Source organism: Mauremys reevesii, linkage group 2 (assembly GCF_016161935.1).
Source record: "Mauremys reevesii isolate NIE-2019 linkage group 2, ASM1616193v1, whole genome shotgun sequence".
Taxonomy (NCBI): domain Eukaryota; kingdom Metazoa; phylum Chordata; order Testudines; family Geoemydidae; genus Mauremys; species Mauremys reevesii.
The window spans coordinates 147,072,404-147,286,572 of record NC_052624.1 but is presented as its reverse complement, the minus strand read 5'-3'; the positions used below and the strand labels follow the sequence as shown (position 1 = coordinate 147,286,572).

The 214,169-nt window shown below is 51.1% G+C and overlaps 4 protein-coding genes and 1 long non-coding RNA gene across 10 annotated transcripts; 2 read left to right on the top strand and 3 right to left on the bottom strand.

Annotated features, from left to right (window-relative positions):
- Positions 1–12,384: 12,384 nt before the first annotated feature.
- Positions 12,385–121,045, bottom strand: TCF7L1 (transcription factor 7 like 1). 2 transcript variants are annotated; one of them, XM_039523655.1, is made up of 12 exons: positions 120,720–121,039; positions 120,563–120,629; positions 119,807–119,937; positions 35,355–35,438; positions 31,480–31,612; positions 29,632–29,734; positions 23,230–23,313; positions 19,130–19,273; positions 17,750–17,909; positions 16,489–16,596; positions 14,663–14,723; positions 12,385–13,485 (listed from the first exon to the last, which is right to left on the bottom strand). In XM_039523655.1, the coding sequence occupies exons 1-12, from the start codon at positions 120,912–120,914 to the stop codon at positions 13,049–13,051; spliced, it is 1,707 nt and encodes a 568-aa protein (XP_039379589.1). In that variant the 5' UTR covers positions 120,915–121,039; the 3' UTR covers positions 12,385–13,048. The 2 variants fall into 2 exon arrangements, with proteins under 2 accessions (XP_039379589.1, XP_039379590.1); XM_039523656.1 differs by lacking the exon at positions 17,750–17,909 and having other exon boundaries at positions 19,156–19,273; positions 120,720–121,045.
- Positions 121,046–138,812: 17,767 nt separating this feature from the next.
- Positions 138,813–142,753, bottom strand: LOC120398012. Of its 2 annotated transcripts, none has more exons than XR_005594132.1 (3): positions 142,257–142,753; positions 141,344–141,495; positions 138,813–139,016 (listed from the first exon to the last, which is right to left on the bottom strand). It is a non-coding gene; the product is annotated as an uncharacterized LOC120398012 (long non-coding RNA). The 2 variants fall into 2 exon arrangements; XR_005594131.1 differs by lacking the exon at positions 142,257–142,753 and adding an exon at positions 141,573–141,836.
- Positions 142,754–143,012: 259 nt separating this feature from the next.
- DBNL (drebrin like) lies at positions 143,013–178,215 on the top strand. 3 transcript variants are annotated; one of them, XM_039524888.1, is made up of 14 exons: positions 143,013–143,168; positions 144,168–144,223; positions 150,540–150,652; positions 152,926–153,000; positions 154,020–154,166; positions 155,264–155,341; positions 159,091–159,242; positions 161,523–161,577; positions 162,083–162,157; positions 163,572–163,677; positions 166,173–166,325; positions 171,399–171,526; positions 173,712–173,817; positions 175,276–178,215. In XM_039524888.1, the coding sequence occupies exons 1-14, from the start codon at positions 143,086–143,088 to the stop codon at positions 175,413–175,415; spliced, it is 1,467 nt and encodes a 488-aa protein (XP_039380822.1). In that variant the 5' UTR covers positions 143,013–143,085; the 3' UTR covers positions 175,416–178,215. The 3 variants fall into 3 exon arrangements, with proteins under 3 accessions (XP_039380822.1, XP_039380824.1, XP_039380823.1); XM_039524889.1 differs by lacking the exon at positions 143,013–143,168 and adding an exon at positions 143,688–143,738; XM_039524890.1 differs by lacking the exon at positions 166,173–166,325.
- A 9,180-nt stretch (positions 178,216–187,395) lies between these two features.
- LOC120398365 (matrix metalloproteinase-17-like) lies at positions 187,396–201,298 on the top strand. The gene is made up of 11 exons (XM_039525741.1): positions 187,396–187,721; positions 189,321–189,703; positions 190,182–190,314; positions 191,081–191,246; positions 194,415–194,698; positions 194,798–194,974; positions 195,419–195,509; positions 197,620–197,702; positions 198,578–198,730; positions 199,071–199,328; positions 199,609–201,298. The coding sequence occupies exons 2-11, from the start codon at positions 189,518–189,520 to the stop codon at positions 199,896–199,898; spliced, it is 1,821 nt and encodes a 606-aa protein (XP_039381675.1). The 5' UTR covers positions 187,396–187,721; positions 189,321–189,517; the 3' UTR covers positions 199,899–201,298.
- Positions 201,299–201,811: 513 nt separating this feature from the next.
- Positions 201,812–210,046, bottom strand: CAPG (capping actin protein, gelsolin like). 2 transcript variants are annotated; one of them, XM_039525742.1, is made up of 10 exons: positions 209,904–210,046; positions 208,414–208,448; positions 208,006–208,178; positions 206,720–206,874; positions 206,155–206,322; positions 205,567–205,716; positions 205,274–205,366; positions 204,702–204,834; positions 202,404–202,492; positions 201,812–201,977 (listed from the first exon to the last, which is right to left on the bottom strand). In XM_039525742.1, exons 2-10 carry the CDS (start codon positions 208,434–208,436, stop codon positions 201,912–201,914), a joined length of 1,050 nt encoding a protein of 349 aa, XP_039381676.1. In that variant the 5' UTR covers positions 208,437–208,448; positions 209,904–210,046; the 3' UTR covers positions 201,812–201,911. The 2 variants fall into 2 exon arrangements, with proteins under 2 accessions (XP_039381676.1, XP_039381677.1); XM_039525743.1 differs by lacking the exon at positions 209,904–210,046 and adding an exon at positions 209,814–209,871.
- Between the last annotated feature and the right edge of the window lie 4,123 nt (positions 210,047–214,169).

The window sequence follows — 214,169 nt, the reverse complement described above, 5'->3', positions numbered from 1 at the left end:
ATTACTCTCCTCTGGACTTTCTCCAGTTTATCCACATCTTTCCCAAAGTGTGGTGTCCAGAACTGAACATAGTACTCCAGTTGAAGCCTTATCCTTGCTAAATAGAGCGGAAGAATTACTTCTCGTTTCTGGCTTTCAACACTCCTGCTAACACTTGGACAAAATGGAGGCCCCCATGTTGATCATATCCAGCTCATGGGAGAAATCAATCTTTTTGTAAAATTGTTGAACTGATTTTTTTGCTGAAAGCTGATTGAGAAGTTCAAGGTCAAAGTTGGGATACCTCTCCGCTCTACCTGCATTCAAAAGCCACAAGGAATAGATGTATCAAAATTCTCGCTCGAAGACCACATGAAGCTTAACTGTCTGTCCATCACTGTAGAAGATGGAACTTGCCACCGGTATGCCCCCTCATAGCTGAGTAGAGCATGGGAGCTCTTTCCTCTCTAGGGCCCCCTACCAACCGACACTCCAGCCCCACACTTCTGCCTCTTCTCACGACTCGGCCCTCTGGCCAAGTGACATTTTAGTTCCACCCCTTTAAAAGGTAACAAAGTCTGACATAATAGAAGTCCAACATCCTTACAATCACATTTTTGGTCCTCAACTTGGGGGCTCCATGGTCCCTATACCCTCATCTCTCAGGGCTTTTCAAAAGCCTTTATCCCATTACATTGGAAGGTGGTGTGAAATCCCCCTTGGGAACCCAAACCTGCCCTCTACCCTATGTTCCAGTCCAAGGACCCTATAACCAGCAGCCAAGATCTGCTTCATCAGACTCCTTTCTGCTGCTTCCCTCAACTTCTTTCTATCACAGCCTATCAGCAGGCTTCTTCCACAGCCCTTCTAGGTTCACCCTTCTTTCAGGGTGAGGACTCTCAGCACTTTCCCCTGGAATCACCCAACAAATCCCAAACCAGAATTGCAAACTTAAATCAATTGCTACCCGCAGCCTTGACTTTTAATCTTTTGTAAATTTCCCCTATGCTGCTCCTCCACTGAATGCCTCCCATGGTTCTCTCCTTGGAAGTCCAGATCCAGCTCTTCTAGCAGGGCTCATCACTAGCTGAGCAGCCACTGGGGATGGATCAAGAGTCTCACCTGGCCTCTTGCTTGACTCTTCTGTGCAGGAGCAGCTCCCAAGGTCACCTCTCCCCCAGGGCCTCCTTTTCAACCTTGCCAGTCTCACCAACCCCCTTCTGCTCACTTTAGAGCAACCACCCAGCTTCTCCCCTGCTGGCTCTTATCCTTAATTGGGCCCACCTTTCAGGTACAACCAGGTGAGTTAATTGGCCTCTCCTTCTCCAGGTACCTCTTTCAGTGCCAGGATGGCATGTACCCCTATCACATGCGTCTTGTTACAACCCTGTATGGTATCCAGATTTTGTCTTGCTGGGGTAAATTCCTAGATTCTAAGAACAAGGGATGGCTAGGTCATCCAGTCCAACCTCCTACATCACCCATGCTAGAGAATGTCACCCAGTGATCACATTGTTCCAGTGGTTAATTACCCTTCACTTAACAAACTGTGCCTTACTTTTAGTCTGAATTTGTCTAGCTTTAGCTTCAAGCCATTTGATTTTGTTCTGACTGTCTGCTGGATTAAAGAGCTATCAGAAATCTTCTCCCGTGTCAGTACTTATAACAAACTCTGATCAAGTCACCGCTTAACCATCTTTCATAAACTAAATAGATCAAGCTTTTTAGTTTCTCGTTGTAAAGATGACCTTGTCTCATTCTTATGGCTCTTCTCTGAATAGTCTTCAATTTGCAAGAACTCTTCACTACAGAGTTAACTCGGGTTCTTACATGTTGTGCAGTGAGGACGCAGGCAAAACCACTTGAGGCCTGATAGTCCTCCATCATCCTCCCACAGTTCCCCTTATATGCCCAGAAGGACATACACATTCACCCACAATGCACTGGGAAAGAAACAGAGCAGCTGTTCACTGCAGCACAAAGAACCATGGGATATGCCCCCACATGTCCTAGTGGGGCACATGGGGAGTGCAGCACCAGTCTGGATCCAGTAACCTGGGTAGGGCACTGCAGTGTGGCTGCTTACACCTGCGCTAGGCTAACCCAGGTGCTGATCACTTGTGTTAACCCTGCAGTGAAGACGTACTCTAAACACTCTTAATATAATCATCTGTGCTCAGCTAATCCCAAAACTCCAAAAGAGCATACCTCGTTTACCAAAAAATGTTTGCTGAGAAAAAGCACGAGACATTTCAGCCCAAGGCTTCAAGCCTGCCTGCATCTGAAGGCCCTTCTCCCAGCCTAGAGGAAGGAGCTACTGAACCCAGGGTTTAAATAATTACAGGGGACAACAAAAGATAGCAGAGAGAATATTTTTTTCCATCCTGTCCTGCCCCATCCTGCAGAAATGGCAGCCAATAAAGTTTTGTTTTATATATTTTTGTTAAATTTAGTTGCTAAGAGGAGGTAAAACAGTTCTGGGGTTTAGTGTTTTACAAACTATCCCTGGCACTGATCTGGCCCCTGTAGTATCTGAGCACCTCACAGTCTGAAATGACTTCTCCTGACACATCCCTGGGAGGCAGGGCAATGCAGTTATTCCCTCTAGAAAGGGGCACTCATCTCCCAAGCACCCCCTTGTAGCAATTCTGGTCACCCCTTCTCAAAAAGGATATAGTGGAACTGGAAAAGGTTCATAGAAGGGCAACAAAGATGATTAAGAGTATGGAATTGCTTCCATATGAGGAGGGACTAATAAGATTTGGGCTGTTCATCTTAGAAGACAGATGATGAAGGGTCAGGCTACGCTAGAGGTCTATAAAATCACGAATTGTGTGGAAAAAGTTGAAGAAAAGTTATTGACCCCTTCCCAGAATACAAAAACCAGGGATCACCCAATGAAATTTATAGGCAGTAGGTTTAATACAAACAAGAGAAAGTACTTTTTCCACACAACGCATAACTAACCTATGGAATTTATTGCCATGGGATGTTGCGAAGGCCAGAAGCATAGCTGGGTTAAAAGAACTAGATAATTGTGCCATGGTTTAAAGACTCATCTCAGAGCCCAGATAAAACTTTCAAAAGTCCCAAACCAAAAGTCTCTGGGTTCCAGCAGCTCTTTCTGCTGTCCAGTCTCAGGCTTCTCCATTACCTGGAGGACTCTGCAGGCTTTCCCTGTTTGCAATACTCAGAGTCTCTTTTGGGTTTCCCTGCCTGGAAAGCTGAGTTTTATATGTAGTTCAGGCTCCCTGGGAGCTCCCATCCCTTAGAGCAGTGCTTCTCAAAGCTGGTCTGCTGCTTGTTCAGGGAAAGCCCCTGGCGGGCCAGGCCGGTTTGTTTACCTGCTGCATCCGCAGGTTTGGCCGAACGCGGCTCCCGCTGGCTGTGGTTTGCCACTACAGGCCAATGGGGGCTACGGGAAGTGGCGTGGGACGAGGGATGTGCTGGGCGCCCTTCCCGCAGCCCCCATTGGCCTGGAGCGGTGAACCATGGCCAGCGGGAGCCGCATTCGGCCGAACCTGTGGATGCAGCAGGTAGACAAGCCGGCCCGGCCTGCCAGGGGCTTTCCCTGAACAAGCGGCAGCCCGGCTTTGAGAAGCCCTGCCTTAGAGCTGCCGTTCTCCTTTCCTTAGAGCTTGCTCAAGCCTTTAATTACACCCAGGTGCTCCTTATTTAATGAATTGCCTTCCAGCCACTTAGGCAGTTAACCATCCCCAGGTGGAGCTGGCTCATTCCCTTCAGTGGAGCCTGTCCCAGGTAGACTGGGCAGCCAACTCCCTTAAAGGGCCAGCCCTGTGACATCCCCTTGTAGTCATGAGAAAATTAAGTCCAGAGACTAAGGCCCAGATCCGTAAAGGCATGTAGGCCTTGCCCCTTTCAGTGCTGCAGTGCCTCACCCCTTGGTGGCCCAGTGCCCTGAGCTATGGGCCCGGGGCCCCATACAGTGCACAGGGAGAGCTCGGTGCCCAAGGAAGGGATTTTAGAAGCTGGCCAGCTGAGCAGGGAAATGAGCAAGATGCCAAGAAGAGGGGTAGGGAGAGGAAGGGGGCTTAGGCACCAAAGTGGCCGACTGATGGGCCAGAGATCAGCAATGCCTTCCACTCAGGGTCCTCAACCATGAACCCAGGCTTGGAGCAAGGTAGCTGAGCCAGGTCAGCGTCGTGGGTAGGCCGGTTGTCTCTGTCTCCTGCTCACCCTGTGTTTCCCTGTGCCCCCAGCTTCTCTTTTTGTGGGTGTTGTGCTGCCCCCAGCTGTAAATGGCCAATATCCAGCCCTCCTGTTGCGGGGGCTGGCAGGTATCGGGGCTTAGGCCTGCTCAGAGCCATGCCCACAGGATTGGGCCCCACTGGGAGGTAGGTGTTCCCCTGGCTAGTCTGAGAATCCAGTTTTAGAGCTCCTGCAGCTTCAGCTTGAGCTAGGGCTCCGAGGAGCTTGTTAGCTGTGGGGCAGCATCGGCCCCTAGCTGGTTTTGTGTCTGGTGGAAACTTAGGCACCATGGGGAGTTAGGCACATATGGGGCTAGGGAGCAGCTGAACAGAAGCTTTGAAAATGTCAGTGGTGCCTAAGTGGTGGATTGAGGTGCCTAAAGAGGGAGAGGGCACCTCAGTATCTTTGAGGATCTGGGCCTAAGTGCCTTGCTCAGGGTCACACACAAAGCCTGTGGCTTAGCAGAGACTTGAATCCAGGATGCCCAAGTGCTAGGTTAGCTCTCTAGCCACTGGCCCTTTCCAAAGGGTCCCTGCTTCCCCAGCTCTTTAATGCAGAGGCAAAGGACAGCAGCAGGGGGAGAGTGTTATAATTCCCTGGTGGTCCAAGGGCTTCAAGGTTGTTGTCTCACAAATCTCCTTCTCCCCAGGAATATTCTTGGCATTCCTCTTTCCCAGGGCCAGTAGCATGTTGGGACACTTCTATGCACTGGCATGCAAAATGGCATCCCCCGTGCGAGGTTATCGTTTCGTTCAGCAGCCGGTCCTGGGACATGCAGTGCCTGCCTTGTACACATCCATGGTATGCCACTGCCTGGGACAGTTCCTTTCCATGGACTGTGGAAATATGCAAGTACCCTGCGGGCTGCCAGCCCCTGTGGTTAGCCTGCTGTAAACCAGGCTTACTGAGTGGCATTTTGGCAGGGCCAGCTTGATTGGCCACAGTTGGCTGGTAGAGTCTCACTCAGGGGAGATAATAAAGTCTTTACCTTGTCAGAGTGTCTGAACCCACCCTCACCCCCTTTGCCAGTCCTCTCTCCAGAGGGCTAAGCTGGTCAGAGCGACAGATCAAAAGGAGAAACAATTAGCAAATAGACGCATTTAATGATGCTAATTAAAATGTATTCAGTGTAGCCTCTGCCTCTGTGCCAGCTGCTTTGGCAGACCAGCCAAAATCCGGGTAGCACCAGCCTTGCCCTGGAGTGTGAAGCTGGGAAGCAGGACATCTGGCACCTCGCTACCCCGCCTTGCACAAAAGGCAGGTTCAAGGAAGCCTTCGTTTCATTTTGTGCCGTTAGCTGGGTTCACGTGGGAGCCCCTCATTAGCTCTGTCTCTGCAGGAGCCTGCTGGGACCTCATTAGGCATTTCAATTAGTGAACAGCCGGCGTTGCCGAGGGAGAGGAGGGCGGGTGTTTAATCAAGATGGCTGCAATTAGCCATTGGAGTGGAGGTGGCAGAAGTAACCCTAATTCCAAAGCTGGAGAAAACAACCAGCAGCCTCACACATGCTACCCCACTCACCAGGGGTTAGAACAAGCTCTCCAAGAACTCTCTGCAGGCTCTTAATGAGACTCTGGCCAGCTCCCAGAGCTCGGCTTCGGAGCAAATTACAGCAAACACCTGGTCAGCAAAATGCAATGTAGCCCTATGGCCCACATCCTCAAAGGTATTTAGGCCCCTCACTGCCTTTGGAATCAGTGGGCGCTGGGTGCCTAAATACCTTGAGGATTTGGGCCTACATGCTTTTCAGCTAGTCAAGCCAAGGCGGCTGTAATGGGTGGAAGTGAATGTCTTGCAAGCTGTTTGTTTTGGCAGCATAGGCCCTATGTCTATTTAGTGGTATTTGTTGGGTGCTTTCACAGATAAATATGATGGGCTGGATTTTCATCTGGGCCTCAGCTTGGCCTCCATATTTGCAGACTCACTTACACCCACAGTAAATGTGCGGTGCAAATCCCACTACTTAGAGCTGGGATCCTCAAACGCTTTCATAGCACAGAGCCCGTTTTTATACTGGGATTGTCACACACCCTTCCCTTCCCATTCTCCATCACCCGGCCCCCAATTCCTAGGGTTGCCAGGCGTCCAGTTTTTGACCGGAATGCCCAGTCGAAAAGGGACCCGGCCCCAACCGGGCTGTTAAAAGTCTGGTTGGCAGCGGGGGCAGGGTTTAGGCAGGCTCCCTGCCTGCCCTACCTCCACGCAGCTCTCGGAAGTGGCCACCAGGTCCCTGCACCCCTAGACGCAAGGGCAGCCAGGGAGGCTCCGCATGCTTCCCCTGCCCGAGTGCCAGCTAAGCAGCTCCCATTGGCCAGGAACCATGACCAATGGGAGCTGTGGGGGTGGCACCTGCAGGCACGAGGGCAGCGCACAGAGCCTCCCTGGCTGCCCACGTGCCTCGGGGCTGCAGGGACCTGGCAGCCATGGTTAGCACTGTTGGGACCCCTCAACCCTCTCCTGCACCCCAACCCACTGTCCCACCCTGAAGTCCCCTCGCGCACCCAAACTCCTTCCGGACCGCAGGGCAGGGATGTTTGGTTTTTTGCAATTAGAAAGTTGGCAGCTCTACAAATTCCCCTCCCATTCTTAATGGTATAGAGCACGGCTGCTCCCATCAGCCATCCCACCCTCCTGTCCACAGTCCCATACATCTCCATGGCACTGTGGCGACTGCTTACATGGAAAATTAATATCACAGATGTATTTAATACTTTTAAACATCTTTTAATATTAAGTAATAGGAAGAGTTGTTAATACGTAGCTCTAATATAGCACTTTTCATCAGTAGCTCAAAGTGCTCTATGGGGAAACTGAGGCACTGGGAGGGACAATGACTTGCCCAAGACACCCAGCAGACCAGAGCTGAGATTAGGACCCAAATCTTGTCAGTCCCAGTCCAGTGCTCAATCCACTAGGCCACACAATTTAGTAGTTAGCAGTGAGAAGCCAGCTCTCCGCAGCCCTCCAGTAAGCTCTCCACAGGCCAGTTTGAACCACCAGTTTCACCTTGCTGACTAAAGGGATGGACCAAACTCCACATTTAGCCACCTAAGCAAGGGACCCTGTGTCAGAGGTGCTGCACCTTCAGAACACCTAATGAATTAAATGGGAGTTGTGGGTGCTTATCTCTGAAAGTCAGTCTCCTGCTAAGTGGCCTAAACGTGGATTTGGATGTACCTGGAGCTGGATCCTGGTGCTGAGAAACATCTTCACGGCAGAATCTCTGCCTCTGTTAAAGGACAATGTTGCAACATGTTGGGAAGGGGCTTTGTTGCTGGTGATGTCATTGTGCTGGAGGCAACTGGAAATTCAGTTCCCAGACTGCACCACTCGAGTTTTTGTGCTGTGAGGCTCCCTGAATCTCACCTGAGAACTGCATTCAGCTTGGTTTCCATGGAGCGCAGCCCCCTGGGCTGCAAACTGCCTGGAGGGCCAGAAACAAAAGAATGCTGTCCTTTAACCAAACCCAAAGGCTTGAAATGCAGGGAATTCTCTTCAGGTTTCACCACCAGCCTTCTCTCTGTTATATGCTGCCAGCCCACCTGTAAATTGACGATGCTCCAGGAGGGGCTCAGGATGGATTGTGGGTAGATGCTTATATCATGGACTCCTTGTTGGAATTTCTCAGCAGCTGGCTTACAGTTGACTACTGGATGCAGTGCCCTGCCCAGCCACCAGCGCCATTCTGGCACCTCTTTTGCAGGCAGGCTCTCTGCCTCCTCCTTTTGCAGCTCCCTGAATGCTGGACATGTGGTGCACGAGGGTTGCGTTCTGTGCCTTGCTGCTTTTCCTCTCTCGGCTCACTGGGAGGGATGGGACTTCTGTGCAGGCAGAAGCAATGGGGCAATGCCATCATATCATAGCCCCCAGCAAGGATGCTGCCCAAGACCCATTTCCTACTTCAGATGTTCCTGCTTTAGCCATATCTAACACCCTCCCGCCCCCGTCCCCATGGTTCTGAATTTCTTACTGCAGGAAAGGTCTGTGTCAGAACTCGCTCGGCGCTGCAGGGACTGACAGCCAAAACCCCAGTCCCATTGGGGCAGAGACCAAGTAGGGAATTTCTGGAAAATCCTGGCAACCCAAAGATAAGGAGTTTCCTTGGCAGGTCAACTTTGCACTGACTTTTAGAAATTGGGCTAGTCCAGCTTCCTTTTGCTCACTTGGTGGCTGCTGATGGTCCTTCCTCACCACCTCCTCCCAGGTGCCTGGGAGCACTTTCCTCCACTCAGAATTTCACCTACCGCCTTCCAAGGGATGGCTCCAAATCTTCCCCAGACACCCTTCTCTCTGCTTCCTCAGCCTAACCCTGGCCATACCAGACCTTCTCATCCTTCCTCCTGACCTCCTTCCCTTCCCTTTTGTATCTCTGCTGCCACTCCACTTGAGTGACTCCCCATCTTTCTGTCGGGACATCTGGGCTTTTGCCAAATCCTGCACATCTCCCATTACAGCATCTTTAAATGGCTGCCCCTAGCTCCTGCCTGGATCCCTGCAGCTGCCTCTTCTTCAGCTTCCTGGCTACTGCCCTCTCCACTCTATTCAAAATGCTGTGGCCAAAAATCTTCCTTCGCCATCACTCTGACTCGGTTGCACATCCACTTCCTCACAAATCGTTGTCCTGGCTTCCTTCCTGTTTCTACATCACATTCAGCCTCCTTGTTTTCCCCGTCAAGTCTCTCCATGACACACCAGCCCTTGCTTCAACATACGTCCCCCATGCTCACGCCTCAACCAACTCTATTGCTGGCTTCAGACTGTAGGCTGCACAGCTAAGTAGATACTCAGCTTTAACAAATTCATGTCTGAACAGAGCAATCCAACAATGAGTTTCCTTCCCTCCTCTCCAGTAGGACGTGAAGCAAAGTGAGCTACCCTGGGCTGGAGTGGATTTGGCCCGAAGGCTAGTTTGCCAGTTGCTTCTCTTGTCGCAGGGTATAATCCAAATCTAACCTAGCTAAGGAGGGCTGCAAAAATACCCGAACAGATGTTCCTTTTCCGTATGGGAAAATGCAGAGTGAAACAAAGAAATATTCTCCCTGCTGAAGTCCAACATCTGTTTGAAGCTGTCTGGCTTGGGTTCAGACTTTAATTATTCTGACAGGTCTCTTCATGCCTTTAATTTCCCATGAAATCTAATTCAAGAAGCTATTTGTCTGCAGACTGCTCCTCGTGTTGTGAAGAGTAAGGGTGCACATGACCCAGACATGCCTTGCTGAAAATCAGCTGCTTGGGACAGCGTTAAAAAACAAACTAAAGCTATGTTTTCCCTCTTCCAAAATTATGCCCGTGTTCTTTACAAAGTGCATTTTTAGCAACACTGTAATCCTCACTTCTGGATCTCACAACTGTACAATCCACTCGCAGGATGTCATCAATTAAGGCATTATGGTCATGCCAGACCTCAGGGGCATTGGCCCTGTGACGGAATTTGTCCCTTCTCAGCAGTTAAAGTTGTTATTTGAAAGCAAGGGAGAATCTTTACATGAATTGTCGTCCGTTTTGGGATGGAAACGTATATCGATTTCAAGGCCAGATTCAGGCAATGTGGGGCTCCCAGGTGAACAATGACATAGCCCAGCCCCATCGTGAAGCAGTGCCAGCAGATGGGCCCCCCCTTGAGAGATCGGAGGGGCACAGTGCTTAGCCCAGCAGCTGGCTTATATCTGCGTTAGGGGGCTGGGCCTGCTGCATGCTCTCTGCCTGCCACGCAGGTTCCTCTGCTGGGGTGGGTTACAGAGTTAACCCCCTCTGTGGATGTGCTAAATTGGAGTGACTTATGCTTTGGCTTCAGACAGAGCACAAAGCAGAACATGGACTGGATTAAGCCCTCGTTACCCATCTTGGTAGGGATACGTACATATCGAGGAATTGCCACCACCAGTGGCAATTTGGTGAAGCCCTTTAGAGCTGTAATATCCGTGCAGAATGATCTCATTGTTATTTATATTGCTGTAGCACCTTGGAACCCCGGTCATGACCCAGGAGCCCATTATGCTAGGCACTGTACGAGCACAGAGCAGTGATGATCCCTGGCCCCAAGAGTGCTCTTTGTCCATGGAGAATCTCCTATTTTTGGTGGCTTGGTCTGGTAGGGATGCGTTAATAGGAGTCTTCAAGGTCAAGAGCCACAGTCTTGGCTTAAGAGGCCAGTAGCGTCATAGGGAGCCTACTTGTCTCAAACAAGATCCAAGGAAATTGGACTCTGTCTTCTCTTTTTCTTAAGAACGAGGAAAAAAAAGACCTGGACCCCTCTGTCTGCAGAGGGGCTTCTGCAGCACCCAAGTGGTGAAAAGAAGCTACCTCTCCCTCTGCAGCTTCTTGGGAGAGGGAATCCCTGAAAAAGAAAGAGGATTTCCCAAAGGGGATGGGGAAAGGCATTATTTGTGCTCTCAAAGTAAATAAGTAAGACAAACCAACCCAGAACCGTGAGGGTAAGAAAGCACATGTGACAGGTATGATGAGTGAGGAACCGGAGCTGAGTCAAAGTCAAGATTTCCACCCTACAGGAAAATAAATATTTTGACAATTGTTTTTTAATGGAACAAATTCTGGAAAACTTCAAAATATTTGGTTTTGAGACAGTTTGATGTTACACTGCACTCGTCAGTGGGGTTGCAGTACCTCATGGGAGTTTTAGTCTGAAGCATCCAAACTACATTGTTCACTATGGACTAGGCTCCCTGGCTGGACAACATCTCCCATGGTGCATCACACAGCGGTAACAGGGGAAACTGCAGTGCATCATGGGAGATGTACTCTGGCCAAGGACCCGAGCCCAGAGAGAACAGCGGCACGAGACACCCAAACTACAAATCCCAGGAAGCACCACTGCACTTTAGGCTGATACAGTTTAATATTAAATCGACAATATGGAGAATCAAAATCTTTTGGCAACATAGAAATTTTCCCACAGAAAGTTTTGGATTTTGAGGAGACTGCATTTTCCACTAAAAAATCATTGACAAAAATTCTCAGCCCACTCGAATATTAGGTTAATGTCCAGAAGTGAATGAGAACCTGCTATTCATTAGCTAGTTTAACATGCACTGGGAGACAATGGCTCATCTCTGCACTGATCACACACTTACCATAATGGGTGGTGTTTTGTTTTTGTTTTGTCTTCATTTTGGAAAGAATGGTGGGGTTTTATGGTTATATCTGGAGCCTAATTTATTCCAGTTTGTGCGGTGAGATGTCCCTTGTAAAACAGACAGGCTGCAACCGCGATTGAGCCAGTATTGCTCTTGAGGCCTTGACTTTTGCATTGCCTGGCTTTGTGTGATTTTAATTATGCAAATGTGTTGTATTAAATGAACAATAGGATTTTGGTGTGTGCCTGACATTGCATGCTGGGCAGGTTACACACCTAGGCAGACAGATGGACGCTGGATTCTGTTCTGCAATTAATTTAAATGCTGTTTTGTTTTTCCTAGGGGCAGTGACATTTTCTTCTCCCCTCCGCAAGTCTTGGAAAAGAGCAGCACCCAGAATGACAGGGCTGCCCAATGGCTCAGTCCTGCTGCCCTAGGAATGGAAACTGGCTGCCTTGCTGAGCAGGGGTGAGTCAGGCTATTGTCTACATATGACTATTTGCCCAACTGCTGCTGAGAGGGGAAAGCATGCGGTGATGTTCCCAGCTCACTGCTCAAGCCACAGCCAGACCAGAGTGCTCCACTCCCAGAGCTGTTGGCATTACCAGGGAGAGAAATGTAGGGAAGGGCACCAGCAGCCTTCCTAAAAGTGTGCCCCTAACTCCCAGGTGTTTGGAGCATTACTGCCTGCAGATGCCTCCTTCCTAATCAGTGTCTTGTGAGGGGTTCACAGCTGGATTCTTCCTTCCTCCATCTCTGCCAGGCCCTAGAGCAATGGAAGCTTAGCAGGGCTCTTGTGTGGAGAAACCCACTCTAACAGGGTTTAAAGCAGCTGGAGATTGGGATGCAATTCAAGTCCCTAAAATGTCCCCTCTCTGCCAGATAATGAGACATCTATAGGCTGGAGAGGCAAAGAGCTCCTGAGGATGGAGAGACTGAATCTCTCAATGTATTTAGTGCACCCTGAGATTCAGATAACCCCCTCGTCCACCTTTCCAAGACAGATGCTGCTCTGTGTTACTGGCTCAAGGGGGAGAAATGCTGGCTGAGGGGATTTGTTTCCCCGGAGAAGGCTCCACATTGAACACGCTCACACAGCAAGTTGCAGCTGCAGTTTTATTTCCTTTTGTAAAAACATGATTAGAGGGGGAAATTTCCCCAGAGACTTAACCCTCTCCGCTCCCCGCCCCCCACCAAATAATCATGGGAGGAAATGGGGCAGATTGTGCTGGCATCGTCCTGGCAAGTCACGCTCCCTGCAGGCTGGGGGCAGGAGTCTTGGCTCTCTCCAGGGTGGGGGATGTACGCTCCCTTGGAGGGGGAAGGGTAGCTGGCACTTTTCTGCAGCAGGGGTCCAGCGTTTCTATTTTGTTGCTGGGACTGAGACTCGCCGGGAATGGCTGTTAATGGGGCAGCTCTGCTGGCTGGCTGGTGTATGCTGCCCGGGTGGGCACAGCTCAGAGTTAGCGACAACCACCCTGCAAATGCCAGATAGAGAGGCTCCATCTTTACAAGTCCACGTGGCAGAAGCAGGAACAAACCGCTCGGCCTTGGCTCGCGTGGGGTTTTTGTTTGTTTTTAATAAAAACGGTCTTTAGATTGACTACTGGAAACAGCTCTGAGCATAAAGCACCTTCCTCCAGAGTCCACTTACAAAAGAGTTCAGAAAGGGTCAAATATTGACCAATAATGGTTTGGCTGCTTTTGAATCTCGATTGTGGCTTCAGCAATGTACAGCAGGGGTGGCTGGGGAGGGCAGCTCCTCCTTAGTCAGCTGGCTTGGTGACCAGGGAGAGCGGCTGGGCCTGCAGCACTGCCAGGGCAGCCTGCGGGGAAGGAATGGCAGCCGGAAAGGAAGGCGGCGAGGTCAAGAGAGCCGTGTGGGTCATTGTGGCAAACGGGATGGGTCTGGAGAGAAGAGGCGATGGGCTGCTAAGGCTGGAGGAGGAGGCGGCAGCCTTACTTGACAGAAAAGCAGCTGAATGGAGAGACAGCTGGGCCCTGGCTTCCGGTTTGGTGGTGAGTGAGAGGGGCTGAGCTTGTTCAGAGTGGGTGGCAGCTGGGGCAGCGGGCGATGCCAAGGCTGTTGATGGGGTGGCAGGCGAATCCAACATGCTGCCATGGGAGGAAGCAGGACTATCGCAGGGTTTCTCAATAGGCAGGTACTGCACATATGGCTTTTTACTCTTGGAGGCCAGAGAGCCTGTAAGGGGCAGAAAAGACACCGGTAAGCCACACTGCAAAGACCCTGTCAGCCGGTCCCCAGGGCCTGTGTGGTTAGGTTTTGTGGATTTGCCCAGGCTTGGAAAACAGCCGGTGCAAATCCCATCTGCGGTTGGAACCAGATTCATTAACAGACTGTTGTTGCTCATGGGCAATGCTAATTCAATAGCCTGCTCTTACCAGCCTCAACATTACATGCGAAAGACCTGTGAATGCACAACACGGGTACAGTTTCACTGCGGGGTTAACTGGGGTGATTGGCACCTGGATGTGAGCAGCCACTCTGCAAAGCCCTGCCCAAGTTAAGTGTCCCCTCACTGGTGCAGCACTCCCCTGTGGGTGTTGCTAAGACGCTTGGGGACACGGGCCTGGTTCTTTGCACTGCGGTCAGCTGAACAGCTCTATGATTCTTTCCCAGTGAATTGCAGAACGTGTCTGTTCTTCTGGGCACACGGGGAACTGGGGGAGGGCGATGGAGGGCTATCAGCACTAGTGATTTAGCCTGTGTCCTCACTACAAAGTAGGTGGGCTACCAGCCCGAGTGAAAGCTTCACTTAGGCTTAACCCCACGCCCCAGCTGAGCCAGTTAGCCCAGGCTGGAAGCACCACCACACTCAGGTGAGAGGGTTGTGGGTGGGGATGGGAACAGGGTTGGGGGCAACCCCACCTAAGAGCCTGAGTTAACGCTGCAGGGAGGCCAGACCTTAAGGTACTTACAACTTGCAGGTTGTCGGGCACTGAACGGTCTGCTACCCAGTCGCACTAATACAGCCACTCTGAGCATGCTGACATGGGGCAAAGAGCAACGTCCTACTGCTACTGCTGACATTTAACAGCAGCAGAGTGCAGGGGACTGTAACTGTGGCTTTAGTACTTCATACTGTGCACCTCAGTGTGCTTTCACCTAGGGCGTTAAGGTGCCATTTTCCCGAAGCATCTAAATGACTTAGGCTCCTGGATCCCATTGAATTTCAGGGCCATTGAGGCTCCTCAGTCAGTCAGGTGCTTTTGAAAATCATGCTCACTTTCCTGGGCTATAATTATCTAACTGGATGAGGCAGCTAAACTGTCAGGGATGGTTGGTGAATTCTCTGCTGGCCCTAAGGCCTTTCCTCCCCTCCATATCAGACCACAGGAGGGGAGCAGGCTGTACTTACTCTCCGTGTCCTGGATCTGCTGCTGGGGCTGTTTCTCTCGCTTTCTCTTCTTCTTTTTCCCCTGAAAAAGACCATCCCACTTGCAGCTTTTGTCATTGACTCTCAGTAAACCCCTCAACCCTCTCCACCCTGATCCACGAGAACTCGCAGGGCTCAGGATAAGGACAGGGCACCAAGTGGAACAGCCCCCAGGGCCTGAGCACTGACCAAGCAGTGTGAGAAGCAGCAGGAGGAGGCGACACAATTCACGCAGTTATACCCCCCACTCCATCCACTCATGTCTCACCCACCTGGCGTGTTCTTTACACTAAGCTCCCTGGAGTGGGACCTGTCGTGTGTTATGTGTCTAGTGCAGCAGGGCTCACCCGGGCTGGCACTACTGCAACAGCAGTGTTAATAGACACTGAGGAACAAGACTTCTCTGGAGAAGGGGGCATGAGGCCATACTGCACTTCTGCATTAACCTGGGGCTTATCACTGGGGGCCCTTGAACTCCGAGCCAGGGTCAACCCCAGAAGAGCAGCTTGGTGAGGCTGCTAAATCAGACAGGGACAGGTCAGGAGACCTTGCCTTTGATATGTGCTACTTATTCTGCGTGTACTACTCTGCCCCACAGTACAGCACCAGCCCGGCCTAGATCCGCAGCGTGCACTGCCACAAGTCCCCTTCTGGGTCCTGCTGACCTCAGTCACGCGGCTGGGGCAGGGAGAGGGAGGACCACCAAAGCAGGTTCACGGGCAGGATGCAATGGACGGCCCTTGGGGGCCAGTTTTGCCCACTCCAAGGGAAGAATGGGGGCTGCTCTTCTATTGCTAAGTCTGGCATCAGCATTCACAGACCCCTGGTTAGAGGCAGGTCACAGGCTCCCAACCGTGAACATTAGCAGACCCATTAGGTGCCATCTAGCACATCTGCCGGGAGCCAGTCCAAGCACGTCAACTGCAGCAAGTTTTCTGGCCTAGTGCTGCACAGTCCTTAACGTCACACCTCCCCACCCCAGAAGGGTCTCCCCGATCTGGCACCTGGGGCCAGCTCTAGACAATTCCTAGCTCTGGAGAAGCAGAGACGGGAGAGCTGATGCCTCACGCACAGTTGCACACGTAAGGAGGTCTGATTTCATTTCAACCTCTGTGCAAGAGACAGCAGCACCTCCCCGAAAACCCCACCAGGAGTGTGTCATCACTGCGCAGCTCTTCTAATGGCAGGGCCCTGCTCTGGGCAGTTTGTTCCACCCCTTCATTAAGGCATTTCCCATTTTCTCCTTAGTAGTCCCCTCTTTAGTCCTAGATGGTTATTGCCCATTTCCCCCCCAGCCCGGATTCCTATTAGCACGCTGTAGGTCTGAACAGCTCTCACAGGCCCTCTGTATGTCTAGCACCAGGAAAGAAATGCCTTGGTTTCCAGGAGCCTACTTCTCCCACAACCCAGCCCTACGTCGGGTGTGCTGCCTTTGTATGAACTTCGACATCTGTTAGCAGGGCATTGCGAACCAAGGGCAGCTCTCTCCAGATGGGGTTACGCAACATCCAGGCGTGGCTCCCCCAAGACACCCAATGACCACCCTGAGACTGGCTAGGGGAGCAGCAGTGTCTCTCACTGCACTGGCCCCAAGTTTCCCATCTCTATTTAGAGACCCTTCAGACCAGATCCTGATTACAGATTCATACATAGACTGACAAGGGCAGGAGGGACCATTACGACCATCTAGTCTGACCACCTGCACAGCACAGTCCACAGACTGTCACCCAGCGAGACCTGCAGTGGAGGGGATAAGTCATTGTGTTGATCTCCCTTCCCTCCAGCAGCTACGTGAGGTGGTAACTTACATAGTTATCCCGCGCAGACCAAGTGGGGTAGAGCTGTGAGTGAAGCTGTCGCTCCTTCCGGGCTAGCTCGTAGTACTTGGCTTGTTCCTCACGTGACAGCGAATGCCACTAGGTAGGAGAAAAGGAGAGCCAGAGCTGAGACTCGCGGGAGGTTACTCCCCACCCTCTGACAAAGGGCTGAACTCACCAATCTGGGTCCCTTGCCCAAAGCCCAGGTCCCAAAGGTGAGGAAGTGGTCGTTCTCCTCACCAGCTCCTCAGAATTGTGGCAGCAAGACAGTGAGGCTGCTGGGTCACTCTCAGGAGCAACAGCCCAGAACTGGGGCTCAGTGTGTAACTCAGAGCAGCCTTAGGGGTGTTCTAATGGATGGCAGCCGCCCACAGCCCAGAATAGCTGGAGCACAAGGTGCACTGGCCACGTCCTAGCAGGGCTGCCACCAAGCTGACAGTGCAGCCTACAGTGAGCTCCGTGGGATTCACAGGCAATAGGTGCCCAGGTGCTCAGGCTCCCTGTTTCAATGCTGCTCCCAACCAGGAGCCCCAATCCCTCCAGCTGGTGAGCTGAGAAAACATGCTACACACTGTCTCTATGGCTGGGATCACTCTAGGCAGGACATGGTGCCAGATTTTCCACGGTGTTTAGGTGACAGGGGACATCTGCTCCCCATTTCCCAGGCTGGCCTGGCTGCAGTTAGCTGAGTGGCTATAGCAGGGCTCTACATGGGAGACGCTCAGACACTACAGGGAGGGATGCCAGTAAGAGAACCTGGCTAGGTGGAAAATTGCAGAGAGCTAACAGTGACCCCCTATGGTGGGCCCCACTTACCCCCTTCACATGTTGCTTTTCCTTCTACACTCCCAGCCCCTCAGACTCAGAGGGGATGTGCAAGCGCATATATGAAACACCTTGGGGGAAGCAGACGGGAGCCTGAGTCGAAGGGGGTTGTCTAATGAGCCCAAGGCCCTGTCTACATTCAAGAGATCTGCAGCAGTGTAGTTCTGGTGCAGCCCCTAGTGCAGACATGCTGCACAGGTCCAAAGCAGGCCCTCCTCCCACCCCAGCCGTACAGGCAGAGGGAGCCAGTCTACTTGACCTAGGTGCTGCGCACCGACACTAGGGGTTTGCACTGGCATAATGACTTGGATGTGTTTGCCCCCAGCACTGATTTCTGCAGTGCAGACAGGGTCTGGACTCACCTCTGAATTGGGCCCATGGAGACTAGGGAATGGGGAAGAAAGGACAGAGGAGAAGGCGCCTTTACCCTTCGTCCCAGGATCTGGTTGATGGCCGCGCTCTCCTTCAGCGTACACTCCGCCACCACCTTGGCCCGCATCTCCTTCATGTACAACATGAACGCGTTGAGCGGCTTCTTTATGTGGGGCTTTTTCTCCTCCTCCTTCTTCACACTGCCGGGGGATTTCCTGGAACCATCACAAGGGCCAGTAAAACACCTGCAGCGCCCACTGTTGCCACGCTGCAGAAGAGCTTCCCCTTGCTACACAGCGTGCAGTAGTGTCTCTTTGTAATGACCGCCAGACACCTAGAGCTCTGGGGGACACATCTTCTTATTGGAGAAGGTGACTGCAGACACCCCCCTCCATAGCCTGTCCAGACTATGTCACCCTCTGGTTTTATTCTTCCAGGTGGATTTTACAGCATGTCTTTCACACCGCAGGTAAGATGGAGAGGAGAGAGCGGGGCTGCTTATTGGGAGTGGAAACACAAGGCACATCCCAGGGGATGGCTAGGATTGCAAGGCTGGCAGAGCACAGTAAGGGGAGAAGCTGTATAACATCCCACTGGGCTGTAAGATGGGGAGTGGGAAGGAAAGGCGAATCTAAGAAGGAAGGAAAAAGGTGGCAAGGGCAGCGATGGAAAGTCAAAGAAGCAGAAATCCAACAGACAAGGAGTAAGAGGCAAGCAGCTACAGCGTGATCAATGTACCTGTCAGTAATCCACTGGGGAGGGTGGGAACCAGCCACTTAGCAGTAACCAGGGGAACAACAAGGCTGCAAATCAGTTGCTTAGTTGGTCATGGGTTAACTAATGGGACATCGCAAAGGAGAGGGCCAGAGAGTTGGCATAAACTCAGCCCATAACCAGGCGTGAGCACAGCCAGGCAGTTACTGAAGAACTCTTCCTTGGCGCTTGCAATGAATTCACATGGAACATCTGCTTCCCAGAAAGTCTAGTGAACAAGCCTTTCTTGTTCCCGTCACCACAGAGCTTGCCTTGCCCAGCTATTGTGTTAAACCAGATGTATAGATTACAAGGGAAGAAGGACCCTCTGTGATCATCTAGTCTGACCTCCTGCATAGCACAGGTGATAGATAGGACTGCCCTGAATTAATTCCTGTTTGAACTAGAGCAGAGCTTTTAGAAAAACCTCCACATTCGTTAACAGGTGAGTTCCAACATAACCCCTAAGTCCTTCTCGCAGTCGTCGTTTTCCAGGATGCAATGCCCCAGCCCATACGTGTGGCCTGCATTCTTTGTTCCTAGAAGTGTGACCTTGCTATTTTGAAACACATGTTGCTTGGCTGCATCCAGCTCACCAAGAGATCTAGGCCACTCAGGACAGATCCCAGTCCCATTTGTCACCTGGCCCATCCAGCTGGAGCTGTGCTGCTCAGTTACTTACGAATTCCCTCCGGGGCTCATGCTGGCCTGCGTGGGCTCCTGTTTGACGATGGGCGAGACGATGGTGGGGTGTGGGATTCCCGAAGGGTGGAGGCCATGCGCGGCAGGCGGGACCATGTGGGGGGAAAACCGACTGGACATCAGACTGCAGCATGGGAAATAGAAAAGCAGGATGCAGATGTTACAAATAAAGGCAACAGCCCCAGCCACACAGTGCGAATCGCTCCCTGTACCCAGCTCCTCACACCCCATCCACAGGCACATGCCCTCCCCCAGGGACTCCTCAACGTCCTACCCCTTGGCCACACCCTTCCCGTGGCAGGAGGCAGATAACCCAGTGTCGACAGATGCTGGACTCCTGGGTGAGAAATGAGTCCAAATAAGACACAGTTAATGCTGGTAGTGCGTGAGACAGGCTGGTGAGGATTAAATCAGCCTCCCTCAATTTAGGGGTCCTGGGTCCCTGCCGGATTCTGAGAGCTTCTAGCTACCCCTGGTAGGATGAATGAAGGTGGTTTTTGGATGCAGAACCTTGCCATGCGTACCCAGCCCAAGCCTGGATTATTGTAATGAGCTCTCCATGGGAACGTGCCATCGCTTCAATGCAGAGCACAGGCTCTCCCTCTACCAGGTGGGATTTTCATTTTTAAACCCCTAAATGGTTTCGGATCTGCTTACTGAAGATTTGCCTCTCCTCACAAACCATCCTGCCATAGCTGCTATCAGGAACAGAGCTCAAAGGGATTCAAACCATGTGACTACAGAGCACGTGGTGGAGCCCAGGAAAGCATAATTTAGAAAAGCATCAAAAAAGACATATTGGAATTGGAAAAGGTTCAGAAAAGGGCAACAAAAATGATTAGGGACATGGAACAGCTTCTGTATGAGGACAGATAAATAAGACTGGGACTTTTCAGCTTGGAAAAGAGGGCTAAGGGGAGATGTGACTGAGGTCTATAAAATCATGACTGGTATAGAGAAAGTAGATAAAGTGTTGTTTACTACTTCTCATAACACAAGAACTAGGGGTCACCAAATGAAATTAATAGGCAGCAGGTTTAAAACAAATAAAAGGAAGTATTTCTTCACACAACACACAGTCAACCTGTGGAACTCCTTGCCGGAGGATATTGTGAAGGCCAAGACCATAAATGGGTTAAAAAAAGAACTAAATAACTTCATGGAGGATAGGTCCATCAATGACTATTAGCCAGGATGGGCAGGGATGGTGTCCCTAGCCCCTGTTTGCCAGAAGCTAGGAATGGGCGACAGGGGGTGGATCACTTGTTGATTCCCTGTTCTCTTCATTCCCTCTGGGGCACCTGCCATTGGCCACTGTCAGCAGACAGGACACTGAGCTAGATGGATCTTTGGTCTGACCCAATATGGCCGTTCTTATGTTTTCCCAATTTGACCCTGCCCAAGCTGAACTATCAGATGTGGAGTAAGAGCCCCTCTGCCAGTGTTTTGCCCTGGGCTACAGCCTTGAAGATCTGCCAGCTTGCTTGTGTAATAGTGGGGAGCAGTTTGCCCCACAGTGGGCAGTTAGAGTCACCCAGATTCCACCGTCCAGGATGATGTAGTATTGTTCTGTATAGGTTCTGGTACTGCCCTCATCCCCACAGTAACTGCACACCTCTCTGTCACATGAAGGTGTTGTGAAAAAGGCAAATATTGTTCTTGGATATATTAGCAGGAGTATGATATTTAAGACACAGGATGTCATCCTTCTGCTCTACTTGGCATTTGTAAGGCCTCATCTGGAGTACTAGGCCCTGTTTTTGGCACTGCACTTTAAGAAAGACGTAGACAAACTGGAGAGAGGCCAGAGGAGAACAACAAAAATTTTTAAGTGATTTAGAAAACCTGATCGATGAGGGAAGCTTGAAAGAATTGGGCATGTTTAGCCTAGAGAAGAGGAGGCGGGACATGATAACTGTCTTCAAATACATAATAGGGTGCAAAGAGGGTGGCGATCAATTGTTCACTGAGGCAGGACAAGAAGTAATCGCCTTCGTTAGCAGCAAGGGAGGTTTAGGTTCAATACTAGGAAAAGGTTTCTAACTACAAGGGGAGTTAGGCTCTGAAACAAGTTACCAAGGGAGGCTGTAGAATCCCCGTCACTGGAGGTTTTTGCAAACAGGTTGGCCAAACACCTGTCAACGATGGGGGTAGGTTTACTTGGTCCATCTCAGCGTGGGAGGAACTCTCAATTTCCCTTCCAGTCCTACAATTCTATGATTAAATCAACACGACTAACATCTGTCACGTGAGGCTTGTGCATCCATGATCCAGCTTCTATGACAGCAAATAAAGGATTTCCTGCTCCAGGACTGGTCGGAAATGCTAACACTCATCAGGCCTCCTAGCAATTGCTTAGAGTGACACAAGTAGTGCCCAAAGGCCCCCTGCCTTTGTCTTGGAATTGCAAGTACATTGAATAACTCGTTAAATGGACAGGGACTGGACAGAGGACCGTAGGGCTGTCCAGCTTCTCAAACAAGGTAACAAACAAGCACCTGAAACTCTGACCAGGCACACTGATTCTGTCTGTCACCATCCCCTACTCTGGTTCCAGCTCCATCACGGAGACGTGGACAGAATCCAATGAATTCTCATCCTGCATTACAAGCTGCTGCTGTTTTACTCGTGACCACAAGTTGGAGAGCATCAGAGAGAAAGGTGCACAGGGAAATCAGCCCTTCTTTGTGGATGTGGAGCAGCCACTCACCTGATCCCAAAACATGTTGAGATGCTACAGATGGCCAGTATGGCCACATGAGCACAAAATCTTGTCTAGCCCAAAGTCTCGAGCTCATAGCTTGAATAGAGGATGAAGAAAGAACCAACCTCTTTGATGCTGAGTAAAAGGACTAAGAACCAGACGATCCCACTGGGGGATGTAGGCCTCTCCATATTTAAACTCTTGCGGATGGGATTTTCCAAAAGGCCCAAGTGACACTGACAATCCCACTGCAAAGACAGCAGACTGTTCAGAACACAGCATCACATCCAAGACCGATGATGGTGCTCAACTAGTAATTACGAGACCAAACACAGCGCAAACTGGGAGCCAGAGCAGAGACGGGTAGGGCAGCAATTAATTTGTGTCGAAGTTCTGACACAAGGTAAGGTAAGGGCAGTGAGCCAACAGTGCCATAAGTGTCTAGTATAAAGTAAGGCAATCATCTTCCAGTGTGTAACATGGATCCAGCAATTTCTTGGCCTTGTTGTGGTGCTTCAGAGAAGGTCTGCAATGCACAGAAGGCAGGCTAGGCAGTCCTTCTCTCTTGGTGCTCTGGGACGGGGAGTGAAGGCCTCGTTCTTAAGGAGAACCCGAAGGCATCTTTCCCAGTTCCCCCAAATCCCAGGTTGGCAAAAAGAGAAGGTAGTGCTCCCCCTCAAAGAATGGCCTTTAGCTAGTCACGCAAGGTATAAATCGTGCTGGTCTTGTGTGCAGAGAGGCACATCTCAACCCCAACTAGTTGTAGGCTTCAGCCACAATGGCTCGAACACAACAAGGCTGGAAAACATGTATTCACTTTTCTTTTTTTCAATGACACAAGAAACCCCCCACTGAAGCTGCTAAGAAGAAATACTGAGAAGTTTCATCCTGAGAACCTCCAACATGACACCCATCGATGGGCAGAGGAAAGAGGGGCCGCTTGCCACAGAGCAGAGATGCAACCCCTCCCACAGGTAACAGATTTCAGTGGTTCTGAGAGGCACATGGGAGCACTCCTGGCCTCAGAGTGGAGACAAATTCACAGGACCTGTCTCTGGGGCCTGCAGGAGCCACTGGACAGGGGCCTTCCCCATTCAGCTTGCGGGCCACAGGGATTCAAGCTGTTAGTTGTTAAGCAGAATTTCGCCTGTTTTCCCCAGCTCTTTGTTCTTCTGCGTTTGTGTCACAGACCTTCCCATTTGCTCAGCACAAATGTTCTTCCAGGAAGACCCCTATTACCACAACCCCTGCCTCTACAGGGAAGGGGGCTTGTCTGCTTGGCACTGGGGGTCTTGTTAAGCTTTTGCACTCTCTAATTCTAATCCCGACTTAACCCTACCCCTGCAAACATCCCTTCCGCTCCAACGTGGACTCACCTGGACATTGAGGCATTCATAGCTAGGGCAGGGTATGGGTGCCTGAATCCCCCGGGAGGAATGGAGTACACTGGCTGTCCTTGCCTAAAATGGACAAGCAAGGGGGGAAAAAAAAGTCCTTACTAGAAGCACAAAAGGAAGAAAAACCATCACACACAGGGAAGCCACAAGAACCAGTTCCCCTCTGATTATGTTCTGAAGATGCCTGTCACAGCTCTGTACTTCAGGCTGACTTTTGTACTTAAAGCAGGAGTCCCCCTCTTTGTTAGGTATGCCAAATACAGCAGGTCCTGCACAAAATTAAAGCATTTACTCTTTGAACACAGAATATGTTCTCTGAGAATTTACAAGTAAATCCATTAATTTTTTGAGTTCAAAACAACTTTAAAATGGGTCCTTTAATAACTGAAGCTCCCTCAGTCCTTTTTGAGTGTCTCTTGAATTATCTTAACAATAGAACAACACAAGACTCTTCAAACCTCCCGCACAGTTAAAACTCACTGAAATCTTGTTCATAGGCTACATCTAAAGAATCTGTTTAGGGTTTCTGATCATTTTTTGCCATTATTCTCCACAACAGAAAGTTTCTTCTTAAGCAGAGGCTGAAGAATAATGTTCTACTTCATTCAACGAAGAACTGGCCTTTTGCAAAATGCTACCCATCTCTTACTGGTCTCAATGAGACGGAGAAAAAAGGCTGCCCCTGCTCTGAAAATGCCCTTCTACAAATGGCAACCATCTCCCATTGTTCCTATGGGACTGAGGCCACAGATTGCCCTTAGCAAAGATGACTCCTGCCTCTATCCACCTGCTCATTTCCTCCTCCTGACACCCACAACATAGGGGTTTTACTTTCTCCCCAAAGACACGTTGGCTTCACTCCTACCGGGAACAATGGGAAGTGGTATCCATTTTTAAAAGAGAGCATCTTAACTGAGGGCAACATGGGGCCTTGCTGCCGCTGAGAACAGCTGGATGTGGCCATTTCGAAAGGAAGTAATTCTTCAAGTGTGTGGGGGGTGGGGGCGAGAAGGGGGCCGGAATATATGAGAGAGACAGTTCTGTTCCTTCCCAGCTGCTCTTCATTGCTCTGGTGATGCAAAGCTGCCATAAAGCCAGCTGACCTGGCCTATATGCTCAGGTTGCTTTCTGCTGCTCCAGAACAGCCGAAGGTAGCAACAGCATCCCAGTGACTCTTCCCCTGAAAGTTTACTTATATATGGAAGGCTGATACTGTACATCTTCAAATCATTAGAAATATCACATGGAAATGTTATTTTGGGTTCCTGGCTAGGGTTCAGGTATGCAATTTTTAATAAGTTTTTGAAAAACCAAGGAATACCCACAAAATTACATTAAGAGGGAGTCAAGGTTACTCATATCTGTTATTAGCAATTCAGGGTAAAATACATTACAGAGCTGATGTAATGATCACAAAAACAAGCACTCTAAGCCCCCCAAAAGTCAAATGTAAGATTAAATTTAAAAGAAAACCAAACATTTTATGGAATAGAAATGCACAGGGATCCCAAACAACCGTATTCTGCCCTGTATGACACAATAAGGAAGAAAGAAAAAAATCTTGTGTCTTTAAATATCAATTTAATCCAATATGGAATCACAAATACTAAAATGCATCATCATAGATGTTACAGGAGGCAATATATAAGAAGGAGGGTTAAAATGGATTTCAAAAAGCAGAGCACTAAAGGTATAAAGATGAAATACTAGAAATTCTATAAGTAAATCAGAAGCAGAAAGCCTATGAGTGGACTGGTGGATCATCGGGGTTTAAAAAGCACAATCAAGGAAGATAAGTGCATTGTTGAGAAGCTAAATGACTTTTTTGCATCAGTGTTGAAGAGAGACCCATCCTAGTCCCGTTCTTGCCTGGTAATAAGGATAAAGGTGCTATTAGTGACTGAGGTGTCAGAAGCAGAGGTGCTGAAATAAATTGCAAGTTTAAGAAGCAATAAGTCACCAGACCCAGATGGTCCATGCAAGAGCTCTGAAGGAGTTAAAGTATGAAGTGGCTGAGCTGCCAGCAAAGTTATGCAATCTCTCATTAAAAGCAGCTACTGTACCAGAGGATTGGAAGGCTGTAAATGTTATACCTGTATTTTAAAAAGGTTCTAAGGGTGATCTGGGGAATAACAGACCTGTCAGCTGTACATCTGTACCTGGTATATTTGTTGAAACAATAATTAAAAACAGAATAATAAGACGTGGACGAGCATGACATGCTAGGGTCTAACCAACATGGTTTCTCTCAAATAAAATTGTGTCCCACTAAAACTGCGTCTCACTCTTCTGTTGGAATTCTCTAAATGTGTCGATAAAGTAAGGGATATCGAAGATGATGACATTTATTTAAACTTTGAAAAAGGCTTCTGACAAAGTCTCTCAAGAGGCTACTACAGAAGCTAAATTGACATGCGGTGAGAGGTAGAACATCCTCATAGATCAAAAACTAGCAGGAGAAAAAGCAGGAATAAGTGGACCAAAAAAAGGTTAAAAGCAGGGGCGACAAGGCCCTGTATCAGGGCCAGTTTTGCTTAATATATTTATTAATGGCCAGGAAAAGGGGGTGAACAGTGAAGGGGTAAAATCTGTAGATGACAAAAGTATTTGGTTAAATCCAGACAGGACTGTGAGGAACTTCAGATTCAGGTGACTGGGCAACAAGATTTAGTTCAATATTGATAAATGCAAAGTAATACTCATTGAAAGAACACACTTTAATACACCTTACAGAGTTCTGTATCAACTCAGAAAAAGACCCTGGGTCTCACAGTGTGTGTAACGCAATAGAGAGCTCTGCTCCAGGTGCAGCTGCAGTCACACAAGTAACCAGGATGTTAGGCTGCATAAGGAATGGGATGGAGAATAATATAAAGCCATTACAGACACTAATGGGGCAACCTCATCTGGATCCTGTGTGCAGCACTGGGCACCCATATGATAAAAGAAGTTGCGGAACTAGAAGGGTTCAGAGAAGGGTGATGAGAATGATTAATGGCCTGGTAAAAGCTCTCCTATGAAGAGAAACGGAAATGATTGGCATTGTTTCCCCACCTCATAACATAAGAACAAGGGGACAGTTCAATAAAACTGAAAGGTGGACAATTCAAAACTGAGGAAAGGGAATACTTTTTCCACATGTGATTAGCCTGTGGAACTCATTACCACAGAAGTCTTCAAGGCCAAGAATTTAGCAAGATAGAAAACGGGATTGGGCATATAAATGAACAACAAGAGAAACCAGAGTTAGAATAATTAATTATACAAACATCTTGGGAGGAATAGTAATCTTAGGCTTCAGTTTTAACCCATTCTTTACAATTAGGGGCTACACTGGGGGGGTCAGGCTATCCCAAAACTGCCTACTGTGGGGTCTCTTGCACGTTCCCTGTAATGCATCTGGTGCTGGTCACATTAAAGGACAAGATGCTGGAGTAGATGGACACAAGGCTGATCCAGTTTGGCAACTGCTTTGTATAAAAATATTGCTTGCGCGTGCAGGGGTATAATCAGGAAGGCCAAGGCACAATTGGAGTTGCCGCTAGCCAGGGATGTTAAGAGTAACAAGAAGGGTTTCCTCAGGTATGTTAGCAACAAGAAGAAAGTCAAGGAAAGTGTGGGCCCCTTACTGAATGGGGGAGGCAACCGAGTGACAGAGGATGTGGAAAAAGCTGAAGTACTCAATGCTTTTTTTGCCCCTGTCTTCACAGACAAGGTCAGCTCCCAGACTGCTGCACTGGGCAGCACAGTATGGGGAGGAGGTGAGCAGCCCTCAGTGGTGAAAGAACAGGTTAAGGACTATTTAGAAACCTGGACATGCACAAGTCCATGGGGCCGGATCTAATGCATCCGAGGGTGCTGAGGGAGTTGGCTGATATGATTACAAAGCCATTGGCTATTATCTTTGAAAACTCGTGATGATTGGGGGAGGTCCCGGACGATTGGAAAAAGGCAAATATAGTGCCCATCTTTAAAAAAGGGAAGAAGAATCTGGAGAACTACAGACCAGTCAGCCTCAGCTCAGTCCCTGGAAAAATCAAGGAGCAGGTCCTCAAGGAATCCATTTTGAAGCACTTGGAGGAGAGGAAGATGATCAGGAACAGTCAACACGGATTCACCAAGAGCAAACCATGCCTGACCAACCTGACTGCCTTCTATGATAAGATAACTGGCTCTGTGGACATGGGGAAAGCAGTGGACGCGATATATCTTGACTTTAGCAAAGCTTTTGATACGGTCTCCCACAGTATTCTGGCCAGCAAGTTAAAAAAGTATGGATTGGATGAATGGACTATAAGGTGGATAGAAAGTTAGCTAGATTGTCAGGATCAACTGGTAGTGATCAACAGCTTGATTTCTAGTTGGCAGCCGGTATCAAGCAGAGTGCACCAGGGGTCGTTCCTAGGGCCCATTTTGTTCAACATCTTCATTAATGATCTGGATGATGGGATGGATTGCACCTTCAGCAAGTTCACAGATGACACTAAATTTGGGGGAGAGTTAGATACGCTGGAGGGTAGGGATAGGGTCCAGAGTGACCTAGACAAATTGGAGGATTGGGCCAAAAGAAATCTGATGAGGTTCAACAAAACAAGTGCAGAGTCCCGCACTTTGAATGAAAGAATCCCATGCAGTGCTACAGACTGGGGACCAACTGGCTAAGCGGCAGTTCTGCAGAAAAGGACCTAGGGGTTACAGTGGACAAGAAGCTGGATATGAGTCAGCAGTGTGCCCTTGTTGCCAAGAAGGCTAATGGCATACTGGGCTGCATTAGTAGGAGCATTGCCAGCAGATCGAGGGATGTGATTATTCCCCTCTATTTGGCACTGGTGAAGCCACATCTGGAGTACTGCATCCAGTTTTGGGGGCCCCCCACTACGGAAAGGATGTGGACAAATTGGAGAGAGTCCAGCAGAGGGCAACGAAAATGATCAGGGGGCTGGAGTACGTGACTTACGAGGAGAGGTTGAGGGAACTGGGCTTATTTAGTCTGCAGAAGAGTGAGGGGGGATTTGATAGCAGCCTTCAACTACCTGAAGGGGGGTTCCAAAGAGGATGGAGCTCGGCTGTTCTCAGTGGTGGCAGATGACAGAACAAGAAGCAATGGTCTCAAGTTGCAGTGCAGGAGGTCTAGATTGGATATTAGGAACAACTATTTCACTAGGAGGGTGGTGAAATCTCCATCCTTAGAGATTTTTAAGGCCCATCTTGACAAAGCCCTGGCTGGGATGATTTATTCATAGATTCTAGGACTGGAAGGGACCTTGAGAGGTCATCGAGTCCAGTCCCCTGTCCTCAGGGCAGGACCAAATACTGTCTAGACCATCCCTGATAGACATTTATCTAACTACTCTTAAATATCTCCAGAGATGGAGATTCCACAACCTACCTAGGCAATTTATTCCAGTGTTTAACCATCCTGACAGTTAGGAACTTTTTCCTAATGTCCAACCTAAACCTCCCTTGCTGCAGTTTAAGGCCATTGCTTCTTGTTCTATCCTTAGAGGCTAAAGTGAACAAGTTTTCTCCCTCCTCCTCATGACACCCTTTTAGATACCTGAAAACTGCTATCATGTCCCCTCTCAGTCTTCTCTTTTCCAAACTAAACAAACCCAATTCTTTCAGCCTTCCTTCAAAGGTCATGTTCTCTGGACCTTTAATCATTCTTGTTGCTCTTCTCTGGACCCTCTCCAATTTCTCCACATCTTTCTTGAAATGCGGTGCCCAGAACTGGACACAATACTCCAGTTGAGGCCTAACCACCGCAGAGTAGAGCGGAAGAATGACTTCTCGTGTCTTGCTCACAACATTTAGTTGGGGTTGGTCCTGCTTTGAGCAAGAGGTTGGACTAGATGACCTCCTGGGGTCTCTTCCAACCCTAATCTTCTATGATTCTATCACATGGTGTCACTTCAGGGCAGAGTTAAGGTTGTTTGGATAGCCTATCTGCATTTCCAGACCGTATCATGCTTGGATTTCTTTTAAGTTAAAGTTAAACTTGGAATTTCCTGGGTTTCTCATGCTGGTCTGGAGGCTACCCACAAGAGCCCTGTAAGGTATTTGATCCTAAATGACTCGTGCTCTTCACTCTCCAACTATAGGTTAACATAGTTTTTGTTGGTAATATCTCAAAAAAATAGTGATTGTGGAGGTGAGAGGGAACTCAGTGGACACTCGAAGCTTGTGGAACCTGGTCCAATCCACGGCAGGCACAGGGAACAACAGCACGGAGCTGGGAATGGTCCAGCTGCAGCAGCAATTCCGATTCAGTCGGCTGGGAAGGTGCAGAATTCTACGCTTGCAGAGGGAAATCTGCCACTATAGGTGAGAAGCAGGAGGCGTGAGGAAGGGAAAGGTTATAGGGTGAATCTTGATCCTTACTGTGGTACCAGCCAGCCCAACGCATGAGGGATTTGGCCAACAGCGCCAGGAGACAGCGGGTAATAAGGAGACAGTTCTGAAGGGTGAGGTGGTCGTGGAATTCCTATGATGGGGGAGAAAAAAAACAACAGGCATTAAATTACCGTAATGGCATCCCGGGGTCACAGCTGTCAAGCTAGGCTGCTCACACTCCTGCACTACCTCACCAGTACACTGAACGCAGAAACCGTGCTCTGTAAAAGGGTGTGCATGCTCCCACACCATGGCGTGGTATTTCTTCCTGGCTAGTCCTGGTACTCTGAGCTGTTATCTCCTGGCAGTCTGCTCAACACAGGGAGATGTTCTTCCCAAAGGGGCCTTCCAGGCAGGATGGCTGAGCACAGAGCTCACTGCAGAAGGAGGAAAGACACCCCCCTATACACACACGTAACAACCTTTAATGCTGCCCAGCCAGGACCTGAGACTCAAAGCTAATACCCAGTTTGCCCCGCTCCCCGCACTGCCTGCCTTGTGCTGGTTACCAGGGAAAGCCGGGGGCATAGGAAGTACATCGGTTCACAGGGTGTGAGCTCTTCATATTGGTTTACCGCAGGACTTGCTGATTTCTACACAAACAAGAAGCCCCATGGCCACAGCCAGGTCTTTACAAGCCCTGCCCTGGACAAGATGCAGGATCAGGCTCCTCTAAGGTGTGGGCAAAGCAGAGAAGGTGAAGTACCCCATAATGGGCACGCAAGCCTGATGTGTGGGTGAGATGGCAGCAGGGAAAATCCTACTGTCCTGGTTTTGCAGCTGTCAGAGGAGAGAGCACTTGTAGGCACTCACACATCTGAAGTGTACTGCCGCTCTTCTGGTAAAGAGACACAGGACCATCACTTGTCCACCAGAGAGTGCTTTGAGCTGAATGGCATATCCCCTTTGTACTGTCACCAGTGTTCTCCGTCACCTGGAAGCAGGCCAGATGTTTGCCAAAGAGAACGGATAAGGGTCTGATGGTAAAAACCGTCCCAGGCTGTCTGTTCCCTGTCCAATGCTAGCTGTGTGTTTCAGCCAACATCCTGCAGGCAGTTGGCTTGCATACCGCTGCTTCACTCAACTCCTTCGCTGGGAGTGTTTTCCGACAGGGCGGGGAGAAGCGGAGGAAAGCTGGGAGTGGAACCATGTGTACTGGTAGAAAGGCTGTGTCAGGCCAAGCAATCTAGCCAACGAATCGCCGAATTAACAGCTGGTCCCTCAAACAGCAGGTTAAACACCCTCGTGCACATTGGCTGATGAAGGCTGCCCATGCTGTGTCCCGTGAGGCATGGGCAGCCTTCCAGGAATGACATGACTAGGTGGATCCTCTCTGAATGGGAAGTGCTTGACCTAGAAATAAACACTGTATTGTGCCAGGATGGCTTGGTAACTTGCAATCTTCCTGGCTAACCCAGCCAACAGGTACATAGGTACATCCCCTACCAAGTATGTCCTAGCTTCTCTGCATCCTCAGACAAGCTGGGTCTTGCATCTCCCAAAGCCAACTGCTGCTTTAATGAAAGCACAGCCAGGACCACAGATCCCTTTTGAGTAGCTTGTGGGATTTGGTGGGTTTTCCTTTAAAATCTGATGCAGCATCAGTTCACTGTGGATGATGGTCCTTGAGTCAGACAGTTAGTACCAGATGGCATTGCAAGAGTTAGGAAAGTAAAAAAGCCTCTGCAGCAAAGTCACAAATCTGGAAGGGAAACCACCCAAAGATTTCTATGGTCCTTGCTAGTATCCTAGTACTCTGCCTCATCTGTCCCTGTGTCTGACCGACTCACTCTGGGAACCCTCTTACATGCCAGCTTCTGTACCCCAACAGCTCACCCGTCTTTGGATCGATCTCTGGCGAGAGGTGGGAAGGAGGTGAGCCCGGAGAGAAGTGGTCGCTGCTGTACGTGATGAGTGGGGTCAGCGGGTGCATGTGATGTGCGTGCTGCACCACGGGCACTTTGTTCGACTGCAAGAGAAAAGGAAGAAAGCATTTGTACTTGAAAAATAAATGCAGAATCCTCTGCAGAAGGAAACAAAAGAGCAGGGTAGAAAGGGATCCAGGCACGAATTTGAAAAGGACCCAAGTGACGTAGGAGTCCTCTGTCCAACAGCGATTTAGGGTAAAATTATCAAAGACGGCTAAGTCCCATTTTCAAAGTGAATTAGACATTTAGGGGTCTGAGTCCCATGGATCTTAGGTACTTTTGAAAGTTTTACCCTTGCTGACCTGTAGTTTAGCTGCAGGGATGACACATCCCAGAATTGCTGCCTCTACATCCACCACAATCCTTCGCTGCACCCAGACGGAGGGTTTCATCTCTACAGCGCGTTTCCTTTCCTCATATGCTACTGGAATGTTCACTGTGTTTTTGTAAAAAGAGATACTGTGGGATGCTCTGGAGGTCACCTCCCTTCATAGACTCAGTTCTCTGGCATATCAGGTCCTCCATTTCTAAATTTATACCAACCCCAGCTTTCACATAGCCGGAGATCTCCTCCATAGTCTGGATATGCTGTGTCACCCACACAACCTTCACACCAGCAGGCGAGTCACCGAACAGTTCTCACCAACACCACGCTCCCAGCTGTCTGCATTCCTGATCCACTCCTCGATCACGCTGGCCTGTCTGCTTCTCCCAACATAACAACGACCATACTGGGTCAGACCAAAGGTCCATCTAGCCCAGTATCCTGTCTACTGACAGTGGCCAATGCCAGGTGCCCCAGAGGGAATGAATAGAACTGGTAACCATCAAGTGATCCATCCCGTCACCCATTCCCAGCTTCTGACAGACAGAGGCAAGGGCCACCATCCCTGCCCATCCTGGCTAACAGCCATTGATGGACCTATCCTCCATGAACTTATCTAGTTCCAACTGTGTCCCCCTGCCCTGGAGTGACCCCTCGGTGTGTGAGGAATCATCAGCCTCCACCAGCGTGGTCACAAAGAGGTCCATCCCACCTAGATGCCCCTCCATCATGTGACTGGCTCCCTCAGGCGGAAGATCAGGGATGTTAATTCGGTGGCTTACTCCACAACGTCTTTCTATGCCTCCTCTGTAGATTGTTCCCTCTCTCTGCTCCTCCAGCTCACCAACTGTGCTCTCCAGCTGTTGCACTTGGGCCCTGCAGGCCAGGAGCTGCTCGCTCCGGGTGCATAGCCACTTGGCCACAAGGCAAACAGCTGTTCATTCTGTACTCTGTGCAATTCACTGCGGGCTGGTGGAGCTTACAAATTCAGATGCTTCATCCACAAAGCTTGCAAACACTCCATGAGCTGGCACATGCGCCCTAGCCCATCCTTTACTGCACATGCGCTGTATGTAGTTTTCAAGGGGGCATCTCTGATAAATATAAAGCAATTCTTTTCAGCCTCGTCCTGCTCTATCTCACAGGAGATCTACATCCAGGCCAAGTTCTCAGGTTTCAGGCGTGACCCTTCCCCTGTAGCCTGCAGAAAAGTGTGACGTTAGTCAGTCTTCTAGAACTCAACACGCCTCGAGGGATTTTACTCAAACGTACAAGAATGAAAAATTCACTTTGGGCAGCGGCCAACCCTGGAAAACGTCAGGCCCAGAGGCAAACGCTTTGCAAAGCTCACAGCGAGTGGGAACCAAGGGTTATAACGACAGCAGTTTTGCAATCTTAGCGATAGAGGATGGAATAAATAAGGGCTGGCAGGGGATGGGGATGAGAAAGGGACCAGAGCAAACACTGCATGGGATGGGGGGAAGCTGACTGAAATACCAGAGTATCTAATCCCTCGTGTGCACTGAGGTTTCCCGTGACAGGTTTTGAATCATGAACTCTCACAAAACAGAGAGAACCAAACAGCCGCAGGAACTAGGTGAGTCTGTCCAGCTGCAGGATTGAAACAACCATCTCTTGAAGGAAGGGCTGGATGCTCCAGAACAAATGGAGACGGGTATTTCTGTATTCCCTCTTGGCTTCCTCCCTAAGAAAATTATTTTGAACACACCTTAAAAGATCACCCGCAAAGGAAAAAATTAACCAGGGCTTGGGTCCTTTTTAACTCCTTTACGATGGTTATAGAATGCCTGAAATGTATCTTTTTTTCCTGCTTGCTTTTTACATTGGAAATACAAGTCTTGTCTGCCCTGGAAGACTCGATGGCCACTGGAGAATTAGTGAAATTGCGACCTCGCAGAAGAAAGGAAACTGGAAGCCGACCAATTGAGAGGCATTAGGAAATACCCATCTCATTTGCCTTTGGAGAATCCAATCCTTAGTCCAAGGGATCATGGCCTCAACCCTGCAGTTGCATTTTAGGTAGGCCCATTAAAACTCCTTTAAAACTTAATTTGTTTTTGTTAACCTCCACTTTGTTCCAATGCTTAATGAACAATTCAGGAGGAAAAACCATCTTTGTTAATTTCAGAACCCTGGCTTTCAACAAACAGGTGAGAGTTCACAAGAAAGATCTGATGCCTCACAACAAAATTCTGCAGCAAAACCGGGAGAGACCAAATCTGGTACAACGCTGAGTGTTTAAGAAACACCACCAAACCCTCCCAGGCATCTTCCTGCAGCAAAACCAAGAATAATTACAAAAAATTCCTTTGCAGCCACTAACAGTGATTATTAGTATTTGGCCTGGGCTTGGCAGCTACCTAACATGGAGGGACAGACACACAGAATGGGAGCCTTGCTAAGTGCTGGGAGATGCCGCAGAAAAGACTGTCTGGGAATGCAGTTTATGCCACTCCACCCCATCCCAAGCATGAGCACATGGGAACCCATCCGCCCACTATCCCCACGGGTCTAGGGGGCACTGAGGGACCCGAGACCTTAGGCCAAAATGCTCATAACTGGGATGCCTGAAGTTAAGATGCCTTGAACTCATGCAGTACTTCAGCACCAGCATAAAACTGGCCTGATTCTCAAGGGCTTGGAGCACATACAGCCTCCATTAAAGGCAGTGGGAATTGTGCTCTCGCCAGCTCTGAAAACCAGGCCTCTTACTTAGGTGCCTAATTTTAGGCCCACAGATTTGAAAACGTCATCCTTAATGTGTCATTGCAACCCTCTAGCTGCCTTTATTTGTGACCCACACTTATCACCTGATACCGCACCAGGTGTAGGCCCCCTCAGAAACCTCTTCTTTCTCTTCTTGTCTGAAGTCTTGTAGCCATGTTGGTCCCAGGATACAAGAGAGATATGGTGGGTGTGGCCATATCTTTTATTGGACCAACTTCTGCTGGTGAAGCTCCACAGAGCAGAAGAGACTTGTCTTGTCTCTCCTTTTCTCGTCACTCAGAATTGATGCTTACATTTTCACTTCCTGTTTGACATATTCACAGATTCTAAGACCAGAAGGGATTTTTACAGTCATCTGATCTGACCTCCCGTACAGCACAGATCAAAGAATGTCACCCAGCGATCCCGGCATCCAGCCCAAGAACTCCTGGCTGAACGAGAGCACGTCTTTTAGAAAGAGATTCCATATCCCTAGGTTATTGTTCCACTGCTTAATTACTCTCACATAAAACTTTGCTCTTTATGATGTGGTTTCCGGAAGGTGTATATGGTCTGGGGGATATAACAAGAGACACCATGCCTGTGATTTGTGCCTGGTCAGGTGGACCAAGTGCAGCTACAGGAAGAAAAAGCAAGCTGTGCATGCAGGGAATCCTCCAGCCAAAGCTGTTCAGGAAAGTTAGTGTACAATCAAGCAGAGAAGCACTTACTAAGTGTGCAGGCGATGGAGATCTGCTGTCTTTCAACGTAGCACCAGCCGGAACGTCAAGAAGCGGCCACTTCATCTGCAGGTACTGGAAGAAACCCAGATTTAAAAGGATGAAACAACTACAACTCTGTAAGGAAAGGGGACTCCCCTAAGCCCAGCTGCTTTCACAAGAGGGATTTGTGTCAGAAGTTTGGCATTTAAAACAATTCTGATACCGCAGGGCCTGTCTCCCGGCTCTGGTCAGTCACTTCCAAGGTCAGTGGAGGGTTACAATAATATAGTAATGCCAAACTATAGTCACACAACAGCCAGCTTTAACCACAGCAGGCCTTGAGGAATTGTGAGTTTGTGAGCGTCTCTTAGCCAGCTCAGCTAGGGGCAGCTGGGAGGCATCAGCATTTTGCACTAGGGTGATACACTTGTCTCACTCAAACCCTCCTCGCCCCCACCAAACAGGCCAAGTCCTCCCAATCAATGACTCAGCCACCCTGTGGAAGGTATGGAAAGGGAGCATCTCTCTGCTGGTGAGCCATCTGCACGGTCCCAGTGCAGAGCGGCATGCACTTGGACATGGGAACTCTAAGCTGCACCCACACCACCTCCCCTTCGTTAATTACACAGCTTGCTCCCTTATCACAATCTACCAGCAACAAGCTCCCCGCCATAGTTTCCCCTAGCGGATCATTCCACAACCTCCTGCTCTTAAGTAATAGGCTGTGATTAGCTAAGCTCTTGTCACCCTGGGGCTGACAGGATCTAAAGGTCAAGTGTGTATCACCCTACCAGTTATGTTCTCATGTACCATACTGGAGTCACAGGTCTCCACGCACCGTGGAGCTGTATACAACACAGACACCAATTCCCATGTCTGGGAAATTGTTTCACAATCCTCCCAATTACTCCATCTCCATTAAAGACTGATGTATTTAAGGGTAGCCTGTAAAATCTGCACACAACCCTGCTCCCTGAAAATCTGGCTGGTGACCACGGAAGTGCACCCACTGACCCTCTGCTCAGCAGGCGCACGACGCCCTTGGTTGAGTTCTGCAGGAGGCAGTACTACGTGAAGGCTCAGGCATCCTCCGGCAGGGCTGAGCTGAGATAGGGCTGAGCGAATGGTCAGGGAGATTGTGTTCCCGTGGGATCTTGCTGCACTTACTCCTCAAAGCACTGGCATTGTGTCTCGAGGAGTCAAGTAGAGTCCTCCACATGACTATTTTTTTTAATCCCATTCTCACCCACTCCTGCATTGTTTCTTGCATTTTTATCCTGCTCTGACCCGCAAAGACCTTAAACCTCACAAACCTCACAAGAGAGAGAGTCCGCCATGCTACTAAAAAAACAAACAACCCCCAAAACGCTAAATTAATACACACACACACAGAGAATTCAGACACAATTTTTACCACTAAAATAATAAAACAAATCTTGCTTAAACCATGTCAAAAACTACTTTAACTCCTGTTATAACAGACACCAAATCTCTTCTGATCCCTCGCCTAAATTTAAGTATTAAAACCCTAATTTAAGAAAAGAAAAACTGGGGTTTCCAGAGGCAGAACAGGGAATGGAACCCAAGTCTCCTGAGTCCCAGCCCAGTGCTCTGTCCACTAGGCCACACCACCTCCAGCACAGCCAATCCCAAATGTTATAAAATCATGAGTCAGCAGCAGGCCCCCCCCATCATGAGATTACTTTAAAAGACATGACATTTTAAGATAATGCATTTTAGGCTCTATTTATTTGCCTTCTGGGTGGGTGTTTTTTTGTTTTGTTTTTTGAATCTTAGGGTGCACTGGGGTCACATTTTCAAGCTTTTCTCACCAACCAGGAGAGCCAGAAACGTATTTCTCTTTAAAAAAAAACTCCAACAACCTCAAAATGGAGATTCTTATGTATTCACGTGACTCCAGAAGTTGGGGCTTTAAGAAAAACACCAGTCATCATAAGAACTGCAACATGCTTTTTACAGCTGTGTCCAAGGACCAACCCAGAGTTGCTAGGCACTGTACAAACACAAAGTAGTAGACGAGAGTTAGCTACACACAGTTTTTATGAATGGACATGGGCTGTTCACCAGTGTTCCCTGGAGTAGTCACTATTCTGGCTGTGAGTCGTCACCTAGCTCTCATAGCAGCCCCCGGCGACTCGAGAGCCAAAACTATTTCCGGGATCACTTCCAAGTCCTAATAATAATTGCTGTTTGTGATGCTGCTGCTTGACCCTCTCCCCCCAGGGCTCTGGGGACTGATGGCAGCTGCCACTCTGCTGTGGCAGGCATCCAGCTGTTCTGGGTGGGTGTTCTGCCAAGCAGTGAAGACTGCAACATGACAGGCGCTTGTGGCATGAGTGTACAGGAGCAAACCCAGTGATTGTGTGTCTGGCGGAGCAATTGCTGGGCCAGCATTACCAACAGGAGGGTCAATGCTGCCACGCCCCATGCGGATTGGAAAAACACGCCCTGCATGCTCTCCTGGCCGATGCCCTCCCTCGCTCTCTCTGGGTTTGTGGCCTTCAAGAGAAGGCAGCGTGCCATGGCCTGCCTCGACCATGGGCCAGTCCTCCCAGCACAACCTGAAAAGTCCTCACTCACTTCGGGTAGGTTTACACTTACCTTCCGGGTCGACGCGGTGAGTTCGACTTCTCGGAGTTCGAACTATCGCGTCTGATCTAGACGCAATAGTTCGAACTCCGGAAGCGCTGCGGTCGACTCCGGTACTCCACCACTGCAAATGGCGGTGGCGGAGTCGACGGGGGAGCAGCGGAGTTCGACCCCGCCGCGTCTGGACGGGTGAGTAGGTCGAACTAGGGTACTTCGAATTCAGCTATGCTATTCACGTAGCTGAATTTGCGTACCCTAGTTCGACCCCCCCCCCCCTTAGTGTAGACCAGGCCTTCAGCTGGTCTTAGGTGCCCGTGGTATTCTCACCTGTCACATGGCTCCGGCTCTCCCTGCAAAGCAGGCTCTCACCTGACATGCCTGACCAAGTACACTGGAATTGCATCACAGGCGCATTTAATTTACGTGATTTTAACTATACGCGCTCGGCAAAACAAAAAACAAAAAAAGAGAAAAATAACTATTTAAATACTGTACCTGTAGTGCGGGCAACTCCGCCCGCCATTCCACTCAATGAGTGTTTGACTATACGCGATTTTCGCCTTAGGCGCTGACTTGAGAACCTTACCCCCACGTAAGATGCGACTCCCCTGTAAACCTCCATCCCCTGGACCCATGAGCCTAGGAAGCCGACTCCCTGCACAAACAACCCTGTGATCAATCTGCCTCTAGCAAGAAGGGCTAGGCTGATCTCTCACAAGGCCATCGGTCTCACACTCTGGAATGGGCTCTGGCATTCTCCACTTGTTTGGTTTAGCTGATAGAACACAGCTTGTCTCAGGGACGGCAGGGGAAGAGATCATAAATCCAAGTGCTCAGCCAGGGTCTCCCTCTTTTCAGTGCAGATGCCACTTCATTTCCAAGGAGGATGGCCTAATCGTCAGTGGCTATCCTAGGAGTTGAGAGAGACAGTGTCAAGTCTTTACTCTTCCACAGACTCCCTGGGTGACCATGGGCAAGTCACCTAATCTCTCCGTGCTTCAGTTCCCCACCTGCCCAATGGGAACAGCAATTCCCTAGCTCTCGGGGATGTTGTGAGGCTAGATCCATTAAAGGCTGTGAGGTGCTCTGATACTATGGTGACCGGACCAGATAAATACTTTAGGCAGATAGATTCTGATTGCTATAGCCCCAGTTTGATCTCTAACATGACCACAACCCTCCACCATCAGTTTGGTGGGACATGCATTTGAGCTACCAACATATGGAGTATGTTCCAAGGCATCCACTCCTACACACAACACCCTGCTTTCATAGAATATCAGGGTTGGAAGGGACCTCAGGAGGTATCTAGTCCAACCCCCTGCTCAAAGCAGGACCAATCCCTAAACAGATTTTTGCCTCAGATCCCTAAATGGCCCCCTCAAGGATTGAACTCACAACCCTGGGTTTAGCAGGCCAATGCTCAAACCACTGAGCTATCCCTTACCCCCTTCACCTTCCTTGACACCCACACATCTTCTCCCGCCTGTTCACAACCCTAGCTCCACCCACGTTGTAACAAGACAGATGAGCGCTGTCTATTGCTTTGCTCTGATCTAGACACAGGGGCTGGCGTCGGGCTGCGGCCTGTTGGTGGGACAGGGCGAGTGAGGAGAGGTTATTGCTGGGAATTTGTAAGCATGTGTCATAATGGCTGGAGAACGAACAGGAATAAGGGCTTGGTTTGCTCATGCCTGGGAAATTCGTTCAGTCACAAATTGATCAGTAGTGATTTTAGGGACATCTGCTGTGGGGTTAAGACAGCACGCCTGGGGTGACTATTGGGGAGAAGGCCTGTGTGGTTCCTGGGGGATGCGACATGGCCAGACAGGTACACTGGGGTGCAGTGTAGTGTGTAGGGTGAATTGTGTCGATAGTTGGTGAGATTTCATTGGTTTTCATCACACCTGGGGCTAGGATGTGCCTCTGAATAGCCTTAACTGCAAGCTAACAACATTTTCTGGGCTGAATTTCCCAGTTTTTACAATAAGCACAACAGAATATCAACAGGGATGGCTATGCTTGGGGACAGAGCCCGGGGCGTGGCCACGGCCCACCCACTTGCATCCAGGCCAACCCAAATCTGAGCAGGGGTGCAGTGCTTCCACAGCAGCCCCGAGCATCACTCGGGCACCTGAAATCCAGGACAGAGCTCTGCGCCCGCCCTTCAGAAAGCTACGCTCCGGCAGCTCTGCCTTGCCATGTTCTGAGCCGCCCCAGCTCGGCAGGTGAAGCCCTGTGCCTGGGGGCACCAGGCTAGGAAGTGGTGCTGGCAGAGAGGCTGAGCTAGCAGAGTCTGTCATTGCCCATCCACCCGCAAGTCGAGGCCCACCCAAATTTCCACTCCTAGCTACGCCACGTTCCACATGCCACCTTCCTGCCCCGTCCCCCACAGAGCTGCATTGCTCCTGAATGTCCCCTCCATTGCTCCATTCCTTAGCACACTCATCCCTGCCAACCTGCCAGACCCCTTCTTCCTCCTCTACAAAACACTCATCTATATATTGCTCCAGAACAGCGTTTCACAGGTGAAGATGGAGGGGGAGTAGCCAGCATGGTGAGTGGTAGGGATGTACGGGGAGCAGCAGTGCAGTGACAAGACATCCGGCTAATCTGGAGGGGAGAGCAGAATACAGTGCTCTATGTTGGGTGTGGTCTGGGGAACACAAGTGGGGGATTTCGACTTGTACGTGGTGCAATAGGGAAGAAGTGCTGGGGGGCCTGGTAGAAGGAAAACACATGAGTTGTGCTCTGATGAGCCACCATAGTTCTCTGTGCTGATGTTCTTACATCCCACTCCTCCACCATGATGCACTCACAAAGCTGATCTCCCCCAAACCCCAATAATCCCCTGCCATCATCCTTTCTCTCTGCTTCTGCTGCCACCTGCTGTGAGGGTGATGGTAGAAACATGGGGTCCTTAGCATGGGATTTTGTGTGCTGAGGTGGGGCTGGGACTGGCGGGGGCCCTGTGCCTCTGCATTGAGTTGTCAGCACTCAAACAGCATTCCTACACACACAACAGCACTGTCTTGGGGAGTTTTTCATGCCCTTGGGCCGGCTCAGCTGCCTAGGTGCTGGGACTCTGGTCTGTCACCCTTCCCCCAGGCTCCTGCGATGGAGCGAGTCAGCATGCACGCACCCGGTGCTTTGGAAGGGCCAATTTCACAAGCTGGAAACAATTATGAGCCAAATCAGATGGGAGAAAAAAATGTAAAGAGAAAAATGTCAGTGATAATTGGGAACTGCTTAAGAACATTTTTCTAAATGTCCCAAAAAGCCATAATCCCACAATCAAGAACGCTATGATGGTTTTGTTGTTGTTTTTTCAAATTGCCTGACTTAAAAGGGAAGCGAAAGCAGTAATAAAAAAAAAACACAATGTGTAACAAATAAAAAGGACAACAATGTGTGACAAAAGGGGAAGCTGATAGCAAGGAATATAAATTGGAAACTAGGAATTGTAGAAAATTGATAATGGAAGAAAAAGACACAAAGAGAAATGTATGGTTAGCAGAGTTAAGGACAAAAAGGAGTTTTAAAAAATGTATCAGAAGCAAAAAGAACCCTAAAGATGGAAATGGTAGAATTGTGAATAATAATGTAAAAAAAGCAAAAGTGTTCAATAATATTTCTGTTCTGTATTTGGGGAAAAAACAAACCATGTATTTATTTCATATGATGATATATTTTCCATTCCAACAGTAGCTAAGGAGGGTGTTAACAGTAGCTACTAAAGTTACACATTTTAAAATTGGTAGATTCAGATAACTTGAATCCAAGAGTTTAAAAGCGCTTCCCAAGGAGTGTTCTGGACCATTAATGATTTGTAATAAGTCTTGAAACACTGGGGAAGGTCCAGAAGACTGAAAGAGAGCTAATAAAATATTGGGCCAATATTTTCAAAGGGTAAATGTGATGATGACCTGGATAATTATAGGCCTGTCAGCCTAACACTGATCCTAGATTAAAATAATGGAGCAGCTGATATGGGACTCGATTAATAAAGAATGAAAGGAGGGTAATATAACTAATGCCAATCAACAATGGTTTATGGAAAACAGATTTTATCAACTAACTTGATTTTTTTAATGAGATTACATGATTTGTTGATAAAAGGAATAGTATTGATGTAATAGACTTTTGTAAGGCATTTGACATGGTATTGCACAATCTTTTGATTAAGAAACTATAAGATACAAAATCATCCTGGCGCACATTAAATGGGTTAAAATTAGCTAACTGATAGGTCTCAAAAGGTAACTGTAAAAGGGGACTCAAGCAAGCAGTTTTTCTAGGGGCGTCCCCTGGGGATCGGTTCTTAGCTCTACGCTATTTAACTTTTTTATCAATGATCTGGAAGAAAACAAAATCATGACTGACAAAGTTTGCAGATAAAGATTGGGGGAGTGGTAAATAATGAACAGGACAGCTCACTGATGCAGAGTCATCTGGATCACTTGCTAACCTGGGCACAAACAAATAATATGCTCTTAAATACAGCCAAGGAACAAAGTGTGCAGGCCATATTTACAGGATGGGGGACTCTAAGCTAGGAAGATTAGCTGCACATGAGCTCCCAGTGCAAGGCTGTGGTTAAACAGGCTATCGTGATCCTTGGATGTATAAACAGTAGGTTATTTTACTCCTCTATTTGGCACTTGGGCAATGGCTACCACAATATTGTATCCAATTCTGGAGTCCACAAGTCAAGAAAGATTTTGATAAACTGCAGAGAGTTCAAAGAAGAGCCACGAGAATGACTAAAAGTGGGGAGGGAGAGCTCAGTGGTTTGAGCATTGGCCTGCTAAACCCAGGGTTGTGAGTTCATTTAGGGATCTGGGGCAAAAATCTGTCTGGGGATTGGTCCTGCTTTGAGCAGGGGGTTGGACTAGATGACCTCCTGAGGTCCCTTCCAACCCTGCTATTCTATAATTCTAAAAGACCAAAAAACCTGCCTTAACATGAGAGACTCAAGGAGCTCAATCTATTTAGCTTACCAAAGACAAGGTTAGGAGGGACTTGATCACAGTCTGCATGTATCTATCTACCTGGGGAACAGAAATGTGATAATCAAGGTCTCTTCAATCTAGTGAACAAAGGCTGATAGTAATTAACCACTGGAACATCTCAACAAGGGTTGTGGTGGATTCTCCACCACTCTCAATTTTCAAACTTGGATTTTTCTAAAATATATGCTCTAGTTCAGTGATACTCAGGCCTCAGTGGTTCAGGAGCCAAATTAGCGGTCAGCGTTACCCAAAAGAGCCACAGTGGTGTGAATTCATTGTTTCATTTACTATAGTATCATTGATTCATATTTAAGCAGTCTGACAAGGAAAATATTTGGTTTGTTTATACATATAATTCTCACAGCAAAATGACTGACCAAGTATTATCATTTTATCAACTACAATTGGTTAATAAAATAAGAAAAGCATCCTGACTGGTTAATAATGAAATCATGTTTGAATATCATGTGCTGCAAAGAACCGCAGGAGACACATTAAAGAGCCAGTTGTGGACCGGAAGCCTCAGTCTGAGTATCACTGATCTAGTTCAACCACAGCTATTGGCCTTGAAGCAGGAATGAAAGGAAATCCTATGGCCTGTGTTATGCAGGACACCAGACTAGACAATCACAAGGGTCCCTTCAGGTCTTGGAATCAAGGAAACTACTTCACCTGGCTCAGTCACTGCTCCCCCATCCACACACACAACCCATGTCCCGGCTCTGGTCACCCTGCACATCCCCATGCAACCTCCTCATACCACCCCAAACCCCACTCACCCCTGCTCCCCACATACCCATGTCTCCCCCCACAGTATGGCCCTCACCCTATTGGCTCCCCATCACTGCCTGTGGCACCTGAGAACTAGCAACGAGTCCTCCTTCTCCAGCCTTCCCCCTCAACACCCCCACCTCTTACTGCTCCACTCTATGAGAGACCCATCTCACTCTCATTCCTTGCAAGAGACCACCTCTCCTCCTGGCTCTCCAGGGTCTCTGTGCTGAGCAGGGCAGGGGCAGCGGAGAACAGATGTGCGACAACTACCATTTTGGCCAACACACTAGGGACTGAACCAGGAACCTCTTAAGCTTAGAGCAGAAGCTGCTACAGCTTGAGCAAAGGACCCAATTTTCCCTAACCAGGGCTGGAAGAGAATTATATCCTCTGTAGTTCAGGCACAGAGGCGGGCCTGTAACATACACTCACCAGTAAGATACAGAGGCAGCTACATAAATACATCTGCTCTTCCTTGCAGAGAATCAATGGCTTACAATGAGTAAAGGGAAATCACCTCTTTTTTTCTTGTTAAACCTGAAAATTTTTTAAAAAAAAAAACACAACCCATCAACCCCAACACCCCTATCTTGTCCCTGAGCTGTTCTGAACAACATGTGTGTGAGACGCTTAGAGTTTCCAGAGACTGTGCTTCTTGGGCTAGAGAACACACAAAACACCAAAATACCCAGGAGAAATGGCTAAAAGGGGCCTGGACATTTTTGGATTGGCCCTTGAAATGGGAGTGTCTTAACTTTGGAACCTATACTCAACAACTGAAAAGTGAAACAGCAAGCATAAATTAAAATCCTTAAATGCAAATCTCATGGCAACCTTTATTACAGAGTTCCCTATTTCCCTAATGTCTCAGCACCACTGGTTTCTGTTCTCTATGTCATGTACTGCTATGCTTGTCTTGCATACTTGGATATAGCTTGGAGACCAAATAAAGGTACATTGTATTGTATTTTTCAGTGGAAGGATAAGTTCGTTTCACCCCAAACAGTTGGATGGAGCATGTCCTGTGAAATACCAGGATTTGGGAATGTGGAGTGGATAAGTTGCAGCTGTGCACTGGAATTTCCCAAACATACAAATCTTCATGATGTAAAACAGCTGGGAGGAAATCCCAGCATGCCATGCTCAGAGACAGGACAACCAATAAGCTAAATGGAAGATTAACCCTCCAGCTTCTTCTTTTGACAGGCAGTGCTGCACAAAGTGCAGATGTATTGTACCATGAGCAGGTTCCACACAGAAATTGCCATGACATACTGAATCTCCTAAAAAGCTCAAGCTAGCAACTGCAAACCCACAGCACGAGCAGGATCAGAAAGATCAGCTTTGCCTCCTCACTCCTCAAATGAGCTGCATGCATCTCTCCACCAGGTCCAATCAGACTAGAACCGAGACTAAAGTGCTGTCCTTTGTCATCCCATCGAGCCCACTGTATGTGCAGCACTGCACACAGGAAAGGTGAGCCCCCGTCACCGACAAACCCCCAGGTAACTCGCCCCCATTTCCCTGACACCTCTCTATCTTTTTTAAGAGGCGTAAAGAGGTAAAAGGGGCCTACTTGGTACAAAGAGGCTATTTATGAAAAATCCTCCCCGTTTATTTTTTGAATGATAAAAATTGCACCTTTTGCCCCCAGGGTGTAGGGACAAATATTAAAAGGCAACAATATCAACACTGTGTAAGCCTTCTTCAGCTAAACCACACCAAATACTTGTGTCCTGCCTCCAAGAGGGAACAGACATGCCCTGAAATGGCTCAGGTCCCTTCCAATCTCCCATAAGGACCCTTTGGGTTTAGTCTAACTCTTCTTCCTCCTCCTCCATCGCTCTCATCTGTGGAATCCCACAAGTCTCTATCCTCTCCCCCAAGTTACACACAACCTAGAGGAAGCCATCAGGGCCTGCTGAGACAACACAGGCTGACGATGGCTTTGGTGAAAGCGTCATCCCAGCAGGACAAGGACAATTCCCAGTTCTGCACGCTCTCCTCGTCAAATGGGGTCTCCCCTTACTTTCAGTTCTGTTGCTCCGGGCAGAAGGGGAGCCCTGAGCCCCTTCCCTTCACACTGGTTCTGGATGGTGGCTTAAGCAGTCTGGAGCTCCCCTTAGGAGGGCAGCCTAGGAAGCTTCCCCACAGTTCACCTTCCTCCCACAGCTGCATCAGCCATGCCCCCTCACTGCCCCCACTTCCTCAAAAAAACAAGGGAAACACACATCAGAAACACAGTTACCAGAGGGAATAGCGTGAATGCTCAGCACTGCCCTGTGCCTCTCGTGCCCTTCCATGCTGGAAGAGTTTAATTCCCAGAACTCAAGCACTGCCAGCCTAGAGAATGCAGAGTTAAGGGGACACTTCTTACCCAACACAGCCATACCCCCTTAACTCTGCCCCCAGCAAGATGGCATTAGGAATGGGGAATATAACAGCACCTCCCCTCTTCAGCTAAACCTGCCATTGTCCCTGTGCTCAGCACAGCTCCAGCTCAGCTCCCCTAGTCACTCAATCCAACGGGCTGTGCTCGGTACTGCACTGTGGAGGGCACAGGAGGGAGAACAAACCACACGTGACAATGCACCACTGGAAGGTGCTCAGGTACTACTCGGGTGAAAAGGGCAGTACTGGAGCCTGAACAGAACAGAGCTAATAATGTTCACTGCCCTTCTCTAAAGCACCCTCTAACTCTGCTCTCTTTTTTTCCTGAGCTAAGGTGACCACACCTGAACACGGTATTCCAGCTGGGGGCATACCACTGATTAATAATATAATGGCATTTTGATATTTTCAGTTAAAAAAAAATGTTACGGCACTCCTTATACCCTAACACACTGCTTTTTGAGATTCAGAGGCACATTATTCCATGCAGAAAGCTATGTTGGAAGAACTCTGCTAAGGTTGCAAAGTCAAGTACTCAGAAGTTAGAAAACAGCAGAGTTGAGAATAGCTGCACAACCTTACTTCTGCCCCCTTGTGAGAATAACTTATGATACGGTATTCAATTATATCACAAAAATTACAACCTACTTTTTCCACAGGAACCCTGGCCTCCTTGGGCACGTAAGATGGACGGTGCTCAGAGAAAGAGGCAATTGTTCAAGTGTTTCTTTTTCTCACATACTAGTAGCATGAGGAGGTGGGAAAAGGAGCAGGAACCCAGTGTCTCAAAGAGCAGTCCTGTGAGCCTAGAGAAGACCAAGTGAAGATCCCACAGGTACGGACTCTGTCCTGCAGTGGGAAGTGTCTCTTGAGCCCTCTCAAGAATCTGACTGTCATGTCATGGGAAAACACTGTCTGTCCTTGGATCGGTGGGTGAAAAGCAGAGATGGCCGCGGGATGCACTTTAATGGAAGTGTGCGGCAGGCCCTGGTTCCTCAAATGGAGCAGGTAGTCCAGGACAACCTGTATGGAAGAACGCAAGAAAGAGATGCCACGCTCGGATGCCGAGCAGTAAAACCTCGTCCACTTAGCCAGGTAAGTCAGTCTGGTTGAAGGCAATCACGATAATCTGCGCCTGGTCGCTCTTGATCTTTGCCAGGACCCTGCTGATGAGTGTAATCGGAGGGAACATGGACATCAGGCATCCTGATCGTGGCAGGAGCAAAGAGAGCCAAGAGCAAAACCGGTGGCATTTCCTGCTCTGTCTGGTAGTGAACAGGTCCACTTGGGGAGTTCCCAACCTTTGGAAGAGCATATAGGCTACCTCTGGATGGAGCGACCATTCGTGACAAAAAAAGAAGTCCCTGCTGAGCTGGTCCGCAGGGACCGCTACTTCCATTGGTGGTCCAGCATCTTGCTCGAACCTGTGGGGTCTTACCCTCCGAAGCGTCGAGCACTGGAGGGGGATGGGATACTGAGGCTACTGGCCTCTCTGAGGCTCCCAACGCCGACCAGGCAGCCTGAGAGTGTTGGGTGAACACCCCCCAGGGTTCCACGGGTACCATGGCGCCGGCTACTGCATCTGGGGCCATGGGACAGGTTTCAGTGCTGATGATATAGGTGGCACCGCAGGTACCGGGGCTTGTCCCGCAGTCAGGGAGCCTCGCTCCGTGCCGGAGGTATAAACAGAGCGGTCAGTACTGAGCGACCAGGATTGGTGGAGTGGTGGCTCTTGTCCGACCAGTGCCAGTCACTGCGTCCCAAAACCGACCTATCCGAGCGACACGGGCATCTTGGTCGGGATCTCAGGGAACAACATTGTTCGGTGGATCTGCGTCAGAGACCAGGCGCATGTCTCAGACGTTCTGCGCCAATCTACCGGTGAGGTACACCCAGGGCCGGCTCCGGGGGTTTTTCCACCCCAAGAGCGATCTGCGGCAATTCAGCGGAAGGTCCTTCGCTCCTAGCGGGAGTGAGGGACCCTCCGCTGAATTGCCGAATCCCTGAAAGTGCCGTCCCACTCCTAAGTTGCCGCCCCAAGCACCTGCTTGATAAGCTGGTGCCTGGAGCTGGCACTGGGTACACCTCGAGTCCCTTGATTGGGGACCCCTGTGCGGCAACCAAAGAGGGCTCCGCTGATCCTGCCTCTCTAGTCCTGAGGTGTGATGGCTTCGGGCGGGCAAGCAATAGCAGGATGTCCCTCTCGATGGGGAACGGTGCCGCTGAGGCGGGGAACACACATAGGTGTGGGTTTTCTCCAAGACCAGGGTACTGCTAGAACCGGTGTGGGCGGCACCACTTCACCCAGCAGGCTAACTGCAGAGGGATAAGACACAGGTCTTCTGAGTCCAAGTGCAGTGCTCTATCCTGAGCTGCTTGTAAGGCTTCCGGCATCGATGGCACCTGAAGCTGGCTGAAGCCTGCGCCGCTATCCGGAATCACAGGCTAAGTGTGGGATAGGCTGCACCGCTCGACTTGAGCTGGGGCCTGACTTCCCGAGGAGGGCGCTGAGCTGCCCGGCACGGGTTGTGGCTCGCCCCCAGCCCTCTCCTGTCCCTTACGGTAGGAGACCTTCCCCTCACAGTCTTTTTCGGCTTCTTGACTGGAGCCGTGGAAGGGGACCGGTGTCAGCTCATGGACGGCACCGCTGGAGCGCTGCGCATGGAGGCCGCGGTGCTCGGTGCGGAGTCAGACCCCTGCTCCAGTGCCAGAGTGAGGGCCGACTCCATTCGGAGTGCTCTTAGACGGATATCGTGCTCCCTCTTCGTCCTACGTTTAAAAGACTTACAGATATGGCACGTGTCACTTACGTATCCCTCTCCTAAGCACCTTAAGCAGCTGGTATGTGGATCGCTGACGGGCATAGGCCATTTGCAGCAATCGCAGGGCTTAAAGCCTGGGGACCGGGTCATGCTCCATCCCCCAGCTGAGTCCCGTTTGGGATTAACCAAGAGTTTGAGAACTACTACTAAGGGTAACTAAGAAACTACTAACTATATACAACTATATTACAGGTTTTCAAAGTTCGCAAGAACAGAGAACAAAACAACGCTAGCCGAAGCAGCAGGAGTTCCAGCACCACCACTGGTGGCAAGAAGGAACTGTAGGTGGGGGAAGGCAGCGGCACCCCTTATACTGTGCCATGCAGGCACCACTCCAGGGGGCACCACAGCCGGTCCCCTACGGAAACTGCTGAGTGAAAATCTTCTGGCACCAGTGCATGTAGCAAGCACACACCTAATATGGAATGGACATGAGCAAGTACTCCAAGAAGAACTGGTTTGCTCTACCCTTGCACCTTAAAAGAAGAGGAGCCACTTAGACACAGAAGAGAAGAGAGGCCCAATCCCAGACTGTATTTTCCGGGCAGCTAAAAATAATTGCATGGCCCTGAGAGGAAGCTAGGGATCTGCATGCAGGCTGGACTCTCCTGTTGTCCGACAACAACCTATTTGGAGAAGTGCATGTAGGCTCTTTGCAAGCAACAGCAGGACAAAGGGGAGCTTTGTATCAGCCCAGATGAAGCAGAGAAGCAGTGGCACTACCTCAGCGCTTCGTGTGTTCCCCCTGGAAGGAGCTGTTTGCAAACCCCCAGGCTGCATTCACATTCCTCCCTGGGTGCAGTGAGCAAACATTTTAAAATGTGCAGAGAGCGCTCTGCCAAGAGGAAAGCTCTGGAATCTGGGAGGTTCTGAATTTTTTTCTTCTCTGGGAGGAGGAGAAAGAGTTGGAAAGCGTCCCATGTATTCAGCAGCTTAGGAGAAAGGAAGCAGGGTTTGTGTATGTTCAGCATGGAACAGGAAGAGCGGTTATCTCATTCCTATAAAACACACAAACAGTCCAGAAGGAACCATGAGCAGAAAGTGCGGTGCTCTCCACGGCACACACTGCACGGAGGAGCTGTATGTGCTGCAGAGCTCCGAGCAGAACCCAGCCAAAACTAACAACTCCAGGGCAGACGGGAGTGAGAAAGGCACCAAAGCCCCTTGCAAGGTGACAGCCAAGGGGAACAGTCCATTGGGCAGAAAGGTGTCTGGACAACAGCGAGGATATGCCATTTGGTCCCCAAGTTAGGGGACCTCCCTGGGGATGGGAATGCCACTCCAGCTGCCAGAGCCAATGCGTCCGCATCAGCACCCTGCCCCTCACCAACCTCATCCTCAGAAACTGCGACTTCAGTGCTCCCAGCTCACTACACGCAGGGAGGGCAATGCTCCTCCTCCCCCGCCCCTGGACCTGTCTGGCACTCTCGGCACTCCCTCCATCAGCTCAGTGCTCTGGCTCCACTGGCCCAAGAGCCTGTGTGGCACAATCAGCCCCCCACGACCAAAGCGTGCAACATAAAATGTTCTCACAACACCCTGCACTCCAGAGTATGTAACGTGCAAGGCAGCAACAAGACAGCACCTCCCCCGTTACACATGTACTACTACACCACATCCCCACAGTGACACAAACACGCAACCCGTCACCCACGTGCTCCCCCCTCCAAAATCCCCAGTGACAAACACACAGCCCCAGTCACCCACACTCCCACCTAGCATCCCTGCAGTGACACAAACACACAGCCCCAGTCGCAAATGCTCTCCTGTCCTGAATTCCAGCAGTGACATGAATGTAAAACCCCAGTCCCTCTCTCTCTCTCTCACACACACACACACACACACACACACACACACACACAATCTCAGATTGACATAAATTCAGGCCCTGGTCCACAGACACTCCTCTGAATATCCCACATTCTCCGGGAATACCCCTCATACAGGAAAACTCTACACCCAGATATAGAGCTGTTCTTCCAGCTCTGTGCACAGACAGAAGCAGGAGGTGTTCCAGCAATGAGGCAGATCTGCACCCTGGCGATTATGCACTCCTGCAAAGCCCGACTAGGACAGGGGCACAACTTAGGGCAGGCCTGAAGACTGGGCAGGCCTGCCCTAGGGGCAGCATCTGCCCACACAGCCTCTGAACTGGGGAAGTCCAAATTGCCTCCTCCTGTCCAATGCAGGGATGAACCTGACCCAAAAACTTCACCAAGCATACGCCAGCTATGAGTTCATCCGTCCTGCCAGTCACACCAGCCAGCAGCCCTCACATCTCCCACTGTGAAATGGTCATTTTGCCATGAAAGCAGCTGGACATGCTGCTTCACTTACTTGTCTTAAGTTCCATCCCGCTTTTATAGCGAGAAATCCATTCACTGGGTGTTCAACTGAAGAGGTCCGGTAGGTTTGGCTGAGGCCACTAGATCACATTTCAGAGGGTTTGTTGCAGCACAGGTAACTTACCACATGAAACTAAAATCGGTTTAAGCATGATTTAAACCAGTTTAAGCGCAACCATGCAACTGGTGTAACTGGATCAATTTCAGTTACACTGGGGCAGATTGCCCAATACAGATATGGCCCTAAGTGAGAAAGTACAGCAGCAGTGCATTCAGCGTGCTGCCCACTCACAGCTGTAATGAGCCAGATTTTCTATGGCAAACACCCCCCATCCCAGACCCTTGAGAACAACAGTGAATGCCACCCCAAACCCTATTGAGAACTTAACACTTTTGAAAATCCGGCCCTGTATCTCTCTCTCACTTGACACACTCTAGGGTGACCAGACAGCAAGTGTGAAAAATCGGGACGGGGGGTCGGGGGTAATAGGAGCCTATATAAGAAAAAGACCCAAAAATCGGGACTGTCCCTATAAAATCGGGACATCTGGTCACCCTAACCCACTCATTGCTGATGAACCCAATGTCTGGCAGGGACTGGGGCAGGGATCCGAGCCAAACTCGCTGACGTTCCCTCTGGATAAGACAGAGGCAAGGCTGGTAGGTTGGAAGAGACAGCCTTTAGTTAAGGGTACGTGCCCAGCCTTTGCTCCTAGCACTTGCAGTCTGGGATCTGTGGATCTGCAGTGGCTATCAGACCATCATGCAAGCAGAGGGAGCAAGGAAACCTTTTTCTAGCTTGAGCAAAAGCGGAGAATGCGACCACCTCTTTTGGACGAGGGAACCTTCACACGGTTATCCGGGGGCAGCACCTCAAACTGGCACAGACCCTGGTGCTTGCCTGGAGCAGTGCCCCCAACCAGCCCAGAACTGTGAAGACATGAGGGAGGCATAAAGCCTCCGTTACCCCCTGCCCTTGGCAGTGCTGCACACAGTCTCACCCAGGCACAATTTTACAATGTATAGAGAGGGAGGCTTTGCCACCAGTGGATTACAGGGGAGAGAGCGGGGCCCCCAGAGCAGCTGTCTATAAGGGGCTTGTCAGTGAGGGATTCCTTATCCCCATTGTGAAGCCCTATGGGGAAGGACAATACAGCTGCACATTTGGGCCCTCCAGGGAGAGGCGGCCTGGGTTAAGTAGTGAATCCTTGTCCTTTATGTAGAATCAGGGCTGGGAATCTGTAACCAGATCTCACCCTGCAAAGCTCCTAAAAAGGCCAATTGTGGAGGAGGCAGGGAGCCAGGGTCGTCATCTGTACGAGGAGTATGTTTGGTATGCAGCTGGCCCCGTGACCCTGCACCAGCTCTCCGAGCAGTGACCTGCAGTACACTCTATGCTCACACTAGAGTAGAAGTAGTTTCCTAAACTGCTGCTTTGATGTTCTCTCCAAACCCAGAGATCAAAGAAGCCGGGCTAGAGTGGGGAAGTCCCTGGATCTGGCTGCTGTACACATCCAATCTGTTTCAAAACATTGAGTGGTGATCTGAGTTCACTCTCCTTTACTGCAGAGTCATTTTAAAGGGAGACGCACAACACCCATCTCCCTGTGGCAGCAGTCACACATCCCACTGGTGAGTCAGCTTTCCGCTGGCAGTGGCTACAGCCGAAACGGCCGCGAACCCACGTGTCCAGAGAAGACATGCAGAAAGCTCTCCCTAGTTCGTCATTTTCCAGATGGTTTACTTACTGAGCTCCCCCCTCCCTTCCTTTCCCCCAGAACACTCCGATCACAAAGGGGGCTTTCTAATCTATTTGGTAAGTGGAGAAGCTGCTGGGGAATGGGGGACGGTGCCTCTAGGAAGGACGTATAAAGGCTGCTTCTCATTTCAAACAATTTAGAAGGCCGGTGGGGGGAGGTCGTGGGGGGAGGGGAACCCTCTCAAAATATACAAAGAGGGGGATCTAGCTAATGGTTCAGTGGCAATGTGGAAAACTGAACTCCCCCCCGAGCAAGAGACAGTGCCTCTCAGACAGACACTCACTGTACAGCCATGTGCAAAAATGAGTTAATGGCATATTGAAGCTATAAAAGTTTCAAACTAGTTACATTCCAGAGAGATTAGAACAGGCCCTGGTTGCTCGTTACCACCTCCAACGCTCCCCTCCCCAAGGGGAGGGTGCTGAATAGGATTTTAACCATTTCTCTGCCCACATGCTGTTGCACCGCACACACAGCACAATGCACCCCGCTGTCTGCGCATTAACCTGCTATTCACCAGACAGCTTCCCCCTGGCTGGGGATTAACACTCACCAATTCAAACAACCCTCCCGTAGCCCTGCAATCCTGCTCTTGAACAATAGGATGCAGAGAACAGGCCTTGGCCTGCCCTGTGCTGTAATAATCACTCTGCCACTGGCAAGCCAGGCTCTTGCAGGGAGGAAGAGCTCACTGCAAACTTGGGGTGGATGGACACGCTACAGGATTTGTTAATGCCCAATTAGGAACTTTATCGGCCGGATTTCCTGCCCCTTCCGCACACAGGAACAGTGTGAAGTCTTTATCTCAACACAAGATGCTAGACAGACTTTAGCCAGTGCCCTAAAACCAGGAACTTCTCTGGCTCTTCCACAGGGGGAACAACTTTTCAATAGAGAGATCGCCTTGCGGATGTCTTACTCTCATTTGCCATTGGATAACCTCCCCAGGGCAATTACCTAGTGAAAAGTAACACTGAGAAGCATTTCATGTATTTTTAACACCTTTTAATCTATTAGCAGTTGGAAACAAGTCAGTGCCATGCAACCAGCCAACTCTCCGCAAACCACCAGCAAGCACTGCTTTATACCATGCAAGCCACTCCTTCTGCCCACTTTCCTTCAGGGGCAGGGGCTGTCGCCTGTCAAATTCTAGCAGAACAAGCAAGCCCTTCACCAATAGCATCCATCCTGCACTACTAGCCCTGCGCCCATGGACCTTCCCTCCAAGAGTCGCTTCAAATCACTGACCAATTCCATTGCACACCCTGCTTTCGTTCAATAAAGGCAGCCTTCCAACCATATGCCCTCCCACTCACTTGCCTGCTCCTTCATTGTCTTTCCATTGCAGAACAGTATGGGCAGATTGAGTTACCAAGAGATCTTTGCCCTAGGTGCTGGAGAGGCTGAGCTAATTCTCACTGGAGGCAGGAAAACTTTGAAGGGGCAATAACAGAAATATAGGCAGGAGGTAGCGAGGATTCAAAATCCAAGGAACTTTAGACTAAAGATTAAATTACCATGTCACATTTTCATATTGGGGACCAGGCATATAAGTGTGTGTGTGGGGGGGAAGAGAATTACAGCTGGGGACCGATATGTCAACACAAAAGGAGTTTTTTTTAGGGAGCTTCGGTAAAATTCCATTGGGCTGTTACAAAGTGACTGGAACTGGAAGGTGGGGGAAGGGCTTTTCCATCTGTTTAAGTCCCTCTTTTGACACCCATTGCACACCAAGATCCCTGTAAACTCCCAGAACTCCTGTTTATTTTCAATGTGTATAAGGAGGAAAGTTATTACTGCTAATGATATGAATTGCGAGGATCTCCGCCTGGCATGGAGGCAGTTTTTATTCCCACTCCTATCCATCTCGCCCCACAAAGCATCATCAAGACTGATGTGAGATAAACTTCCCCAGCCCTCTTTTCCACTGTGCAAGACAGAATTTTGTTTTCTTTTAGCTCGGCATAAAACCTGGATGCAAAATAGCTTTCTGGACTGTATAGTCATCGAGGTACTGGAGAAAGGTCCTAGTTTGCAAGGTTTGTATCATACACACAAAGCCGTAATGAGGGGAAGATATAGTGATGCCTCTAGTGTGACAAAGTGGGATTTTTATAGTATTTTTTATGAATCCGATGTGTGCCTCGATTTCCCCTATACAGTGCATTTAGTATCCAGTGGGGGGGGGTGGGGTGGAGAGAATGGGGGGATTAAGTTTGCTTTCAGGGCAGAGTGGGTGTCACCTCCCTGTTTGGGTGGATGAAGAGTCATTAATGAGCAGGCTGAAACTGACATATCAACAAAGGGGGCCAGAGAGACAACATAAGGTCCAATGACCCATGGATTTCCCCACCTCTCAGGAGGGAAGCTGAGCAAAGACCCCAGTGTGAGAACAAAGGACTGGAGAGGTGTGTGGTAACAGTTGGCTGCTGGAAAGAGTAGGGGCTCTCACCTGCAGGGATGTGATGAAGGTCAGACAGAGACAGAGCTTGAACAATGGGGTTCACTGCAGCCTGGCTGGGCTCTGGTCTAACAAAAATGGACTTGGGCTGTTCTTTAAACTTCCTTTCTCGAGTTTCCTGAGGGTTGTAATACTTGGGTTTAGTGTGTGGGTGCTGGGTAGTGTTGGTGGCCTGTGCTATACAGGAGATCAGACAAAGTGATCTGGTAGTCCCCTTTGGCCTTCAACCTATGACTTTTTCTTCTGGGGAAGCCCTGGTTTGTAGTTCCTCAGCATCATATGCTCCTCCAGGTTCCTGTGGAGCGAGGTGCTGTAGTTCAGGTTGGGAGAGCTCCCTTACTTTCCCTCTGTTTTTGATAAGTCTCCACCACACCATTTACCTTGCTTCCACTTTTTCGGAGCTTTTTCCACTTTTTCTCTCATTGGGCACATGGTTAGGGATTGTGTTGACCTTTAGATGTGAGGTTGATGTCATGTGTGGTTTGGCTGAACTTTTTGTTTAGGGACATCTCAGTCTGGTTGTCTATGTTGGGGATTTTTGGTGTTCCTTTGGGTTTTTCATTGCATACTTTTGTCCATATAATTCCTTTGGTCGTTGGTGGAGATTTCTGTGGTGTGTGGTTAGCTGATATGGTTTGTTCAGATGCAGGACGCTTTGGCTATGAGCTGACAGACATGGCTGTGGATTGACTGTTAGTGCATCTCATGTTCCTGGCAATGCTCACCATGCTGGTTACTCACGTGGTCTCCCTGGCTGTGTGGTCTGACCCACCAGAACTAAATCAAAGAAAAACAACTAGTAGCTAAGAACAAACACTGAATGCCGGTAAGAAAGTGCATCCCAAGAGCCATCCCACAAATGCACAGGGCTGCTCAGGAGCCTCTGAGCTTTTGCTACTGGCTTTGTCACTGTTCCTGCTTGACACCAAAACTGCTCAAGTAGCAAAAAATGCCTGCTTGACAAACGCCTGCTTCCCCTGCTCTCTGACACAGATCTGACCAAAATATTGCAACTGGTTCAACTCCTAGAGCAATGGTGCTCTGCACTGACTCTTTGGCCGCTTTCAGACAGAGTTCGAGGTGCTGCAGATAATTCTCAAAGCTCTTAATAGAATGAGATCGAGCTCTCTCACTGACTGCTTACTCCTGGCCATGTCACAGCAACTACTATCAACAGGAACATGAGAACTGAAAACTTTCTTGATAGAGGGCTCTGGGTAGTGGAACTCCTTAATGCCAGCCAGCAGGATGTGTCTGAACTTTGACCACTATTAGAACACAGCAGAAGCCCGTCTCTTTTCACAGGCTTCTCCAAGCGAGCTGCTAAATGCCCGGTACCATCCTCCAGAAAGACAGGCACCACTGAGCCCACGTAGGGTATCGGCTAAATTGAGGGAGGGCGGAGAGATTTTACCATTTGGGACAGAGCCAGCGAACCTCATATAGTGTCTGTGATGGCTCCTAGAGACTATGGAGAAAGATTAGACAGACACTCCCTCCAAGACTACTTTTTAATGCAGCTGTACTTAGGTTGTTCATGTTTATGGCTGGCTGTGCCTAGAGTGATAGGAAAAGGGGGAAGAAGGAAAGGCGAGTGGCATGGGAAAGTGGGGACAGAAGGAACAGAGAAGTCAGAGAAAACAAAGAACATTTATCTGATAGCAATGACAGCACTTCCTGGTTGTGCATTTGTCAGCACAACATTTCACCTGCCATTATACTGCCTATTCAGAGGGACCTAACCAAGCCAGGTGAAATTCCTTACAGTCCTCTCTGGATTTGACTAATCTGAACACTTAACTTTGTGCCATCTGTAAATGTTTCCACCTTACTGCTCATCCCCTTTTTCCAGATGATGAGTAAAAATACTAACCAAATCCAGCCCTGATACAGAACCTTGAGGCATTTAGCCCCATCTTTTTTCCCATTTATAGGAGTTAGTCCCACTTTGAAAATTTCTAAAATGAACCCTGTTGTTGCCAGTTGGGAAGGGTAAAGTCCCAAGTCTCCAACCAAAGGCCTTGGCTGTTCTATTCCTTATATTTTCAGTATATGAATTCTGGAATCTGGGTGCTTTAGAGTCACACAGAGTATGTCTACACTAGGAAAATGAGGTGTGCTAGAAACCACAGCAACTCGCACATTTTAATTAACATGTTGTTAAATAGCACCTAGTGTAGGTAAAGAGTAAAATTTCACTCAGAAGTCTAATCCTATTGAGTAGAGGAAGGTCTGGTCTACACACAGGCTATGTTACACTACTAGTGCTACAGCTATGCTGCTGTAGCACTGTAGTGTAGACATTTGCTACAGCGATGGAAAATCCCCTACCAATGCAGTAGTAAATCCACCCCCTTGAGAGGCGGTAGCTAGATCGATGGAAGAACTCTTACGTTGACCTAGCAGTGTCTATATGGGGGCTTAGGTCAGCTTAACTATGTCTCAGGTCTTGTTCACACTAGAACTTACTTTGGTATAATTTACGTCGCTGAGGGGTGTGAATAATCCACATCCCTGAGCGACGTCAATTATACCGACCTAAGCGCCGTTGTAGAGAGCACTAAGTGGGCAGGAGAGCATCTCCCACCAACACAGCTACCGCCTCTTGTGGGAGGTGAAGTAATTAAACCACGGGGAAAGCTCTCTCATCTTCACCAATGCAGCTGTGTCCTTCCATCAACCTAGCACTGTCTAGACGAGGACTCAGATCGACCCAGCTACATTGCTCAGGGGTGTAGATTTTTCACACCCCTGAGTGATGTAGCTGGATCAATCTAATTTTCTAGTGTAGACCTGCCCAATGCACCTTTACACTATTATAACTGCATCCACAGTGTGTGTGTGTGAGTGTGAGAGAGACAGAGATACCATTGTAACCATATTCCTACAGTTAAAGTGGTACAACATTTGTGTGTAGACTAGGCCGTAGGCGCCCAAGTCACTTTAGGTGCTTTTGAAATTTTATCCAAAGAGAGTCATGTTTAAAAATGTATTAGCTGGTCTGTGGGGAGGGAAGGGCACTGCCTAGCTCAGGGGTCCCCAATGCGGTGCTCATGGATGCCATGGCGCCCTCCAGGGCATCTGTGTGTACCTGCGTACTGGCCGGTGGCCAAGCATCCGCTGAAATGCCGCTGAAAAGCATCATCATCAAAGAGGCATTGCTGCTGAAATGCTGCTGATTTTCAGCGGGATTTCGGCGGCGGCGCCTCTTGACGTTGCCGCTTCTCGCCAGCATTTTGACGGATGTTTGGCTGCCGGCCACGGTCCTCGGTGGCGCCCACCACCTGGAAAAAGGTTGGGGACCATTGGCTTAGCTGATTAGCCCTTTACTGCTAAAAGCATAAATCGTCGGATCTACTGGGGAAGGCAGAGGGTCCTTTATGGGGCTGTTCCAAAAGAGCTGAGGATAAGATCAGTGTTGTTTGCATGGCAAGATGGGGACAATGCTGAGTGCTGTAGGTTGAGCTGGTTGGGAGGAGAGCTGACTGGGCTTGTCTCCACTAGACTTTTTTCACATCGTTAAAGTGATTACTGGGTTTGTAGACACGCCCCAAACCTTTGTGCTTTACCTGCAGGATCCCCCCCATCTCAAATCCGCCTTGGCTCAATCTGGAGGAAAGCACATTGTGGTGTGTCTAAGTGCAAGCAAACCCAGAGAGTGGGGCAAAGCTAGAGACTTCACTCATGGGCTATCTTAGACCTTCCCAACAGGGAAGGAACTGCACGAGCATTTCTCTTATGGGAGTTACATGACAGAAGCTTGGGAGCCTAGCAGAGGACTGATAAGAGAGGCTTGCATGTGTACAAATTGGAGAGACCAGAGAAGAGCAACAAAAATGGTAATAAGTTTAGAAAAGCTGAAAAGCTATAAGGAACAGTTAAAAAACAGCTGGGCATGTTTTAGTCCTGAGAAAAGAAGACTGAAGGGGCTAATAACAGTCTACAAATATGTAAACGGACGTTATATAGAGGACTCAGATCAATTGCTCTCCATGGCCACTGAAGGTAGGTCAAGAAGTAATGCACTTGATCTATAGCAAGGGAGATTTAGATTAGGTATTAGACAATATTTTCTAACTATGAGGATAATTAAGTATTGGAATTGATTATCAAGGGAGGTTTTTAAGACCAAGCTAGACAAAACAGCTGTCAGGGATGGTCTGGGTTTACTTGGTCCTGACTCAGTGCAGGTGGCCGACCTCTCGAGGTCCCTTAAAGCCCTACATTTCTGTGATTCTGCAATAACCAATGGGGTAGGTGACAGCAAGTCTGGAAGCAAGATTAGAGCTACCTGACAGAGGAACTGCAGTTGTTGATGGACCTGAGAAGTGTTAAAGGAGAACCCTACTTTCAAAGGACACCCCCATTTGTACTGTGGTAGAAACACTGCTGAGGAGTGGGGAGATCAGGGTTTGTTTGTTCTGTGAGGTTTGACTATCTATAGAATTAGGGACAGGTGAGGCAAAAGGAACAGAAGGGAGGGAGAAGAAAAAGAGAAATAAGCACCAACTGTCCCCTCAGGCAGGGGTGGGGGAGTTTGCACACAAACAGAAAACAAGTTGTAGCCCCTAGGCAGCATGTTTTCAAAGGAGAAGGTCTATAACTAGCAGACTCACTTCATACACCAGCTGCCTACCCATGTCTTGCCAGATTCCTAGAGATTACAAACTCCACACTGACAAGTCTGAACTGGCAGGAAAACCTGTCCCCAGTCCCCACTCACACACCCCCCCCCACCCATTATGCATTAGGCTCTCCCACCCCCTCACCCCAACCCCCAGCCACCAGAAGCCTCTTCCCTCCTTTGTCTGTTTACACAGCTGTGAAATTAACTGACAGGTCACCCATTCCCCCTCCCCCACCCCAACTACTCCAAGCCAGAGAGCTACCCCAAGTCCAGTCGGCTCTCTGCTAAACATTCCCATATTCCTGGAGGACTCGGCGCTCAGGCACAGTCTGCAGTTTATTTGGGATGTAACACTGACAGAACACAGGTTTTTTTCTTTTCTTTTGCAAACACAAGATAACTGTGATTGTTTTACACCATCTACAGCTCCAGCGAGAGATTCTGCCCCCAGGACCCTACCCCACAAACCAAGAATCTGATTTTAAAAAACCCCAAGCAAACCGAAAAAGGGAAACCTTCTCCCAGCTGGACCATGTCCACGAGAATGAGAGCTTCCAAGGCAAAAGCAAAGTCACCAATGTTCCTGAGCAGCCAGATAGTGCTGAAAAGCTGCACCTCAGAGGCAGTTCTTCACCTCTGGTAACTTGTCTAGACTAGGATTTAAGGAGTGTTGTTAGCATGTTTCTGCTAACACAGGCTAACAAACGCATCTGAAAAGTCTAACGAAGACACTGTCTTTAGCATATACTAGGCTGGATGAGATTAAAGGATCGTCTACATGGGAAAATTATACTGGCATAAGCCAAGTTGTGAATGTAAACCTCTATGGTTATGCCAATATAACCTCTTGTGGCCACACATATTCTAGCATAAGGCCCTGTCTACACTTCACCTGCATCTACATTGTGGGTTAGAGTAGCGTAACTACAGCACCATAGATATGCTGCTATAGCCATGTAGTGTAGACACGCCCTTGCTGTGTCTTTTTTTGTTTAGTTTATGTAACTTGGGAAGGGGATTAAGCTAAATCCCCAAAAGCCTCTTTTATATAGGAATTAAGGAGTGTCCACATGGGCGGTTACACCAGTATAACTATATTAGTTTAACTTGTCACACTTTCCCATGTGGACAAGGCCTAAGCCTAGAGGGGGAGCCTAGATTTTAGCTAACACATGCTAACATCACACCTAGTCTAGACAATGCCTGAGACTGTAGGGGAGCGAAATAGATTTATTTAAATAGATATGCCCATATCTCCAAGTTCTCCAGAAAGTAGGTGTGCATCCCACCCCCAAGTGTTCTGTCACAGAGGGAACAGGCCCTTGCCCCATATTCATTCCCCCTTCTAGTTTTACAGAGCAGTGAAGAACCTGTATTTTTCCTTGGGTTGGATCAGGTGCAAGGGTTTTCCTGTTCAACCTCATTATTATTTTGAGCAGTCCTTGTAGCTTGCGGTGCATTATTCATATACCCAAGCAGTCTGATACCCTACCCTGCCCCCAGCACACATATACCGCCCTCTAGTACCGATCGTACTAACTCACCCTTTGCCAACCCCTCTGATCAGAGCTGCAAGCCATGCGACCCAGCAGACCTGTCTGGGCAGAGACAGCATGGCAGAGAGATGCTGCACCCCAAGGCCAGAACAAACTCCAGCTAGTCACAACAAACAGGCTGTTACGCCTGCATGCAACACAGAGCCTTGGGAAGCTCCTGAAAGGCAGCTGGGCCTCTCGCCCCCATGGGAAAAGGGAATGAGACCGAACACTGGGGCTGCAAATCCAGGCATACCAGGGTTTAACAGGGTGGTGGCAACAAGTGGGTCAAAGGCCAGCCGGCCGGCCTGCTCTGGTTTCCATGGATATGTGGCCTATTCATACAGTGCACAGAGGGCTCTTCACAGCCACTTACACACAATTGAGCTATTACTCAAAACTCCGCAGGGCTGTTTCTGGAGCACAAGACACTAGACAGGGGAGAGTTTAATGGAGTTGATTAAAATCGCTGTTGGGGAATTAGCACTGAACAGAATCAGTCCTAGAAGAGGTCGGGGGAGTCAGACTCACCTCGTCTTGGCATTCAGCAGCAGGGTAAATCCTAGAGCCTGCAGCTGCCCCCCTGCCCCAAAGAGAATCCTTGTCCCCACTGTCACCTCCCCTCCTCCCAAGGGTGATCCTAGATCAGGCCTGAACAACATGCAGCGCCCGTGGGCTCACTGTGCGGCCCGTGGGCAAATGGCAGGATGGGGCTGCTGGGTTCGCCCTCCTCACAGCCCCACGCTCCAACTGCCCTAATGGCCAGAACCGCACGTGTCTCCATCTCCTGCTCCCCCTGCCTGGCGTACAGCGGGTGCGTCACTTCCAGGCCCTCTGAGGCGGGAAGTGCTGGGCACGAGGCAGAGCCGGTAAGTGCCAAGGGAGGGGAGGCGCGCCCAGCCTGGGCTCGAGCCACAGCTGGGGGGTGGGGTGTGTGTGTATGTTGCATCTGCCCTGCCCACTACCCCCTTCCCTGGTCCAGTGACCTTCCCCCTCCCTGGCCCTATCACACTGCCCCCTCTCCCCCAGGGCTCCCTGCATCCCCTGTGTTTGTGTGTTGGACAGTCACATCCAGTCCCTTCACACTTCCCCCCTTCCCCCTCCCCTTAGTTCATACCCCCAGAAAATCCCTTCAAATTGTCCCCCTTTTCCCCTCCCCTTATTTCATGGGGGGGATGAGTTATTAAAAAAATTAAAATAATTTAAAAAATTTGCTTTAATTGAAAAAATACTTAATAAAGTACCCCCCCCCCCAAAAACCTTCCTTTTCGGCCCACAGCTGTTTTGGCAGGGCAGCGCTGGGGAAGGAGGGTTTTTTCCGCAGGGCAGGCAGCGCTGGGGGCGGGGGGGAGGGTGTTTCGGCGGGGCTGGGAGGCGCTGGGCGGCGTTTCAGCCCTCCCTCAGCTGTTTTCTTTGGAGTAATATGGCCCTCGCCGCTTTACGAGTTGCGCAGGCCTGTCCTAGATCATTCATATGCCTTCTCCACTTCCCCAAGTGAAACCCCACTCCTTCCTGGAGAGGTAGGTTCCAGAGCCTATGTCATCCTGAGATCCTTACCTCAGGCCACCATTCCCCAAACTCACCTCCCCAGACAGACTGCAGAGACTATGTCCCGTATGCCCCACCCGATCCCAGACCACTCCCCTCCCACATTCATTTCCTCTCACCTACTTTGCTGGAGAGATTCAACTGCCTGATTCAATCGCCTCTGTCAATCATCCATATCCCTGCCCTCCTAAGAGATTCCAAACCCTACAGCCTCCCACCTCCACCCCAGGGGTATGCCGAAAGGACTGCCATCTCCTTTCCTTTGCTGAGGTTTCACAAAGCCACTCAAAGCTGTGCAAATTTGGCTTGAAATGGGTGTGCTTATTGACAAGCCCGAAGATTCACAATGGTTTTGCATTTGAACAAGTCCACTTTCCCCCTGGCTGAATTTCATTGTGAATCCACAGGCAAAGATCAGGTTTGGCAGAACCAGCTGGGAACCCCTGGAGCAACAGAAATGTGATTGCAAGGCAACAAGTTTATTTTATATGACACAATCAAAGTGACACCAAGAATTAAGGCTGCCTAAGACTCTCCATTCTAAAGCATCAACTTAGTTAGTTGCATAAAGCTTTCTCCAAGCGATCCCTTTTCTGCTGAATTTGGCATGCCAGCTCTCAGCCAGCGTGTGATCTCTTCCTGGAAGTTTCATCAAGAAAGGATTCAAGCATGGAAGGAGTATGGGGGGGGGGGGGGGGGAAGGGTTTTGGTTTTGTTTTTAATTAAAAATAAAAACAGTTCTAACATCTCAGAGGGAGGGAGTGAAACCCTGACATTTGTCAGTGACATAAGCCATGATTCAGCAAAGTGGTTAAGCACACAGCTTGATTTCAGTAGGACTAATGTTAGGTAAGTCCCATTGAAGGTGAGCTCTTTGGCACAGGGACCATCTTTTTGTTCTGTGTTTGTACAGCACCTGGCACTATGGGGTCCTGGTCTACAACTAGGGCTCCTGGGTGCTACTGCAACATAAATAATAAAGATAAATGCACATGCTTAAGTGCTTTGCTGGATCAGGGCCACAGTCCCTGGTTTGTAGCTATCCCTTTCAATGCCTGGAGGAAATCAGAATGTGTCTGGTAGAGCTGTCTGATTTAAAACGTAACTATGAGCATAGGCACTGAATTATTATAAACAACAAAACTAATCATATCCCTGTATTCTGTTGGCATCACCCATGCCAGTGCATAGAAACAGGGAGAAAAATCTCCACTCAGTTAGACAATGCTTCAGGATTTCACTAGCTGGGCACATCTGCATAAGGAAGCAGTGTGAAATTTCATTTTAATAGGTAAGGGATTATGGAATATGATCTGTGAAGGTTCATATGGAAGGAGGTATGGCTGTGAAGGAATCTTGTCTTGTTCCATAAGATGTATCTTTGTTCCTTCATTTTTCCATTCAAAAGAGTAGGAAATTCCATTACAAAACAATCACCATGCATTAGAACTATGGAGGAATGGCAAGGTCGGACAGACAGACTGGTTTTCAAAGTGCTCTAAAATCCACACTCCTTTCAGATAGACCTGAAAATTTCTAGAAACATAGGAATTTCCAGAGTGGAATAGACCCAAGGTCCATCTAGCTCAGTATCCGGTTTCTGACAGTGGCAGCACCAGATGCTTCAGAGGAAGGTTTAAGAACCCCACAGTTAGCAGAACAGGAGTCAGCTGAGGACCCAGGGTAGAGTCTGTGGTGCAAAATTTGAGGTCTTTTGGTTCGGGTTACAAGGTACAACATTCAGACCAGCCTGAAATCTGGTATTCCAGCTAAGGACCTAGAGTACAGTTTGGGCAGTTCGTCTGGTCATGAGGTGTCTCATGATCAATTTTTAATTAACAAAATGCTCTAAAATGCACTTGCAAAGCCCGATTGGCGGACAGTTGTCTGTAGATGAACCATGGTAGCAAGTGGTGCAAATCTGGGCGATTCCCGAGAATAAGAGCCTGTCCTGCAATGACGTATGCTCTAGAGCAGGGGTAGGCAACCTATGGCATGGGTGCCGAAGTCAGCACGTGAGCTGATTTTCAGTGGCACTCACACTGCCCGGGTCCTGGCCACCGGTTCGGGGGGCTCTGCATTTTAATTTAATTTTAAATGAAGCTTCTTACACATTTAAAAAGCCTTATTTACTTTACATACAACAATAGTTTAGTTATATGTTATAGACTTATAAAAAGAGCCCTTCTAAAAATGTTAAAATGTATTACTGGCACGCGAAACCTTAAATTAGAGTGAATAAATGAAGATTCGGCACAGCACTTCTGAAAGGTTGCTGACCCCTGCTCTAGAGTCTGGCACTCAAAACTGCTCCAAAGCTCATCCAATATCGGCACCAAGAGCTCGTCTAAAATGCATGCATGAGCTGGGATCCCCTTTTCTCCAGTGGTGTCATCTGAGTGAAATCCCGGGATCTTCTCCACAGCCTGACTTCTTCCCACAGCTGCCCCTCAGTCATGCCCCCACCTCCTTAAAAAAAGGAAAATCCACCCCCTAAAAACATAATTACTGTGCAGTGAAGGTTATACAAGCGCTCAGCTCTGTCCTACACTCCCCATACCCTTCCCCAATGTGAGAGTTTAATTCCCAGAACTAAAAGGATGGCAATCAAAAAAACTGTGTTAACACACTTCGCACCCAGCACAGCCACACACCCTTTACTCTATACACACACACACACACACACACAGAAAGGAGGCGGGGGAGGGCTGGGATATAACAGCACCTCCCCTCCCTAAACAAACCTGCCACTGTCTCTCTGCTCAGCGCAGCTCCAGCTCAGCTCTCCTCATCAAATAAGGCTGTGCTCTGTGCAGCACCATGGATCTGGAAAGATCTTATTGGAGATTGACAGAGGCACAGAGATCCCCTTGAGGAACTTCTTAGGACAGGGATCAAACATGGCAGAGTAAGGGTGCATGGTTGTGTTGGGTGCAAAGTGTCACTGTAACGCCACATTTCCTGGTTTGCCAACATTTGAGGGGCGCCTGTATGGACATGTGCAGCAGCGACCGTGTACCAATGCTGGCACGGCCACACTGACGCTATCAATATGACGCAAGCATGATCCCTGTGTATCCTGAGGAGTACCCTGTGGACCATGGGGATTGGAGGGAAGGCGTAAAGCAGGCCGCCTTCCCACGAGAGGAGGAAGGCATCCATTAGAGACCTTGGACTGCGCCCCATGAGGGAGCAAAACCATCAACACTTCCTGTTGTCCCTCGAGGCAAACAGGTCTATCTGGGGATAACCCCAGAGACGGAAGATTAAGCGTGCCACGTCTCGACGAAGGGACCACTCGTGACCATGGAACGAGCGGCTGAGGGCATCCACCAGGCTGTTCTGCACCCCAGGAGGTAGGATGCCATTAGGTGAATTGCGTTCTGTATGCAAAAGTCCCATAACGCGAGGGCTTCCCGGCACAGGGGAGAGGAGCGTGCACCCCTCTGTTTGTTGATATAGAACATTGCCGAGGTATTGTCCGTGAGGACTGCAACGCACCTGCCCGCCAAATCGAGATTTGAAAGTGAAGCAGGCAAGGCGAATACCCCGTAGCTCCCTGACGCTGATGTGTAGGGAGAGGTCCTATGTGGACCAAAGGCCTTGGGTCCTGAGATTCCCGAGATGCGCCCCCCACCCCAGATCCAACGCGTCTGTCACCAAGGAAAGGGATGGCTGAGGGCTGGCGAAGGGTACTCCTGCACAGACCACCCGCAGGTTGAGCCATCACTGGAGGGAATCCAGCACCGCTCCAGGAAGCGTCACCACCAAGTCCAGTGCATCCCTGGTTGGTCGGTACACAGTCGCTAACCAGGACTGAAGAGGGCGCAGCCTGAGCCTGGCGTGGCTCACCATGTAGTAGCACGCAGCCACATGTCTCAGCAACTTGAGACAGTTCCTCGCTGTGGTGGTCAGGAAATGGCGGAGACCGAGGATGATGTCGGACATGGACCGAAACCTGGCCTCCGGTAGTTATGCTCTGGCTTATGTCGAGTCCAGACCTGCCCCTATTAACTCTATCCATTGGACAGGAGACAGGTAGACTTGACCTCGTTCAACAGGAGACCGACCTCGACAAAGGTCTGTCTGATAAAGACCACCTGAGCCTCCACCTGTGCCTTGGAGCAGCCCTTGATGAGCCAATTGTCCAGTAGGGAAACACCTGAATTCCGTGCTTGCGCAGGAAAGCTGCTACAACTGCCATGCACTTTGTGAAGACTTTTGGGGCCACTGACAGGCTGAAAGGCAGGACTGCGAACTGGAGATGGGTGTTGCCCACTATGAACCTGAGATAACGTCCGTGCTGAGGGATTATTGCGATATGGAAGTACGCGTCCTTCAAGTCGAGAGCAGCGTACCAGTCTCCTGGATCCATAGAGGGGATGATGGAGGACAGGGAGACCATACGGAATTTGAGCTTCTTTACGAACTTGTTCAGACGCCTGTAATGTTATTGATATAATCTGGGGCCATACAGATCATTGTTGCAACCATGGTCCTGTAGTGGCACCAAATCTTGTATAAAGGAGATCAAATGAGGTGTCTAAGACAAGGTTATGGTTTACTGGTTATGATTATGCTGTCTATATGGGTGTATCAATTTTGTAGTTGAAGTTATGAATATTGGCTCTATACTGTCTGTATTTCAAACTTATGCTATGCTTCTGGGAGACTTCCCACACAAGTTGGTGTTAGCTCTGCCTATCCTGCTTGATGGCCCATTAAGGACCATCAGCTATACAACTGACCCACTGAGAGAAAGCAAATACGCCTTGCAACCCAGCAAAGTATGCAGGGACTGGCCCATGTGACTCCAGGCTCCATTTTGCTGTAATTTTCCACAGTAAGAACAAAGAGGTGTTCTTACACCTGGAAAAGACTATAAAAGGCTGATGCCTCTCCTCCATCTCGTCTTCAATCCTGTTTCTTACCTCTGGAGGGACTTTGCTACAAACTGAAGCTCTGAACAAAGAAGGGAATGACCCATCCCAGCTGGGGATGTTCCAGAGACTTGATTTGAACCTGCAGTTTATTCTATCACTGCTACAAGCCTGAACCAAGAACTTTGCCATCACTGTATGTAATTGATTCCATTTAACCAATTCTAACTCTCATCTCGATCTTTTTCCTTTTATGAATAAACCTTTAGATTCTAAAGGATTGGCAACAGCATGATTTGTGAGTAAGATCTGAGTTGTATATTGACCTGGGTCTGGGGCTTGATCCTTTGAGATCAAGAGAACCTTTTTTCTTTTACTGGGGTATTGGTTTTCATAACCATTTGTCCCCATAACGAGTGGCACTGGTGGTGATACTGGGAAACTGGAGTGTCTAAGGGAATTGCTTGTGTGACTTGTGGTTAGCCAGTGGGGTGAGACCAAAGTCCTTTTAGTCTGGCTCGTTTGGTTTGCCTTAGAGGTGAAAAAACCCCAGCCTTGGGCTGTAACTGCCCTGTTTAAGCAATTTGTCCTGAATTGGCACTCTCAGTTGGGTCCCGCCAGAACCAGCATCGTTACAACGCCGCAAGTCCAGAATGGGTCTGAGGCCTCCTTTCGCCTTTGGTATTAGGAAAAAACGGGAGTAAAAATCGCTGTCCCTGAGCTCCTGACGAACTTCCTCCACTGTCCCTACTACAAGGAGGAACTGCACTTACTGAATTAGAAGTTGCTCGTGAGAGGGGTCCCTGAAGAGGGATGGGGAGGGGGGCTGGTGGGGCGGGAGGGAGGAGAATTGGATAGAATATCCCCTCTCTACCACGCGGAGCACCCAACTGTCCAATGTGATTCAGGACCAGGCACGATAGAAGGGGGACAGACGTGACGAAAAGGTAGGGTTGGTAGGATCCAGAGTCCTGACTGGTAGGTCATCCTTGACCACACCATCAAATTTCGGGTCTAGGCCCCGACAGAGGCCGCGGCTGGCTGGACGACTGGCCTGAGGGCTGTTCTTGCCTCCTTCTGACATTTCTGCTTCGCCTACGCAAGGGCTCCGGGCTGGTTCGGCCGTGGAGCTGGCTGCGGCCTGAATTGCCTGCGTTGGGTGGCTGGAGTGTGCAGGCCTAGCGAGTGTAAGGTAGCCCTTGAGTCCTTTAGGCTATGGAGCCTCTTGTCCGTCTTCTCGGAGAAGAGCATGGGCCCCTCGAAGGGGAAGTCCTGGATGGTCTGTTGGACCTCTTGTGGAAGGCCTGAGACCTGAAGCCAGATCTGGAAGGCCTGAGACCTGAAGCCAGGCTCCCCGCTGCTTGATTAGCCCGGTTGCCAGCGTGCGGGAGGCTGCATCCACCGCATCCAGGGCCGCTTGGAGGGATACCCGGGAAATTAGCTTCCCCTCCTCTACCAGAGTGGAAAATTCTGTTTGCGATTCTTGGGGAAAGAGTTCAGCGAACTTGGACAAGGCTGAGCACGTGTTATGGCCATACCGACTCACTATAGCCTGTTCGTTGGCTATACGTAGTTGCAGACGCCCCGTTGAGTACACCTTTCTACCAAAGAGATCCAACTTCTTGGCCTCCCTGTTCTTCGGTGTAGGCCCTTGGAACCCCTGACGCTCCCTTTGGTTGGCCGCATCCAAAACCAGAGAGTCTGGGGGAGGGTGGGTATATAGGTGCTCATGGCCCGTGGAAGGTACAAAGTAACACCTCGCTGTCTTTTTGGCCATAGGGGCCAACGAAGCTGGCATCTGCCACAAGGTGCGGGACGTGTCAGCTATCATTTTGATCAATGGTAGGGCAACCCTAGACAGGCCCGAGGGGGCCAGGATGTCCACTATCGGATCTACATCCACATCGATTTCCTCTGCTTGGATCGCCAGGCTCTGAGCGGCACGCTTAAGTAGCTGGTGAAGCACCCAGTTGTCCTCTAGGGCCGGTGCTGCTGAAGATCCCACAACTGCCTCATCTGGCGAAAAAGAGGAGGAGATCACCTGCAAAGGACCTTCCTCTGTTACCCTCAGCCTCTGCAGGGTTTTGCGGCACACAGTACTCTGGTTGTGTGGCCAGTGCGGATGTAGGATGCAGCACCGCGGCCGGTACCAGGGTCGATGCTGAATGACGAGGCATGCTGGGCGGTGCCTGCGGCGTCGGAAACATGGTCCCCGTCGGTGCCGGTGTCTGACTAGATGGTGCCGGGTTCTGTTGTGGCACACTCCTGTTGGACAGCGGTGCCGGTGGTGGAGGCATTTGAGCCGGAGCCACCGACTTCAAGGAGACCTACGCAGACCTGGAGCACGGGCCATGCGCCTGTCCCAGGGACTGATGGTAGGCCCAGGGAGTCCAGAACGGCCACTGGGAGGGTGGTTGCCACTGTTGTTGCCACTGCACCGGGTAAGGTCGTTGGCTTGCCTAAGAAGCCGACCTCCTGCTCCTCGATCTACTGGAGCTATAGGATTCCGCCTCCAAGTCCGAGGTCTCCGAATAGGAGGACCGAGGGGGAGCAGTACCCACTGTCGCCAGGGAGCAGTGCCACGAGGCTGGGGAGTGCTCTCTTTGCACCGGTGCGATATCATGGACGGCTTGCCCCTTGATTGGATCAGGGGTCGGGCAGTTTCTGGCGGCTCTTTCCACCGGCGCAGGGAGGCTAGCACTGGGAGGCTTAAGTCAGAGGCCACCTCGAACGCCTCTGGCGATGGGAGAGACACATCCTCGCTGAGGTCCGGGGATCTAGATCGGTCCAGACTTGACTGCACCCCCACCGAGGCGGGAGTCAACGAGAGCTTGGGAGGGTGCAGTTGTGGCTTGGCTTGTCCCACCGCAGTCGTGGACACCACCGGTCTTTTAAGGTTCTGGTGGGGTGATCGGTCCCTCACCGGCCTCCTCTTTTTCGCAGGCACTGGAGATGGTGATCGGTGCTGCACGGAGGCCGATTGTCTATGTCCTGATTCTCTCCAGTGCCGGGACTTAGATGTCTTAGACTGGGCCTCCTGTCTTGTTAGTGGTGCCGGAGCGCTGCGCACCAAGGATGAGGTGCTGGGCGCCAGATTGGCAGGCTCAGGGTCCGAGTGTGGCTGTAAAGCTGCCTTCATCAGGAGCACTCTGAGTCTCCACTCTCTGTCCTTAAGAGTCCTGGGACGGAATCCCCTACAGATACTGCAGCGGTCTCTTTGGTAGCTCTCCCCAAGGCACCTCAAGCAGGACAAGTGCGGGTCACTCTTCGGCATAAACTTCCCGCAGTCCGTGCAGAGTTTAAACCTTGGGGACCCAGGCATGCCCCAGCGGGGTGATGAGTACACTGGGTCGGAAGCCCCCCCAACAACTATTAACTATCTACAACTAACACTAACTCTAAACTATGAGAGAGGAAACAACTATATACACTTAGACGAGACACTGCTAGCCTTGCTGCAAGAGCGAGCAAAGTTCCAGCTAGCCGTCACTGGTGGTAAGAAGGAACTGAGAGGGTGGAGGGTCGGTGGGCCCCTATATAGGGCGCCAAGGAGGTGCCACTCCAGGGGGTGCCAGGGTCAACCCTACGGACGCTGCTAAGGGAAAAATCTTCCGGCTGGTGTGTACGCGGCGCACACACACCTGCTTGGAATGCTCATGAACAATCACTCGAAGAAGAATAAAGCTTGTCTGTGCAGAAGACTGAGTGTCCTCTGGGGCTGGTCCCAGACAGTGGAACAAACTCACACAGGAACTAAGGACCAATGCAAGCCTCCTGCTTCAGATGCCAAGCGCGCTTCTCTGACATCAACACACAACAACGTGGCCATATACAACAACTGAAATTAAAACAACAAAAAAACTCTGTTCAAACAAAATGCTTCCACTGCACACACAATTCTTCCACAAGGAGAGGTTGAAAGAACGAACTAACGAGGCAACAGATGTTAGTCATATTGCTTAATGCATGACTGAAAGGTACTCAGATGCTCCAGTGATGAGGGTGGTCTAAGAGCCTACATAGAATAGAATTGAAATTAGTCAGTTACCATGCATTAAAAGTAAATAGATACAGGGACAGTAGATGACACTCAAGAATACGTACCATAGTTCCTCGATTTTGTAGAATCGCTAAAACTTTTGTCGTGCAATGCAGTAGCTCTTAGCATATGATCCTCCCAAAGTCAGACCAGATAAGGAACTTGCTTAGTTTTACAGAGTAAGGTCAGCACTATATCTAGGTAGAGCATTTTTCATTAAATGTGTTTTCATCAAAGCCAAAACATTTTGGAGGTATGCTCGTTTGAAAGATTTTGCTTTTCCAATGAAGAAGGAAAATAAATTTCAAAACCTGAAAATTTGTCACAAAACCGAATTGTTGTCTTCCAATCACATCTATTCAATACAACAAATGATTCAAGAGATTGTTTGGTTGGTGTAATTCCCTTCCCTAGCCATAACAATGCGAGTTCAAACCTCCATGCTTTGGAGCCAGTTCACAATGGGAGGTTACCGTCTTTGTTGACCTAATCCACAACTACAATGTGTGGTGCTTTCTGCACCCCTTTGTGGTGGATATATGCTTATGGCACATTCACAAGTGAAATCGCCCCATTTCAGTACCACAAAGCTCTGGGCAACCCTAATGTTCTTGCAGGGCCGCCCAGAGAATTCCGGGGGCCCGGGGTCTTCGGCGGCGGGGGGCCCCCGCTCAGGAGCGGCTCTAGACCCGAGCGCGCTGAAGACCTGGGGGGCGGCATTTGGCTCCGGTTGAGCTCCCGCAGGCATGCCTGCGGCAGGTCGACCGGAGCCCGGGACGAGTGACTGCGGCGGGTGCCGTGGTCCCGCGGCTCCGTTTGACCTGCCGCAGTCATGCCTGCGGGAGGTCCAGCCGAGCCGCGGGACGAGCGCCCCCTCCGCAGTCATGCCTGCGGCAGGTCCAGGTGTCCCGGGCTCCGGTGGACCTGCCGCAGTCATGCCTGCGGGAGCTCAACCGGAACCGCAGGGGCCCCAGAAAACATTCGTGGGGGCCCCTGCGGGACGCGGGGCCTGGGGCAAATTGCCCCTCTTGCCCCCCCCTCTGGGCGGCCCTGTGTTCTTGTCTACCATCTTTATTTCACACATTAGGACCACTCACAGTCATACATTATCAACACTGTCTGCCTGAACTGCTTGCATAAACCCCACGTTCACACTTAAGCAAGTGGTGACCCCATTTCCTCACATGGTTTGAGTAGCGAAATCTGAAATATGAGTTTTTGCATAAAACCTAAATCATTATTCAAGACTCGTGAAGTAACATCAGGCTTCCAACAACCTTCAAAACATGGCGATTCACTCAGCATAACAGACTGTTGGGCTCAATTTTGGTGAGCAAAGATTTTATTTTGGGGAGAGGAAACATAGATAAACACACATGGAAATCTAAAGCTTGTTAAAGTGATGCCTGACTACACTATTCTTCTGAACACATGTGGGGTATAATTGTGTTCTCATTTGTACATTCACTACAAAACTCAATGCTGCTGATGAACATACTCTATTCACATTTTAAAACATTTCTTCAAGCCTGCAAGCAGACGGACCCAGTAACCCTCCCCCAAGCAAGCTATTTAACATGGATCAACGAAGCACCAAGCAATGTAAATGTCACGTCGCCTCTTTGGGATCAACGTCAATATTTTGGGGAGGGGGAGGGAGGAACTCACCCTCCCTTTGTTTGAGTAACTCTCCATTCATCTCTTGCACGCTCTCCGTTTTAGGGCGATCCATCTCTCAGCATAGGACTGCGTGGGGAACTATTGCCCCAAAAGCTGACTCTGGGAATGAGCACAAAATAGAGATCGTCCACTTCAAACATTTCATTCTCTAGCTAGGCCTCAGAACCCTAATTTGACCACAAAAACCTGGCCTCTGGTGTTTCTGTTATGAGTATCAGATTCCTTCAGCTGGACTTGGCCGTTTACTGCCTGAACAAATTACATTAACAATGCATAGAAATGTATACAGGGCCTTAAATACACTATGGAGCTGGGACCAAAACAAAGGCCTTGGTGTCCTAGCAACTAGCTTTCCCCCCCTCCCCACAGGCTGGGCTTAGGCCCTAGCCATGAATTAAGAGCCATTGAGTTTCGCTCTTTTCTGCAAACAATTAGGGACGGAGAAGTCCCAATTACAGCTGGGATTTACAGCCAAAGAAACAATCTATAAATCACTGCGCCCGTCCCCCCTCTTTCCAACCAAGTAATCTCATCCAGATGTTCAGCAGCAACTGCCGAAATGTGTGGTACATTGTTATCCAACAAGACTAAGATTTTCTCTGCAAAATGTCAGGGGCTGAAGCACTAGGACTTCATACAGGCAGAAGAGGCCTTGCCAGCCTCAAATGATCAACTACAACATGTGGCTATGATCAAGTATTTCCCAGCAGGACAGAAGAAGGGCTTGATTTACTTCCACAGGTCTCATCCAATACTCCTGCAGGGATGCACCTTGCTCCTGTTGTGAGGAGAACAGTCATTTATCTTGGTCTCACCAAAGCATTCCTCTAATCTAATACCTAAAGATGGGAGCGTTTTGTCCTAATTCATTGATCTATGTTGTTTCGAAATACCAGCATCCCTGTCTACCTTGAGCCATTCAGAGCAGTCCTCTGACCAATTTACGGCAGCTGCATTTTAGCTCCAGAGTACAGAGTTGGGTCAACTCATTTGAGGCTTTGAAAACCAGCTAACACATTCTGGACAGCTTTAATGGATTTTTGGTCAATTATTTGTTTAAACTTACATACAGGTTTACATTGCTTTTCCCATCATTTCTGTTCCATAGATTCATAGGTTTAAGGCCAGAAGGGACCATATGATCATCTAGGCTGATCTCTTGCAGAGCGTGGTTCAGAGACCCTCACCCAGTGATTCCTGTATCAAACCCATAATTCCTGCTTAAATTAGAGCATCTCTTCTAGAAAGAGACACCCAATCCTGATTTAAAGACTTCAAGTGATGGAAAATCCACCACATTGCTGGCTAAGTTGTTCCAATGGCTCATTATCCTCACTGTTAAAAACATGTACCTCTTTTCCAGTCCGAATTTAACTCGATCATCAAGGTATTTGGGGTAAACAAAACCATCTCCCTTTTAAAACAGCGTTCTCTTCCCACTTGTATCTTTCAGTGATGTCAGAAACACTAGATTCTGATGTTACAATGAATTACACTGGAAAAAACTGATGTCATAAGCACACCCTACCCTACTTGCATAAAGCACCATGGGATCTTAAATGACCACAAGTCATCAGGACCTTGGCTTGTTAAGATGTCCACTCTGGCAGCAGAGCAGCCCCTTCCCCCAGATATCCTGAGGTATTGCAGTGGTTTAGGTAGACTCTGAGAAACCATCAGCCCCATTTCCTGTAGAATTTCGAAGGTCTCACATTGAAATAACTACACCAAACCTTCCCCCCTTCCTACCCTGGTTAGCTTGGGCTAATGGATGACACTGAAAGAACTGGAGAATGGGAGGTGGCTAGTGAGAAAAAAGAAAACTTCTGTTTAGCTATGATTATCTTCAGGAGAAAGGAAAACCCAGAGGAACACCCAGTTTCACAGGGTTTGGTAAGATATTTGCACACGGTGTGCTAGTGTGAGGCAGCGCCTTTTAAAACCCTTACTCTGCCCAACACAACAATCTGCATAGTATTACAGGCGCCTCTTACAGAAACAGATCTGGAAGCCGCATGCCCCAGAAATCCTTTCCCCTCCGCCCCTCCTCAAAAAAAGAGAGCCTTAATCCTTCCTTTAGGGACGTTTTCCAGATTGACTGGGCAATAGAGCCTGCTTTGCTGTAACATCCCTTGTCCTGGGACATGGAAAGCATGGGGGTGAGGGTGACAACAGCAAGACCCCGAGGTACCCCACAAAGAAAAGCAACAGCACACCTGCGGTGGAAAACTGGCTCCAGTGTCTTGAGATGATGACGACAACATTTGCCGACTCTTTTCTCCCCTCCCTATTCTAGTCCTTTCAGAGATATTGACCCAGTTTTAGACAAGCTTCAGGTAGATCAATGTTATTGTCTAAACTAGGTTTAGAGCCTTTGATATTGTTTAAACCCAAGCTGAGCCATTGGCTCATCTGGCCGTTAACCCCATGGCAGTGACACAAGAACCTCCTCTCCCACCCATACCTCTGAGCCCACATACCCAAGCAGACATACAGAGCCAGATCAAGGGCAGAAGCTTGGATCTGTGATTGGATGTTAGATGGGACGGGATCTGAGTTACTGCAGAGAATTCTTTCCTGGGTGCTGGCGGGTGAGTTTTGCCCACATGCTCAGGGTTTAACTGATCACCATATTTGGGGTCGGGAAGGAATTTTCCTCCAGGGCAGATTGGCAAAAGCCTTGGAGGTTTTTCGCCTTCCTCTGCAGCGTGGGGCATGAGTCGCTTGCTGGAGGATTCTCTGCAGCTTGAGGTCTTCAAACCACAATTTGGAGACTTCAATAACTCAGACATAGGTTAGGGGTTTGTTATAGAAGTGGATGGGTAGGATTCTGTGGCCTGAGTTGTGCAGGAGGTCAGACTAGATGATCATAATGGTCCCTTCTGACCTTAGAGTCTATGAGTCTATGACCTTAGAGTCTATGACTGCCTACTCAGAGGGGGCCCATCTGTTTATGAAAGAAGGCCATGCAAGACTTGGCTAAGAATAGGTGAGCCGTGTGTCATTACATGCAAGAAGGTGCAACACTCCTTAGTGAGGGAACATTAACTCCAGGGGTCTGAAAATTCCAAGTGCCGTGGAGACAGAAGTATTTAAGAGATCTAGGCCCCAAACCATTTAAGTAATTATGTCAAAACAAAAACACCTTAGTACTCAGCTGCTAGTGCAGAGCTCAGGTGTCATATGTGCTGTATGAAACAATTCCGCATTAGCTGCAACTCCTGAATGTTTACAGTTGAGAGTGCATTGCACTCATCCACCTGAAGGTGCCAAAACCTTGAGTAACCATGGAAGGGTGTTGCCACATCCACAAGATAATAAAAATACTCTTGGCAACAACTGACAATCCAACACCACTGGCATATCCAACAAAACTCCCAGCTGCAAATCTTTGAACTATTGACAAGCACACCCCCTCCCATCTGTGACACTGATACGCCCAGGCATTTCTTCCAGTTGCTTCCTCCACCAAAAAGCATTCTGGATTGAGTTTTATCCAGGCAGTCCCTACCCAACCAGGCTTAAGACACCAATGCCCAGATCCTCAAAGGTATTTAGATACTTAACTCCCATTGGGAGTTAGGCACCTACATACCTTTGAGGGTCTGCGCCTAAGTCACTGCACTGTATCACCATGTTTGGGAGAGGTAGAAACATTGAACTGATCCAGCTAATGTCGTCAGCAGCACCACCACCACCAGGAAAAGATCAACCAACACCAGCAGAGCATTCTTCATGCTAGCCCCTGACCTAAAAATCACACTGACTGGGGCAAGGATGCCAGAGGAGTCCAAGTACCACCAAAGCTGCTCTGCCACAGCCTTCTCAATAATTTCCCTAATGAGGCCCATTGGAACCAGGACAATAACTGGAAAGCATGTCAACCTCAGAGGATATAGTGCAGAGGGTCTCAAACACGCAGCCCGCAAAGTTATTTTCTGTGGCCCGCGAGGTCCTTGCAGCCCCCGCACCCTCCTCCAGCATTTACCTAGAGCGCCCTCCTCCCGCATTTACCTCCCTGCCTGCCCTGCCCCTGCACCGCTCCAGGAAGCGGACGGAACCTGTGGGAGGAGGGGCGCAGGAGTGTGTGTTCATGTTGCTTCAGGAACCGCCCCCAGCAGCTCCCATTGGCCACAGTTCCCTGTTCCCGGCCAATGGGAGATGCTGGGAGCGGTGCCTGAAGCAACAGCAACACACACCCCGTGCCCCTGTTCCCCCACGGTCCAGCCACTTCCTGGAGCGGCGCGGGGGCAGGGCGGGCAGGCAGGGAGTCTGCCCTGCCCCTGGTGTGCACCGGGCCAGAGCCCGCCCCCCAACCCCTTCCTGCAGTCGAACCCCCTGCCACGCCCCTCCTCCACCCCAACCCACTGCCCTGAGCCCCCGCCGCACCCCAACGTCCGCCGTACCCTGCACCCTGACCCCCTGCCCTGAGCCCCCTATTGCACCCCGCATTCCTCCTGCACCCCAACCCCCTTCCTTGAGCCACCTGCCGCACCCCTCCTGCACTGATCCTCCCCTGCCCTGACCCCCTGATGCATCCCACACCCCAACCCACTGCCCTGCGCCCCCTGCCGCACCCCTCCTGCACTCCGATCCCCTGCCCTGACCCCCGCTGCACCCCAACCCCCTGCCGCACCTCTCATCCCTCCTGCACCCCACACCCCAACTCCCTGCCCTGAGCTCCTGCCACACCCCACACCCCTCCTGCACCCCCTGGGGGCAGGGGGGAGATGGAGTTGGGGTGGGGATTTTGGGGAAGGGGTTGGAATGGGGGCAGGGCTTCATGGAAGGGGTGGAGTGGGGGCAGGGCCAAGGGCAATGGGGGGGAGGTGTCAGTAATGTGGTCCTTGGGCCAATGTACTAGTCCTCATGTGGCCCTCGTGGTCATTTGAGTTTGAGACTCCTGATATAGTGTCTTGGACGAGGTCCTGATGGTCCTTTCGAATGGGATGGGATTTGGGATCCACTGCCATTCAACTCCAATAAAGACCCCACATCTCTCTGCTGGTTTTCACTAGCGGCCCAGGTCTAATTCACAGCTGGTAGCATCCACATCCCCCAGCACCTCAGCAAGTATCACCAAAAATCTCAAGCAGAGAAGGTTCAGCATTTATCCCCTAGAACAAAGCATAAAAAATGGTGTCCACTGGAGGTGCAAGAGCGCTTTCGTGCGAGGGGGGTCATCATCAGCTCTGTCTATGTAAGGGAGCACACGCTCTGCTCACCTCAGTTCCTCTCCCTAGCCCAGAGTTCTGAAATGAAAAAGGACTCTAAGGCAGACGGGGAGGTGGGTGACGTGGGTGGGCAGCGTCAATCAACAGGAGCAACTCTCAAAGAATGAGTTACTGGGAAGTAACCCCTCTTTTCTTATTCCATGGCCTGTGCACATTCGCATTACTGTAGTGCACAGACAGCTCAGTCCAGTCCAGAAAAAAAAAAAACATGTCTGGATTCTTCACAACATCACCATGTAGCAAAATCACTTCCAGTAATGAGGATTTTGGGGATGCTGATTAAATTTTAAAAATGAAAAAATCTGGCCCGTTTCCTCCAGATGTAAATGTACAGTAAGTGTGTATTTCATTCAGCGTATGGGAGATCATCTTTAGGTATAAAGAGGGACAGTAGTTTAAAATGAGACCATGGGATATTTGTTTGTTCAAAAAGGATTCAATGCCAGAAGGGATTGTTTAATCTAAACATTGAATACTGGTTTTAGCAGAGCAGAGGGGAAAAAAATGAAAACTGAGACCTACTAAAGCCAAAGCTTTCTCATTTCTCTGCAGATGGAGCCAGCCACTAGTAAACTTCTGAATGACAATTATTCCAAGCGTACTTAGAGACTCTCCATTGCCCAACACGGTGTCATTATTTATACCTGTACAAAACAGGTGTAAAATGTTTCCATTCTAATTTAAGCCTTGCCTACCAGGGAAAAAAATTTCAGGATAGCCTAAGGTGTGAAAGCAACCCAAGGACCACATCCCAGCCAAGCGCCAAACCTCAGACACTTACAGAGAGGAAAGGTTTTGGTTTTGGTTTTCCCATTGCAACTTAAAACCAGCTGAATGGGTTTTCTCAAACTCTAAAACACAAAAATGTCACCCTGGGAAAGAGACCTATCTTGAAAACATTAATGTAAATGTTTTGGAGACTTCAGAGTCGTGAAAACAGGGAGTTAGAATGGAAACCACTTTGGAGACTCATTTATAGGGGGCACTTCTTGGCATAAATCACCGGGATGATTACATGATCCAAAGACATAATAAGCCACTTGGTCTTCCAAAAAAAAGATACAAGAAACACCAGGTGGTGACCCTCAGCAACTACACCAAAGACAAGGCAGCGAGTTACACCCAACTACCCCTCAAGCACATACACCAAACCCTAGACACCAAACACCCCAACATATGGAGACACGGAAGGCTTTGGAACAACTGACTCAGAGAGTGATGAGAGCCTAGGCTGGTCCCAGAACACTCGTCGACACTCCACACCAATCCCTTGACTGTCGGGTTTTTTTGGCGATGTGTCAAGCCATCTTTGATTAGCACAGTCATTAAAGGCGACGGCTGGTGTCAGGCCTTAAAAGCTAAGAAATGCAGAGTTCTGAGTTGGCCAGAGCATCCCAATTTGCCCCGTTCCTTTCCCACATCTACCCATCATTCCCCACAACTACCCGTCATTCCCACTGCTTTTCTTGGGCACGGGGGAACAGCATCCACTCAACGTTCCACTGCTCTTTGTCATTTGTCAGCCTCTCCTCGGCTACGGGCAAGTCCCCGCGCTGAAAGTTTTACTGACTGCCCAGTGGCTTTTGTCTGCAGCTTTCAGCTCCTGTCTGTCAACCTGAATGGCTCCATTCATACCCATTCATCCACAGTCAATATCCAAGCCAACTGGATACAATCAGTCGAGAGGGCTCTCCCCCTGCAAACGAAAATCCCACCAGCTCAGCCTGCCTTCAGAAGCCCTTGATTGTTCCCCTTCTCCCCCCCGAACCCTCCCTAGCCCCTGGTTAGCTAGACCAGAAAGGACGTGACATGGAATGACCATTTGGAGGCACAGTCACTTTACAAACCACGTAATGAGGATTTAAGAATGAACTGCAAAAGGAGCCAGCTCATATTTAAAAACAAATCCAATCTAAGGACTGCTGGGGGGCCTGTGTCTAATGCAAGCCTAACTGGGGCAGGACTTGACCTGGCTGGAGAAATAAAGCAGGCACATTGTCTCTCTCCTGCCAGTGCCAACCACCACAAATTTGGTTAAAAGTAGTTCCCAGACCCAAAAATACGTGAATACAAATAAAAATGTGAGAATTATTAGGATTAATTATTTGCACTACCCTAGGACCGAGGAGCCCCAGTCATGGACCAAGGTCCCGTTGTGTTAGGAGCTGTACAAACACAGAACAGGAAGATGGTCCCTGCCCCAAGAAGCTTACAATCTAAGTATGAGATAAGAGACAAAAGATGGATGCAGACAGATGGGGAAGTACAAGGAAACAATGAGACAATACTGGTCAGCCTGATAGGCAGTGGGCTCTGTACACCGGCAGCCTAGCCAAATGGTGTGGCTATTAAAAACACATTTAATTCCACATGGGAGGAGAGGTCGTGGTTCTCGTTTCCCTTGACCATCCATGTAGAAATCCATCCATGTCGACAGCCTGTAGGAATGCTAAATGGATTATCGGTACAGAGGCTACGTGGGTCACCTTCACTCACCTGTACTCTGTGACGATGTGCAGATTACATGCTTTTTTAATGCACCTCCCACTGTGCTATCTGGGTACCCTTTATATGATTTAAATTGGTTCCCTGTTATTCCAAATAAGAGCAACAAAAACACTTTGCCTCTGCCCCTTTAAGAGAGCAAAAGAGATCTGTCCAGCCCAGTGGCTAAATGTATGTCTACACAGAAAAAAAAAAAAAAAATCCAAAACCCGTGGCAGAGAGTCTCAGAGCCCAGTCAACTGACTCAGGCTCACAGGGCTCATGCTATAGGGCTAAAAATAGTGGTGTAGACATTTGGGCTTAGGCTGGAACCTGGGCTTTGAGACCCAGAGAGAGGAGAAGGACTCGGAGCACAGACTCCAGCTCAAGCAGGAATGTCTACACAACTATTTTTAGCCCCATAGCACAAGCCAGGTGACCCAAGCTTTGAGACTCACTGCAGCAGGTTTTTTGTTTGTTTGTTGTTGTGGCAAATTGCCAGCACTATTATGATGGGTCTTGCGCTTTCTCTTCTTTCGGGGGTGGGGGGGGAGGGGTGTTCAGGGCACCATTTCTTGCCCCTGAATTGGAATATTAACTACCCCACTAGTGCCCTAGAGACGGGGAGTGGAGAGGGAGGGACCTGGGCCCGCCCTCTACTCCAGGTCCCAGCCCAGGGGCCCTGAGGATAGTGGTGAACTACTTGAACTGACGGTTCCTTCCCCTGGGCTACTTCCCTCTCCTGCTCTTCAGCTTGTGGGGGGTCTTCCTGCCCTCCCTCTGCACAAGCCAGGTGCCCCTTACCTAGGGTGTTGGACTTCTTAGCCCACCACAGCACTTCTCCAAACTTTCCTCTGCTTCCCTTCAAACTGTTCTCTGCTCCAACACCCATCCTTTCTGCTCCAACTCCCACACTGTCTGATTGAAGCAGGGGTTTTTATCATGTGACTGACTGCAGGTGCTCTAATTGGCTTCAGGTGCTCTAGTTAATCTATAGCAAACTTTCGTCTCCTTACAGGGAATAAGGCTCCCTTCTAACCCTCTCCTGCTGCCCTCTGGCCATGCTGTATCACACTGTGTAGACATACCCAAAGAGTCCAGAACTTGGATGAGTTAAAAGCCTGGGCAAGGAGATGCATCTTGCAACTCCTTCTAAACCAGTGGTTCTCAAACTTTTGTACTGGTGACCCCTTTCACATAGCAAGCCTCTGAGTGCGACCCCACCTTATAAATTAAAACCACTTTTTTATATATTTAACACCATTATAAATGCTGGAGGCAAAGCGGGGTTTGGGGTGGAGGCTAACAGGTCACGACCCCCATGTAATAACCTCGTGACCCCCTGAGGGGTCCCGACCCCCAGTTTGAGAACCCCTGTTCTAATCCATAGTCAGATATAAACTCAAGTATATGTCTGGTAGGAGCAAACTCAAGAGGTGCAGGCCCGCTATGCAGAATGCTCCACTCCTACGCTTGGAACAGTCAGTTCCAGAGAAGCATGGATCATATAGTGAGTTGGAGATGAAATGGCAGCTCTTTTAGGGAACTTGTGCCAATTATCTAGGGGTCTGCATAGTGACCGGCACCTTGAATTTCAAACAGCAACTGGCGGAGGAAGCGAAGCCTGGATGTGTGTAGAGTCCTGCTGCGTCAATATCCCTAGAACGTGCTGCAGGGGCATCATTTCCCAGAAAAGCCAGAGTGGCACCTGAACCCGCACCCATGATGCCCCCACTGCTAACAGGAGCAAGAGAGTCATTAAGTCTGCAAGGTGTCTAACTTGGGGTTCACCAGGGGCTGTGAGTGAGGCACCCATCTGAATAGCTCACAGACCACGCTCAGACCCAATGGAAAGATATGGCGCAGAACTGAGCATGCCTGAATAAGTAACATGCAATGGGGAGGTTTTAAGTCCCAGGGCTAAGCAGCTTGCTGGGAACAGAAGCTCTGTAGATCCCTCTAAAGGTGAAATGGGAAAATTGAGGGTGTGTTCCGACCTGCTGTCATGTATAATTTGCATATGCTTCAGTGTAGTTTCACAAATGCTCAAAGCAGTCTTGTTAGGAGTTCCTTTATGTTCATCTTCAGAACAGTGTTAAAAGTGAGGTGTTACTGCATATATTTGAAAAGACATATTAATCTATAAAGGTTTTTGCAAAAGGAAAGTGGGTCACCCTGACTTTATACACTGTAAGCACAAACTGGGTAGCACAGCTGAAAACACAACAAGCTATAGAAAGGTCTCAGAATTTAGCATTATGTTACAGCTGAATGTGGTGAACTGGAGCCAGTCTGGTCAAGTAGCACCAGGGAACTGGACCTGGTTCTGACGTGGTTGAGAAGCAGCAATGCTTGAACTATAACTTGTAGCCATGGCCCAGAGGAGACTTGGGTAAGCAGGGACACACTGGTCAGAGCATACGTCCTATGTTCTTGAGTGCAAGCTAAGCAGAACATTTACAGCCCCTGCCCTGCAGCAGGGCCACACAGGAGTTGTGGTGAAGCACTGGAATAGGTTCCCTATAGAGGTGGTGGAATCTTCATCCTTAGAGGTTTTTAAGGCCTGGCTCGACAAAGCCTTGGCTGGGATGATTTAGTTGGGGACTGGTCCTGCTTTAAGCAGGAGGTTGGACTAGATGACCTCCTGAGGTCTCTTCCAATCCTAATCTTCTATGATTCTATGATGTAGCTGAGACTTTGGTTTGGGGCTTTAGCAAACAGACCATCTGGGGGTTCTGAGTGAGATTGTTAGATGTGCTTTCTAGAGCCTGAAGATCACACTGATGGGTGAAGGAAGGTGCTCTACTGGCAGGGAGTTTCATGCCTGTAGCACTCAAAGCAGTAACTGGGGCAGGGCACAAACCACACTGGCTCAGCCAGACACAGCAACAGTTCTCAGGAGTGGGCACTTTAACCTTTCCTTACTCACCATCTGGCATGCCCTCTCTGAGCGGAGAATGTGTCCAACACTCAGCTGCTGAAAGCCCTGTGAGGGAGACTCCCGCCTGAATATTGCCCTGCCTGCCACACCCTGATGTATGGCAGTCTGAGCCCCACACACCACACCCAACAGGCAACAGCCACATGGATGCAGATGGCTCATGAGGTGGCAGGCTGGAAGCAGGCACCATGAAAGAGAAAATTCAATGAGGGGCCACACTCCATGAAAGCACCCAAGACCAATGCTGCCCTTAGCCCCCCTGACAAACCAACATGCTGGCCCTATTCTATCATCCCTTCCCCACCAACCATCCCAGTTGCCCTCATGGCCTCCCAGCCTAATCTAAAGTTAATGCACAGTGCCAACAACTTTCTCCCCCAACCCCAACTCCCCATCTACCCTTTTCATAGAATCACAGAATATCAGGGTTGGAAGAGAAAGAGACCTCAGGAGGGATCTAGTCCAACCCCCTGCTCAAACCAGGACCAACCCCAACTAAATCATCCCAGCCAGGGCTTTGTCAAGCCTGACCTTAAAAACCTCTAAGAAAGGAGATTCCACCACCACCCTAGGAACCCATTCCAGTGCTTCACCACCCTCCTAGTGAAAAAGTTTTTCCTAATATCCAACCTAAACCTCCCCCACTGCAACTTGAGACCATTACTCCTTGTTCTGTCATCTGCTACCACTGAGAACAGTCTAGATCCAGCCTCTTCAGAACCCCCCTTTCAGGTAGTTGAAAGCAGCTATCAAATCCCCCCTCATTCTTCTCTTCTGCAGACTAAACAATCCCAGTTCCCTCAGCCTCTCCTCTTAAGTCATGTGCTCCAGCCCCCTAATCATTTTTGTTGCCCTCCACTGGACTCTTTCCAATTTTTCCACATCCTTTTTGTAGTGTGGGGCCCAAAACTGGACTCAATACTCCAGATGAGGCCTCACCAATGTCGAATAGAGGGAATGATCACGTTCCTCAATCTGCTGGCAATGTTCCTACTTATACAGCCCAAAATGCCGTCAGCCTTCTTGGCAACAAGGGCACACGGTCGACTCATATCCAGCTTTTCATCCACTGTAACCCCTAGGTCCTTTTCTGCAAACAGCTGCCTACAGTTACACTTTCACGGTTATGGGGCTGAATGGCTTATCCAAGTGCTCAGTCCAGGGATGGGGGCTTAACACACCTGACCTAAATATGGTAGGGGAAAGGGCAACTTTTGAGACAATGCAGTGCAGTATTTGCATATTGTATGACCATCCAGGTGGTGTTTATATAAATATATCAATACATATTCATATAAAATATGCAAATTGCAGCATAGTATCATCTGCCTATGCGCTCTAGATTACCAAGAGCAAAAGCAAAGCTCCCCTTATTTCCAGTGACAGGATACCACCCTAGGAGTTTGCATTGCCGTATGGAAAAAACCTGCAATAGAACTGATTGTGACAAACTTCCTGCACTGACCGGTGTCTCCTGTAGCACTGTAAGCATTCTCTGTGCTGATAGGCATCGGGGGTAACACAACACAGATAGTCACGTAGCCGGATTCAGCTTGTGGTCGCTCATGGAGAGTTAGAGTTTGTGGTGATTACTGCAATATGAGCTAGTACCTTGTTTGGGAAGTGCAACTTTAAGTCTTGTGGCCTAGGAGGCCTCAAAAGAGGAAGCGCGATACAGCAGACCTTAGGAGGTCAGCGATTGGGGAGGGTGGAGGGGAATGGAGAATTCCCCTTCAATTTGCTAGCCACAAAGCCACCTGCTAACCTCAGTCCCCACCCATTGTTCTGTGGTATGAAGGCCCAATGCTATAAACCTGCTAAGGTCTACAAATGGGAGTCTGACTCATGCAGCTCTTTGGAGCTGAGCTCATGTCCTGGGAGGTGCTTAAGACTGAGGCTCCCCAGCTAAACTGGGCAGGAAGGGTCACTGGGAAGAGGCCTAGGGGTTAGCAAGGCAGGAGAATAAAACATCCCAGTCATTCCTGCTGCTCCCCACCTCTGCGTGTGGGGGGGGGGGGGAGGGGGGGCGCCTGTGGAGAGTAACAAATCCCCTCCCTGCGCCCTCCACCTGTAAGCACTTAATCCTGTAACAGCTTCACAAATGCCCCCCCACCCCCTCCTTATGAGACGCGTTAGGCCTCTCCAGTGAGCCTTAGGTACATATTCCCCACCCCTCCCTTTCATAAGCATTAGTGCACAAGCCTGAATCCACAGCTGCCTATGTTCCCCAGGAGAGGCTAATCAGCAGCTTTCCCGGCTCTGAACCAGATGATCCAAAATACCCTAGGCTGTCCCAGCCATCCCACAGGGAATACAAAGCACCCATACCGCCTCTGCGCCGTGTTCAGAGCATAACCAGAGATCCCGAGGGGATTAGATGCCACCCCACAACTCTCAGGGCACAGCGTGCTTAAACCAACCCAACCAATCCCTGCCTATAACACAGTCGACCTGAGACTGATTGCACCAAACTGCCCCTACACTCCCACCCATGACAGAACTGCCTCAGAGCAGGCCCCCCCAGAGCATCCCCACAACACTGAGGGTACAACCTGTGTGCGCTGACTGGCTCAGAGCAAAGCAGACTGGCCGGCTCCCCGCTCCCAAGGCTGATGGATGTGGCTCCCACCCTACAGCAGAACAGTCAGGGAGCATCCATGATGCATCCCATTCTACTTTGCAGCTCCTCCTTCCCTGCTATCACCAGTGACTCCAAGGAGGAAACAACAGTTTAGTGACCTAATCAACAGCAGCTGCTCAGAATACCAGAAGGATGATGAATGCATGTTAAGTCCCCTTAACAAAACCAAGTCTTACCAGGGTTGCCTGGAGCACTTATTTCATTGCTTTAATTTGTGAATCGTGTTGGAAAAATGGGGTGGAGGGAACCTCCTGTAAGTCTCATTTAGCCAAAAACCCGGGGTAATTAGCCGAATAGCATAATTAAGGAGCCGGCATAAAGGGCCCATTGTGTTCAATGCCCCCAACAGCAAGGAGCACCTCCAAGCACTACACATTTCACTATTCTTTGCAGAGATCAGAGGTTCTGCCCTGGCCTGCCCAGCCAACACCCCTCTCTTCCCCATTCTCCTCTGCAGAGGAACAATGCCCAGGGAGAGAACTCAGAAAACTCCTTGACACAGATGTAAGGATGACGACACAGATCCAGTCCAGGGCTCACACACTTTTCAAGACACACAAGGGCCTGAGGATTGAACAGATGAAAGACGGGCAGAAGGACCCCACTGCCCAGGAGCAACCTGCTTGTGAGGAAGCAAACACTACTTCCTCACACCTGGGTACTGTCCTGGATCCTTCCTGAAGATTTTACCTTATCATAGCAACGGTCAGCTGGTAGGCGTCAGATAAAATGTGAAGCCCCACTCTGCCCCAAATGCCCTCTGGCTGCTAGAGGTTAGAAAGAATAGTCTCTTCCTCTACTCCCTGCCCCCCGCCGCAACCTTCAGCTATACCATCCTCAATTTTTGATTCTTCTCCAAGGATTGTGAACTTCCATCCTCCAAAAATATTTACACGGACCCAGCAGATATCTGAAAGTTTTGGGATACCAGAAACATTAGGCTCCCACTTCAATCAGTGACCGGACACTTAAGTCTTTTGAAAAGTTATAAGAGAAGCAGGGTCCTTCTAATGAAAATTAGGAAACAATATGAAAATTACCAAACCATCCAGAAGCCAAGAGGGGAATTGGAAGGGTTGGGGCCATCAGAGGGAAGAGCATAGATAGTGGGAAGCATCAACAGGCACTGGAGGTTGAAGACGAAGGAGTTGTGAACTGGTAAGGGAAGCTGGCTCGCCAGAGTTTTGAAACTTCTGGATGATGGGCAGGGCAGCTGAGCATGTGGTTCCATTCAAAGCTGGTGAGCTCAGCAAATTTTTCAGTCTTTGCAGTGTAAAAAAAATAAACAAACTCCTAGCTCTTATCTAATGCTTTTCATCTATAGATCACAAAGTACTTCACAAAGATCAGCATCACCGTCTCCATATTACAGATGGGGAAACTGAGGCAAAGAGGCAGTGACTTGACCAAGGTCACCTATTCCCCAGTTCCATTATAGGGCTCATGTCTCATTCTAATTACTGGATGTGAAAGCTGCACATGCATGATTAGTGGTCAGTGATTGCCAAATATCAGTGGTGAGTTTATCAGAATCAACAGGCCTTCATGAAGTTGTAGGAAGCAGCAACTGAATGGACTGAAATAAAGAAAATGGATAATTCTTCCAAAGCAGAATGCACACAACACTGACAGCTGTCAAGAAGCAAGACAGAAAGACTCATGCTCATGTCAAAAAGTGCAGAGAAATCCATTTAAGAATTTGCATAGAATGAAAAATGTATCTGGCCAACTGAAGTGGAAGAGCAGAACACAGAGTTTGAGGGTTTGCAGTCAGGGGACAGGGATGGGGGGTGGATGGGGCAGGGGTCCCAGGGGTGTGTGTCAAGGAACGCGGGGGGTTGGATGGGGCAAGAGTCCCGGGGGTGCAGGGGCGGGCCATGACCCCCTTGTGGGGTGAGGAGGGAACCGGTTGTTAAGATTTTGGCAGCTCATCACCGGCCAGGGGGGTGGGCGGCTGAGGCGGTGAGCAGGCAGGCAGTGGCGGGGGGTGAGTATGCGAGCCAAGGAGGGGGCTGAGAAGGCGGCGGGGGCAGGTGAGCTGGGGCAGTGGGGTCTGAGGAGGCGAGTGGGCGGGCAGTGGCAGGGGCAGGTGAGCCCGGGGTGGGGGCTGAGGAGGCGAGCAGGGGAGCGGGTGAGCTGGCGGCGAGGGTTGGGGGCTGAGGAGGCGAGCTGGGGGCAGGTGAGCCGGCAGCGGTGGAGGGGAGCTGAGGAGACGAGCTACGAGTCGGTGGCTGACCTGTTCTACTGATCTGGTCTGGCTCCCATCCTCTCTCCAAGGGTTGCAGCTGTCTGGAGGTGCTGCCTTCCACGCCTTCCTCATTCATACCTCATTCATTCGACAGGGCAATTGATTACAAAGCGGGCGGGGGGGGGGGGGAGGGAGCTTGTAATACTTCTAGCAAAAAGATATTTTTCTTTTACCTTAATTATAATACCTTAGGGGCCCGCTATAACATATTACCAAGGTTTAATACCGCTGTTTCGGCGGGGCGGCGCTGGGGAAGGAGGGTTTGTTTCCGTGGGGCGGGTGGTGCTTGTGGGGGGGGAGGCTGGGCGGCGCTGGAGGGGGTTGTTTTTGCAGGACAGGTGGTGCTGGGGGGGTTGTGTTTCAGGGGGCTGGGCAGGGCTGGGGGGTGTTTTGGAGGGGCTGGGGGGGTTCAGCCTTCAGCTGTTTTCTCTGGAGTAATATGGCCCTCGCCGCTTTATGAGTGTGCAGGCAGGGCTGCCCGCGGGGGAGGGGGGGCGCAAGCGGGGCAATTTTCCCCAGGCCCCACTGGGGCCCCCATGAGAATATTGTATTCTATAGTAATGCAACTTTTTTTTATGGAAGGGGCCCCCAAAATTTCTTTGCCCCAGGCCCCCTGAATCCTCAGGGTGGCCCTGTGTGCAGGCCTGCTGTAAACACTTCCAGGACAGGGACTTTGTTATAAGACAAGAGGCAACAGATGGATACAACACTTAGAGGATCCAGGCCCTCGCCTCTTTCCAAGTTTCAACCAAGCGGGTTAAAATCACACTTGTCTGCTCAACTGATTGGACAGGTGCAACTCTTCCAACCACTGACTGAAATCTGAATTCAGTTCAGTGATGCTATTTCCACAATTTTCTTCCACCTTAATGCTACAGATGTTGATTCAACTTTTTGACAAAACATAGATTTGGATTAGAAATCTGTATCTTCTACCCATGCTATAAGAGAAGGAGAGAAGTCAGGATTACAGTCCATCAAGCACAGTTCAGCCTTTTCCTGTTCTCAGCTAAACCTGTGAACTTTCTGTTTGGGCTCAGTCATGTTGCCTAGGTAATGGAAAGTTTCCATAGATTCTCGTCCTTGGGTGGCTCCAGGCATCATTAATTAGATCAAGCCAGATTTCCAGCAAAACTTTGATGGCCATCTCTGCAGCCTGTAATCTGTCAAATTCCTGCAAAACTTTCTTCAATTGCTTCTGTTAATGTCTAATCTGCCTCTGTAGGGAAGTTAAACCAAATTAACCAGAGATATGAATTTAAAGTGCACTAGGGCTTGTGTATACAGGGAAATTAATTTGGATTAAAATGGGGTGTGAATTTAAAACAGAACAGCTATTCCTGATTAATTATTCCTGATTCACTCCCTAAGTGGATGCTTTTATTCTGGAAATGAGAGTGACTTATTCTGAATTAGTTTAATCAAGTCACTTATTCCAGGATAAGAGCATCCACATAGGGAATGAATCAGGAATAGCCATGTTGGAATAACTCCCTGCATAGACAAGCCCTTAGAGTGCCTTAAACCCCTGTTTGGATGCTCTTATTCAGCAGGTGAACGAAGGCCATTCCACTTCTGAATGAGAGCATCCAGATGGAATTTAAGGAACTTTATTCACGTTCTTATTTAATTCAGCTTAACTATTCCTGAGTGTCCCCATTTAGACATGCTCTAAGTGTCATTTGAAAGCGGATTGTTTCCTTGCTTTTCATCAGTGAGGCTAATAGTGGTGGTTTGAAGTATTTCTGAGTTTCTGTAATGTGCATTTAGACCAGGAGTAGTCAGTTATGACAATGATCATGCCCATAGTAGTATAACTTGGTAGTCTTTGTTTTGTTTTGTTTTTTGTCAAGGTCCAAATTTCTTGATCAAGGTATAGTCAAGGCCCAGACTCCAGAGAAAATAATAATTATTATTATAAAAAAACAATGATAATAAGTAAATAAAAAGATTTTGGGGTCCGTTCAAAAGCATCTGGCAGTCCGCATTTGGCTGACGGTCCACTTACAGCAGTGGCTCTCAAACTTTTGTACTGGTGTCCCCATTCACATAGCCAGCCTCTAAGTGCAACCCCCCACCTTATAAATTAAAAATGCTTGTTTATATATTTAACACCATTATGAATGCTGGAGGCAAAGCGGGGTTTGGGGTGGAGGCTGACAGGTCACGACACCCCAGGTAATAACCTTGCGACCCCCTGAGGGGTCCCGACCCCCAGTTTGAGAACCCCTGACTTATAGACTACCCCTGGTTTAGACTTTTAGTTGTTACTACTTTGTCAGGAAGGTTTAAATAATGTGTTGACAGTCATACATCTGGAGTTTAGGGTGATTGGACCAGAGAATTCCTCGTCTTTGCTGTTATCTCAGACAGCAAAATAAAATAGGAGACACCTCCTCATTATACTTTTCCCTGCAATCCTTGTTGACATCTTCAGCAAATTGTGACACAATTTTCTTGCAGACATAGAATCCACAGCATTACATAGGAATGCAGTTTTTTCCTGTATGGATGCTCATAGCCATTGTCGGGTCATTTCTCATGGCTGACAAGTTCTTGCATTGTTGTCAATGTTCATTCTTTTCATTCTTCCTCTCTTACTACACTTGCAGTATCTAGTAGTGGACCTACAGGCCTAAATCTGTCTGGGAGGAGTTTATCAAGGGTGAATTGCTTCTATTATCTCTCTAAATTGCTCATTTTGTGCTACATTGAGGGCAATGTTAGCATTAAAAGGTTGCAACTGGCTTATCAAGTTCAAGTCTTTACCTTTCAGTTGTTTTTTATGCCATAAGCAGAGTGATCTTTGCTATTTTGGGGTTAAAGATGCTTCAGAATGAAGCTGACATTGAAGTGTTGCTGAACGGGCAGGAACAGGAATTTAAATGGTCATTGTAGCTACTTTTTTGATGACAGCAAACCCACTCAGTCCTGATGGCCCCCTGCCCTGGGACCCCTGCCCCATCCAATCCCCCCTTCTCGCTGTCCCCTGACTGCTCCTGGAACCCCAGTCCCTGACTGCCCCCTGCTGCCCCATCAAACCCCCCCTCCTTCTTGACTGCTCCCCTCGGACCCCTGCCCCTGTTCAACCCCCCTGTTCCCCACCCTCTGACCACCCCGACCCCATCCACCTCCCCCCCAACCACCTCCCCTGCTCCCTGTCCAACTTCCCCCCGCCACTTACCGCGCTGCCTAGAGGTGGCTGGCGGCACTAGAGCCGCACTGCTTGGCTGGAGCCGGGCCACGCCACCGCTGTGCAGTGCCTAGAGCACTGAGTCAGGCTGAACTCGCAGCACCCCCGCTTCCCACAAATCAGCGGTTCGCGTGGAAAGCCTGGGAGGGCTGAGAAGCAAGCGGCGGCTTCGCGCTCAGGCCCAGGGAGGCGGAGGCGAGGCGGAGCGGAGGTGAGCTGGGGCGGAGAGTGGTTCCCTTGCGCCGCTGCTCCCCCCCGCCCTCCCCGGGTTACCTGCTGCGGCATGGTAGTATAAGGTCCTGAGTGCGAAGCCGCTGGGCCTGAGCACAAAGCCGCCGCACCGTTTCTCTGCCCTCCCAGGCTTCCTGCGTGAACCGCTGATTCGCAGGAAATGAGGGGGGGGAGGGGGAGAAGCGAGGCGGAGCGTTCGGGGAGGAGGCGGAGCGGCGGTAAGCTGGGGCCAGCCGCTGGCTCACCTGCCCCCCTGCCACTGCCCATCCGCCTCTTCAGCCCCCCTCCCTCACCCGCCGCTTGCCTACTCCCCCCTTCCCCCCCGCATATTGTGCAGGCCTGGTTTACAGTGTAAGTATATGTTTGTACAGTCCTAGCACAACAGGGCCCGAGCCTTCAGGTACTACTGCAGTACAAATAAATAGTAATGTCCACTCGGCTCCAATCCATCAAAGCATTTTCACATCTGCTTACCTTAACCAGGCAAACAGTCCCACTGAAGACAAAGGTAGAGACAAACTTGTGCTTCAGAGGCTGAACTCACTCAGACTGGGACTCAACTATTTTCTTGGGTTTTACTAACAGAATTGCAAGCTTTCCATTTTGGATTGTGTGCACCTCTTTATGAAGTTCCCCTCGGCAACAAGGAATGGCAAAACAGGCAACGAGGGGGAATCATAAAGGGTGTTGAAAGAAGCCTACAGCTGAGCATCAGCAGCATTCAGAGAGCAAGGAGAGCTAAATGCAGTGAGGGGAGGAGGGAAAAGTAGCTAGCAAATGGCAAGGGACTGGGAATGCAGCCTTGTAGTATCTGAGGAGGTGTTAGGAGCCAGCAAAGAGAGAGAGCAGCTACCCAGGCAGGAGTAGAACCTTGCAACAAAGGTACCAGAGGGGCCCACATGGCAACCCGGGCAAAGCAACTACTCATGCTGAACTGCTTTGCTGGATGGGGGCCTAAGAGAGGACAGGCTTGAGGTAAGGGCCCGCCTACTGAGCATCCTCTGTGGCTGACACCTTCAAATCCTATCCCAGTGAAAAACAGACAAGGCATTCTTCTGAATACAAGTGTCATAATGGCGTGTGAGGAAGATGCATCTCTGAGATCAATGGTCTCAGTCCAGTTAGGCCTTTACAGATAGCAACCAGCAAAATGAATTGCCAGCCAGGTGTAATATGTTCCTATTGGTCTTTCCTGCCTAAGAGATAGCCACATTCTGACCCAGATGATGCATCCAATGGCCTTCTTGGATAGCCTTAGGTAGAGTACATTACATACTCTAGACATGAGTTGAGTAAAGTCAAGGGTAATTGTGGAGAGAGAAGGATATAGTCTTTTTGGCAGAAGAGATGAAAAATGTGCGAGTCTTCAATGAAGTTGCACAAATGACAAATTCATCCCTATAACCTGGAATTTAGTTAACAATCCCATAAGAAAAACTGAGTTAAACGAACATTACGATTGTTTGGTTATGCAGGAAATGCCCAAATTAAGGATGAACAGTCAACCGTAACCCTGTTCCCTAGCGTGAATGTTGCATTATGATATGGGATACATTTTTCAAAAGCAACTTTGCTCGTCTAATTACATAATCCCATACTATTTCTCAAATACATTATATCATGGAACTTTTTCTACAATCTTAGAAGTTCATGTTTCTTCTTGTAATATTCTGTTACGCTTACCCTAATTTTATTATCTAATAGTCTAGTATATAGGTATCCATTTGGAGCCAGATCTTGAGAGCTGTTGAGCATCTGAAAGTTCAATTAATTTCAATAGGAATTTGAGGTACTCTGCCCTTCTTTTGACAATTAAAACTTTTATAGAAGTTCTCTTCTCGCCCAGGTCTGCATTTTAAAAAAATGTCTTGGCAACCAGGAATGTATGTGTAAGAGGATATATTTTCTTTTGCAGACAGATACACTTTTATACAGTAGCAGTATGTCAATCTCATTCTCAGACAAATGTATCACTAGAGCAAAAATATGAAAATCCAATGTCATTTAATCTGGGACCACAAACACTAATATACATTAATTGTAACTGTTGCATGAAGAGGTTAAGCTGTTTGAGTGCCTTAACTGCATTCCCATCTCTTAATATGTTTAGATTTCTTTTTTAAAATTCATCTTAACTCTGAAATTCCTGGGATGGTAGTGCTTATTGTAGGGATAACTAAAACATCTTGGTTTTTTTTACTCTAAATTTCTAATATGCACTCTCAAATTTACAGTAGAACCTCACAGTTACAAATACTCGAGAATGGAGGTTGTTCGTAACACTGAACGAAACGTCACAGTTCTTTCAAAAGTTTACAACTGAACATTGACTGAATACAGCTTTGAAACAGAAAAATGCTGCACTTTTTTTTTAGTAGTTTACATTTAACACAGTACTGTATTTGCTTGTGTGTGTCTCTCTCTGCTGCTGCCTGATTCCGTACTTCCAGTTCCAAATGAGGTGTGTGGTTAACTGGTCAGTTTGTAACTCTAGTGTTCATAACTCTGGAGTTCTACAGTAACTCTATTTAAACACAGCTTTTGTCTGGGAATAGTAAGAGAGACTATCTACCTAGAAAGCTTACATTTACCATGAAGTTTAGATACTCTCTCCCCACACCCTCTCATCTGAAGAGTTAATTACTCAGAGAAAGAGAGAATTTAAGGACCATTCAGTTGAGTACAGCCTTAAAAGTTGTACCAGCATAGTTATGTTGGTTAGGGGGTGTGATTATTATTTTTAAAAAACCAACAACATAGTTACCCTAGTAAAATCCTTCATGTAGATGCAGTTACCCCAGTACAACTATGCCTAGCTGTGAACCACCACAAGCTACACCAGTAGAAGCACTTTTATACTGATCTAACTGTACCTAAACAAGAGGGTTTTGTACGTATAGCTATAACAGCAAACCGTCAGAGTGTAGATAAGGCTCACTTCAAGTTCAGAACTTTAGGAACATTTCTATTTTTGTTAAAGAGACCTGTCCACTGCACTTGGCCTCCCAAAATGTTTAGCGTGTGAAATTGCAGAGGAAGAAATCCAGACGGTTAGGTGGTGGGATCAGGGGCGGCTCTAGAAAATAGGCTGCCCCAGGCAGCGCGGTGCGCTGCGCCGCCCTTCCTCGGTCCCGCGGCGGGTCCCCTCTTCCCGCGGCTCCGGTTGAGCTCCCGCGGCAGGTCCACCGGAGCCCCGGGACGAGCGGACCTGCCGCAGGCATGACTGCGGGAGCTCCACCGGAGCCGCGGGAACAGCGGACCTCCCGCGGGCACGGCTGCGGACGGTTCGCGGGTCCGGTGGCTCCGCTTGAGCTGCCGCAGTCATGCCTGCGGGAGGTCCAGCCGAGCCGCGGGACGAGCGCCCCCTCCGCAGTCATGCCTGCGGCAGGTCCAGTCGTCCGCGGCTCCGGTGGACCTCCCGCAGGCATGACTGCGGCAGGTCCACCGGCCCAGCCTGCCGCCCCCTAGATTTGGCCGCCCTAGGCAACAGCTTGCTTTGCTGGTGCCTAGAGCCGCCCCTGGGTGGGATGAAACAGATACATTTTAGTCTTCTGGACTCTACATTCTAGTACGCTGCTCTAGCCTTGTTTTCCCAAACTACTCAGAGACTCTTCCTTTGTAAAGAACCTATATGACTGTGTGAGAATGTGGGGAGGGAAGGAGGGCTTAAGTATTAGAGGCAGCATTACTGTATTAATCTCTGCCCTTAGCAGGAGAGCATTAAGAATTTCCAACCTAGTGACCAGCATCCAAAGCAAACATCCCTGCAGCTTGTCTGCACTTCCCTCATCAGAAGGTGGCAAAGCAATGTCTGAGCACAAAGGCATACGTAACAGAGAAGCAAGGAAATGAAGGCGTATATAACCAGGAAAATGAACACTAGGATTAGCTCCCCCAACTGCCACTCACTCTAGTCTCAACTTGTCCCCTGCAAAACAAGCATCTACTTTGTTCTCCACTTGGAATAAAACAGCAGGTGACGTCCATACTATTCATCACTTGGAGGAGTCCTGTCCTTATTCAGGGATATTGTTCCATTGACGTTGCCATGGCAAAACAAGCAGGCTAATCTATTTTAGCTGTTCAAAAACAAGGAGAGAAAATACCTGAACAATAGAAAAGGCTTTGGAGAGGATGTAACCTGAAGTAACACAAGACGTTAAGCTTGCCAAAGCACCTGGGCTCCTATGCAGCAGACACCATCTTTCCTCACCAGCAAATGCTAGAGGACTGTACTGCTAAGATCTTCTGCATTCAAGTTACCATAGCCTTAACGTCTCAAAAAACAACACACAGCTATGGTGGGAAGATTTACAGCACTCTCAAAGAAAAACTTGCTACATTATTCCCCACCTAAGAAAGCAGCAATGTTAGGCTTACAGAACACAAGCATGCAAAAGCTAGTGCAGGCTTCTGAGCTAAGTTAACCAGAATTCATATTCGCTAAGAACTTTAATTAGGAATTTCTAAAACTCCAGTGTTTCACTTTTATAACTGATGCACACGCATGGCTTTTTGTGAGCAAGCCATAATTTAACATGATGTTCACATTTTCCAGTCGGAAACTTCCTTGAATTACCTTGTCTTTACACCCGTGCATGACGAAGGGCAGTGTCGGGGAGGGAGGTTTCAGTGTGTGCACTGTGGCTCTGAAAGGGGTCTGAATGGGAAGAGAGGAAGGTGATTCCTGTGCTCTGCCACTGTTGTCTAAAGAGGGACTCTCCCTCTCCCATCTCTCTACCCTCTCTTCCCGAGGCCTGCGGCGTCATGTCCCCTCTAAGCTACCTGTGTGCGTTCTCATGACACAGTGCTGCATCCAATGCCCCTATTCACAGTTCTGGTCTCACTATTATTACTCTGTCTTTAGTATCTTTTGTTTATTGTAAGTGAAGACGGCTGAGAAGCTTGTGGTAATACTGGAGTCCTCCAAACCATCCCTGATCAAGACTTCAGGCCAGAGACTGCTGCCTCCCCAACCCATGATCCACTTTTGGCCACGGACAAAGATAACACATCAGTGCCAATTCCTTTAACTCCATCAACTGGGTATGATGCTGCTAACTTGCCTGTGAACCACGACAGGGACATGCTGAGTCATGAGCGTCCCTCTCTTCTTTCCTCTAGGAGAGGATCCATAAGGTAGGCTTTAATAACTGCTTCTATGTCCACGGATTCTGTTGCATAGGACACCAGTTTAGTTACCCCTTTGTATGAGAGGCCAAGATGGATTAGGTCAAAATTCTGGCAACACGCAGATCTGTGTTTCATCTGACCCAGGTGGTGCAGCTGATTGGCCTTTCTAGGATCTAGCTGAGACTACAGCTTGGAGGAAAGCAAGCTGCTAAAACAGAGTTAAGCAGGCTGGGGAAACAATCAGCTGAAGTGATACCTGCCACTGGCTGACGTACTCTGCCCAGTCCTCTCAACCCACCACTGCAGGACACAGTGGATGACAGAGACTCTGCGGTACTACTGCAGAGACACTGTGGGATTTGCCCCTTTTTGTAAACAATCTTTGCTAGCCTCAAGATTTTTATTTTTTTATGTAAGTTTTCAAAAAAAATAAGTGAGAGGATGCCAAATTAGCATGGGCGGCAGGGAAGGAGGGGGCACTGCAGGCCTCCGGCTTCACCCACCTTGCTTAGTCAAGCTCTCTGCTTATGTGTCTTGGATCCACTGTCCTAACAGCAAGCAACCAAGACGGCTTCTCTGCCATATCCAACAAGGAGTTTGTAACCTTTCCCCTGAGACTGGAGCCCAACCCAGTATCCTTGCCTTTATCACCATGGCTCCGTTACAGAGGCATGCTGAGATTACAGCTGAAAAATCACTCAGAAACTTCAGAAACTGGTGCAGGAAGCGGCCACCCTGTCACATAGTGGTGCTTCTCGCAGGCAGCATGTTGTATAGCTGGGTTCCATGCACTAAGTCATGTTCAGGGGCAGTACAATTGTGAATTATAAAACAGGAAAAGTTATATCTACAGAGTTTTTTGACATGTAGGAAGGAGAATTTTCGGGACCCATGACTACTTTCATTAAAAATGCACCTCAAGGGTCACTTCTCTTGATGGTGACCCATGATGATGGAAGCAGCAGGTAAGCAAGCATTTGTGTACCAGCCCAGTGCTAGAATAATAAATGTCTTACAACTCTTAGAGGAGAGGAAAGTGATCAGGAACAGTCAGCATGGATTCACCAAGGGCAAGTCATGCCTGACTAACCTAATAGCCTTCTATGAATAGATAACTGGCTCTGTGGATGTGTTATTCCTTGACTTTAGCAAAGCTTTTGATATGGTCTCCCACAGTATTCTTGCCAGCAAGTTAAAGAAGTATGGGCTGGATGAATGGGACTATAAGGTGGATAGAAAGATGGCTAGATAGTCAGGCGCAACGGGTAGTGATCAACGGCTCCATGTCTAGTTGGCAGCTGGTATCAAGTGGAGTGCCCCAAGGGTCGGTCCTGGGGCCGGTTTTGTTCAATATCTTCATTAATGATCTGGAGGATGGCATGGATTGCACCCTCAGCAAATTTGCAGAGGACACTAAACTGGAAGGAGTAGTAGATACGCTGGAGGGTAGGAATAGGAAACAGAGAGACCTAGACAAATTAGAGGATTGGGCCAAAAGAAATCTGATGAGGTTCAATAAGGACAAGTGCAGAGTCCTGCACTTAGGATGGAGGAATCCCATGCACTGCTACAGACTAGGGACCGAATGGCTAGGAAGCAGTTCTGCAGAAAAGGACCTAGGGGTTACAGTGGACGAGAAGCTGGATATGAGTCAACAGTGTGCCCTTCTTGCCAAGAAGGCTAACGTCATTTTGGGCTGTATAAGTAGAGGCATTGCTAGCAGATCGAGGGATGTGATCATTCCCCTCTATTTGACATTGCTGAGGCCTCATCTGGAATACTGTGTCCAGTTTTGGGCCCCTCACTGCAAGAAGGATGTGGAAAAATTGGGAAGAGCCCAGCGAAGGGCAACAAAAATGATTAGGGGGCTGGAGCACATGACTTATGAGGAGAGGCTGAGGGGATTGGGATTGTTTAGTCTGGAGAAGAGAAGAATGAGGGGGGATTTGATAGCTGCTTTCAACTACCCGAAAGGGGGTTTCAAAGGGGCTGGATCTAGACTGTTCTCAACAGTACCAGATGACAGAACAAGGAGTAATGGTCTCAAATTGCACTGGGGGAGGTTTAGGTTGGATATTAGGAAAATCTTTTTCACTAGGAGGGTGGTGAAGCACTGGAATGGGTTACCTAGGGAGGTGGTGGAATCTCCTTCCTTAGAGGTTTTTAAGGTCAGGCTTGACAAAGCCCTGGCTGGGGTTGGTCCTGCTTTGAGCAGGGGGTTGGACTAGATGACCTCCTGAGGTCCCTTCCAACCCTGATATGCTATGATTCTAAGTGCTGGCTTTGATCTGCAAAACCCTTGTGGTTTGGGCCTCACGTAACTTAAAAGACTCACTACCTGGTTGCTGAATGCTACAGATGTCCAATCTAGATCGGTTCGCCCTGGCAGTGCATCCTCAGAGGAAGGCCTCTGCATTTATCCCACAAATGTAATGTAACACCCATCGGCATCATCCCTCATGTAATGTGTCACTATGATTTTTCCTAAAAAGCTTAAGCTCTCCAATAAACCAAACAGATTGAACTTCTTTAGTCTCTCACTGTAAAGCAGATTCCCCAGACCACAAATCATTCTTGTAGCTCTTCTCTGAACCTGCTCCAGTTTATTATCCACGTCCTCACCAAGCCTGTATAGAAAGGTAAGACCACCACCCTGATCCTACTCAACATCATAGTCATCTATCTAAACTTTGTACTGGTTCTCTTATGCACTACGTCACCCAGGAATCTCATTTTCAGTTATTTCTCCATCAGGACCCCTAAGTCCATGTCAGAGCCACTCTGTTCCAAAATACAGCTCCCCAACCTACAAGCATAAATGACATTCCTTGTTCCTAGAAGTACAATCTTGCATTTAGTTCAATTGTTCAAATGAGCCCATCCTATGCCAAAGAGACCCAGATCATTCTGCAGAACTGACCTTTTTTTTAAAACCATTCCACCAATGTATGTCATCTGCGAACATTGCCAGAAGTTTTATATTTTTTTCCAGGCACTGATCAAGGCCAAGAACAGACCCCTGCTCAACCCTCTAGAAACACCTCCTTAAGATGACGATTCTTTTTACATTTACTTTTTGAGATGTATAAATTAGCCAGTTTTTAACCTATTTAAAATTGCCTACACTGATTCTGTATAATGCTGGGTTTTTTTAATTAGAATGTCAAATGTCTTACAGAATATTATGTTAACAGACATTTTTACCAACCAAACTTGCAATCCCATACAATAATTATATCAAGTTCGACAAGACCTGTTTTCCAAAAAAACATATGGACTGACATGAATTATGCTTCCAACTTTTAACACTTTAGTGACTGATTTTGCCTGGGATCAGTGTCAGCCTATAGTTAACTGGGTCAATCCCACCTGCTGTTTTCAACACACAATTGGACACAAAATTAGCTTTTTTTCCCCCATTCTTCTAGAATTTCCCCAGTATTCCAAGAAAATGGCATTGTGGGATTCTATATTTGCCAGCTGGTGATTCTGCAGATGACGCACAAGGAGGAATGCAGAAGACAAACATCAGGGGGCTAAACTATAACAGAAACTACCAGTAATAAGCCAGGTCTGCACACAATGAAAGTTCCCTGAGGCAGGGACCCAGCTTTCTCTAGGCCTGCCCACTGCCAGAAAATTTGTGGTATTCACATTTATTGCAAAAAGCCACCTGGGGTTTTACACCAACAGTGTTTCTTACTGGGGGCTGAGTGACATGAGACACTCCACACTCACTGTCTGCAAATAATTCACACCACCTCAAGTGCAGCAAAGTGACTGGGGGAATCCACCCCCAACACCTTGGTCCTTCTCCAGAGAGGAAATCACAACACCATCTCAGCACACTGGTGTGCAGCAGGGGCTGTGCAACACCAGTACTAGGGGCCTTCAACAGTCATGCCATACCTGGACACATTCCACCCAAAAATAACAGGAAAAACACACAGGAATGCCTTGGCCATCCAGGGCCGCCCAGAGAATTCCGGGGGCCTGGGGTCTTCGGCAGCGGGGGGCCCTTTCCGTTCCGGGACCCGCCGCCGAAGTGTCCCGAAGACCCGTGGCGGGGCCTCCCGCCGCCGAATTACCACCGAAGCGGGACCCACCGCCGAAGTGCAGCCAGGTCTTCGGCGGTAATTCAGCGGCAGGGGGCCCCGCCGCGGGTCTTCGGGGCACGTCGGCAGCGGGTCCCGGAACAGAAGGGCCCCCTGCTGCTGAATTACCACCGAAGACCGAGCTGAACTTCGGCGGTAATTCGCCGGCGGGGGTCCTTCCGCCCCAGAGCAGAAGGACACCCCCCCCCCCCCCGCAGGCGAAGACCAGGAGCGAAGAAGCTCCTGCGCCTGGCCCCGCAAGAGTTTTCCGGGTCCCCCGGAGCGAGTGAGGGACCCCGCTCCAGGGGCCCAGAAAAACTCTCGTGGGGGCCCCTGCGGGGCCTGGGGCAAATTGCCCCTCTTGCCCCCCCCCCTCTGGGCGGCCCTGTGGCCATCTCCAGGGAAAACACAAGCCTCTCACCCTCTACCCAGGTTTAGGCCTCAGGCACAATAGAGTAGAACCTCAAGTTATGAACACCTTAGGAATGGAAGTTGTTCGTAACTGTGACAGGGCCGCCCGGGGGGGGGGGCAAGTGGGGCAATTTGCCCCAGGCCCCGCAGGGGCCCCCACAAGAGTTTTTCAGGGTCCCTGGAGCAGGGTCCTTCACACGCTCCGGGTGCCCCGGAAAACTCTAGTGGGGCCCGGGCCTCCGGAGCTTCTTCTGCTCCGGGTCTTCGGCAGCAATTTGGCGGTGGTGGGGGGTCCTTTCGCTCCAGGACCTGCCGCCAAAGTGCCCCCAAGACCCGCGGCGGGGGGTCCTTCTGCCCCGGACCTGCCGCCGAAGTACCGGGTCTTCGGCAGCAATTCGGCGGCAGTGGGGGGCCCTTCCGCTCCGGGACCTGCTGCCAAAATGAAGACCTCAGGCCCCCTGAATCCTCTGGGCAGCCCTGAACTGTGAACAAAATGTTATGGTGGTTCTTTTAAAAGTTTACAACTGAACATTGGCTTAATCCTACTTTGAAACTTTACTATACGGAAGAAAAATGCTGCTTTTAACACTCCTTGGGGGAATTCTGCGCCACTGCACATGCGCAGAATTTATGTCCCCCACAGAAAAATGACTTTCTGACAGGGAAGCAAAGGGAAGCCACAAGAGTGGTCATCTGACCCTCCCCAGCAGTGTGTTTCAGGCGCCAGGGCAGCTGGCAGAGAGGTAAATCACTATGGGGCAGGGGGGCAGGACTGGGGAAGACCCGGCTCCCTGCCCTGCCCCGAGGCTCAGCTGCTAGTCCTGGCTGGGCTAGGGAGGATGGGACTTCCTCTTCCACTGCACAGCATCCAGGGCTGGGTCAAACCCATCCCCAGATTTCTCCCCCAGATGCAGGAAGCTCTGCAAACTCTCTCCCCCCATACCCTGCTTCCTGCACCCATTGTTCCTCAGATGCAGGAGGAGGGATACCTGTACAGAGAGCTGCTCCCTCATCCACCTAACCCCCGTGCATCCAGACCTCCTCATACCCAGATCCTCCCACCAAGTTTCACAGCCCCCACCTCCTCTTGATGAGCTCTACTCCCCCAGCACTTGGACCCTCCACTGAGCACCCAACCACCCATACCCCCCTGCCAAGCTCTATCCCTCCCACATCCAGATCCCCCTGCTGATCCCCAACCACCTTCACCTGGACCCCCTGCAGAATCCCATTACTGTTGCACCCAGAACCCCCAACAAGCCCCTGCGCATCCAGATCCCCCACTGAGCCGCCCACACCTAGATTGCCCCACACAGAACACCCCACACTAAGCCCTTCCACACTTGGATCCTGCCTTCCCACACCTAGTGCACCTGGCATGCGGGGCGAAGGGGGGTTCTGGGGCAGGCCCAGTCCTTGAGCTGTGTCAGGGTTGGGTGCAGCCTCCCCGTGTCCAGGGTGGGGGGAGCTGTACAGTGATCTCCCACCTCTGTGCAGCCAGTGGCCTGTGCTCCCCAATGCCAGGCTGGAACCTCCACATTTATTTATCAAATAAAATTTGCAGAATATTAAAATATTGTGTGCAAAAGTTTTAATATTTTGGCACAGAATTTTTTATTTTTTGGCGCAGAATGCCCTCAGGGGTATTTTAACCACGTTAACTTAAATGAAACAAGAACAGAAACAGTTTCCTTACCTTGTCAAATCTTTCTTTTTAAACTTTCCCTTTTTTTCAGTAGTTTACATTTAACACAGTACTGTACCGTATTTGCCTTTTTGTGTGTATTTCTGATGCTGCTGATTGCGTACTTCTCGTTCCAAATGAGGTGTGTGGTTGACGGGTCAGTTCGTAACGCTGGTGTTCATAACTCTGAGGTTCTACTGTACTCTTCCCTATGCAAGCTGAGCGACACGCTAGACGTCCCATGCAGGTGCATGGTCCAGGAACCATAATTGGGGACCCAACATCCATTCACTTTTCCTCCATCTGAGGATTTCAGGAGAGCAGGACCTTCTAGTCTAACCATGGGCTATCCAAGACTAGACACTCAAAACCACTCCCGCACTTCCAGGGACTGGAGAGCTTCTTCTGAAGGCTACCATTTCCCTGGGCGTAGGGGTCTGGAATTCAGAAATACTTCTTTTCGACCTCATGGTTTACAACCCCTTTATACAGGCTGACCTCAGTAATTGCTTCACACCCAGTTCTTGGAGAGAGATGAGCCTCTGCTGCATTGCACTGGAGAAACAAGAAAATGCTCCGTCGTCTTGGAACGCTTCTAGCGCTTTGACAGTTGTTCCTTCAAGTGGGCTGCTCTGTGAATCTCTTGCCAAAATAGAGGGAGAGTCTTGCCTAAAACATCTTGATTGGCAGAAGCAAGCATTCCAATCTAATAACTACTAAATAGACACCTTGTCATTGGTCCTTGCTAAATTCCACAGCCTGCTTAGAGGAGCCTGGCAACATAATGAAAAAGCAGCTTACGCTGAAAGCTAAACAAACAGTATATTCAGCCACAATCTGTATCTCTTTGCAGGACATTTTCAGGGTAGGGAGAAGTGTCCTCTGTTTAAGAAAGTAAATGGGCCTTAAAACAATTACAAGTGGCCCATTAGCACAGCTTCCTCTTGTCACTGCAGCCTCTCAAGATGTCAAAAAAGTGCCCAGGGATAAAGGGCTGCTAAATCCACTACCAGAAACCCCAGGCTGCAGACAGCAGAGTTCTAGTTAACCCGTTTCGAGTCTGGTTACTGCCTTCTTTGAACGCACTCTACAGAGCAGACTTCACGTTTGCTTACAGCTGCATGGAAGTTTGGTGGAAAATGCCTGCACCCCAAACTCCACATCCTCGGCCCCACCCCACCCCAGCGCCCGCACCCCAAGCCAGAGCCCTCACCCCAGGGCCGGCTCCAGGCAGCAGCGCAGCAAGCAGGTGCTTGGGGCGGCCAATGGAAAGGGGTGGCATGTCCAGGTCTTCGGTGGCAGGTCCCTCAGTCCCTCTCAGAGGGAAGGACCTGCTGCCAAAGAATGAAGCGGCGGCGGCAGAGTTGCTGCTGAAACACCGATCGCGGCTTTCTCACCGCCCACCCCATCGCTTGGGGCAGCAAAAAATGCTGGAGCCGGCCCTGCCTCACCCCACCGTCTGCCCCAGCCCTGAGACCTCTCTTACACCGTGAACCCCTCATCCCCAGCCCCACCCCGCAGCCCTCATCCCCCCCACACCCCAATCCTCTGCCCTAGCCCAGAGCCCCTCCCACATCCCAAACCCCTCTTGCCCAGCCTTACCCCAGAACCCTCACCCCTAGCCAGAGCTCTCATTCCCGCCCCGCGCCACCCAATTCTGCAATATAGGGAAACTGTTAAACACTTAGTGTTTCCAGGCCATTTTGACACTATTTTAAAATATATAGATATTGGCTTACAAGGGGTGGGGGGGAACCTGGATCCATTCTGGCCACCACCAAAAATTATATAAACCTGCCACACCCGGGCATGGGGAAAAAGCCCCTCTTGCCCATTTCCTCCCACACCCAGCCAGCATGAGGTCCTTGGCAAGGAAAACGGACTGGCCTTCTCAGCAGAATCCAGTCTCACAGGGTGTGGGAGGAAACTGCAATACAGCTCCTCTTCTTCCAAAAAGGCACCGAAAGAAGCAGGCCAGATTTTTCCTCTCCCAGCAAGGAAACATCATGGTTCAATCATGCTGGAAAAATCCACTTCCCCGCTCACCCGCGGCGAGCAGGAATCCTTCAGGCAAGGCCAGCAGTTTCTGCAGAATCTCAGCTTACATTTAGGAAAAAAGAAAAAAGAAAAAGAAAAAAAAGTTCCATATCCAGCCCTCCTGGTTGTGAAGAAAACCTCCCAGCCGTGGCTGGAGAGGGTAGGCAATGCAGAGATGGCCGGCTAGTCTGCAGAGACACCCCTGCTATTAAGGAATGGGCAGGTGGAGGGGGAAGGGCTGAAGTGCCTGGGGCCCAGCTGGAATGGTGAGTAATAGGTTGCCCTCCAAGGCAGACTGACATCCTTTTGCTATGGAGCAGATTGTGAGGGGACCCCAATTACCCGGGCAGTGAGTGCGCGCAGCTGGAGGGGCCAGCCATCCCAGCAGAGGGCTCAGTGGGGAAGAGAGGCTGATTCACTGTTGGGGAGTCTGCCCAACATTGATTTATTGTGGGGGTGATAGCATTAGTTGGTTTATTTAAGGGCTGCGGGAGGAGGCGGCAGCCCAGCATTAACTGATTTACTGGGAGGGTGTCACTGATTTATCAAGAGGTCTTGGGGAAGGCACCCATTCTCTCACCCCACGCTTCCACATGGTGGGCAGCTTCCACCACTCGACACAAGCTCGGGAGAGAAGCTGAGCAGACAGCCACAAAGTGACTAAGAGGACACTGTCAGCAGTGGATTGATTTGGGGGGATGGGGGACATTGTTCATTTCATCAGGCTATTGGGGTTTAACTGGGCTAGTGCATTTCTATGGGAATTTTACAATTCTAAGCAGTTACACAACTAGCAACATTATTTCTCGTGAAAAGCTCACCCTAGTCTTAACAAGGACCAGCTGAATTCTGGGGTAGGTTGTCTAGCTACAGAAACTATCTGTGAAATCTCGCCAGCATTTACTGACCAGTAAGTGTTCATGTTCCTGGCCTCCAGGTCTACTAAATTCATCACAAGGGACTAGGAAGACACCAACCTCAAGCATTTACTTTAGAGCCCATGAGTGGGCTGTTAAACAGGGTGAGCTAGCGGACGGGACACTGGACTAGGGTGCAAGACACTTGGCTTCAGTTCCCGGCTCAGTCACAGACTCCCTTGAGGCAAGATACTTGATCTGCCCTGTGCCTCGGTTCCAATTTGCACCATAGGGGTGGTACATCCCTACCTCACAGGGGTATTTGAGAGGATAAAATCCATCATGCTTGCCAGGCACACAGATACTAGTGATGACAACCACAAAAGTATTTAGACAGAACAGTCCATCAGCCCACTGCTATCCTCCAGTCATGCTTTCCTTACACTGCAGGAATGCACTCATCCAGAAAGCAGCATACCCACACAATAGCATTGGCTGCTTTAGAGAGTCACTGGTTTAAGACCAGCTTCTTTCTTCACCTCCAGCCCGATGATGTCAATCATTCCTTGTCCATGCACAGGCATCCGTGCACCCAAATCACATTCTTACAGTCTTTAGTAACATGGAAAAAAAAGCCATCCCAGAGTTCACTCACTCCTCATAAACCATTACATGAGTTCTGTGCATTTATTAGGTAGAGAAGCAGCTGCAACTCATCCCATCGAGCCCCGTTCCACTGCTGGTCTGAAGTCAGAATGTATCTCAAGATTCAGGGGTTGAAGCAGCTACAGTAAATATGAGAACATAACAAAAGAGCAATCCAAAATATAAAACAGACTTTCAACCTAAGTTAGAAAAAAGAAGATACTCTGGAGACAAAAGAGGCAGGTTCCAGCCTTGTCAACGTCCACACAACTTTCAAAGAGCTGAATACATTACAAAAAAAGTTGAAGCAAGCAAATCCAGTTCTCCCAAACATACCAGGGAACCTAAACAGGGACTTAGTCAGTCCCTCAGCTAGGATCAGCTAGGCAGAATTGCTTGTGACTTTTGCAAAGGAACTTACCCTTGGAATGAAATTTTTCCTCTCTTTTCTTTTTAATTACTATTCATCCCAAGTCTGCCCAGAGCAAAGCTCAAATCTTCTCTATGCAGAGTCTTCTGGGAATTCCATAACATATTTTAACAGTAACAATTACACCTCCCCAATAGAAGGAGAAAGAAATAGCACCAGGATGGAAAAGGTACCACAACTCAGGACTACAGCTGAGCAAATACCTGATTTTGCAGTTTGGCCTCTGAACCAAAAAGTCCAAAAAGATTGTTTCAAACCAAACTGCATTTTTTTTTTCAATTTCACTTGTTCAGGTTGAGGTGAAACCACATTTCCAAAATGAAAAGTTTTGTTTAAAAATAAATTGTCCAAAACACAACAACCCATTCGACCTTTTTGGAAAAAAAAAACAACAACCCACTTTCCTCATTTTTCATTTGGCTGAAGCTATTCGTCAGATTCAACCTGAATTCAAGAATAGTTTCCGTTGCCCTGACACTGCATTTTTCAGCAAATTTACTAGTTGCCAAAAAAATTCCACACAGCTCTACTCGCCCTTTTGAGCCCCTCTCCACCTTCTTGTTCTAGGGAGCCTGATTCTAGCACTGCCTACAGGGGGAGGGATAGCTCAGTGGTTTGAGCATTGGCCTGATAAACCCAGGGTTGTGAGTTCAATCCTTGAGGGGGCCACTTAGGGATCTGGGGCAAAAATTGGTCCTGCTAGTGAAGGCAGGGGGCTGGACTCAATGACCTTTCAAGGTCCCTTCCAGTTCTAGACAATTGGTATATCTCCAATTATTACAAAAAAAACAAATAAAAACAAACAACAAGAACCTATTTTAAGAAAATGTTAGGGTTGTAAAGTCAAGCACTCCCAAGTCAGCAAATACTAGAATTACGATTGCCTGTCCAACATTAATTCAGCCTCCTGGTGCATATGCATTATGATCCAGTCTTTCATTGCATGATCATATGCTATTTTTTCCACAGAACTTCTGCCTCACTGAGTGCTGAATGGTTAGTTATTTAATAGTCTTTATATCCTCACTGTTAACTGTGTGGCCTTAGGCCGTACTTACTGCACACCATCCAAAACCTGCACTGCATACAGAATTCATGTCCTCATGGGCTTTCCCATCATTGCCATATCTCAGTGCTTCACAAACATTCATCAATCTCCCTTCACAACACTCCTGTGAGAACACTTGGTATTATCCCCCATTTCATAGATGGCGATTGGCGGGCCAGAGACACTAAAGGCAAAATTAATAAAAGTTCCTGCTCATTTTGGGACTCCTGTTTGTTTTTTAATATCCTCAGAATTTTTATAGCATGTTCCAAGCACAGCTCCCATTGACTTCAGATGCAGTTATAAGTATTCAACATTTGTGCAAATCAGATCCAAGGGACTTTAGCTGAGCACCCAGAAAACAAGGTGGCCACTAACTGTGCAAAGTTTGGTTTCAGCAACTTGCCCAGAATCACATAGAAACTCGATGGCAAAGGCAGGGATACAATCCAGCCTCCAAGGCAGTGTTCAATTGCCTTAACCATGAAACCATCCTCTCTTCCTGTAATCTCCTGCCTCATCCACCAAACATCTTCCAACTTATGCAACAAATGAGGCAGTGGTCCTACAGAAACACTCTCCTTAGCTGCACCTGTTTCATCCCCAGAACAGGTTCATCCTATGCACTGAACAGAGGTCCTTTTCGCCCCCTTTGGGGATCCATCCAGAATATGGGGACCAAATAGATCTGTGCACTGAATGAGACAAAGATTCTATGGAAAAATAGTAGGGGATGAGGTATTTGAAGACTGGTCAAAATGTTAAGAACTAGGTGCAACCAGTGCCTAAACTAAGGCTTCTAAGACTGGATTTAGGCACCCAAGGATAAGATTTAGAAGCCTACATTATTTAGGAGCATAAGTTTCATTGAAGTCAATGGGACTCGTGCCCCTAAGACACTTACCTGAAATGTGAAATTTTTCAAAAGCACCTAAAAATTTCAGACTGCATCACAAAACACACACACACACACAGGGGAGGGTGGGACTTTAAACCTGGAATTTCCTGCATTTGTAGTACCTAATTTTGCTACCTTAATTTTCTTGTAAGTTTTTTTGTATGTAATTTCCTAGGTTTTTAACAAATGAAACTAAAAAGAAAGAAAGAAAGAAAGAAAGAAATCCTGTCTTGAGGAACCATATTGATGAATCAACAGCAGCATTGGAAACTTCAGATCTGCAGCATTGGAAACTTCAGATCTGCAACACAGACCACTTTGCTGGAGTTAAAAGGATAACTGGTAACAGTAGTAAGGTGTTATCCTCGATGCTGGATGAGCCACTAGACAGGATGAGCCACGTTTTGCCAATGTGCTTCATAACTATTGGCTGACAGCAGAGGAATGCTGGCACTCAGGAGTCCCAAATTCTATTCCAAGTTCTGGAGAAGAGTGTTCTCTAGTAGCTTCAAACCCTTCTGCCCTGGCACCTCCTCCCCTCTGCTCCTATCCACCCATAAACCTGCCCCTGTCCTTATCCTTCTTTGCTCTTCAGCCCTCTGCATCCCTCCTTCTCTTCCACACTGCTTGGGCACCAGCAGGAGGGAGCACAGGAGAGTCTCCCGATTCTCAGCACCAGTGCTTGGTGACACAGTGGGCCCCAGCAGGCAGGAGAAGCAACTGAAGGGAATGTCCTGCTCAGCCCCTTCTGCCCTAAAATAGAGCATGCTCAGTACACATGCAATGCTCTGAAAACATAGCTGCCAAACGCAGAGAACTCAGACAGATTTTGATGGAATTTCACAGGGACAGCATGAGGCGCTTCTGTGGCCCCAGGACAAGCCCTCTGTCAAAATTCAAGCCTCTTCCCCAAAGCACAGACACATCAGGGCTTCTCAATTAAACAGCTGAAAAACATTTTTTAGCACTCCCAACACAACATATTTTCCCAAATATCATTATCAGAAGCACCTGAAACATTTTAAATGAAATTAAGAAAAAAAATCAGCCTGAGGCATGGAAAATTTCAGCTTGAATAATTAATATTTGGCTTATTAATTATAAAGCCTGCTTATAATTAAAAACAGGCTTTTACAATGGAAACCATGAGGAAACCTTAGCTCTAAAAGCTGCTGCCAGCTCTACCTATAATGCAAGGTCAGGCCACCTCACAGCACATGAGCTATTGAGTTTGAGCAAAAACTGGTGTAAAGCATTGCAATCAAATGAATGACTGTCTTTAACCATCAGTGCGTCTCCTAAGGGTGACAATAACCTGGCTCAGCAATTACAATGCACTCTGCAATTACTTTTTTATTTAATTTAGATTTTTTAATTTTATTTAAATTACAATAAGTCTATCTTTTTAAAAATAAATCTGTTAAAAATTAAATCTGAATTTAAAACAAAATATGTTAAGGACTAAAAAATTATAATCTCTTACGACATCTAAATACAAAACGTTGAATCCATGAACTCTGTCAAGAGTTTTGAGTTAAAGGCTGCTTTTCTATATAAAGAAAGAATCAGGGGGAAAACATCTAACTTTTGAAGTCCAGCTTTACAAATATGGCACAATAGGTCATGCACTCTATTATGGGATTGTTCTGGTTAATAAAAATAAATTGTATACGCTGTTCTGTGTGTTTAGTTAAATTTAAAATCCTAATGCAGCCTGATACAAATCATGAGCAAAAAGTTAATTATCTAGTAAATAAGAATATATCATTTGTCATTTTCTAACACACTAAAAATGTTTAATTAATAATCTGAAAACAATTATATAACTGCTTAAATAAATGTATATAGTTATAGCGTATCTTAAGCAGCAAAAAGATGTACCAAATCTAGTGTGAAGGCTCTATTTAGTTGCAAATCAACATTGCTTCAATGGTGATATCAACCAATGAGAATGCACCTTTCTTCGAAAATAACTGAAGTACAAACGGAAAAAGCTGATTACAACTGACGATTTAAATCGAGGCTCTGCACTTGTTGATTTAATCATGATTTAAATTGCTGATTTAAATCAATCCAGCCTGCCACACTGAAGGAGATATTTCACTTTGGAAGTAACCAGCTACTTGTCTAGCTGGGCATCTTCCTGCAGAAAACCTCAAACTTGCCCTCTTCAGTGACTGGACATTTACGCCTGATCTACACAGGACTTTTCTGGGAACTCTCCCATTGATTCACTAACACCTGTGCAGCTTCACTGGTGGCATTATCAGAGAAACCAAGGCTTAGGAATTCATCTGTGTTTTTACACTAGTGCTGCCATTGTTCCGACCAATCGAGAAGTTGCACAAGTGATGGGTCTTTTTGCAATAGCATATTGAGTGATTATATACAAATCACTGCCTAGAGAGAACATCCATACTCAGAGTCACATTGCACTGGTTCTCCCTATAACTGGATATTAGAAGACAACTCATCATACTTACCCAAGAAACTAGGCCTGTATTGGTAGCATGATGCATAGTAATATGACAGTTTCATATGCCACCATGTCTTTCATACAAACTGTATCCCAAAATATCTTAAAGTTAAATGCAGTTAGAAAGCAATATTAGAAACAGCACCAGCATAATTATGGCCCACATTGCACATGAAATATTTTCCAGTAGTGTGTGCATGACAATCCTGACAGAGACGTTGAACTCTCTCAACTCCTGATCTAAGAATCATGTACTATATAAGTATGCAAGGCAAAGTTATAGATGCCATTGGAAATATAGAGGAGGTATGTGATTAGCAGTAAGGGGGTTTTTCTGATGAATAAGTACATAATAGACATCGACCCAGGGTCAGAGTGAAAATGGTAGCTAGAACCTTAACTCCAAGTTTCCTGGAGTTAAATGGAATAGCAGACAGACCCAGCTTTTTATCTTCTTATTTGTTAAATACAGCACATAAAATGATGTATCAGTAAGAGGCTGATTTTTCCTTCAGAAATAAAAATATCAGACAGGTCAAATCTGTAAGGTTTAAAAAAAAAAAAAAGGCAGGAGACGACAACCCCCCCCACCCCAATTTTTTCCCCTTTGCAACCCCATGCTTAGAATAGAACTGAGAGGTTCTCTTAAATGTGAGTTCATTGAGGGGAGGGAAGAACCCAATGGAACTAAAATGTTAACAGGAGTGGAAGTCTGCATTCCAAATGCAGCTGCAATCATCAGCTGTCCTGTTTGGTACAAAATGAACTACGAGGCCTGAAAAAGGCATCCAACCTCCCAAGTACCACAGAGAGCAGAGATGTAAGAAAGCTAAGTCAAGTAGCGTACCCCCCAAGAACCTACTGAACTTTTACCTAAAGTATTACTAATCATGTTTATTACAGAAGGGCCTACAGGCCAACCAGAAATGGGGCCCCACTGTTGTAGAATTTAACTATTCTAGTTTTAAAAGTGAGAAGTGATAGGTCTTCTACCCTCTCCCTGAGATGACTCCACAAGGCAGAACATCTTGTCAGGATGGCTTTCCTGATATTTGTTATGTTCATGGCATGTACATAGAGAGGTTAGATACAAACATCTAATGCTATTTCTGGAAGGTTGCAGTGTAACACGACTTCATTGGAATCCAGAACCTTAACATGAGAACAAAAACAGAGAGAGAGAAAGCAGGCTGCTCCCTAAAGCAGGTAGGCACAACTCCTCCCACCTTGCTCTAGGCTGTCACTTTGCAGACTGATTGCACAAAACCCATATTGCATGCTTCTGCAGAGCCTTGAAGTCTGCAAGCAGGACCAGGAAATTCCTTACACTTAATATGACAGCTTGTCATTTAAAGTTTTCAATGCATCACAGTATTCCTTTACTTAATTTCATACCATTGTTCCCAGTTCTGTTCTCTATGTATTGTCCTAAATAATTGCTCCCTATCCGCAGCAGGTTGGAGAGGAAATATTCATTGGCTCTTACACTCCTTAATTATCTCACAACCAACCTATACATATTTGGCTCTTTTAATCTCTATACAGTCAATCCCTCCAGCACCTAGATACCATCATTATAGGAATCATATAGAAACACAAGACAGACAGACCAATCCTGATCATTTTTGTGGCTCTTCTCTGATCCCCAACCAGTCCGTCAATATCTTTCTCATAACGTGATGCCTCAACAATGAATGTCATTCATATATGGGAGCTGCTAGTTCCCTATCTAGAGATAATGTCTCTGCAGCCACAGCCCAAAACTGCATTGCCGATACTTAGGGCTCTGGAAACTCATTTTTAATTTGCTGCCCATCATTACTCCAAGAATCTTTTTCTAGCATCTTCTTCCCATTGAGTATCTGTTTCCAAACTCCCACACCCACACCACAGCCCGGAAAGATTAATTACATATTTCCAAGATGAATCTCAATTTGTCCCCATATGGGTCCATTCAAAACAGCTGCTAAAACCTTAAGGGGCCTGATCGCATCACCCCTTCCATTCCATCCACTGTCCCCCACTCCTTCTGCATTGCATCCAATATAAGCTTCTTGTACTTATCTTTAAGTCCATTCCCAGTAGCCCTGCCCTACCTTTCCACACTGTTACCTTACTGCTTTGTCAACCTTACACTCCATCAATAACAGTTAACCTCTATCATGCATGGGCCTGTTTCTCCCACAATCACCTTTGAGCACCCCTCCCCATGCTTCCCTTATACCTGGAACATCCTGTCTCTCAAAAAAAAAAATCCATAAAGCCCCACCCTCCTTCAAGTCTCATTTTAAGACTCATTTCTACTGTGATACCCACAAAACATCGACAGATGATAATGGTCAGTCAAGACTAGGGCTATCCCTTTATTTGTTTCAATTACTAAAACCCTCTCTACGTCAAAAGATGCTACTGTTCCTATTACCCTCTCCTCCATCTCCCTCCTTCCCATTTGCTCAGTTCACCTGTTGAATCTTGTCTTAAACTAAGCTTTTCAGGATGAGGACAGTGAAAATCTGCCTGTACAGTGCCTAGCACAGTGGCTGGGGCCTCTAGGCAGTACTATAACAGTTTTGGATTTTAAGGCCAGAAGGAACCATTAAGATCACCTAGTCTGACCTCCTGCTTAACAACGGCCATCAAATTTCACCAAGTGGTTCCTGCACCAACTTCACAAGTTCTGATTGACCTGTAGCATATCTTTTAGAAAGACACTCAAACCTGATTTTAAGATGTCAAATGATACACAATCCACTACAACCCTAGGAAAACTGTTGCAAAACTAAGTTAGCATCACCCCTAAAAATGCACACTTTACCTCCTGTTTGAATTTGTCTAGCTTCTATTTCCTGCTGTTGGATTTTTTTTATGCTTTTGTCTGCTGGAATAACAAGTCCTCCACATATCCTCTCCTTGGATAGGTAATTTAGACTGCGATCAAATTGCTTCTTAACCTTCTGTTTGATAGGATAAATAGACTGAACTTCATAAGTCTCTCCATGTAAGGCAGATTGTCCAGTCCTTAGATCCTCTTGTAGCTCTTCCCTGAACACTCTCCAAATTTTCAGCACCTTCTTTGAAGTGTGGTTACCAGAACTGGACACAACACTCTAGTAATGATCTCACCTCTGGTGTATACATAGATACACCACCTCATTGTTCCCCTACTTATGCATCCCAGGATAGCATTAGCCCTCTCAGGCCTGGTCTACACTGGGGTGGAGGAATGGATCCAAGTTATGCAACTTCAGCTACGTCAAAAACATAGCTGAAGGTGACGTACTTACATCTACTTACCGTGGTGTCTTCACTGTGGTAAGTCGACGGCTGATGCTCTCCCGTTGACTCCGCCTGCGCCTCTTGCCCTACTGGAGAATTGGAGTCGACGGGAGCACACTCGGCGGTCGATTTATTGCATCTAGACAAGCTACAGCATCACACTGGGAGCTCAAGTTCATTTGGTGATTCACCATCACCCCAAGTCTGTTGCAGAATCACTGCTCTCTAAGGGCTTGGCTACACTTACAAATTTGCAGCGCTGCAGCAGGGTGTGAAAACACACCCTCTGCAGCGCTGCAAATTGCGGCGCTACAAAGCGCCAGTGTAGTCAAAGCCCCAGCGCTGGGAGCCGCGCTCCCAGCGCTGTCCGTTATTCCCCACAGGGAGGTGAAGTACGGACAGCACTGGGAGAGTTTTCTCCCAGCGCTGGCGCTTTGACTACACTTAGCGCTTCAAAGCGCTGCCGCGGCAGCGCTTTGAAATGCAAGTGTAGCCAAAGCCTAAGATGCAGTTCCCATCCTGTAAGCATGATGTACTTTCTTTGTCCCTAGATGTATGATCATGCAAAATCCAGATCACTCTGTATCAGTGGCCTGCCCTCATCATCATTTACTGCCCGCCAATATTAGTGACATTTGCAAAGTTTACATGAAATGTTATATTTTCTTTCAGATATTTGAAAAAAATATCCTCAACCCAATCCTATATAAGTAGTCCCTCCTGAACCCCCTCAGAATACCCCCATTCAATTATTATTCCCCATTAACAAATATGTCTTGAGATCCGTCAATCTGTTTTTAAACACATGTGCTGCACTGGTTTTGAACAATGCTAGTTTTCAAATGCCTAAAAGAAGGCCAAGCATATTACATCAACAGTTACTGTTATCAACCACTTGTAGTCCCACTAAATTTTTTTTTATCAAGTTAGCTGAATACCTCTTTTCCAAGTAGCCCTGTTTACCAGCCTTAGTTATGTGACCATCTCTTAGTTCTTTTTTGATTGAGTCACATACCGCTGTTCCATTATTTTGTCTGAGATCGATGTCAGGCTAACAGGTCTATAATTACCCAGGTTATCCTGTTTACCCTTTTAAAAAATATGGACACATTAGCTCGCTTCTGGTCCTCTTGAATTTCCCCAATATTCCAAGATATATTAAATAAAAATATTAATTTTATGCCTATGTTTCTAATCTTACTCGGTCCCTTTTAATTATTTCTTAGTCCTCGCTGGTATTTGCAATTCCGTCCAATCAAATATCATCTGTGAAATTTATTAATACAAATAACGGTGACAAACTGCAACTATAACCTTTACCCATCACACAACTGTCTGCCACATAGGCATATTTGTATAATCATGCCCTCGAGGCAAGTACAGTCTAGCTGTTAAGATCTAAACAAAAGGCCAAAAGTTCTAATGCCTAATTATCGGTAACTGTATAATTAAAATACAGTTATGTCATACGGCTGAATGCAGTATTGACCCGTGTTAATGAACAAACAACCAAATGGCTAATAATTCAAACATCATTTAACACTAAATGACTGTTCAAGCCAGATGGTTTTAGAGAACATATTTTAGAGATAGGTGTAAACAAGCTAGCATTAATTTAAGTCACAGCTTAAAGGAACTGTATCTTGTTCTATGTTCTCTTTGTAGGAATGCAAGTAAAATCCTCCTATCAATAATTTAGCAAAGGCAAGTGTGAATAATGGATTCATTAAAACCTGGCCAAACAGTGGACGTCACTAAAAGGATTTTGTTTCACAGCAATAAAACATACAAGAATCAAGAAGCCTTCCATGCTAACTAACCCTATTAGTTTAGAGCATTATTTGTACAAGTCCTCGTGCCAGTTGCTTTCAGGCATACAAGGAAACAAGCCATCCATGCCCCAGGTATGTTTTAATGCCACAAGTGAATAGAGCAGTTGCTGAAAAACACAATGACAGCAGAATTAACTGGTTCTGCTGGGAAAGTTTCTCAGGCTTCCCTTAATCATTATTAAGAGCCAATCAGGCATCACATTTATCTTGTTCAGGCCCTTCACCTTAAAAAGACAAAAGTTCCAGAATTAAATCAGAAGCCCCGAGGAGGGCACTGATCATTGATAAGGTGTGCACCTCACCAAGGAAAGGAAAATAATAGGTTCCTGTTTGGGGATAAGCATGCAGACGGGGAACCTCTAATGGCCACCGGAACACAATGAGCTCCTGAGGGCAGTGGAGGATTTGGGGATGGGGCATTGGTTTGTGTTCTGGGGAATTCCAATTTGCTCTCATTTGCACTCTGTCTAACGCTTGGTCAATTTGCTTAATCACTTCTTTAAATGCCGATGGAGAGACAGACAATGTCAGCCCATTAACAGCTTTAAAAAGTCTAAGAGATCCCTTTAAATGAGAAAAGCAGGGCAAACACAAGAAAACCATGGTCGGGTTTCAAAGGTTTACACATGTAACAGGGCTCCCCACTGGATTCTTTAATTTAGTTTTCCATCCAGAATTTACATTCAAGTTTTAAACTACAGGAGTCAGAAATCAAACAGCTTGCACGTTTCTTTTGCATAGAACTTAAAAAGTTCTTGCAGAATCGACTGCTCCACCCCAGCAGATAAGAGCTGTGGGTCTTGCTCTGAAACTAGTTAAGTAAAACAAATACACCACCATGTGAGAATCTTGGATTTTCCCCTCAAATATCCATTAAAGAGATACTGTCAAGTCAAGTCTATCCCTTATTTTTTGTGCTGTGTGGTAAAAAAAAAAAAAAAAAAAAGTTTTTACAAAACTCAGATCCAAGAAAAACGACTCCATGAAATTACAAAACACACACCATGGCCCTGACCCTGCAATTTGTCACACACAGGCAGACTGCTGTGTCCACATGGGCCGCCCCCATTAAATACAATGGGGGTCTGCGCAGGAAAACAAATCCATGTATGAGCAACAAATCGCAGCATTGGAGCCTTAATTAAAATAATAAAAAAAAAAAACGTTCCTGAGCAATGTTTGTAACCCAAGCATCAGAGCATAGTACTAATGCATTAACATTTGTATTACAATAGCCCCCACGGGGCCCAAGCAGGACTGGGGCTTCTTAACATTGAGCAGGATACAGAGGCCCCAATCCTGCAATCAGCTCAGGACAGGATTCCCTGTGTCATCTCAGTGAAGTCACTAGGTCTCTGCACAGGCATATGGGTCTGCCCGTGCCCATTCAATTGCAGGATTGGGACCACAGAGTGAAAAAATGGGCCTCACCTGCAATGAGACCGTGAGCAAAACTGACTAGAAACTGCGTGTCAGCAAGTGAAAGGGGGCTTGTTTTCACCTTCCAAATTGGGAGAAATGCAAAAAGTGAACAAACAGCATCAAAGAACGAAAATTAGATTTGATATTCTGGAGTTCTAGTTTCATAATCTAAGGTGATATTAGTCAAACTAGGGTGTGTGTGTTTGTTTGAAACCCTACAAACAGATCCTCATGGGGATGGACCCTGACCTTAGTGGGGTTCTACAAGGGTATTACGGTCTGCCTGCATCAGCTTGAATGATCAACCCAGGAAGGAGAAAGAATGAATCAGGGAGCAAAACTCTGGTCACTTTCCTCATCCCTGCCAATTCTTTGAGAGGTCTTGCTTTGCAAAGGGAAACAGATGCACCCCATGGAAAGGAATGAGGATCAGAAAAACCACCCAACTTATCTCTTCAGCTTCCAAACAAAAAAAATCTAACTTCAACACGGGGGCAGTTTTCCCCAGCACTCATATTATTAGATCCATAGGATGAAAATGCTGCCCCAAGCTAATTTACAAAAGATCGTTTTTATGCAATCAATGCCACAAACAAGAGTCAGAGCAGACATTTCTACTCCGCAAGACAGACTCCGCTCCCTGACCACATACCATCAGGGGTCTCTCCTCAGCTAGGGTGAAAGGACAGCTGAACAGTGTCTGTGGGGAGAAAGGGGATCTGGTGACAGCAGAGGGGCCAAACCAAAGTGAGCAGCACTTACTGTGCGAGCACCGCCAGGGGACAGGGCTCCGTTGGGCAGGTAGGGGCTGCCCAGCTCTGGGATCATCAGGAAGGGGTAACCTGGATATGGGGGCCCCTTAAAGAAACCTCCATCTTGCTGTCTTCTCACTACTGGGGAGAAAAGAAAAGGCTCAGCCAAGGGCATTCAGAGGGGTGGGTCTGGGAGCAGGCCAAGAGCAGTCCGGGAGTGGGAAGATGGTAGACGCGGCTGAAGTTGTTAACACAGGGGTGGAGGGACGGGGAATAGGTCTTCACTGCAGAGTTAACTCGAGTTAGCTACACTCAGGTTACTCCCCTAACTCAGGGAGCACGGGGTGGGAAAGCAGGGCGGCGGAGGAGAGGGTCTGAGGGCGGGCGGCGGCCACGGACGAAGAAAACAAAGAGGTTAAAAGTCTTGCTAAGCGCCTGCGAGTATCCGAAGGATGTAAACACCAAGGAGCGCTGCACGGCTGGGGGAGCCTCCAGGCCGGGACCGATCTGGGCAGGGATCTGAGGGACCCTTCCCGTCCCAGGCGAACTCCCAGGGCGCCCCCCGAGAGGGGGATACGGGGGAAGGGAGAGGGGGCGGAGGGTGGCGCGCTGGGGGAGGCGGCGGTGAGGTGGAGGGAAGGGGCAGAAGGGGCTCAAGCGGGCAGGGAGTGGGGGGCTGTGGGGCAGGAGGGAGCAGGAGGGGTGGGAAAGGGGCACCAGAAGGAAGCACCAGAGGGAGGCTTGGGGCTGGGGAAGGGATCGGTACCTTCGGCGAGATAGTCCCGCGGCTTCTGGAAACTTTCGCGGGGCTGCGGCGGCGGCGGCCGCTCCGCCTGCGGGGGAGACACAAAGGGGAGAGGGGTGAGCGCTGCCCCGAGCCCCGGCCCGGCCCCTCACCTCCAGCCCCCGGCCCGGCCCCTCACCTCCGAGTCGGAGCCCGAGGCGCTGGCGCGGCGGTTCTCGGACTCGTGGACCAGCGAGGACTTGAGCTCGTCCAGGTCCCCGTGGGCCGAGCCGCGCCCCGCGCCCTTGTCCTGCTCGTCGCCCTCGTCCTGGAAGGGGATCAGCTCGTCCGGGGCGCCCAGGTCGTCGCCGCCCGCGGGCGGTAGCTGGGGCATGGTGCGCCCGGCCCGCCCAACTTCGACGCGCGGCGCCGGCCGAGTGCGGAGCGGGCTGCGGGCGGGCAGCGGGCGCGGCGCTGCTGCCTCCCTCCCCGCTCCCTCCGCCGGCGGGGCCGGCCCCTCGCTCGCTCGCTCCCCGCCGCCCGGGGAGGGTCGGGAGTGCGGCCGGGAGGGTGGAGCTCTCGCTGCAAGCTGACACCGGCCGGAGCGGGGCGGGCCGGGACCCCCAGCTCCCCTCACAGCCCCGCCCCCCCGGGCCGGGACCCCAGCGCCTCACAGCCCCCGGGCCAGGACCCCAGCCCCTCTCACAGCCCCGCCCCCGGGCCAGGACCCCCTATCCTCTCACAGCCCCGCCCCCGGACCGGGACCCCAGCTCCCCTCACAGCCCCGCCCCCGGGTCAGGACCCCAGCGCCTCACAGCCCCGGACCGGGACCCCCAACTCCCCTTACAGCCCCGCACCTCCCCCCCGGGCCGGGACCCCAGCGCCTCACAGCCCCCGGGCCGGGACCCCCAGCTCCTCTCACAGCCCCGCCCCCCCGGGCCGGGACCCCAGCGCCTCACAGCCCCCGGGCCAGGACCCCCAACTCCCTCACAGCCCCGCCCCCGGGCCGGGACCAGCTCCTCACAGAGCCCCGCCCCAGGCCGAGACCCCCCAGCTCCCCTCACAGAGCCCCGCCTCCCCAGGCCGGGACCCCCAGCTCCTCACAGCCCCCGGGCCGGGACCCCCAGCTCCCCTCACAGCCCCGCCTCCCCAGGCCAGGACCCCCAGTTCCTCACAGCCCCCCCAGTCCTGCCCCCAGGCAGGACCCCAGCTCTTCACACAGCCCCACCCACCAGGGCTGGGACCCCCAGGTCCTCACATAGCCCCCCACAACCCTGGACCCTACGGCTGGGACTGGACCCTCGACTCCGCTTACAGCCCCCCACAGCCCAACCACACCTGGCTGGGACCCCCAGCTCCTAGCACAGCCCCGCACCCCTAGGGCTGGGACTCCAAGTTCCTCACAAAGCCCCCCACATCTCTGCCCCCTGCACTGCTCCCTCCAGTGGCCCCTGATACTAACACACACAGCCCTGCAAATTGTACCCCACACTGCCCTGTCCCCCCACACTGCTACCCACAACTCCTGCAAGTGCCCCTGTACTGCTACTGATCCCCCAGCATTGCTTCCTACAAGTGCCTCCCCAACATTGCTACCACCACCCCCGTTCCTATAAGTGCCCTCCACCCAGCAGATTATCTTCTGCAAATGCCCCTTCTTGTCTGCACCAATTTAACCCTCCCTGCACACCTCCTCCCTCCCCGTCCTGCAGAGCTCCTTCAGCCAAGCATACTCATCCCAATCCCTGCACTCCTAGCTGCCTACAAATGTCTCCTCTCCCATGCCAGCTCCTCTAATTACCCCCCAAGACACCCCCTACCAGTGTTCTCTCCCTGCCCAGCTATCCCCCTCACATAGCCCCTGCGAGTGTCACCTTCTGGCTAGCACTTCTACCACTATCCCCCCCACGCCACACACACACACAAAGCTCCTGCAAGTGTCCTTCCCCACACCTCATTACTACCCCCTGCTTGTGCCCCCTTTCCAGCACTTCTCTAGGTCTGTTCCTCCCCTGCACAACTCACACCTCTCAGATGTACTGGATTTTGCAGCATGTTCAACATTTAGGCTGAATCAGGCTGTCTCTGCCACAAAGGCAGGCCACCGCTCAACCTGTAACCTACCACAATGTACGCTGTGCTGGAACCCAGGTATCCATAAATCCCAAACTATTGGGCAAAACAGTCGATGTGCTATAGCTTTTGACACAGTCCCACAAACCATTCTCATAAGCAAACTAGGGAAATATAGTCTAGAATAAATTACTATACGATGGGTGCACAACTGATTGAAAAACCATACTCAAAGAGCAGTTATCAATGGTTCGCTGTCAAACTGGGAAGGCATGGGGTTCCACAGGGATCAGTCCTGGGCCTAGTACTATTTAATATTTTAATTAATTACTTGGATAATGGTGTGGAGCGTATGCTTATAAAATATGCAGATGACACCACCCTGGGAGGGGTTGCAAGCACTTTGGAGGACAGGGATAGAACTGAAAAGAACCTTGATAAGTTGGAGAATTGGTCTGAATTCAACAAGATGAAATTAAATAAAGACAAGTGCACTTAGGAAGGGAAAATCAAATGCAGAACTATAAAATGGGGAATAACTGGCTAGGTGGTAGTATGGCTGGAAAGGATCGGGGGGGTTACAGTGGATCACAAATGGAATATGAGTCAGCAATCTGATGCAGCTGCAAAAGAGGCACATTATTCTGGAGTGTATTAACTGGAATGTAGCATGTAAGACATGGGAGGTAACTGTCCCACTCTTCTTGGCACTGGTGAGGGCTCAGCTGGAGTACGGTGTCCAATTCTGGGCACCACGCTTTGGGAAAATGTGGACAAATTGGAGAGAGTCCAGAGGAGGGCAACAAACATGATCTCATGTTTAGAAAATCTGACCTATGAGGAAAGGTTAAAAACACTGGGCATGTTTAGTTTTGAGGGACTCAGACTGATAACAGTCTTCAAATATGTTAAGGGCTGTTATAAAGAGGACGGTGGCCAATGGTTCTATATGGCCACTGAAGGTAGGACAAAAGTCAGCAGCAAGAAAGGTTTAGGTTAGATAGTAGGAAAAAATGTCTAAGAGTAGTTAAGCTCTGGAATAGGAAAGATGTTGCAGAAGGTAACTTCAGGCAGAGGTAGGACAAGAACCCAGGTCTGTAATAGGATAACTCCAAGATTTAGCCACTCAGTATTTAAAGGTTTCAGCGTAGCAGCCGTGTTAGTCTGTATCCGCAAAAAAAACAGGAGTACTTGTGGCACCTTAAAGACTAACAAATTTATTTAAGCATGAGCTTTCGTGAGCTAGCTGTAGCTCACGAAAGCTCATGCTTAAATAAATTTGTTAGTCTTTAAGGTGCCACAAGTACTCCTGTTTTTTTCCAGTATTTAAATGTGCTTTGGTTACATAGCCATAGGAATTGCCAGACTGGATCAGACTCATGATCCATCTAGTCTAGTATCTTGGCTCTGACAGGGACCAGGACCATATTCTGCAGAGGAAAGTGCAAGGCACAGTTGAAAGATGTGGTGTAATCTGTCCTCCAGGAAAGCCTGGTTCCTGATCTCCCAAAGCAATAGAGATGAGTTTGAACCTTGAAACATGAGGTTGGATATCTCTTCCAAAACTCTTAGTTTGCATTAACTGTTATAACTCTTGATGTTGTTATCCATATAAACGTCCAATCCACCTTTGAATCTTATTAAATTCTTGGCACCCATGATATCCTGTGTCAGTACGTTCCACAGTCTAGTGATGGTTTGAGTGAAAAGTATTTGCTCAGTTTTTAATGTGTTGCCTTTCAGTGTCTATTGTTTCCCTCCAGTGTGCATTACTTTTCATCTATCAACATAGAACTTCATCTGCCATCACGTTACCCATTCACCTAATTTGGTTTGGTCTCTCTGAATTTCCTGATTCTGACTAACCTAAATAACTTTGTGTCAGCTGCAGATTTTGCTACCTCACTTGCTAAATAATAAGTATATTAAACAAAACTGGACCTAATACAGTACCTTGTGGTCCCTGCTATTAACCTTTTGCCAGGATGAAAATTGGCCATTTGTTCCTACTCTTCGTTTCCTCTCTCCTAGCCAGTTTTTGATCCATGACAAAAGTTTTCTTTTCATCCCATGATGACATAGCCTCTTCTGAAGTACTTTGTCAAAGGCCTTTTGAAAGTCTAAATACATAACGTCAGTGGTTTTCCTTTACCTGACTTCTAACAGATTATTATTTATATCCCCATAGTGCCTAGATGCCCAGTCATGGACCATGGTGCCAGATGCTGGACCAGCACTGAACAAAAAAGCAGTCCCTGCTCCAAAGAGCTGACAATCTAAAAAAATTTCCCTTTACAGAAACCACATTGGTTAGACTCTATCATATCATAATCTTCCAGGTGTTTTATTCCTCTAATTTTAATTATAATTTCAGCAAGATTATCAGATACAGATATATGGCTTACTAGTCTGTCATTCCCCAGCTCCCCCCAGAGCCTTTCTTAAATACAGGGACAGTAGAACCTCAGAGTTACAAATACCAGAGTTACGAACTAGCCAGTCAACCACACACCTCATTTGGAACCGGAAGTACGCAATCAGGCAGCAGCAGAGACGAAAAAAAAAAAGAAAGCATATACAGTACAATACTGTGTTAAACGCAAATTACTAAAAAAAAAAAGGGAAAGCAGCATTTTTTTTCTGCATAGTAAAGTTTCAAAGCTGTATTAAGTCAACGTTCAATTGTAAACTTTTGAAAGGACCACCAGAACGTTTTCTTCAGAGTAATGAACATTTCAGAGCTATGAACAACCTCCATAACTCTGAGGTTCTACTGTACAACATTTACCATCCTCCAGTCCTCTGGTATAGTAGCTGTTTTTATGAGCTATCACATTTCTTTGCTAGCAGCTCAGCCACTTCATACTTGAACTCCTTCAGACCGTACAGCTGGATCATCTGGGCCTGGTGATTTGTTACTTCAAAATAACAATTTGTTCCAGCACCACCTCTTCTTCTGACACTTCAATACAGCACCTCATCGAACCACTTCACTACTGTGCCAGAATCAGGGCTAGACTCTTGGAATCCTGATCTCCAAGATTATACTGCTGTCTAGCAAACAGTTCGATAATCCACTGGTAAAGTGTGTGTCAAGTCCACCTCTAGTGGCTGGTCCCCATAAATGACAATTACTCATGTATGAAGCAGTAGTGCATTGTGCTGGGGACTGGAAGCACAGAGCTCAAGGCCTGAAATAACCCATGGAGGGGAGCTGTCATAGTTGGATAGACTATAAGTTGTTTTCCCAGTTTTCTTTTTTAAAAGAAACAGGTTTATAATTGTCACAGGGAGAAGATATCCTTTAAAAATGGGGTTTATAATTAAAAGAAAATTACAATCAGTTAATTAGGGCATGAGGACAACCAAACCCACGTGTTCCACCTATATTAGTTCCTTTTCAGACATTACAATTGCTGGTGTCACATACTGGCAGGGTGGAAGGTTGAGAGGTATGCTTGGCCTCCCCCTACCACGGAAGTTAATGATGATCTCTGCATGGGTATTCCATAGTCCCATTGGCCTATGCAAATTGCCACCCCACTCTGTGCTTCAGCTCCCCAATCTGTAAATGAGGGATAATAACACCTCCCTACCTCACATGGGTATTGAGAGGATAAATGCATTAAAAATTGCAAAGCATTTTGAGATCCACCGATGAAATGCATTATATGAGAGCTATATGCAGTGTTGTAGCCATGTCAGTCCTAGCACATTAGGAGACAAGAGGGTGGGGGGGGGGGTGAGGTAATATCTTCACCAACAGAAGTTGGTCTGTAGTGCAGTGGTCACCCCGCTCCTGCCCTGAAGGGCATAAAACATCCCTGGGAGAGGGCTGCAGTGGAGAAAAGCCAGGCTGACTGGGGGAAGCAGCCACAGGTGGGGCCACACCCCAATCAGACCACAGCTGGCCCTATAAGAGGGCTGAGGGCCAGAGCCTGAGACAGCCACTCTCTCTAGCTCCCTAGAAAGAGAAGGACCTGGCTGCCTGGGAAGCTGAGGTGGGTACCTAGGGTGGAGCAGTGCTGGGGAAGGGCAGAGGGAGCTGGGGAACTCCAGCCTAGAAAAGCTGCAGGCTGAGTTAAGGGCCCACAAAGGGTACTGGGGCTGCAGAGGGACAGCCCAGAGACAGGCAGAGGCAGCTGGTCCAACCGCCCTTGCTGATGAGTGGTTTATAGACTGCAGTCTGCCCTAGGGAGCGGGGGCTAGATGGTGACTGGCAGTAGCCCCTGAGGCAAGGTAGGGAAAGAGGGTTGGGGGTTCCCTTAGGTGTGGAGACCCAGAATATAGGTTACTGTGGGAGGGCAGAATCTGGATAGAGAGGGGCACCGGGGTCTGGGAGGGACACGGGACCAGCGGCAGGTGACCCTTCGTTTAGCCCTGTGACCTCACTCCCGCTCCTGTTTTTTTCATTAGTTGTCCCACGTACTTAGTTAGTGTCCCGGACCTGTGGATCCTCTCCTTAGGCTGGGGGGAGGTCCTTTAGCAGTGGGCGGGCTTCGCCCGCCCACTTCCTGGATACTAATAGGACCAGCGGCAGGTGAGACACTGGCCTGCAGAGGGTGCTCCAGGCTGGAAGAGCTAATTCCCAGGATGACCAGCCGGAGGTTCTGCGCTGGTGAGTTGTCGTCCTGCCACATGGTCTAATAAAAGAAATTACTGCACCCACTATGTCTCTCTATATAAGAGCTAGGCATTATTATTATTAATTATTTATTTATTTATAATTCTTAGAGACTGCTGAGTTCCCTACACAAATGTCAGAACTAGTATTGGTCAATTTAAGGGAAATATATTTAATGGAAATTTTACAAAATGGTTTGTTCTACATTGTTCATTTCTTGACAAAAAAATTGAAATTAAATTTTTCAATAACATTAATTTTTATTTTGGTGGGAAATGTCCCACTTTCTCTATTTTTTTCCCTCCTTTTTTTTACCCAGGTGAATAAAAGCAGTGTTGGGTTTTTAAAGTGAAAGGAAAGTGGATTTTCTCCCACAATCATGAAACAAAGAGTTTCAGATTTTTTTTTGCTTTGTTTCAAAATCTGAAAAAATTAACTTTTTTTTCCACAAAATGTTACTGAAACCTCAATGGAAAAAAATAATTGAAATAACTTCAACCAGTTCTCGTCATAATCAAAATAGACCAGTGGCCTAATTCTTCCTACTTCCCCAAATCAATGGGGACATTGGCTTTTTTCCCCTCCTTCTCTCTTGTCTTCTCCTCTTTCTACTTTACTATTATCATTTTGTTATTTTAACTGGGGTAGTGCCTGTGAGCCAAGGTTGCCAGAACCTTTGTAGAAGTAGGGGGGAGGAGGCCAAGGCCAAAATGCCCCCTCCATCTCTGCACCTGGCTGCTCCAACGGTGAGCCAGTTGCCCTCTCTTCTGATGCCACAGTAGCCCCTAGTGGGTGAAAGGTGTAATTGCAGCGCCTCCCTGACAATGTATTATTCTGAAGGGGGCAGAGAGGAGTTTGCGGGGGACATTAATTCTGCACTAATGTTTTTTTTGTTAAAAAGGTGGGGCGTAGCTGAGCCCCACTTGTGGGTCAGAAGCCCATTGTGGTAGGCACTGTACAAACAGAACAAATAGATGGTCCTTGCCCCGAAGACCTGACAATGGAAATAGAAGAGAGAAAACACAAGAGGGACAGAGACAGATGCGTGAGTACAAGGAAACAATGAGACTATTGGTCACCATGCTAGACAGTGGTCTCAGTATTTGCCAGATTTCTACTCCTTGATTGCTGGTTCAATTGTGGTTGTGGAAGCTGAAGAAATAATTTAACACTTTGTTCTGAACACAGTGAGCTTGGTGGTCATCCCTCCCTCCTATGGGAGGGATTTCCAGCCTGTTGTGCAGTCATGCACCATTCTCCTTCAGAACGTACAGTTTCATAGTTTTGAGGAACTTGGCTCTCAAGAGGCGCAGCCATGGAAAAATGAAGGCTCTGTGAGGTATCTTGGGCTAATTCCACTAAGGATCTTGAAGAGTAATAAGAGATCTTGATCTATTATTCTATATTGAGCTGTCAGAGACAGCCAGTGCCAGGAGGATGCATTCTTTGTGGCTACAAATGACACTTGTATAACAGGGCTGGTTCAAGGTTGAAATAATTTTCCATTGGAAAATGCTGATTGGATGGAATCTAAACATTCTGCAGGGACATGTCAATTCCGCTCAAAATTTTGATGGAAAACAGGTAGGCAGACTGCCCAGCGCCACTAGCCGCCTGCCTCACAAGCTGTCTGGCTGCTCACCTGGTGCATGGGCGGGTGGGCTGCCCAACTCCACGAGCAGCTGGGCAGGTGGGCTGCCTTGTTCCCTGGCTGCCCAACCAGCTTGCCAGCTGCCAATTAGGCTTCCTATCAGACTGGTTGGAAGCTTACTCAGAGTCCCAGCTCTAATTCTGCAAAAAACTTAGAAATGTCTCATTTTTGTGCCTATTCTGGATAAAACAAAATTTACAATTTCAGATTTTTCTGTGGAACATGAAGCATGCCATGTGAGGTATTAGGGGAAAGGTTATGATCTGCTGAAAGCCATTGTTCTATCTAGATATGTGTATCATTAATGCATATGAAGTTATGAGATTGTGTTGTATGGCTGTCACTAAAATATGCTGTTAGTTTGGGAGGTGCCCAGATACTAGCTCTCCAGAGACAATGACAAGGGAGGTAACCAACACCCAGGTGGGTGCTGAACAGACATCACCAGCCATTGTCCAGCAAGGGAGCTACAATTCAATGACTCACTGGGACAAGGCCACACCAGAGAAATTGCTCAACCTTTCCTGTGGACATAGCAATGTCCATCAGACATGCCTGCACTTTTGTTCTCCAAGCACATGGACTAAGGAAGGGTATAAAACATAACACAGTGGCCACGTGCTTTGCCTTTCTCCTGCCCCCACCTATGCTGACATTGAGAAGACTGAAGACTCCAACAGGAGACTGGCCCAGGTTTCAAGGGTGAAACCTGTGTACTATGAACTGGAATATCCGCTGGGGTAAGAAAACTGCTTAATCTAGATTGTGCCAAGTCTAATAGGGTTGAGAGTTTAGACTGCGTGCTTATATTTTCTTTTGGTAACTAACTCTGACTTTTTGCCTATCATTTATAATCACTTAAAATTTATCTTTTGTAGTCAAACTTGTTTTGCTGTTTATCTTTACCAATGAGTTTGCCTAAAGTGTTTGGTAAGCTGGTCTATATCCACTTTCCATTGATGAAGAAGTGGTGAACCAATTAATAAATCTGCATTGCTCGTCTTGAGCAGTGCAAGATGGTATATTCCTGAAGTACAAGGTTGGGAGCTGGGGGCGATTCGGCTGGTGCCCTTCTCTGTGATTCACGAGTGGCTCTGGGAGCAATCATGCAATCGAGCTGGGTGTGGGGCTCCACATATGGCTGTGCTGAGTGATCACAGCACCTGGAGGGGTTTGCTGCTTGTCACTAGCAAAGCATTGTGAGAGACAGCCCAGGCTGTGGAGTTAAGGGGGCACAGTGGTCCCACAGTCCCAGGCTGCATCCTGGGGATCCCAGCGCAATAGTTTTTACTTAAATGTGATGGATGCTTCAGATGCTTCCCTGTTTTTATCAGTTACTGACACAAATGTAACTATCAGTGTTTGGCAGAAGGAGGCAGAAGCCACAGGTGAAAATGTACGTGGAATATGGAACACTGAAACAATCTTCAAAGATGGCTCACATTTTCTTCCCAAAATTATTTCCATCAATGAAAGATGTTTATCACAGAGATCCATCTCATTGGAACAAACCATCAAGGGAAGTGGTGGATTCGCCATTTTGTGATGTCCTCAAATCAGTGGGTGCCTTTCTGGAAGATGCTTTAGCCAGATAAAAGCTACTGGGCCCAATGCAGGGGTAACTCGGTGAAATTCTATAGCCTGGGCTATTCAGGAGGTCAGACTATGATCTCGGTCCCTTCTGGCCTTAAAATCTATCAATCTGAGTCCTCTAGACACTAAGAAAAGATCCAACATACTAACATTACATGAGAAGAACACAGGAATTATCAGACTGGATCAGACCCAAGATCCATCTAGTGCAGTATTCTGCCTCTGACACTCGGGCACTAGATCTTACAGACAAAGGTGCAGGGACAACCTGGAACCTGGAAAATTGCTTCCCAACCCCTATTAGGGTTTAAATTCCTTCTAAAACTCTTGTTGCAGTTTGTAATCCTTCCTACTATAACTCTGAATAGTCTCATTAGCCATAGAAATGGCCATTTTTAAAATCCTATGAACTCTTGACCTCTGTGTTATCTTGTGGCAGTGAGTTCCGCAGTCTAATTTTGCATTGTGTAGAAAAAGTATTTCCTTTAACTAGTTTTGAACTAGACAGCTTTCCATTTCATTGACCTTCCCTTTGTTCTTGTGTTATGTGTCAGGGAGATCTGGAGCACTTGATCTTCCTTCCCTAGATTTGCCATTATTTTGTATGTCTTTATCAGGTCTCTTCTTCTGTGCCTTCTCTCTAATGTTAACAGTCTCAATAATTTTCAGCATTCTTCAATAAGGTGTTTTTCCCATGATTAATTTCATAGATTTATATATTACAAAGTAAAGGGCCATTAAAACACTGGCACAATTTACCAAGGCCTGTGGTGGATTCTCCATCACTGGAAATCTTAAATCAAGATGGGGTGTTCTTCTCAAAGATCTGCTCTAGGTCAAACAGGAATTAATTCCAGGAAGTCCTACGGGCTGCGTTAGACAGGAGGTCAGACTTAATAATCCTAATGATCCTTTTTGGTCTTAAAGGTACTTCCAAATGTTCTGGGAAGCCCAATCCTCGGCAGATGCTGGTTGTATTATAGCTTCCCCTGACAGATACCCAAAGTTTATTTCTCTTTTATACTTTGGAAATATTTGTCTCGTTTAGCAAGTCAATAAAATACTGTTGAATTGCATTGTTTGGAATCTCTCTCTCTTTCCAAGTCAGAATAGTGACCCTTCCTGTCCCTTCTCCATGGAGTGGATACTCCAGACCCACAATTCTGGAAGTCCTGAAGTCAAATGGCTCATAGATGCTGGGGAGAAGGTGTCATGTTTACAGGTTTTTCCCTTCCTGAGGTGTGAATCTGCTACTTGCTTACTGTATGTCTGAAACAGGGACACAACTAACACGCTTCATTTCATCCATCTCTGATCTGCCTGTGGATGGAAACTGTAGTCCTGCTGCCCTCCATTGTGCTCCACTCTGCATCAGGTATGTCCCCAGAATCTAGCTGTTAGGAGCTGGAGTTGCAGAGATTGCCTGGATTTGGGTTGGGACAGGTGTCCTCAGGTGAGCAGTGACGTGGAAACCTTTGGGGCTGCATGAAGCATGCCAGAGCTTGCAGAAAGAGTCATTCACAAATGCTGCAAACACAGCAGAGATCCAGAGCCAACGCATTGTAGCACCCTGGAGGAAAGCAGTGGTAGCAGGCTCCTGGCAGCTGGCTCACTCGCTGTCTCTCTGCTGGGACCACGCCTGAAACAGGCGCCAGAGACATCCCAGAACATACGTGGCACTTCCCCAGGAGCGCTGGGGAGCTGGAGACATTAGGCTGGCCTCCTACACTGCAGTGCTCAGAGTGTGATGAAACAAGTCAGGGAATTCCTGGGACTTACAGCGAGGTCTGAGCGGGGAAGCAGAGCCCAGAGGAGATGGCAAAGCCTGAAGGGAAGTGTAGCTGTTTCAGCACCGTCAAACCCAGCCATCCACAAATCATCTGTCAGGAGCAAGGGCCAGCAGCTAGCCTGGTTCCCTGCTTGCTTAACCTCCCAGACAGTTTAAGGAGGGCAGCTGGCCCCAATTTAGTCTCCTGAGTGGCCCAACCTCCTGATTGGCTGAAGGGATCAGCAGACCGGCTCTTAAGGCGAGCATCACAGTGCTGGCTGTTCAGAGCATTTGCCCATGGCTGTGATAGCTTCTGTGCCTGCTTTTTCCAGCCTTGGACCCAGCCCTGCTCCTGCCTGCCTCACTCCAGGTAACCTGGCTCTGGTTCCTGATTTCTGCCTCCAGTTCTCACGCTGATTCATGCTCCAGCCACTAGGCACGACTGCCCATGTCCCAGTCCTTGCAAAAGTTCCCCTGAAGGCCCCCCCACCACTAAAATGCCACCAAAGACCCGGACCGCTGCCAGGCCAGGGCTCACAGGGCCTGGGGCAAATTGCCCCACTTGCGCCCCCCACCCCACCGGCAGCCCTGGCACATTCTAATTTTAAAAGTGATTACCTTTTAAGTAATAACATGTAAATGCTTATTTTGGCTTAAATTGGGGCATTAAATGACTGCTTGCAGACCCAGGCTTTCGTATTTAAAAACGTAAGTCTCTAGAGAGACGTCAGCATATAACCCAATCAACTTTGGAGAAATCTTCCACCAAAATGGAAGTTGATCAGAAAAGCTGCTTGGCAGTTGAAGCAGATGAGAAAAAGAAGTGATCAGCCCAGATAGAAGGTGCCCTGAACCTTTTTGCCAGAATGTAGCTTGAGAACAGAGAGACGAGGAGAATTCAGATTCCATGGGGTGGATTCAGCTGGTTGAGATGTGAAGCACACCCCAAATGCTGAACTTCACCATCAGGTTTTAAGTTATTAAATGCTAAAACAGGTTGGTACTTCAGGCTACACTAAGGTCTTGGGAGTTCTGATCCTTGGGAAGTTCACAGAGGTGCTGAGAGTTTTCCTGCTTTCTGGCTCACCTAGTGTGCTCTATTACACCTGCCAGCACCCCTCCTATGCACAGTAAGGCCTCGGGAGTGGCACACTTCTCCTGGGGACTGTCTAACACATGCCCGGAATGCTGAGGGGGGTGAGGAGAGGACCCCCCAGTGACATTTCAGATGCACTTCTCCAGGGTCTTGCACTTCTGGCTGACAGACACACAGAGGGCATCAGGTTCTCTGTGCATGGAGCAGTACTTGGAACTTGGACAGTGGGAAGTCTTAGGGGAGCACACCCAAACGCACAGGCAGATGTGCACATTCATAGATTTCAAGGCCAGAAGGGAGCACTGTGATCATATTGTCTGACCTCCTGTCTAGCATAGGTCAGAGACCTTCCCCCAAAGAATTCCTAGAACAGACCCTTTAGAAAATCAAAGAAGCACTTGGAGAGCCCTAGGCCTAACCTGGTGAGCCTTGTCTGGGACAAGCCTCATCCATCACAGCATTTCTGGTTGGTAACTCACCTGTTACGCTAGTGGCTGCACTTCCTGGCTTACACATGTCATAATTTCAAAGTGATTTGTTCCCCTTTCATTGTCATTTAACCCAATGGGATCCAGGCCACGGCCACCTTTTGCTCCTCTGCCCCCACATCTGCAGGTGCCAGTGCGCCCTTTGGGAAGCGTTGCCCTGAACCACTGCTTCTAGATGTCAGCAAAGGAGAGTGACGCAGGAGATGCCCTGAATCCTGACTATGCAGCAGAGCCAAGCACAGAGCCCTAACGCTGCCAGGCAGTGAATGAGACGCCCCTGGGAAAGTTTCCTATCTGTTCCTCCAGAGATGGCCCACGTTCACCGAATGGAGCAGGAGATGCTTTGCAGTCAGGGGGGTTCATGCCTTGGCCAAGCCAATCATCAGCTCATGATTGTGACACGTTCCTGGACAGGCTGGGCTTCCTCCCTCTCCTGAGCTCCTCTCTGATATTTTTTTTTTCCGGGGTGGAGGGAGGATCATATTTTTTAGCTGTTATTTGTCTCAGTCGCATCCAAACTCGAAGGCTGAAGCCATCAAGAAAAAGCATTTGGCGCTAGTGCTGGTGTCAGGAGCTGCTTTTGATTGACAATTGGGGGGTCCCTGTGGAGCTCATTAAACTCGACCTCAGCCCTCCCCCAGGAGGCCTCAACACAAGACTGATCAGCTTGAGTTTAGACCCCTGTTACTCTGCCATTAGAATACGCTCGCTCCTCTGCTGATGAGTTGACTGTGCCAGTGTTTTCTGCAGCATTAATTCCGTTTGGAGGCACAGATGCTTTTCCTGCTAATGATGAGCTGCAGCACAGGGTCAGCAGGAAGGTGGGTCAGTCGGCGCTGGAGGACCCCCCCAGGCACCTGACAGCGTGATTATTCATGAAGGCCTTCCTGCCTGCAGACACTTTTTTGCCTTCTCTCTGCTCCCATCCCCAGTTACAGTTGTTTCCTCTGGCTTGCTTGGGCAGTCCTGGAAGAAAAGGCCGCTGCCACAAAGTGAAACTTGTTTTCTTCAGAGCCTACAACTTGCCTGTGCTGCAGAGATAGATCAAACACTGAGCAGGCCCAATGCCTGATTTTGGGGCTGGCAGGAGAGAGAGTGATGGGGCACGAGCCAAATGCCAGGGGAAAGATCTGGGGGCATGCCTAAAGATGGGGATGTGCAAATGGGCTGGATAGAAGCTGTGGCCACAGAGAGAGGGGCCCTTCGCCCATTTCCAGAACGGAGAGTAGCCAGCTGAAGCACAGGCAGACAAGGTGTGGGCAGGGGCAGCCTGGGAGCCTCAAGTACAGCGCTCACAAATGCACACCCTCTCACATATGTATGCACACCACATGGGGTACAAGGGGGGACAGAAGGCATGTGGCAATTGGGTCCGGGTTTCAGACAGACCTTGGGGGCTCTGAGGGAGTAATAAGCAGTATGTGGAGGGGGAGACCAAGGAAGAGGGAGCATTGCTCAACCTGCTTGTACTGAGACAGGCAGGTGAGGAAGGGACACAGCAAAGACATTGCTGGAATCAGTCTGTTGCCTCCACGTGCCTCTTCTCTAGCATAATGGGCACTGGTCAGTTTTAGGTGTGCAGTAGAAATTACCATATGTAAATGGTTCATTAGCACATGAATTGGGACAGGTGGCTTCATGGCCTTGCAGCCATGCACATGCTGTGCCTACAATCTCCCGAACCTCCTCTGCTATTGTAGATGCATTCCTGGGTGCCCCCAGATTCACTGCCAAAGCAGTGTCCACAAAACGTCTCAGGCTGAGAGCATGGAAAGCCAATTCCCAACCACAGCAGGGGCTGCTCCCCATCTATTCAGGTGAATAACGGCTAGATAAAGCCTTGTCTGTACTGGGATTGCTTGCACTGGGGTCACTGACCCAATGTCAGTGCAAATCCCTAACAAAGACGCGCTGTTGTAATAATGATACCAGGCTTTTAGCTGCAGAGCTCAGATCATGGTTCAGAGGAGCTCCGCATCATCATTGCCATTTTACAGATTTGGGAACTGAGGCACAGAGAGGAGCTGTGACTAACCCCTGGTGACCCCGCAGGTCAGATGATGTCTCCATCCATGTTTGGGGGGCAGCTGAAGAAGAGAAATTGCTGCGATCTTCCAGACAGCACCAGAGACGCTGTCAGAGCCTCCTTCAAATGCAAGCAGCTACCGCATGGCACAGCTAAACCCTCGCAGAGGAGGAAGATACAGGGGAGTGTACTCAAGGAAATCCCCTTCCTCCACCCTTCTCCTGCAGCCCCTCGAAGAAAGCGGAGCGCTCTGACTCAAGGAAGCCTCTCCCACTCATCCATCAGTGGAGACAGATGCTAAGCAGGCCTTTATTCCATAAGCCTCAGGCCCAGCAGCCGTGGAAACAAAAGCTTTTGCACTCCCTCTAGATGTGAAGTGGAAGAACTGAGGGAGTCTCCTACCTGCTGCCTACACGGCTCTCTGGCACCCCTTGTGGGCCAATGGGGAAAACAGGGGTCCCTGTGCCTTGCGGGCAGGCGGGATTTGCATATACCCCATGGGACTTGCATAATGTACCCCAAACTGCACAATCCAGACCCATCTCCTGGCCCAAGAGCTCAGGCTCTAGGCCTGCTGCTTCCAGCTCATGCCCCAGCAGTAGGGGCTCTCCCAGCGTGCCATTCCCATCTTCCTATGAGAGGAGAGCTGCAAGTAAAGGTGGGATTTTCTGCCAATCGGGGCTCTGGCAGTGAACGAGCCAGCTCCTTCACTGGCCCAGCAGCAGAGCTGGGAAGGCTGGCCGTATGGAGTGGAGGACACACACCAGCAGGTACAAACAAATGTACACTTCCACTTCAATGGCCTCGTAGGTACAGTTTCTGGCAGCTCCTGCAGGGACGGGCACCAGGGGTCCTTGCTTCCTTCCTTAATAATGTGTGAATAAACCCCACCTCACTGCAGCTGTCTCCGATTGTTCTGAAGCCACCACTGTCCCAGCGGGAGGAGGAGGAACTGCACTGGGAACCTCAGTCCCATTTCCAAGCTTGTCAGCAGAAAGAACGTGTCTTTTCATGCAGCCATCACGGCCAGCTTGTCTGGCACGGATTATGGCCTGGAAACATTCTCAAGCACCCCTGCCCTTTAGAGAACTTAGCCCCTTCTGCACAGAGATGGGGCTAGTTAGCCTGCTTTGGCACCACTCCTCCCATCTCAGGAGCCTGTGAAGGGCTCTTTGCTGAGCAAGGAAAGGGTGGGCAGTGGACAGGCCAGGGAGGAGAGGGCAGTTTGGGGGAAGGTGCAGGGTGATACTTCCAAAGACATCATCCCCTCCAAGGATCAAGGCATGGCATGGAGGCATAGGTCCTGGGCCTCCTAGGGCTTGAGTGGGATGCTTGGCTTATGACCTCATTCCCTAAAGGAATGAGGTAGACCTTTGGAACACAAAACCAGAAACATGTACTACACCAATTAGCCAGCAGGCACCATCCTTCCCCTTCAAAGCAATTGGTAAGCCAGGCATGAGGCAAGACTTAAAGGTATTCAACCTATCATCGCCTCTGCAAGAGCGGGGAGAGGATTTGAACTCAGGACCTTCAGCATCCACAGCAAGGGTGAAACCTCAGCACCAGAAAGTTGCTTCCTGTCTAGCCCTTCCCCTCTCCTGTGGAGGAGCTTGTGCATTTTTAGGCAGGCAGCATACATTCCCAAGTATAATTTTGCATAAGGGGCATGTGCCATCTCTAATACTTAAGCCAGACTCATTCACAGACACCGGTATTCGGAAAACAAACACCAGGTAAGAACAGGATCTGTGGGGGTCCAGCCTTCATGGCACCCACCATGAGCCCTTGAAGAAGGTATGGAGCAACCCCACCTCCATCATTAGCATTTGAGCCCTAAGCCTCCAGCATTCTAGCACAGCTTCTGCAGGTAAAGTAGCAAAGTTAGTGTGATCAGCTAGCCGCAGGAGAAAGCTTTACTCCTTCCCCAGTGGCTCTGCTCCCAAAAGTTCTTGTGCTGTTCCAGGAGATGGGAGAGCTTTTGCTCATAGTGATGATCTCAAAAAGGGACGTGGGCCATTGAAGCCACATGCTGATCTGTGCAGGGAGAAGCCCGGCTCCAGCGCTTCCTTGCCATCACAACTCCTCTAGCAGGAGTAGTGGACTGCCAGTGCACAGTATGCTGCAGAGAGGTGCTGGAACTGAGTGCATATACAGGGCTAGAATATTTGGGATGGGGGTGGGGGGAGGCTGATGTGATGCCCAAATCCAGCTATACTACCCAAGCCACAGATGAGAAACGGCAATTTTCAGCAGTTTATAACTTGGACAAATCTGAAGGGAGTTTCATGAGGCTAGCAGAATGTACCTCCCTGGCCCCAGGGCCATCCCTACTGAAGGTCAAAGGCCTGCTGCCAACAACAGAGCTGTACGACCTTTTAAATTTTTTTTTTTAAGTTGCAATAATCTTGCATAACGAAAAGTGTTAGGCAGATTAAATATAGGGGCTGATGCCAGCTCCCCTTGTGTCTGTGAAGAGACTCACACACCACTGGCACTAAATAATAATAATTAATAGATACTCACCAGGCCAGGCTTAATTAAGTTTCCCAATTCCTTATGAAACCCTGCATGGCATTATTGTGATACTGTTGCCACCTAGTGGCTACTCCGAACATTGCAACATTCGAATAATTAATACATAGCTATTATATAGTGCTTTGCATAAATAGATATAAAAACACTTTAGAAAGGTCAGTATCATTATCTCCGTTTTACAGATGGGGAAACTGAGGCATGGGAGAGTGAAGTGCTGTGTCTAAGGTTACCCAGTAGCAGGGCCAGGAACAGTTCCCGACTCCCAGATCAGTGCTGTAACCACTAGCAACACTGTGGTGGCAAAGAAATGATACACAAATAATGTAAATACAAATATTATATTATATTATTATTATTATTTGAACCTCATTGTTCTAGGTGGTTACAAATCCAGAACAAAGAGACAGTCCCCTGGGACTAATGCTTAGAGCCAAAGTTTATGAAAAGTCCAAAGGGATACTGTCAAAACATAATACATTGAACAGAGAGAAAGAAACAAGGCTGGGGGAAGGGAAATGGTTGGATATGAAAGCATCTTGATTTCCTGCCAGTACTATGCTTCCCGGCCTTGGTCTCTACAGCAGACAGTTACATGCCCCTTGGACAGCAGTGGGTTAGGATATTAACACACAGAATCAGCTGTGAAACAAAGCGAGACATGAGCAGGGTCACAACGCCCAAACATTAAAAAACCATGAGTTAGGCCCCAAAACTCATGAGATTGACTTAAAAATAACATTCTGATTATTTGCTTTCTGATTTTTTAACCTTCAGGTTCACATTTTCAAGCTTTTCTCTGCCACTACAGGGGATAGAAGCTTACTTGTTATGTAAATGAAGGCTGAGCTTCTCATGTGATCACCTGACTCTAGGAGCTGGGGCTTTAAGAGAAACACAAGATATTTCAAGGTTCATGATAAAATCATGAGCTTGTAACACTGCAAGGAGCATTCTCTAAGTAGGGGCTGGTCCATGGGGAAGTTATTCCAGAACAAAGTGGGGGTGTGAATTTAAAGTGTAAAGAGCTATTCCAGAATACCTCTTTGTTGGATGTTCATATTCCAGAATAAGAGGTTCACATAGGGAGGTATTGCAAACTAACGTACTCCATAATAGCTATTCAGGTCAATTTCCCCATGTAAACATTCCCTAAATCGGGAATGCTGAACATCTGGGGCAGATTGGCCGCTGGAGTCGGAAGATGATCTTTAATTGCATTGAGCTCATATTCTGGTGCAGCGGATGCGGGGAGGCAAAGGTACCTGAGGGGAGGAGACCGTGAGGCAGGGGGTTGGAGCAAACATGATCAGCTGAGGACAGAGGTAGACCAGTCTAACTGTGGAAGATATTATTGGTGTTCATACTCCTGCAATTGCTCTGCAGCTTCAATTTTTGGCTGGCTCCTCTGTGCTGGTTCTTTCCCAAAGGCCATATAGCTGGAGATGGGAAGAAATGCTGCATGGGTCCTAGCGCTGCCAGAGGAGCGGTCTCCCCTGTACAGTTCTTCTTGGTAGGAGGGGTGGCCCTGACTGGACCCCATTTTACCCTCCCATGCAGTAGTACTTGCTTAAGCTGCTCTGACAGCTTCAGTTTCTGGCTGGCTCCTCCCTGCGGTTTATTTCTCCTAGCCCACATGGCTGGGGAGAGTGGAGGCACTGCAGGGCTCCCAATGCCCCCAGGGAGAAGGTCAATGAGATTTCTAGGCTATGTCTACACCGAATGCTACACCAGACTCTGAATCTGACTCAGGTTTGAGCCCAAATCCCCCTTCTGTCCACACACAAATCAGACTGACTCAGGTCAGCAAGCACTCAGGACCTGGGTTCTAGGATGCTGCTAGGGGGTGGGTCAGAGCCTGAATCCTGCTATGACTTGGGTCCAGGCCCTGTCATTTTGCAGCGTGGACACAGCTCAAGCTGCAGACTTGAGTCAGAAGGTCTGTGTAGTGCACTACAGTTGAGTTAACATGGCCATGAGACCTGGGTCCAGCAATTGTAAGCCCAGGTTTACAATGAAGCGTGGATGCTCAAGCGTGAGCTTGGAAACACGGAATCTCCAGACCCGGGTTTACAATGCAGTGTAGACATACCTGAAGAAGCCAGCCCCAGGCAACAGTGACCCCACACCTTTTCCAAATACTGATTTCAGAACCCGATGCACAAAAGCCTAAATAACAAAAGTGATTAAAACCAGACTTGCCAGCGGTTCTGATTTGGCCAGGACTTCCCCTTATATCCGTCCAGGACTGTCTCTTCCTGGGACAACACCCTGGTGCCCCTATGGGAGCACACAGGGGTCTGAGAGGGCAGGTGAGGCAGTGTGCTGAGGTGGTAGGGGGGCTGGGGCTGACGGGTGTTAGCCAGGTGGGGCGGGGGAGCCTGAAAGGAAGCTAACTGGGGTGCATGGTGGGCAGGGCCGCCCAGAAGGGGGGCAACTGGGGCAATTTGCCCCAGGCCCCGGGCCCCACAGGAGCCCTGCGAGCCCTGGCCTGGCAGCGGTCCGGGTCTTCGGCAGCATTTCGGCGGCGGGGGGCCCTTCAGTGCTGCCGAAGACGCAGAGCGACTGAAGGGCCCCCCGCCGCCGAAGACCCAGACCGCTGCCGGGTGAGTACAAGCGCCGCAGCTCCCCCGCTTTGCCCCAGGTCCCCTGAATCCTCTGGGCCAGGGCCGGCTCCGGGGTAAAAAAAAAAAAAAAAAAAGCCGTGATCGCAATCAGTGGCAGCTCCACCGCGCCGCTTTGTTCTTCGGCAGTAATTCAGCGACAGGTCCTTCCCTCCGAGAGGGACCGAGGGACCTGCTGCCGAATTGCCGCTGAAGAGGCAGACGTGCCGCCCCTTCCCCTTGGCTGCCCTAAGCACCTGCTTGCTGAGCTGGTTCCTGGAGCCGGCCCTGCTCTGGGCGGCCCTGGTGGTAGGTCACAGAAGGCATTTGTTGGGAGGAGACTGGTGCCAGGACTGCATCCCTTACCTGAAAAAGGTGTTGCTGCTGCTGCTGCTCCTCTCTGCCTGGGATTCAGAGAAGTTGCCTGGCTTTTTTTTTCTGCAGCCCCATGCAGACTGAAGGTGTAATTGTAGTTGTGTGCCCGCTGCCTTCCTGTGGCCCAGCTGGTTCAGGTGATACTAAAAGAAACCAAGCAAAGACATGTAATGAATAACCACAGCTTCCAGCAGTCACGGGTGGGCTGGGGTAATGTTACCGAGTTTGGATCCCTCGGCCGGGGTCAATGCCCTGTTGCTTTGGCGGCTCCAAGGTTCCTTACTCTCCACTCTCATTTCCCATCCAGAAAAGCAACGAATGACTGCAGTGCGGTAAGGAAAGTCCAGCAGGGCTAGCCTGCAGGCATGTGGGCGCCAGGAGACAGCAAGCTGCTTATGAGCTAAGTCTGCTTCCCTCTCCCCTCCAGTCAAACAACCAGGAGTCCCGCCTATAGGGCCACATGCTAGTTCCTCAACGGGCGCGGCAGGAGAATCAGAGTGCTGAGGAGCCTGCGTACACGAGTGCTGAGGAGCCTGCGTACACGAGTGCTAAAGAAACCATATTATCACAGGGACTATGTGTCTGCCCGAGTCTGGGACAAAGATGTGACTCCATGTAGCAGACCTGTCAGCCCCCGAAAAGCATGAGGGTTTTTTTTTAAGTTATATTTTTTTGGTTTGTTTTTTGATTTTTTTTTAACTCTCCCCTCTCCCCCGACTCCCCACCTCACCCTGGTGTGTGGGACGAGTAATTTTGCCAACTCCCTCAGTGTGGGGATACTGGCCCCCGAAGTAGGAGCTCTCCCAGCTGCCTGATAGCATGGACCTTCCAGCTGCTCACCAACCCCAACATACTAATTCATCCCCCAGTACCCACATCAATCATGACCATCTCTCAGCCTCACCTCAGTTAGGGTTGGGGGTGTGGTGTTGTGGGTGTCTGGGAGATTGTTGTGGGTGTGTAGGGGGTGTCTGGGGGTATAGGAGTGAAGTGTCTGGGGATGGTGTAGGGGGTGTGGTGTTGGGGGTGACTGGAAGGTATAGGGGGTGTCTGTGGGGGGCAGGGGATATTGAGGGGGTGTCGGGGGTATAGGAATGAGGGGTCTGGGGATGGTGTGGGGGTTGTGGTGCTGGAGGTGTCTGTTGAGGGGCTGGGGGATGTTGTGGGGGTGTGGAGTTGGGAGATGTTGTGGAGGTGTAGGAATGAGGTGTCTGGGGATGGTGTTGGGGGCTGTTGTGGGGGTATCTGGGGGATGTTGCAGGGGTCTCTGGGGGTGTAGGAATGAGGTGTCTAGGGACGGTGTGTGGGGTCTAGGGGTGTCTGTGGGGGGACAGAGGATGTTTTGGGAGGGATGTAGGAATGAGGTATGTGGGGACGGATTGGGGGTGTCTGTGGGGGATGTTGCGGGGGGTGTCTGTGGGGTGTCTGTGGCGGGGGGTGTCTGTGGGGGGATGTGATGGGGGCTGTCTGTGGGGTAATGTCTGGGGTGTCTGTGGGGGGGATGTGACAGGGAGCTGAGCGGGGGTGTCTGGGGGGTGTGTGTCTGGGAGGTCTGTGGGGGGTGTCTGGGTGTGTGTGTGATGGGGAGCTGTGCGCGGGTGTCTGGGTGTGTGTGTGTGTGACGGGGGTGTCTGGTTGATCGGGGCCGGCCCGCGGTTTTGCCCGCCCCCCCCGGCCCCTCCCCATCGCGGCGCGGCCGGGAGGAGCCGGAAGGCGGAGGTGGAGGCGGCTCCATGGCGCTGAACCTGAGCAGGAACGGGCCGGCGCTGCAGGAGGCCTATGGCCGGGTGGTGGCCGCGGGGAGCCCGACCGACTGGTGAGGGGCCGGGCCCCCTTCCCCTCTCCTCCCCTCCCCACTCTGCCCCCGGGACCGGCTCCGCCCCATCCACCCCACGGCCCCCACTCTGCCCCCTCCCCGGAGCCGGCCCCCATCCACCCCCACGCTGCCCTCCCCTCCTCCTGCCGGGTCCTCCACTGCTGGGGACCGGCCCCACCCCCATTCACACCCTCCCCCCGCTGGGTCCCCTCCCCCACGGCCCCCACTCTGTCCCCCTCCCCGCCCCCATCCAGTCCGCCGGGTCTCCCTTCCCCCGCCAGCCCCCCCTTTCTCGGCTCTGTCCCCCCTTCTGTCCTCCATCCATCCCCATTGCTGGGGACTGGCTCTGCCCCCCCATCCAGCCCACTGCCCCCCGACTGGCTCTGTGCCACTCCCTCCTGGGCTCCCCCTCCCTGGGACCAGCCCTGTCCCCGCCGGGCCCCCCACTCTCGGGGACTGGGCCCGTCCCCGTGTACCATCCCCCCACCCCAGCAGGACTGGAACCTCCCCCGAAACCCTCCCCCCAGCTCAGAATGGTTCACTTCCTCTTCCCTCGCAGTAGGGCATGGGGTGAGAGTGATGGAGATGCAGATGGGGGGTGGGCTTGCTGGGGCAGGGTGTGGCTGTGGGGCCTCAGGGCAAGAGAGGCATGTGAGGGTCACATTAGCATAGATGGCGCTGGGGCCATGCTGGTTGGGGTGGCCTGGCATCAGCTGTGGGTTAGTGGTTGGAGAAGGATGTGTGTTTGCGCAAGCAAGTGGGTTGGTGTAGGAGACGAGTGGTGGGGAAGTGGATGGCTGCCAGGATAACACAAGAGGGGATGGGATGTAGTGGGGAGTGTATGGCACCTGGATGACATATGAAGAAGGGAGTGACACAGTCAGGATGGGGCTAGCATCTGCTCTGGGGAGATGGGAGAGGGGGTACAGCAGGAGGCTGGGCTGGTGAGGAATAATGGTGCATTGGTTACTAAAATGTCACCCCTACGCTTTATTTCAGGGCTTTGTTTACCTACGAAGGCAACAGTAATGACCTGCGAGTGGCTGGCACTGGAGGTGAGTGCATTTGGGGAAGGCCACCCCCTATGTGGGGCAGCTGTGCCTGTCTGGGGTCAGGATGGGTCCTTGGTTGCTGTGTGCGTGCATAGAGGGTGGTATGGTTTAGCTTGACATGGTCATGATGTCTGTTCAGCTTCGTTACCCGGTGCTGGCTGTTGGTGTCCTGTGTTTGTATGGAATAGCTCTGGGGATGGAGATTCTGCCTCTTCTTTCACCCCAGTTGCTTAACAAAGGACATCCCTTTCTGGGGCTGTGATCTCAGCCCGTTACTGCTTGCTCGGACTCACGGAAGACGTTGTGAAGAGTCCTGGATTAGACCCCGGGACACATACTATGGGAGATAAGGTGAAAATGCACCTTAGCTTTTTCAGTGATCCAGTAACAGTGCCTGGTGTGATGCTTTTTCAATGAAGAGGTGCAACGTAAAAGCAGAAAGAGTGGCAGTTGGTAGGGGACTGTGATGTCACGTGTAACATGAAGGGAAGTTTCAATCACTCTCAAAACAGCCTTGGCTCATTTTCTTTTCCTTCCCCTTTTGTGTGGGTTTTTCTGTTGTTTTTTTTTGTTTTGTTTTTTTAAAAGAGACTTGAATTTTAACACAACTAGGGTTAATGCAACGGAAAGGTAGCACAGCCACACACCCTGAAGTCAAGGTGACTTGTGACAATAATTCTGACTTACTGTCCATATAGAGTATTTTCTGGTTTGGGTTTCCCCATTACATGTAACACTTAATATCTTGCTGATTTCCACATGAAAACATACTAATTTACAGCTGTGTGTGCTAAACTGTAGGTCCCACCAACACACATCTTAAAAGCAAGGAAATTACTATTTGTATCATTTCGTCTGTGTTCCATTCATCAGTTTCCTTTCCCAACCTCATATTTTCCTTTCACATCCCCTGTATCGCCACACACAGCAGCTAACAGGCACCCTTGAATGCCAACCATGTTCACTGGTTATATGTTTATGTGACTAACACAGGGTTGGTGTGACCTTGAGAAATTGTCTTGTACGTAGCTCTGTGTGTGGTTTTGAATTGGCGGCAAAATGAAGGGCAGTGTCGCTCTGCAAATGGTAGCTGAAGGATGGTTTTTTGGTCATCTTCAGGAAACCCGTGAAGGGGTGATGTGTGGCTGTTCGTGATGGTTCCTGGTGTAGTATTTGTTTGTAGACATTGCAGAACTAAAATCTGCCTTGATGTCGTGTGTTTATGGTTAGCGTTAAGACTATATATGGCTGCCCAGGATGCGAGCGGAGGTATAAGGGCCATGGCAGTCAAAGAGAGGCATTTGAAGTTGAGAGTAAGTGGAGCGTAGATAGTGTGTTGAATGATAGAGCCGCTTATTTACCCTGCTTTTTAAAGTGCATGCAACTAGGAACCTTAACTCCAAATTAATAAGTATTTTTGTTTCAGGCATTGGACAGGTTTGTAATAAACATGTGTATCGTTGATAGTTATTCACATGGCTAACTAGCAACGTGGCCTCTGCTGATTGGGGCCTTGATATCTCCTATGCCCTCTGCAGAGCTGCGCTCCTTGCCTGTGTTTTCTCACACGGGCACACCCCATGCAGCCCTGCTCCCTCCCATGCCACCCTACTTGTCTACCACAATCAGATTTTAAACATTGGCACATTAGATGCATTCACGCCCCTGAGGCCCTAGGAGATCCGTAGCAGTCCAGTCAAGCAAGCATCCTCCAGTCTGCCAAACTAGGACTCCCCTCTGGAGAACAGCAGGTTTGTCTCAGGGAGAAACTGCTCAGCTGGTAACTGCAACTCTTCCTCTCCTTGTCCCTGCCTGGTCCGTGATAGCAATAGGGGCAGGAAGAGAGGGATACTTGTAGCTGGAGGTCCCGCAGTAGAGGAGCTAAGAGCTCTTCACTCAGCTTCTCCCACCCACAGCTGAGCTCCTGAGTGAGAGAAATCTGTCAGACTGGGAATCTCCTCCAGGGGTTTAACTGCTAGGGAGGGGCATAGGTAAAGGAAGGAGCCAAGGAATTTGGCAGCAGGGCTGAGCTGCCAGGACACTCCTAGACCCCACTTTTCCAAGCCCGATTTTTGGATGCCCTAATTTTAGGGGTCTCCCCATCCCATTAAATTGCCTTCCAGACAGAAGGATAATTATCTTCATTTCAGTGAGTGAAAATATTCGTAAGGCAAAGGACATAATGTTCTATTTGGAATGGGGCTAAGGGAGTAGGGCCTCCGGAACGGAGGATCTGGAAGGTCACTTCTTAGCCTGGCTCTCCCTCTCTCCTCTACAGCCCCACTGCCAGCCTTTGTGCTTGGCTCCCGTCATGTCTCTGCCCCAACCCAAATAGCTGAATTTTGGGCCTAGGCTGCACCCACATCTTCACTGATTTAGTTAGGCTCACAGTTGATGGACTCCAGGGTGCTCTCTGTAGCTCCTTCTTACTAACAAGGCTAAGATATGGTGGGAGAAGACGGAAGCTGAAATCCAGACTCGAGATTGGAACTCTCCTACAGAGGCAGCTTGACCCCTGTTGCTTTGAAAATGGAAGTTGCTGACGAAGCTGAGTGGCTCTGTTGGCTTTCCTTGCCTGATGACATAAGGTGGTTACAACTCGTACTTTTGATTTTTAAAAGGTCAGCGGTGTTCTGGATCTGAGATGTTATCAGTGTGTGTGAAAAGTTTGGTGGTTGTGGGGACGAGGGTTGTGTGTCAAGAGGAAACCCCCCAGAAGTGGGATTGTCAAGACAGCTGCAAAAGGGAGAATTTCTAAACTTTTCTTCTGCACAAGCTAGTGAGTAAAAACATGTTCTGAAAACATCACATGGAAAATTTATTTGTCATCTTAAATGACTGGGCTAAATTTGGAGACTGAGTAGAACTATTTTATTGTGGGGAAAATAGGGATTTTAGTCCTGCTTCAAGTGCAAATCTAAATGCAACCTTCATTCTGGAATTGCTACCAATGCCTGATGATTAATATGCAACTCATACATTTTGTGGTGGCTAAATGTGGTTGAGCCAACACTGCAGGAGGAACCTTCGATGGTGAAATTTTACTGACATGTGAGCACTTGATTACTACTCTAGTATTAATGTTGTACTCATGCAGGGCTGCCCCCGGGGGGGGGGTCAAGTGGGGCAATTTGCCCCAGGCCCCACAGGAGCCCCCACAAGAATATAATAGTCTATAATATTGCAACTTTTTTTTATGGAAGGGGCCCCCTAAATTGCTTTGCCCCAGGTTCCCTGAATCCTCTGGGTGGCCCTGTACTCATGGTAGTTTTTAGCATTTAATTATAGGTGGAGAGGTATTGTGGGTAATGTTGCACTTTCTATTCTAAGTCCCTCTTGTCACACTCTCATCCCTTTCAACTTCCGGGCTGAGATATTCAAGGCTTGGCCACTGCCTGAGGGTGAATTTTCTTTTTCCTTTTAAAGTTTGAATATCAGCTGTTGGTGGGAGGGGGAATGCGCGTTCCCCATGATGTAACTTCTTGACAAGAATTTTTTTGAGGAGCCGTACACACGCAACAGCTAGGAGCGGGGAAACTGAAGTTGAAATTTGGCAGGGAAGGCCTTTGCGAGTCCTGTGAAAATGAGCTTTGAAAACCTTGTGCTGCACAAGCTCAGTTGAATTTCGCCCACATTCCTGCTAACCTCATAAAATGGGAAGTTGAAGAAGACCAGCCTGACCCCACATGTGCAGCTAAGTCAGCCCTGCATGTGGTCCTTGTAAGGTGAACAGGGAACAAGGGACAGTTCCAATGCATAGAAGGACGCCCTGCTTTGATGCACCTTAGGAGCTTTGGTGCTGAGAGGCTTCTTCCTGGTGGCCTCCGGTAAGTGTGTTGGGTGTTCTGCTGGGGTCTAGGCCAGTAGTTCGGATGCTCAAAATTCTCTTGAGGCTGGTGCCTGGATATTAAGATGCCAGATATTAAGTAGCACTGTTAATGAAGCAGGAAGGCTGCACGCAAAAGCCAGAAAAGGACAAAGTTAATGTTGCCCACGTAGTCTTAACTCCACCTCTTTGTGCGTAAACTGCATTCTGGCACTGTTCAGTTAGTCCAGACCATCTCTCAAATGATATAGCATAGACTCATCCCATCTTTTTACTGCAACTGTGGGTCCATGTGTAACATCCATAGCGCTGCTCTGTGTATGGCAGTCTGCAGTTTTTGGCAGTGTATGGCAGACATGGCAGTTTTTTATAGGAAAAGTACCTAGCAAACTCTTCTTACACAACAGAGTGACCATAGTAATGGTGAAAATCTGAAGTGTATAGAAACCACCTACGTTTGCAGCGAATTTAACTGCATAGTGGAGTGTCTTGTGCCCTGTTACACCTACAAATCACACTGCTGTGAGTGCTGATGGCTGACAAGAAACTGGTTGTGCTGACCAGACACCTGTGCAGGGAGCTCGGGGGAAGCTGGCTTTCCTGTTTGTGTGTGTGTGCATGTTCTCTTATTTTGAGCTTGCTGCTAAAATGAAATGGGAGGAAGGAACACGCAGCTGGAGACTTTGTCAAGCTGGTCTAGTTTCAGGTTAAACAGGAGCCCCTTCAATAAGCCACATCCAAAGAGGTGACCAGTGTTCGTTCCTGAGCCTCTGTTCCTGCCACGTTCGCTTATGCATATTACTTTAAGAAATCTGGATCCCATTGGAATCAATGATAACTCCCATTGACTTTAATGGGACCAGGATGTGCCCATTACTGTTTCAATACAACTTCATGTACAAACTTGTGTGTAGAGTTTAGAGCCATCTGCTACTGCTTTGAAAACAGTCACTGTATTGAAATATTTAATTACAATGAAGTGCCTTGGAATATATGTCCATTTATGGTAAGAGTGGTTTTCATTTGACATACTTTTTATTTTAGACCCTGTAGGAATCTGGCCTCTTTCCAGGTGAAATGTGAAGGGATGTTTTTAAGGATGCCAGGGCTCTGAAGAGGTCCTGCCTCTTCCATATGATCCATAAAATTGCAAACTGTAGCAGAGCTGTGTGGATTTGTTGGTTTAGGTGGAGGCCTCTAACCAGGAGCTGAGTTTGTTCTGACTGCTCATGGCCAAGCAGTAGGAGACATCTCCCCATCTCACCAAGGGCTGAGTTTCAGGAGTGGGGACTGTACACATCCACAGATAGGACTCTCATCGGGGGCTGTGCTTGTTCTGTGTGTCCATGTGCGCTGAGGGAGGACTCACACCGGCCGGTGATCTGTTCACTTCAAGAGAGTAGGAAGTCTTGCCATAGTGTCTAGTGGAGATTGGGGCATGAACAAGAGTGAGCTGGCTGAAGCTGGGCCTGGACAGGACTGAGGTGAAGATGGTGGGTTGGGGGAATCAGCTGGAGGAGATGGTGGAAGTAATATCGGCCTCTTTGATTGGAGGAGTACTTCCACCATTCATTAATGGTGTTTGCAGCTTAGGGGTGACTCTCGGCCCCAAGTTGCTGTTTGATGATTTCAGCAGTAACCCAGTCAGCTTTTTACCATCTGTGTTTGGCTAGGAGGTTGGTCCTTTTCTTTCGGATGTTGTTCAGGCCTTTGTCATCTTGGTGAGGCTATTATCATGCGCGCTATGTGGGGCTGCACCTTAGAGCCATTCTGCTGGGAACAAGTGACAGCAGTGCTGTAGGGTCAGCTCTGGCTGCCCATTGGTCTTAGGGTGGCGCTCAAGATGTTGGTGATGACCGCTAAAGCTCTAAGTGGCCTGGAACTGGCATCCCTGAGGAATCTCCCCTCTCCCAGGCCATACTGCCACAGCTGTGGTCAGCGGGAGTGCTCAAACTGGATCCCCCTCATTATAGAAGAGAGGGGTGGCTGGCAAGGCGTTCTCTGTGAGGGCTCCAGGACTCTGGAACTTGTTCTCCCGCCTTGGTCTGAAAAAGCCCAACTCTGACTTTCAGGGCACACTGCAAGAGACACCTGCTTGGCAAGGCTCTGGAGGAAAAGCTCAGGGTCTTCCTAGATGATGAAAGCTGGCTTCCCTCCCGAGTTCCTGTGGAACTGGTTTCAGCCTTGCTGAGGTTTAATTGTATTTGTTGCGTGGTTATGTTAGGGTGCCTGGGGCCTTGGATAGATGTCTTTAGTATTTTTTATAACCTCATTTGGTAGGAATACTCTCAGGTCCCGTTTTCATGGACACATCACTGTTGATGAAGGCTGCTGACAATTGAGTTTTATTTTCTCAACAGTTTGTTTCTTAGTTGGATGTTTTTCTGTGGGGCGCTCACGGTAATTTTTCCTCTTCTCAAGACTGAGATGGTTGGATCAATCTCACTCTGCTTATCTCTCTCCCTTTCTCCCTCTGTGGAAATAACTGTACAGATGGTGGCCTGGAGGAGCTGGTGGAGGAGCTCAACAGTGGTAAGGTGATGTACGCTTTCTGTCGGGTAAAGGATCCCAACTCTGGCCTTCCCAAGTACGTCATCATCAATTGGGTAAGTAGAGATGGACTGTTTCTGTTAGAATGTGGAGCCTTAGGCACATGTTTGATTCTCTCTCTAGGTGGGAAAGGATACACCCTTGAACCAGAGCTGCCAGCATCTAGAAAGCTAAGGCTGCGATTATGTCATGGAATCCGTGACTTCCATTGACCTCTGTGACATCTCCTGCCCTGAGGCTGGAGCTCCCAGCCAACCCTCCTCCGCAGCTCCTGCCCTGCTGGGGGGACCCTGCAGCTCCCCTGCTGCAGCAGGTGGCTGGGGAGACCCCACAGGCAGGGGGAACCCAGAGCTTCCACTCACTGCAGCGGTGGGGGGACCCGAGAGCCCCAGCAGCAGTGGGTGCTGAATCTGCCTCCCCATTTTGTCACAGATATTTTTAGTAATAAGTCAGGGACAGGTCATGAGCTTCTGTGAATTTTTGTTTATTGCCCGTGACCTGTCCCTGACTTATTACTAAAAATATCCGTGACACAAACTTTGCCTAATAGATAGCTAATGCTTGGAATGCCTTCGGGGCCAGAGTGACACTCCCCGAAAAACACATGCAAATCTCTAGTGCGCTGCAAAATGCTGAGAATTCAGATGAACAAAATGGGGAGATGTTCCTAGGCCTTCTGAGGTGCTCTCTTCTTGTTAAGAGGATAAGAACTGACATACTAGGTCAAACCAATGGTCCTTTTAGCCCATTATCGTCTCTCCAACAGTGGCCAGTACCAGAGCTTCAGGGGGAGTGTACAGAACAGGGCAGTTGTCATGATCCACCCATCTTCCCCTCCCCATTTCTGGCAGTCAGAGATTTAGGGACATCCAGAACATGGGATGCATCTCTGACCTTCTTGGCTAATAGCCACTGATGGACCTGTCCTCCATGAACTTATCCAGTTCGTTTTTTGAACACAGTTATACTTTGGTCTTCACAGCACAGTTCCACAGGTTAATTGTATGTTGTGTGAAAAAGTATTTCCTCTTTATTGTATTAAATCCGCTGCCTGCTAATTTCATGTGGTGACCTCTGTTTTTTGTATTGTGGGAAAGGGAAAATAACACTTCCCTATTCATTTCCCCCTCCCCCCCCACCATTCATGATTTTATAGACCTTCTATCATTGCTCCCCCCTTAATTATCTCTCTTTAAGCTAAACAGTCCTAATATTTTTAGTGTCTCCTCGTATGGAAGCCGTTCCATACCCTCGATCATCTTTGTTGCCCTTCACTGAACCTTGTCCATTTCAACTATATCCTTTTGAGATGGGCTGACCAGAAGTGGACACAGTATTCAAGGTGTGGGCACATCATGGATTATTATGGTAGTTAAACTAGCAGTAAATATTATTGGGTTATTTAGGTTAAGGTTATTAAGGCTGTAAATATCTTGAAAATAACCTCTATAGAGCGTTACAGCTAGAATAAAATGTTTGAAAGTGAGGAAAACTTGGAGTTGAGATTCCACAAACAGAGCATGCACGGCGCTGTTCTTTATTCTGTATAGGTTGTTGTACTGCGCTCGTATCTGAGCGCCTTCCAGCAGTACAGTGGAAGCCATGTGACGACACGTCTGCCACGTGTTGTTTGTTCTCTCAACCCTCTCGCCGGGGGAGAAGCCTGTGCAGTGGAGTGTCTTGTTTTGGGAGGGTTTTAGATTTTTTGAAATGTACGTGTTGCTTTGTATTGATGTTAGAAGGCCGGTCAAAGAAAGTGCCTGCGCTTGCAGCAGAAGGTGGTGAGTTTTGTGATGGTCTCTAGTGCAGATAAACCCACCAATCCGTGTGTGTTACAGGTCCCCCTCTGGGCCTGATCCAGGGGAAGATGCAAGTCTGTTGCAGCCTCACCTTTGGCACCTTGGCTGCTGGGCTCAAGCTGTAGCAGCTCCTGCTTTCAGCCGTTGAGGTTCTCAGTTCAATCCCTGGTGTGTCAGCTAAGATGGCAGCCAGGTTTACAGGCCCAGTGTCCAGGAGTAGGATCCTGTTCTTGAGGAACCAGACACTGGTAGCTCTTGAGAGGGTTAGCAGAGAGGGGATCTGCCACTTGGATGCTTATTTTACATTCATCTCTTACATTCCTCTCCTTCGCTTTAAGTAATGCTGCTAGAGCTTTGCCTTGGGCACGCAGCATCTCTTCCCCTCAGTCTGGCTCCACCTCACCCTAGCATGGGTGATAGCTGTGATGTCCTGTTTCAAGGAGCCATGTGGGGGAAGGAGCCCTTGTCTGAGTTGAGTGCTACACAGTCCTTGAGATGAGGTTCTAGGTATTGATGTTTTCTCTTTGCAGACTGGCGAAGGCGTGAATGACGTGAGAAAGGGAGCTTGTGCCAACCATGTCAGCACCATAGCAAACTTCTTAAAGGTACAGGCATGTTTTTATGATGGTCTCCCTCGACCCTCCCTTTGCTGTTGTTTGGCCTCCCTATTATTCCAGATCTGCAACCCTGGCTTTTTGCCCTTCCTGCTGGGAAAGGCCCGAGGGAGGTACAGCAAGTATTTCAGGGTTCTGGCCACTCCATATTTACAGCCTGGGATCTTCCCGGGTGAGCATGGGCTTCTCCTGGAACAGAAACACAGCAGAATGCCACAGCAGGGTGTGTGTTAAAATGGCGATGGCACTCAGCTGAGTCCCCTTAACCACCTGTGAAGTGAACCTGTTGAGCATCCCGTGGGGGCTTGTTGCTGGTAGACACGTTCTTCTAAGTTTCTTTGAGAACCAATATGTTTTAGGGGGTTTTCCCGATGAAAAATAGTTCCTGATGGAAAAAGAGACCACACGGGAGGGGAGAGCTACAAACACCCTTTCTCTCTTACGTTGTGGATATTTACCTGTTAGATTAACAGTTCTCCCTCATATCTGGCAGCCCTTTGAGCTGCAATTTGTGGGCAAATGGCTTCTTTAGACCCTGCTTTCAGTGCAGTAACGTGTCATGTCTCCTTCTGCCCTCTCTCTTTCAGTCCCTTGACCTTGGGGTTCCTTAATCCTTGCTGTTTTAGATTCAGTATTGAGTCCAGAAACTTGTGGCTCAGGTCTCTAAAGTGAAAGTTCAGGTCAGCCCAGCATCCTCTTCAGGAGCTCGAGGAGAATGGGTGACAGCAGCAACCTGACGGTGCCACTTCACACTCCATGAAGTGTGGGACCAGATCCTAATGACTCCCTTTGCCTCTCCCTTCCTTCCCCTCTGTGGGGGTCGTACAAAAGGCAGCCAGAGGGATTGGAGGCCTCTGTTCCCATAGGAAGTGTTTGCTCCGCACGTGCAGTGGTGAAATCAGGCCATTCTGCTCTCGGGCGGCAGTGTGTGTCTTTGGGCAGAAGGATGTCGTCCTTTAGCCCTTGGAGTCAAGTTTCTCCTAACTGTGCTGCCCTTTTTCTCTGCCCAGGGCGCCCATGTGACGATAAATGCTCGGGCGGAGGAGGATGTGGAACCTGACTCAATCATGGAGAAAGTTGCCAAGGCTTCCGGCGCAAACTACAACTTCCATAAAGAAAGTAGCAGGTTCCAGGATTCAGGCCCTCAGACGCCAGTGGTGAGTTCCTGGGACCTTTCTAAGTAACCTTTGCACCCCTGGGCTGCAGGGACAGCAGGGATCTAGCTACCAGTGTCTCAGCTATGCGGCAAGTAGGGCTGCTCAACTCTGATCCTGGTGTGCTGGCTGATCCTAGTGTGAAGGTGCACTTGTCCTGAAGCTAGCTGTGGTATTCTTCATGGCCTCACCCTCTATATCTCAGAACTTCTTTCTCTGGAGCTGATGGCTAGTGCCGGGATGAAATGAGAGACCAGCCTCAGTGTATTGTCTGTAGTGACTCCAAAGCAACAACACTGGAATTTCTAAAGCACCCCTCTCAAGATCTTAGAGTTCACGTGTGTCAGCCCACAACAATTAGCGTAAGAGCAAATTCTTTTCAGTTTCAAACATCGATTTTTGTGCTCTCACTTTTCAAACACTGCACAGGCATCAGTTCATCTGAACACTAGAAAAGATCTACACTCAGTACATCAGGGTCAGGTTGCTGACAGTCTCAGCTTGGTCACTGAATGGTATTTTCTTGATCATCTTTATCATCCGTGTCTTGGTGCTGTTTCATTGCTATTTGTGTCTGTCTTCCTTTCTCTTGTTATTGAAGATCCTTTGCTGATCTTGTGATGAGCTCTCAGCTTCTTAGCTTCTGCCACATGCGGGGGGTGGGGGTGGGGGGAGGGAGGACCTATTCTTCAAATATCTATATATTTACCACTGTCTTTTTCCTTTTGGGTAATTTCCCTCCCTTATCCTGCCAGTTTTGTCTGTCTCTAAAATGCAGCTCTCAGATTACAACTTCCTGTCTCTCTCTGGGCCAGACTTCAGGGGTCTGGCTCATGTGGTGTCATAAACTGGCTTTCAACATTCCATTGGACTTTCCCTTTCCAGGGCCCTCTCCAAGGTTAGGGGAATGTGGAGACCACATGGCCGATTGTACAGAAGCAGGCACTTAATGGTCCCGTTGAACAGTTCTGGGCGCACTATCCCGGGAGGGGAACCTGAAAGATGCTGGGCTGTATTGCCAGTCTGCTGCAATTTTCTGACAACTAGATCCTGATTATATACAGACTGCCTCAGCTGTTGCTTCTCTTGTTCACTTCCAGAGTTCTGTCTACCAGAAGACAAACGCCATGTCTGAAATCAAGAGGGTCGGTAAAGATAACTTCTGGGCCAAAGCAGAGGTGAGTCCCCGAGTATTGGATTGGTGAGGGAGGCTTGATTTGGGTAAGGTGTTTAGATTTAACCTGAGCTTTTTTGACACTAACTGCCTCTTCCTCCCCTTCCTAAGGCTGGGTTTTGCTGACTACTGGATAATGGATTCGTGTCATGGGAAGGGTTTGTTCTGTTTTAGTGGGGGAGGCTGTTTCCAGCTGCTATAGAAGTGTCTGGAAAAAGTATTGGGGACAGTCCTGACTCTTGCATGTCCTGCCGGGTTTGTGAGCAGAAGTCCTGATATTTCTTCATGAACCCAAAATACAGGAGTGAGGGCTGGAAGGAAATTGTGCTTCAGGTGAAAATTAACTGGAGACATGTAAGTTTTCATATCTAGGCAGCTCATCTCTGTGTCACTGTCCCTCAGTGCCTGTGTAGATTCTTATTTGGTCCTCATCTCAGAACACCTGAAAGCTTCCAAAATAAGCTCTGTTCTTCTTTCCCAGCCTTTTGAATCGTTGGCTTGAGGGGGGTGTGTGTGTGGGTGTATGTAAAGAACTTACTGAGGGGAAGCCGAATCAAGGAAGGGTTCTGAATATACCGAGTTCTGAATATACTGAGGTTTGTGGTCTCTTCTCTCTTGTAGCAGTGAGCTCCGTAGTCTGGTCTAGCTCCGGCAAGAGTCTTGGCTCCTGCCCTCTTGAGACTCCCACTGATGCTCGGCAGGTTCACGGTTGAAGTGGGGTGTAGCTGTTGTGGGAAGTCATGGCTGTGGAAGGGAAGGTGTCTCTCGGGGAAATAGGTCGGATCCCAAGAGGGCTGTGACTAGGGAACCGGTGTGCTGAGTGGAATGCTGCGGCAGGTTTGGTTAAGCAGTCAGGCCACTGTGGTCCTTAACGGGTGTTTGACTCATCCCTGGATCTAAATCCTGAGCTGTGACAATGAAGCCTGCAGGCCCCAGATGAGAGCATTTCCGTGGCCAGGGCTGTGTTGATGGGACAGTCTCCCCGCCAGTCCCAGCAGGAAGTGGGCATGTTTTGTCCCACTGCCTGTTGGGGCATGCGGTAGCACAGAGGAGTCTGAAAGGAGCCCTAGGTCGCAGACCAAGCTAACAATCTGAGGGCAGGTGCCCTTGACAGCGGGTGATGTTACAAAGGAAGCAAGTTCTCCAAAGTGCTCCCCGATGCCCGGTCTGGCTTGGGCTCATCTTGGCCAGCTGCTCTTTCGATTTTGACTAGGCACTGAGAGAGCAAGGCAGTGGTGCTGCTCTGTTTGACATGGAGGACATCTGGAGCAGGGAGTTGTACTTGTCCTGCTGGCACTCAGGCCCATGTAATCTCAGCAGCCCCCCAATGGCTTCCTGTAGGTGGGGGAGAGGGCAAAGCCTTGTGGGGCTCCACTGATGAGTCTCTTGTGTATTAGCTGCTCAGGGCAGGTTTAGAAATCAGGCTAGTTAAATCTGCATACATACCACCTATAAACCAGCCATGAGCCTGCCTAGGAGCAGGAGGCTAAACACTGGGGACAAGTGATGGTTTCTTTGGTCCTGGCCAGACAGAGAGAGGATGGTCCAATGGGTAGGCAATCACACTAGGTCTTGGAAGACCGCGCTTCCATTCCCTGCTCTGCCACAGACTTCCTTTGAGTGTCCCAAAGGAAATCACTTAGCCGCTCTGTGCCTCGTCTGTAGGATAGGGACTATAGCCCTGCCTTACCTCTGGGGGGGGTCGGGGGGTGGGAGAGAGAGAGAGGTTAAATGTATTGGAGGTTATCAGGTGTGCAGATAATGTGGTGATGGTGGCCGGATAAGTACCTGAGTGATTTAGTTAACAGGGTTGATGAGGTTAAAGGTTAGCCTCATGAAGGGAGGTGGTGATAATCTTTGTTGGGGGGGGGGGGGGGTGACTGTGACATGGACACTCTTGCAAACCTCCCACCATTATTAACTTCACCCACGTTCAGTGCTGGGAGCTCCGTGAGTTGTCAGCACCTGCAGATACTATTAACACCACCTGCATTAAGCTGTTCTGAACAATGCTAATGGCTCCTATGGGTGTTGACAACCCATCTGCCCCAGAGAGCTTCCAGTGATACCTGTAGTGGGGTTGAGCCAGTGTTAGCAAAGGAAGGTTGGTTTGGGGGAATGTTCTCTAGTGTGGACACCCTGGAAGCAAGAGTCTGTTTCCCAATCCTTTTTAATAGTCAGTAGTACTTGTGTTGATGGCCAGTTGATCTGAAGGTAACAAGGTTCTTGTCCCAGAATCAGGCTACACAGAACTAAAATCAATGAGTTCAATAGCGCGTAGGGACCCTCGGGATATACGGCAGGGACACTCACACTGAGGGCAAAGCAAAGCCGTGACAATGTTTTTTAAAATAAGGAATAAAACCAGAAAAGCTCCGAGCCACAATAATAGATAGGAATAATCCAGTACTGGGGATATCTGTGGTATAATTTGTTGCATAAGCTCTTACATTTACATATTGCACCCTTCCGCGAGGACCTGCTGGTAAGAGACAAAGAACCAGCCCTGCCTCTGGCATGTCAAATGAGTCCGATGGTCCAGGTTCCTCAGTGCTCCAGACTGATGGTAGATAACAATAGATCCAAAGGGGCAAATGGAAAGCACTCTCCCATCACAGTAGTTTGCCCTATTATAGAGCCTGAGCACCATCATGAATATTCATGCTAATACTCAGCCTGCCATGCCCAAATCTAACTTTTTCACCCTCATCATATTGGGGTGCACTTATCCTACAGGTAAGGCTACGTTTTAGTCACGGGTATTTTTAGTAAAAGTCATGGACAGATCTCAGGCAATAAACAAAGAATCATGGCCCCGTGACCTATCCATGACTTTTACTAAAAATACCTGTGTCTAAATCTCACCTGCTGGGAGGGGGGCGCTCCTGAAGACTGCTGCTGGGGGGAGGGGCGGGGGACGGTCCAGGGACATGCGGCCACCACCGCTGGTCCCAGACCGCTGCTCCAGGGCAGCACCAAAATTCACGGAGGTCACGGAAAGTCATGGAAGCCATGATTTCCGTGACCTCCGTGAATGATTCGCAGCCTTACCGATAGGTTAACAAAATAATCCTTATTATCATACCTGTCCCTTTGTTCTCAAGCAGTTTTGTGATTATCACTTCCGTGTTCCTGTGGTTACTGGTTACCGTTAGGTTCCAACTCCTGCTATTTAGCCAGTTATTCCTAGTTCCCCAAAAGCTAAGAGTAATTGTCAGGCCATTTATCTATGACAAGGGTAATGGACCTACTTTACTTGACTAGACTTATGCTAACTTGCTTATGCTAACGTCTTACAGGCCACAGGCCTGTAGGTTCTTTGTATTACAGCTGACTACGATAAAGGCTAAGCTAGCCCTCTGGGCTACAGGTCCCAGTTTCTGTTCTCTGTTCCCATCCGGAAGGGGAGGGCTCGGTCTCAGGGCATGGCCCTGATCACTGTCAGGGCTTCTGTGACTTGTGCTTACATGAGCAAGCAAGGTCTTTGAGGGAGGATTCTGTGTTTCCGGGTCTGCCCTCCATGTGGAGTCCGTGGAGCCCTCCCAGGAGTGTGTGGGGTGATGTTAGAGCAACCAGGGCTGCACACACTCCAACTGACGGTGCTCCCGGGTGTAGTGGACAACACAATAACCAGCTGTAAATCTCTCGTGATGGTTGGTGATTAAAGTACGAAGACATGATGAGGAGAGAGCTTTGGGGATTTTTCTCCGGTGCTGGCAGCTTTAACCAGACTTGGCACGCTCCTGTCCTTAGAAAGACGAGGAGAACCGCCGGCTGGAGGAGAAGAGGAGGGCGGACGAGGAGCGGCAGCGACTGGACAAAGAGCACCAGGAGCGGGAGCGGCAGGAAGCAGCCGGGCGTGAGCGAAGGTTTAAAGAGAGATCCAGTGAGATTGATGCTCAGAAGTGAGTCTCTTATTTGCACTGAGAAGCTCTAATAGCTTCCTTGCCTTATTCCAGGGTTCTGTCTGGTCTCCTTCCCTCTGACCCAGGGGCTGCTTTATTCTCTCCCTCCCCCCAGCACCACATGCCATCAGGCTAGCAATCCCACGCTGCAGAGCATAGGACCCAGGAGCAAGGACCTATGTAGGGAATGCTCCACCCTCACCTCAGAAGACCGTCCCAGTGCCCTTCCAGCCAGATCTCTGGCATCTCTCCTAAACATCTCCTTCACTGCACCAGTCTCTCCATTCCTGTCAGCGGAGAGGGGAAGTGTGTGGCCCAGTGGGTTTCAGGGAGTGGCAGACTCGCTCTGTCTGCACACAACAACATGAGCTCTCAGTTAAAGTTCCTCCAGCGCATTTCCAGGTGGAGAAGGTGCCTTCTCCACAGCCAAGCTACAAGCTCAGCTTGTTGAGCAACTTCAGCTGCCCCATCCCTTTGCCTTCTTCACCCTGGAACTGCCTCCTCCCTCAAACAACCCTCTCAGACTCGAGAGAGGAGCCCCAGCGAACAGACCTTCCGCGGCCCATTGGACCAGGGCTCCAATTGATGCAACCATAAGCCCAGCCTTAGAGGTGACTCTCTCATCTTTATATGTAACCTTACGGCCATCCATGGTATTGCGCAGCACAGCCACAGGGTGTCTGTGCCCAGGCTCTTTCTGTGTTGGTCGCTAGCAATACGTCTGCTGCTCCAGCACGCATGCAGATCACAATTCTGTAGCTGCTGCCTGAAAACAAATGCTAGGTGTTGAAACCATGGCTGAAAACACAGCTCACCCGTTCACAGACGGTTTCCCGAATGCTACAGTAGCACCTCTTGCATCCATTTGCAGTCTGACACGGTCCCACATTTAGGGATGTTCCCCTCCCCTGCAAATACACTCACCTACAGCTCTAGGACATTGCAGTTTCTCAAGGCCACACGATATAAGCAGCAAATGTGGCTGGAGCTGAAGGGTGCCTGTTGGTTGCAGTGCAGGGCAGACAAGGTAGCTGAGGGTTGAGATGGGGCTTAGGGGCTGTGGAGCAATGTAACTGCTTATTTCCACACTCTTTGGGGTCTGTGTTGGTGGATCCTGCAGTCTGGCAACCTTGACTATGTTAACACTTTTGGTGTGAGGCTGTAGTATGTTTGGGGGTGTTTTGTAGCTCCTCCTAACGAGAGCGAGCCTTGCCCCCTGCTTGGTGTCTGACCGGGAGTCTCGTTGGTCCTGTGCCCCCAGCAGCTGTATGAGTAGCCACACCAGAGGCACCCTAGAGCCAGCAAGGAGCATGATAGACTGGCAGGGAGCAAGCCCATCCCCAAAGCCATGCACTGATAGGCGCAGGGAGTAGGGTGGGTACCAGCACTGCCCCCTGCTGGGGGAACAGGCAGCAAAGCCCACCCGTTGGCCTCCTGAGCGGGGGTTGGAAATAGCGACCCCTTTCCTCCCCTCCAAAACATCTCTGCCACTAAGGACATGGGGCAGGGAGAGCGGTGGCTGATTTCACTGCCGCTAGACACTGTTCACATGAGCTCTGACCTTCCTTCTTCCTTCCAGTGGGGGCAGGGATATCCTGGCTCCAGCATTCCTTTCACAGAGCTGGGTGGGAGGAGGCGGGGGGGTGAACAGCCCCCCAGTCTGTGTCTGCCCAGGCCCTCTGGGCAGGGAGTTCTTTCCCCCACCTCTGAAGGGTGTGTTGGGGGGGAAAGGGGTCCCATGGTGATGCATGAAAAGTGATCAGAGAAGCTGGAGTGGCCACGTCTCCTTGCTACTGCCCCACAGTCCCCACCTACGTGACTCCGATAGTGGGGTGGAGCTGACACACCTATCCTGATCTCCACCCCCACCCCCGATATTGAGCCAGAACCTTGGGGAATGCTTCACCCTCCCTCCCACTCCTGGAGCTGGCCCTAGGGGCCCCTGCGCTGCAGCCTCTGTGCCCCACAGGCTCGGCTGCCAGGCGCTTGCTGCTGCCATGAGGAAGTCTGGGAATGGGTAGGTGGGGGTCCTTCCTTGTGAACGCTATGGCAAGGATGGGGATTGTTCATATGACAGATGGGAGCCCCTAAAGCACCAGTTTTAGGGGAAGGGATGAGGGCAGCACCCTGCTGTAAGGTTGGCCTGTGCCAGGGCCCTATGCAGTTTGCAGCAGCAGAGAGCCAGGGAGCTCCGCCCAGCTGGGCTGCTTGGCACCAGGGGCAGAGCGAGCAACTCAGCCTGGTTATTATTTAACTCCAGTTTGTTATTTATAATGGCAGGAAATTCCAGCAGCAGCAGGATACCCAGAGCAGGGACAAGGAGAAGCAGCAATGGGTGAGTTTTGACAATCGCCGTCCCTTCGACCTCTTATTCGTGACTCTTGCAGAAATCTGGGGAGGGGGCAGAGTCTCCTAGAATAGTGCAGTGTGGACTGCGTCTTGGGGAGCTCCAGACAGACAGATGCCCATGAGCAACGTTATACCTAGACAGGCTAAAGAAGTGTCAGGGCTTTCCTTGTGGAATGTGTGTAGGGGTCAGGAATGACATGTCCAACACCTGTAGAACTGTCCATCTGGCCAGGTGCATTGGACAGAGAGTGACTTCATGAGAGCATCAGCTGTTGGCCACTCTCATAGGCAGGTTCCAAAGCCTGGCAAACTGGGTGTGTCCAGAATTTGGTTGTCTGGCTCTGTAATGACCATCCTTCCAATGCTGCTTCTCATTCCTGTCCCCCTGGAGCCAGGGGAAGCCACATTTCAGGGCGGGGTTTGGCATGGGGGCTGGGTGAGAGATCCTTGTCTCTGAGGCTGCGAGAGCAAAGGGTTGTCTTGTGCCACAGAAGGAGCAGGAAGAAGAGCATCAGGCCACCCAGCGGAGGGGCCTCCGGAGGAGCGAGTCTGTGGAGAAAGCTCAGGTACGTGCGAGGAGGAGCTCCCATGATCTGCTGCCAGCACCAATAGCCATGGCTGTGCCAGCCGGGCCCACGGGCATCCATGGCTGGGCAGTGCGCTCCTTTTCCTGCCGCATCGAAGTGCACATGGAATGAACTGACCCTCGCGGTAACCCTTCCTTTGTTCCCTTCCCCTCAGAGGTGCTGGGGACGCGACACGGACTATTCAGAGGCAGCAGTTGCATGTATTGCCTCGCCTGCCTGGTCCTTCAGCTGGGTGCTTGTCTCCTGGGGGCTTTGAGTTACTTTCTGAGGCCCACACGGCTGGCTGTGGGTCTCCTGAGAGCTGGTTGGCCTGTTCCCTGACTTGTTGTGGGCTGTGGTTCGTCTGAGGGGTGTGGACTCCTATCTGCCTCCACACGCCTCATGGCCATGTTTCTCTTGGGTGTCGTGGGTGCTTGTCCCTGACGCTCCTGGGGGCTGAGGAGCTTTTGCTGCCCTCTCCCCGCCTAGCCTGTGGATTCAGGGGCTAGCTCCTGGCCTCCAGTGATGGCTGCTGGTCTCCTGAGGGCTGTGGTTGTTTGTCCTAGTGGCTGGGTCTTGTTCTTCCCACAACTTCCCTGTATTTCTGTGAAGGGGAGGGAAAAAGAGGGTGAAATTTAGGCTTCCAAGTTTAGTTCCCAGTCATAAGTGAGGCCCATCTGTTGCTCCTGTGGAGCTCCCTAATAGAGGACTTCAACAGAACAAGTGAGAGGCTCCATGTGCCATGGTGGTGGTACCTTGTTCTCCAGCTGCCTGTTTCATGCAGGCAGAGGGCCGGTGCTGAGAAGGAATCACAGGGCAAGGTGGTAACGTAGGCCTTGGTGCCAGCAGAGGGTTGTGACTACGTCCCATGATACCACCGTATCCATTCTACCAGAGGCCTTGTCGAGTCCAAGGCCAGAAGAGGACCATTGTGATCATCTAGTCTGATCTGTCACACAGGCCAGAGAAGGTCCCCATAATAATTCCTACAGCAGATCTGTTAGAAAAAACATCCAGTCTTGATTTAATAACGCGCAGGGATGGAGACTCCACCACGACCCTGGGTAAATTGTTCCAGTGGTTAATTACTCTGTTGAAAATGCACACAGCACAGTAACAGCAATGAAATCCCAGCCCCTCTAGGACTTGGAGCTGATGAGTACAAGTGACCTCTCAGCACTGACTTGTAGGTACATCCTGAAGCGATTGAACAGAACCATTCTAAAGCTGTTCCAGGCAGGTGGGTGAGCGATATCCAGGGATCTAGGAAATGGGATGGGTTCTTACCTTGAAAACCAAACCATCTGCCAGCATTGTGTATTGCAGAGCCAGGTGACAGAATCGATTATCCAACCGTGGGAATAATGGCTTGTGTCTTATGTGGATGCGTGTGTGTGCTCTTTTTTCCTCACAGGAAGCGGCATCGCTGATAGCGCAAAGATCAGTGAACCCACGGGACATCTTCAAACAGAAGGAGAGGTCTATGCCCTCAGAAACAGCAGCCTTCGGTTCCCAACCAGGTATAAAGCAAGAGTGGAACATCGGCAGAGAGAACAGTGCTGGCTGATAGCCTGCTCAGGGGTTATAAAGCGCCTCAGGAAAGGCACTGTCAATGCAATGTTAACATACAGCTTACAGGTAAATACACAGGGAATGTGTGATATGAAGGTGTTCTCAGCATGTGTTTGGGATAGGCATGCTATTCCCCAGTGCCAGAGGCAGCAGTGCGTTAGGGTGGTCATTCCAGTGTTGATAAAACTCCTATCACACCACCATGTGATTTGCCTTATAGGTGGAGCAATGTCTAGAGATAAGTTTGTCAAACACTTCCTATTATAAGCCTCTCCTTTTCAGCAGCTAATAACTTCACCCAGCCGGTGAGGCTGAGATTTTCCATGCTTGTCTCTGCTGTCTCCTGGATTTTTTTTAATGATTCGGCAAAAATAGGTTTGTGAATGTTAAGTCTAGAAGGTACCCTTGAGATCAGCTAGTCTGACTTCCATGATTTTCAGTAGCTTCATCACCCCAATTTGAACCAGGGACCTTCAGTGCAGGGGCAGCTCTAGCTTTTTGCCGCCCCAAGCATGGCAGGCAGGCTGCCTTCGGCGGCTTGCCTGCGGGAGGTCCGCCGGTCCCGCGGCTGGCATATGCGCCACCGAATTGCCACCGAATCCGTGGGATCGGCGGACCTCCCGCAGGCAAGCCGCCTAAGGCTGCCTGACTGCCGCCCTCGCAGGGACCGGCAGGGCACCCCCCTGCAGCTTGCCGCCCCAGGCACATGCTTGGTGCGCTGGTGCCTGGAGCCACCGCTGCTTCAGCGCCACATGTGAAGACCACTTAAAAGGAGGGATGGTGGTGTAAATAGGGTACTAGGATGGAAGAACTGGGTTCAATCCCTGCTTTGCCGCAGACTCCATGTATGGCCATGGGTAAATAAGCAAGCAGTAGCTTAGTGGAGCAGTGGAAAATGTCTTGCTTTGTGTTCCAAGGGGCTGAACGTTCAGAAATATTGCTGCTGTTTTTGAGCACAAGAGGCAGGAAAAACAGATGCTTCTGCCTATGGTTAGACATTTTCCATCTGATTCTTTGAACAACTCAGGCATCTCCAGGGTTTGCAGTAGGTACTTGAAATTTGACAGAAGATAGTCCTGATGTAAAAGAGGTGCCTTTGCTGTCCTAAAATCAAGTTGGCCAAACCTGGTGATTAGTCCCAGGAAATTGTCATTTGCATATGCATGGCAGTATTGGCTCAAGACTTAATTCACTGAACAGTCTGTCTGCACCGGGCATGCTCCAAAGCCTCGCTCAGTTAAACAGCGACCCGCTTGCACCCTCCCAGCAAAATACCCTTTAGCCTGACAGTGCGCTGTGTTGGAAGCCAGGCGAGTGGTAGTTCAAATCTCACCTCCCACTGACTGCTTTTATTGTTGCTTTGTGCTTCGCAACCCTTATTGTGGCCCACATGGTCATATCTGGCAGAGAAGGGAACAGAACCGAGGTCTCTTAACATGAGACCCGAGTCTTATTCACTTAGCCACACAGCCTCCCTCAAATAACACGGCTGTATGCTTGACTAGGTTGTAACCTCCACCACTGCTGTAACATTTCCTTCCCAGAGCCAGGATTTGAACCTAAGACCCTTGATACTCCACGCTCCACTGCTGTCTAGCAGAATTGTGCACTGTGCCAGGCAGTGTGTGTAACATCCCCCTCTAGTGGTGGACACAGATGGTAACTGCTGCCTGTGGCTAGCTTCTATTCCTTTAGCTCAGGGGATAGAGGACTTTCCTACAGAACTGAGGGTCAAAGCCTGCTGATAACCTATGGCTGGAGTCTTTGTGGTTCCACACGAGGGCACTTTTGTTTTTGCAGTTTTCTCTTAGAACCTAGGAAACGTCATACGGAAAAATAAGCTAAAAGAACGTTCTTACCTTTGCCAAGTCAAGCACTCAGAAGTTAGGCCGTGCCAGAATGATGGTTGTCTATGCATCCTTCATTTGGCCTCCTTGTGCATATGCATTATGGTAGTCATTCATTACTTGCACACATGCAATTTCTTCCAAAAGGACACCTGCCTCGTTTAGTGCACAGGATGGACAGCAGCTGAAGCAGGTTTGGGTAGTGAATCATGAGGCTGTTGTACATAAGATCCTCCTGCCTCGCATTCTGCCTTTTGCTGTAACAGTGTAGCAGGGGATATAGAAAGTGGTAGGATGCTCTTGTGGCAGTCCCTGGATGGGGACTCAGGAATACTAGGCAATAAGACTGTGTCTCGGACAGTAAATCCCCCAGATCTCGGGGGCAGATCAGCTGAGCGAGAAGGTGCCGTTTCTCCCAAATCACTTTTCAGAGCAGTGCCACACTGGAACAGTTGGTTCCGACTGCTATAGCCGCTTCGAAAGGGGTAAGCGCAGAGATGGTGGAGCGAAGAGTAGGTACTTCCCATTTGTACTCTTCTCTGAACAGCTCGCTTGCTTGATGTGCCTAGTGTGTTTCTCGCTTCCGTCCTTCCTAGGCAAGCTACGGAGCCCCTTCCTGCAGAAGGAGAGCAGCCCTGTCCACGCGCCGGCCTCCCCAGTCCACTCAGCTGCCCAGGCCTTTCATCCACCCTCCCTTGTCCATACCTCTGCTCGGGAGACGCCTCCAGCCTCCCCGGTTCCTGGCTCAGGTGTGTTGCTTTACCTTCCCCATCAGGTCACTAGGCAGGGGCTCTGGAACAATTTGTATAGTGGGGGTGCTGAGAGCCATTGAACCAAACTGTGAACCCTGTATAGGATGGAAACCACTTCAAGCCAAGGGGTGTGGAAGCCCCCCCAGTTCCATCAGGGGAGAGCTTTCACTTTGGCTCTCGGAGCAGGTCTGCCAGCTATTGTGGCTTCTGCAGTAGTTCAAGATATTTTTAAGGTTGTCATGGCTTAGTTTCATTCTGTCTTCACATGCCCATAACTTTGTGAAAAATTCTCCTTTGGGCCAGAAACTGTGCCTGCTGTATCTCAGGCCAAGAGTGACTTTGTTTGCTAAGTTTGAAGACGGTCTTTTCAGCTCTTGGTGTTGTTGGAGAGTGGGGAATAATCCAGCTTCTCAGCATTATGTCTTTTTTGCTCACCAATAACTCCAATGGCTGGACTCCAAACTGTGCATGTGAATGGCCTTTATGAGCCAGCAGGCTTTCGTGGGGAAGAGATGCATAAAAATCTAAAAGCAGGCATACTTGAGAGCGCTTGTCTGAACCTGCTCAGTTAGCAGGGCCCGGTTTATGTATTTAAGTGTGTTAGGTGCTTTTCAGATGTGCTAGATGTATCTCTGCACTGGAGAACTTGCAATGGAAGGGTCTAGTCCTGCAAATGCCACTAGACATCCACCAGCAGCCCCATAGGTCTTAGCAGCGAAGCTTAAAACAAGGAATTAAGTAAAAACATGCAGGTGGTTCCTTTTCCTTTATTTTCTTTTAAAAAGAAAACAAGGATACAACATGTTTTAAGTCAACAGAAACACAACGTTTACGTTGCGTGTTCAGATACAAAATCGAGAGAGTGCAAAAGGGAAGGATCTCTCACGGTAACGCAAACTCCCGTGCATTGCAGATATGTAAGATTATTGTTTTTATTTCTAGTTAGGCTATTTAATATGATCTAAATGTCACAGTACATTCAACATGGATGAGTTCTGTGTTTGTACAGCACCTTGCACACTGGGGTCATGGGCTATGATTTTGCTCTGCTTAATCTACCTGGGTTGTAGAGGTGCTGGTTGCAACTCCTTAATTAAAGTGACACCCAGGCTTATTATGACACCCTCTTCCCTCTCCAAATTATTTTTACTGTGGAGTACAACATTCCTTTTATTTCCTTTGTGTACTGTTACAAGGTTATGCTTCCTGGAGGACAGAGTGCTTAAAGGTTGAAGTACTGAAATTCACCCATTTTTAATTTACTCGTGGAGAACGTCTTCTATTTTTTAAAGCTGAAAAAGGATACTTCTGGGTTTTATTTCAAATTGTCCCAAAAACGCATTCTCTGGGACCCAGCATAGAAAGGTTCCATCCCAAGAGGTTCAAGGGGGGCTGGGGAACTTGGTATATCAGTATAACCATCTTGCAAAATTCATAAGAACATATTGGAAATGGAAAAGGTTCAGAAAAGGGCCACAAAAATGATTATGGTTATGGAACAGCTTCCATATGAGGAGAGATTAAAAAGATTGGGACTTTTCAGCTTGAAAAAGGGACAACTAAGGGGGGATATGACAGAGGTGTATAAAATCATGACTGGTGTGGAGACAGTCAATAAGGACGTCTGATTTACTCCTTCTCATAACACACAAACTAGGGGTCACCCAATGAAATTAATAGGCAGCAGCTTTAAAACAAACAAAAAGAAGTATTTTTTCACACAATGCACAGTCAACCTGTGGAACTCCCTGCCAGAGGACACTGTGAAGGCCAAGACTATAACAGGATTTTAAAAAGAACTAGATAAGTGCATGGAGGATAGGTCCAACAATGGCTATTAGCCAGGATGGACAGGGATGGTGTCCCTAGCCCCTGTTTGCCAGAAGCTGGGAATGGGCGACGGGATGGATCACTTGATGATTCCCTGTTCTGTTCATTTCCTCTGGGGCACCTGCCATTTGCCACTGTCAGAAGACAGGATACTGGGCTAGATGGACCTTTGGTCTGACCCAGTATGGCCGTTCTTATGTCCACTACTCCAAATGCTGTAATAAAATACAAATCTCTGTGTGCTTGGTCTATGTGGCCTGTTGAATAGTGTACTGGGCTGGGACTTGAGAGACCTGGGTTCTATTCCCATCTCTACTACTTGTCTACTATGTGAATGTGGGTATGTCACTGTGGCTCAGTTTCCCCATCTGTAAAATGGGGATAATAATATTGAACCCCCCCCGCCATGAACTTTGAGGTCTAGTGCTGGAAGAGTTCAGGTTTACTGTTGTTATTCTGCACCAGGGCTTTGGTGATAAGGAAGCAGACACTGGGCCTGATCCCTGGCTTACAGCAAAACTACCAGAGGCTTAATTTTCTGAGACATCACATCCCCTTTATAACAGGAACCAAGTGTTTCGACTGTTCAGAGTGGTAGGGAAGCCTGGCAGTGTCCTTGCTGCAGAGAGCTTCCTACCAGGGGCAGCGTGGACATATAGGGCAAACTTATTCATGGATCCAGCCTTCTCTGACCCCGGTCCTGCTTTGTTTCTGTTTTCCGTGCACGCCTCTTTGAGTTGCAAATGGCCTTTCCTCCAGCTAGCCGACGCTCTGCAGCAGTGAAGCAGCCCCTTCCCAGTGTGAGGTTCCATCTCCAGCGTGCTGCCCTGTCGCTGCTTGGCTCTGCTAAATATTCAGCAGCCACATTGCAGTGAAGTTCTCTTTGCTGCATCTCTTCCTCTTCCAGTACCCGGTCCCTGCATCTGCTACCTTCACCCCATTTTCTCCCTTAGTTCTGAGAGGATTGGTGCCTTCTCACAGGCAGCCCTGCAGGGATTCAGTGGAGACATGGTTTGGATGGTGCCACTAGCCTAGGCTTAGGGCTGGTGACAGGTTCTCTCCGCCAGCTTCTTTCCTTTAGAAACAAACATAAATAGACCCAGACACAAACCACCAGAGCCCCTGCAGGCGGGGCAGGCGCTGCACAAAGCAGGTCTAACTCAGGTGGTTGGGTTTAGTGTATGGGTGCAGGGTGGTGCTGGTGGCCTATGCTAGACAGGAGGTCAGACTACATGATCTGCTGGTCCCTTCTGGGCTTAAACTCTATGACTCGAAAGCGACCAGCTTCTGTATTTCAAGGAACATGAGACCATAGCAGGTTCTGTACTACATCTCAGCTTTCTCCCTGCTAGAGGTGAAACCGGGTTGCAACTGGTATGTATTCATGCATTCCCCACTAGGGGTCACTGTTGTGCTGAGGAGAGATTTAGACCTAACCCTTGGTCCTAAACTTGGTCCAGCTCAGGGCTAACCTGCAAGCAGCAACATCCCACTAGCAATCCGTCTCCTGGACTGTGTCGTTCCCATCTCTGTCTGGGATTGTAAGGGGAGGCAAGCAGTGTTGTCCTGGGCTCTGCATAGGAAAGGATAGTCCCTGACAAGCAGAAGGCGTGGGAAGAAGACGGACAAGGGGAATGGTGATGAGCGCATGTGGCTATCTAGACTGGTTGTGTGCACAATCTGCAGGGTCGAGTGTTGGGGCTGGGTTGGTAATAAGATGTCTGGCCTTAGCCTGGCCATTGTGCATTGGTGATGTACCATAGGCCCCAGGGGAGAAGTGCATCTCGGGAGGGTTTTGAAGGCAGACACAGCCTTAGTTTGGGGAGGGAAGCCCAGTTAATGTCTCTGTGACCTCATCCTGTCCTTCCACCAGAGCAGCTGTAACATCCGTCGTGTCTTATACTGCCTGCGTAGTTTCTCTGTTGCTGCTGACCCCTCTAGCAGGTGTCTCTTCCTATCTGAGTGCTCCCTAGCCTGTCAGCTTCCAATCAGCCTCTAGTTTAAATAAACCCCCTTGCCTCTTCCAGTGCCTGATTTGGTTAAGATGGAGCATGCCCCTCTAAATAGGCTCCCCCCCCCCAAAGTTCTTCATCCAATAAACTTAACCTCTCCTCTCAACATCGTCTTCCACCCCTTGAGATTCTGGAGCCCCCCGTCTAACTGGCCCTGCATATGGAACCAGAATTATTTTGAGAAGGTCACAGCAGAGCACTTGAACTTTAAGCTGCCTCTGTAATCATCTAAACTTTGCTTCCAGGAGTTTTCTTGTCATTCCTTATATCGACACAGCCTTCTCCCTAGCACCCTCTAGAGCCTTGAAATGTCCCCCTAATGACCCTGTTTGCACGCAGTTTAGCTGTAGGGGCAGACAAGAACAAACCGTGTTCGGCAAACACGATTGCTGACAACCCCAGTACACCACACCTGCATTTCATCAGGTAGACTTGGCCTAAAGGTTTAGATGTCTCACGAGACCCACCACCCTTGTTCCTGGTGAGGAAGTCCCACAGTGGCTCTGACCATTTCCACTCTCCCAGCTATCTAGGCAGACTGGATACAATAGTAGAAAATGCTGCGTAAGGGCCCAAGCTTGCATGGCCCTGGGAGAGCGGCTGGAGGGTCTGATAAAGCTTGTCCATTCTCTATTGTCTCCAATCTACCAAAAAAAAATTGCTAAAATCATTACTCTCCTGCTGCTCCAGCTCCATCGCCCCTCTCCTCTAACTCCTCCTGGGCTCTAATGCAACCTCCTTGTTTTCATCTCTGTGGCCCAATGTGATCTTACCCACCCATTCTCAGGTCTCCTCTCTTCCTCTTGCTCCCTGTCTTCCTATTACTGGAGTTGGTTAGGAAGTGATCCCCCCCACAGCCCCTTACAAATTTTTTTTGACAGTGTGCGATGAAAACTGGAAAATTTTGACAAATGGATTTTTTGGCAACATTTTCCATTGAGGGGGGAGCTATTTTCCATAGCAAATAAGTGTTAACCAGCTCAGCCTCTCTCTTCAATACTCAGAGGGATGGAAGGAGCCGTAGGCTGTCAACCCTGATGCACTGATCATTTCCTCCAGGTCCCCCCCTTCTGCATACCCACTTCTGATCATGATCTGGTACCTCCTCAGCCTCTGTCTACGGGTCAGAGCTTGGTTCAGAAAGCTGTCCGGCACATGGCTCTGATGGGAGGGAGGGACCAGTGTGTGAGGGGATTGACACCGCAAGGTATTCTGGGTTTCTTTCCAGGTGACGCTGCTGTGCAGGACACCAGGTACAGTCCAGTCCCCCTGGTGTCCCAGCCGCAAGTGGAAGAGGACGCTCTGTATGAGGAACCCCCTGATGAGTCGGCTGTCTACGAAGAGCCCCCCACTCAGGTGGGTTTCGTTACGGAAACAGGGCTGTTTGGCTCAATCTGTTTAACACCAAGAAGATTGAGATGACTAGATCACGGCCTAAAAGTACCTACAGGGGGCTAAGTTCCCTCTAAGGTGTGTGTCTGCATGGCCGTGCAGGAGACCACCAAGGGCCACGCACCTATCTCCCCCAGCTCTGGGTCTGTGGCACAGCAAGGAGAGATGCCTCCCCCGCCCCAGCAGCGGGGAGAGGCCCCTCTCTCCTAGCCCCAGAGCTACTGTTGTGTGGGGAGAGAGCTGGAGGGAATCCTCTCTGCCTGCTGCCACTCGGGGGCAGCCTGCACCCCAGACCCCTTGGCCAGAGCCCACATCTCCAGTTGGAGCCCTCACTCCCCCGCACTCCACCTCTCTGCCCAAGCCCTGAGCCCCCTCCCGCACCCTGAACCCCTCATCCCTGGCCCCACCTCAGAGCCTGCACCCCCAGCCAGAGCCCTCACCTCCTGCACCCCAGCTCTGAGTCTCCTCCCACACGCCGAACCCTTTGGCCCCACCCCTGCCACCTCCATATTGGTGCGCATAGCAAAATTCATTCCACACATGGATGGGAAAAATTAGAGGGAAGAGATCTGTCAGTAGAGAGCTCTGTAACCTAGCAGACAAAAGTAAAGTCTAGCAAGATCCCAGGGATGGGAGTTAAAACTTCAGACAAATAACTGGAAATATGGCACAAATGTTGTAATAGTGGGCGTAACAACCCACCTAGGGATGTGGTGGATTCTCCATCACCTCTGATCGTCAATCAAGAATAAATCCCTTTTTCTTAACACTCTTAAAGCTCAGCCAGGAATCTCTTGGTGACATTCTCTGGTCTGTGATTTGCAAATCAGGTACCTGCTGGCCTGTAGAGTTACAAAAGTCACTTCTTAAAGGTTTTGTTATTTGTTTCTAAGCTTTTCTGGGTGGAGTCATGTATAAAGATTTGTTTTCTGTTGATTGGGGTTAAATTCTTTCCAGGCTTGGGTTTAGCAGCAGATGATTCCTAATTTGTGGTAGTTTTTCCACCCACATAGTGTGAATGTTTTAGTTTTAAAGCATCAACCTGTAGTTGCATAGGGTGGGTTGATAAACATTGCATAGATTAGTATTGACAAGCTTAGTGTGTGAGGCTGGAGTGCTCTCCCCATGGGCAGTATCAGCCCAGATCAAACTTCCTTTTTCTTGGGTTGCAATCCCTCTTTGCACAGTTTGAATGTCTGTGCTTCTGATGCTGCCCTTTAAACTGCAAGGGTCATCTCCTTTGCGTTTGGCACTAGTGCTCGTTTAGAAACATTGAGTCGATTTTTATGATTCCTGCATTATTTTTGGCATCTGATCCATATTTTGTTGAGGTTTTTACAGATTTTGTAGTTCAGTGTAACCTTGTTTGATCTATCCAGGGTACTTCTCTGCCCTCCCGTGGGGTAGTATCTCAGCACCTCACAATCACTACTGGATTTATCTATCCTGACAACATCCCGTGAGGTAGGGCAGTGCTATGATCCGTGTTGTCCAGGCCCAGAATGAGACTCAGGGTCCCTTCCAGCCATGCAATTCTATAATTCTGTAACAAGTGACTTGTCCAGGGTCATGCTGGGAGTCTGATCTCTGACATCCCAGGCTAGTGCCCTAACCCCTGGGTCATGCTGCCTCTCTGATTTGTGTCAGGATGGGATAAAGCGGCTGTGGTCCAACAAGCATAGCCATCAGTGCCTTTCTGTTGTTGTCAGGTTGGTCATTGAGCAGTCAGTTCCAATGCTGCCCTATGGGGAGGTGAAAGAAAATCTGCCTGTGGAGAACCCTCTTGTTCTTCTGTTGGGGAGACCAATATTTGAATGTGTGTGTGTGTGCTGTTCACACTGTTACAGGGGTGTTTGTTCGCATGGGGTGGTCTGGTCTGTGTCCTCGTAACACAGTCGTTATAACAGGACTGCAATTCGCGAACAGACTGCTACCAACATTCCTCTCGTGGACGAGAGAGGATCGTGGAAAGTGCCGAGTAAAGGATCTATGCGTGGTACGGGGTTGTTTGCCTTGTTTGGAGTGGTGGAAAAGAGCTAGGTTGTGCCACATTGACAGAGGTCTTGACAGCTGGGCTTCCCATGGCACTCCAACAGCAAATGCAAACTCGTTCACGTTTAACACTGTCTATTTCCGTTTGCCTTCAAAGGAACAGCTTGAAGATGCCAAATATGAGTATGCTGTTGAGTACCAGCAAAGGCCAGACTTGGAGGGGAAAGGGTTATGTGCCCGAGCGCTGTACGACTATCAGGCTGGTACGTGGCTCCTTTATTTCTCTGTAATCTTGGGAATTGACAGCCCTGTGGTCTCAGTGTCACACACATTCCCACCCCAGTGCCTCTAAGTGTGCACATACTCACCTGAATTAAGGGGTAGCCCGGGAAAGTCCCCCTGGCTCCTGTGCAGTGATGCAGATCCAGACGGGTGATCGAGCCCGGCGTACTTCAAAGAACAGCAGTGCAGCGAAGTAACTTCCTTTGGCGATCGGTCGCCATATACAGCTGTGAGTGCAGTGCAGCCTTGTTGTGCAACAGCATCTTTCATGCAGCCTGGATCCAAAAATGATGCAGTATTTGATGCCATCCCTTCCACTTCTTGGACTCCCTACCCCTCTTACCTTCCTGGGCTCCCTCCTCTGGCTCCTTTCCCTCCGCCTCCAAGCACGCTGGACCAGATTCTCACCTTGTGTAAATCCTAGTAGCTTAGTGGAAGTCAATGAACTTATGACATTTTGATTATCTAACCCATCATTTTCTGCTACCCTTAAAATGTGGTTCTGGTCTGAAAAGTGACTGTCAGGCTGGTACCATAACAAAGAGGAAAGCACCCAAAGGCTCCTAAGTGAGTCAGGTGCTTTTGAAAATGTTACCTCTAATCCCTGCTTTAAATACAAATCACCATGCAGCCATGGCAGCTTCACAGATATGGGGCCTCCAGATTCATTGACCACGGAAAGCAATTCTAGATAACATAGCAAGAGCAGGGAAAATGAGTCCACAGTCAGTCTGCGTTTTGACAGCGGATTCCAAACAAAACCTCTGACGCGTTTCATAAAACTTTCAAGGCCCCTCATGACCAATCCGCAGCTGACCTAGCGTCTCTTATTCAGTATCGAAAGGTTGGTTCCCACGTCCAGTCGGCCCATGATCCCAGCCTCCATCGCCCACTGATTACATTTTCAAACAAGCCCTGTGTGTGCCTTCTCCTACGCTGCCCCTCAGGTTGGGAGACGCTCCCCATAAACACAGGCAAAACTCCCTCATCCACCTTCAAATCCCTCCTTAAAATTCTGCTTTGCTGTTATGCCTGCTGAATACTTGACAATGGTTAAAGCTGCCGGGCTGCTAAGACTGCTGTTGGCCACATTGTCTCATTGTTTCCTTGTGCTTCCCATCAGTCGCCATCTGTGGTTTCCTGTCTTCTTATCGTTCGATAGTCAGCTCTTCAGGGCAGGGACAGTTGCCTAGCATGTTGGGATCCTGCTCCAGGACTAGGGCTCCAAGGAGCTACAATAATACAAATAACAGTGTTTCCCGCAGATGGATTTTGTGCAGGGCACCAAAAATGCCATTAAAGGGGAAGAGCAACCTTAGGCAGCCAAGGGGTTTAGGGGTGGAGAGCTTTCAGTTGTGACCAGATGTCCCTGTCTTTTCCCCAATAGCTTGTGTGACATCAGCTAGCTTCTGACCTTCCCCTGCTCTGTCTCGTTCCAGCCGATGACACGGAGATCTCCTTTGACCCTGAGAACATCATCACCAACATCGAGATGATCGATGAGGGCTGGTGGCGTGGCTACGGCCCAGACGGCCACTTCGGCATGTTCCCTGCCAACTACGTGGAATTGATAGAATAAGCAGCCTCCGGGGGAAGGAGGATGGGGAGCAGTTACCCCTAAAAGTGGCTTGATGAAATCTGATTCTTCAACGTTTAAATGGTGTGGCTTTTAAGGTGTGACGTGCCATCACCCTGCTCCCCTGGCCCCAGGGCAGAATCCAGCGGTGCTCTGTTGCCCTCTTCCCCTCCAGCTTAGCTGATACTTCTTGGTGAAGGTTTGAAATGAGCTGTGGCCATTTGCATAACTTACCTACATGTTTCACTCGACAGCTGAAACCTTTTAAGGGGGAGGGACGGATGACTCCTCCCTACCAGGCATTCAGGAAACAAGCCCCTCACTTCAGAACAGGTGTCTCTCATGGAGGAAAAGGGCCCCCTCGGCCAGATCCGCGAGGGAATGGTAATCAGACGGGCTCCGATTTAGCATTCCGTGTGGCTCAGTAACCAGCGTGGATCTGTCACTGCAGGGTTAATGCTGCAAAGACCGACACCAAGCAGTTGGGCAATGCCCAAGTTAGTCTTCTATTAGCAACACCGTCTCCCTGTGCATGCACGATTAAATTATATGTCCTGCAGTCTAGCCAGTGCGGCTGCACAGGTGGCCTGAGGTCCAGTTACCGTTGCTCGTAGAATCCTGATTTTTGCATTACCTGCTATCTCTGGGGCTTCAGCTCGCAAACTGCCCATTGTACTGCAGTAAGGTTTGCATTTAGCTTCCACTACCTTTGAGGTGGGAATGAAAAGGATGAATCCCTGTGGCAGCTGAACACTATGGAGCTGTGCAGCTGCATGTCATGCTGTTGCAGCATCTTGCACAGTTCCTTTGGAGCAGTGGTCAGTTATAGAACTCGGGTAAGGATATTTATCATGCATGCATATGACCAATATTTCATTTTCCAATAAGTCCTCTCAGCCTCTCCCGGAGGGTTTTCCTCACTGGGGATTACCAATGAGTGCACAGTAACACTTTCTATTAGCCATGGGGACCACCCGGGGTGGCGTAGATTTCTTAAAGTACGCAAAGTTGTCTTTTCCCCAAAGGGGAGTCTTCTGGGAAATTGAGCCAAGCAAACCTAGGGATTTGTAATGAACCCCATCTCCTTAATCACGGTGTTCCCTGCCTTATATATAATCCAGTAACCATCACTGTGCCCTGGAAACAATGGGGATCCTAACTCAGCTATTCCTACCCTCCCTCTTTCCTACTACAAGTTTTCCTCCCTTATGTTGCTTTAACAAACAAACATGGTTCGAAAGATGCTGGAGCCCTTACTCCCCAGCCCTGACTTGCCCCCTTGCCAGCTGCTCCCTCTCCCTGCAGCTGCAGAGAGAATGTCCTGGCTTCTCCAGCCCCAATGCCTCCCACCCCAGGACCCTTCAGCTGCAGTGAGAACTACTCCAAGCCGTTTCTGTGCCGTGTGGGCGCCAAAAGCTGTGTGTTGCATTCCTTCCCGTCTGCTCATCCTGCCTCACCAGCCTCGTGGGCTTGTGTCTGTGTGGACTTTCTCTCTCTCTCTCTCTCTCTCTCTCTCTCATCTTTTCTCTTTGGAGTGCTGATGGAAACAATAAAGGGCTTTTCTGTGGTGATGGCTGCAGTCGGTCACTGGGGGTGTCACTGACCTTTAGAGTTGGTGGTTTCGGGGTTCATCAGTGTGTTAGGGCTTCGATTGCACCCTCCCTTCTGTTCTGGTCAAAACCTCCAGCTGGATGGTGGAGGCTTTGCATTTGGATACGGGCATGGGGCAGGCAGAGCCTGTGGTGTTTAATCAACAGAGTTTGAATCTTAAGAACTTGTGGCCATCTGAAATGCCTTGCTCTTGTCACGTAGCCTCCTGGGCTTGGCCCATCCTTGGAAATGTTTGTGCTGTCTGCCTCAGCCCCTGCTATTTAGGCTGGACTCCGTAGAGCATCTCCAGCAGTGGGTGCATGCATTTGTACCCGCTTAGATTGCCAGCTGCTTGACTGTCAGGCTCTCTCGGAAATCCTGGACACAAACCATAATGGTGTGACCGCCTGGGCCTATTGCAGCACCTTGCTCTTGTCCAGTATGTCTCTTACCTGCATAGAATAGCTCTGGGGAAAGGTGTCTCCCTCATCATCTTCTGCGGGGAGGACTGATGGAAAGAAGTCATTCAGCAGCAGTGTGGCCTAGGGGGAAAGAGCACTGCATTGCACTGGGACTCAGCAGACCTGTGTCCTATTCCTGGCTCTGCAGCTAGCCTGCTGGGTGAACTTGGGAAGGCACTTCTCTGCTCCGTGCCACAGTTTCCCCATGAACAAGGCATCAAGATTGGCATCTTTGCTCCAGGGGTTGCGGGAATGAGATGAGACAAAAGCTGCTCTGCAGGCTAGGGTGGAGATGGATGGTGCTTCAATGGGACTGGTGGTGCAATGGGAGAAGTGGCAAAGGAGGCAAAGTGGAGGCAATTGTGGGATGGAGGGAGTTAATCCGAGGAAGGGAGGAGGAAAGGCTGCTGTGGATGGAGGTCATGAAAGGCCAGGGACGGTGAGCAGTGTAAAAGGGAACGGAATGGCTACCAAAAGGGAGGTTAGAGTTTCAGAGAGGTCTGTTGGCTTAACTTTTCATTTCTGTGGTTTTGTGGCTTCAAGTCAGGGTTGGTACATACATAATATGCCAGGTTGCTTCACAATGCATGGTGTGTGTGTGTGTTTTTATGCATACATCCAAAACAGCCAATTTCCCAAAGCCAAAAACAACTTTTGAGCAAAATCAATTGAGAGGAAAATGTTTGAACAACAAAGTTGAACAAGAATTGGGAATTAAAAAAATACTTGGCTAGTTGCTCAGAAGACCACAATTGCGTAATCCTGAAAGGTTTGTTTTGTTAAAAACTCATCCTGGGAAAGCACCAATAATAAGCTACATCTAACTAAACAAATGGAAAAAAGGGGAAACATTGCAATGAACATAAATGAGCAGTTATTAAATGTATAACCCAAGTCATATGAGAAGCTGAAGCCACCTGTGAACAAGCTTGTGGCTGGCAGGGGTAGCACAAGAACATGGGACAGTCAATTAAACTGAAAGGTGGGAAATTCAAAACTAGTAAGAGGAAATACACTTTCAAGCTGCATGATTAGGCTGTGGAACTCACTACCACAGGATGTTATTGGGTTCAAGAATTTAGCTGTATTTGGTAAGAGATTGGACATTTATATGGCTAATGGGAACAGGTAGAATGAATGCTAACTCAAGAAGTTCTTTGAGTAGTGTTCCTGTGGGTGCACCAGGGGCACATGTGCCTCAAGTCCTTGACTGGAGACTTCGTTAGCAGTGGCCATTGGGCCTGCGCATGCACTCTGTACAGCTTCATGCAATGCACTGAAGGCGTAGGATTGTGGGTGAACCGCCATCCTCAGTTCCTTCTCTACTGCTTTGGCAGGGGACAGAGCTCTATCGTGTCCCCCTTGTTTCGCTAGGTTCATGTTGGTTGTTTTTACTATAGAATTAGATAGTCGTGAGAGGATGATGGAGCATTCCCTTGCACCTGCTTTGGACCTGTGTCAAGAGATCCCCTCGTACCTCTGTCTCTGGACAGATCCAGTGCCTCTTCAACTTCAGCCCAGGTCTCCTGTAAGAAGGGGAAGGCTGCGAAGAAAAGGAGTTTGGTCTCCCACCACCAGGAGCTGGCTCTCCAAAGGCCCTAATCTCCTGCTATGGGGTCAGAGATGTTGACCTCTTGGGTTGGGACTGGGGAGACACAAGACACTTCTTCCTCCGGTACCAGCAGAGCTGGGAGATCCTGGAGCGCTCTGGAGAAGCACGGCTCCAGCAGGCCCAGCACATACACTTGTCTAGAATGACGTTGTCTACATCAGACTTGCCATTGGTGCCTTCTCACTTGGCAGCTTCGGTACCAGGCAAATCAAAGCTCCACACACCTTTGTCCCCAGCACTGCCACACTCCAGATCAACGGTACCGCCCCCATGAGCTGCTGCATGGGTACTGCAGGAAGTCCCCTGCTTCAGGGTCTTAGACGAGCCGGACTCCTCACTGCTTATGGATACTGAACGAGTTTCAGCGCTGAGACCCCAGCCTCCAAATTACCACAGCTTCCTGGTGCCATAGGATTCTCTGCCTTTTTCTTCTAGGAACTCCCCGCCCCCTTCATTGAATGTCTTCTCCTCCTTCCTTGCCCTCCTCCAATCAATCTCCTCTATATCAGTGCAGGAGCCCATTACTTTGACAAGGATCCTCCTGCACAACAGGGATGGTGAGAGCAGCTCTGAGTGCCACCCCTCCTCCTATGTGGCACCCTCCTCCCAAAGGGCCAGACTGAGACCCTTGGGCTGCAGAGTCCCAGCCATTTGTCAGACCTCTGGCCCCATTGCAGAGAGGCTATAGGGTTGTGCAGTCCCCTCTACCAAACCCCCAGCATGAGGAGACCTTTGAAGAACAGCAGACTAGGGCGGCTAAAGAGGCCACCCCTCAAACCCATCTCGAAGAAGAGGTTTCTCAGGCTGGGCAGTCACTGTACTTCGATGTGTCCCCCTCTGGGTGCTCCGCTCCCCACCCTCCTTCCCCCCTGCTTTAGACTGTTCTTCATGGGATGTCCGCCTGCAGAAGGACCTGAGCAGGTGGCCTGCGCAGCCCTGTCTTCCCTGAATGGACACTGCTAATGGAAGATCTCTCAGCCAGGGCTCAAGAGGTACATGCGCCCTAAAATAAATCACTCCCAGGGAGACCCATCTGAGAGTTACAGTTACTGCCCAGGGTGAGGAACCTGGTCATGGGGGGTGGGGCATTCTATTTTCATACTTCCCTGCTCCAAGTAATTTCTATTAGGGATCAGGATGAGACTGAGGTTGGGGGACAGATTATCCCCCATCTGCTATTCTGGTGTTTCCTGCACTTTTCTCTGAGGCATCTGATGGGCTGTGGTCAGGACACAGGCTGGGTGGTCCCTGGGCCGCTCCAGGCTGGTAACTCCCAGAGGAAAAGGCAATGCAAAAAATGTTTTAAAAACTATATTGGGAGTAAAACAAGCGCTGGCGGTAGGCTAGGTCCATGGCCAGAGGGAGAGAATAGAAATGCTGGTGAGTTCATGACAGAAGGCACCAGCCTGGTCTTTACACTGGGGTTGGCTGTGTCTTTCTAAGATCTCTGCTCTGACGCCACCAGGCATTATGGGTTCTGTGGCTGGTGGGATGCAGGGGGACTGGGTGGAGGTCCAGGATGCCCCCTTCTGGCCCTTATACTATCTAGGTGGATGGATCTGTGTTCCTATCTGGAATCAGCAGCGATCCAGGCAGCCCTCAACGTCTCTCCGTCAACATCTCCGCTCTGGCACCTGCTACATGGCTGCGGCATCTCAATGTGGCTACTGCACCTACTCCTGGACAGGGCCGGCTTTAGCAAGTGCGGGGCCCAATTCGAACCGTTTCAACGGGACCCCGGCAGGGATGACTATATAGTCAGGCAGGCTCCCTCACCTTAGGGCAGGTGCCACTGTGGCTTCCTGCCCCTGGCAGCAACACCTGTCACCCTGGGGCAGAGTGGCCCTTGTGAACTGCCGGGAGAGATGGGGCAGAGGGGCTGAGGGACAAAGAGAAAACTGTGAAGCCAACAAGCAGGGAGAGAAAATGTTGCCTGCACACACGGGGAGGAGCAGCCTGTGGCCTATACCCAGATCTGGGCTCTGCCAGGCTTCCACTCCAGGCTCTGCCCCAGCTCACCCCCTGACCCTAGGCAAGTCACAACCCCACCTAGTGCCTCAGTTTCCCCTCCTTACTGGGGATAACACTGGGTGGGCTCCTGCGTGGGTGAGAGCAGGGTCAGGGGATGTGTTAGCAGGAATTGGGCTGAATGGGGCAGAGACGCTCGCTTGGCATCTGTGACACAGACCCCAGTGGGAATCATAGTCTTCATCACACACCCCCTCAGTCCCTTCCCCAGGGACCCACCAAGAAATGCCATTATCCTGGCATGACAGGACCCCCTGCCCTCAGCCCAGAGCCTCGTTATGGCTGCAGAGTGCCAGAGTGATGGGGGGTTTCAGATCTGCCCCCTGGGGAGGGGGAGAAAGGGGGCTGGGCAATTGCTCATTTATTCATTTCTCTCCCTTCCTCCCTCCCCCCCGCTCCATTACAGTCACTCTGCTGCCCCTCGCCCTGTGCTAGGCCCCAGCATGGCCTTCCTCCCCCCATGCTCCAGTCTGGCCGTGGGGCCGTAGGCAAGATTGGAAGCCGTTGGCCCCCCGGGCCTTTCAGCTAGACTCAGCCAAGGATGCGCAGGTGGGAGTGGGTCAGTCCCTGTGAGCTGGTACGCGGGGGTGGCAGCAGCTGGCGTGGGATTGAGTTAACGGGGTCAGTCAGACACAGCAGGGAGAGCAAGCGAGAGAGCAAGATGGATAATCGGATTGCGGCCTGGCCCTCCATTTAATTTCCTCCGCCCCAGCCCGGGTAGCCCTTCCCCGGGGACCCCCAGCCAGCCGCAGAGAGGCCATTAGGTGAATAGCAGTGCTGGGGCTGGGCTCGGCTGTCTCTGCCCAGCCCCTCCTCCCCCTTTCATTACAGGGAATGCAATGCTGCTAGGAGTGTCCAGGCCTTAGCCCCAGAGGCCAACGCCCCCCGTTTATCCCCAGGGGCCTGGCTCCTGGCCGCCCTGAGAACAGGGCAATCAGCGCACTGGGGTTACGCAGCTCCCCAAGGCTGGGGACTGGCACGGCCCCACACAGCCCGAGGGCTGGCTTTCCCTGCTAGCTGGGAGGCTTGGGGGGTGGGTCTCAGGAACTCAGGGGTAGGATCTGGGCTAAGACAAAGGGGTGGCAGTGTGCCCCCCTCCTAGGCAGAGCCTGCGGGGCCCAGTACTGACTCCAGTGCTAGGTAGGACGGTCCGGCTCTGCCCCAATGGGCTCTGTGGGGCTTTGCAGGGGCATAGAGTCTGCCCTGGCCATGCCCCCTCCAGGCCCTTCCTCCTGTCCCCCTCTGCTCCACCCCGTGCTCAGGGCTGCTGGAGCAGCAGTGTGGAGCTGGTGGGCTGGGCTCTGCCCGCCCAGCAGACGGTGTTTGCACCTCCTGCCACCCCTGGCACAAAGGGGCCCCAGGGCAGCTCTCGGCCTGCACCCCTGGTTAGTGCTTCTCAGGCTGCCGGTGACCCTGCACCCTGTGGCCCTGACATGGGACCTCCCCCCATGCTTTAGGGGTGTGTGTGGGGGCGCCCAGGCTGCCTGGCTTGGCCTCCCCCACAGGGAGGGGCACCCCTCAACCAGGCGGCCCCTAATGTGCTTCCAGCCACTGCAGGTGTCAGCTCGCGCTGCTGCAGGGCTGGCTGGCGCCCGCGCGGCCCCAATCCTCTTATAGGGATGAAATGGCATAATCCGGCAGGGGCAGGCATCACCCTCCCCCCTGCAGGGGTTCAAACATCTGGAAAGCCACGGCCCTCCCATAGCAAAGCCTGGGGGGATTCTCCTGGGCGGGGAGGGAGCTGGCAGCCTGGCTCCACCTCTGCTTCCCCTCCCGGCGAGGCACACTGGGCAGGAGCTGAGGCCAGACGCAGCTCGTTGCAGCCGTGGCCACTGCATCCTTGCAGGCAGAACCTGCCCAGTCAGGCACCCTCCAGCCCAGCGTCTTTCTGACCAACAGCTGGTGGCTCTGCTGCTGGAGACTGCGGCCCCCCTGGGTCCCCACATCCCTCTGCAGCATCCCCAAACCACCCACCAGAGATTTCTGGCCCCAAATCTCCTGCCCTGGGATGAACTCGGGGCTTGGAGCAGCTTTATCCAGCGGTATTATTATTACTGTGTCCCCCGCCCCCACGGTAACCCTAGCCGGGATTTTCAATCTGGCTTTCCTCATCCCAAACTGTCATAACCTTGCCTAATTGCCGTTACTGTTCAGCTCCCTGTCTGCCCACGCTGCCACCCAGCCTGGCCCCGGCCCTGTTGCCCTTCACGTACAGCCAGTGCCCCCTCCTCTCCCTGCTGCTCCTCACGTATCCCTGCCACTCCTGCTCTCCCTGCTGCCCCCTCCTCTCCCTGCCACCCCCCATGTATCCCTGCTGCCCCCTCCTCTCCCTGCCGCCCCCTCACATATCCCTGCTGCCCCCTCCTCTCCCTGCCACCCCCCATGTATCCCTGCCGCCCCCTCCTCTCCCTGCCGCCCCCATGTATCCCTGCTGTCCCCTCCTCTCCCTGCTGTCTGCTCCTCTCCCTACCTCCCCTCACGTATCCCTGCTGCCCCCTCCTCTCCCTGCCACCCCCATGTATCCCTGTCACCCCCTCCTCTCCCTGCCACCCCCCATGTATCCCTGCCACCCCCTGCTCTCTCTGCTTCCCCCTCCTCTCCCTGCCACTCCCTCATGTATCCCTGCCGTCCCTCACAGATCTCTGTGCCCCTCCTCTTCCTGCCACCCCCTCCTATGCCTGCCACCCCTCACATATCCCTGCAGCCCCTCCTCTCCATCACCCCTCACGTACGTCCAGTGCCCCCTCCTCTCCGTCACCCCCTCACGTATCCCCACCACCCCTCCTCTTCCTGCCCCCCTCACATAGCTCCAGTGCCCCTTCTCTCCCTGCCATGTCACATATCCCTGCTGCCCCCTCCACTCCCTGCCACTCCTCACATGTCCCTGCTGCCCCTGTACCTCTCTCTCCTTGACATGACACCCCTCTGCCTTCCCTTCCCTTGTCTCCCTGCCATACCTGCTGCCTTTGCTCTACCTCCCCTCCACCCCATGCCCTCACACTTGCACCCCGGCCCCTTTCTCTCACCTCTCCCAGGAGGCAATGGGGCCTGCTCCATCCATTAGGTGCCACCTGCAACCACGCTAGCTAAACCACTCGCTACTGCGTACGTGGACGGTTTGAAGCTGGCTCGGCTCCGTCCAGCTCACGTTGGTAACTTCCGGCAGGAGCAAAGCTCTGCAAGCAGGTTATCTGTGAGCGGTGTGTCTGTGCTAGGATATGCATTGCCCTAGCACCTGTGGGGTGGGGGTATCATAACAGGAGGGGGTGTATGGTAACTGGCGGGGGGATTGTACCAAGGGGCAGCGGGCCATGGGGTGATGCACCCTAGAGAAGGGGAAGAGGAGGAGAATGAGAAGCGTAGAGCAGGGAAAGAAAAAGAAAGCAAGGGAAAGAAACGCCTGCTGGGAGATACAGCCCAGCAGCTGTTCTGGCCCAGGTCCAGGCTGCCACCCCCGCAAGCTCCCCCCACCCCATCCCCTTCTTTGTTCCTGGCGGCCTGGACATTTCGGATCAGTGCCGGTGCCAGGAGCAGCCTCAGAGCCAGATCGCTGACCTGCTGCTTTCAAATGGGTCACATGTAGGGATCTTCCATTTTGGGCCTCCATTAGCTCCCTCTGGAGCCCCCTGTCCAGGGGAAAACCCCCCACTGCTCCCCCATGAGTCCCCTGCCCCGGGAAAAAACCCTCACTGCTCCCCTATGAGCTCCCTGCCCCGGGGAAAACCCCCCACTGCTCTCCCCTGTGCCCCCTGCCCCGGGGAAAACCCCTCACTGCTCCCCCCAGTGCCCCCTGCCCTGGGGAAATCCCCCCACTGCTCCCCCCTGTGCCCCCTGCCCTGGGGAAATCCCCCACTGCTCCCCAGTTCCCCTGCCCTGGGGAAAACCCCCACTGCCCCCATGTCCCTTGCCCCAGGGAAACCCCATTACATAGAATCATAGATTATTAGGGTTGGAAGGGACCTCAAGAGATCATGTAGTCCAACCCCCTGCTCAAAGCAGGACCAATCCCCAAATGGCCCCCTCAAGGATTGAACTCACAACCCTGAGTTTACTGCTCCCCGCAGTGCCACCTGCCCCAGGGAAACCCCCCACTGCTCCCCCATGAGCCCTCTGCCCTGGAGGGACCCCCCATTTTTCCTTGGTGGTGGTCTCCTCCCTGGAGAAACCCCCTATCCTGGATGGGGCAGGGAAGAGCCTTTTCCGGTTTCCATGACACTCAGTTGAGGTTGATTTTTTGTTGAGTTGTTTTTTACGGAAATCCCCAGCAAGACACAAGGCCTCCATAGTCCACGTAACCAGGGGAACGACCTCCAGCCCAGCTGGGCAGAAGGCGCCTGGGAGCAGATTAATGGCTGCATTGTTGGCTTCCTTTGTTCCTATGCAGAAACTGGTGGGACTCCGCTCGACCCCCAGGGCCCAATATAGCAGCCCTGAAGCCTGGGCTTCCTGAGTCACAGGACCCCCGTGCAGCCCCTTGCAGGGTCCCCAAACGTTACAATTGCTGGGGTCCACTCAACAGGGCCAGAGAGGTGCCCCCATGGCATGTGGGAGAAGCTATAGGGACCAGGCAGCCTGACAGTGCCAAGTGCAGAGACAAGGAATTGATCAATCCTCTCCCAAGGGGGAATCCGTTCCCATTAGTGTAAGTAGCTGGGGGCTAGGGAGTTGCCATCACTCACAGCGGGAATGTGCCCTTGAGCACAGAGCAGGACAGAATCATCCCCACTCCCCAGCCATCTCCCCCTCAGATCAGGATCTCCAGGCTAGGATGGGTTCACACTTGGATCTGAGCGACACCACAACTGCTCTCTGTCCCAGCCAGCCCCAAATCGTGGGTCAGCCAGCAAAACAATCACTGGATTGGTTCAAAACACAGGCAATTTTTTAAAAATAATCACTACGTGTCGGTGTCTTTCTATTGGCTGTTGGGTTACGCACTTGTCGGGGTCAAACTTCCCTCTGCAATCCGGAGAGCTAGGAACTTCTTTTAAAAAAGGAAAGCTGAGATTCCCATGTGGCCACCTGACTCCAGAAGCTGGGGATTGAAGAGAGTGAAACTGGCCGTCAAATCAGGCAAGGCAGGAGCTCTGCTTCCTAGAGGGACAAGCGGATATTGTAGAGTTTCCCCAGCCCTCACTGGGATTCTCCAACAGCAACCTGCCTGGGCAGAGGTGGACGAATGCTTTCCAACCCTCACAGCTGTGTTTCTCCCCATTTCACAGATTTCCAGGCCAGCAGGGACCACTGAGATCATGCAGTTTGAGCTCCTGCATAACCCAGGCCGGAGACCCTCCCCAGTGCCTGCTGCATCTGACTCACCAACTCTTGGATGAGATAGAGTGGCTCTTTTAGAAGGAGACCTCCAGTCTTGATACAAGCTCAGGGTCTGCGAGCTCTCTGAATAAGGAGGCCAGACTTCCCTGGGGCAGTGCCTCTCCTCACAGCTCAGAATCCCAGCCAGAGAATCCTAGACTCCTGCAAATGGGAAGGGACCCCCAGTGGGACATGGGCCACCCCCCACTAGCACAGCATTGACTTTGGTGTCTCATAACCCATCCCTGATCAGGAAGCTCCAGTCAGAGCCTTGTGTTTCCCCAGCAAGGCCAGATCCACCCCCTCCTTCGGGAACTTGTCCCCTCACACAAGGTGCAGTCAGAGCTGTTAAGATTTCTTAAGGCTCCAGCTAGATTTCCTCTGCTCGCTCTGGCAAAAGCTGGTGTCTCAGGTGAGACTCACTGCATCTTGCCAGGACAGGGCCCCCACTCCTCCCCAACAGGGACTCCCCACTGTCACCCTACAGCCTTCTCCAGGCCTAACTGAGGCCCCAGGACCCAGGGCTGCTGGAGCAATTTGTAGAGTGGGGGTGCAGACAGCCACTGAACCCCACTGTAAATCCTGCCTATAACAAAAAGCACTTCAAGCCAGGGGGTGCTGCTGCACCCCTAGTTCTAGCATCTACACCAGGACCCCACCCAGGCCTCCACTGCTCACTGCCCTGGGTTTCTGGGTGTTTAGACAGCTGTGTCTTCATGTCCTCGCCCTCCTGGCTAGTATCCAGATGTACCCACACCTGCACACTCACCATCCTGCACACACCTGTGCACACGATGGCTCCTCGCTCGGGGTCTGCTGCAAGCAGGTGACCCGCCCTGGCTGGCCCCGTTGGGTGTGCAGCGGGTTTGGGCTAGGGGGCAGCCCCAGGCCCGGGAGCGCTGGCGCACGGAGAGAAGCCAGGGGGGAGTGTCCCTTTAAGCCGTTCCCGGACACTCCCTTCCTCCCAGCCGGCCCTCGCCCTCCCCCGCAGCTCCCGTCCCCCCGCGCTGGCGAGTGGCTGGTGCGGGACAGAGAGTCCCGGGATGAGCCTCAGCCCCGGGGAGGGACGCGGCGCTGGGGCAGAGACCGGGCTCGGCCCGGGGCAATCCCAGCCGGAGCGGAGCTGAGAGGGGGAAGGTTCCAAACGCCGCCCGCGGGCGCAGGGCGCTTTGGCAGGGCGCTGGGGGCGCGGCCCCGGGGAAGGCGCCTGCGGGGCTTGGCCGATAGGGGAAGGGTAACCGCAGCAGGCAGCGAGCGGAGCGGGACCCTGCCCACGGGGGCGCCCGGCTGCAGCCTCGGGACCAGGTGAGTGAGGGAGGGGAAGGCAGCGGGGCGAGGAGGGGAGGACACATGCCCGGGCACAGAGGGACCCTCCAGCCCCTTCCCCACCCCGGCAGAGCGATACCCCCTGCGCCCCGCGTACGACCCTCCCTCCATGGCAGTGACAGAGCAACCCGCTCCCTATCTCTTGCTGCATGTCCGTACAGCGCCTGGCACAGCCCTGCGCTCAGCCCGGCCTACAACAGGACAGTCTGTCATGAGACGTAGCAACTGAGTACGCAACTAGCCGCAAGCCCCCAACCTGAGAACCGCCATGTTAGCCAATGACCACACCCCCACATGTCCTTCCTTCCTTAGATGCAGCTGTGTCTGGGGTGGAGTCTCACAGCCCTTTCCCCATGTACAGCAGCCGGGGAGGTGTCAGAACTTCAGTTTTGGAAGCCGGCTCCTCCTGCAGCACCAGGAAGTGGGGGTGCCACACCCCCTGCCTTGATGTGGTTTCCATCCTATACAGAGTTTACAGTTTGGATCAATGGCTCTAAGCCCCCCTGCCCCTACTCCCAGGCTGAAGGGCCTCCCCCACCTGCGGTGCAGCACCCTCCCATCACTTTGTGAGGGCACTAGGGCCAGTGCTGACTCAGAGGGGAGAGCGCCACTGCTATGTATTATTCCTAATGAGTCACCCGTGCCCCCTAGCCCAGCACTGTGGCAGTAGGGTCAGCGCCAACTCCGAGGGGAGAGTGCCCACTCCTGAGTCACCCCCACTGCTCCCCGGGAGTGAGGGACCAGCTCCCATTCCTGGACCAACACAACCCAGCCCTGCTGCATCTGGGATGCCCAGCACATCACTCGGCCCACGTTGCAGCGTGGGGTGGTGGGGTATGCCAGGAGCCGGGCAGGCAGGCCTGGTGGGCTGGAGGCTGAATGCAGGAATTGGGGCTGTCCCGGGATGACAAGCCGGCTTCCTGCCCGATTACAAGCTTGGGGTTTCTTCCTGTCAAAAGGGGGTAGAAAGCAAGGCCAGTTGTGGACGTCTCTCAGCCTTGGAGGGGGGTGTCCCCAGCTCGGGGAAAGTGTCCTGGAGTTTGCAGAGGCGGGTGGCAGTAGGGAGGGGCCCCGGTGGAATGCGGTACCTGTTCGAGTTACACCCCGTTTCCCCCCCACTCCAAACGGGCAAGTACCACACTGGGGACACTGGAGGTGGGGTGTCCCATGTGCCGGCCTGTGGAGTCTCCCGCGCCCTCTGCAGTGGCAGCTGCCTCTGTGGGCTGGTGTCACGTACTTGGCATTTCCCAGGCCTGGCTGTCAATGTGCAGCATGGCCCCGGACTAGCGAGTCTACCTGTGCCAACTCACTAGCCCCCCGCTGGGCTGCTGCTGGTGCCGCTTGCTGTTGTGGTGCCTGGCTGCGCTCTCGGTTTGGGGTTCCAGTGCCCTATTGCTTCCACGGGCTCATCGTGTCTGGGCAAATCCCACACAGAGACGGTCCTGACCCCTGCGTTCCCCAGGGCTGGCTTTGCTTCCCACTCGATCTTACATCACTTGGAGCTCAGGCATGGTCCCTGGACACTCCCCAGGTGAGCAGGGCTCTCAGCTGTGTCTTTCTGTGTCATCTCCGATGCAGGAGCGGAGGCCAGGCTGTAGCTGCAGAGATGTCGGTGTCCTGGATCCCGATGCCCATGCCGAGGCTCCAGGCAGCAGGGATTCCAGCTCCCCGGCCCAGACTCGGCAGATAAAGCTGCTGAGATTGGGAGCTTCAAGGATCCCCTGTTGCGGATCAGGGCTCTCTGCCCTGCAGACCAGGCCCGGTGCGGGAGGTGCATGGAGGCTGGAGAAGCGCCTCTGCCCGGCAAACACCCCATGGAGCAGCAGCGCCGCCCAGAGCTCAGGCGAGAGACGACAGCATCCCCCATCTTGGCACAGGTGGTACTGATGCTCTTGCTGCAAGCACTGTCCACCAGTGCCCGTCCTGTGCCCACCCCAGCAGATGAGAGCGAGGAGGTTGTGGTGAGTCCCACATAGCTATGCGTATGGGACTGTGGGGGCCTAATTTGTCCTCTTGATAACGTTCACTTGCCCTCTGCTTCCCCCTCCCCTTCCCCAACCTCCAGCTACCCGAGCGGTGGGGGAGGAAAGGGGTGTGAAGGCCAGGATCTCTCCCATCCCGCCCCCACAGCTCTGCTGGTGCCCCTCAGTCCCGACCCGCAGCCCCCTGTTGTCCCAGGCCTGAGCACATCACGTCAGCGTGGACGTGACGGGTGGACAAATGGGCATTGCTGTCTTGAGTCAAGATTCAAACCCGGGCTGGGAAGTGGGTGGGGCCTTTGCTCTCCCCAGGGAGTTGGTCACTGAGGGGAGACGTTTCTGGGGTTCCCAGCTCAGCCAGTCTGTCTCAGGTGGGGCACCAGAGCCAGTGTCTCCAAGAAGCTGAGCGGGCTGGGTGCTTGTGACGGTGTCACTTTCCCATATTTGTGCCCCTTGCCAGGCCTGGCTGATGCAGTATGGCTACCTCCCCGCCGCCGATCCCATCACCGGCCAGCTCCAGACATGGGAAGCGGTGACCAGCGCCATCCGGGTGATGCAGCGCTTTGCGGGCATCCCTGAGACTGGGATCCCAGGTATGCAGAGCCAGCACCTGCCTGCAGCCCCTAGTCCCTCCATTGTCCCTGCCTGCACCCCCCACTCCCTCTGTCATCCCTGCCTGCAGCCCCCCATCACCTGTGACAACCTGCAGTGCTCCAGCCCAACCATCACCCACACTACACCCTGCCTTGGCCCCTGCCGGCAGCAACTGGACCCCACATTGTCCCTTACGGGCTCCCCTGCTGGTTCTTTCATATCCATCTGCTGGTCTCCGCCAGCCCCTCCTGTGTCTGTCAACCTGCTCCCGTCTGCATGGCAACCCCTCTGCATCAGCCCATCCCTGCCCCCAGCGGCTACCCACCCTGCTCTGCTAAGGGAACCCCCGAATTCCATCTGTCTGGTTTGGGATCCACTTCTCAGGGGGGAGACTCTGGCTCCTTTAACCCTCCCCTGCCACGCTGCCCTGTCGGCCCAGATGCCGTCCATGGGCCCCCTGCCTGGATGTTGAGGGAAAGCAGGCTCAGCAGGACCCCTGTGCCCCAACTTGTGAGCCAGCCAGTGCCCCCCTTCACACCAGCCCAGGGCTCTGCCATAGCTACATGGTGCCCCTTTGGGGGCTTTGGGGGTCCAGGTGGGTGCAGAGTGGGCTCTCCCCTAAGGCTGTTCTGCAAGAGGCGGTCTGCCTGCAGGGCTCGCTTCACCCCCAGCTGAGAACTGACAGCTCGCTGCACCGCTGCGTCCCAGGCGGCGCTCTGACCTGCCGGCTGGTGACGCGCCTGTGTTTCCCTCTGCGTTGCCTAGACGATGCCACGCTGGGGCTGATCCGGATGCCACGCTGCTCGCTGCCTGACGTGCTCCCGGAAAAGCTGCCCGAGAGGAAGAATGGGAGGCTGTGGCGGAAGAGGAGGAAAAGTCGGGGCAGGCGGAGCGCAGGCCTGGCTTGGACCAAGAGGAACATCTCCTGGAAGTAGGTATCAACCCGCCCTGGCAGTCATCAGATACCTGCTCCCCAAATGGCCTGGGATGTGAGGCCAATGCAGCCCCATCAGGGCACCTTGGAGCAAACCTCATGGCTAGGCACCCAGAGCATTCCAGTGCCATTGGGTGTAACCCGGCCGGGCTGCTCAGAGACACGCTGAGCAAAGTGTGTTAATCGGGGATTGGCTAAATAAACCCCTCCCGCTCTCCTAGCCCTAATCCAGCTCTGTCCAAACTCTCACACGCCGGTAATGAAATTAACAAGGGATCCAAAAGGCTGAGCTACTGAACGGGGGTTTTAAACCTGCCTCTAACACAAGATACACACCTGGATACCCCACACCCAGAGGAAAAGTGGACAGTTAGGAAGTAACAGATACCCAAATAGCAGTGGCTAGAGAATGGGGAAGGGAGCATGGACAAAATGTGTATAAAGCAGCCAGGCCAAGTTGTGTTTTTCAGAGTTAAAAGAAATTGGCTAATCAATCCACTGCATTCACTAGCAATTAGTGTGGGGGAAGTTGAGAATGGGGAGGGGAGTTGGGAGGGGGTAAAAGCCAGCTGGAACAAAGCAAACCTGGGGGCTGAGTCCTCTGAAAGAGGTAGGAACATCATCTGGCAGGTAGAGAGACCATCAGCTCTTGGTTGCAGGGGCTGCCTTGGCTTTTAGTTCTGTGTTTGTGCAGCGCCTGGCACAGGGGGGGTCTGGTTCATGACCGGGGCTCCCAGGCGCTGCCACTCGACAAATAACGACATCGCTGCCCTGCGCAAAATACCGACCCATGCGTCAAGAGGAAAACCCCACTAGCTCTGAGCCCGGTAAGCAGCAAAGCATCGGTGTCTGAGCACTGAGGGCACGTACCAGAGAACAACAAGGGTTTGTCTGCAGAACCCTGCCACAGTTCCACTCCCTCTGAGGGACAGGCAGCGCAAGGCCCTGGGCCTGCAGCAGTCTGCCCGGGGTGGACCCTGGGCCTATGCAGAACCCCGTTTGGAGCAGGGCGACACATGGAGAGGGAGGTGAGGGCACGAGCCAGAGACTTCGGCATCCTGGGTTCAATTCCCTGCCCTGCCACACACTCCCTGTGAGACCTTGGGCTGGTCGCTTTGCTGCTCTGTGCCTCAGTTTCCCACCTGCACAGTGTGGGTAACAGCCCTAGGGGTGTTGTGAGGCTAAATCCATTGACAGACGTGAATCGCTCACAGGCTGCGGTGATGGGGGCTGTCACGGACTCCCAGATCGTGCCCGCTCTTGGCCCCAAACGGTCCCTGGGGGGATCCCCCTTCAGTGAGACAGCCCTTCTCGAGTGTCCACTCTCTCCCGAGGGTTAAGCCCTTCCACCTCCTAGAGCTGCACCTCTCTGAGCCTTAGCATGTCTGTCTCTCACCGTGGGTCCCCTCAGGGAGTCCCCTCGCTCTGGATCCCCGAGGTCTCCACTCCCAGAGGGAATAATGCAACCCTGTTCTCTAGACTGGAGTGACTCTCAGCCAGCATAAAACAGGAGGGTTTATTGAGCGTCTGAACATAGCACAGGATACTCTCAGGGCCTCAGGCCTGGCCTCCCTCAGCACAGCACATCCAAGTCTCCCCTGCATCCAGGTGGGCTCTGCCTGCTCCCCCTCTCCAGCCCAGAGCCCCCCCCCACCCCCCCGCTTCCCAGCTGGGCATCTGATACCCCCGGCCCCAAGCCCCACCTCTGTCCATTGTCTTCTGTCCAAGTAAACAGGGTTGCCTGGGCCTCCTCTCCTTTCAGCCGTCCTCTGGCCCCTTCTGGCTGGAACCGGCTGGTCAGGTCACCAGGGTCCTCTCTCCCCAGCCCATTGTCCTCCCACTGGCCAGAACCGGCTGTAGTGTCAGAGCTGGGCCTCCTAGGCACCAGGTCACCAGTCGCTGGGGTATCCATTCACCAGACCATTGGCCGGGATCCCAAGTTCCGTCCCTGGTCCTCTGTAACAACAAACTCCCTCTCCCATCCCCTCGTTAAACCAGTAACACCCAGGGAAACTGAGTCCCACTCCCTCTGCACACAAACCATTGAAAAAAACAAGAAAATCCCCCACTTCATCACAAGGGCCACAGAAGTACCATGGCCAAACAGCTGCATAGGGAGTTGGCATCAGATTTTCCAAACTCCTTGGTGTCCAGGAGCCCCCATTATTGGGGGCAAGGGGGGGCTTTTCCGTTGTCCTGAATGGGAGCTGTGGGGTGTGAGCTCCTTTTGAAGACATGGCTGCATGGGAGGTGGCAGAACCGGCCCTGCAGGTGCGTCAGATATCTGTGCTGCCTCGCCCGGGGGCAGCGCTCGCTGGATTTTCTGTGCAGGCCATAAGAGGACCCGGGGTCGCAGGTCTTTTGGTTACAGCCCTCTCAGATTGTGTGAGCGAAGCAGGGCCAGGCTGAGGTCAGCACTCGGAGGGGAGCCCTGGCCCTGGCAGGTGTAGTAGGGCAGCGTCTTCCCCTGGAATAATGTCAGAGTGTAACACTAGGGGGTGCTGACGCGCCACTGCTGGGGTGACCAGTTTGGTCACCGGCGATCCCATGGGGATTGCAGGCGCCAGGCTGATCAAGCAGTGACAGCAGAACCTGGAGGTTGCAGGTGATGCTGAAGTGGGAACTGGGGGAGCTGGGAGACAATGCAAAGGGTCTCAGGGAATTTAGACACGCAGGCAGGAGCTGACAACCAGCACAGTATCGCATGAAGACGTGCAGACTGCCCTGCCCAGCAGTGCCCGTAGAAGCTCTGATTGGAAAACCAAGGGCTTTGATCCGCAAGAATCCACGCTGGTTTCCCCACACGCCCCTTGCTGTAGCCCTGGGGTTTCCCTATTAAATACCAAAGACCCGAATGGACCCAGGAAAATGGAGATAGTGACACATGGGCTATTGCTCATATCAGAGGGTTAGCTTGACTCCAGAGCTGGGTGTGTGTGTGTTGGGGAGTCCAGGACTGGGCTAGAAGGGGCTGTGGGTCGGGAGTGAGGGGCACTGGCAGAGCTGGGGGGGTTGGGGAGCCCAGGGCTGGACTAGCAGGGGCTGTGGGTCAGAGTGAGGGGCACAGATTGCTCACCCCCAGCCGGTTTGTGGCTCTGCCTGTTTCCTGACCGTGGGCCTGGCCCCGGTCCCCACGGGCCCCTCTGTTGGTGTTCCGCCTGGCAGGGTGAAGACGTACCCGCGGGAGGCACGGCTCAGCCGGGAGACCATCCGTGTTCTCATGCACTACGCGCTGAAGGTGTGGAGTGAGGCCACCCCGCTCACCTTCCACGAGGTGGGCGGGCCCAGAGCTGACGTCTCGGTGGAGTTCCTGCACCTGGACCACCAGGACGGCTACCCTTTCGATGGGCCGGGGGGCATGGTGGCCCACGCCTTCTTCCCCGGGGACCCCCAGCGCGCCGGCCACGTGCACTTCGACAGCGATGAAGACTGGACCTTCCGCTCTCCAGGTGGGCCCCGGGACAGAGGGAGCTCCCTGTCCGGGCAGAGGCTGCCTGCCTCTTCCCTCACTAATGCCAGGCTCCTCACTACCCTGTCCCCCCTTGCAGATGACTATGGGACAGATCTCTTTGCTGTGGCCGTGCACGAGTTTGGTCACAGCCTGGGCCTGGCGCACTCGCCCTCCAAGCGCTCCATCATGCGCCCGTATTACCAGGGCCCAGTGGGCGACCCGCTGCAGTACCAGCTGCAGGCTGATGACCGCATGGACATCCAGAGGCTCTACGGTATGGCCTGGCGGGGCGGGGCGGGACTGGGATGGGAGCCCTCTCTGCCTGGCTCTAATGCCAGGCTGTGTCTCCGAGATGGTCTCCAAGCCAGAGTCTGGATTCTGTGCCCAGCTGTTGCAAACAAGCCTCTGAAAGAGGACTAGCACCGGTGGGGTGGCCAATCCGGCAAGCCTGTGTCCCATGCACCGAGTGAGTCAGTGCTCAGTGTCAGCCAGCTAGCGCTGGATGAGCTGAACTTGGAGCTCGTTTTTGGGGTACACTGCCATCTCATGGCCCCAGTGTGGATAAAGCAGCTGTCGGGGTGGGGCTCGGAGTGGCTGCTGCCCGGAGAGGCTGCGCTGACCCACAGCTTGTTGTGTGGGGCTGAGAGGTGGCTCGCTGCAGGATGTGGCGGCTGGACTGTGGGGAGGCTGATGGTCACATGCTCTCACCCGCATCCAGGGAGCCGTGTTCTGCATTCCACAGAGAAGCCAGAGGCATCGTCGCTGCTCCCGGACCCGCCATCCCTGCCCCACGACTTCCCTGCCTTGAGGTGAGCCGAGACCATCCCTTTCCCCTCCCCACCCTGCACTCAGACCCAAGGAGCATCAATGCCCCCTCCCCTGGGTGTGGGCCTGGCCCGGCTGGGATCCCCAGGGGTCAGCTAGCGGGTTCCATGGTGTCTCCAGTTCATTCAGAACTGGGGAACCCCTGGTTCCAGGCCTGTGTGCTGAGCGGCCCCTGGCCGAATCCAGAGCCAGGTGAATGGGCAGCACGCTGGCAAATGAAAGTCCGTGTCGGCATGTGCCACAGACACCTAACAGGGTCCTGGGTTAAAAGCATCCCCTCAGGAAAGGGACCTGGGCACCCATCTCAGAGGGGTTCAGAGTGGGGTCAGGAAAAGGATCCAGGGCTGGAGACGTTCTCCTCTGAAGTGGGACTGAAATGACGGGGAGGGGATAAATAATCTAAAATCTAAAGGTTTATTTACAAAGGAAAAGGTAGAGATGAGATTAAATGGAATCAATTACATACAGTAATGGCAAAGTTCCTAGTTCAGGCTTGCAGCAGTGATGGAGTAAACTGCAGGTTCAGTTTTAGTCTCTGGAACATGGATGGGTCCTCAGTCCCTGGTGTAGAGCTTCAGTTTAAATTCCTCCAGAGGTCAGAAGCAGGATTGAAGACAAGGTGGAGATGAGGCATTAGGCTTATATAGACTTTTCCAGGTGTAGAATCCCTTTTGTCTCACTGTGGAATTTTTACAAAATGGAGCCTTGAGTCACATGAGCCAGTCCTGCATACTTTGCTGAGTCACCTCCATGGGTCCATTGTGTCCTTAATGGTCCTTAATGGGCCATCAAACAGGCTAGGCAGAGCTAACACCAGCTTGTCTGGGAGGCTTCACAAACTTGAAATACTGACAGCAAAGAGCCAACATTCATAATTTCAACTAAAAATGATACAGACATACAGACAGCATAATTATAACCAGCAAGTTCTATATGGTCCCCATTTATATCAATAACGTCACAGATGTCTCCCATAGAAAGGGATGAATAAGAGAGGGCAGGATAAATGCACCTAAAATCACAGCTGGTTTAGAGGAGGAAGAGCAAGGGCGTCTGTTCTCATAGAGCAGGGGGGGCCCAACCTGCGGCTCCGGAGCCACATGCGGCTCTTCAGAAGTTAACATGCGGCTCCTTGTATAGGCACCGACTCTGGGGCTGGAGCTACAGGTGGCAACTTTCCAATGTGCCGGGGGGTGCCCACTGCTCAACCCCTGGCTCTGCCATGGGCCCAGCCCCCACTCCCCCCTTCCCGCCCTTCGCTCCTCCCCCTCTCCCCCAGAGCCGCCTGCACATCACGAAACAGCTGATTGGGAGGTGTGGGGAGGGAGCGGGAGGCGCTGATCAGCAGGGCTGCCTGTGGGTGGGAGATGCTGGGAGCGGGGTGGGGGGGGCTGATGAGGGGCTGCTGACGTATTACTGTGGCTCTCTGGCAATGTACATTGGTAAATTCTGGCTCCTTCTCAGGGTCAGGTTGGCCACCCCTGTCCTAGAGCAGGGGGACGTTCAGTGGAATTGAAAGGTGGGGAATTCAGCCCTGCTGCAGGGGAAAAAACGCCTTCACACAGTGTGGTGAGCCTGTGGAACTCATTGCCACAAGATGTCAGTGAGGCCAAGAACTCAGCTGGAATCCAGCAGGGACTGGGTGTTTCTGTGGATAAACTGGACTCTCAAGAGTTATCACAGTTAAGGATGACAACATTTTTGGACGGCCTCATATACATGCCCATCTCTAACGACTGGAGACCTAAAGTGGGGGACAGATTGTCCCCCACCTGCAACTGCGGGATTCCTACACCTCAGGACACTGGGTTAGATGGACCTTGGGTCTGACTCTGTCTGGCAAACCTAGTCCCCTGTGGGGTTTGTAGTCATGCTGTCAGGTGGGAGTGGGGCTAGCGAGGTGCAGAGCACGTGTGGGGCCCTGTGGGGCGACCCGACGCAGGTACAGTCTCAGCCCCAGGCTCTCTGCCAGGCTGGGGGTATTTCCATGGCTCTGCCTGCGGGCAGAGGTTTCTGCCCAGCCCCCGGGCGCCGTGGGAGGACAGGAGGGGAGCCAACTGTGTGCTGCTGACGCGCTCCCCGCTTCCGTGGCAGGTCGGAGAAGGAGTTCCCGGATCGCTGCTCCTCCAGCATTGATGCCGTCGCCCAGATCCGCGGGGAAACCTTCTTTTTCAAAGGTCTGTCCCTGCATGTGGGGGGTCGGCCCATTTCACTCTGTGTGGGACTGGCCGGCTCCCTCTGTCCCATGGGGGGAAGGGGACCCCGGCGCCTGTAGGACCAGCTGCCTCTTTGCCCTGTGGCAGGCAGCAGCTCCTCAGGTGAAAGCTGAGGGCTGGGCCTGTAGGGGCACAACCTCCAGCAGGGGGCATGCTCCAAGGCTGGGGGGCAGCGCTGCCTGGGTGGGATGTGGATGGGGTGCTGTGGGGAAGGCATCCTGGCGAGTGTGGGGAGAGACAGGGTGGAGGTTCTCTTGTGTCCCTGCCCTCCCCGCCTGTGCTGCCAGACCCGCCCCTTCCCTCCCTGTTCTCTCGGGGCCCCCAGCCCTCGCCCCGTGGGGCCCTCGGCCTGGCTGCTGTGCCAATAGCCCCATACGCCTGGCAGCCCTGTGCTGTCTCCATGCCCCAGGCCTTCCACAGCTCCCAGATGTAGGCAGGAAAAGGCCCCTTGTCTCTCAGCTCCAGGGGGCGGCCCCTCCTCCTCGTGCCCCTGGCTTGGGAGAGGCTTTTCCTAAGGGGCAAGGGGCTGTCAGGGGGACCAGGGGGCTGAGTCTGTCCCTGGCTGAGAGGATCTGCTCAGCCACCCTAGCAGCCCTGCAGCTGCCCCCACGCAACACCCGTGCTCGAGGGGCTGCGCCAGATTCCACTCTGGGCACTGGCCGTGCCTGGCCAAACCATGGCTGGCCTGGGGCCCAGCTCTCACCTGGGTCCCTCAGCGCTGCACTGCTGGGGGCTTTCCTTGAATGGGGGGCCCAGCTGTGGCATCCGCTCTCCCAGACTGATGCCGCTGGGCACAGGGGGCAGCCACTTAACCTCCTGTCTCCCCCCTGAGCCAGGTCAGTACTTCTGGCGTCTGACCCACGGCCGGCACCTCACTTCCCTGCGCCCCGCCCTGAGTGCGGCTTTCTGGCGAGGCCTGCCCCGCAGCCTGGGCAAAGTGGACGCTGTTTACGAGAGGCACACGGACCATCGGATCCTCTTCTTCAGTGGTGAGAGCTGGGGGCACGGGGCAGCAAGAGTGACGGGGACCACAGGGCCAGACGGGGCATGGTGAGGAGCCGTCCTGCACCCTGGGGGTGGAACGCACCTTCATGCCGCCCTTGCAGGCCCAGCCACCCCCTGGCAGCACACATTGGGTACCCTTGGGTGGGGCTGCAAGACCACCACAAATGATCCCCCTGCATCTCATCTTCTCCTGGGGTTCAGAGCTGCGCAGAGAGGCCTCTACAGGGGAATGGGGCGGGTCCCCCAGCTGTCTCCTGTGCCCCGGCTGCTCCCTTCAGCGCCAGGCTGCCTGGCACCCGCTCACCGCCCCCCTCTCTCCCCCAGGGCCCCTCTACTGGGTGTTTAAGGACAACGGTGTGGAGGAAGGGTATCCGCGCCCCGTCACGGACTTCGGCCTGCCCCAGGGGGGAGTGGACGCCGCCTTCTCGTGGCCTCACGACCGGAAAACTTACTTCTTCAAGGGCGGGCTGCAGTGGTCCTACGACGAGGCTGCGGGGCGCATGGACGAGGGGTCTCCCACCCACACCGTGCTCGGGGGGCAGCTCCCCACCCCTGTGGACAACATGCTGAGTGGGAGTGACGGTGAGTCGCCCCCCCTGCTCCGGCCCCCTGCCTCGTGGTGATTTAGCCCCTCAGTTCCTGCGTGTGAAAGGGGACCCCCCTGTGTCCCATGGAGACTCCCCAACCTGTCGCTCTGCCCCCCACCCTGCAGTAAAGGGTACACCCCTGTGCCCTGTAGACTCCCTGCTCTGTCTCCAGCCCCCCAGTTCCTGTGTGTTAAAGGGGACCCCTTGTGCCCTCTCCCCCAGCCTTTAGCCGCTCGCAGAGCCCTGATGTGCTTGTGATGCCTGTCTCCCCGCAGGAGAGGTCTACGCCTTCAAGGGCAGGCAGTACTGGAAGTTGGAGCGGCACAGCCTCAAGCTGGAGACGGGTTACCCTCGCTCTATTGCCAGGGACTGGCTGGACTGCACGGGGGAGCTCTACCCACCGCTGAGTGCCCCCACCAGTCCCCCCACGGGAGCCAAGCTGCAGCCGGACTGGCGGGGCCCCCCGCTGGAGGTGGAGCGTTGCGTTTGCCCCAGCTCGGCCTCACCTGCCACGCTCGGTTGGACGCTGGCAGCGCTGCTGCTGCTGCTGCGGGGGCTTGGCTAGGCTGCCAGCCGGGGCCGCTCACGCCCTGCAGACTAACTCTGGAGGCAGCAGGCCAGGCCAGGGTGCTGATGGGGGACCCCTCATCCCAGAAAGGTCGGCCCTGCAGGCTGGGTACCAGTGCAGGGAATCTGCAGAGGTTTGAGGCCTGGGCACCCTGAATACCCACGAGTCAGGGCTTTCCCAGGGACAACCCGCAGTGCTCTGTCTGTGGGCAGCGGCATGGGACGGGTCCCCACGTGAGTGGCCAGGATGGGCTTGGCCAGCCTGTCCTGTGCTCGCTAACTGTCTGCTGGGGCAGGAGCATAGGCCACCTCCTTTCGCTTCGGGAAAGGGACAAGCACTAACGGCCTCCAGCCCCCCATGGCTGGGCAGGAGGGCGCTTGGATGGGCCAGCGCCAGCCAGGGCCTGGCCTCAGTGCCATGGCCCTGTGTCCTGCGGGTGTCAGGGGGCCGGGTGATGGGCCCTCCGTGATCCACTTGCTATGATGCCAGCTCTTGCCGCGGGGCACCAGCTCTCTGTCACCCTGACTTCCCCCTCCATTACCCCAGCGCTGTCCCCTCAACTTCTGTGTCCCCATCTCCCTGACCCCCCACCCCCACTCTCTGACGATTGCCCCAGCTCCTCCCCTCTACACTCCACCTTGCCTCAGGTCCCTCCAGCGCTGACATGGGCGGGGGAGAGGAGCAGGAGGGGAGGGAAGGGGTGGATGCTCCACTCCATCTTAGCATGCAGACCAGGAAGCTAAATTATATGCCAGGTGCCCCGGGGCCTGGGCCTGCCCCACGTCCTGCCAGCTCCCAGCCAGCCCTGTGCTCTGGTGGTGGCGGTCAGCACCCAGGGGCCATGTCCCCCCGGCAGCGAGAGAAAGTCCTGCCCCACGAGCACTGCTAGCCCCCTCCTCCCTTCCCTCCCGCTTCCTCTGGGGCCTTCTCCGAGTCCCATGAAGCTGTTGGCCCCACTGTGGTGCTGGGCAAACAGCCCCACTGTGCCCAAATGACCCAGGAGCCCCGAGCAGCCGCTGCCGCCTGGCCCTTCACCCTGCTGCCCAAAGGGGATTTCCTTCCCCTGGCCCTCCTGTGAGGTGGCAGGTCAAAGGGGCCCCGGGGACTGTATCTGCTCAGTGCTTCTCTTGCCCGGCCCGAGCCCTGCTGGGCCAGTGCGTTCACACCCCCGTCCACATCCCCGGGGCCGGAGGCTGGCCACAGCCGCGTGAGGCCCAGAGAGGGAGCAGCCTCCAGCCAGCACTTCTGTTAGAACCAGGCTTGTGCCCCAGGCTATGAGTCCCTGGCCCCATAGCAAGGCTCCCCACTCTGAAGCACTGGCCCTGTTCAGAGAGAGGCCCCCAGGCTGCAAGGGGCAGCTCTAGAGCAGGGAGCCCTATGGCCTCCGATCGCTGGCTCCTGCCCTGGGCAGCCTCCCACAGCAACAGAATGTAGCTGGACTCAGCTAAACCCTGCCCCAACTCCCGCATGAGTTCCCCAGGGCCTGGCCTCTCTCTCCATCCCCGCCTTAGCCTGGATCTGCTGAGCAGCCGTGGCCTCCCGCCGTCCCCACCTTGCAGGATCTCTCTGGCATGCGGCTGCCACCCTGCTCAGCCTCTGCCCAGCCAGGAGATGCTACGTTAGCTCCTTCAGCGTCAGTGCCTGGGAGACGCCCCCAGCCATCCGATCCCTCGCTTGGTGACCCTCGTTCCCCACGTCCCTCCCCGTGGACGGCTGTCGCGTCTCAGGTCTGGACTGGCGCACATACTCCTAGAGGCCAGGAGCTGCCATCGCTGCTTGGCGCTGGGGCTGAGGGGGAAAATGGCGCCGTGCCCAGTTCCGGGCCCTGCCCTTCCAAATCTCTCTCCACCCCCACACGAGGGCAGAACAAAGGCCGCGGCCGCCCCGGTCGAGGGGAGGAGGCAGACGGGTCCCCGTGCAGGTCATTTAATGAGATGCCTGGTGGCTACAGAGCGGAGGGTAGGCCTGGAGACAAAGCAGCGCTGGGCAGCCTCGGGGCAGGCCCCGGGTTCACTTCCAGCTCGCGAAGAACTGCTTGAAGAGGGGACTCTCACGGCCCTGGGGCAGGATCTCCACCTGCAGCCGACAGGGGGACAGAGACTGGTGAGGTGGGGAGAATCTCGTGCTCCTAGCATGAGGTGTGGGGCATGGTGGGGTCCCAAGACACCCTCCTTGCGTGGGAGGAGAGATCTGCCTTGGGGTGAAGGGCCTTGGGAACCATCTCTGTGCTCTCTGTGGGGGGAAGCCAGGCTGGGGCGGAGAGCCAGGAAAAGGCCCAGAGACGCCCAGAGATGTCCTGATTTTATAGGGACAGTTCCGATATTATGGGCTTTTTCTGATATTGGCACCTATTACCCCCCCCCCACACACACACACACACACTCTGTCCCAATTTTTCACACTTGGTATCTGGTCACCCTACTGGCAGGGAGCCCCCCATCACCTCCCCATTTCCCTTCCCCACCCCCCACAGGAGCCCGCCAGGGCCCTGTGTTCACTCACCTGGGTCTTTGGGGAGTACTTCATACGGGAGATGAAATCCTCAGCCACTTTCAGGGCTGCCTCCCGTTCCTGCTGGTTGGCTTTGCGACCTGGGCGGGAGGGAGGGACGCGTCAGGGCAGCCGATCCCCCGCACAGAGGGGACAAGTCTGTGGGGACAGGGCTGAGTGCTCCGCTGAGCACCCCTGGCACTGGGGGAGGTGCCCAGGGTCTGGTGCTAACCCTGGGCAGAGTGACTGTGGGGCAGATGCAGATGGCAGGGCCTGGGATGGAGAACAGGCCAGTTGGGAAGGAGCTCCTGGGGGAGGGAGCAGGGCCAGGCCAGGGCTGGCAGGATCCCTGTGTGCAGATCACCCTGGCTCCCTTGCTGGGGACTCAGCCCAGGGGCTCAAACCGCAGTGGGGTTGCTCAGCCGAAGCAGGAAGCCCAAGAGGGCGGAGGGCTGCTATTGGGGAACGCCCATGCAGGCAGAGGGCAGGGGAAGTTGGCAGCATGGCTGGGCAGTGAGAACACAGCTGCGGTGCCTCCATTTGTCCCCCACCACCGGGCCGTGAGCTCTGGCCAGTAGGGGGATCAGCCCCGCCAGCCATGGGGGCGGAGCTCGGGGCACAGAGAGAGCGGGAAATGCCCTTGTGTGGCCTGTCTGGTGTGGAGTCTGCTTCCCGAGGGGGGTGGTGGGGAATAAGCAGGGCACTAGGCCTGGGGAGGGGAAGAAAGCGGGGAGTCTTCTGCCCCGTTCTGGGGAATTCCTACCCACCAGAGCCCCTGAGACACGGAGAGGGGCTTTCAGACCTCTGGGGTCTGGGGAGGGAAGATGGGTCAGTGGGGGAGGAGGGTGGTCCCCGAGTTTCCTTGGGCACCAAGCATGGAACGGAGAAGCCTGCCAGCTGCCCTGACAGCAGAGACAGGCAGGGCCTGGCGTGGGGCAGGGCCGCCCAGAGGGGGGGGCAAGTGGGGCAATTTGCCCCAGGCCCTGCAGGGGCCCCCATGAGAGTTTTTCAGGGCCCCTGGAGCGGGGTCTTTCACTTGGTCCGGGGGCCCCGGAAAACTGCTGCTTCCGCTCTGGGTCTTCGGCGGCAGTTCGGTGGTGGGAAGACCCCAAACCCCCTGAATCCTCTGGGCGGCCCTGGTGTGGGGGCAGCCGTGAGGGGACCCTGGGTGAAACAGTTTCTGCTCAGCCAGGCAGGTGCAGACTGGGAGCTTTCACCAGCCAGCAGGGTGGTCCCGCATGCACAGCCAGGCAGGGGCGTTACCGCGCAGGCAGCGCACACGAGGGACTGCCAGAAGCCTGCCCGGGGACTGGGTGTGACGTTCCCGCAGTGCTGACTGTAGTGCACTGGGCCGATGCATGGCCCTATACAGGGAGCACTGGCCAAGAGCCGAAAGCTACACGGTGACGCCTGAGACAGTGACCCTCCCTGTGGGCCAGGTGCCATCGCTGACTTGTGAGAACGGCCGCCATTTTCCAGAGCAACGAGGCCCAGATCCTGAATGGAATTCTAGCACCTAACTCCCATTGACTGCAGTGAGTTAGGTGCCTAAATCCCTTTGCGGATTTAGCCGGGGGGCGGGGAGGAGCTTCGCTTGGCTCTGTACCCCACTCCACATTTTCAGGAGCCGCTGAAAACCCAGACCCCTTGAAAGGTAGCTCCAGAGGGGACCCTAAGGTGGCTTTTCAAAGCCCTGGCTGTTGGTGGTGGGCGCGGGCTACACCTCGGAGGGGAAGATGGCAGAGAGGCTACACCAGCTCTGGATGAGGGCTCAGTGGGGAGCTCATGGGCAGGACGGCAGGGAAATCCCGGCCCAACCCTTCCTAGAGACAGCGGAACCTGCAAGAGACAAGGGGTTCGGCCGCCTGGATCCCTACGGGACGGCTGGGTAAGGTCCTGCAGCAGCACCCGTGCTCTGCCCTGCAGGCCGCTGGGTGCTCCCCTGCCTGGTGCCCCCTGTCACAGTGCATTAAAGCCAGTTGTGTGTACACTGAAAGCTGCTGCTGCTGCTTGCCACAGGGGAAAAGGGTGTTCTGCAAAGGGGAAGGGAGGTGGGGCTGGGTGGGGGGTGAAGGGGAGGAGAGGTGGGGCTGGGGGCACTGCAGTTGGGAATGGGGGTGGGGTGAAGGGGAGGAGAGGTGGGGCTGGGGGCACTGCAGGTGGGAATGGGGGTGGAGTGAATGGGAGGAGAGGTGGGGCTGGGGCACCCCCCAAATGAGGTTCACTGGTACCACCCAGGCTGTGCGTCTCTGCCCATCCCACAGAGCCAGCTGGCCCCCTGCAGGAGGGCCTGTGCCCGGGGGCTGTTACCTTTCCACACGTAGATCTTGCCGCACTGGCCGTTGTCCAGGATGAAGCAGTCGTCGGTGCAGAGCAGGCCCTGGCTGAAGGGGCTGCTCCCGGACACCTTGGTTAGGTTCATCTTCCCCGTCGCGTCCGACACCTGCCGGGGACAAGGAGAGGTGGATCCCTTCAGCGCCTGCCCCCCTACGCTGCCGAACTCAGCCCAGGGAGCCACCCCCTGCTCCACACTCCCTCACCCAGCACTCAGCCCTGCTCCGCGGTCCCCCCAGCCTGCAGCTCCTAGCCCCTCCCCAGCCCTCAGCTTGCACCACGCCCCCCTTCACCCCCACAGTCTCAGCCCTGCTCCCCAGCCTGCACCATAGCCCCCACCACCAGAGCCTGCAGCCCAAGCCCCCAGCCTGCAGCCCCCAGCCCTGCTCCCCAGCTCCGAGCCCCCACCCCCACAGCCGGCAGCCCTAGACCCTCCCCACTTCAGCCCCAGCCCTGCTCCCCGGTGCCCTGCTGTGTCCAGGCCGTGGCGGGGTGTCCTGCTCATGGTGGTACAGGAGCTCTGAAGATGGGGCGGGGTAAGACTTTGCCTTATAGAGAGCAGCTGCCCCCGCGTTCTTCTGATCTGCCGTGACGTCCTCCTCGGGGCTGCCCTGCCTCAGAGCGGGCTTGGGACCCAGCACCTAGGGAAAGGGAAAATCCGTCAGACCCAGCGCCACCCTCCCCACCCCCCGTCTCCAGCCCGTTCCCTCTGCCCCCAAGCTGGGCTTCATCCCCTGCCCTCTCCCCAATCCCAGCCCCACCCCCATGCCCCGAGCCCTCCCTGGATCCGCCCTGGCAGGACCAGAGCAACAAGGGCCCCGCCAGCCCTGCCCGGCCAGACCTGGATCATCTCGGGCGGCTCCTCCCCGTCAGACACGATCTCCACCCGGGCCTTGCCCTGCCGCTCGCTGTCCCGGATGGCCAGCGCCAGGTCCCGGGCCTTGTTGCGCTCCAGGATGTTGGATGTCTCCCCGCACCATGTGTAGATGGTCTGAGAGGAGAGAGGGGCATGCATGGAAATCCACCTGCCCGCCAGCGCCTGGCCTACCTACCTCACCCCCTGCCTGCCAACCTCCCTGCTACCCACCTAGCAATGCCAATACTGCCACCCGCCAGCGCCCGGCCTACCTACCTCACCCCCCCACGTGCCAACCTCCCTGCTACCCACCTAGCAATGCCAACGCCGCCATCTGGCGGCGCCTCTGCCCGCCTGCCCCATGCACACCCAGCCCCTGCACACTGGCCAGTCCATCCCCAACCCCGGGACTAATGCACCCACTACTCACCCTAGCTGACCCCCCTCCACCCCTGGGTGCTAATGCACCCACCACCCCCCCGGCCAATACACCTGGCTGTGAATACAGACATATGCCACCATGCACAGTCAGGCCTGTGTCTGCCCATGCCCCTGCCCCCGGTGCGGTCTTACATCGCCCAGGTCCAGGATGAAGCAGTCCCCGGTGTTGTAGCTGGCCCAGCTCAGCTCCCGCTCGGTGGCCCGGATGTTTTTCTTGCCCTTTACTTGGTAGAGTTTGCGGATGGGCCCGGAGCCCTGGCTGGACTGGGTTTTGTGAAAGGCGGACTCCACACCGCCCTCCTGAGGGGCAGAGACAGAGAGGGGCCCTGAGCACCAGCCGGGCGGGGAGCACGGGGACTAGCTGGGAGGGGGGGCAGATGGAGCAGGTCAGGATTGGGGGGGGAGGAGGGGAGGCGGGGGCTGACCAATGGCAAAGGGAGCAGGTTGAGGGGTCAAGGGGGGGAAGCGGGGCAGGCCTGGGGTGATGGTGAGGGGGTCAGACAGGTCAGGCCAGGGTTGGGTGTTGGGGAGGGGTGAGGCCGGGGTTGGGGGAGGTCAGATGGGGCAGGCTGGGGTTGGGGGGGTCAAGTTGGGTTCGGGGGAGTCAGACAGGTCAGGCTGGAGCTGGGGAGGGTCAGGCAGGGCAGGCCGGGGCTGGGGGGCAGTTGGGGATCTGGGGTGGGCTCCTCCCCGGTACCTGGTACTTGATGCCGCGGGGGAAGTACTCCATGAAGACGTCGGACTCGTTGCCCTGCACCTCGCGGTGCTGGATGGGCCGCTCACCCAGCAGGGTGTTAAGGTGGGTGGAGAGCACGGCGCAGGCCCCCTGCTCGTCCCGTGAGGAGCTCTGGCCTGGGTGCGGCAGGGGAGGAAGAGCAATGGCTGAGCTGCCACCCGGCTTGCAGGGGCCCCGGAAACGGGGCCAAGGTTTGCCAGGTGTCCAGTTTTTGACCAGAACACCTGGTCGAAAAGGGACCTTGGCAGCTCTGGTCAGCACCGCTGACCGGGCTGTTAGAAGTCTGGTTGGTGCGGGGCTGGCAGGCTCCCTACCCGGTGGGACGGCCACGGAGGCTCTGTGTGCTGCTCCCGCCCCGAGCACCAGCTCCACAGCTCCCATTGGCCAGGAACTGCAGCCAATGAGAGTTGCAGGGCTGGGGGCAGCGCGCAGAGCTCCCTTGCCGCCACTCCGTCTAGGAGCTGGAGGGACATGTCGCTGCTTCCCGGGAGCCACCTGAGGTCAGCACCGCCTGGAGCCCACACCCCAAACCTCCTCCCACCACCCCAAACCCCTGCCCCAGCCTGGTGAAAACGAGGGAGTGAGTGAGGGTGGGCGAGAGTGAGCGATGGAGTGAGCGGGGGCGGGGCCTCAGAGAAGGGGCGGGGCCTCAGGGCAGGGCAGGGGTGTTCGGTTTTCTGCCATTAGAACATTGGCTACCCTGACGGTGCCCCGTGGCACCAGGACAGGCTGCGCTGTGGGCTGGGGTGGGCTGATGTGCTCAGCAGAGAGCCTGAGGAGCCTGAAGTCTCCTCACCCCATAACGGGAGCCCCCGGGGGGGAAGGGGGCTGGCAGTGCCATGCCAGGGAGTGCGGTTAGGGCAGGGAGCAGAGCCTGAGCACAGGGCCCCTTGCTTGGCCCTGGCTGGCCTCTCACACCCCTGCTAGCCCAGAAGGGCAGCTCCAGGCCCTGGCTCAGAGCTCAGATCCTGGTCTCTGTCGGCCAGGGCGCTGTCCCCTATGGTGTGCGTGGAAGGGGCGGGGCAGCCCCAGGTCTCGGCTCAGGCCGCCAGCTCACCGGCACTGTCAGGGGAACCTTGCCCCAGCTCATGAGGCGGCAAATCTCCTCAGCGGGGCGGGCATGGCCCAGGGTGCCGGCAGCCTCAGCTGGGTCATGGCGCCAGCACCCTGCTTCTCCCCTCCAGGCTGCCTCACCCCACAGGGCTGGCCGGGAGCCCGCACCGCCGTGCCGGAGAGCCGGCCCTTACCGATCCAGATGTGCAGGTTGGCTTGCTCCTCCGGCCCGTTGTGCAGGACCAGGTAGGAGTCCCCCGAGTAGAAGATGCCCTTGGACTCTGCCGGCACCGGGACCGGCTTCATCTTCTCCACCCGCCAGATGTGCAGGCCCGGCTGGTTCACCGAGGCATCAAAGGGGGAGCCGCTGCCGTAGTGAAAAGGGGCTAGGGTGAATCCGGAGAAGGGTTTGGGGGCTGGGGAGGAGGGGCTGAGGGTGGTAGAGGCAGGATGGGGGTCAATCCAGATTGGGATGGGTATGGGGGAGGGGCTGGGGGTAACTCCAGGGGACGGGGAGGGGTTCTGGAAAATCCAGGTGAGGAGGAGTTAAAGGTAAATCCAGGGGGTGGGGTTGGGGAAACTTGGGGCGACTGGCTCAGTACCTTTTGGGGATCGCCGTGTACATGGTGCCAGGGCCCTGGGGAGAGAGAGGAGCTGGTTAGCATTAGGGCCGGGCACAGCCTGGCTCCCTGGCCAGGAGGTGCCCGCCATGCCGGCGGGCGAGGGCTCCTGCCCCGTGGCTGGGCTGGGGGCCGTGGGCCCCTCCCGGCCTGCACACTGAGAAGGTAACAGAACTGGTTTGGCTGCTGCTGAGTCATCCCCAGCCAGGCAGAGGAAGGAGGAGGTGGGGCCGGGCGTGTGGGTGCAGGGACCCCCCTGTGGGGGTGGGCGCTGGCCCAGAGAAAGCAGCCCCACCCCCTCCCCCCAGCGCTGGCCATGGTGAGGCGGGGCTGGGTGTGCTGTGTGTTATTCCCTGGGGGGTCTGACATCCTTTCACACTCTCTGTTACTTCACAGCCCACTGTGGTCAATCATGTGTCGCATTTCTCACCCGCCTCCCTGCCAGCCCCAGCTGCCCTTGGGGGGGCCACTGCCCAGCTCTGCTCCGAAGGCTTGTTTATCTCCCAGCCATTTGCCTCCTCAGCACACATCCTGCCAAGAGAAGCCGTCTGCCAGCCCGAGAATCGGCTCCCCACACCCTCTCCACCCAGCACCCCTGCCACCTGGTGCCCTCTGCATGGCCCAGCTGATCCCTGCTGACCCCTTGGGTCCCTCCTGAGCTGGATTCGAACCTGGGGCCCTTGGCTTTATGCCCAGCCCCGAGCTGCACAGCCTGAGAGCTAGTGGCTGCCTGCAGCCACCCGAAGGGCACGGATGCCAGGCTCACCACTAAATCCCCGCTCATCTGATGAGGTGGCGCAGCCTGGCCTGCAGTGCAAAGCGCTGCATTGCTGACAACGGGGGCGGCTGAGCCCCGGAGCCCTGGCCAAGCCCTGCTCAGGGCTGGCCGAGCCGCCTGCCTGACAGTGCCCCCGCAGCAGTGATGGATCCTGCCCTCATTGCAAGCCAGGCCAACCGCCCCCAAACCCGGGCGCATCCCTGCAGCTGGCCCCCTTGCCGGCAGCCTCAGCACAGGGTAGAACTGTCCGGGGACCGACTTCCCATCCCGCCTAGTGCTGCCAGCCCCCCCGGATTATGTCATGGGACGAAACCTCCAGGAATACAGCCAGCCCAAACTGGCAACTCAAGTCTCTCCAGACAGGGACAAGGCCCAGTGGGGGACGCTTGCCCTTCTCCTGCCTGGCCTGGGGGAGTCAGGCTCCAGTGCTGAGCACCCTGTAGATGACAGAGGAGGGGGCACACACCAGAGAGGCGTCTGCCTGGGGAGTCAGCTAGAGGCAGCTAACTGAACAGACAAGCCAGGCTGTCAGGAAACACCTCTGCCCGGATAAGCCAGCCCTGATCCCCTGCTTGGGTCCCAGCCTCGCACAAGAAGGGCTCACCCCCTCACGCTCAATTACTGCACCACAACTGGAAGGTTTCCCCTTGCCTAACGAGGCCTGCGACAAACAGGAAGGAACAAAGTTACTCACCGGGGGAGTCGTCAGCCTCTACTGCAAAACCTTAAACTGCAGGAGTTTAAAATCAGATTTCCTGGGAGGGGCCACCCCACGCCCACACCCTGTTCCTCTCCAGCAACTCGCTTCTCTGTGGCTGCAGGAGAGAAAGAATCAGGCGCTGCTGGGCCAGTGACTCATCTGACTCCTGACCTGCCCCCCAGCCTGCCAGTGCCCGTGCTGGGCGTAAGGAGACCCAGCAATTGGCAGCTCATTCGCTTTTAACTAGTGTTATTGTTATAAGCACTTGCCTGGGTTAGTATTTTACTCATTTTAAAAACGGTTTTCAAAAAGATCTGAAAATACAGCCCAGCGAAGCTAAGTTACATGCTTCAGCCCCGGCCAGAGGGGCCCAGGGCAATGGCCCTGCTTCCCACCTCCTAACGCAGGCCCTCCACTTGCGACCCTGCCTAAACCCGACCTCCCTGAGGGTCGCGACCCCCAAGTTGAGAAACACTTTCGAAAGACAACCGTTGTGCAATGATGTGATTGGTGACTTTGCATCGAAAAAGGGCTGGCGACGTTGCTTTTAATGAAGGCCAGTATTTCTTCCCAATACTGTTCATTTCATTGAACGTGGACTGGATAACAAGTTTATTAGTGTGTGTTGTTGTCATGGAGTCCCCAGGCGATGCTCTGGAACTGCGCCCCACAAAGCCAGTCAGGACTTTGGGGAGCCTCCTCTCCCATGGAGCAGACTGTCTTCAGGGTAAGAAGCTCACATGGCTTCACCTCCTGGGTCTCTCCTGGGAGCATTCAGCATATGCCCCTCCGTGTGCTTCCCACAGCGAGTCTGCGCAGGCGGGGTCCTGGGGAAGCCACAGGGTCCTGCACCCCCACTTCGCAGTCAGACGTGACTCTCAGCCAGCCAGTAAAACAGAGGTTTATTAGATGACAGGAACATGGTCTAAAACAGAGTTTGTAGGTCCAGTGAACGGGACCCCCCTGCCGGGTCCATTCTGGGGCCCAGCGAGGCAGACCCCCACGTTTGCCCTCACTCCTCGTCCCCAGCTAGCTCCAAACTGAAACCCCCTCCAGCCTCTCCTTTCTGGCCTTTGTCTCTTTCCTGGGCCAGGAGGTCACCTGATCTCTTTGTTCACCTTTAGCTATTCCCTTGCAGGGTGAAGGACCCCGGCCATTTGTTGCTAGGATACAGAGTGTTGGCCATTTATGCACACTGGAGACTTAAGAAATGCATAGGGGAAACTAAGGCACCCACACAGTATTCAGAAGAAACATTAAGAACAGTCCCACTTTGTCACAGTTGTGTGTTGGGGAGGGGGAATATTCCTGCTCTGGGCCCTCAATGGGCTTGTACCGTCTTTGCATCCTGCTATTCCAGTCCTGAGCTCCACCCCCAACGCTGCCAGTGCCCCTCACTCCTGACCCGCAGCCCCCTGCTAGCCCAGCCCTGTCACCACCCTTATCTCTGCTGCAGCACCTGGTGCTGTATATAAACTAGGGCAGAAGATCGAGTCCTGCTGGAGCAGATGGAGCTGGAGAGGGGTGTCCATGCGCTGGGCAGACATGCAAAGAGCAGGGAAACAAGCCACAAGAGGAAGGAGGTTTAATAAATGAAGGAGACTGTGGCCTTGGGCACAGGACCACGATCTGGCGGGATGGTTTTCATAGCTCAGCAGAGAAAATAGAGGAGTTAAAAGGGGCTGGAGAGGGGAGGGGTGGGATGTGGTGTTGATTGTGCCAGGGAACTGGAACTGAATCCCAAAGAGCGAGAGGCTCCCTTCTCTGAGGGAAGGAGGATCCAAGGAGAGTGCCATGGGCGCTGGCCACCCAGCCCCCATTGGGTAGAAGGGATGGAAATGACGCAGTTCTGAAACCAGAGGCTGTGCTGGTGCGGGAGGTTAATTCCCCAGATAAGCTATCTGCTGGGTAATCGGTGCTGCCAGACATGTGTCACGCTAGAGCTCCTTGAGTGCTGTGCATAGTAGCTTTGTGATCCCAACGATAAAGGCCCTACCCAGAGCAGATGCCCTGCTGGGTCTAAACTGAGAGGCTGTGACTATGGCTTCACTTCAGAAAAGGTGTTTTTTACACCGGGATAATGAACTCGATGCAAAATCCTGGAGACAAGGATCCGGAGCGGAGGCCACCTCAATGGAGCTAGTCGAAGTGAACCCCAGTGGGAGGGATACAGGCCCATTATTTATCTCCCCACCAGTCTGCGTCATCTGCAAACTTCACCAGCAATGACTGCATATTTCCTTGCAGATGACTGATAAAGATATGGAACCGCATTGGCCCAAGAACAGATCGCTGAAGAACCCTGCCTAGAAACACCCTCTGGGATGACGATTCCCCACTAACCGTTCCATGTTGAGCTCTATCAGTTAGCCAGTTTTTATCCCACGGATTAGGTCCCATAACAATTCAGCATTGTGCTACTTTTTCATCAGAACATTGTGCACCACTGATGCCCTACAGAAATCCAAATACATTATTATTTACTGTTTACAGTATGGTAGCATCTTGGATCCCCCAGTCACAGACCAGGACCCCATTGTGCCAGGCGCTGTACAAACACAGACCAACAAGACCGTCCTCGCCCCCAAAGAAACTAATCTAAGTAAAACTAACATATCTAAGTATTTATGTCAACACAGTTACTGTTATCAACCCGACTTGTGATCTCATCAAAGAACGACCACAAGTTTATTTAACAATCCCTATTCTCCATAAGCCATGCTCATTTGCATTAACGGCGCTGCCTCCCTGCTGGTGGGCGAGGGTGAATGGTGCATTGCAGAGAAAACTGGTCCATTACTGAGTGATGAGAGGACGCCGATCCAAGCATAACCCTGGCCAGCTGGACAAGAACTACTCTGGCCACAACCCGTTCTTTCATAGTCAAGGGTCCTCAGTTTTTGAACTGTCTCCTTCCCAGGGTGCATAGGCTGCCCTCCACCTCCCTCCCTTCCTCACAGCTGCCTTTCAAAAATACCTCCTCCATCTGGTCATCTCACTCAGCCCCTGCTGCAATGAATGGGACAGTCCCACAGAGTTTAAGCCCACAAGGGCCCATTAGCTACACCTGTACTGAGCCCAAAGTCTCTTGTTAGATGAAAGCTTTTCAGTCCACTGGAGTTGCATGCTGGAGACAGAGACCAGGAGAGTCCCAGCTGCCCCCAGTGCTTTTGGAGGAACTGCTCAGGGGAGATGTGCCCGGACGATCCCGGCAGGCAAACCATGCCCCATGCCGCAGAGGAAGGCAAGCCCTGCCCCCCTCAGAGCTCTTGTCTCAGGCTCTTTGCAGACTCTGGCAGGTGCTTCGGCATCACAGCCAAACCAGCTCAAGACGGAGGATTTTGAAATGAAAGCTGAGATTCTGGAGCACAATGGAAGGGAATGTCTGCCTCTTCGCCCCAGCTAGCGCTTCCTGAGCTCTTGCCCCGGGGCCGTGCCCCAGCTTTGGCAAACACTGGCTGGAAGGAGAGCTGAGTACATAGTTGGGGGGAAAACGGAAACTGTCTGTAAATACGCGAAGGGTTGAATCAGCTTGGAGGGAGGGGGACTCTATAGGGCAGCAAAAGGGAGAGGGAAGGGGTGCTAAAGCAAGTGAGCAGAACATCATGTCAGACTTTTCACAAAGCTATCGCCCTACATCTGGCCTCTTGGCTCCCAGCCTCAAGGGAAACCTGCCCAGCGCTTTCGAAAGGCAAAACTGGGAGCTGGCATTCATAATGGTGCTAGACAAACCCATGGCCTGAGCAGAGAAACCAGATTACAACAATCTATAACCCACTAACGACCCACCCCAGCTGTCTTTCCCCTTTTTCTTCCCCCCCTATGACTGGACGGGTGCTAATGGACCACCTCACCTTGAATGGTCCCTTGAAATATGTATTAACTCCTTATGCTAAATCAGGGATCGGCAACCTTTCAGAAGTGCTGTGCCGAGTCTTCATTTATTCACTCTAATTTAAGGTTGCGTGTTCCAGTAATACATGTTAACGTTTTTAGAAGGTCTCTTTCTATAAGTCTATAATATATAACTAAACTAGTGTTGTATGTAAAGTAAATAAGGCTTCATTTAAAATTAAATTAAAATGCAGAGCCCCCCGGACCGGTGGCCAGGACCCTGGCAGTGTGAGTGCCACTGAAAATCAGCTCGTGTGCCGCCTTCGGCACATGTGCCATAGGTTGCCTACCCCTATGCTAAACCATCTGTTCCACCTTGTGCGTAACTGGCATTCGGAGCACCTTTCCCAGGCCCAAGGAGGAGCT

Bases quoted from the DNA above. Each gene is read 5' to 3' on its own strand.
- LOC120398365 (XM_039525741.1), top strand. From the start codon at position 189,518: ATGGAGGCTGGAGAAGCGCCTCTGCCCGGCAAACACCCCATGGAGCAG. The intron at 195,510-197,619 runs GTGAGCCGAGAC...CTTCCGTGGCAG, and splicing joins CACGACTTCCCTGCCTTGAG to GTCGGAGAAGGAGTTCCCGG. The intron at 199,329-199,608 runs GTGAGTCGCCCC...GTCTCCCCGCAG, and splicing joins CATGCTGAGTGGGAGTGACG to GAGAGGTCTACGCCTTCAAG.
- CAPG (XM_039525742.1), bottom strand. From the start codon at position 208,436: ATGTACACGGCGATCCCCAAAAG. The intron at 208,179-208,413 runs GTACTGAGCCAG...TCACTACGGCAG, and splicing joins TACACGGCGATCCCCAAAAG to CGGCTCCCCCTTTGATGCCT. The intron at 205,367-205,566 runs GTCTGGCCGGGC...CCCTTTCCCTAG, and splicing joins AGCCGCCCGAGATGATCCAG to GTGCTGGGTCCCAAGCCCGC.
- TCF7L1 (XM_039523655.1), bottom strand. From the start codon at position 120,914: ATGCCCCAGCTACCGCCCGCGGGCGGCGACGACCTGGGCGCCCCGGAC. The intron at 29,735-31,479 runs GTGAGCTGTTGG...CCCCCATCATAG, and splicing joins AGAGATCGATCCAAAGACGG to GAATTCCACGACCACCTCAC. The intron at 23,314-29,631 runs GTAAGGATCAAG...TGTCCATTTTAG, and splicing joins TTGGGCTGGCTGGTACCACA to GCAAGGACAGCCAGTGTACT.
- DBNL (XM_039524888.1), top strand. From the start codon at position 143,086: ATGGCGCTGAACCTGAGCAGGAACGGGCCGGCGCTGCAGGAGGCCTAT. The intron at 153,001-154,019 runs GTACAGGCATGT...TTCTCTGCCCAG, and splicing joins CCATAGCAAACTTCTTAAAG to GGCGCCCATGTGACGATAAA. The intron at 163,678-166,172 runs GTATAAAGCAAG...CGTCCTTCCTAG, and splicing joins AGCCTTCGGTTCCCAACCAG to GCAAGCTACGGAGCCCCTTC.